At 37.8% G+C, this 283,989-nt stretch overlaps 3 protein-coding genes across 6 annotated transcripts; all 3 read left to right on the forward strand.

Annotated features, from left to right (window-relative positions):
• Positions 1 to 18,990: 18,990 nt before the first annotated feature.
• Positions 18,991 to 155,045, forward strand: PRTG (protogenin). Of its 2 annotated transcripts, XR_013827126.1 has the most exons (21): positions 18,991 to 19,129; positions 21,355 to 21,657; positions 75,312 to 75,456; positions 77,136 to 77,269; positions 78,792 to 78,929; positions 79,193 to 79,351; positions 79,960 to 80,119; positions 80,926 to 81,173; positions 83,238 to 83,402; positions 86,649 to 86,954; positions 87,684 to 87,872; positions 127,477 to 127,572; positions 128,613 to 128,799; positions 129,487 to 129,614; positions 132,731 to 132,901; positions 140,939 to 141,121; positions 142,533 to 142,653; positions 143,937 to 144,102; positions 145,937 to 146,041; positions 146,526 to 153,202; positions 153,688 to 155,045. XR_013827126.1 is itself a non-coding variant. In XM_079913275.1 (20 exons), exons 1-20 carry the CDS (start codon positions 19,036 to 19,038, stop codon positions 146,928 to 146,930), a joined length of 3,603 nt encoding a protein of 1,200 aa, XP_079769401.1. In that variant the 5' UTR covers positions 18,991 to 19,035; the 3' UTR covers positions 146,931 to 155,045. The 2 variants fall into 2 exon arrangements, 1 of the variants encoding a protein (XP_079769401.1); XM_079913275.1 differs by having other exon boundaries at positions 146,526 to 155,045.
• Positions 155,046 to 169,581: 14,536 nt separating this feature from the next.
• Positions 169,582 to 194,622, forward strand: PYGO1 (pygopus family PHD finger 1). The gene is made up of 3 exons (XM_079912293.1): positions 169,582 to 170,254; positions 186,513 to 186,598; positions 187,648 to 194,622. The coding sequence occupies exons 1-3, from the start codon at positions 170,206 to 170,208 to the stop codon at positions 188,770 to 188,772; spliced, it is 1,260 nt and encodes a 419-aa protein (XP_079768419.1). The 5' UTR covers positions 169,582 to 170,205; the 3' UTR covers positions 188,773 to 194,622.
• Positions 194,623 to 204,393: 9,771 nt separating this feature from the next.
• Positions 204,394 to 283,075, forward strand: DNAAF4 (dynein axonemal assembly factor 4). Of its 3 annotated transcripts, XM_079912120.1 has the most exons (10): positions 204,394 to 204,658; positions 205,052 to 205,199; positions 212,515 to 212,648; positions 243,179 to 243,410; positions 261,297 to 261,442; positions 262,740 to 262,849; positions 274,923 to 275,076; positions 276,499 to 276,604; positions 278,169 to 278,298; positions 283,048 to 283,075. In XM_079912120.1, exons 1-9 carry the CDS (start codon positions 204,536 to 204,538, stop codon positions 278,276 to 278,278), a joined length of 1,263 nt encoding a protein of 420 aa, XP_079768246.1. In that variant the 5' UTR covers positions 204,394 to 204,535; the 3' UTR covers positions 278,279 to 278,298; positions 283,048 to 283,075. The 3 variants fall into 3 exon arrangements, with proteins under 3 accessions (XP_079768246.1, XP_079768245.1, XP_079768247.1); XM_079912119.1 differs by lacking the exon at positions 283,048 to 283,075 and having other exon boundaries at positions 278,169 to 278,616; XM_079912121.1 differs by lacking the exons at positions 276,499 to 276,604; positions 283,048 to 283,075 and having other exon boundaries at positions 204,415 to 204,658; positions 278,169 to 278,616.
• Positions 283,076 to 283,989: the final 914 nt, after the last annotated feature.

Below are 283,989 nucleotides of genomic sequence, written 5' to 3' on the forward strand. Positions count from 1 at the left end.
TCACCATTTGCTTCCTCCTCTAGGATTTCATTCAAGCTGTTTTCTCTTTCCTCCCCTGGAATATCCACCCTGACCTTGGTCACCCTAGCCACACCTGTGCATTAAATCATACCCATTCTTCAAGACCAGGCTAACACGCTGCCTCCTACATGAAGCCTTCAGGAAGTCTTCCCATCAGAATAACTCCCTTTCTCTTTGCTATCCCCGTGAGCATCGCTTCTGTGTCTTTATGTGGTTGTATTTAAGTTCTACATGCGCATATTTTTCTTCCTCTTTCACTAGATTGTGGGCCCATGTCTTATATTACGTGTGTGTCCTCTGCATCCCCGTTGTTCACATTACAGATTTTTAGTCATATAAATAAATATTTTTTTGAATTGAATCAGAGAGAAACAAACCCAAGTTTCTCCATCAGGTGTTCCAGGCCTTCCCTTCCCGTATTCTGTTCCTCCAGCGTATACACTAGATTTTTGTGAGGCCATGATCATTAACGCAATCATTTCCTCTTCCCCTGGTCATTTTCTCCAAAAACGGAGGCGGAAGGAACTAGATGAACATCTGGCAGCCAGAACTGCCCTAGTCCTGCTCCGAGTCCTCAACAGGCAAACACCAGGGGGTGTGCGTGTGGGGTGAGGGGGAGGCTCTGGACTTCTAACCTTTGGAACCGCCTTCTCTGGGGGGACCCTGATGCTGGGGGCAACTGTGGTTTCAGGGAGCTGAGATCACTGCAACTGGAAGCCTGGAAAATACCCAAAAGTCGGACCTAAATTCCAGAAGATTTTTGAAAGAAAGGAAAAGAAGTGCAGAGGTAGAGAGGACTCATGGTGAGGTCTTGCCGATTTCCTTTTGAAATTGATGGAGAGAGGTTAATGAGCAGGAAACGTCCCTGTGTCAGTTAAGTTATAGTGAGCAAGTCCATGAATTTCTCTTTGAAAGATGTCTGTCCAAATGTGCTTTAAAGTGTTCACCAGGGGAAAAGACAAAGTTCTTTTAGTAAGAAATCGTTGTCCAAAGTACAACATAAGCAATGGACGAGTTAGATGCCAGAGAAACCAAATACAACCATATGCTGAGCGTATCTTGTGTGCAAAGTCTTAGGAGCTTATATTAAAGTCCTTAAGTAGTTTGGGGCTGAAGGCAAAAGGTTAGCACTTGGGAAAGGTGCTCAAAATGTCTTACTCCACCTTCTAGAATACAAACAATTATACATAAAGAATAGTTTGCAAGAACAAGAGTAATCCAATGTCTTCATTCCTAGAGAGAGATTATGGAAAACAGAATGTGGCCTGTCTTTAATTCTTTATTTATCAGGAACAAAAAAAGCATAGGCATTTTAACTATCCAGACTAACAAAATAAAAGCAAGAATAACAAACAAAAAGCAAGAATATATCATGCAGGGACTTCCTTGGTGGTCCAGTGATTAAGAATTCATCTTGCAATGCAGGGAACGATCCCTTGTCGAGGAATTAAGATCCCACACACCACAACTACTGAGCCCATGAGCCTCAACTAGAGAGCCTGCATGCTGCCAACTACAGAGCCCACGCTGTCTGGAGACCACGTGCCACAACTAGAGAGCATGGGTACCACAACTAATGAGCCTGCACGCTCTAGAGAGGAGCCCGCGCACTGCAACGAAGAGCCCACGCGCTGCAATGAAAGATCCCACGTGCCTCAACTAAGACCCGAAGCAGCCAAAAAATAAATATTAAAAAAAAATAGAATATATCTTACAGTCCAGCCTTCTCATATTGTTGACGAGAAAAAAATGAGTCCCCAAATGATTGAATGACTTGCTCAAGACCATCAAAGACAGATTTAAACTCATCAACTCAGAGAAGCCAAAGGGAAATAATGCCAAGATATAAAATGATTTTTATATCAATAGCATGAGGGATGGGAGATCACCCCTGTCCAGTCTCCATGGCTTTGGCTACCCTGCTAAACGGGAAGAGATTTGAATGCCAGCATCTGGTTGTCCATGTGCCCCTAGGCTGGGGAGGTCAGCCAGTGAGTCAGTTTCCAAATCATGCTGGTTTTTAGAAAATGGCCAAGCAGGGAGAGACTAGAAAGAACGGAGGGAGGGACAGAAAGTTGAAGCCTTTTAAAAGCTCTCCACAAAAGGCAAAGAGTTCTCCTTGACCAATTCTGACCCCAACTGACCTCGTGACCTTGTTACCCAAGGTCAGCTTAACACTTTAGAAATGGTCCTGGCTGGCTCTGTAACCTCTGTCACTCACAACTAACAAATATGTCTTTACAGGGGTCACCTCTTGGCCAGAAACTGGCAGATTCTTTCCTTTCAATTCACATATTACCCCCAAAGTCTCTTTGGTTTCTATCAGGAAATTCAGGCTGTCTAATTTGAAACCTTTTTCGCTAACACAGGATGCTGCAGTAATTGTCACTAACACAGAATTCTCTAGAGAGTCTACATTAATACACAGTTTGGAAAGTTGAGTACATTTCATAGCGATACTCAGAGAACAAACATAGTGTATGTCCCTATGTATGTTCATGCTGCTACTCAAGATGGAGAGAGCACTGAAAACTTAAATTTTAGGGGTCCAAATAAATCTTGTCTTTGGAGGAATTGTCAACAGTCTCTCTGATGCATAGAGATGCTTAGAGAAAAAGAATGGGGGCCTAAGTAAACAATCATCAGTTATTCTCATCACATTATCACATGTTGAAAGATCAAGGACAACTTGTTTAGAGTGAGGGGTCTCCATGTGCAATTAGACAGTTTAAAAGACTGCAGGTACTGTATGCAACACGGTTTCAGTTTTACTCAAGTTTCAATTTTATTCAAGGCAGGAGAGCAATCAAAAGTTATAACTAGTCCCCAGCCTTCAAGTTCCCTATAGTTACTGTAAAGATATCTTATTACTCAAGGGATTTACCATCGCAAGATTCTCTCTGGCTTGTCTTCCAATTCATGTAAGGTGCCTTTCAAATTCAGAAAGGGGCATGAGAACAGGAACATGGCCATCTCTAGAAGCTGGAAAGTGCAAGAAACAAGATTCTTGCTAGAGCCTCCAGAAAGGAAGGCAACCCAGCTGACACCCTGATGTTAGCCCAGGGAGACCTGTGTCACACTTCTGACCCACAGAGCTGTAAGATAATAAATCTGTTGTTTTAAGCCACTGTGTTTGTGGGAATTTGCTACAACAGCCATCCAAAAATAATACATTGACAAAAATCTAAGGATAAAAAACGTTTACTGTTATTTTCAGACACTAAATTGGGGGGGCGGGTAATTTGTTACGCACCAATAGATAACCAGTACAGATGTTGATGCCTCAAAGTGGGCTGCTGACAAAATAAAAAACTTAAAATGTGAGAGAAATTTGGAGCCAGACAATGGGAAGAACCTTTAAGGACTTTAAGGAGAGCATTAGTAAAAGACTAAAGGGCTCTGAAGAGACTGTCTGTTGAAGCCTGGTGGCCTTTGAGAAAGCTGACACTGAGGTCTTACAGGCAAGTTGGGAAATTGTTATTAGAAACTGGAGGAAAGGTGATCCTTGTTATGCAGCGGCAGAAATTTTAGCAATGCTGTTGCCTGCGGTAACAGGAAAGTAATAAATGTATCTAAGGAACTAGGTGCTCTAGCTAAAGAGGTTTCCAGACTAAGGGTTGCAGGTGCCTCTGGTTTCCCTTTGCTACTTCAGGTAAAATGTGAGAGAAGAGAGAAGGCAAAGAAAGGACTGTTCAACAGAAAGATCCCAGGAACTATTGGGTTTGAAAATGCGCAGCCTTTCCAGATGATGGCACATGATACTAAAATTAAGAAAACGAGTTTCCAGAGGAAAATAAAATCCAAGGCATTTGCGGGAACACATGGTATATACAAAGATGAAGTTCGCTGTAGAATCCTTTGTTAAGACCTCATAAAAATTCAGGATGGTGCCTCAGAGAACCTTTCAGTTTAAAAAAAATGGGCTCCTAAGAAACTTAAGGGTGCTGCCCTTTACCAATGGGATGAGACTCTGGGGGGCCTTAGATGGTGGTGAACATATTTTGTATGTGAGAGAGAAAGGAAACCCTGGAGGCCAGGAAGTCAGGCCATGGATAGCCACCTTGCAAGATGAACTCCCAATTAGTCTTGTTTCTGTGTGTTCAAGTCTTTGTGTAGTACCATCTTACAGTATGTCAGGGTTAGTTGACATGCCAAATACAATATGGCAGAAGTAATGGTGTGTGACTTCTTTAGCTGGGTCATTAAAGACGTGGTCACTTTTGCCTTGTTCTCTTGGATCATTCTGTTGTTAAATCAAAAAGTAAATACGGAGCCTGTGCTCCGCAACGGGAGAGACCACAGCAGTGAGAGGCCCGCGTACCGCAAAAAAAAAAAAAAAGTAAATAAAACTAATAGACATGAGGCAATTGTTATTTGATCAGCAGAAGGGAAAGAGATTGGATGGCACTAGGTACTGGCTGCAAAAGGAGCAAAGGAAAGAAAACAAAAATACATTTTAACTATGTAGCAATTTTTTTCCTGGTACTTAAAAATGTCCTAATAGTAGTAGTAATGATAGCTAACATTTTTATAATAATGATAGCTAATATTTGTTGAGTGTTTATTATGTTCCAGGAATTGTACATACATTCTCTTACTAATCCTTGCAACCCTAAAAGATAAATACTACTACTATCCCTATTTTACTGACCAAGACAGCTCAGGTTCAGAAAGGTTAAGGAACATAACCATGTCACCCGGCAGGTAAGCATACTGCCCTGATAACCATTTTTCCTGTTTGCAGATACCAAAACTTTTTCTCTGACCAGACCATGATGTCTTGTTGACTTCTTACTCTCTGATAGCTTCCCAGGGTATTTGTTGGCTTTCTTTCTGAACTGGGCTATGGCAGAGACTATATGTTCATTAAAACCCACTTCATTTACTACTGGGAAACCATCTACACTACATCTTCCCACCCACCCCCAGTTAGAAAGATTTGGTCATGGCGTTGAGTTCTGGCCAATGGAAAAATGGGCTGCAATGATGTACCATACTTCCAAAACTGGCCCATAAATACCTCTGCACAGTCCTCTACTCTCTCTCCTTCTCAGTCTGCTGTCCAGATGTAGAATCCTCAGCAGAGGATTGTGAAGCCCTATCTGATGGTGGGTCCACAGGATGAAAGGATCCTGGGTCCCTGAATGACCACGTGGATCTTCATCCACTAACCAGGAATATTTACACTGGACATAGCTTAGCGTGAAATAAACTTTTATTGTGTTAAACTGTGGAGTTTTACAGCAGCTATTGTTCTTTATTATACATAAAACATGGGCCTACCAAAAAGGCATGCAGAAACAAAACTTGATCAATTCATATCATAAATTGCTCAGCACCTTCCTTATATGAAGCACCTTCCTGTCTGGTAACAGTTGCTACAAATATCTAACAAATTATTTTAGAGTCAAATTCTTATAACCTAAGGTGACTGTTTTATGCAACATCAATATCTAGAAGAGATGCATATAAGTATACCCTACAAATCAGTGAGTAACCCTATTTGTTAGGCCAGGTGGATTTGAAGCTTCCTGGTCATTATAGACATGGAATTGTCTGTGCATTGATTCCTGTGCATTGATTCCAATAGTTCACAGGGAGGAAAGCTTGCATCAGATATTTTTCTGACTCTTTATAAGACAAGACTCCTCATTATATTCATTGAGAACAAAATCTGAGCTCTTTTGGAGTATTAAATGCTTGACTGAACGTGGAGCTCAGTTGCACATTATGTATGCAAATATAATATGGTTAACATTTATTGAGCATTTATTTGCTGTGTGCCAGGCACTCTGCCAAGCTGTTTATATGTATTATCTCATTGAGTCTTTGTAACAACTCTGTGATATAGGTACTAATTATTATCTACCTATCACAAGCAGGGAAACTGTAGTTCAGGGGATTAAACAACTTGCTCAATATCTGAAGGAAAAAAATTTGAAATCAAGTGGTCAGATTCAAGATTAGAGAATTCACTCTTGATAACTACAATGACTATAAAAATGAAAATTTGGAAAGAACTTCACGTATATAGTTAATTTCATTTCAAATCAGGTGAAGTTTAGTAGTTAACATGAACATTTTTTTTTTTTGGCCAGTGTAGTCTAAGACTTGGATTTCTGTTGAACTAAAATGAACAAACACACACAAAAACAACCATTAGGCAAAAACAATTTAGTGAAAGAGACATAAGTCTAATAAAAGTTTGAATTTTTGTTTTGCTCTTATGAGTGTTCACATAATAACTTAGAAAACCATGGATGGTAGTCTTAAACCTAAGAGTGAGGCAAGAAATATATTTCTATTCTCAGAGCGGTTGGGAGACAAAAAGGTATTTATTTGGTGGTGAAATCAGAGACTGGCATCAAAAGTGGAGAATTCGTTGCTTAATCCTCTCTCAGCAAGTTGGGACCTTACAAACCCATGAAGTTAGACCTGTTTATCACCTTAGAACATAAAGTATAACATTTTGTTTTAATTTCTATGTCTTCTAAAACGTTATCCTGTTTCCTCTCAAAGATTACTCATTCTTTGTCTTTTTTCTCTCTTTGGATTTTCCATTTCCACATCTAATTTATTTATCTCACTTTTTACATTCTTCAACAGACAGACATTTTTCATTAACCTGTTCTTTTAATTTATCTAGAGCAAAGAAAATGCTAAACTGATCCCTGATCGAAGAAAATCAGACTTCTACCCATCATTTCTTTAAGAAATAGGAAAAAGAAAATGTCCAATAAGTTTTTATTCACTGTTTTGTGATGAAAATTTTAAAAAGTACTACAGAATAGCTGGTAAATATTGTATGAGATCAAGTTTGTGAAAACATTTGGTAAACTATAGAAATTATATAAATGGAAGGCATTATTATATGGTATTTGTTTTACTTTTTAGAAAAAAACACTCTTGAAATTTCTTTCATATTACAAAAATTTTAAGTTGAGATAAGTTAGTCAAAACTGAAAATAACTGTTCAAAACACAGTTTTCTCTCTAATTTTTTTAGTCACAATCAGAGAATCTTACAAGCTGATAAAAGTTAGTAAAATTGTTTTTTTCTCTTGAGAAATTTGCAACGCAGAAAGACCCCACTAGTTTTTGGAACGACAGATGAAAAATAACACACACCAAATGTAAACTGGTATAGCCACTATGGAAAACAGTATGGAGTTTCCTTAAAAAACTAAAAATAGAGTTATCATATGACCTAGAAATTCTACTCCTGAGTATATATTTGGAAAAGACAAAAACTCTAATTCAAAAAGATACATGCACCCCACTGTTCATAGCTGCACTATTTACAATAGCCAAGACATGGAAGTAACCTAAATGTCCATTGATAGGTGAATGGATAAAGAAGATGTGGTATATATAAACAATGGAATATTACTCAGCCATAAAAAAGAATGAACTATTGCCATTTGCAGCAACATGATGGACCTAGAGATTATCATACTAAATGAAATAAACCAGTGAGAGAAAGACAAATATTATATGACATCACTTATTTGTGGAATCTGAAAAAATAATACAAATGAACTTATTTATAAAACAGAAGCAGACTCACAGACATAGAAAACAAACTTACAGTTACCAAAGGGGAAGGGGGGATAAATTAGGAGTATGGGATTAACAGATACACACTACTACATTTAAAATAAACAACAAGGATTTACTGTATAGCACCAGGAACTAATTATATTCAATATCTTATAATAACCTATAATGGAAGAGAATCTGAAAAAGAATATATATGTATATATATGTAACTGAATCACTTTGCTGTACACCTGAAACTAATACAATATTGTAAATCAACTATACTTCAATTAAAAAAAAATCCACCCCAAGTCCCATGATGAAATTTCAGAGCATCTTGGATAAAGAGATAATCCTAAAAACATCCAGAGGGAAAAATCAAGCCATATTCAAAGAATTAGGAATCACAATAATTTAAAGGACTCTTCGACACAAAATAATGCCAGAAGACAGTGACTGTCTTTAAAATTTTGAAGAATGATGATTTTCAGTGGAGAATTCTGTGTCTTGCCACACTGTCAATCAAGCATGAGAGTGAAACAAAAGCATTTTCAGGTATTCAAGGACTCAAATAATACCTCCCAAGCACCCTTTTGTGGAGATCTACTACAGGATATACTTTAGCAAAATAAAGGAATAAGCAAGAAAGAAGACATGGGATCCAGGAAACACAACTCCAACTCTGGAGAATTAGAGAGGAAAGTCCCAGGACAAGAGCTATACAGCAGCTGATAGAGTCATCAGCCCAGACTGGAGGAGGGAGTGGAGGCTCTGATTGGGGGATGGGGAGGGGTACACAGAGCTGCTTGTTCTCATCATGAATCTTTATGTTCATGTGTTACTTTGATAACTTTTAACTTATATCCTGTCTTGGATTATCCTCTCTGCCACTTAAGCACATTCCTCCCCAGCCCAGTCCCCGCAGCACTGTTACAGCACATATCACAGAGCCTTATCAGCATTTGTTTATACGTCTGTCTCCACAGTTATGATGTGAGTTCAATGAGGGTTGGGGCTGTGTCATTTCATCTTGATTTTCTCAGCCTCCAACAGAGTGCCTGAGTATGTGTTTGCCCAATTAAACCAAATACTGATTAAGATAGTTGCCTGTAAGAAATTCCTCAAAAAGGGCATTTTATACTGACATGATAGGATTTCAAATCAGAGAAAAAAGTCTATTTCAAACAATTAACATTCTCCTGACATTAATATTAAACTCTCAACAGATGAAATGATTATGTCTACAAAATGCACTAATTCATTCATCGAATAGATATTGTGTCCACTTTATGCCAGAAAATCTTCAGCTTGCTGTAAGCGAGATAAAGTCCTCTAGTGGGAGAGAGAGGAAATAAATACAGCACAAGTAAATATATGCAATAATGCTGTGCTAGGAACAGAGAATGACAGTGGGGGAGAATGGGGTTTTCCCTTAGATGGGGTAGCCAGGGAAGTCCTCCTTTTTCCCCTGTTCTTCCTTCCTCTGCTTCCCTCCACCCTATTAGAAAATGGGGCAGCCTTAGAAAACACACAGTGAGATTTTAATCTGGACTCCCCTGAGCTGAGTCAGATTCTTCAAGTAGAGATGGACAAAAAGAGGGCAGCTCCTCTCTCCTTCCCTCCATTTAAGGTGATAAAACAAAACAACCTTTATGGGACTCAGAAAAGGATTTCTTGCACCCTCAAAGGCTGTGAAGAGGCCACTGCGAAATCTTTTAAAAATTTAACACTCCACTAGTACAAAAGCTTTGAACTGAAAGCAGGTAGCCAGGGTACCACTCCACATTAGCTGCTGCCATTCAGTGATAAATGGGATTTGACTGGTATAAATGGGAATATGATTGCTTAGCGGACATCAAGCCTAAGTGAAACTTTAGGAGTCAAGCTTTAAAATTAAAATCTCTTCTAATTCCTGAAACATTCATAATTAAGGGGGATCAATTTTTGTCAGTGCTTGTAGTAAGTCATACCTACCACTCCCAAAATATATAATCATACATATTCATTTTGGAAAATGAAAACATATCAGACTTTTCAGTCTTCGTTCACAGTATGTTATCACTAAAAATGCTACAAGAGGGCTTCCCTGGTGGCGCAGCGGTTGGGAGTCTGCCTGCCGATGCAGGGGACATGGGTTCGTGCCCCGGTCTGGGAAGATCCCACATACCGCGGAGCGGCTGGGCCCGTGAGCCATGGCCACTGAGCCTGCGTGTCCGGAGCCTGTGCTCTGCAATGGGAGAGGCCCCAACAGTGAGAGGCTCGCGTACCGCAAAAAAAAAAAAAAAAAAAAAAAATGCTACAAGAGAAAGTTGCTCTACATGACTAAGTTAATCTTTATTGGTAGACTATTTTAAAAATAATAAATATAAGGCAACTGCTAACCTGTTAAGTCATCAGTCATAGTTATTTTAATGAGAAGTTTGAACTTGCAGAATATAAATTTTCTGAAAAATGCTAGCCAAAGCAAACAAATTATAATCTTTTTGTATGGTTATATATGTTCCTGCATTTATCTACCTTTTCTTCTCTAACTCTTATAGACAAGAGGTCTAGAAAACACCTTGCAGGGATTCAAAAATGTTTAAAAATCTTATACTAACTTTAAAGATTCTACGTCTACAATTACAATTATGAAAACTATTCTCCCCAGTCACCTTCACATAGCACCTATCCCTTGCCAATGATAGCCATACAATCTGCAAACTAGAGAAATATATCTGCACCTTTGTTAGCTGAAAGAATGTGTGCTTAGTGTCAAGGGTCTACAGGTTTATGAGCTCCCAGATAGAGCTGGTGAACGATTTAGATACAACCACACAGCAGACAGTAAACAGAAATTACTAAATACCACTAGTACTATTATTTATGGTAGATAGGAGAAGGAGTAACAGCAAACCAATATAGAGTGATGGGCTTGAAATTTCCCATTGATACAAAATGCGTTTTCAATGTGACATTAAATACTTACCAATTGATAGAGGTCTTTGAGGGGGTGCTCAAGAAAATTTTGGGTTCATAAAGTGTAACTCATTAAATGATGGGCTAGAAGTTGCCACTAGATCTCTCTCTTTATGTGGGTCATCAACATTTCCCCTGGCAGGGAGTAGACAGAGCTGGGTGTTTCTCGAAGCTTGAGGCTTGAAACACTGGCCAGGTGAGGTGGGGTGGGGTGGACACGATTCAGAAGCTTTTCATTGTGAACTCCATTCCTTTCCCTACTTCCACATCAGCCCCACCACGAACATACCAGCCGCTGACTAGAGACTATCAGCACCATTCCACTTATCAGGAGACAAAGTGAAAAGCAGTTTATTCCTCCCTTGGAAAATTTGGGGACCCCCTGGTCCACTGTGTGCAAAGCACTTTGCTAGGTGCTATGTAAAGGTGTTGAGGCATGGTGCACTATTTGAGGACAGTCATAAAAGATTTATGAATGTACTAAATAAAAGCTTAGCATGGGTGTGTCTAGAAATGGAGTGCTGAAGTCCCTTTAGACCCCTGGCGTGCCTCTAATGAAGCATGAAGGTGTTGGGGCCAATATCTTAGTACACAGTGTTCCTTCCCACCAGCACCACTTTTCTCGTTTTCTCATCCACCAAACAGAGCATGAGTAAGAACACGCACCTCTTTAGTGGTTTAGGAGACCTGCAGCAGGCCTGGCTGGAAGATGTGGAATTTCTAAATCCCACAATTATGCTGTGAATTTATTCCCCAACTTTTACTTCTTTGGTCTAAACCTTTTTTTCACCTCTTCCTTTACAGATCTCACTTCACAGATCTTCACTACACTTCCCTTCAGCATCCTCAAACTTTTCATTTTCTGATTGTTTTTCTTTCTTCCCCTGAAGTTGTATCAGGCAGAGCTGGACATAGAACTCTTACATGAAGATAAGCTCCTTGCTGAAGAGGAGGGAATGATTAACTTTCAGGTGCCAGAAGTTATACTAGGCATCCCACTGCCATGTGTTCATGCACGTGCGTACTTTGCTTGTTATTTCTTAGACGCGTTGCAGTAAAACCCCTGAAATAAAAGTTCAGTTGACATTAAATCTTGTCTACTATAGATTTTTGAATATGATCAAAGACAAATATGAATCCAATGATAAAGCCACTCTTGGTATGGCTAAGGAAACAGACACACACAAAGCAATAAAGCATGGATGAGACAAGCCCATCTTTGAATTTTGCATTGTCACTGACTTGTTGTGAGACCCTGAGTAAGTTTTTTAATCTCTCCAAGCCAAGTTTTTTAACCTCTGTAGAACCGATTAGCTATTGCTATGGCTGATATTACTTTGGCCTCCAAACATTTACCCTCTTGGTTATTCACTGCCTGCCTTCTAGGTCTTGACTCTTAACATGTGGAATTCAAAGATGATTATAATATGCTAGACCTAGTAGGACCAAAGTGACATATAATGAGACTAAACCTTCCTTGTCCTGGACAGTATGCATCTACGAACACAACACAGGTTTGCATTAGCACGACTGCAAACACACACATCGTCGTCTCAGTTGTGATCAATATCTGCAGGTCATTTTCTCACAAACTGCACATAAGTCAGTTTTCCCATGAGCAGCCCTGACTCCTGTCCATCAGGTGCAATTAAATTAACCAAAAAGTACGAGTTTATGTTTATCTCAGTTAAATTCCATGCTATTTGATAAACAAGGGAGATGTTTCTCGCCTATTACACAGTCCGGCTGTACCAGTTGTCTAAGGTTTACTGGTCCAAGTAAAGCAGAAAAAAAAAGGTGGTCTCAGGTAGACTGCGATAGGTGAAGGGAGTGCGCCAGCAAGAACCAGTGAGTTGTGTTATTTCAGAGCTTAAGAAATATGGACAGAAATCTTGGCTAGTAAAAAGGACCTTGTTAGATCTGTGTGTAGTTCTAACCATCAACCTCCAGCTATTACTCCTCTCTCCCTTCTACTTTTCACAGGACACTCAGAGCTCTAAGAACAAGGACTCTGAGTCAAGTAGACTTGGAGGAGAATCATGCTTTTGTCATGTATCTGCTGTGTGAAGCCCACTAAGCTACTTAGCCTCTCTGAGCCTCTGCTCATCTGTAAAATGAGGACAGTAATATTATACCTAGCCTATCTGGTTGTGAGGATTGAGTGAGATAAAATTGCTACAGCGCCTGGCACAGGGCACACAGAAGACAGTGCACCACAGGCCACTTGTCCAAAGGGCAGCTTTTTGGGAAATTATGGCCCCCTGGACAAAGTTCAAGCTCCTTAGCATGGCATGAGGCCTCTTTTGACGTGGTCCTGCCTCTTTTCCCTCCACTCTCCAATGTGGCCTGTACTCCAGCTGTACTGACCTAGAGCTACAAGTCAGTATCCTGAATATACCTTGATCTTTTGTACTTCAGTGCCATATTCATACCGTTCTATCTGGAAGGCTCGCCCCAACCCAGTCCAACTAGAAAACTTCCACTCACCCTCAAGATTCACTGCAGATATCAGCTCCACAGTCAAGCATGTATTAGGAGACAGTTCTTCATGGTTCTCTTGCATTTCTGCACATCTTGAAAGAGAGACACAAGCTACACTTTGTGCTGGACTATCTCTTCAAGGATGTTTGTATAGCAAATAGCCATGGAAGACAGAGATAGTGTCTCCCTCTGGAGCAAAGGACAGGCATGCCTACTACCCATTATAAAAGGTTTGGGTTCCTAAAGCTTAGGGCTCCTCTCCTGTAATACAACCCACTGGGCAGGTGACATCTGGTCCTCTTTGTGCTGCTCTGTGGAATTTGAGGCTTAGGGAACTGATGCAAAATTGCTGGTATTCTGGCTACTGTTATTGCTATGTGTAATGTACTGCTCTTCATCTCTGACACAGGAGTTTTGTGTCTTCCACCAGCATCCACGAAATGGTGGCAGGATAATTTGTTAGCTTGCAAGCAGGGTAAGACCTGAGACCCTTCATACTTCTTGGTAGCATGCTCCCTCCCTTCCCATTTCATTCCTCTGTAGGAGTGTAAATTGCTCCTTAAATTCCATTCTCAAATTATCATGAACATTGCAGACTTATCACAAAATTCAGTATCTGCGTCATTTTCTGATAACTGTATCTGCAATATCTATCACTGTCTATAACACACTGGATGCTCAGTACTTTGCTGAGTGAATGAATGTGGCTAGCTCTCAGCAGTTCCTCAGGACTCTTCCCATTGTTGGTGTGTATCCAAGGGGTTGCCCAGTGCTCGTGGCCTCAGTTCTAAATGTCCTGTGTTCGCTTCTGCTACAAACACTTGATCCCCTCCTTCTTCCTGCCCTGGAATGGCCCATTCAGTTCTGGTGGCTGATGAGTTACTTCTGGCTCCCCTTTCCCGACTCTCTTCAGTTTCCTTGTAAATTGTGTACGAGTAACAAATCCTCACTTGAAGAGTCCCCCAGGACCTCTCTTCTGAATTTCCACCTTCCAGAACAACTACCAGGACTGGAAAAAAATTCTATCATGCAACATATTAGTTATGCATCGTGTTACATGCAAATTAAGATAAATGTGTCCACTGCATTTTTTAACCAAGCCAATAGTAATAAATGTAGAATATATATGATCTATATACTCTTAGCAAACATGGGCTTCTGCTTTGTTGTTATCATCACTGCCTTTACTATACATTTACAACCTGCTTTTTAAAAACTGTGGTTAAAAAAAAGAGAACACACAATGTGAATTTACTCGACAGTTTTAAGTGTGCAATACAGTATTAACTATATGCACATTATTGTACAACAGATTTCTAGAACTTTTTCACATTGTGTAACAAACTCCATAATCATGGAACCTCAACTCCCCATTTTCTCCTCCCTCCAGCCCCTGGCAACCACCATTCTATTTTCTGTTTCTATGAATTTGATTACCTTAGATACCTCATATTAGTGGAATCATGCATTATTTATCTTTTAGCAATTGACTTAACTTCACTTAGCATAACTCCCTCCAGGTTTATCCATGTTCTGGAATATGACAGGACTTCATTCTTTTTTTAGGGCTGAATAATATTTCATCATACGTGTTGTGATATATATATATTATTTTCCTTTATCCATTCATCCATTGATGAACATTTAGATTGCTTCCACATCTTGGCTATATGAATAATGTTGCAATGAACATGGGTGTGCAAATATCTCTTCAAGATCCTATTTTCAATTATTTTAGATGTATACCCAGAGTGGGATTGCTGGATCGTATTGTAGTTCTGTTTTAATTTTTTGAGGAACCGCCACACTGTTTTCCATAGCAGCCACACCATTTTTCAGTCCCATGAAGAGTTACCACCACTTTTAAAATAATCCATTTCAGAATGTTTCTGATGGCAAATATTAAGCTCATCAGTGAGTGATTTCTTTTCTTGTTTTAATTAATTAACTATTTTATTTATTTTTGGCTGCATCAGGTCTTTGTTGCTGCGTGCAGGCTTTCTCTAGTTGCGGTGAGCAGGGGCTACTCTTTGTTGCGGTGTGCGGGCTTCTCATTGCGGTGGTTTCTCTTGTTGCGGAGCACAGGCTCTAGGTGCGTGGACTTCAGTAGTTGTGGCACACGGGCCTAGCTGCTCCACAGCATGTGGGATCTTCCTGGACCAGGGCTCAAACCCATGTCCCCTACATTGGCAGGTGGATTCTTAACCACTGAGCCCACCACCAGGGAAGTCCCTAGTGAGTGATTTCTTAGATCACATGAAGATCATAGCATGTGATCCTCATCCAGGGCCTGGCCACCTAACCAACATAGTAGGAGCTCAACTCCAGAAAAATAAAATTGAACAACTCAGACTTTTGCTGCGTTTTCTCATTCTCTATGCTTCATAAGCATATACAAATGGTCCTATGATTCCATAGAACCAGATAATGTTTAGAGGCCAGAGGGCTGTAAGATCATTTTGTACAGCTCCATAATTTGGTGGGAGAAGTTATGTCATTTTTCCCTCCGAACGCTAGGAGTCTTGAATTTATTTAGAGAAAACTGATTCCTTTTTTTTTTCTTTTTTTAACCTACCATCATCAGATTTCAGTTCTCTTTTAACTATATAGGCTCTACCCTTTTTGGCTTGAACATAATTGTCCTTGTTTTAGAATATAGAATAGCCCTAAGCAAAATAGGGCTTAGGTAGTTATATCAATGAGATTTTTTTCCTTCAAGGGGGTAACTTTGGGAGGTTAAACACCTAGGCTTTTCTTACCTCTTTCAGGACCAGCTTAGGAACTATTCCAGTAAGTCATTATTGTCACCATCAGTGTAATCACCAAACAAATTAATCAGATTTGACTCTTAAAAACCTGAGTATTGCAAAATTAAACCCACTCTAAAAGGACACAGATTTGGCACTAGTGGGAATATTTACTCACAAAATAATAATAGCAATTATTTATAGAGCTATGCACCAGGTACTTTCCATGCATTCTATCACAGTGCCCCATTGGTATTATACCTATTCCCATTAAACAGATGAGGTTTGAGAGCATAACTAACTTGTCTACATAAGACTGAAAGTAGAACTCTAGTCTGTCAGACACTCAAAACTATGCTCTTGGGCTTCCCTGGTGGCGCAGTGGTTGAGAATCGGCCTGCCAATGCAGGGGACACGGGTTCGAGCCCTGGTCCGGGAAGATCCCTCGTGCCGCGGAGCAACTAGGCCTGTGAGCCACAACTACTGAGCCTGCGCGTCTGGAGCTTGTGCTCTGCAACAAGAGAGGCCGCGACACTGAGAGGCCTGCGTACCGCGATGAAGAGTGGCCCCCGCTTGCCGCAACTAGAGAAAGCCCTCACACAGAAACAAAGACCCAACACAGCAAAAATAAATAAATAAAAGAGACTTAAAAGATACAAGTTTAAAAAAAAACAAAAACAAAAACAACTATGCTCTTAGCCATTGCAGTGTTACTTACTATACGCAAGGCACTGCAGTGGAATCTGTGGGGCATTGGAGAACTAGGTAACAAGTCCTTAGGTAGCTTATGCAGCCTACTACATGACATAAGACAAGTATTATACATGAAAGAAAGTGTAACTGTCCAAGAAGACATGTACTGTGTTATTTAAAGAAGTATGCTATAAATTCTGAAGCCGACAGGAATAGGAGGAAGGGAGGGAGGGATGGAGGGGGAGAGGAAGAGAGGAAGGATGGAAAGAAGGAAGGAAGGAGAAAGAAGGAAAAAAGGAAAGAAAAAAGTTTAAATTTAAAGACATAAAGGATTATACAGTAGAAAGGGCAACAAATCAGAAGCCATGGATTCTGGTTTCTAGTTACTACTTACTAATAAGTGACCTAGGGTATACTGTAAATTTTATATAATATGGTATAACTACATCATCAGGGGAAATTTATTGCTGCCCAACATGGGACAGTAAATATATCAGAAAAGTTTAATCTCATCACACTATATATATGTATCATATATATCATATATATTATTTTCACATTAGATGCAATGCTATGTTCTTCCCCAATACAAGTCAAGGTCCAAAGCCATCTTAAAAGAATCAAAGGCTCCTATGATTAATTGAAATGTTAAAGGCAAAGTGGCAGTTTAAAAGAAGTTCTTCCCTTGCTTTTTAGCTTATCTCTCCCCTCCCCCAGCCTTTATTCTTCTGATTTACTCAAAAAGGAGAGCATAAAAGCATCTTATTAGCAATTCTTATCCAGGAAATATAAGCACTTAGGATCAATTGAAAGGGAACTGGGAGAAGGGGGAGTTAAGAGGGAGAAGACTGTCATACAATAAAAAAAATCTAGTTTAGTAGGCACACAGTTAAGAATATCACTTTGTGTATATCTGATTTATCAGATGTTTAAAACATCCCTGCAAATGTTTTATTACCTCTAAACATTTCCCCTTTCCATGAACCTTTACTCTGCTGCTTAGAAATACTTGAAATTCATCTTAATTATAAGTCAGCTTTTGGAAGCAATAGAGCCCAGGGTATTACATGCAGTTAAGTTGAAATTGTTAAGTAGACTGATCTCTATTATAGTAAGCTTCCGGGGGAAGGTTACTCCCAGCAGATGTACTAAAACTGTTGATTCCTCCTCCTTTTTTTTTTTTTTTTTCCTCATAAGGAGGATTTTTGGAACATGCTAAAGGCAGCGAGTGTGTTGATGTCCTAGTGACAAAAGCTAGATTTCTGTCAGCTGCTTTCATTAAGGTTAGCTTTTAGCCTGTGCCCTCATCATGGCCGTAGATTTAGTTTTGGGTTAGGAAACGCTAATCCACATGTAAATGCTCTCCATGATCCACACATGTTTAGCAGTCTGATTACATTTTTAATGTACCTTTTAACTCCTCTTGTTATCCTTAATTAATTTTAAGAGATGTGAACAAATTCACATTTGTGTCTTTCCTAGTCAGTTTAACTTCTAACCAGGTAGCATCAACGCCTAGTCCCCTGGACCCAGCTCGGAGAATCTAGAAATCTCATCTGGCCTCAACTCTCAGCACAGGGCCTTTTATGTGCACAGCTCTCACGAATTAAAGAACTTTAGGTTGAGAAAGAGATAACAAAACGTCTCCCCAAACGGTAATTGTTCATTTCAGGGCACTCTTCAGAGATGTTTTTATTTAAGCCAGGGCTGCATCTCACGGGGGCAGGGAGGACAGAAACCGTCTCCAAATGTCGGGGCTTATCTCCCGGAGATGCCTCCAGTGTAGCTGACAAATCTCCGAAGTGGGAAATAGTTTTCCCTCCACAGGGCCTCGGCGTGTGAGCGAAGGAGGGGGATGGGCAGGGGCCATCAGGGGAGAAGTCTCCGGCCTTTTCACGTCTCTCAACACCATCCCTCCCTCACCCCGCCTCCTCCTTCCCCGAATCCTAAACAAGCCCGGGGGTGGAGGGGAGTGGTCTGGGGCGGGTGGGGGGGGGGGGGAAGAGGGGCCCGGGGGCAGGCCAGGCCGGGCCAGGAGGCTCGGCCTTTGTGGCTCTGTCCTCGACGGCGGGGGGGGGGGGGGGGGGGGGCGGGGCGGGGAGCCAGAGCGGGTGGGGAAGCGGGCCGGAGACCCTCAGCCGGGGCTTGACCCCCAGGTGCATTGTCCGGCGGGCCCGCCCCCTCCCCCCGGGGCCGCGACCCGGCCGCCACTGGGCCCCCTCCCAGCGTCTCCCTCCGCGGCCGCGCCGACCTCGCGGTCCCCAGACCAGAGGCCAGATGTAGAAAGTAGTCCCGAGGCCGGCAGCGGCGGCGCTGTCCACTCCACCGCCCCCGCCCTCTCCAGCCGCCGCCTCACTCCGCCCCCGGGCCGGACGCTCGCGCCCCCCGCCTCCTGCGAGCGGGTGTCCGTGCGCCGGCCTTGCCGCGCCCGAAGAGACCAGCCGCCGGCCGCGCCGTGCCACGCCACGCCGGTGCCCGAGCGGGAAGCCCAGGCTGCGCGCGTCCAGCCGCTGCGCGGAGAGCGCCCGGAGGAGGGAGTCGGCAGGCGGACAGCGGCTGCGGGGCGGCCGGGGAGCATGCCCACCCAACCCTGCTGAATGGCGCCTTCCCTGCGACCCCTCGCCCGGCCGCGGCCGCCAGGGATGCTGCTCGGCGCGCTCCTGCTCCTGCCGGTCCTCGGCCCCGTTCCAGGTGGGCGCGCTTTCTTCTGTGCCGGTGGGGCGTGAGAGAGCGCGCGTGGGCAGGGGAAGGAGGCAACCGGGTGTGTGTGTGTGTTGGGGGGGGCGGCGGGTCCTTCGCGGGGGCGCTGACCCCCAGTCTCTGCCCCCTCCCAGCAGCTAGTCGGGAGCTGCCGCTGGAGCGCGAGGTACTGGCGGGCTCTGCGGGGGCGCGGGTGGCGGTGGGCGCCTCTCGCAGCGCCCGCCCCTCCCCGCTGCGTTCCCCCGGCCGCGCGCTGCGGGCCGGCGCCCGCCGTCCACTCTCGCCCCTTTCTCCTCGCGCCATTGTCCGCGCTCCGGCCGCGTACTCGCCTTCGGGGCCAGCCTGGGCTCCGCGCAGCCCGCCCTCCAGCCGGGGCCGCCGCGGCCGCACGTGGCTTTATTTATATTGTTTCCTTAGTGGCAGCCTCGCGGCGCAGGGGGCGCCGCGTTTCCGCGCGGCTTCCCCTGTTTGCAGTGGGGGCTTCCCCACGTTTTAGGGCGGGGGAGAGAATAGGTGAACTCAGCGCCCAGGTCAGACCCCTAAGTGCCCCCACTTTCCCGGATCCGGATCGAACGAGGAGGAGACGGGAGGGGTGGAATTGGAAAGAGAAGAGGAGTGGAAGTTTTGTGGCCCATTTGTGCCCCGGAGGGGAGGGAGAAGAGTCCCGAAGCTGAGAAGGAAGGTATCTAAGTAGGGTTTATTTCTAACAGCTAGGGATTTGGGGGCAGGGCCTGAGATATGTGCAAATCTGAAGATCCCTCCAAACTCCAGGCTAGCCTTGAGCAAACTTGGATGAACTAATTTTTCTCTTTTTGACGTGTTGCTTTATTCTTAAAGAGTTAAAAATTGTAAAGTGGATGCGGGGTGCGGGGTGCGCGGGGAGAAGAGGTGTTAAGAATTGGTTGTTTTATTTGTTTACAAGTTACAAATCCCAGACTTTCGTGGGTTTTTTGTTTTGTTTGTTTGTTTCCTGGAGGAGTTAGTTTTCTATTAGCAAGAGAAAAGGATCAAAGTCAGATGTGACTCGGAAACACAATGGGCGCCTTCCGGAGTGGTCCTCGCTGCGCGGGGCTATTAGGGTCGCTCGTGTCGCCCTGGGCATCCATTAGGAGAAGTCGGCAGCCAGGGCGTGGGAGCGTGACTAGTGTGTGAGGTTTGGAGGACCTGCCTTGATGAGAAACAGAGATCAGTCCCGGGGATCGGTACTCATGAATTCAAGACAATCAGAAGGAAGATGAAATGCGCTCCGCCCCTAAACCCCTCATACTCTACTGGGCCCCAATCAATATGCAAGACTTAAGCTAACCTTTGCGCTAAATGCAGGAGGTGACAGGGTATTAGTTGGTCATCGGATGCTTTTTCCTGACGGGAACCCGGGACGATGTGTATGCCTAGCATAAAGCCTTTACTCTGCTCTGATAAAAGTGTGTATTGGTTGATTAAGCAATCTCCCATCCCTGTTAGACAGTAAGGACCAATTAGTCACACATTTTTTTCCAACAGTTGGTAGTTCTAAAAAAAATGAAATAGAAGTTTCCTAATCCGATCACCCACTGAGTACAAGCAGCAAGAGTTAGCAACTTTTCAAAGTCAAATGTTTGTCTTTTAAATACCTACCATACTCTGCAGAAATTAAGTAAATGGGTCTCTTTCAAGGAGCAGAGACGAGAGTCCTTGCTATAAAAGGGCAGATATAAAAGTGCAAACTTGTCATCTGTCACAAAAGATAAACGCACTTCCCAAAGGAGTAGGTACCAGGGGTTTCAAAAACTCTTCAAGGGACAAGGAAATAAACTTGCTTGTTCACAGAGTCTGAATTTTGCTAATGATTTCTTGTAAAATTAGACTTTTACGACTTACTCTGTTCAAGATCTTTTTGACAAGCTTGTAAAAGTAAGCAAACAGCTTGTGCTCAAGAGTTTTCCTGATGATTTTGAAACTCTAGCAAGGTACTTGAGGACAGAATTCTTAAAAGGGGTAAAAGTTATTGAAATCTTCCCTATGCTTTTTAGTATAAGATGTTGTAAAAAGATTTCTCTGATTTGTTGAGAAGGTTAGCTGAAACTTAGATTGGTTTATTAAGGTGTTTGTACGTTAATTTATGGTTTGTTAAACTTTGTCTCATTACACTCTGAATATGTGTTTTACAATTGTGTGTTAAGAAATGATTTTACACTTATAATTCTGGGTATGCCTTTCCCCCCTTTTCCTTGTAGGAGTATGGTGCTTTAGCGAACTGTTTTTTATCAAAGAGCCACAGGATATAACTGTCACAAGAAAGGACCCAGTCGTTTTAGATTGCCAGGCTCATGGAGAAGTTCCTATTAAGGTCACTTGGTTGAAAAATGGAGCAAAAGTGTCTGAAAATAAGCGGATCCAGGTTCTGTCCAATGGCTCTTTATACATCAGTGAGGTGGAAGGCAAGCGAGGAGAGCAGTCTGATGAAGGATTTTATCAGTGCTTGGCCATGAACAAACATGGAGCCATTCTTAGTCAAAAAGCTCATCTGACCTTATCAAGTAAGTGTTTAAGTTCTTGGTTGTTTGACGTTTTTCACTGCTACATTTTGATTACTTCTCAATTCATTAGCATGCTAACCTGAAAAATCACACAAACATTAAGAATTTTCCTGGAGACAGTAGTTGATGCTAACTAAGGCATGCAGAAAACTCTGAGGAAAAAAATATCTAAATTCGAATGAGTGATTTAGAACAGAAGTCCCATTAGGTTTAGAACACCAAAACCTGTAGAGGTGGCTTTGTATAAATTTGTTTCAAACTGTGAAAAAAGTTGGATGAAAAGTTTGACCAACACAACAAAAGTTGTTCTAAAATCTCATTTTTGTAAATTAATAATTAAATTTTGAAAATCACAAGCAACTTTTTCTGCTTTGTAGATGGCCCTTAAGTGCTAAATCTTTCGTATAGCCCAAGCTTCCATTTCTCTGACTGCTTTAAGATCACCCATGTTGCTTTTTAATTGAAAGAGAGGGCATTGGTCAGTAACTCTCAAGCCTTTGAAGTATTCCTAGGCTTTTCCTGCTGGGAGAGAAAGAGATTAAGGCCATTTCCATATTATGCCTAATGGACTTAAACCAGATCTGCCCACTTTTTTCCAGTTGTCATAAAGTTTGCTGTCTAATGATTTCCTTTGTATTAACAACCCAGTCAGACCAACCATTTGTCCAAGTGACCCACTGCTTGGTGGTTGCCCTGGTAACTGTTGAGTGTAAACACGGGCCTAGGATAGTTAGAGAACTCCTTGTTTTCACTGAGGCTTTCCACCTCTTCAGGTGATCAAATACCCCACACTCAAGATTACAAAAGACAATGTAAATCTTAAGACAAAACAAAACACAGCACAACTGTATTTTAAAAATAGTTTTACAGGCATCCTAGCTACAAGCTTTTGTTAATCCACAAAAGATAGATTTTGCACTATACCTACAAATTGATCATTTACGAGATGAACAATAGGAGGAGGGAGCTCTTGAGATAAAGTCATAATCTTTAAGAAATAGTTTCTTCAGGGTCTCCACAGTTGAAATTCAGCTATTGGTGGGGGTTTCCTAGGTGACTTTATTGTAACAGTCCATGGCCATATTCATGCCATCCTCATTTCAGTAATATATTTTATTTGTACAATAATAATTAATAGTGGAAAATAAATTGCAAGCAAATATATTTTTGCATTGAAAAATGTCAGAAAAGTAGAGGTTTCCAATTCTAGTCCCCCTCTCCCAGAATAGTATAAACCTGAGAGAGTGTCTGATAAACTACTTTTTTTTTGCTGTGATCATTGACCAATAATCATCTTTTTGTGTTGTTGTTGAGTAGTGGTTTTTCAGTACAGTATTGTTTTCAGGATAGTGTGCTTTTTATGCTTATGTCCTGTTCATTTAATTTTTGTCTAATGTAAAATTGTTCTATAGAGTTGTAATTTTTCTACCTTTTTGGGTTTGTGGAATATTGTGTTTTCATATCCAGGAACTGTAACTTGTATTACCTTGCCAGAGAGGAGAGCGGCAGGATGGAAAGGTGGAGGGGGGCAGATGGGCTTTGAAAGATGAAGCATTTGTCATGACCACACGGTATTTCCAGGACCTCCTTAGAAGCCTGACAATTCTAAGGCACTCAGAAATACTTTGAAAATACACAGAGCTTTCAGTTTTCATAAATAAAGTCTGAACAGTATTAACATAGTAATAGTGAAACAATGTTAATACTGGCTTTTTGAGTAGCGTTAGATTTTGTATCTTTATAAAAATTATTAATGACAAATATTTTATTAGATGTGAATCATTTTGAAGGCTTTTGTGGTGAAGTATTCATATTTTAAGTATCAAAAACTTTCCAGTTAAACTATGTAGAACATTGCTTTGCTGTTAAATATCAACTGTAGTATGTTAGTTATAGGAACCACACTTTTCATATGCACACATTTTATTTAACTTGGAGGAGGTGCTTTGCTAGGAAATTGCATTCAGTATTGTAGATTTAAAATAAGAAATGCATAGTGGGTTTAGATTTTTCTTTAGAAATGAAATTTCTTAGAGATTTGAAATTCACCAAGTTAGTTCTGATATCTGAGAAGCAATGTCCAATGACATTGTCGTCTCAGATGACTTTATTCTGTGTTCAGGGTAAGATGTTATACGTATTAAACAGGAAGAGAATAGGCATTAAGTGGACATTCTGTTTTTGTGGGGTTTTTTTAAAAGGTTAGTTCTCTCCTAGTTAGTGAAAGCAGCAGGGTGCAGGTATGTTCTTTTTATTTTCTGGTCAAGGATTTTGTCAGCAAACATATCTTTTAGTTCTGAAGTGTAATAAGTAGATCTGCACCTGGAAATCTAAAACTTTAATCTGTGCAAGTTTTAGATTTTTAACACAGGCAATCAAGTCTTGGTTTCTAAACTTAGGAACTAGAAGCTGAAAGTTGCACTCTAGGCAAGAATTCCATTATTCATGTGTAAATTAGGAATTCACAGGGTTAAAAGGTTAGAAACTGGCCAGGATGAGGTTTACCCTTGTGATAAAGAGCAGATGACCCTCATTCATTGGCCGAAGCTTTCATGTAGCTCTTCTGCAAAGTTAGTTATTGCCATGAATTGTTCTTGAGGAATGCAGAAATTCAAATGTGAACAGGCCTTTCCTTAAGTGTCACTATGGAGCCTTATCTCCCAGGCACATCAGAGCTGGCTGTGGGGACAAGGTTCCTCCCCAAAGGCCTGGAGGCTTTGCTTTCCTGTTGTTCATCCAAACACAAAAGGATTTGTCTAACTTAGTTTTTCTAAGGCATCCCATTTTTAAAGGAAAGTATAGGGTTAAAGTAATATTTAGTTTTTTTAAAAAGTTAATCCTTTTTATTGATAGCCATTTTACATTTTCATGTAATGGAATAGAAAGGGGAGTAATGTGGGAGGCTCTTTTTCTAGTTGTATACAATAGTAAGAACAGAATATTAAACCATTTCCCATAAATTTCAGTATTTTTAACTGAGAATCAAATTTTCACTTTCATAGGTGCTAAGTCTTCACTACATAAATAATCTAATTTAAATATTTTAGGAGTGAGAAGTAATCTATGACATCTTGACATTTCTTGCAATCTAATTGTTGAAGTAAGATAAATTTCATAGGAAAGCATTAGTGTGGTAAAACGGTCTCATATTTCAGCAAGTTTAAATTAAGATGAGACATTTGAGAGAAGTAAAGGAGGAGGCAGGTTGTGTTGTGTGATGTGTAGAAGACTGGCCAGTAAGCTAGTGATTGAACAGGAAGCTGGTTGTTTATTTCCTTTCCATAAAAGGTGGAAATTGAAGTCTTAGGATAGAGGGAAAGGGAACATAAAGCTGGCTTATATTTGTTGGGTTTTTCAGGACTGTTTGCTTGGGTGCAAAATAATTTTTTAAATGAGCATTTGTAGCTGGAAGACCATAGGAATTATTATAACTTTATGATGGATTTTTTTCTCCGAAATTTTGAGATTAGTTTTAGCATCCATAAAATTGTTTTTTGGGGGGCTGTCTATTTCTGTAATTTTATGTAGCAGTAGTTGTTTCCTGTAAAAGGATGTAGGTTGTTTTCCATGAATAAAATGTTTATTACTTCAGTTTAAGTTGAGATGAAACTTGAGGTTTTTTGATGAGATTAATGAAAAACTGTTCTGTGAGTGTGGTTCCTCGCTTAAAGAGTAGTACATAAATTATAGCTCAAAGCTCATCTTGAAATGTGAAGTTAAAATATATTGAAAACATTTAGAGTCATGTTCGAAAGAAAAGAGGGTGGGTGGTATATTGAAAAGAGAAAGGTAAGAGCTATGAGACTATTAGCCTAGATTTTGAATTTTATTAATGATCCTGGACCCAAGATGGGCAAGAGTTTGCTTCATTGTCACTTTTTATTGAGATTTGTAGATGCTGTAAAGGACATTGTCTCTTACCTGTGTGCATGTTTACTTCAAATCAAGCTGTTAACAGTTACTTGCCCTAACGTAAGAGTGCTAACACAAAAGTAAAAGTTGTTTGATTTGGGAAAAATAAGACAGACTGAGATATTTACAGAGACCAATCTGCCAACATTGTAGATAAGATTCAGATGGTGCTTTCTGGGTCTAAGAAAAATCATCTTTAAAGAGAAGGGGGTATGGTTCAAAAGTACATATTTAAATTAAAAATTTACTAGCTTAAAATTGCATAAGTTAAATCAGGGAAGTAAAAGCACATGTAGTTCTACAGGCTTATTTACGATGATACTTGGTTCTTAAAGTCTATCTACCTAAAAGGTTTATCAGGTACCTGGTGATCTCTGGGTAATGAAACCAGTTTTTCCCACTTTGCACTTGATTAGTGAGGATCATTTCTCATCTGCAGAAACCTGTAACGCTATCTCACTGTTTTTCAAAGTTGTTGGATTTTTTATTTTTCAATGAAGCAGGGTCCACTGAGGGGTAGAATTATAATTTGCTTTAAGATGTATAAATGTGTTTATTTTATTTTTGTCCAGCTTCTTAATGGAATTTTGAAAGGGCATTTGGTATGGCCCTCTTGTGTCAACTAGCTCTGATTATTCTAAAGAAAGGCCCTAACTCTCAGCACTTGTTTGCCCAGGCATTTGTTGTCATTGCTCCTGAATTTAACAGCTGGGCCTATTGATGAAGTCCAGAGCAGTTTAAAAGAATAGCAGAAAACAAATCTCTTAAGCAGGGTGTTAGGTTGAAGGAGTATTTCAATTCATAAGTACATGCATCTGAGGTTACTTTTTTGAAAACCCTAATATTCTTGACTACAATTTTGAGAGATGATTTTTATTTCTCCTAGGCAGAGGTGCTCAGTTAGGGTTGATTACTTTCAGCTTTTAAACTGGCAATTACTATTTTTTTAATGGGGATTTTATTTTTCTTTAATTTTTAATTTATTTTTGGCTGTGTTGGGTCTTTGTTGCTGCATGCGGGCTTTCTCTAGTTGCCGCGAGCAGGGGCTACTCTTCGTTGAGGTGCACGGGCTTCTCATTGCGGTGGCTTCTCTTGTTGTGGAGCACGGGCTCTAGGAGTGCCGGCTTCAGTAGCTGTGGCTCACAGGCTCTAGAGCACAGGCTCAGTAGTTGTGGCACACGGGCTTAGTTGCTCCGTGGCACATGGGATCTTCCCGGACCAGGGCTTGAACCCGTGTCCCCTGCATTGGCAGGCGGATTCTTATCCACTGTGCCACCAGGGAAGCCCGGCAATTACTATTAATATGAAAATAATAATGTTAAGTCAGGCATTTTGCTGAGGATTATAGTTGAATTTTAAAAACAGCACTGATTATTGATATGTTTTAAGAGAAATTCTAAAAGTTGTACCCCAAATAAAGTTTTTGTTGTCAGGGCTATTTTATTTTTTAATTTATTTTAAAAATATATTAATTTATTTCTTTGGTTGTGCCAGGTCTTAGTTGCAGCACGTGGGATCTCTTAGTCACGGCATGTGGGAACTTAGTTCCCTGACCAGGGATTGAACCTTGGCTCCCTGCATTGGGAGCACAGAGTCTTAATCACCGGACCACCAGGGAAGTCCCAGTCAGGGCTGGTTTAGTACTTCTGAGAGTTTATAGTGTTCAGACTCTTTATTAAAACATTTTTAAAATTCTCATTTGGTAAAAAATCTTGGTAAATGAGAGGAAGAAGAAGATATGGTTGTAATCATTGAAGCAGTATTGGAAGTTGTCCTAACATGGTAATCTGCACAGAGCAAGTTCACAGTCAACAGTTGACAATGATGTACAAAAAAGGTAAAAATGTTCCAAATTACCTTCAGCAGCTATAATTCTGAAGCCAAGTGAACTGCTTTAGGGATATGTATTGCAGAGGATAAAGGTGTCATCCTCACAAAGGTCTCTGACACTAATCTGACAAATACTTTCCTGACTTTTACATTCCTTGGGTTTTTTCTTTTTTTAACCTCTGGTTCTCAGAAACTGCTTTTGATGAGCTTTAAAAGCCAAATTCTTATAGACTGAGCAGAAGGCATGAATTTAAAAGGTTTGGGAATTTTATTTTTAAGTTTCTGGAGGGTTTGCCTTTTTCTTGTGTTCATATATGTATATTTTACAGCTTTAGCGTTTGTAGTGGCTAGATTAATCAAGTAACTATTGGAGAATGCAATCATTGTTCAGGGTCCTGGTTTCAAACTTGTATCCTCATTGGATTTGTTGTTAGGACTGATGGAAAGAAAATTTTCTTTAAAATTTTTGCTTTATGAAACTATAGTAAATCCCTGTTTAGAACAGTGTGACAGTTTTTTTTGAATGATATTGCTTTATATAGACTACTTTCTCTAAATAAATCATATTCCTTTGGAATAATCCTCCAAAATGACCTTTTTATTGTTTTGTAGTCTTTTTAGTACTACTCAGAATGGATCTTCCACTCCACCAACATTTACCAAATAAGTAAATAAAAAAATAAATTTCTTTTTTTTTTTTCGGCTGTGGATTACATTTCTTAGGGTTTCTCAGCCTTGGGGCAATTGACATTTTGGACTAGGTAATTGTTCATTGCAGAGGCTGACTTTTGCAATGTAGCATGTGTAGCAGCATCTCTGGCCTCTATACACCAGATGCCAATAGCACCCCTTCCTAGTTGTGGTGACCAAAGAACGTGTTTTGGGAGGCAAAATCACCCCTGGTTGAGAACCACTGATGTTTCTGAGAGTAGTGCAAAACTTCTTTCCAAGTGTCACTAGGCTATTAGTATTTTAACTGTTTCTGCGTTAACTTGATATTCAACTTTTTTTGGTTTTAGCGGTGTTAAATTTATTGATTGGAGACGACTTACTATTTTTAGGTACTGTCAAGGAAGCTAGATAAAGAAATGTATTTGGATTGTTGTTTGTCTAATTTGGAGTGATGCCTTTCCATCCCTTTTCACACATAGTACATTGAAAACGGCTACTAAGAGTTTACCCTTCTGTAGGTTCATTCATTTTGATTTCAATATTTCAGATCTTTTGGGGGGGATATCTAGTCTAAGAGTAAATGCAAATTTCATTTAACTGTGTTTATGTAGCACCTTTTTTTTCTTGATGTGATGGACACCATAGTTGAAGAGATATGAGAAATCTCCATGTGTGGTTAGTGTTAGAGAACATCTTTTGTGATGCTCTGCATGGTGAGAAGTAAAACTGTATGAGATTAACAGCCCAGAGAATAACATTTGCTGTGTGGTACGTTTTTCGTTGGGTGAATGGTTAACCGAAATATTTTCAGCTAATTCAGTGGTACCATAGACTTATTTTGGGCAGAAGCAATTTCACTTCTGCAGATAATTATGTAAAGATGGTAGCATCTTGTGAGGGCATCAAGGGGTGACAGAAAGGAAAAGAATTAGACACTAAAGTATATTAACTAGTACATAGAAAGTCACAGGCAAATTGAGTGGTTATTATTGAAATATTTGTTTTAGATTACTTAGTAGTAGTGGGCAGGGACTTCATAGTTTTTATCTTTCCCAGGATATCACTCTATGTGTGTGCTTCCATTTTGATTAAGCTGTTTATGCTAGTAAAAGTTATGATTGTTGCTACATGCAGTTAGTCACCCATAGAGGCCAGTAGCCACTGGTGGCTCAAGTGGGCAAGTTGAGATAGATGAAGGAGGAAGCAGAATATTTTAATGAGTGATTCTAGTGCTGAGCAAGTCTGGCTAAATGTTTTTGGCACCATGTGTTCTATGCCAAAAACGTTACTTGGAGTAGAACAAATCATCAGTTAGTTCAAAATAGAAGAGAAGAATGCGCATTTTCATTATATTTGAGGAAAATAGTGTTTGAGTCAAAACAGAATTTTAACATTCTTGAGTGCTTATTTTCCTGTCCTTGTAGTCATTTCATAAAGAAATTATGAAGTTGACAATTTCCAACAGCTGGTAAATACTCTTCATGCTGCTAAATTTTTACTGAGTTGATGGGAGGGGTGAGGTCGGAAAGCAGAAAGAATGACTAAAAGGCAGAAGAGCCAAGCATTAGTGCCTTCTCCATTGTTGGTGACTTATACGACTTTAGACAAATCACTTAATCATTCTCATCCTTGTCAGATCCTTGTCTTATCTGTAAAAATAGGTACCTGGGGGGAAAAAAGGGAGGGATGGATATTGAGCAACACAGTGCCCTTAGTTTTTTAATTCTGTTATTGTAATTCTAAGTAAATGGCCAATAAATTATATTTTTTGTAAGGGTGAGCCCAATCACATTGCAAGAGAACCATTTAAGTCATTGAGAAAAAATTTTTAAAAGCTAGTCAGTTATTTAACTTGGTACTTTTAAGGATTCATACTCTTGCAGTGGACCTTAGGAAGATCTGCTTTTGGAGATGGGGAGGCCTTAAACCAATACTGATAATTTGAACTAGTACTATTTTTAAGAGTCTAGAAAAATAAATTACTTTGTCTGGGATTGGACAATTCAGAATAGTTGTGCTGCTTTGAAGGTTGATGTAGTGTAGGAGAGGTATAACTTTACGAATATGTATCTGGTTCTGCTAATAATTAATAGTGTATTCTAATGTTTATTGACTCGGTGTTTAAAAAAATAGTGCTGGTTTCATCTTAAGAGAGTTTTGCTAATGTTATTAGTGTTTTAATAGAAATAGATTATATTGGCTTCCCCACTACGACCGCCAATTCCTGTTAAGAATGATAAGGTTTAATTTTTCCTCCAGCTTTCAAACTGAATTAGCTTGAGTCCCTCTGATTGGATTTAAAGTAATTTCAATTAAAGTACTGACCTCAAACTGGACACATAACAAGAAAAAAATGCTTTGATGTTGGTATTGCATTTTGGTATTTTTTTAAAAGGGAGTTCACAAATTTTCTTAAATAATTTTATCAGCTAAATGTGTTCACTGTTTTCTTAATAAAAAGAATTCACTTTTTGTATATTTAAGAAAGCCATATTTTCATGCCCTGACTTAGTAATACTTTTAACATAATTTTAACTGAGGGACCAACTTCAGTAAAGCAATAAGGTTACCAAAAGTTTCACCAAAAGCATTATGAATGTTATCCCAGTGATGGAATATGATTTCTTCAAAGCCTATAAGTATCTTTACCTGGATGATTTACTGCATTTTTAGAAATCTGTGATAATTAATACTTGAAAGAAAGTACACAGACAGAAGAAACTTTGTGAAATTTAAGTTTAATTTTCAGTCTACCAGTTGTCAACTTGGAAGCTCTGATATGTAAGGAAAAAATTTTACTGCTTAGCACATGGTACAATGAGAAATTATAAGTGGATCCACAGTTGGTCAGTAGAAAGGTGATAATTTTCTTACCATACTAGAATCGACTCCACCATTCTTTTTATTTTTTTAATTGAGATATAGTTAATGTACAATATTATGTAACTTACAGGTGAACAACATAGTGATTCACAAATTTTAAAAGTTATACTCCATTTATAGTTATTATAAAATATTGCCTATATTCCCTGTGTTTACAATATATCCTTGTAGCTTATTTATTTTATACTTAGTAGTTTGTACCTCTTAATCCCTTACCCCTATTTTACCACTCCCTGCTTCCCTCTCCCCACTGGTAACCACTAGTTCTCTATATCTGTAACACTGTTTCTTTTTGTTATATTCACTAGTTTGTTGTAGTTTTTAGATTCCACAAATAAATGATGTCGTATAGTATTTATCTTTCTCTGACTTATTTCACTTAGCATAATCCATCCAAGTCCATCCATGTTGTTGCAAATGGCAAAATTTCATTCTTTTTTATGGATGAGTAGAATTGTACGTATATGTATACCACATATTCTTTATCCATTCATCTGTTGACAGACACTTAGGTTGCCTCCATATCTTGGCTATTGTAAATAATGCTGCTATGAATGTTAGGGTACATCATGTATCTTTTTGAATTAGTGTTTTGGTTTTTTTTTGGGGGGGGATATATATACCCAGGAGTAGAATTGCTGGGTCATATGGTTTTTAGTTTTTTGAGAAACCTCCATACTGTTTTCCGTAGTGGCTGCACCAATTTACATTCCCACCAGTAGTGTACAACAGTGCCCTTTTCTCCACATCATCACCAACATTGTTCTTTTTGTTCTTTTTGATGATAGCCATTCTGACAGGTGTGTGGTGATAGCTCATTGTGGTTTTAATTTGCATTTCTCTGATGATTAACAATATTGAGCATCTTTTCATGTGCCTGTTAGCCATCTGTATGTCTTCTTTGGAATAATGTCTATTCAGGTCTTTTGCCAATTTTTTAATCAGGTTGGTTTTTTTGATATTAAGTTGTATGAGCTGTTTATATATTTTGGATATTAACCCCTTATCAGTCATATCATTTGTAAATATTTTCTCCCATTCAGTAGGTTACCTTTTCATTCTGTTGATGGTTTCCTTTGCTGCTCAAAAGCTTTTAAGTTTAATTAGATCCCATTTGTTTATTTTTGCTTTTATTTCCTTTGCTTTAGGAGACAGATCCAAAAAACCACTGCTACAGTTTATGTCAGAGTGTTCTGCCTATGTTCTCCTCTAGGAGTTTTATGGTTTCCACTCTACCATTCTTTATCAGAACAGAAGGAAAGTGATTAATCAAAGTTTTTTCCTATTAGACAGCTTTCCAAAGGGGATGACATTTTTAGAAAATAAAAGACAAAGAAAATACATTATTATTTTCCACTGATCTCCAAACTTTTAAAGACTTGTTTAGAAACTGGCTATGAACATTTTGAAGAGAGAACCTTAAGATCTGTAAAACTTATCCTATAGTCAGTAGAGAGTCCTTGCTTCCTAATTTGACTTGCAGTATCATTCTGCCTTTCTCTAATATGAGTAAAGAGCACAATTTGTAGTCTTAGAAATTTCTATTTTGCAAATAATAAAGATGAAGCTGGAAGGAGTTAACTGCCTTATCCAAGGGCACAGCTGCTAGATCTGAGACCAGAGCTCAGGTTTGCTAATTCTTGTCATGAATTTGAAATGCTTAAATGAAGATTTTGTCCTGTTATTGTGTGGAAGTGTATCTTATTATATTCAAATATCTCTTCACACCCAGAATATAGAAAAGTGAATGGTAATGGGATTGACCCTGAGGTTAAAGATACTTCTTACATTTCTTTTCTTTTTTTTTTTTTTTTTTTTTTTTGCGGTACGCGAGCCTCTCACTGTTGTGGCCTCTCCTGTTGCGGAGCACAGGCTCCGGACGCACAGGCTCAGTGGCCATGGCTCACGGGCCCAGCCGCTCCGCGGCATGTGGGATCTTCCCGGACCAGGGCACGAACCCGTGTCCCCTGCATCAGCAGGCGGGCTCTCAACCACTGTGCCACCAGGGAAGCCCTACATTTCTTAATATTTATGTTAAAAATATTTTATCATTGTGCAACTTACCCTTTACTGTACTTATATAAGGTTTTGATGTTGTTTTTGTTGATGTAATGAAAATCACTAATGTGTTTATATTTTTACTGGTCCTGTAACACTTCATGGAACTTCTTTTCTTGTGGATAACTTCAATGTGGGGAGATTGAGCTCTTTTCCCTTTAGAGGCTCAGTGTTTGTTGATACATCTGTCCAAATGGAAGTTTCATCTAAAGCAGTGATTTTCAGTGTGTCTTTGAAGAACCTCCGATGGAGTGAGACTCTTTTGTAATTAAAAGGTTGTTTTTTTTGTTTTTTTTCTTTTAATGAAAACTACTATTTATTTATTTATTTGCTTGCTTGCTTGCCATGCCGCACAGCTTGCGGGATCTTAGTTCCCTGACCAGGGATCCAACTCAGGCCCTCAGCACTGAAAGGGCAGAGTTGTAACCACTGGGCCACCGGGAATTACCCAAAAGGTTGAGTTTTAAATAAATGGTTGAGCATGTGTCATTATTATCTTATGGGAAGAGGGGCATAGTGACAGCCTATATCTAGCTTGGAAATGGTTTTTATAATGACAGTTTTATTGAGATAGAATTCACATACCACAAAGTTCACCCTCTCAAAGTGTACAAGTCAGTAGGTTTTGTGCATCTGTCACCACTGTCTAATTCTAGATTATATCCATCACCCCAGAAAGAAACCCCACACCTCCCAACTCTCCCCTCCCCTATTCCCTGGAACCACTAATCCAGTTTTTGTCTCTGTAGATTTGCCTTTTCTGGATATATTATAAAAATGGAATCATACAGTATGTGGACTTTTGTGTCTGGCTTCTTTCACTTAGCATAATATTTTCAAGGTTCCTCCATGTTTTAGCATGTGTCAGTACTTCATTCCTTTTTTGGGGCTGAATAAGGATCTGTTGTGTGATATACCATCTAGTCATCTGTTGATGGACACTTAACTTGGATTGTTTCCATCTTTAGGCTATTCTGAATAATTCTGCAATGAACATTGGCACATAAGTATTTGTTTGAGTCCCTCTTTTCAGTTCTTTTGGGCATATACCTAGTAGTGGAATTGCTAGGTCATCTGATAATTCTACATTTAACCTTTTGAGGAGACACCAAACATCTTTTCATGTGCATATTGGCCATTTGTATATTTTCTTTGGAGAAATATCTATTCAAGTTTTTGGCCCATTTTAAAAAATTCGTTTGTTGAGTTGTAGGAGTTCTTTATGTATTCCGGACAGTAAACCCTTATAAATTATATGATTTACAAATATTTTCTCCAATTCTGTATTTTTTTCATTTCACTTTCTTGATAATATTCTTTGATGCACAAAAGTTTTTAATTTCGATGAGGTCCAGTTGATTTTTTCTATTGTTGCTTGTGCTTTTGGTGCTATATCTAAGAATCCATTACCACATCCAGCGGTAGGAGTCCAAACTCACACTTTTGCATATGGAAATCCAGTTGTCCTACCACCACTTGTTGAAGAGAATATTGATTCCCCACTGAATAAACTTGACATCCTTGTTGAAATCAATTTGCCATAGGTACATAGGGTGTGTTTCTAAACTCTAAATTCTGTTCCATTGGCCTATATGCCTGTCTTTATGCCAGTACCATGCTATTTTGATTATTGTAGCTTTGTAGTAAGTTTTTAAATCAGGAAATGTAAGTCATCCAATCTTGTTCATCTTTCCTAAGACTGTTTTGGCTATTCATGGCTCTTTGCAATTCCATATGAATTTTAGGATTGGCTTTTCCATTTCTGTTGGGTTGGCCAAAAAGTTCCTTCTGTTTTTAAATAAAAATAAAAGACACATTTTTCATTTTCACCAAGAACTTTATTGAACAAAATATTCACTGTTTTGTTCCACTACCTTCTACCATTTTTCAGGCAACTTCATAATTCCGTCTTCCCAAAACTTTTAATCTTTTTTGAGCAAAGAACTGTTCCAGGTGCCTTTTACAGGGAATTGAAATTTTTTCCATTAACAGAATTTTGTAAAGACGAAAATAAATGGAAATCTGAAGGTGCAATGTCTGGTGAGTATGACAGATGAATCAGAACTTCCCAGCCAAGATGTAACAATTTTTGCCTGGTCATCAAAGAAACATGCAGTCTTGCATTATCCTGATGGAAAATTATACATTTTCTGTTGACTAACTCTGGATACTTTTTGTCGAATGCTGCTTTCAGTTGGTCTAATTGGAAGCAGTACTTGTTGGAATTAATCATTTGGTTTTCTGGAAGGAGCTCATCATAGAGGACTCCCTTCCAATCCCACCATATACACAACATCACCTTCTTTGGATGAAGACCGGCCTTTGTTGTAGTTGGTGGTGGTTCATTTCACTTGCCCCACGATTTCTTCCATTCCACATTATTGTACAGTATCCACTTTTCATTGCCTGTCACAATTTGTTTTAAAAACAATGTTTTCATTACGTTTAAGTAGAGAATCGCATATGGAAATACAGTCAAGAAGGTTTTTTTGCTTCACTTATGTGGAACCCAAACAGTAAAGCAATTCACATAACCAAGCTGGTGCAGATGATTTTCAGCGCTTGATTTGGATATTTGAGTGTGTTGGCTATATTTTGCCTGGTATAATGTTGATTGTTCTCAATTAATGTCTCGATTTGATCTCTATCAACTTCAGCTGGTCCACCCGACCAAAGAGCATTGTCCAGCGAGAAATCTCCAGCATGAAACTTCGCAAACCACTTTTGACATGTTCAGTCACAGCACCTTCTCCATACACTGCACAAATCTTTTTTTGCGTTTCAGTTGCATTTTTACCTTTCTTGAAATAATAAAGCATAATAGGCTGAAAATATTGGTTTTCTCTTCCATCTTCAATATTAAAATGGCTACACAAAAATTCACCAGTTTGGTAAGTCTTTTTTTTTTTTTTTTTTTTTTGTGGTACACGGGCCTCTCACTGTTGTGGCCTCTTCTGTTGCGGAGCACAGGCTCCAGACGTGCAGGCTCAGCGGCCATGGCTCATGGGCCCAGCCGCTCCGCGGCATGTGGGATCTTCCCGGACCAGGGCACGAACCCGTGTCCCCTGCATCGGCAGGCGGACTCTCAACCACTGTGCCACCAGGGAAGCCCTGGTAAGTCTTTTTTTAAATGCAAGCTGATATGACAGCTGTCACATACAACCTAACAAAATTGTTTCAAATGAAGTTAAAGACAACTAAGTGCTACTAGAGCCATCTTTCGGAAAACAACCGAACAAACCTTTTGGCCATCCCAATACATAAATGAATGTGGCGTGTTGATATGGATTGCATTAAATATGTAGATTGCTTTGGGTAGTATTGATATATTAACAATATGAAGTCTTCCAGTTCACGAACAGCATATCTTTCTGTTTATTTAGGTCTTTATTTTCTTTCAGCAATATTTCACAGTTCTCATTGTACAGATATTTCATCTTTTTGGTGAAATTTATTTGTCACTATTTTATTCTTTCAGATGCTTTTGTAAATAGAATAGTTTATTATGGGTGTATATACACACAATGGCTTTATGTGTATCATAAAGCCATTGTGTCAATCTTGTATCCTGAAATTCTTCTGAATTGATTTATTAGCTTTAGTAGCTTTCTTACAGATTCTTTGGAGTCATATATATATACATGTATATATAAAATCATGTCATCTGTGAATGATATAGTTTTACTTATTTTTCTCCATTGGATGTCTTTTATATCTTTTTATTATTTAATTGCCCTGGCTAGAACTTCTATGTTGAATAACCTCTGTTTCCAGTTCTCAGAGCAGAAATATGGCTATTATTACTGCAAGGACTGCAGCATATGATGGGAAAATACTTATGTGTTGTACCTACAGGGTACCAACAAGGTTTACTTCAAGGAGTTTTGCAGAACTTGCAGAAGTCTTATAACCCTTACCAAGTGAAGAATATCACCTATCAAGTAAATCAGATGTTTGCATTTTGTGTCTGAATTCGGTGGCGGTAGAGAGTTTTAGTGTGTTTTCTTGAGTGTATTTTCTAAAAGAGGCTAGGTTCCCAATGACCTTAGGTTTTGATTGCTTTTTAGTAGGAGTTGTAGAAATAATACTCAACTAGGAAATGGGGCTTCAGTGAATGTTTCCTTCTGCCCTTGCAAATCTTGGTCTTATTAACCTCTTTTGAAACTTACCTCACGTGCATTATGAAAGAATATTTGCTTTACCTGCTATTCAGAGTCTACTGTAAATAAAAGAAGCAAACTGAAAAATAGACTACTTTTCTACCAAAAATGTGTGTGTGTGTGTATGTGTGTGTGTGTGTATGTGTATGAGAAGCTTTCTGTCTTTCACCATTGAGTGTGATGTTAGCTGTGGGGTTTTCATAAATGCCCTTTATCATGTTGAGAAAGTTCCCTTCTACTCCTAGGTTTCTGAATGTTTATTCAAGAAAAGATGTTGGATTTTTTCACATGCCTTTTCTGTATCAGTTGAGATCATATAGGTTTTTTTCCTATGTTCTGTTAACGTTATATATTACATTGATTAATTTTCTTCTATTGAACCACTTTTGTGTTAAGATAAATCCTACTTGGTCAGTATAGTCCTTTTAATATGATGTTGAATTCAGTTTGCTAGTAGTTTGTTGAGATTCTGCATCTATATACATAAGGGTATTGGTCTGTAATTTTCTTTTCTTGTGATGTCTGCCTGGCTTTGGTATTAGAGTTGGCCTCATAGAATGAGTTATGAAGTATTCCTTTCTCTTCTGTTTTTTGGAAGAATTTGGGAAGGATTGGTGTTCATTTTAATTTAAATGTTTGGTAGAATTCACCAATGAAGCCATCTCGTCCTGGACTTTTATTTGTTGAGAGGTTTTTATTACTGATTCAGTCTCTTTGCTTAGTATAAGTCTGTTGTGATTTTCGATTTCTGAGTCATTTAGGTAATTTGTATGTTTTTGGAATTTATCCATTTCATCTAAGTTATCTAATTTGTTGGTGTACAGTTATTTATAGTATTCTCTTATAATCTTTTTAAAAAAAATTTTTGTAAGGTCGATAATAATGCTCCTACTTTCATTTCTTATTTTAGTTATTTATGTCTTCTCTCCTTTTCTTTTCCTTTGTTCGTCTAACTAAATATTTGTCAATTCTGTTCATCTTTTCAAAGAACCAATTTTTGGCTTTGTTGATATTATATGTGTGTGTGTGTGTGTGTGTGTGTATATATATATGTTTTGCTATCCTGTGTTTCATTGATCTCTACTTCAATCTTTATTATTTTCCTCTTTATACTAGCTAGATTTAGTGTTTACTTTTTTTTCTATTTCCTCAAGGTATAGTTTAGGTTATTATTTTGAAAGCTTTCTTCTTTTTTAATGTACACATTTATAGGTGCATATCTCCCTCTGAGCACTGTCATAAATTTTGGTATGTTTTATTTTCATTTGTCTCAACATACTTTCTAACTTTTATTTTGGTAATTTCTTCCTTGACCCATTGGTTAAGAATGTGTTGTTTAATTTCCACATATGTGTGTTTTCCAGTTTTCCTTCTGTGCTTTTACTTCTAGCTTCATTCCACTGTGATTGGAGAAAATATTTTGTATCAACTTAATACTTAAAAATGTATTGAGGGCTTCCCTGGTGGCGCAGTGGTTGAGAGTCCGCCTGCCGATGCAGGGGACACGGGTTCGTAACCCAGTCCGGGAAGATCCCACATGCCGCAGAGCAGCTGGGCCTGTGAGCCATGGCCGCTGAGTCTGCGTGTCTGGAGCCTGTGCTCCGCAACGGGAGAGGCCACAACAGTGAGAGGCCTGCGTACCACAAAAAAAAAAAAAGAGACTTGTTTTGTGGCCCAACATACAGCCTATCTTGGAGAATGTCCCATGTGTACTTGAGGAAAATGTATCTTCTACTCTTGTTGGCTAGAGTGTCTTTATATGTCTTATTAGGTCTAGTTGGTTTATAGTGTTCTTTAAATCCTCTATTTCCCTACAGATCTTCTGTCTGGATGTTCTGTCCATTATCGAATGTCTTGTATTGAAGCCTCTAAATGTTATTGTAGAACTCTGTATTTCTCCCTTCAATTCTGTCAGTGTTTGCCTCATATATTTTGGGATTTTGTTGTTCGGTGCACATATATTTATAATTGTTATTTTTCTTGATAAATTGACCTGTTTAGCTGCATATAATGTCCTCCCTTGTCTCTTGTAACAGTTTTTGACTTAAAGTCTATTTTGTCTGATACTAGCATAACCTCTCAGCTCTCTTTTAGTTACCATTTGCATGGAATACCTTTGACCATTTTTTCACTTTCAACCTGTTTGTTTCTTTGGTTGTAAAGTGATTCTCTTGAAGACAGCATATAGTTAATAAATCATTTTTTAATCCATTGCACCAACCTCTGCCTTTTGATGGAGAGTTTAATCCACTTATATTTAATGTAATTACTGATAAAGAAGGATTTCTGCCATTTGATTTTTTTTGTATGTCTTGCATGTTTTTTTGTCCCTCATTTTCTCCACTACTGTATTCTTTTGTGTTTAGTTGATTTTTTCATGGTGAACCATTTTGACTCCCTTCTCATTTCCCTTTGTGTATATTTTTTAGATAGTTCTTTGTGGTTACCATAGGGATTATATTTAACATTCTAAATTTATAACAATCTAGTTTGAATTGATACCATCCTAACTTTAGTAGCATGCAAAACTCTGCTTCTATGCAGCTCAGTCTCCTCTTTTATGTTATTGTGATACGTTACATCTTTCTATCGTATGTGCCCAGTAATATAGATTTATAATTATTCTTATGCTTTAGTCTTTTAAATTATGTAGGAAATAAAAAGTGGAGGTGCAAACCAAAAATATGTTAGTTCTGACTTTAATATTTTCCTATTTAGTTACATTTACTGGAGATCTTTATTTCTTCATATGCCTTTGAGTTACTGTCTAGTATCCTTTCTTTTCAACATGAAGGATTTCCTTTAGCATTTCTTGTAGGGCCAGTCTAGTAATGAGCTTCCTTAGTTTTCGTTTATCTAGAAATGTGTTAATTTCTGCCTCATTTCTGAAGGACAGTTTTATTGGATATACAATTCTTGGTTTATAGTTTTTTCTGTCACTTCATGTCATTCCACTGTCTTCTGGCCTCCATGGTGTCTGAGGAGAAACCAACTGTTAATTTTATTGAGGAATGATAAGTACACGACAAGTCTCTTCTCTCTTGCTGTTTTCAAGATTTTCTATTTGCCTTTGTCTTACAACAGTTTGGTTATAAGTATATTTATGTGCATATCTCTCTTAATTCATCCTCTTGGAGTTCATAGAACTTGGGTTTTCATCAAACTTGGAAAGTTTTCAGCCATTATTTCCTCAAATATTCTTTGTACCCCATTCTCTCTTTCTTCTTCTTCTGGAACTCCCACAGTGCATATGATGATCTGTTCAGTGGTGTCCCTTAGGTTCTTTCACCCATCTTTGTTTTTGCAGATCATTATGTTCTTCCCTTATGGCTTTATTTTTGTCTTTTCTTTCATGTTTTTAAACATTCTAAATAGTTATCTTGCAGTTTTCTTCAACTTTACTGTTATCTCAAGTTCTCGAGGTGCCAACCTCCTTGTTTTCTATGTCTGGTGATTTTCCTTAGGGCAGATGGTTTCCTTATGTGACTTGTAATCTTTTATTATGAGCTCATCTTCACTAAGGCTTAATATATCCTATATCATGCAAGTGTTTTTTTCTGTTTGGTGCCCCACAGTTTCACTGGTCATGGACCAATTTGGGAACTAATTCTTGGCTGCTTTACATTATTTATATAACTTTATAATCTACACCAGTGTGTAGTAAAGGCCAGGGGTTTATGTTTGTCACGGGAAACATTTCTTCTCATCTAGAATAAACCCTCCTTGTTGCTAATCTTACTGGTGGGTGAGTTTTTCTACTGACTCTTTCTTCAGGTGCTTCTGGGATTTCAGCTTCAGGTCTCAGTTATTTATGTTGTGATGGAACAAAACCACTTTCTCTTCCTAGAAGCCTCCAGTGCCTGTAGCCACCTCTGGACCATCATGGCACCAGGCCAAAGTTTACTATTCTGTCCTTGCCCTTAAATTTTTGTTAGTGCTGGTGATGTTGTTTTGAATATGTTCTGTATAGCATTTCTACGTGGTTTTAGTGGGAGAGGGCATCTGTATTTACTCAGCCTACTGTTTTGTAGGAAATGAAAAGGATGGCATCTTGAAGAATCTCTTCCTCCCTCAGAAACTACACGCCTGATCTTTGAGGACTTAGTTCCTAACTTCTTAACTTCACATCTCTGCATAATCCTAACTCTCTTCGTTTTATTTCTCATCATCCCTCCCAGCTACATTTCTGTCTTTCCTTCCTTGTTGTTTCAGCCCAGTCCTAGTTAGTGGGATTTTTCAGTGACCTTGACTTACATTCCCTTCCACTGGCAGAGCACCCAGGAAAATGCTTCGCACATTGTAGACATTAAAGCACTTACTGGTTTGTTGAGAATTGTGTGTTTAGGCTTATTTCTGACTTGGCACTGTCATTCGTTGCTTCAACAAATAGTGATTGAAAGCCTACTCTGCTAGGTCCTGAGAATACCACAATTAATTAAAAAAAACAGTCCTTGACCTCAGTGATAGGTGAGTGGGAGCAAGGAATTCATAAATAAATAATATTTACAACAGTATTGTTGTGCAGTAGTAGAGTGTATTTTTGGTAGAGCTGCATATGTAATATTATTTTTTCCAACTTTATGTTGAAAAATTTTAAATCTATAGAAAAGTGGCAGGATAGTATAATGAACACCTGAATACGTTTCACTTAGATTCTTAGCTGTTCATTAAAATGTTGCCACATTTACTTCATCCTTCTCACTCTCTCTAAAAATGTAAGTTGCAGACATCATAACATTTCACCTCTAAATACTTCCCTGTGCATCTCCAAGTCTGGGGTGGGAGGTGGGAGGTACTTAGGGAGAGATACTTGTGGTAGTGATGCCTAAGCTAAATTTTAAAGGAAAACTAGATTTTTGTTAGATGAGGGAGGTGATTAGTCCAGTAAGGTACAATAGTAAGAAACAACATGCTATGTGTGGAATAATAAGCTTTTTGGTGTTGCTAGAGAATATATTTCAGGGAAGTGAGACCCAGAAATGGAGTTGGAGATGTGGGCAGGATCCACTCAAAGAAAGACTCATTATATACCAATGCCCTTTTAAGGAACCTGGAATTTAACCAGGTTCCTTAAAAGGAACCAGGTGAATGATGAAGAGCTGCAGGGGACTGGACTGGTCAGTTTGTGTTTTAGATTGATCACACTGGAGTCTTGAGGACAGAACTCAGGTGCACAGGGATGGAGGCTGTGACAGTAGCATGGTGAGAGCTCCTAAGGGCCTGGACTGGAGCACCAGTAAGGGGGTGAAGGGAAGACAGATTTAGGTTATAATTAGGATTAAAAATTGGCAGTACTCGTTAGATGTGGGGAATAAGGGAAAGGGAGAAGTTCAGGATAATGTTGATATTTCTAGTTTGGGTGACTTGGTGAATGGTGGTGTCACCAACTGAAATGGAACACAGGTGGAGGAGCTAATACAGGGAACAAGATGATGAGTTTTGCTTGGAATGTGTTCATTTTAGGAATCTGTGAGATACCTGTGTGGAGCTGTCTAGCAAGTGGTCCAACAGAGCAGTTGTGAGTCAAGAGAGGCCTGGCCTAAAGATAGTGAGTTGAGCATCACCAGGACTTAGGTGGAGTTTAAGTGATAGGTAATTTTGAGCAGGATGGGTGTGCAGTGCAAGGAGCATGGGCAACCAGCAGAGACAAAAACAGTCCTCAGGAAGGTAGGTGGAAAACCAGGAGAATACAGAATCACAGAAGCCAAGGGAGAAGTTTCAAAGAGTTTATGAAGCAACATCAGATGCAACAAAGAGTTTCAATAAGACAAGACTTGAAAAGTACCCTTTGTTCCAGGCTATTAATAGGTCATTAAAGTCTTAGAGCAGTTTTGGAACAGTGAAAACAAGCACAGTTTTTTGGGGACACAGAATTTTTCCTAAACCTTATCAGTGGGATAATTTCTCATTGTTTTAATATTGTCCAACATTATTTTCAAATTATAAATAATACTTTTATGCTATGATTTAGCAAAATAGTACCATTTTATACTTTCCTGAAACTTTTATCAATGTCATGGTTATTATCAGAAAATTAAGTTATTTAACTAGTATAAATGGTTAGATTGCTATTGTATTTTATCTGAAATAACTATTACACATATACAGTTCTGCCTTGGGGGACATGCTCTTTAAAAATAATGATCAGTGAGTGTATGAAACCGTTAATAGCAGTTCATCATTTGTTAAAGTTCTCTGTGACATCCATTAAGTTGATGTTTGCTCAAAATATACACTTCTAAAATTTTAGCATACCAAGTCTTTAACTTGAGAAGGAAAGCTTGATTTTTAAACAAACTTCCCTGTTCTATATCTTCTAATATCAACTTTGCAGATAATGTTCATGTGGTATAACAAATGTAGCCATTTCTCAGTAACCTGTAAATATTTGAAATATTTTAGAAAGCCAACCGAGACAAGGAAAGCAATCAATCCCACAATCCCTGTACTATTATGTACCCTGTACTATGGCTTTTCTAAACAATTCAGTTATTCATTTTTAATAAGCAGCCCAACTAAGATACTGGTTTGAAAGTGTGTATATTTATAAAACCAGATACATATGTATAATATGTGTTTGAGAAACTATTAATGAAAAGTAATTTGAGGGCTTCCCTGGTGGCGCAGTGGTTGAGAGTCCGCCTGCCGATGCAGGGGACATGGGTTCGTGCCCCGGTCCGGGAAGATCCCACATGCCGCGGAGCGGCTGGGCCCGTGAGCCATGGCCGCTGAGCCTGTGCGTCCGGAGCCTGTGCTCCGCAATGGGAGAGGCCACAACAGTGAGAGGCCCGCGTACCGAAAAAAAAAAAAAAAGTAATTTGAGTCTTAAAAGGCCTATCATTATAAACATGGTATATCCGTAATATTTGAGAAGGCCAAATGAAAATGTTACATTAAAACTTGAAGAAATTTTTACAAGGAGTTTTTCTTTTAAGAAAAGGATTTCATGTTAACTTTAAAATGCTGGACACTTTACATATATGATAGTGAAAATTACAGTGATTTTTAAAAATACAAAACAGGGAAACAAAACTTTCATCTTAACGAAACAGCAGCATAGGTGTTAATAAGAGAAGGTCATTAGGCTCTTCAAACATATTGTGTCCCACTACATAATAGTTCACTAGATTAAATGAAATTATTGATTTCTGCCTCATTACTGACATATATATATGAGCAGTTTCTTTGGCACCATAGCACAATGTCAAAGGTCTTTGGTCTTTTCTTTCTTTGGAAGAATAAAAGCTTTCAGATGGCAAATCCCAGAAACCTTCACTTTGTGGCCTCTCGCATAGAATTACTAGAGAGGCATGCTTGAAAGAAACGTGTCATAAATCAGCAGGAAAGAGCCTTTACCCTGTAAGTCTTCTTAAAATCATCGACTACTAGTAGAATTCCACTAGAGGATAATATTCTGCTTTACCCAAATTTTGATAGTTTTCAGTAGGAAACAGTTTGTTGTAACATGCCTCTTTGTGTCCTCTATTTTATGGGAAATATCATTTACATTTTTAGTTAAAGCATTCAGTTTGAAATGTTAGAATATTTCACCTGTGTTAAATATATACATTTTCTACTTTCCTGTAAAAACCAGGTCTCCATGACATCAGGATGGACCGGTAAAGAGTTAGGGATTTGGGAATTCCCTGGCGGTCCAGTGGTTAGGACTCAGTGCTTTCACTGCAGGGGGCCCAGGTTCAATCCCTGGTCGACGAACTAAGATCCCACAAGCTGCGAGGCAGAGCCAAAAAAAAAAAGTTAGGGATTTGGATGTTTCCATCACTTAATTGGGTCATGTAACTAAAGCCCTTGCATCAGTGACTGGATTTTCCACCTTTCATCAAGATGTTTTGGTATCATGTAGCTAAAACCACAATTTTTACTGTAGCTGGCACACCACTGTGCGCATGAGGATGTTACGAGACATGAATTCTATTGGAGAATAAAAAACCCTTTCAGTTTCATAATGGCAGCTTGAGTTTTAGGGATTAGCAAGTTTTATAAATATACACAGGCATACCTTGACGATATTGCAGCCTCATTTCCAGACCACTGCAACGAAGTGAATATCGCAATAAAGTGAATCACATTAATTTTTTGGTTTCCCAGTGCAAAGTTCTTCTTACACTGTACTGCAGTCTGTTAAGTGTGCAGTAACATTGTGTCAAAAAAAGTGTATATCATAATTAAATACCTTGCTGCTAAGGTATTGTTGGCTAAGAGTTCTTCATATCTTTGTATGTTTTGTCTAAATAGATACAAAAAAAAAGAGAGAGAGAGAAAGGCGAAAGAAATGATTTTTTTCCTCCTAGTGGTATGGTCATTTAGGAAAAAAAAAAAACTAGATGATACTCTTTTCTTCAAAAGTAGATCCTCTCAGTTCTTGACTTTAAGATGATTTCCATATTATGAAGATTTTGCAACACCCTATTGAAATGCTCTTGAAATTTCAAAACTTCTCCAGTGAATCCTTGCCTCCCATGCAACTAAGGGTTAAATACTAGTTTAGTCACATGGATTAAGGAGGTAGGAAAAGCTTATGTATTTGGCAAAGGAACTGTCATTCTTCAGCCCATGGGTTGTTTATTCTCAATAAAAGCTTGGTTTTGGCTAAGAACAAATAGGGCTATTACGATTGATATAAAATTTTATTTGGAGAATCAGCTAATTGTCAGTCCAAATTCATTTACACATTGGTGGCAAATAATTTTTATTTTCAAGCAGAGTGCTATATTCTAATATGATAGCTTTTGGGTATATCTGAAAAAGCAAGATAGTGTGAACAAGTGTTGAGCATTTTAATAGCCATGCACTTGCTGAATAATTTACCTATGCCTTCTTCTTCAACTTGTGCCAGTTGAGATAGAAATAAATTGCTCATCTAAATGTTTTACCACAAAGTTTCCCTCTTAGTTTTTCTCTCACTTGGAGTTAGTGTTAATTGATATACCAAGCCAACAGCAGTTAAATTGCTTTTTGAGTTTCTTTCACTGCCTTTTTGGTTTAAAGATGAGCACTTTTTGACCTTAAAAACGTTATTTTTCCAGTTTGAATCCCCAATACTCAAGAGTTTTTTGGATAATTCCAGAGGACCCTGATGTTGGAATCCCAAATCAAAGACATTTATCCCCCTTTCTAAAGAAAAAGGGATTAGGAACTTCCTGTGGCTTTTGTAAACACTAAAAGCATCCTTCAGGGCTAGGAGTTGCCCTAAGGTCACTTTTACAAATGCTTCAAATACTCGCAAGGCCCCAGGTCAGCTCTCAACTTCATGCTCTTGCTTTCAGGGATAAGGGATAAAATTCCTAATAGTCTAATAGATTTGTGTATAGAATCAATGAATCAATCAGATTAAAAACATAGTTGGGATTATCTAAAGAGAGTGTTCTTATCCCTGAAGGCCAGTGGAAAATAGACTGAAAATTCAGGTTTATTTTCCTATGATTTTGCCACAGATGTGGTGGAAACTAATTCATTAGACAGGAAACAAATGTGAAAACATTGGCACTGAGATCTTAGGATGAAAATATTTTGTTTTAACGCATAGCCTGTCATTGTAGCCTCAATTAAACAATAGATACATTACTTAAAAGTTCATTTTTACATAAATATATAAAGACAGCTGATATGTAATTAAATGTTTTTGGTGTTAGATAATATGAAAAATATTCTACTATTTGAATAAATAAAAAATAAATTATTAGATTAAAAATTACAATTGTATTCAGTGTTATCATTATAGTGTCTTGTCTGTGTATTATAAAGCTCTGCTCAGAAGAAGTTAAGGAACTCTCTAAATGGATTTTCCTCAGTAGTCTCCATTGTGGGGTTGTCATTTGAATTCATTAAACAGAGATTTTTTTTTCCTTGGCTGCATCGCGTGTCGCTTGCAGGATCTTAGTTCCCCCACCAGTGATTGAACCCTGGCCACAGCAATGAAAGCCCCGAGTCCTAACCACTGGACTGCCAGGAAACTCCCTAAGCACAGAGATTTTTAAAGATTGTTTCCAGGTTTAAACTTTAGCAACATCAAAAGATGTTTATATATTTCTTTAAGGGGCTGCTGCTCAATTTTGATGCATAAAAACATGTTTTAGATAGGAAAGAAAAAAATGTATATCATTTCTTAAAGCTATTTTGTGTAGCTTTATTTTTTAAGTGTAAGTGGTTAAGAGATTTGAATAGTTGCAGTCTGAACTAGATCATGACACCTGAAACAACTTAATATTTCAAAGCTTATGATGCATAAGCAGGGGAAATAGTCTTTATTTAGAAACTTTAAGCTTTTTTCTCTACATAAAAAAAAAAAGAAGAGGAGTAACTTTTTGTCATCATGGGGCAGTGAGCTCATGCTTTGGCATATTCTCTCTGCTCCATATACATAGCAATGATAGGTTAAATATAAGAATAGAAAATTGAAAGACATATCCTGGCTCAAAAACAAGAGAAACATCTACAGAGACCAAAACAGAAGAGAAGTGTAGAGGGTTATGTGGCCTGAAGTTTTAGGCTTGGCCTTAGTTCTGGATACAGAACGATTTAAAAATAATTTGCAAAAAACCTAAACTATGAAGAAAAAATTAATAAATTTTATTAAATTTTTAAAAATTTAAAACTTCTGAATTTTGAAAAGACAGTATAAACCAGGAGTAAAATGAGAAACCACAACCAAGATATGTGCAGTGAATCTAAATGACAAAGGATTTGTAACCAAAATACATGAATAACTCATATAAATCAATAAAAAAAGAGACAAACATCATAGTGGAAAAAATATGAACAGGAGGCAGTTCACAGATCGCTGATAAACATGAAACTATGCTTAGCTCACTTGAAATTGGGGAAATGAAAATAAGTTTTTAAACTATAATGTTTTATATCTAGATTAACAAAAATCAAAACACATGGTATTTCCAAATGATAGCAAAGTAAGCTGATGGTAATCTAAATTGGTAGAACTATTTTAGAGAACAATTTGGCAATATCTGGAAAATTTGAATATGTTATATGCCCTTTGAATCACCAATTTCATTTCCAGGTAAATATCATAGGAAAACTCTCACCCGTGTAGGTTAGAAGACTTACATAAGAGTGCTCCTTGAAGCATCCTTTGTAATAATAAAAAGTTGGAAATAACTTACATGTCCATCAATAAGAAAATGGTTAATAAATCGTGGCATACTATATACAGTGAAATAAATCTGTTAAAATGATTAATTATATATACATCTCAATATGGATAAATGGCAAAAAAAGTTGAGCATAGAAATGAATTACAGAATAGCGTATGATGCCTTTGTATACAGATTGAAAATATGCAGAACAGTACAAACTTTGTTTATGAATACACAGATATTTAGTGATAGTGTAAAATATCCGTGGACTAATAAACACTAAATTCATGTTAGTGGTTACTTCTGGGGAGGGAAGGAAGAAGATCAGAGAAAGGTATACAAGGGGCTTCAACCAAATCTGTAATGTTTTATATTCTTTAAGAAAATTCTGGAACAAATAAAGTTAATATTTGATAAAGCTTGGTGGAATGTATATCAGTGCTTGTTGTTTTATAAGCACTTATATTACTCATTTTTTTTTTTTTTTTTGGCGGTACGCGAGCCTCTCACTGTTGTGGCCTCTCCCGTTGCGGGGCACAGGCTCCGGACACACAGGCTCAGCGGCCATGGCTCACGGGCCCAGCCGCTCCGCGGCATGTGGGATCTTCCCGGACCGGGGCACGAACCCGTGTCCCCTGCATCGGCAGGCGGACTCTCAACCACTGTGCCACCAGGGAAGCCCACATTACTCTTTTATAATGTATGAAATATTTTGAATAAACAATCTTTAGATGAGTGGTTTTAAATACATTTCCTTGTTTTGTCAGAGATAAAGTGTCCTATTAGTGGCCATCTGAAATTAGATTATCTTTTTTTTTTTTGAAGGATCAGTCTTTTTCTTTTTAATGTATTTATTTATTTGGCTGCACTGGGTCTTCGTTGCTGCATGCAGGCTTTTTCTAGTTGTGGCAAGCGGGGGCTAATCTTCATTGCGGTGCATAGGCCTCTCATTGCGGTAGCTTCTCGCTGCATAGCACTGGATGTAGGTGCTCGGGCTTCAGTAGTTGTGGCACACAGGCTCAGTAGTTGTGGCTCGCAGGCTCTAGAGCACAGGCTCAGTAGTTGTGGCACATGGGCTTAGTTGCTCCGCAGTATGTGGGATCTTCCCGGACCAGGGCTCGAACCCATGTCCCCTGCATTGGCAGGCAGATTCTTAACCACTGCGACACCAGGGAAGTCCTAGATTATCTTATATTGCTGTAAATATTTTGTTTGCTTAAGTTATTTGACAGCTTATCTTAAAATTTTATCTTTACTGTCTTTTTTACTATCTTCTAAGTCTTGAAAGTACCTTGAATTTGCTTTAAAATGTATGATATAAAAGGATACTAATGGGCTTCCCTGGTGGCGCAGTGGTTGAGAGTCCGCCTGCCGATGCAGGGGACACAGGTTCGTGCCCCGGTCTGGGAAGATCCCACATGCCGCGGAGCGGCTGGGCCCGTGAGCCATGGCTGCTGAGCCTGCGCGTCCGGAGCCTGTGCCCCGCAATGGGAGAGGCCACAACAGTGAGAGGCCCGCGTACCGCAAAAAAAAAAAAAAAAAAAAGGATACTAATAATCTGAAATAACATCTACTCTGATATATGTTGAAAAATTAAAGCCGTAACTGTGCTTGGCACCAAATTGTCTTAAGTTGATTCAGCATGGCCTTTGAGTTATCAATCAGGTTGCCACACGTTTAATTCATTTTGGGAGGTAGTGCAAGTATAATAACCAGACCATGAACTATTATTTTGGTTGCCTTAATGATCAAATTGGATCAACAATTAGGGGTTGAATCAGCTACCTTTAAGTTGGCTATTATAATATCCAAAGAAAGCAAATCCACCTGAGGTTTGTGTATTCGGTTGAAATGTATAGCAAAGCTACATTCTGGAAAATCTTTGCTGGTACAGAAAACAGCCGCCTATCTCTGAAGACTAAAGCTATTATTTGAGACAGGGGTCTTTGTCTGTCTTTGACCAATGGTCAGTGAACTCTAACCAAGCATTTCATTTCACCATCTTGACCATAGTGTGGGTTGCCAGTGATTGATTCATTAACTCTCTAGCGTTCACATTCTTATGTCAAAGACTTATCAGTATAGGGAAAAAAGGTTCGATGTGAGGTTATTCCTTTGATTTAAATGCCTAGGATGAGTTGTGTGATTAGAGGTTACTCTGAGGCCTGAGAATGCCTTCATTGCTCCATTTTAGTTTGACCCAATTCAAGTCTTATATCCAGAATTATCTACCTTTTTCTTAACAGTTTTATCTCCCTGTGATTTCTCCCTTCTCTGAACCTCTGTCTGTGTAACATTCATCTGAGAGCTGTCATCTACTTTTTACGTATCACTTATATCTGCATTCATTAAGCGGATGTTTTTTGTGTATATACACATAGATACATACATAAACATGTAGATATACACACAATTACTAAAATTATTCTTATAATATATATACACATGTATGTATATGAATGATTATAGGGTGAAAAATGAAACAAGGAAACCAATTATGGCAGGTTTCCAGTAGCCAGCTCAGAGATGGATGCATGAGTAACCATGAGAGCAAAAAAGAAAGTTTATCAGTTCGATTCACTACATAACAAACTATTCCTAACATGGTGGCTTAAAACTGTAAATGTCTGTTATTACCTACAAGTCTACCCATCAGGTGGATGGCTCTGCTGGCATGAGCCATCATTGGCAGATCTCAGCTGGGCTCACTCATGTGTTTACAATCAGCTGGCTGCTGGGAGGAGTGGTGCTGGTTTGTTCAGGATGATCTCAGCCTGTGTGGTTGCCTATTGGTTGGAATGATGGGAGAGATAGGACCACATGTTTTTCATCACCCACCAAACTATCCTGAGTTTGTTCACATGTCTGGGCAAGTTCCAAGAGAGTGGGGGGAATCACAGAAAGCTTCTCAAGGCTCTGGCATGGAATTAGCATGCTGTTAACTTCTATTCCATTCTGCTGGCCAAAGCAGGTCTCAGGGGCAGCCCAGATTCTAGAGGCGGGAAAGGAGCTCTTTCTTTACGATGGAAAGAGCATGGATTTGGAGAAGTGAAGAATTTCAGGTACTTTCACAATCAGTATACTATAGATGGAAGGGATATAAGAGAAAGTGTGTGGGAAGGAAGATTTGTTGATCTCTACCCTTGAAGATGAAGATTTAGGGCTTTGTTTTTAGATGGTGACATCATTAAATCGGATTGGAAAGAAAGATGGGATTGGTAGGCAGAAAGAAAGTGTTAGGGGGTGGGGAGAGGTAGAAAATGGAAAGAATAGGAAAGAATATGAATGAGTGAGAAAGAGAATGAATTTAGTCCTGTCATTCCAAGCTTTAGGTGTCTTTGGGACATCTCGATGGAGGCATTTAGCCATATTGTTGGTAGAAGTGAAGATTTTCTAAGAGAAAAGTTGAAGTCCAGAAATACATAGGTTTAGCAGTCATTAACACATTAGGTGCCAGAGGTTGATGGGGTTGCTAAGGAAAAGAGTAGTGTACAAAGATAAAGATAAGAGAGCTGAAGACACAGCCTTATGTTTAAGGAGTGGGTGAAAGAAGAAGAGTCATCAACGTGTGTAAGGAAGTAGGAAAGAAAATAGTGATGTGGGTCTCAGAAAAGGAGGGAGTCTGAAGGTGAGGGAATTCCACTGTTGTAGATGGTGTGGAGTCCAAATCAGCTGAGGATTGAGGAGAAGCCATTTGGTTCATCACTGATGGTCATGGTGGGGTTGAGCATTGAGTAGGAGATGTAGTGGTAGAGGAGTGAAGTGAGAAAAAGGCAAAGGGCTTGAGATGGAAGCAAGCCCAAGAGACCATCCATATGGGATAGGAAAGACATGAGTATATTTGTAAGCTGATGGTGCCTAGGGATGAGGAAGAGCTGGAAGACAGAAGTTGTAAACAAATCAGTATTATGGAGGAATGGGAAGGGATGGACAGACTGAAATCCTTTATGTAGAATATTTCATTGAATCCTCACCATGACTCTATGAAATAAATTTCTCACCCTTTGATTAAGAAGCTAAGACATAAAGCCATTAAGTAATTTACAGAGTCACAGCTGTTAATCAGTAGATTTAAATTCAGTTTCTTTCTGAGCTTCTGCTCTTTTTGTTTTTGTTTTGTTTTTGGTGTATTTATGCATGTTTAAAAAAGCATATCTACTATATACCCTTTTAGAGGGGAAGAGGCAAGTCTACTGAGGGCAGGTATAAGGTTTCACTTTTTCTTCTCTCTCCCACTGTGTCATAGATAAAATTTGAGGGTTTACTATATTTTTGATTGACAATTTTGATTAGATTAGATAATCCGTATGTTTAAATTGATCAGGAATTGAGTGAATGCATTGAAAGAGGTGTAACGTTTTAGCTTATAGGTCTTTAGAGAAGACCTTTACATCTGTTAAAAATAGAATGATTTAAGGACAAATTAAAAGTATTTAAACATCCTGTGGTAAATATCCTAGATCAAGAAAACATTAAATTCTAGATACTGTAATCACAACCTAAATTTTCAGAAAGAGAGGCCTTTAAAGTCAGAGCTCTAGATCCACATCCTCCAGAAAAAGACACAAACTGAATGAGTAATTTTAGTGGTTTGGAGTTAGCAAACATTGTTCCATGGGGGAAAATGTCCTACGAATAACAGTTTGCAAGTAGACCTGTTTAATTCATGTAGTAGCTAATAAATTATACACGTATGATGAAAAATATAGAATAACATTGCTATGGTAAGTGTAATTAAGTAGATTATTAACATTAAAACTAATAAGAGGGCTTCCCTGGTGGCGCAGTGGTTGGGAGTCCGCCTGCCGATGCAGGGGACGTGGGTTCATGCCCTGGTCCGGGAAGATTCCACAATGCTGCGGAGCGGCTGGGCCCGTGAGCCATGGCCGCTGAGCCTGCGCATCCGGAGCCTGTGCTCCACAACGGGAGAGGCCACAACAGTGAGAGGCCCGTGTACCGCAAAAAAAAAAAAAAAAAAACTAATAAGAAATAGTGTTTGACCATTGAGAATGAAGAAACTGGTGGAAATGTTTATGATTTTGAATAGGGCTTTCTGGAACTTTAAAAGGCTTTTGAGTATGCGGACTGATTTCTGTTTTTATTTTTGACATTACAGAAATAATACATGCTTACCATAAATATTGAAATAATAGAGAAAATTTAAGTTCTTAGTTCCTCCAGAGGTAGTCATTGTTAATGGTTATGTAGATTCTTCTCTAAGATCCCATAAGCTGCGTGGTATGGCAAAAAAAAAAAAAATTTAGGACTTTTTTCTATGTATTTACAAACATGTATGTATGTCCACACATGCAGGGGTTTTTTTTCCTTCAGTTTTTAAAAATTTTATTGAAATATGATTAATACAAAATAAGCTGTACATATTTAAAGTACACAATTTAGTGAATTTGACATCTCTGTGTACTGATGACAGCATCACCACAGTGAAGATAATGAATGTACTCGTCACTCCCAAAAGTTGCTTTGAACTTTTGTCATTCATGCCTCCCCCCATCTGCAGGCAACCACTGATCTGCTTTCTGTTACTATTCATTAGTTTGCCTCTTCTAGAATGTTACGTAAATAGAATCATGTAATATGTATCCTTCTGTTTGTCTGGATTCTGTCATTCAACATAAATATTTTGAGATTCATCCATGTTATGTGTATATCAGTAGTTCATTTTTGTTGAGTAGTATTCCATTGTATAATATACCACTGTTTCTTTATCCATTCACTTGTTAACGGACGTTTGGGCTGTTTTCCAACAGTTTGGGACTGTTGTACATAAAGCTGCTATGAACATTCATGTACAAATCTTTTTGTGGACGAGTTCATTTCTCCTGGTTAGATACCTAGGAGTGAAATGGCTGGGCTGTGTTTTAGGTATATGTTTAACTTTTTAAGAAACTGCCAATGGTTGTAATCCCATTAAATGCGCATGAATTGTTCCTTTAACTTTTTTTCCCACATGATACACAAACACTTTATTTTGGTTATTGGCCTCCTTGATACTGTTGAATCATTACCGTGTCCTTACATCCATAATTACAGCCATAAAGAAATTTGATTAAACTATCTTTAAGGTCTCTTAGAGCTTAAAAAATTTCTGTAATTCTGTTAACTACTCATTTTCCCAGATAACCAAGAATTTAAAAAAAAACTTATTTCATAGCCCCAGCAGTGATCACTTTGAAGTAATCCTGGCTAGGCATATTTACTAGTATAGTCAGCTCCAGTACTTTGTCACCAAATAAAAATGTACTAGAAGCTATTGTCATAATTGTTTAGCAGTGATTGGCAGAGCCATGATTTATCCCTTTGTTTTTAAATTTTGTTTCCCTTTATTTGCACCATTCATTCCTGATCTGTTCCTTCTCGTTGTCTTTTTACTTGTCTTATCGCTTGTCATGGAATATTTTCCCCTGTATTTTTTCCATTTTGTTCTTTCTCTTTCCCCTCTTTCTCACTAATTCTTTTGCCTCCGTTTTCTTTGCCGTCTTACTCCACCTTTCCATAGATATACACACAGACTCCTATCGGCAAGTTCATATTTGTGGGAAAGGAAACTTCTAAAGGGCCTCCTGGGCAGGAATAAAGACGCAGACGTAGAGAACGGACTTGACACAGTGGGGAGGGGAAGCTGGGACGAAGTGAGAGAGTGGCATAGACAAATATACATGTATACACTACCAAATGTAACATAGATAGCTAGTGGGAAGCTGCTGCATAGCACAGGGAGATCAGCTCGGTGCTTTGTGACCACCTAGAGGGGTGGGAAAGGGAGGGTGGGAGGGAGGCTCAAGAAGGAGGGGATATGGGGATATATGTATACATATAGCTGATTCACTTTGTTGTATAGCAGAAACTAACACAACATTATAAAGCAATTATACTCCAATGAAGACAAAAAAATAAAATTAAAAATAAAATTAAAAAAAATAAAGGGCTGCCTATCATGAAATAGAAGGGGTTGAAAAACACTGTCTTAGTGACCTCTGAGCACTGGTATATGTCCAAAAATCATTCAAATTACCTGATGCCACTGATGGTCATTTCTTTAAAAGAAACTCAGTGTTTCTATTAAGCCACGTGGAAAATTTGCGTTAGGCTATGAATAGCACTCCACACCAAGTTGGGGGATCCAGCTTTACAATTGGCTCTGAATGTGGTTGTATTTATATCAGGGTCACGGTCCTATTGGGATATCAGTCTTGGACCAGAGGGCTGTGAGGACTGAATGTGGGTAGCAGTATCATAATTTTTCTGTCTCTATAAAAGATGCATTGCATAGTCAGACACATATAACTACATTTTTCCTGTCATTAAGAAAATCAGTTTTATTGTCTTTTTCAGCAGGGTCATGTTTAAGTACAAAATCTTCTCTGTGACATTCACTGTAAGCCATCAAAGAAGAAATCGGGCTCTCTGGCTCTCTCCACTGTCAATAACAGGCATTTAAAAGCAGATTTTTATCAGTTAACTTTGCTGGAATGAATGTGACACTTGAAAACAGATGAGATATGAGCTGCAAGTTTCTTTGACCCCATTTCTATAAACTATGCATTGTTTTGAGTTGGCTTATTGAACATATTATAGGGGATTTCTATATGATTGTGGCCCAGAATTCTGTGCTTTTATTCTTCTTAGCTTAAGGTTGCATATAATTAACAAAAAAATATTCTGAAAGAATGTATGCTTTCTTCATTTAAAAAATGGTTTGTGAACAGCAAATACAGACTGTATCTCCCCTACCCAAATAATTCAAAGGCTGTTAACAGGCCAGATAAGAGTTTGGGTTAAAGAAACTGTTTAGGGAGCATGGTTGCATAAACTTGATTTAAATCACTAGTTGGATATGGTTAGACATGGATATGGTGCTTTTGTCCTAAAGAAGGTGCATTCTTGGTGTTTGAGATAACGTTAAATGTTCCTTCTATCATTGGGAGCCTCTGTATAGGTAAGGAAGCACTTCTTTAAAAATTTCAGCTTTATTGAGGTATAATTGACATATAAATTGTAAGATATCTAAAGTGTGTGTCATGGTGATTTGATGTACATTATGAAAGAACTTCCTTCATCTAGTTAATTAACACCTCTATCACCTCACATATTTATCTTTTGTGTGTGTGTGTGAGAACATTAAGTTCTCCCCCCTTAGCAAATTTCAGTTATACAATTTAGTGTTACTAACTAGAGCCACCGTGTTCTAAATTAGATCTTCAGACCTTATTAATTGTATAGCTGAAAGTTTGTGTTCTTTCACCAGCCTCTCCCTTATCTCCCTCACTCCCCAGCTCTTGGCAAACATAGAAGAAGAGAGTAGAAAAGTGGGAAGCATGTTTATGAAACAATCATTCTCAAACATCAGAATCCAATAGGAAGTACACCATAAAAAGACCACATTGCATTTTTGGCTACTCATAGTTAATTTCCCATATTGCTTTCAAATCCAATCGTGTATATCTTTTGCTTAGAATAATTCAGTGGCTTCTAATTGCCTTCAAAATGCAACCCAAATGCTTAGAGCCGTGCTTCTCAAATTTTAAAGTGCATGTAAGTCACCTGAGCATCTTTAAAAAATGCTGATTGGCATTTGGTAGGTCTGAACTGGGGCTTCATATTCTGTATTTCAAACAAATTCTAAGGCTTTTCCAAGGACCACACTTTGAGTAGCAAAGCATTAGAGCATAAATTGGCAAGGTTCTTCATTATCTGGTCCCCCCCTGCTTGGCATCTACATCCTTTACTACTCTGTCGCTCCATATCTCCACCCTACCTCACCCTCTGACTCTTCTTCACGCCTTAAGTTCCTATCGCATGGAATTTCTGTTCTCTGAGTGTGTTATGCTCTCTTGTTGCTCTGTGCCTTTGCCTACTCTCTACCCTACGCTGGGACTACTCTTGATAATCCGTTGCTGCTTACTAGATCTTCAACCCTCAACCACACGTCACCTCCTCTTCAAAGCCTTCCCTGATTCTCAATCTTGATTTGATGGCTGGGGGATGTTAGAGCATCCTGTGGGTTGTACTTTTTTTTTTTTTTTTTGCGGTACGCGGGCCTCTCACTGTTGTGGCCTCTCCCGTTGTGGAGCACAGGCTCTGGACGTGCAGGCTCGACGGCCATGGCTCACGGGCCCAGCCGCTCCGCAGCATGTGGGATCTTCCCGGACCGGGGCACGAACCCGCGTCCCCTGCATCGGCAGGCGGACTCGCAACCACTGCGCCACCAGGGAAGCCCAGGGTTGTACTTTTATGGAGGGCTTTAACAGTGTAATGTTCTTAGATTCTGAGTGTTCTTTAAAGAATGGCAAGTGGATTTACTTGGAATAGAAAGATAAGTCTGTATTGGAGAATAATGTGGAAAGTAGGATAAATAATTGTACAATTAAATTGATGTTGCTGAAAAGTAAGTAGAGGGAGAAAGAATTGCTGACAGAAGATCCTAAAAGTCCTCACTGATGATTCTGAGAGTGATGTAATAGCCAATCAACTGAAAGGTTGGGGAAATATGTTTTTGCTGTTATTTCTTAGAAGTTTTAAAGGAGAACAAATTGGAGGAAGGGAAGCTGCTTGTCTTCTGTGCATCAATGTCTGTTTCCTACTGGGGAATAGACTCACAAGGCCAGATTTGTGTTACTTCTCTGAAGTGCTATGGTGGACTCCTTGTGTGGACTCCTTATGTCTCTCGGGCTGCAGGCTGGGTGTAATTCAAAAAAACAAAAAAAACACCATTTTGACTCATGTCTCCACTATTTACTAATTCTGTGACCCTGAGCAAGTGGATTAACCTCTCAGAAGATATTTCTCTACTTGTATGTAGAAGTAATATTACTTATCTGTTAAGGTTTTCCTGAATATTGAGTTGATGTATATAAAATGTATAGTAGATTAATTCTCTCTTCTCTCCCTTTTAGTACTGTGTGGTCAAGCCTAATAAAAAAGTGAGCTACTGTGTCATTAAAAGACTCCATTGTGGGGACTTCTCTGGTGGTCCAGTGGGTAAAGACTCCATGCTCCCAATGCAGGGGACTGGGGTTCGATCCCTAGTCAGAGAACTAGGTCCCACATGCATGCTGCAACTAAGACCTGGCTCAACCAAAATAAAAAAAAATAATAAAAAGAAAGACTCCATTTTGTTATACACAGGTAGCTTAGAACTCAAGGTCCATTTTATGAATTCACTTTAACAAGATCATCTCGTGTGTGTATACATTTTTTTCTGTTATCAGCTAAATAGACTTCGTCTTTAACAGCTCTTAGAAAATGAAAGAGATACCCAGACATTTCATAGTGATTGATTCCCGGTTTATGAATTGAGTTTCATATGTAGACCATTTAATTAATCTAATAAATTATGATTATGTAAACTTTAATGAATTGTATTGTTAAACAGGCATTTACTAAATATCCACTGAGTGCCAGTTTATTATGTGACAAATAATTTAACACACTGCAGTTCTTGAATTGTTGTAAATGTCCTTTAGATAATCACTTGGAAAAGCAAAACTAGCCCTAGTAGGAATATTTTTCCTTTAATTTTGGTGGATTTTGTGATTTTTTTTCCCCCTTATAAATTTGTAAACAGATGAAGTTGCTAAGTGACATGAATTTTGTTACAAAACCTCACTCTTCTTAATGCTTTTTTGATCCTTCTGTTTCTCTGACTGATGCAAAGTGTAAAATTGCATGGAATGTTCTTCCTGCACAGTTGAGCTATTAAGCAGAACTAATTCTTTATGGAATGACAACAAGGCATAAGAAAGGCATTTCTTGGATTAGGCAATATAAGGCAATCACTTGGCAAACGCTGAAGGGGAAGTGGTATCGGAGAAGACAAAGCAACAGCACTTTTTCTCTTCCCCTTGAATTCATACGAGCCACACAAGTTGAACGGCTTTGAAGCTGGTTAATGTGGCTTACTATGCATGTTTTTTCTGTACCATTTCCTGCTTGTTTTTGCCAGCAGAGGGGCCAAGAATAATCACTTGATAAATGCATTAGCATGTCTCATACACTTCTGTGACCACACACTGTTGCTGGGAAGACAGATAATTTGAGAAGAGGAAAATCCCAGTTGGGGATGTCTTTCAAAGTGAGATCAGACTTTACTCCCAAACTAACAGGATTCTGTCTAGATTATGAGAGTACCATATGGAGACTGATAATTTAAAAAAAAACTTTTTTTAACTCAAGATTAAGTAACAGTTGGGAAATGTGAAAGGCAAAGTGAATAGTGGTTTATTTTCATTTTATCAGTTCTAGAATGGAAGACAAGGAGTGTTGGTAGTAATTTTATGATGGTTAAACAATTATAGAAAACTGATTTTATTTCCTTGGATTTTTCCTGTCGACAGCATGCTCCTATTTATTTGCTTAGATGTGTGATTTTTCCTTCTTCCTAATCTCTTCGTTAAATTCCTACCAAGACAAACACTTTCTCTTATAGCATCACATTTCCACATCTGCTTATGGTGTTCTTTATGATTTGGTCCTGAGAAGCCACCCTAATGGCCTGTTATTCTCTACTTACTGCTGATCTCTTTAGGGGGAAACACCATCAATTCAGCAGAACATAAGTCCAGGTGCAGCTAAAGAGAACTGTATATTAGCTGTAGGTGAAGATGCCGGAAGTGGTTGTGACTTCAACATTGAAAATCTTCATTCAAATAACTCTTTTCACGTTTGCTTTAGGAGAGTGGAAGTGCAAATGTGGCACAGATGCGTGTGCAGAACAACACACCTTTATTTTAGCGTGCAGTGGGACAGTTTAATACTGAAGGAGGTCTCAGATGCTCAGCTGTCTTGGTCAAACAAGAATTCCAAAACCCTGTAGCTAATCTAGAAAATCTGTTTCTCATGTGAGATACCTTGGATCAAACCAGTTGGTTCCAGGACCAAATTCTAAACAATTTCAAGCCTGGCCTGATGGCATCTGTGTCAGGTTGAATACTATGAGATTCTGCAAGATGGGCTGAGAATGCCAGGGGGCCTAGAGCTGACAGGTGTCTGCAGGATATGCTGGGTCATCAGCCTGTGAAAAAGGTCTGTGCAGGAATTGCAGTCCTGCAGTGTGCTGCTGACATCAAGAGGCAGGGAGCTGGGCTGGGATACTCGGAAAAGGCTGGTTGTTCAGGTGTATGCCTGTGTGTGTGTGTGTGTGTGTGTGTGTGTGTGTGTGTGTGTGTGTGTGTGTGTGTGTGTGTGTGTTGCCTTACTGACTCCCCACTCTTCTGGCCTCTCAGCAGAGGTGTGACTGCTCTCCTACCACTTCAGTAGGTGAAGGGATAGGAGGACTGTAGGTTCCTTATTCGTCCTGTTCCTCAGGAACATAGATTCATTTCTAGTTATTAGGATACATATTTTTCTATATACTTTTCGTGTATAGTATTCTAAAGATAATGTAAACTTAGGTTCACCATGTTAGTCCTTCAGATTATTATTGTGTGCACATTATACTGAATGCACTCCAGATGAAGGGGGTGATGACCGAACTGAATGTATATGTACCCTAGGACATATTTCATTTGTGTGTTTCCTAGGGCCTTTTGTATCTATGGTGTCATGCCAGGAATATGAAGATGAAAAGACAGATTCTGCCTCGTGGTGGAAGCAGAAAGTAGAGCTTATAAAACAGTGAGACAAACAGGATACTCCAGGCTCCTGGGAGTGTGTAAGAGTTCTGTAGTTTTATTTGGGAAAATCAGGTGCGTCCTCACAGAAGAAGTGAAGATGGTCTGCAGGACTTGGCATTTAAAATTGATGTGTACTGTCAACTTGCTTAATTTATAATTCTTTATTAAGAGTGATGAGAAAATTAAAAGTCTCTGTTTTATAAGGAACATAGCCTTTTTGAAATTTATTTTTTAATTTACCTACAGTGAAAATTATTTGGGTCCACAGTTCTATGAGTTTTAGCATATGCACAGTTGTGTAACCTTCACCAAGCTCAGGATACGGAATGGTTTCATTGCCCCAAACCTTCTCTCATGTTGCCCATGTCGTCATACCCTTCCCTCCTCCTGACTCCTAGAAGCCACTGTATTTTGCATTTTCCACTATGTCATATAAATGAGATTATACATTATGTTACCTTTCGGGTCTTGCTTCTTCCACTTAGCACAGTGCCTTGAGATTTAACTATTGAATATGTTGTTGAGTGTTTCAGTAGTTCTTTCCTTTTTATTGCTGAGTAGGGTTCCATAGTATAGATTTACTGCAGTTTATCCATTCACCAGTTGAAGTTGAAGGACATTTCGGTTATTTATGTTTGGGGCAATTATGTGAATGCACCTTTGATCAATTTTCTCGTACAGGTTTTTGCATGAACATAAATTTTCATTTCTATTGAGTAAATATTTAAGGTAAGAATGCAGTAAGTGTGTATATAATTTTATAAGAAATTGCCAAGTTATTTGCCAAAGTGACTGTACCAATTTGCATTCCCATCGGCAGTGTTTGAGAGTTCCAGGTACCCCACATCCTCATCAGTTTATGGCTTGTCTTTTCATTCTCTTAGCAGTTTTTCTTTTCAAGAGCAGAAGTTTTTTTGTTTTGATGGAAGCCAATTTACAATTTTTTTCCTTGACAGATTGTGTTTTTTATGTCCTATCTAAGAACTCTTTGCCTAACCCAGGTCACAAAGATTTTTCTATATTTTCTTCTAAAGGTTTTATAGTTTTGTGTTTCACATTTAGTTCTGTGACCCATTTTGAGTTAATTTTTACATAAGGTATTAGGTGTAGGTCAAGGTGCTTTTAATGTTACAGGCACTGTCCTAAGTGCTTTACACTCAATACCTGATGAATTCATAAAAACTCTTTTAAGAATCCTATTTGACATAACAGAATGTGTTTATGAAGAATAAGTAGGGAATTCCCTGGCAGTCCAGTGGTTAGGACTTAGCGCTTTCACTGACGTGGGCCCAGGTTCAATCCATGCTCGGGGAACAGGCTGCACGTGCAAGCTGCCTGGTGAGGCCAAAAAAAAAAAAAGTAACTTGCTCTGGGTTATACAGTAAGGAGTGATACAGCCAAAATTACGTTAATCTTCTCAAGGAGATAAGAGGCAGAGTTTTTTTGATGTAATTAAGGGGTAGGTGGTGATGTGGTTCACTGAGTTTACTTAGAAAAGCTTTATCAAGTGCCTGTTGTATACAGGCCACTGTTCTAGCAATATACAGACGAGTAAGACATGTCTCTAAACTCAGGTAATTTACAGTTTAGGTTAAAAGTGACTGGGCACTTGAATAAATTGGAAGGGTAGAGCATTTCTGAAACCAATTCTTTTTTTTTTTTTTTTTGGCGGTACAAGGGCCTTTCACTGTTGTGGCCTCTCCCATTGCGGAGCACAGGCTCCAGACGTGCAGGCTCAGCGGCCATGGCTTACGGGCCCAGCCGCCTTGCGGCATGTGGGCTCTTCCTGGACCAGGGCATGAACCCGTGTCCCCTGCATCGGCAGGCGGACTCTCAACCACTGCGCCACCAGGGAAGCCCCTGAAACCAATTCTTAATATGAGTTAAGAGAATTGTTGAACAGTACTGAATGGCCCAGATGACAGTGGGGACTTGATGAGCTTTGTGTCATTCTTTCCAGACAAAGAAATTGAGTTTGGGGAGTGCCAAGTCTGGCATTTGCCAGGATAGGCTTGATAAAATATCAAAGAAGCAAAGAATTCTCAGATGTTATTAAAGGTATCTTTCAATATGAATACAGTAGGAATAGACAGAAAAATAATCTAGTCTGTGGGAAGTTTGCATATAGCAGCTATTTCTGAAAGTCCCTGTTCCCAACTTTGTTACAGAGTTTCCAGCCTTCATTTTGTTTATATTTATTTGGAAACATTTTGATTTAAACATTTCCTTTGAAAAGCAAATGTATACCTCTTAGCACCTGGTTGTCAGAATTGCCATAGATTCAAGCAGGATACTAAATTCACCAGAAGTCAGATAATAAACCACTTATACAATAGCTGTTGCATACTCAGTATGGATTTTAAAAAACAGGTCGATATGCAAGATGTAATGATCGCATTACATTATTTTTATTAAACAGATGAATTGTTTTCTGTAAAATAACTTTTAAAAAGTTCAGATAGCTTCTTGCCTAATCTTAAGGCTATAATAAGTTTTCAACTTCTGTTTGAAACTTGTACCTTGGTTGATTTTTATCTCAGTAAGTAAAGCATCAGTTACCCTGGTTTGATTAAATGCTGGATCAGGTCTCTTGTTTACTTCCTGTTAGTTGCAGGTCAGTCTTCAAGTTTGAAGACTCAAAGTGAATTGAACCTGATGAGATAACAAGTTATAACTATGTTTTGATTAGTAAATCCTGGAGTAGACAAATGCATGATTTGAAAGACCAGTTTCATAGAAATAAACTTTAAGCTAATATACATAAAACTCCATAACTAACTCTGAAATTGTGGACATTTGAGTGTTTGAGATAGAAATCTCGTTTCCTTGATGAGCTATTTGTAGATTTCTCCAGAGCTACTGATTGGTGACTTAGAGCCATGGAAACAGCACAGAAGTATTGGAACATGACTACTGGCTACTTAGGACTCCCCCAGGAGGGGTGGGGTGGTAGCAACTGGTATAGTCCTTGACCAGCTGAGGACTCCAGATCCCCTGGCTGATGTGCAGCGTTAAGACCACCAGTGTAAACCCTGCGTTCAGGTTCTCACCAACTGAAGTTTTTTCTGTTTAGTGAAAGAATATTTTAAATGTAATTTATAAAAGAGAATTATGTTTTCTTACATTAGGGAATAGTTTGTGAACTTATTTTAAATTACTGGAAGCCTTGTCATTTCAGATTGTGTATTCATAATTTTTAGTTGGTTTTAACATCAACATGTATCAAGTATTTTATTCATTGCAACTTGTAAGAAGCATGAATGGTGCATTAGTTTAATATTACAGTCATACATTTCCAAGGTGGAAACATTAATATGTTGGTTTCTGATCAAATAAAAGTTGGGAGAACATTTTCTTCTTAGCATTTTTGTCCTCTTAGCGTTTTGATCCTTTTTTTTTTCTGACTGTAAATCATAGAAGCAAATGATTAAGTAGACAGGTGAAGAGGTGGAAGTCACAAATAAAATAGGCACTTACGTTTATTGTGTTTGCAAGGTTGTTTCTGAGGACGGGTGCATGTTTCTTGAGATCTTGTTTCTCGCCTATTTTATAGAGCTCTGGCCTCTTAACAGCACTGCTTTAATGACTTCTTGTGGGGCTCTTGGTTTATGTTAGCACTGACTGGGGAGGGAAGAAAGAGGTCAGGTTTCACGAGAAGGCTGTAGACTTGTAAAATCATACCTAACTGGCAGAAATGAAGTCGACATCAAGGAGAAATCAAGATTTGCATAAGAATACAAGATGTTTTTCCTTGTAAATAAGTATGGAATGTTTTGATAATGCTGAAAATAGTTTGTCTGAAGTTTTAGGGGGGACTTAAGACTCATTGTAAAGGATGTATTCATTTACTCAGTTTAACACCACACTTAAAAAAATTAAAATAGAAAAACAAATACTTGCCGAGAAACAAAGTTTAAGACTGTCATGATATATCATATTTGTGCATGCTTTTCTGAAGTTTCTAAGTTTTGATGCAAATTTTTAAGTAATTAATTTTTTTATTGAAAAGTGGGTTTTATTCAGATTTTTTTTCTCATCATTTTTCACATTGAAGGCACTGACTGGGGAGGGAATCAAGCATCCATAGATCATGGGTGATAGCTACCCAAAGAATGATAAGCTCAAAGTACTAAAAAGGTAGATAAAAATTAACGATGAAGGATTTTTTTTTTTTGGCCTCGTGGCGCAGCATGTGGGATCTTAGTTCCCTGACCAGAAATCAAGCCTATGCCCCCTGCAATGGAAGCATGGAGTCTTTACCACTGGACTGCCGGGGAAGTCCCAGGATGAGGGGTTTTATCAGGTAGTGGAGCAATGGTAGAAAATTTATGCAGACTCTTCCTTCAGTCTATGCCCCATAAGGCATATAAAATTTATTTTTAAATGTCATTAATTTTTCTTAATTATGTTGTTTTGTAGGAAAAAATATAAGTACAAAATACATAATTCCACAGCTAGAGATCCTCTTGTAATCTAGCCCCTTATTATTTCATCATTGAAGTAGGGGATTTTATCCTCTTCATATAATTTATCTATTCACGTTAAAAATGGGAAAATTATTTCTGTTTCTTTACATTTAAAAAAATTGTATTTATTTATTTAGGCTGCATTGGGTCTTAGTTGCGGCATGCAGGATCTCCGTTGCGTCTTGTGGGACCTTTCATCGCGGCGCTTGGGCTTCTCTCTCGTTGTGGCACACGGGCTCCAGAGTACATGGGTTTTATAGCTGCGGTATGCAGGCTCTCTAGTTGCAGCGCACGGGGTTAGTTGCCCCGACCATGCATTGAACTGCGTCCCCTGCATTGGAAGGCAGATTGTTAACCAGTGGACCACCAGGAAAGTCCCTGTTTCTCTACACTTTATGTACCTTTATGTAAAAGCTACATAGTCTGGCTTAGTAGAAAAAAAAGAAACTTTAAAATCTTAGAGTACCTCTACCTTTGTTAGGGCTTTAAAATTTATTTTTATTGTATAGTGGTCACTAACATCCTTTGTTTGACTTTCTTTAAGTTATCGTTCTGAAAGCAAAACCAGTGTATTCATAGCAAGATATCCTATAACTATTAACTACTTCTGGTACCACTGCTAGGAGTTTACTAGGTGCCAAGCAGTGCCTTAGTACCTGCTTATATTATTGTGTGTGTGTGTGTGTGTGTGTGTGTGTGTGTACACACATATTTATGTATATATAATTTAATGTTATTCTTAAAATATTCTTATAAAGTATTATTATTATCCCCATTTTACTGGGGAATACTGAGGCATGGAGTTGGGTAACTTCTCAGGGGCACACAGCTCATGCATGCAAAGCTGTGATTCTAACCCAGATCTTTAGATTTTAATACCTGCACTCTTTAACCTCAAGGCTATGCTGCTGCCCCACCTCCATAAATTATGCCCTGTATTGTACTGGACTTTTTCCTGATTTTCTTTAAACCAGCTAAGATTAAATTTTACCATAGTTTTAATATCATTTACCTCAGTTTTCTAATGCCTTAATTTCTGTCATCAAGAAATGAAAATAAGTTAAGATTGGAAAAACAGTAAACACTTTCTCCTAATCTCATTGCAACAGAGCCTCAGAAGTAGGAAATCCTTTTCTCCACTAATTTTACATGTTATACATTGTTATTTTTATAGGCCACTATTATAAAAACTCATGCATATCTTTCTTTAAATCTTAACCACAGCCTAACATGTGAACCATTAGTTTAAAAATCAGGATGGGGGGCTTCCCTGGTGGTGCAGTGGTTGAGAGTCCGCCTGCCGATGCAGGGGACACGGGTTCGTGGCCCGGCCCGGGAAGATCCCACATGCCACGGAGCGGCTGGGCCCGTGAGCCATGGCCGCTGAGCCTGCGCGTCCGGAGCCTGTGCTCCACAATGGGAGAGGCCACAACAGTGAGAGGCCCGCGTACCACAAAAAAAAAAAAAAAAAAAAAATCAGGATGGGAACTTTCCTGGTAGTCCAGTGGTAAGGAATCCACCTTCCAATGCAGGGGATGCGGGTTCAATCCCTGGTCAGGGAACTAAGATCACACATGCTGTGGGGCAACTAAGCCCACACGCCACAACTAAGCTCGTGCACCACAATTACTGAGCTCGTACGCCTCAACGAGAGAGCCCACACGCCACAAACTACAGAGCACACGTGCCCTGAAGCCCTCACGCCACAACTGGAGAGAGAAAACCTGCACGCCACAACTAGAGATAAGCCCGAGAGCTGCAACGAAGAGACCGTGTGCCACAACGAAAGGTCCCACATGCCTCAACAAAAGATCCTGTGTGCTGCAATTAAGACCCGATGCAGCCCAAAAAAATAATAAATATTTTTAAAAATTAAAAAAAAATAAAAATCAGGATGAATAGATATTTGAAACTGTTGACATTATTAATCTCTGGCCTCATTTTATAGTTTCCCAGTCTTCCTTAGCATGGCCAGTTTCTTTTCGTTCTCATCAAATGAGGATCTGTGATGCAGATGCATCAGTCCATCCGATCTCTCTTCCTACATTCTCTGTTCAGGCACCATAGTATCCCCCAACCTTCCAGGTGTGTAGGCCGGAAACCTCAGAACCACTCGGGTCTTTCCTCCTGTTTCCCTTGAACACCTTGTGGCCACATCGTGTTGTTCAATGCACAGCATCTTTTGTATGTGCCCTGCCTTCCAGTCATCTCTGCCATCATTGAAACCCACAGCTGGTCTCTCCTCCTCTTTCTAATGGCCTTTTAACAGGTCTCCCTGCCTCTAAGCAGTATCTCTGTATAGGTATTTGACTGTTTGATGATCAAATGTACATGGGCTTAGAACTAGGAGAATAATAATAAAGGAATAGCTAATATTCCCATGAGGTAAACTAGTTTTTTTAAAATAGATTTAAAAGAAATGCTTGATTCCTCCACGGGTTCGATCCCTGGTCAGGGAAGATCCCACATGCTGCGGAGCAACTAAGCTCATGTGCCACAGTTACTGAGCCTGCGCTTGAGAGCCCACGAGCCACAACTACTGAGCCCGCCTGCCACAACTACTGAAGCCCATGCACCTAGAGCCCGTGCTCTGCAACAAGAGAAGCCACCGCAATGAGAAGCCCGTGCACCACAATGAAGAGAAGCCCCTGCTCGCCACAACTAGAGAAAGTCTGTGCACAGCAATGAAGACCCAACGTTGTCAAAAATAAATAATAAATAAATAAAAGATCTAAAATACTTAAAAAGAAATACTTGATTCCTAAATAAATTTTAGACTGATTCAATTTACATGCATATATCTATATTTCCTATCTTTAACAGATTCCTAGAAATGGAAATAATACTACTTGAGATGAGACCCATAGTTTCAAAATCCTAGTACACCAGAGTTCAAAGGTGTTATTTGTTTTGGAAATTTGGGAATTTAACACATATTCTTACCTAGCTAGAAAGCCAGTGCATATGAACCTCTATTTGAGCAGCAGAATTGCTTGGATGTAGAACCAGTAAGTTTTGCCTTCCACAGAAAGTTTGAGAATCTCAAGCTTTTACTGAGAGAATTCACATGGGATCTTTGGAGATTACCTGGATTCAGATCACACCCTCACCTCACTGGCTGCAGAACCTTAAGGAGGTTGCTAATCTCCTTGTGTCTCAGTTTCCTGAACTGACAACTAGGGTAATAATAGTTGTGAGGACTAAATAAACTAGAATATGTAATGTACTTAACTTGCTGCCTTGCAATAAAGTATATGTTAACCTATAGTTATTTCTGTCATCATTATAACCTCTGTTCTGTGCTTTCATAATATTCCATAATTTTCCTTCATAGCATTTATCACAGTTTGAAATTACTATATACTTGCATAGTCATTTAGTTAAATGCCTTTCTCCATTGCTAGACAAAGATCCCTGAGGGTAGAGCCTCTGTTAGTTTTGTTCATCATTGGATCCTTGACATCTTGAACATACTAGGCACTGAATAAACAATTGTTGCATGAATGAATTTAGAAGAGATTACTGTAGTCGAGAATTGTTCTAAAATAAGTGTGATTAAAATCCTTTTCTAGAATAGGGAGACAGTTAATCTGGCCCATTATTTTATGAATAATTGCTTGATTCAAAGCCTGTCAGCAAGGGTTAACTACACATTAAATGAATGGTTTGATTTTAAAATAGTGAGATTGATATTAATATATGACTCATGGAGATTAACTTCTTTGTGTCAAAGTTACAATGTATACCTTTAATAGCATAAATACTCACTTTTTTATATAACTATTTTACACTGACTATTTAAATACTGTTGCATGCTCACCATATAAATAGTTTGGGAGTAATTGATGCCAGACTACTTCTTTCTTTGGTGAGGTGGGGTTGTTAAAAGCCTGCTGACAAATCTCATGTATTGAGAATGTACCCAGTGAAAAAGAGTTAAAAATACATCGTTAGTAGAAAGAAAGATATCAGTTCCTTTCCATGTAACAAAGATATATACGTACATTCAGTTTTGCTAGTAATTAGGCTAAGCAGTTTAAAGATTTAGAAGGAGGATGACTAAGACAATGCTTTTGGACAGCATTTAAAATTGAATCACATTCTTTGTGAGATTGTGTTGTTCATGGTGGTTTTAGCAGTAATGGTTTGACTTACAAGAGCATTTGAATTGATAGATGGAGGCCACTTACGAGTCAAATGCAGCCCATATCAAACACTGTTGTATGTCTGGAGGATGTTTGTGAAAGGGGAAGAGGGAAAATGAGAGCAGGGAGACCAGACAAGAGACTGTTATAGTGATTCCATTGAGATATGTTGGGACAGGGATACAGGAATGGGTTTAATATATGTTTAGGAGTTAAAATCAGTGGAAAGTGGTGATTGATGGAAGAGAGTGCAGGGTGAGTCGCTGCACAGTGGTGTGACCGACTGAGGTAGAGATACAAGCTGGGAGGAAAGAAGACGATTTCATTTGGGACACGATGAGTTTGAAGTACGTTTTATAACTTCCAGGTGAAGAAGTCCAGTAGACAGTAGGAGCCATGGGTATGAATCTCTGAGCGTGGTGATCTAAGCTGGAGATGTATTCTGGGGACTCCGAAGCAACAGGCGGATGTAGTTGAAAACTGAAAGTGGATGAGATCACCCAAGGAGAATATGGAGAGAGAAAAGAACAGAGAACTCTAGAAGGGAGGGCAGGAGGAGGAAGGAGAGCCTCAGAGGGAGTGAGAGAAATAGGAGTGCACAGTGTCATAGACACTGTTTCAATAAAATAATAGGGGAAGAAGGCAGATTAGATGTTTGAGGCATCGCATCAGAGAGAAAGAAGGGGAGACAGCTAGAATTGACTGTTCTTTAGGGAAGTTTTGATGCCGTGGGGAAGAGAGAGAGTGGGTAGCTGCTCGAGGGGTTTGTGTTGTAAAGAGAGGCCTGGAGTTTTGTTCTCTTTGTGTTTTGAGTTTGGGAGAGAATCACTTTTTTAAAAAATATTCATTCATTCATTCATTCTGTTCTGGGTCTTAATTGCGGCACGCGAGATCTTCCCTGTGGCATGTGGGCTCTTAGTTGCGACACGCATGCGGGATCTAGTTCCCCACCAGGGATGGAACCTGGGACCCCTCTGCATTGGGAGCGCAGAGTCTTACCCACTGGACCACCAGGGAAGTCCTTAATCACTTTTATAAGCTGAAGGAAGGAATCAGGAGAAGAAGATTTTAAATATGCAGGAAAGAGAAATAAAAAACACAGATATATCAGGTTCCCAGAGGCGAGGGCAGAGGAAGCGGGTGGCACCCAGATGGAAGAGTTACAAAAGGAAAAAAGGAACTTATTTTTAAGGTTGAGACATGTTTGCCTCTTTCTCTTCAGTCTCAGAGGTACTGATGAAAATCCCAAGGAATATCTGGCTTGGTCTTCTCTGGGCAAAATCATTTTGCCAGCAGGTTGGTTCAGAAGAGACCAAGAAGTTAGACATGTTAAGTATAAAGGTGTTTTTGAGGATTAAAAAAAAATCTTTATACAGTACTTGCTTCATAACTTGCTGAAAACCAGAGTGGGATCAAGAAATAGTCTTACTTGATGGATGTATTAACCTTATTGTGGTCGTCATTTCCCAATATATACATGTATCAGACCTCAGACTTACACAGTGTTGTACACCTTAAACTTACACAATGCTATTTATCAATTATATCTCAATAAAGCTGGAAGGAGGGGGAAAGAAACTAGGTTAAAGATTGCCTAGGGCTGGGGTGGGGAGGGGGTGGGAAGATTAGGGAGTGATAACTGAAGAATATGGGATTTCTTTCTGAAGTGATGAAAATATTCTAGAATTGATTATGGGGATGGTCACAAGCTCTGTGAATATACCAAAATTCATCGAATTGTATACTTTCAGTGGTGAATTATGGAATGTAAATCACATGCAATGTGAATTATATCTCAGTAAAGTTGTTTCATACACACACACACACACACACACACACACACACACACACACACCACCAAAAGTAAATAAATATCCTTGCTGTATTATAGGATACATCCATTTATGTTTTAGTTCTCAGACTTTTGTGACTCCAAAGTTCTAGCCCATTTGACCTAAAGTGCAAAATTAGTTTAGTTTTTGTAGTAAAAAATGCTTATGGGTTTCATGGACTTATTTGTCTGGGAAAGAGAGGGAATTGCTCAAAGGTAGTGGTTCAGAGACATCATATTGTTTGGTTGATTAGATGAGATTCAGAGTGAAAACAACTCTCAAGTGCCTAAGTGGTTGGAGGGAAATTACTCAAGGTAACAGAGTGATTATATTGTTCTCAGTAATCACAGCATTGATAAAAAGTTGTATAATATATAAAAAGCCCTCACTATGTTGGTTTATTTAATCTTCATAAAAATCCTTTAAGAGAGGAGGGACAGATATTTGTCTCTACAAATAATACACTGAAGTATGGGGGGCTCTTTAGAGTTATAGCAAACAAAATAATAAAAAGCATTATTTTCTTCTCATCCCAAACCTTGGTATTTATACCTGGGAAACTCCCTACATTTCTGGTTACTTTGTTTAAAGACCTAATAGAATTGGAAAACAGTTTTTAAATTTCAGTTTAATTCAACAAGTATTGTTTTAGTGCCGAGTCTGTGCCATTCATTGACTTAAGGGATCCTGCAAAGAATATGGCCCACTACTCAGCCTCATTGAGCTCGGAGTGTAGAATGGGAGAAAGACTTGTGAATAAGTGACTATAATACTGTGGGATAAAAGTAGCAATAAAGATCTTCATTTTACAGAAGTAGAGAAGAGGGTCAGGAACAGCTTCCCAAAGGTTCAGACAAGAGAACTAGGCTTTAAATGATGATAGGATTTCACCAGCTGGACAAAGAGACCTAGGATATTTGAAAGAGAAGGAATGCTCATATAAATGCTCAGAAGTGTGTGTGAAATATGGTATATTCAGAGAATTAGAAATAGTTGTGTCTGTGGAACATAATTTCAAGTGGTTGAATACAAAGTGACAGAGTTTTGCAGGGACTAAATAATTCATCAGTAACACAAATCAAATTTGTATTTTATGACCATCACTCTGGAAGGTAACTCTGTTGTCAGGACAGATGTCACCTAAGACACTCCAGCAAGACTTCCAGGCAGTAGGTGATAAGGACCTGAATAAAAAAAGAGTACTATTAGGGACGGAGAGAAGTCAGATATGAGATGTATATTGATAGATAGAGATATGTCTCATATGTATGTGTATCAGATAAAACATACTGAATTAGGTGCTTGATTCATTGTAATGGGATAAAGGAAGAAGAAATTGTTCAAATAGATGGGGTTGGAGGAACTACTGCTTTATGAAGAAAAGTTAAACTATATTAGATATTTCAGTCTGGGGAGGTAAATGCTGGGAAAGAGTAAGATAAAAATTCCCACTTTGAAGTCTGTAAATTGAATATAGATGGGATTATCAATGACAACTAAAGCTAAAGGTCACGTCCTCACACATGGAAAAAATAAATATGGAATCAAGAGCAATTAATAATTCATAAAGCAGGCATTAAACTTTGCAAAACTTAGGTCTTAGTTCCCCCGAAATATGAATATATTCGACAAAAGTTTAGTTAATTAAATGAAAGATAAGCTTACATTGTTATTTGTAAATAGATTAATATCCTAGAAAGTGATTACAGAAGCAATTAAAAAGAAAAACTGTATTGGTTTTGAGAGTTTGGTGTTCTTGAATAGTGATTCTTAAACATTTTAGTCTCAGTCTTTTTTTTTTTTGAGGTACGCGGGCCTCTCACTGTTGTGGCCTATCCCGTTGCGGAGCACAGGCTCCGGATGCGCAGCCCCAACGGCCATGGCTCACGGGCCCAGCAGCTCTGCGGCATGTGGGATCTTCCCGGACCGGGGCATGAACCCGTGTCCCCTGCATCGGCAGGCGGACTCTCAACCACTGAGCCACCAGGGAAGCCCAGTCTCACTCTTTATATGCTTAAAACTTCTTGAGGACCTCAAAGAGCTTTTATTTATATGGGTTATATCTGTTGATACTTTATTATTAGAAATCGAAACATAGAAATTTAAAAAATATTCATTAATTAATTTTGAAATTAAAACATTGATCAATTATATATTAACATACACATTTAATGAAAAATAACTATTTTCCAAAACATTTTAGTGAGAGGAGTGACATTGTTTTACATTTGCCCAAATCTCTTTAATTAGCTTAATAGAAGACAGCTGGATTCTCACACTGCATTAAGTCTGTTGCTTTGTCATCCATCATGTAGCTTCTGGAAACACTATATACTCGACAGAAATGAAAGTGAAAAAGGCAAAGGATGATTATCATAAAAATGCTTTTGACCTTGTGGGTCCACTGACAGCAGCAGTTTGAAAACCAGTGTTCTTAAAGAAGTAGGAATTTTCTGTTACCTACATAAATAAAGTATTAATTTACCCCCACTCCACCCTTCTTGGAAGTTGATACTCCTAAGAATATTTTCACTTTTATTCACTGACTTTGTTCCATACCTCTAAAGGCCCATGATTCATTTACAGATTAATGAAGTCAAGTCCAAGGCAGAGTTTGTTAGTCTTCTGTGACCTTTTACCCTTCCCAGTCTAATGAAGCATAAGGCATCTAGCCCTTATTCCTTCTATTTTTCTTCAGAATTTCTCATTTTATTGGTAAATTGTAAAGGCATATATATTTTTTGAACTGGAGTTTGAGGATGGGGAGTAAGACTATCATTGGGGCCCTTTCTTTATATCCTGGAAGACTTAGTAGAGGAAAGGCAAGCTACACTATTACCTGGAGTCTGGACTCCATCAAAATGTGAAACCATCAACATGATGACCAGTTCCTAGAGGCTTGTCTAGAATACTAAAGAAGAATTATCTAGAAAATATCAACACTTAAGACTTATTTAAGTCTAAAGATAGTCTCTCGAGTCTGTGTACCTTTTTATTCATCAGACACATCATTTGTCTTCACTCTTTCCTCTCTCATTCTGCTCCAACAATACCAACCTCATTTGATTCCAGACATAGAGTGACATGTCTGTCTAATAAGAACCAAGTCTCAGTTTTCATTATACCTGTAGAATCTCTCCATTCTCACTGCCACCACCCAGTTCTTTCATTTTGATTTAAAGAGCCTGTTGGTCTTTTGATTTAAGGCTCTTTTTCTTCAATCCATCCTATCTAACAATACCTGATTAATTTTTCCCAGACACTACTGTTTTCATGACACTCCTTTGCTCAAAACTTTTCAGTGAGGCCTTAATTTGTACCATGATACAAATCTGTTTTATCTCTACTCTCCTTCCACTTTTCCATGAACCCTTTATCTGATTTATTATACAATAGTTAGTCCTGGCTGTTACCGTAGAATCTTGTGAACGCAGGCTGCACATTTCTTACTTCTGTGCTTGCCGTCATGTTGCTCCTTTAACCTGGAATGTCCTTTTTTTCTCCTTCCATCTAAACCCAAAGCGTTCTTCAAACCTCAATTCACAACCAATCCCTGTAAAAGATTTTTACCTGACTAATCTGTCTTTATTGATCTCCCTCTCCTCTGAAATACAATAGTGTTTGAGATTTGTACTACACAGCTTAGTATATCATTACATACCATTGGTAATTGCTTATTTTTGTTTCAGTTATATTAATTTTTTTCTGAAATAGATCTGAGTTTGTTGAGAATTTCATTTTGGGAAAGACCAAACTCCTTTAGCTGGACAACTGCCCAGTGGTATTTCTAAAATTATTCCTTAATTTCTCTTTGTGCTTGTTAAGTTGAGTTGGCCTTATGTCTGGGCAGGAGTTCAAGTTTGATAAATAATATCTAGCATAATGTTATTTCCAAGTATAGTATGGTAGCGCAGGTACTTATTCTGAATTTGACGAACTTTATCTTATAGCTATTTCTGCATTTGAAGTTCAGCCAATTTCTACTGAGGTCCAAGAAGGTGGAGTTGCTAGATTTGCATGCAAGATTTCATCAAACCCTCCTGCAGTCATAACGTGGGAATTAAATCGGACAACTCTACCTGTAACTATGGACAGGTAAATACAGCTTTTGTCTTTGAATATGATACAGGAATGACAAGGACTTCATCATAAAACTGTATATGGGGAAAGACCACTGTGGAGCTTATTTTCGTTTATGGTAACAATAACCAATTTCTTAAAGACATTTCAAACTTAGGCAAGGAATTAGATCATCAGTCTCTGGTACATGGGGCATAGTTCCTGTTTTTTTTGGTTCAGATCAGAATTCAGATACTCTACCTTAGTGCTTTGTTCCTTTCCTCAATCATCTTTTCCAATCATGGGACCACCTGAGTACCTGGATGGCAGCCCAAGGATTTAGGAAGCTGAATTACACTTTTAGTGCTGGGGATAATAGTGCTGGTATAAGGGTCTCCCATATACGCAGTGGTGGTTGCCCACTTCCATCTCTGCCTTCTGCTTACCAACCCCCTCTGCACTACATACACACACACATACACACACACGTGCACACACTCGCGCGCATACACACACCTAGTTTGATTCCAATCCTGATGAGTAGTAATATTCCTTAGGAGGCAAAAATCCCTTGCTGAAATGGTAGAGAGAACTAAGATGGACAAAGTAATTCAAGGAAGAGCTTTAAAAAAAAAACTTACATTCAGATATATCTTGGAGAGTACATAGATATTAAAATGCAAAAAATCAGGTATTTGAAAAATATCATACTAAACTCTAGACCACCAGTTAGCTATATGTAAGCTATAATGTCAAGTGAGATTCTGTGTAAAATTACACTGATAGATTTCACAAATCACATACAGCGGGGGTCCCCAACCCCTGGGCCATGGACCGTTACCTGCCCGTGGCCTGTTAGGAACCAGGCTGCACAGCAGGAGGTGAGCGGCGGGTGAGCAGCAAAGCTTCATCTGTATTTACAGCCGCTCCCCATCGCTCACATTACCGCCTGAGCTCCGTCTCCTGAGCAGCATTAACTTCCCGTAGGAGCGCAAACCCTACTGTGAACTGCACATGCAAGGGATATAGGTTGGACGTTCCTTATGAGAATCTACTGCCTGATGATATGAGGTGGAGCCGAGGTGGTGATGCTGGCACTGGGGAGCGGCTGCAAATACAGATTATCATTAGCAGAGAGGTTTGGCTCCACAGAGACCATAATAAATCAGTTGCCTGCAGACTCATATCAGAACCCTATCAGTGGTAAGTGACAATTAAGTTGCATCTTACAGAGTAGACAGGACATAAGCAACACACTTCAGGTGTCACTGTCTCCCACCATCCCCAGATGGGTCCATCTAGTTGCAGGAAAACAAGCTCAGGGCTCCCACTGATTTTGCATTATGGTGTGTTGTATAATTATTTAATTATATATTACAATGTAATAATAATAGAAATAAAGCACACAATAAATGTAACGTGCTCGAATCATCCCTGGGGGGACCGGGGAAAAAATTGTCTTCCACAAAACCCATCCTTGGTGCCAAAAAGGTTGAGGACTGCTGAGGTACAGCATAATTACTTATGTTTTAGAGAGTTGTAGTAACCCAAATGAAAACAATTGAATCCAGCTAATATTTTTTAAAGTCTTTAAAGTATTATTGCATCTGGCATTTTTAAAAGGTTGAGTATATGAATTCTTATCATAGAATATATGTTAAGATAAAATATAAAATTTACTACAGAGAGTTTAATCATCTTTCCTCTCATGACAGGGTAACTGCATTACCAACAGGAGTATTGCAGATCTATGATGTTGATCAAAAGGATGCTGGAAATTACCGTTGTGTTGCTGCTACTGTAGCCCACAGACGTAAAAGTATGGAGGCCTTGCTCACGGTGATTCCAGGTACCACACATAAGTTGATTTTTCAGTTTTTAATGGGACCAGCTATTAATTTGCCTTCTCTGGCTATAATAGTATACCGTAAAGTAGTACTTCAATTACATTTAAATTTTATTGTAATCTATTTGGAAAATGATCATTTTTATCTATTTAAGCAACCTTCTTCTCAAACTAACTTGTTTTATATGTCAATGTCAACATCTTTAAGAAAGATTGAATTTTTGTTTTGTAAATACTTCATTTTTGTTTTTAAAATATAAAATACAGAAAATCTCAAAAAAGAATAATAATCATCTATTTCCACTAAAATTGTCCATTGTCAATAAAAATACATTTGTTTCCAGTTTGGGTTTTTCTGTTTGTTGTTTTAAGAAAAATTATAATTTGCATTTGTAGAAATGATGCATGTTTTATTTTAAAGAGTAATGTCTGTAAAAGTAAAATAACTTTTTTTACATTAAACAGTGTAAAAAGTACAAAGATATATTTTAAAAATGTCCCTAGTTCCATATCCAGAGATTATCACTGTTAACATTAAGTGAACATAATTTCATATATTTTACTGTTCATAAATATAGTTAGAAGGGAAACTGGCTTGAGAGATGATATGAAGAAAGAAATATTTATTTTATTAAAATGGAATTATACATAGATGCTAGTTTTTTATTTTTAAATAATTAAATTTACTTGAATGTAGTGGAAGAAAACCAGACCTAAAGACATTGTTGAACTTCACGTGAGTGTTTACTCTTCACAAGAGATATTACTTCCTAAAGATCCTTTAAGACTAAAAATTTTTTCACAGAAACATTGAGACTTAAATTAAATTTTTAATGCCATGTTTTAATTTTAGGTGGTATCTATTAGCTTCTTGGTATGAAGCATAAAGACAAAAGCACTCTCACACTTCTTTGTTCTCCCCACTGTCACATAAATTCCTAACAAGATTAGTGAAAGCATTAAGTCAGTGTTTGAACCTCAATTAAAAGTGGATGATATGGAAACAACCTAAGTGTCCATCAACCAGTGAATGGATAAATAAAATGTGTCTTATCCATTTAATTAAGTATTAATCTATTATTATTATTCAATAAAAGAAATGAAGTACTGGTACATGCTACAGCTTAGATCAACCTTGAACATTATGTTAAGTGAAAAGCCAGTCCCAAAAGACCACATAATGTATGGTTCCTTTTTTCTGAAATGTCTGGATTAGGCAAATCCAGAGACACAAAGTAGTTGTCAGGCTATGGGGAGAGGAGATTGGGGAGTGATTGCTGATGGGATGGAGTTTCTTTTTGGGGTGATGAAAATGTTTTAAAATTGATTATGGTAATAGTTGTATAACTCTGAAAGTACTAAAAACCATTGAATTATATACTTCAAATGGGTGAGCTATATCTCAATAAAATTGTTTTTCAAAAAAGAAAAAAGTGAAAAACTTCAGAATAGATATTTTAACTCATTTCATTCATTATATCTTATTTATAATTTTTTCTTATATCCTGCCTTTTCCATCTCAAAGATAAGGAGTCTAAATCCTTCCACACACCAACCATTATAGCAGGTCCACAGAACATAACAACATCTCTTCATCAGACTGTTGTTTTAGAATGTGCGGCCACAGGAAATCCCAAACCAATCATTTCTTGGAGCCGTCTTGGTAAGTCTTAGGAAAAAAAAAAAAGTCTTTTCCTTCAACTTTGTTCATACGGGTGAAACTGATAACATGTTTATTTTATATACAGCACACATGTTTGGCAATTATGTGGCTTTTAACTTTCTGGTATTTCAGTGTGTAGAGGAAAAGTTTTAGCATAGAAAATTTTAGACTTTTTATAATAGTGATTGTTTGAATAGTGATCTTTTGACAAATTTTAGATCACATGTTACATTGTTTTAACTGAACTGTTCTCTTTGAAATAGATCACAAGTCCATTGATGTCTTCAATACTCGGGTACTTGGAAATGGTAATCTCATGATATCTGACATCAGGCTGCAACACGCTGGAGTATATGTTTGTCGGGCCACTACCCCGGGCACACGCAACTTTACGGTTGCCATGGCAACTTTAACTGTATTAGGTATGTTTTCTTTCCTTCTGCAATCAGGAGAATCTTACATCTTAACATTTGCTGTTTTATCTCGTAGCTTACTTCCACTTTTCTTGAATTTTGTAGTGTTGATATAAAATTGTAAACCAGTGATGAATTTTAGGAGGAAATTAAAGCCCTACGTTAAAATATAACTAGAATCACTCTGAAGTTGCCATCCTGTTTGCTTTTATAGCATTATGGTCCTTCTTAGTTAATTTAAGCTTCCTTTTTAATTTCCTTCTCACCCACCTACAAATTCATATACCCATTGACCAGTCTAAGATTTTAATCTATTGTCTCCATGCATTCACAAGTGGCTGTATATTGGGCTTGGTTAAGTTAGGATTATGGCACACATATTTTTAGTGTGTTTGTATAGATGGTGTCAATGGGGAAAGCCTGGGGAAAGTGGACATTAACTGAGCAATGCAGAGAAAAGACATCTGGAGAGATAGATAAATGTAGAGTGTAGACAGGAAGCTCAGAATGTCAAATATTTTCAGGGGTGGGACTTGCGTCACTTGCTGTACTCTTCCTTGACTCTATATCATTCCTGTTTGGACCACAAAAATATTTTCTTTTTTCTTTAAAAATAGCTCCTCCTTCATTTGTCGAATGGCCAGAAAGTTTAACGAGGCCTCGAGCTGGTACTGCTCGATTTGTATGTCAGGCAGAAGGAATCCCCTCACCCAAAATGTCATGGTTGAAAAACGGAAGGAAGATACATTCAAATGGTAGAATTAAAATGTACAACAGGTGGGCTAAGTCACTTTGCTACTATTTTAGATAAGATATAATGGCTTTAGTAATTCTTATGTGAAACGGTTATAGTTATAATATCAAATACCTAAATTATCCTGGTATTTTAAACTGAAGTAAAATCAATAAGAAATAAACTTAAGATTGTAATATCAGCATGTCAAAAATCCTTTTGTATTTTATACATGGATCGCGGAAGTGGTAGATTATAATGAAATGAATGTTGAAACAGTTCCCCAGACCTGGGTTCTGGTCCTGGTAAGCCACCAGCTAAGTTATTAGCAAGCATGTTAACCCTTTGGAGTCTCAGTTCCTTGTTCCATAAAGTGAGGAATTTAGAAGGAAATAATTAAGTCTCTAAGAGTTCCTCCACAGTTCAAACTTAATGATTTTAAGAACTCATTTTTATTAGTATAAATATGAATCTTCTTGTATCACTCTTGTATGTTGAACAAAACTTTTGAACATTTTTGTTGACCTGAATTTTATGTAGCATTGCAATGTTACAGAAATTTAGATGCTACTACAGATTAATATACTTTCTTAATAAAAGCCAAATTTTAAAAAAGAGATTAAGCTGTCACCTAAAGCAAACAGGATTTGGATATCACAAGTACTTATTTATATAGACTCAGAAAATAAGAGTAATCTTAAGCAATTCATATAGATTTTTTTCATAGGGCTGGTCACACAGTTTTTTGTTCTTAATAACTTGTTTTTTAAAATTAAGAGTGCACTTAGTAATAGCTTAACTTTATGTCATCCTTAGAATTTTCATTGAAATAATTTTTTTCTTTCCTCAGTAAATTGGTAATTAACCAGATTATTCCTGAAGATGATGCTATTTATCAGTGCATGGCTGAGAACAGCCAAGGATCTATTTTATCTAGAGCCAGACTGACTGTAGTAATGTCAGAAGACAGACCCAGTGCTCCCTATAACGTGCATGCTGAAACCATGTCAAGTTCAGCCATCCTTTTAGCTTGGGAGAGGCCGCTTTATAATTCAGACAAAGTCATCGCTTATTCTGTGCACTACATGAAAGCAGAAGGTAAGCAATTTGAGTACTGTTTATTTTTATGTGCTATTTACTGTCAGGGATTTGTTTTCAATATAAATGATGTCTCACATAATCCACAAAATACTTTTGAAGTTCTATGGCATTTACCTCTTTTAATAAAGTAATTACTATATCACCTGTGTATAAATTTTTTTGTTAAATTTTGTATTGTTGTGTACTTTATGTATATAAGTATAGTTTAAGATTTTCTGTTTAGAAATAAGTACCAACTCTGCATGCTAAAAGTTACAGAGTGGTGTACTTAGGAATTTCGTTTCAGCCGAGATGTAAATTCCTTCCCTAAGACTTAAATATATCAATTTAAGTATGCAGTTACATAGGAACAATGGTGTAACTGCTTAATAAAATAATAAGGTGAACTGTAGTCACTGTAGCATGTTATTTTTAAAGGGGAAAGTAAACATTTTCAGATTCCCCGTAATATGATTTTATCTATTTTGATTATTTTTCTGAAATCTCATAGAACTCTCTAAAAACTGAGCAGGATACTCTTTATTGATATCTCATTTATTATGTAAAAGTAGATATCAAATTTTTCTTAAAATTTTTATTCAGTTCCATTTCTGGAATCTTTTTTATCCTAACATTTTCTTTTGGCAAAAATTTAGAGGAAAAACTAGTTATAAATCCTAGAGATTTCACTATTGATTTCTCATGGAAACAATGGCAGAGGTTTACAGATTTTGGTTATATACAAAACAGCCTACTTTTTATGTGATAGACATTCCAAACAAATTCAGATACCCAGAGAATGGTGATATAATAAAATTGTCTGTACAAACAGGTGGTTTGTTGTTGTTTGTTTTTTGTACTTTGAAGTAGTATTTTGAAAAGGAGTATTTTGAATTTAAATCAGGGGTCATGGTAGCAAGAAGAATGAAAGTCTGTTAACTGAGCATGTTGGAGTATGTTAATTCCCTTTTTAATGATTTAAGAAGGTAAAAGGAATGCTGGTTTTGGTGGAGACCACTCTTGTTCGCTATTATGGTTGTTTCATTAGAGCCCTCCACATGCGGCTCAGTGGTCTATTCAAAGGCAGAACAAGGCTTTTTAATTCGAACTCAAGGACCTTGTTTGGTAGGTCAGAAATCGTACTATGCAGTTCCTAATTAACGAACCATTAGCTAGTCTGTTGTGAAATGCCTGTAATCTTGTCTAATTAAAATGCTATCAAGTTAATTCAGAAATGTGGGAAAACTTAATAGTGGAATTTGCCTTCTGTTTTGTTTATAAATCCAGTGTGGAGAGAAGGGGCTCCATCCTTAGAGAGTTTTGATTAAGTTGACGTGCATTTACTGTGAATTGTTCGCAAAGCACAGTAGCTGCCAGTGCTCTTGTTCCACTTTACAAGTTTACTCTGTAGGAATTAAATCCCACAAAGACAAATCCTCTTCTATACCTTGCTATGCATATTTTATTAAGAATTGCTGAGAATTTTTTTCCTCTCTAGGGGGGGAAAAAAACCCCTCATTGTGGAACAAAACATTTTGAAGCACATTCTGTGCCTCCCAGTTCTTTTGCTTTCAATATAAGTAAAAAGAACAACTTGTGTCAGTCAAATTTAATAGAATCTCTAGGGGCAAAATGAGATCTTTTGCAGGACAACTTTTGGTTTGGTTTGTTTTTATAAAGAGTAGAGCCATTACATTCCCTACTGTCTCTCCATTTATGTTTAAAAGAAAAAGGAAACCATGAGTTTAAGCAAGTAAAATTTACACTGTTAATGAGCTACAGTGTTCTGTAGCGTTAAACTCTGTTGTGTTACTGCTGTACATTGTCTCTACTCTGGGTTTTGACTAGATGTTAAATGATGTTTAGAGAAGATTAATTGTTTTCAGTTTGATTTATTCAGGAAAAATTCAAACTAGTAATTTGTAACAAGACATGGTTACTTTTAGAAAATAAAAACCTTCCTATTCACATGTTTTAAAGGGTATCCAAGGACCAGTGTTTCATAGTGGAAGAAAATGGTAATGGTTTTGTTAATTTTATTTTGAATATTCATAATTTTTAGACACTGATTCCTTAACCTAGGTTTAAACAATGAAGAGTATCAAGTAGTCATCGGAAATGACACAACTCATTATCTTATTGATGACTTGGAACCTGCCAGCAATTATACTTTCTACATTGTGGCTTATATGCCAATGGGAGCCAGCCAGATGTCCGACCACGTGACACAGAACACTTTAGAGGATGGTAAGAAAACGTGACTCTAGGTCATCTCAGCATGAACAGTAATATGCTTTATCATTTTCAATGAATATGTGTTCTAACTCAGAGAAAATATCCTGGTTTTGGTTTAAAAACAAAAACAGAAACAAATGTGATAACCAGCAGGCTAATTTACCATTTCAAATCTTACTCTCAGTTTTTGACAGTAACATGATGAAGAGCACTTTCATTTATAATTCGTAATACAAATTTTAATAACAAAATTGTCCTTCTGTTTCTATAAGTTCCTGGTTTAAATTGTAAGTGTGTTGCAGGGTTTTTGGTTTGTTTTCTTTTCTTTACTGAGGAGAACAAAATGTGAGATTCTCTAGGCGGGAAAAAATATAATGACAGTTACATATTGAGTGTATGTAATGACTGGAGGTCAGAGGCATTGGACTTCTGAAACTGGGAGTTTAAGAAGTTTAGTACTTGTCAGTTAAAAAAATTCTTATAAAATCAGATAGCAGTTAGTTTATTTTTAGATACATTGTGCTTATTCTGCATAAGCAGGAAAGTATTGCCTGTTCAGTTTGTTACCTGGGGTTGGAAATTGAGTTGCTGTCCTTTTGAGGGCAGGCCTCCATATACTCTTATAACGGTGGGAAATTCTATCCATTAAAATGGTCCTGGAGAACTGTTTCTCCTCCTCTGACTCTTCATCTCTCTCTTCAGGGCCTCTCCATGGCCCATTTTTGTACTCTGCAGTGTGAAAGGGGGATTGTTTAACATATACTTAATTATACTATTCTTCCTTTACACATGTTTTCGCATCCTCAGGAAATGGTCCACCTTTAGTTTTCAAAACATTTTTATATAAATGATTCTCACATCTTTTTCTTTGTCCATTTGGTCCCAGAGCTATTATATCTCTATACTACTACTTGTGTAAATGTTTATAAATTCAGACTTTTACTAAATGAAAAAATTGTCATTGATCTGGATGATGAATTCCACATTTCAGTTTTCGTTTAAGAGTCTGTTCCATTTTAGAGTGAACCATGACCTCTCTGGTTACCTAATTACATTTAACAACTTCTGACATGCATATCTAAGGTGAAACACAGGCTGGTGTTTGTTGTAGTTGTTTTGGGTTTGTTTGGTATATGAGGTGTATTCCCCCATACCCTTCAAGAAAATGTGTCTTAGCATAGCAAGCTACTGGTTAAAGCTTGCCAATTCCAATTAAGCTGTGATCTCAAAGTTTTTCTCCTTTTAAACCTTTCCTTAATTCTGCAACTTTTTTGTTTAATTTTCATTTTGTTTTCTGGATAACATACGGACTTCTGACACTGCTTTTCAATTTTCTGCATCAGTATTCCCCCATTTCCTCAGCCTGTACTTCTCAGACTGAGATGTGTGGGTCTCCTAGTGTGCCCGTCAGATACAACTAACACTTTTGGAGTGTCTAACACTGCGTGTTCTAAAAACGTTCCCTCCATTTATATCCTTTAATCCCCACATAACCCTATGATAGAAGAACCATTGTTATATAAGAGATAGTAGGGTGTTGGGGATAAGAATATAGGCTCTAGATCTACTTCTTCACTTACAAGCTGTGTGACCTTGGGTAAGTGATTTGACTTCTTTGTACCTCAGTGTCCTCAGCTATAAAGTAGAAATGATAATGGCACTTTCTTCATTGGGTCTTTGTGAGAATTCATGAGTTCATACACATAAAGGACTCAGAAATGCTTGATTGGTTTTCCCTTTCCTACCTATTATTTCATTCATTCAACAAATATTTATTGAGTACGTGCTGTGTGTTATTCAGTATTTAGTAGTGAATGAAAGAGACAAAAAATTGTCCCATACCTTGTGGAGCTTACTCTCTGTTGTGGGAGAAGGGACAGAGGAACAATAAATAAGATAAACAATCAATGATAGGCTCTGTTAGATAGTAATAAGTGTTGAGGAGAAGGGGAAAAAAGCAGAGAAAGGGGTAAGGCTTTAGACAGAGATACCTCATGTAATAGGTGACATTTGAAGACCTGAAGGAAATGAAAATGAGGGAGCTGGCTAGGCAAATGACTGGGGGACGTGAATTCTAGGAAAGGACATGGAAATTGCTAAGGGCCTGAAGCACAAGCACGGCTGGACTGGAGGGAACAAGCAGAAAGCAGTAGGAGATGAGGCACAGAATGAATGAGGAACCAGCCATATAAGTAGGTAGGGCTGTGTATGAATCCATAATGAGGACTCTGGCTTTTACTGTGAGTGAAATGGGAGCTATTTTGAGCAGAAGAGAGACAAGATCTGACTTGCAATTTAACAGCAAATGTATTGGAGACTAGGTGGTGAAGAAGAGGGCAGAGGCAGGGAAATCTGTCAGGGGGCTGTTGCAACAAAACAGGCCAAGGGTGATGGTGCAGGGACCAAGGGGGTGGCCGTGTGAGTAGTAGAGTCATAGGATTGAACGTGGAGAGTGTATGGAGGAGTCAAGGGTGACACCAAGGTTTTTGTCTTGAGCAGTTGGACAAATAATTGCCATTACTTGAGGTAGGAAAGCCTGTAGAAGAAGCTATTCTTTTCATCCCCATTTTGTATATGAAGAAACCTAGACACAGAGAAATTAATTTGGCCAAGATCACACACAGACAGTAGTAATTGATATAACAGGGATTCAGTTACACAGAGACTAACTCCAGAACCCATCTTAGCTCTTAATATTAGACTGCCTCCCAGTTTACCTGGCTCATTTTCCTGGACTGCCTGTCGTATTCGAATTATTTACAGGGAAAAAACATTGTTTTCATATTAAGCGCCATATATTATAATTAGGAATACAAAATTCACACTAATTTTTAAGATACAACTCTTACTAAACACTTAAAATTATTTGTCAGGTTATAACCCTGGTGTCCTAAGCTTCTCCATTCTTCTGTAATTCTCTCTTCCTTGTTTTAAGACATTTTGGTTAGGGTTACTGAGAAGTATTCTCATATTAAGTAAGCTCCTATTAATCCCAAAGAACATCAGAACAGTCACAACAACAGCAGTGAAAGCCTTGCTTTCTTTGGTTCTCTATATCGGATCCTCCCTCATTATTTTTTCCTTCCTCTTTCTGGTTTGTACTCTGCTTGACTGGAAACCTCAGCTAGGGCTGAAAGTATCTCTCTCTCCTTTATTATGTGATGTGTTGCTGTTAAGATACTTCAGTAAATACTGGTGTGCTAGTTGACAATTTTGATGCTAAATATTTATAAGCAACCTGTTTTCTTGTATGACTAGTTCCCCTGAGACCTCCTGAAATTAGTTTGACAAGTCGAAGTCCCACCGATATTCTCGTCTCATGGCTGCCAATCCCAGCCAAGTATCGGCGGGGCCAGGTGGTCCTCTACCGCCTGTCCTTCCGCCTGAGTACTGACAACTCCATCCAAGTTCTGGAGCTCCCAGGGACCACTCATGAGCACCTATTAGAGGGCCTGAAACCTGATAGTGTCTACCTGGTGAGGATTACTGCTGCCACCAGAGTAGGGCTGGGAGAGTCTTCAGTATGGACCTCACACAGGACACCCAAAGCTACAAGCGTGAAAGGTAAATGTTGACTACTGAGGAAGAATAACACAGTATTTTTCTTTTTTTTCTTATCTAACTTATGTTTACATTTTAAAATTTTGTCTTATGAATTGAAGTATTCCATCGATCATGGGCTTAATTGAAAAAAATTTTAAAGTTTCTATTGAGTAGTTTTTTGCATGGAGCTCATTAGTGTGTAAAACTTTTGGTTACTCTATGTTTACTTAGCAGATCCTTCAAAGACAGATGGGTCCAAATCAAATTGAATTACCAGAAGTTATATATTAATAGAGACCTAATTAATATCATTGCCATATATATTTTTTTAAATTATCATTTTAATAGAAAAACCGTAATACTAGGAAGTTCCAGACCCGCCTCCTCTTTTACTAATGTGGAATGTAACATGACTGGGCTTTTTCTTGTTAATTGATTAATAATAATGCCTGTTCTATCACAGGGGAATATTGGATGGTCAAAATTAGGAAACACATACTGCTTCTTTGAAAAAACTTAAAATACACATGTAATTTTGTTCTTATTTATATACCTTAGTTTTTTAGGTAGTATTTTATATTTTTAATTCTGTCTCAAAATTTAGTATCATTGTGGAATTTTTAATATTAAAGTATAATTGTTGGAATTGAATTTTTATGCAACTGTTGGTTTAAAACAGAGAGAGCTATATACTATTCTGTGTTTTCATGTGCATTACGAGTTTCTTATTCATCTGGTGAATTTTTCTAGCCCCTAAGTCTCCAGAGTTACATTTGGAGCCTCTGAATTGTACCACCATTTCTGTAAAGTGGCAACAAGATGCTGAGAACACAGCAACCATTCAGGGCTACAAGCTGTACTACAAAGAAGAAGGGCAGCAGGAGAATGGACCCATTTTCTTAGCTACCAATGACCTTCTCTATACTCTCAGTGGTTTAGGTGAGTGAACCTGTACTGTTTTTCCTTTTTTCCTTCCTCCCTGACCAATTGGGAAAAAAGTTATAGGATATAAGGCAGAAGTAATGACTTAATGGTAAAAAGAAAAGAATTGACCCTGCTACATCATTGTGCATATTCTACTGCTTAAGTCAGTGAATGGTCCTTGACTCACCACTGTGAGTGAATCGGTACAATGTCAGATAACCAGGTTATCTTTCTATCTTCTCCCCACCTTTGGGCATCGATTTTCTTTCTAAAGTTTACTTCTGGTGGCGTGAGATCCTGATCAATTCTTGTGACTGTGTGGTGGATGTAGAATAGAAATGTAAAATTAGGAATATCACCAAATGATCAGATAATGCACAATAATTTAAGTTTAACTTAGAAATTGCCTGAGAGTGCCAGGTAGGTGTATTATTTTGCATGTGTGAAAGATATGTAAATTATGTACAAAATAATGCTCTTACATATGACCCATGTAACTGTAAATATTTACTTTATGTAGTTCTAACCCAGGAACACTAAAGAAAAAGCACTTAATTTTGTGTTTGGAGTCACCAGAGTTCTGAAAGACACTTTTATTCCCTATTCATCCTCTCTTTGCACAGTGAGAGGATTTCATGATGAAAACATGTTTAGTAGAAAGTAAAGACACTTATAACTACAGTAAATGTGTGAGTATAAACGTACTCAAGGTGTAGAATGCACACTTAGCTGTTTGTTGCTTGTGAGTAGATTTTTACCCGTAAGCACAAAGCAGCATCAACTAAATTCCTGCTGGACTGTTATCACACCTTCTGCACATAATGGAAATTTACAAGCACTCTGGCTTTCCCTGTAACAGACTGCCCTTTGGAGTGCAGGAAGGGAAGAGGCACAGGGGTCCCACAGGGGACTGCTTCATTATTTTCCCCTGGCCTCACAGCACAAGCTGTGAGAACAGCATTAGACCCAAATCCCTGTGCAGTAAGAAGCAGTGGTGGGAATCTGTTTTCAGATCCAGGGACGCAGAACCCCATCTTCCAGTTCTTTGCCGTAATTTTTCAGGTGCCGTTTTGCTCGTAATCTTGTGTTGGATTTTAATTGAATCTGCATTAGGTTAAATAAGTTTCACAGTTGATCCCTGTCACACAGCTTTATAAAGGACGAGGAGAAGTTACATATGTTCCAGGGTGACCTTCCTTAAGCCATTGATACTCAGATGACGTTAGCCCAACCTACTGTCAGCCATTCAGCAGCATTTATTTCTAGCCATGCCTTCTCAGGGTGCCCTCCCTTTCCACATGCATGTCATTTAGTCAAGAAAATTTTAGTCAGTATCAAGTTAAGAAACAGGATTTGAGACAATTTTTAATGAAAAATCAAACTTAGTACCTCCAATTTCTTCACTGATAAGGAAGTGTACGTACATTGAAGATAAAACAGTAGATTGTTAGACAAGTCTTATTGAACATATAGGTAGCTTATTCTAAACAGATGAATAATTTATTAGAAAAAAACAAAAGACTGCTGTGCTTGTGAAAAGTTTAGAGAAACATTTTATTAAAACTTAGCCAATTAAAAACAATTCTTTAAAATTTTTCTACAGATGGCATATATATGAAGACGATCCATTGATTTTTGTTGAAATTTTTTGTAATCTCTGAATAATGGCTTTCCATCCTATATACCTTTATTTCTTCCTATGTTTTGAAAATAAATATTTACTGCCTGTGTTTTTATGTCATAAAATCCTTTGCATGTGCCATTTGCAAAGGATTTAAAATCATTTTATAGTGCATAAAAGTAGGAAATGATTTTGTTATACTCAATATACCCCATCTATTAAAATAGCCGCGTGTCTCCTGACTGGAGTCAGACTGGGTGGCTGGAGTAATTGCAGTGCAGGGTTGCAGAGTACTCTCTCATAGCTGTAGGGCTTTCTTGTTAGATGGCCCGTTCCATACCCCTGGAGTTGCTGTGTCCAGGGTTGGATCGGCTGACTGGCAGGGATGCAGTTGTGTGGATTCAAGCACTGTGCAGCTGTTGACTAGATCACCTTTAAGATGCCTTCTAATCTTGAGAGCCCTAAGGTCTCATCTTCCTTTTCTACAAAGTCACTCTTGGGGCCTAGCCAAGCTTACAGCAAGCTAATGGGTTTAACCCACTAAGCAGGCAAGTGTTAACAGCTCTCACTCCTTTCCGTCTTACTTTTGGCTGTTGGGAGAGCAGTATGTTCTATTAACTGGACAACTGACCATCTGTGACCATTTTTAGCGAGAGCATCTGGCGGTAGCTGCCTGTTTAACAGAGTGTGATATGTCTAGAGGGCAGTAGGTTAAGGGAACCCTATCTGTGTCTTACATGGTGAATACTTGCTTTTACTGAGCTTTTGCACATTAAAGATACTCTAACCAGAACTAGATTTACTAAGTAGTCTTGGAAATGAAATTTAAATGCTTTTGTTTGCTGATTCAGTGTCAATTTGAGTAGGAAACTGATGTCTCAAAATTTCATTTTCATGCTAATCCCCTTTCTGATTGCCCTTTTTGTTTCCACTTCAGGTAATGAAGTTTTCAATAAAAAAGTATGTTTTGGGGACACATTCTCCTTAGTAATACATACAGTTCTTTGTTTCTGAAAGAAAGAAATAGGTGAATGAGTTCATATATTTCAATTCATTTAACAAGCATTTTAAATTCTTTTTAAAGTAAGGCATTATAGCACTGGATTAAAAAAATGTAACAGATGTGACCACTGCTAAAAACATTAAACCAAAGATTAAACCAAAAGATTAAGTTGAATCACTTGTCCAACTTTCTCCCAAATTTCTGATTAACTAAATTTAATTGTACTTAGTAATGAAAGTTATTTTAGAACATTTTACTGTAAACGCTCAAAGCTCAATTCCTTGAGATGTAGAATGTTTTGTTTTTTAAAGTGGCTAAAAAAGGCTCTTGTGTCTTTATTAGTATAATATAAATATTGGCAGAGCAGTGGAAGTCTTTTTGACGTTGTTAGTTTGTTTTACTTTAATGATTTTAATATATACAGTTTGATTTTATTGGAAGTGGTTTACTTTGGGGGAGTTGGATAAAAAGCACTAGGCTTGTGATTTAATGTTTATTTGATTTGTTCTAAATTGTGGTTTGTGGTTTTCTTCAAGATTTTGCATCTTCGTAGTAATTATTTTCACTTAGTTTTTTTTCCTTGGCACTTTCAGTGTTTAGTTCAGTTTTAAATAGAATTTTTAAATGTTTCATTCATCACATAATAAACAGAAGCAAAATTAATAGCACACTTGTGTTCCCTGATAATAGACTGATTGAAATAATTTGTTCCTCCTTTTTTGGTCTGTTTATTTCAGAAATTGGCTTCAAATTCTGAAGTTAGAGTTTCTGATTGCAAGAGGACTGTTTTCATAAGCTGATTGTCAGAAACTGTTCTTAATTGTTTTGTCTGTGTAGAATAGAGTGAAAAGGGGGGGATTATTTAGATAGTGCTGTCGTTTAGCATTTAGGACACTGATGTTAGATAATCTTTAGCTTCTTTTTTGTCAAAGAATTTGTGCTATTAAATTTCACAGCGAACATGATTAATGAGCATTTTATTTAGCACCAATTGTAAAGATCCAAAATATTTAAAATCACACCTTCAAAACTCAGATTGGTTTTTGAGAAATCTAAAGTTGTAACTCCCAGTTTCTGCTGGGAGTAGGAGTCTGAGGAAACAGTCCCTAGTTAATGATGTAATTTTAGAGTCCCTTAGCCAGTTTGTATAGAAGCATGGTAAAATCAAGTCAGATTTCTGGGTGTTATCTTTCACTATAGTAGAATAGGATTTGGTTGTGTGGCTACATATCTCAAGAAAGAAAACAACTAGCACTGGTGAGCCAAGTTGATATAGCTGGAGAAAGTTGTAAGCTTTCCTTTAGTCGAGGCAGAACAAGATTTTGTGGCATAAAGGAGACCACTTTGAGACCACTTCGAGCAGAGAGGGGTCATTGTGAACCTTACTATAATAGCGATTTTGTTTCGAAGAGAATTAGAATCACTCAGTTTACGAAATATGGAAGTCACGTTTTAAAGCAAGCCAAAGTCTTTTCAGAGACTGTCTTCCCTCACCCCTCTCACACAAGGAAGCCTTAGATAACACTCAGAAAGTCTTTGGAAACATGCTACAGGTGAAAATCCTTACAATGTGGTTGGTCTGTAAATTTCACATAAGACGGAGTAAAAAATACACTATATTTTATAACAAAATCTTCCTAATTGTGAATAATTTCAAGTGTATAGTTCCATACTGACTTAGCCTATAAATTCATTTCAGATAATCTGGTGCTTTGATATTGACTACCAGTTTAAATGTCATTATAGATGCCAGGAGTCTTCCATGCTGAAGTAATGTATAGTCGACAACATAAATATCATTAAGCATTCTGTCCAGATGAGCTTTGACTTCATAAAGCAGCATTGGTTTCTCTGAGATCACTTTGCATTTATTTGTTAACAGACCATTTTTAGGCTTGGTGTAAAAATTCCATTAACATTATTGCTGTCGTTTACCACAGGAAAGATCTTTGGGGACATAACCTCACATTTTTTGCCTCTCTTCAGTTCTTCCTGTGCTTTACCACAGTTAATTTTCACTTTTAGTAGAAATAGTTGCTCTGAACAGTATCTGATTGTGTTCTTTCTGTCTTTTCAAATAATTACAAAATAAGTTCATTTAACTGAAGTCAGTAGACTTCTTAAAGAAATGATTTTGGAAACCATCTACTATGTAGGCCATAAAATTGACTGTGAGTACAAATTATAACATAACAAAGGGAACATTTAAAAAGTACTGTATTTCACTTCCTTCACTGTTAAATATCTTTTAAGTTATTATGTTGTGTTTAATCTTTTATCAAGACAAAACATGCTGAAACTTAAACACAGACTTTAGGGAACACTGAACTATTTATTCCTAATTTATCAAGAGAGTAAAAATTTTTGAAAATTCCCTTCTCTGCAATATCCAACAATGCCAAATATGATTGATATTCAAATCACATTTTAGAACCGTAATACTTAAAATTTTTTAAAAAATACTTAAAAAACCAATACCTCAAAAAATGGAGCATCCACTTCTAAAAATCCCATTACTAAAAACGTACTGCTATATAAAGACAATAAAAAGATTTTCATTTGCCAATTTGCAACTACCTCTAGTTAAAAACAGAATGTTTGCAGGTTGATGAAACTGTAAGAACTATACAAAATTTACAGTTAATCATCTGTTTATCTTTCCTTAAATTCTTCTTCTAGGATGAAAGGTAATCTTCCATTTTAAAATATTTTTAATGCTCTCTGGACAAAATTGGAGACCTATCTCTTCTCTCTGGAAAAAATCTTGCTCAACTTTTAAGTCTTAACTCTTCTGGGAATCCTCTTGTGACCCCAAATGGTGTCAGTCATTCCCGTGGTGCGTCATCTACAGTGCTTTGTTATGGGAGGCACGTGGCACTGATAGTTAAAAGAAAAACATCAGTTGACTAAGCTTCATGTCTGCTGCCTAGGTTTAACTTACAAGCTCCACAGCTTATTAACAAATTAAATCCTCGTTTTTTGCCTAATCTTTTAAATAGGGATAATAATAATAATAGTTATTTAGAATGTTAGGAAGATTTAATGACATAATACACATAAGGGTTAACATTGCATTGTAAATTGCATTGTAAGTCCTCAACAAATGTTAGCTGTTGTAGTTGTTTTTACAATAACATAGTTCTCTTCCCAGGGTAGAGTCTGAAAATCTGTATTTAAAAAAATTTTTTTCCCATATAACTTACCATGATCATTAGATATGGAAACCGCTACTTCTTGAGCTTTAATATGTATATGAATTTACCCAGGGACCTTGTTAAAATTTAGTAGGTCTGGGTGAAGCCTGAAATTTTTGCATTTCTGCTCACTTTGAGAAACAAGGGTCTAGACCAGGGCCAGGCAAATTTTTTCTGTAATGAGTCAGATAGTAAATATTTTAGGCTTTGTGGGCTTTATGAACTGAATGTTTATGTTCCCACCAAATTCGTATGGTGAAGCCCTAACCCCTAATGTGACTGTATTTGAAGATAGAGCCTTTGAGAGAGTGACAAATGTTAAATGAGGTCATAAGGGTGGGACCCTAATCCAATAGGGCTGGTGCCCTTAGAAGAAGAGGAAGAAATAACAGAGCTCTCTCCACCATATGAGGCAATGAGAAGGTGACTGTCTACAAGCCAGGAAGAGAGCTCTTACCAGAAACGGACTGCTACCAGACCTTGATCTTGGACTTCCCAGTCTCCAGAACTATGAGAAGTTAATTTCTGTTGTTTAAGCCATCCAGTCTATGGTGTTTTGTCATGGTAGCCTAAGCAGACTAATACAGTGGGCTATATGGTCTCTTCCACTGCCACTGTAGCACAGAGCAGCATAGAAAATTCATTAATGCATGGGTGTTGGTTATGTTCCAGTAAAAAGCCTTACTGTATTTATGGAGACTAAAATTTGAGTTTCATATAATTTGGACGTGTCACAAAATATTGCTTAAAATTTTTTCTGACCACTCAAAAATATAAAACCATTTTTAGTTGGCAGGTAACCCAAAGACAGTAGACCATATTACTATGGTTTGCCAATTCCAGTTGTAGACTTTATAGTCCTTACTCTTTAAAGTGTGGTCCCAGGATCAGCAGCATAATCTGGAATTTTATTTAAATGCTGAATTTCAGGCTCGCCCTGTCCCTTCCCCAGACCCACTGAATCAGAGTCTCCATTTTAATATAATTACTAGGTGGCTAGTATGCACATAAAAGTGGAAACACTGGTCTAGATGACCTAGTAATATATTTCCTAAATAGCCAGTGTTAATTCTTTATAACTTAATAACTCTTAGCTCTAGTTTGTTATTCTTGTTGGAAACCTTTCAGAAATTTGTTATTGTGCCTTCTAGGTTCCTGTATTTCTGACTCTCTTAATTGTCAAGCCAATTATAGTTTTTAATTATTGTTCCTACTAAACCTTTCTTTAGTCCATGTTTACTGTACTTCTTACTGCTTATCTTGCTTCTAGTCACACTTCCCCATACTTCTCAGCTTACACATGGAGAAAAACATGGCCTTTCATGAGTATCATCATTCAGTCAGTACATTTCTTCCCAAACATCCAAGGAGTGGATGAATCACAGGCTTTCAGGTATAATCTTCTCATTTGGGCCCTTCGTTTCTATATTTTGTTTGCCACTGATACTCATTCACAGATTCATTCTCAGGTATTTACCACACTCACTATGTGGTAGTCCCTACATTAGAACACAGCCATATTTAATGTAGGCATAATCGTAGCATTTGGGGAACTTAGGAGGAAGAATGATAATTAAATAAGCAATTAAAATAGGGTGTGATGAACTCCTTGCTAGTAGATGTCAGATTGCTGTTACGGCACTTGGCAGGGGCCTCTGACCTATTTTAGGGCTAAAATGGGGATAGCTTTCAAGAAGAAATAACATTTATGTTGAGATCTAAAGGAAGATTAGTATTAGGCAGGCAAAGGGGCAGGGGTTATGTGGAGCCTGATAAAATAATATATAATAAAATAAAGTAAAATAATATAAAAATACACTGTAGTACAGTGTCTTTAATAGACCCCATGCAGGTCAGGGGCTCTGAAAGTTAAGCTTCATAGCTTCAGGGGTAAATCTGCCTTTACAAAGAGGGAATGGCAGAACCCAGGAAATACTCAGGGAATGCTGAAATTTATGTGGGATGGCCAGGAGGTGAGGGAGACCATGTTCTGGAGGAACTAAGTGTTTCTGTGACCAGAGTGAAATTGGAGAGGCCTGCAAGAGGCCAACACCTGGTAAGGCACGTGAGGGAATTTGGGCTTTGTCCTAAGGGCAGTGTGAAGCCATTAAATGATTTTAAGCAAGTCAGTGGCCTGATTAGATTTATGTTTAGAAATATCTTTCTGTTGCAGTGTGTAGAATATAATATAGAGAAATGAGACATAAAAGCAGCTCAGAACTGCTTCTTCCCTGAAAGAGGAGGTTTTGTGAACTTTCTTTTTACTTTCTGGTTCACACATGTTATAAAAGTCTGTACTCTAAGTTTGCTGTAGTCCCTACTGTACATGGCAGTTTCCATGTACACAAATGGTAAATTAAAATTCCTTTAGAAAACAGCTTATTCTGTTGTTTTAAATCGCTTTATACTCAACTTTTGGGGATTAAAATCATCGTATAATATAATATCCACCAGATCAGCAAATTTGGAAATTTCACTGTGCAGACCCTCTTCAAAAATCATTTACAAAGTGTTAGGTAATATTGATCCCATATCTGGAAAAAAAAAAACAACTACCATTTTAACATATAAGGAAAAGGTATTTGGACCTTTGGCTTATGCCTCCCTTTAAGCCAGTTCTGTAACTGTATTAGTTAAAGTGTTTTAATTTATGTTTCATTTGGGTTGAGTAAACTCTCAGGAGGCATCCAGTCATATATCTAATAACATATTCTATCCCCTGAGAAAACCTAATTACTCTTAATTTGGTCATCTCATTTTAGGTAACTGTGATAGTGCCAAGTTAATTAAATATTATGTTTTTAAATGACCAAAGAAATAAACATAGCCATGGATTCCATAAACCCATAACACAAACTGTTCTTTGAATCGACAGCATGAAGCCAGGAGCGTTTAACAGTCACTCGAAAGGAGAATATTTTTCAACCCACTCAGCTGCTATCATTGAGCTTTACAGTGGGCTCTAAGAGCTACAGTACTGTTTGTAAAGCCCTCATTAGCACTGTGTGAGTACAGTGTTTTATGGAACTCAATAGGTCTCAGATAAAGAGACTCCTATGCTTTCCTGGGGCTGGTCTCTTGGGCCCTACTAGAAGGCTTATAACACAGAAGCTCTTTGGCCTTGCAAATCAGTTGAACTCCATTTAGAAATGACTGATAATGGGCTGCAGTTACCGTTTAATTAGTGTAAATTAATTACCAGCAAATTAATTGCAAAGTCGAAACCATCCCCACAACATGCAGTTTTGACTTCTGTGATTTCTTCTCCTAACTCCTCATGAAGACATTGCCTAGAAGATAGTGCCAATTAGAAATGCAAAATTTCTAATTTTAGGGTTCATACAATACACATTTTTCTCAGAAGTTTCTGTGTATGTGTTCCCCATTATTTTTAAAATTTAGAAATTAACGTATATTGATTGAATGCACATACTCACCAGGCCCTGGATTGGGCACAAGGAACCTGAATGTAAAATGGCATGCTTGCCTCCGAAGTGTTTAAGTTCAGCCTGGAGGACCTATCAGCGTTCATAGGAAAATGTGCTAATAGACAAAATTGAGGTATAGTCAGACTACTCTGAAAGCACAGAGGATAAATGACTAATTTTACTGTATGCTAAAAAATTGCCCAGTAGAGAAATGGAGGAGAATCATTCCAATCATAGGAGCTTAAAATGTACACAAACAAAAAGATTAAAAGAGGTAGCCTCATTGGTTTGCTATGGCTGAAACATGGGTTGCATGGGTAGGAGTTACGGAAGCTAAAACCATAGAGTTAACTAGGTCCCATGTTTTAAGGACCCTGTGTACCTTGATAAATTAGTTAGTCTTTGTCTTATCTTGTTAGTAGTGCAGAGCCAGCAAGTTTTTAAATGAGAAAATGACATGGCTTGTTTAGACAGATAACTGGTAATCGTATTGTAGAGGATAGGTTTAGAGAATGCAGTGAGCATGAGCCAGGGAGAGAGGGGGCTGCTGAAGACAGGAAATCAATAAAATGGTTGTTGAAATAATCTAAAATAATAAGTATAAGCTAAGACAGTAGTTCATTGAAGAGAAGGCAGGTATGAAGTTTTTCACACTTAGAACTTGACTGATTACATGTGGGCCTAATAGGAGACCTTCATATATAGGGATTATGCCTAAGGGGTCTATGAAAAGATGCTCAACATCATTAGCCATTACCAAAATGCAAATTAAAAAATTTTAACTACAATAAGATGCCACTACATATCTATTGGAATGACTAAAATTTTTTTAAATGTCAAAACTGCCAATAACAAGTGCTGACATGGGTACAGAACACCTGGAACTCTCATGCATTATTGTAGGAATGCAAAATGGTACAGCCACTCTAGAAGACGGTTCAGTGCTGTCTTATGTCTTAAGCATGCCTGTGCCGTGTGACCCAGCAATCTCATCCTATGTGTTTACTGTAGAAAAATGAAAACTGATGTTCACACAAAAACCTATACATAAAATGTATAGCTCCATTCACAGTCCCCCGCAGGCTGGAAACAACAGTTGTCCTTCAGTGGGTGAGTGGATAAACAAACTGTGATGTACCCATACCATTGAATTACTCCTCAGCAATAAAAAGCAATGAACTATATGGCTACTTGCGATAGTTTGTTGATGAATATTGGCATTATGCTGAGTGAAAGAGGCTGGTCTCAAAACGTTACATTCTGTATGACTCCATTTATGTGACATTCCTTTTTTTAAAAACAAAATATTTATTTATTTGGCTGTGTCAGGTCTTAGTTACTGCATGTGAGATCTTCGATCTTCGTGGTGGTATGTGGGATCTTTAGTTGCGGCGTGTGGGATTTTTTTTTTTAGTTGCGGCCTGTGGGATCTTTTAGTTGTGGCATTTGAACTCTTAGTTGAGGCATGTGGGATCTAGTTCCCTGACCAGGGATCAAACCCTGGTCCCCTGCATTGGGAGCGTGGAGTCTTACCCACTGGACCACCAGGGAAGTCCCCATTTATGTGACATTCTTGAGAAGTCAAAAGTATAGGGATAGAGAACAGATGAATGATTGCCATAGATTGGGGTGTGAGTAGGATTTAACTACAAAGGGGCAGCACCAGCAGTTTCTTTATATGATGGAATTGTTCTGTTTCCTGATTGTGGTGGTGGTTACACAAATCTGTGCACGTGTTAAATAGAACCATACATCCCCAAAATGTCAGTTTTAAAATTTAAAATAGAAGACTGAGGGTTTTGAGATAAGATGGCCAGGCTTTGAATTCTAGCTCTCCACACACTTGATCTTGGTCAAGTTACTGCACCTCCACGAACCTCAATTTGCACAATGTCCAGGATGTTGAGAATTAAGTGTGCTAGTACATGCGGAACCCTCAACAAGGTGCACTGGTACATAGTAAGTGCTCAGTAACTGTTAGCTGTTTGTAAATATGATTAGGTAAGGAAGAAGTTGGACCAGTTCTCAAGAGCTCTGGGTGGACGATACTTTAATTGGAGTAGAGCTTTAGGAGTTAAGACCAGGTTTGGAAAAGTGGGAGATATTAAGTTCAGTTTTGATCATGTTGAGTTGGAAAGGTTGGTGTTCTGGTGGAGATGTCTCTAGCAGCTTAATATATGGGTTCGATTTCAGAAGATCTGAGATGGTGAATCATTGGTGTGCAGTTTGGAGTTAAGCCTACACACTGATGCTGTCCTGCTGCAAGGGACCCAGCATCTTTCTGTCTTAGCTGCAAAGATTTGAGCAGAAGAAACCATTGTCAGCATAATTGTAAAATGAAAGACATTAGGTCATTTTCAGGAAAGTGGGGCACATCCAACAAATCTCATTGAAATTTCTCTTACTATGTGAAATTTTGAACATTCTCATTTTCTGAGTTGTCACTTTCAGTGCTATCTTATTTTTTTTTAATCATCTTCATAGACCTTAGGAAACTGAAATTCTTTTCCATATTCTTTCCATATAGATGAGGTCATATTTATATTCTTAATTTGGTGCAATTCTAAACATTTATCAGTTTCTTTTACTTGCCGCAAAAGATAGAGGAATTTTGAGTAAGAAAGAAGCAAAAGGGATTAGACAAACCATTGCTGATATATTATGGGAGAAATATAGTTGGCAAATTCCAGATTGTATCTTGCAGCAGATCACAGAAGATATTTTGCCCTCTTCAGTATATGAAAGCCTTTTTGTAGCTTTTTTTTGTAACTCAGTTGAATGTAATAGCAGTACTGTTAAAATTGCATTTCTGCCACTTAAATTCAGAGGATTGCAAAGAGCATTAAAATGACAGTGTCTCCTGAAAGAATAAATGCCTTTTACTCTGTGCTGTATATTGTACTGTATCAGAATTGTATCAGTGGCACGCTAGGGGATGTTACACTCAACAGTTTTACTTCCTACTTTAAAAAGATTGTTTTTTTTTTTTAAAAAATTGTTTTGGTGAGAGAAGAAAGGCAACAATAAATGCCTATGTTTTCTTAAATATGTTTATCCATCTTTAAAAAGATATTAAGGTTCAACTTTCCATATCAAAGCCACAAAAATAATTGGGAAAAGAATTTCGATAGTTTTTCCTGGACTTTTATATTCTTAGTCTTGAACAGTCATTACCTTTCAAAATGCTCTAAACATGAAAAGCTCTGAAAAACATTTGTCTTGTTAGTAAATGAGGTATAATTTGTGAACAAAAAAGCCTACTCTTTTTTTTTTAAAGGATAAAGCAAAGTTGTTTTTTTTTTCAAGAATGAAATTGATGCATTTGCCTAAATGGTCATCACTTTTGTAGGTTTGAAGTTATATTACTGCTTTAGCAGCTGTGTGGCAAGTTTTCTAGCAGACAGTGGTGGTGGGGAGGGAAACTCGGTTGCATCTAGTTTCCCTTTGTAAAATGCCTGAAAAGTTGATATTTAGTAGCTTTCTTGAGAAAGCAGTTCATCTATAGAAGAGGAATTCTTTTAGTACCTAAATTAGCTTGCTGTGTTTCATATGCATATGTTTTGTTTTCTTAAAAAAAAAAAAAGGAGAAAGAAAGAAAAGAATAAAGAAAATCATCTACTCTAAAACTACATAGCACAGATAACCCTTTGACCTTTGTTGCTGGGGTAAAGATTTACAGTACTTGTGGAGCCTCGCTTCTCATGCCTGACTGAAAAGAACTCTAAATAAAGTAAGGCCCCTGTGGAGAAGGGGAAAATAAGCAGGATAAGGAAGTTCCATTATTTCAAGTGGCAGTGTTTTTTTTACCAGTCTATAAAGTGAAATACCAATTGTGATGTATTTCCACTTTTGAGTCTGAGGTCACTTAAGTTTGGGGTCTGATGTTAGAGTAGTTAAGAGTTGGGGATGCCGGAGGCAAAGTGTCCTTCACTGCTTCCTTCACTCTCATCAAATATCCCTTCCTGCTGTCTCCCTCAAAGCAAATTTCCACTTGAAATATCTTTTCTTTAGGGAAAGCAAAACAACAGAAAACTTACCAAAAAAACCCAGAAACAGGCGCTATTGAAATATGAGTGAGAATGGGAATTGCCAATTGTTTCTCTCTTTGTGTGTTAAGTAGTCAAATTTTTCTTCAGATAGCAAATATAAAAAGTATATGAGAACAAAATTAGTCTTGCTGTTTGTCTCCAGGAAAAGTATTTTTTAAAATTTATTTCATTCAAGTATAGTTGATATACAATGTTGTGTTAATTTCTGCTGTACAGCAAAGTGATTCAGTTATACATATGTGTACATTCTTTTTCATATTCTTTTCCATTATGATTTATCATAGGATATTGAATATAGTTCCCTGTGCTATAGAGTAGGACCTTGTTGTTTATCCATCCTGTATATAATAGTTTGCATCTGCTAATCCCAAACTCCCAATCCATCCCTACCCCACAGAAGAATTTTTAACTTCATTCCAAATGACACCAAATTAAGATCTTTGAAGAAACTTTAATAATTTACTGTCTAATGATGTTCATATCTATTTAATAATTATTTAACTAATACTTTAATACTGAATCTTTAACCTTATGTATCTAGCTCCTAAAATATCCCAGTAGTCTCTAGAGCACTTTGTATTTACATTTTGAAGTTTATTTATTAAATTTATCTTCTGTTATATTTTCTGCTTCCTTTCTACATGTGCAAATAAAACCTCATTAAAATGGTACAAATAAAAGCCATGTTTCTTTGGTATTAGGAAGATGCTTGTTTGGTATTAGGAAGATGCTTATTGATCAGCTCTTGATTGTTTTATAGGCCAGAACTTTTCCAGTGGTAATTTTATAAATGAAGGAAAAATTTCGATAAGCTTTGCCTTCTTATTTAAAAATAAGAATCTGTAAGCATGGTAAAATGCTTGACATGAATTGCGAACAACAGTTTTCCTTACAGAAGGGAAAACTCTTGTTTTAGGAAATTAAATCAGTACTATCCATTAATCATACTGCATGTCAACCCTCAGACCACTCTGGAAGTTTCTGGTGAATGTAAAGAATCTTTAGATGTGTGGGGTCTTTAAAGATCTAAGTTAAAGGAGTGGAGGTTTTTTAAATACCACATTAGCACATGAAAGAAACTTCAGGGTGGATAGAAAAAAAACATTTGCTGCATAGCAGTAATTATACTTGGGGGTTTTGTTTTGTTTCTGTTTTAACCTTGTTCTTAAAAAAAACTTAGTTAATGCAAATGAAATGTTAAGCTTTGTACAAATTATACACACCATGAGGTGGAGGGGAGCAAGCTACAAGACAGGCATTACTGGAGGAAAGTATTTTTTATCTTAGCCTTTAAAAATATTTTTGTATGTTTATTTCACAATGTACATAATAGGACAGTCACACGTGTATATATGTTATGAGTGTGCTTGCTAGAAAAAAAGTTACTAATGGAGGGTAAAATGAAAAAAATTTAGAGACCACTATTCTAAAATAGATGATTGGTTATTTCTAACTAACTACCACAGTTATGAAACGTTACCATCTAGAGGATGAAACAGACATTAATCAAATCACCATATAAATTGTAATTGACAACTTTTGTAAGTGCTGCGATGGAAAAGCATAGGAAGTGATAAGTTATAGAGGACACCATATAGTTTGCGAGTGGGCATTGGGTTAGTGAATTGAGATCTAATACTGATACTGATGGTGAATTGAGACCTAAAAGATAATAGAAGTTAACTAGGTGAAGGACCTTAATGGAATAATGAAAGACTTAAAGGAGGCATGATGTAAACATAGTCATAGACTAATCATCAAAACAGGCTAAATACTGGTATATTTTCCTATCTAAACAACTTGATTTATCAGTTCATTTGGATAAGCTGCTGTGATAACATAATCCTGACAGAGTTTATTGAAATTGTACATTTCTCTTCCATTTTGAGATGTTTGAACTCTTCAAAGACTTTGCATAACATCCCAGAACGTAGGCTGTCCTATGTAAGTGGAGGCTTCTTGAATTGGCCAAGATAGGTGACTCCATTGACACTTACTTTATCATAGAAACTAGAGCAGTTGCTTCAGCTGAAGGTAAAAATGGCATCTTAGCTTTCTCAGCATGCCAGGATGTTAACAATAACTTAGGAAACCTGTGCAGACGGTAGGCACCACATTGTGCCTGATTATCACAGTTTATACATCTTCCCTGGTAGATTTTGTAAATATATCTATAGCTAGTCATTATTTCAAATTTATATACCTCCTGCTTCCTTCTAAGAAAGATTTGGAGTAACTCAATACAGAAACACAAAATTCAACAAAATAAAGAAATAGGTGATATAAGGCCCAGTGTTAGTAAGTGTTTGGGATTAAAGAACACTCATATTAATAGTGGGAGTGTAAATTGATACACAGCTTTTCTAGGGATAATTAGGCAACACCAACAGGGGGTGGAATAATATACACTCTTTTACCCAGCAACTCTATTAATAGAACCTGCCATAAGAAAGTATTATGAACACGCACAAACACTTAACCACAAGGATGCTCACTGTAGTGTATGGGGTCATTTATAATTGTGAAAAGCTGAGAAAACCTAAATATTCAGCTACAGAGGTTTAATAAAGTAAACTTGGTACATCCATACAATTTGAATAAATGTAGACATTAGAAGGAATGTTTTAGAATAGTTAATGATAGGAATAGTTGTCCATAGGATATTAACTGAAAAACAACAGTTATGAAATATAAAATATACTGAGTATGGGTGCATATGGATAGGAAAGGGAATGAAAAAACATACAAACTAATGTTCACAGTGCTTATCTCTGGGTGCCAGTCTTAAGGATATTTTATTTTTATTTCTTTTGGCCTTAGTTACATAAATTTTCTGTAACAAACATGTATTTGATCATAATGAGAGAAAACAGTAAAGTATATTTTAATTGACTATACTTAGATGAAAAAATTGGAGCAAAGACAAATCAAGATTGAAAGAGTCAGAGAAACCAGGATAACGACTTCTTTGTTGCATGCTGTAAGATCCTGTACAGTTGCTAGAAATGCCTATGAATTTAGCTATGAGCTTCCTTGCAGCCAAAGCAAACCACAAACACTGGTAGCTGGGGGGAACAGGATATTTTAATTATTAGAAGATTTTAATATACTAACTAAATTCCCAAAATACAGTACCTCCGAAAAAACCATATGCTCACGTTGTTGGAGAGTCTCTGTGAATCTGTATTGAAAACTATATTATGCTTGACAATGACTTAAGCTAATAAGGGAAGAAGATTCCTGTAGTTTCTAGGATCATTTAACAAGTTACAGTGTTTTGGATGACCTAGAGATACTAACGGAGGAAACAATTAAAATAAATATTTTGAACTTTCACATTTCTCCATCTGAATGACCAAGTATGATGATTTTTAGTATGGTTTCCCTTTCTTGAATACACTCCCACTCTTTTCATAAAATGGCCTTTTGTCTCAGAAGAAAAATCAGGGCAGGTGGGCCTTAATTCTGACCCTACAAAACTATAGAAACTATATTTGAAACACTCTTTTTAAAAGGCCCTTTTTTCTATGCGTATATCCACTCAGAAATTACAGTGATTGTTTTAATCATATCAATTCTTTGTCCCATGTTAACTGAATTGCACACTTTATGGCCCTGATTTCTTGGTTTACTCTATTCCTAGGCTGTGTATATTACAAATTGGCATTCCAGTGTGAGTCATTGAGAATTAAGGAAACAAATATGCATTTGCATTATTTACGTACAGAGTCCCAGATATTTCTAGAAATCTTATAAGAACCCTAAAAACAAGTTGGTACTTTTCATTGTCTTGTCAGGCAAGAGTTTAATACATTCATATGGATAAATATAGATAAATACAGAGATAAAATTGGCCACTAAGAAAACACTATTCTGGAGTTAGGAAAGCTTTTGAAACTATGATAGTTGCTCTTCAACAAGAAATATAACAAATTTGCAGTTACAAAAAATGTGTATTTTAAGTTATATTTCCCTTAATAAAAAAACTCTATATTAAAGTCATAATCTAACCTGTGTAATATTCTTGCCAAAAACATTTAGTCTGGATCTGACAATGAGGAAACAATTAGATAAATCCAGATGTGAGATAGTCTATAAAACATCTGGACTGGATTCTTTAAAGATGTCATTGTCATTGTCACAAAAGATAGGAAAAGGACAGGGAACAATTCTAGATGAAGAAGCAGTGTGTGACCCTCAGTTGGATTCAGGAATTTGGGCGGGGGTGGGGAATATAAAGGACATTATCGGTGGGAAATTTAAAAATAGACTATGTATCAGATAAAATTGTGTCATTGTTAAGTTTATTGGGTGTAATAATGGTATTGTGGTTATATATGTTTCACCTTGTTCTCAGGGGAAACATGTCCACGTATTTAGGTGTGAAGTGTATGATAATTCAACAAAAGAAAAAGTGGTGTGTATATGTACACTTGAGCACATGCACATACAGATAAGAGAATAAGAAATAAGGAAAATATATCAAAATGTTTAAAAAATAAAAGGTTAAAAATGCTCTGTGCTGTGTGTTTGATTAGTTTCTCCAAGTTAGGAATGGTTTTACAATGATTATGCACGTGGTTAAAACGACAGCACTTCTGAAATAACAATTGATTATATAAAACAATTTTCTAGAGATGTGTGGGATATTTAAGTTATATCAATTGGCATACATTGTAATATAATTTTACCTACTGAGAAAAAAAATACAGAAAATCAGTTTCTTATTCATACTATCCAGTAACCCTTCCAATTAAAGGTCACTTGAGGAACTAAAAACAAATTATTTCCTTAAACAACTGAATATTTCTTCTGTCCTTGGAATGTTTATAAACTGGTGTTTATAAAAATATATTTCTTTCTTTTGGCTGCACCGCATGGCTTGCAGGATCTTAGTTCCCCAACCAGGGATTGAACCCGGGCCACGGCAGTGAAAGTGCCGAGTCCTAACCCCTGGACCACCAGGGAATTCCCTTATAATAATATATTTCAGATTGAATATAAGAAAACTTAGGTCTTCTGTTGAATACTTTATTTCTCAGGAAATGTTTTTAGTTTAACTTCATATGCTCAAATTGCTTCAGATTCTCTATCATATGTGTTGAAAACTATTTAAAGATATACTGAATAACTTCCAAGCACCCCCAAACATCTTCAGTGTCTTTCAGTACCTGAAAGATTTAAGGTTTATAGAGAATTTGAGTGGACTGTTTATAGCCAATTAACATGGTAATGACCTGCACCTGCTTGTATCAAACTCCCAGAAGTCTCTTATCTGCTAACATTAAAATCAATTTTGAAGTGGTACCTTCAGCAAAGTTTAAGTAAATTGCTGTAATATAGTGCTTCTTGTGAGTTCTAAAGGAGGCATAAATAAGTAACGCAATCATGTTTTATCACTATGATTGATGAAGCTGGTATTTTACCAGCTTACATTTCCTACTTGAGAAGAAATTTAAGACTGGCTTCAAGCTGTCTACCTGCTTCTCTCCCATCTTGTAAGCATGCTTTTAACTGCCGAGGGCTGAGATTTGGAGGAATGGTTATCAGACCACAGATGTTTTTGCCATGAAATGGTGCACCTCCAGCCAAGTCACTGTGGTTCAGGAGATGATAGATGGTATTTTCATGTTGCCTCACAGAAAGGTCAAAATGGCATGGCGAGCCCATGACAGTGAAAGGGAGAAATGTTAGTCCTGGAAGGAAATTTATTTCATGGCTTCAGGGGAAGTTTGGTTGCCATGAATAGGCTCTCTCTGTCAGTCTACAAAAATATTGTTTGTAAGGCAATGATGTATGTCAAACAGACAGTGTCTGTGTGTTGGCAGACAGAGCAGCTAGTTAAACAAATGCTAAGCCAAGTATAGTAGCGCAAGTCAAGTACTTTGGATGCTTTTAGGGTAAGAATTGCTCTTGATAGAAATATCAACATAATCAAAGGAACTTATTTCACTTTCTTACGTAACGACTTTAAGTAAACTTCCTTTGTAAATTTTACAGCCTTTTAAAATGCACCCCCCATTCTAACACTTTTTCTGCGTTAAAAATTCTTATAATCAGCAATCGCTCTATTTTATTCACTTTTAAATTATTTAGGAACATATATGTGGACCAGCCTTATTAGTACGCTTCACATAAAGCTGTTATCAATTTTGAGACAGTTAAGCCCCTGCTTTTTTGGAGTCTTCGTTCTTTTTCTCTTCCCCAACCCACAGGAACTATCAACTATGGGCATAATTCCATTGATGGTGTGGTAGGAGAGACTCAGTAGCATTGTTCACTCATCTTACAAAATTAGACCATGGAAGTGCCTTTCTTCCATGGGGATTCCCAAAGGGAAAGGAATGCCATAAGAAAAGAGCATAAAAGATCAAAAACTGTGTTTCTTGGAGCCTCCATTATCACTTTCAGATTTGTTTTTCAGTGTTTGGATGAAAATCAGATTCATTCATGGCAACGTTCAAGTAGAAATCTTCAACTCCAAATATTTCTTATCCAGACAACCCAAAGTGTAATACATTTGTCAAAAATAAAAAATAGATTTTTTAAAAAGTCTTGAAAGCCTAATAGATGTAGAAAATGAAATCACATGATCAAAAAAGAAATAACGTGATCACAGTATTTGTGAACACAATATAATTGGGAAAGCCTTATGCTTCTGGATTTTACAAAACAATCCCAGTCTTTTGGGGAAGGTTTTTAAATTAGAGATAACCAATAGGATGTACTTATTTTGGTAGGAAAGTAATCTCAAATGTCACATACAAAGAACTTTCTTCCAAATTATCCTAAACTCAGTAGGAGAGGGGATGTTTTTACTGGGAGTGAGAGGTGTTATTTGTCTTAGGGCCCTTCAGGGGTGCAGGACAAAAGGGACTGAGTCTTTTCAGGTTTAGACAAATACTCTACCATCAGCTTCCATAGAGAGCTGTTCTACAGAACAGAGAGGGAAAGCTGGGAGAGTGGGGGATTGCCCATTCCATCTGCCATTCTGTCTGTTTTACACTCAGATAAATATTCTGGATTACCACAGAATACATTTATAACATTTTGGCATGGTGATCATTAAAAAAAAACTTTCTTTAAATTTTTAATGCAAAGTGAATTATGTTTATGATTAACAATCCCTTGCAGAAGTTCAGTTCATGAACAAAAGGAGAATGAATTTTTAATCTGGACTTAAAGTAAAATTTACACTCTTTTAGCTAAAAAACCTCTTTGTAAATCAGCATACTAGCGCATTTATGTAAGGCATTATTTCAACCATCATGAACTTTTTCCATTCTAACATAAGTCTGATAATACAAGACAAAGAAATCCCTCTTAGAAGAGACTTGGTCTCCTAATGGCATCATGGTTTAGAGAGAAGAGAAACACTAGTCTTACAGCATTTCAATAACTTGAAGCCAAATCACATCATTCAAATGTGATTTGTGTTTTTGTTACTGTGCTTACACATAGCATTTTAAAGTAGAGCATTTCACTCAGCTTTCCTTTCCCACGCATCCCCCTTAGCATTTTTCCTGCTCCTCTGCTGCTGGACCAGACTTGGTCTGGCCCCAGATTCTATGTCAGAGGCCATGACCCAGGTGTCATAGTGGTCCATACTGCTGGCCTCTTCTCTGAATAATTATATGGGGTATTGTATTGGAAGGACAGGCTTGGGGGCAGTGCAGTCACCCTGGCTAGCCAGACCAAGGAGCTCTCCCGTCAAACTGCAGGGAAACAATGGGCTGAAAAGGCTCACACAAAACCTTGTAGCACAAAAGATTAAATTAAAAATGGACATTTAGGGCTTCCCTGGTGACGCAGTGGTTGAGAATCTGCCTGCCAATGCAGGGGACACGGGTTTGAGCCCTGGCCCGGGAAGATCCCACATGCCACGGAGCAAATGGGACCGTGAGCCACAACTACTGAGCCTGCGCGTCTGGAGCCTGTGCTCCACAACAAGAGAGGCCACGATAGTGAGAGGCCCGCGCACCGCAATGAGGAGTGGCCCCCGCTTGCCACAAGTAGAGAAAGCCCTTGCACAGAAACGAAGACCCAACACAGCCATAAATAAATATACATTAAAAAAAAATGGACATTTGGCCAGACACTAGATTTCATCCCACAGAATGTCACCTTTCTCACTTTTTCTGAGCATTTCCTTCTTTAACAATGTTCAGACTTCATATGTTGACCTTATAGCAGCAGATTTTCAGATTGCTGCTTTTAGATTACCTTTGCATATATATTCTAATTTACTTGATTATTTTTAATGCTTTGAGGCTGTCTTAATTGTGACACTTTGTTGCTAATATAAGCAAAGCTCTTCTTTAGCAGTGGTTTAAGTAAGTAATTTAAAGTAGTACGTAGTGGGTTTTTTGTTTGGCAGTGGCGCAGCATGTGGAATCTTAGTTCCCCTACCAGGGATCGAACCCGTGCCCCCTGCAGTGCAAGCGTGGAGCCCTAACCACTGGGCCACAAGAGAATTCCCACCTAGTGATTTTTAAAGTAATGCTTTTTGTTCTCTTAAGATGTTTTATTAAGCTACTCTAGCATGTTTCACGTCTGTAAATTGAGCAAGTGGCAGGGGACTGTCCCAAAGTAGATGTGATTATTTTACCTTCTTTTGGTCCTAGGAGGATTATTTTTCCCATCACCTGAGAAGTTTCCATAACAAGATGGGGAATAAAACTCATTAAGTCTTTATGAGATTTGAATGTTAGAAATTATGTCAGAGGTGGACTCACTGCTGTGAGGTAAAAGTTTTTTCATGGTCCTGATCTCAGGTTTTCTCTTACTTTTATCTACCCCTGATCTGTCCACTTTGGCCTGGCTCTTTTCAAGCCTTCTGGAGCCTCACCAACAAGCAGCAGCCAAAAGAAACAAAGGCTTGGTTTTCATGACCCCAGTGTTATTGGTCCACAGCTAAACACTTTGTAAATAAATAATAATTTTCTATTGTGCATTCTTCAGGAAGCCAAGCTTGTAGAAATGTCAGTAGTATAGCAAAGAATCCATAAAGTTTGAATTGACGTCCATCTGTTTTACCATCTGAGTTCATCTCCAATCAGAAAACACTTGGTCTTTATAGTGTTTGGGTGAAGGTATGGTGTGGGAACTTCCTACGAAGTGAGCCTTTTAGTTTTTACCTTTTGTATCTTAAATAAAGATGTGTAAGGATGGAACAATGATCAAAATCCAAAAGGATTGGAACTCTTAAATGTTTTCTCCTTGAAGTAAATTTTATTCCTTAATGGTTAAATCTCTGAGTATTCTGCTTTTGTTCTACTGTGTAACTGATTACTTTGAATGTACATTAGTATCACCCACTTATTCAGGGCCTACTTCAGAGATAACCTAAATCCGGAAACAGGCCAAAAAACAGGGTTTAAGTCATAAAGCCATACAGTAAGAGAGGATGACATTCTTTAGAATGTGTTCTCTTAATTTTACACATGTTCTCACATGTTTTGCTCTCTGACCTCTAAAACATCAGTGATTATAGGGTCCCTGGCTTTATCACATAGGCCCAGAAGCACAGAATTGAAGCTGAAGGACAACAAAAACAAGTTTTCAAAAACCTAGCTACCCTATGTTGTAGAAGATATAATAAGTGAACTTACAGCCCAACTTATTTCTAGCATACTAAAGAATCAAAGAGATTTGAAATAGATTTTTGGGTATTTTATATAGAAAAATGGTTAATTTTTAAAGGAAAGCTAGTTTACTTATATAGAAGTATCTTTATAAAATTAAAATAATACTTATTTTATAGAGTTGTAAGGATTATTTAAGATAATGCATATAAGTACATATTAGTTTGTTGGCATATAAAAGATAATACATTTTCCCAACAATTCTTTACCATTTTATTATTACTGCAGCTGCACAACCAAAAGCAAGTCTCCACGCTTTTCTGTGCCTCAATTTCCCCATTTATAAGATGTGGAAAAATAATACCTAATCTTCCTTCCTTCCCTAAGAACTAAAGATGCTAATTTGAGATAAGATGTGCCTTCTATTTCCAGTTAAAGTTTCCTAATGTGCTTCATTTTGACCCTGCTAAATATAGCTGAAGAGGAGAAGAAATCTTTATTAAAAATCTAAGTAGGGCTTCCCTGGTGGCACAGTGGTTGAGAGTCCGCCTGCCAATGCGGGGGACGCGGGTTCGTGCCCCGGTCCGGGAGGATCCCACATGCCGCGGAGCGGCTGGGCCCGTGAGCCATGGCCGCTGAGCCTGCACGTCCGGAGCCTGTGCTCCGCAACGGGAGAGGCCACAACAGTGAGAGGCCCGCGTACAGCAAAAAAAAAAAAAAAATCTAAGTAATCGGGGCTTCCCTAGTGGCACAGTGGTTGGGAGTCCGCCTGCCAATGCAGGGGACACGGGTTCGAGCCCTGGTCTGGGAAGATCCCACATGCTGCGGGGCAACTGGGCCTGTGAGCCACAACTACTGTGCCTGCGCGTCTGGAGCCTGTGCTCCGCAACAGGAGAGGCCGTGACATCACGTGAGAGCCCTGCGCACCACGATGAAGAGTGGCCCCCGCTTGCCGCAACTAGAGAAAGCCCTTGCACAGAAACGAAGACCCAACACAGCCCAAAATAAATAAGTAAAAGTAAATTAAAAAAAAAATTATCTCCATAGAAAAATCTAAGTAATCAAGGTGCTTCCCAGGTAGTCCAGTGTTTAAGACCCACGCTCCCAATGCAGGGGGGCCGGGTTCAATTCCTGGTCGGGGAACTAAGATCCCACATACCACAACTAAGCACGGGTGCTGCAACTAGAGAAGCCTGCGTGCCATGACGAAGACCCTGCACAGCCGAAATAAGGAAATTAATCAATTAATTTTAAAAAAAGATAATACGTTTTCCCAACAATTCTTTACCATTTTATTATTACCACAGCAATTCATATTTATTGTAGAACAGGTAGAAATATAGGAACCAAAGTAGCTAAAAATTTGACCGTATAGAGCTAGATATCACTGTTAACATTTTGGTACATAAGGTGATGCATTTTCATTCCCCTTTATAGCTCTTCCTCCGATGTCCCACCACTTCCTTGCTCCTTAACTCCATGTTTTCTGCTACCCCTAACCTCACCCCTTCCTGATGAATTTATTCTGTTAAAGGACCTAGATAACCAGATGTTATTCTTACCCTTGGTGACTTCTCTGCAGCTTTGTATATTGTCAGCCGACCTTCTCTTGGTTTCCATGGTATTTCACCTTCCCTGTTCTCCTCATGACTCTTTAAGACCACTTCTCTTCTTGCCCCCAGGTTTCTAGTCCTTGCTGTCTTTCCTCTCCCGTGGCACCCCATCCTCCATTTAAACGACTGTTGAATGTAGTTCTCCATCCTAACTGCTGGCTCCAGCTGACACTTTTAGTCACCCGCTGGTCAGCTCCACTTGAATGCTCCTCTGGCATCTCTGATTTGGCATGTCAATGCCTCCACCAAGCATATCCTCTTCCATTTCTGTCGGTCAAGCCAGGCTGGAACTTGGGAGCTTTCTTACTCTTTCTTCTCGTTAATCCCTTGCTTATACTCTTCCCATGACCTCAATCTCCTCTTCCCCACGCTTACTAGGCCAGATTCTGTTCAGATGCGCTTCTTCCATGAAGTCCTCCCCACCACCCAGACTACTAGTAACCATTCCCTCTTTTGAATTCCCTTAGAGTTTCAACAGATCTCTTTGTAGCAGTCACTCCTGTGTTGCATGGTGCTTTTTTGTACCTTTGTCTTAGCTCCCCTAGTACACTATTACATAAACAAATTTGAGAGCAACTGATATATTTCAATTTCCTAATTTTAAAGATGAGGAAACTGAATTCCAGGAGACCACCTTTGCAGCCACACAGCTATGAAATCCAAGATTAAAATCCAAATCCCCCGATTTTCAAACCAGCCCCCTCCTCTACACTTATTTATTCAGCACTAAAAAGCACCTACTCGGGACTTCCCTGGCAGTCCAGCAATTAAGACTCCACGCTTCCAATACAGGGGACATGGGTTTGATCCCTGGACAGGGAACTAAGATTGTACATGCTGTGCAGTGCGGCCAAAAAGCAAAACAAAACAAAAAAGCAATAAAAAATAAAAAGCACCTACTCAGTGCCATTCTTCTAAGCATTATATGTATATAAACTAATTTAATCCCCATTTTATAGAAGAGGAAACTCAATGCAAACCCAAGTAGTCTGGTGCCAGGGTCTATCCTTTCACCATTGTACCATCCTGCCCTTCTTCATGAGAGGGAGGAGGGATTAGGAGTTAGGGGATGTTTCTAATAATTATATTATTACTACTGATATTTCTATCTCTACATTATTTTTATTGGTAGGTTATTATTGATGTTATTATACACTGGCACTACTTTAAGCACTTTATGGGAATCAGTTTATATCATCCTCCCATCACCTCAAGAGATAGATGCTTTATCATCATCATACCCATCTTACAGGTGATTTTAGCCAAGGTAAAGAAGAGAAAATAACTTCCCAAGTTAACACAGTATTGACAAAGCTAGAATTGGAATCCAAGGAGTCTGGGTCTGACATCTCAGCCCTTAACCCTCATGCTAAACCGTCTCTTAGGTTCTTAGTAGTGCTGAGTCATTGGGAAAGTTATCTTCTGTTTGTTTCAGCATCCTCCTCTGTTATGGGACAGGTGACAAAAACAGTACCTTACTCACAGGGTTTTTAAAGTTCATGTGAAATATTTCTATGTATGACAAATGCTGATCCAAGGCAGCCCCTTCTCCCTTTTATAGCTTTGCATCTCATGAAATCTTTAATTGGTGAAACTAAAGCAGTCACCCTAGTTCATGCATACCTGTTTTGAATTGCTCATTCATCAGTTTCAGCTGATATCTGAATAAGCTCTCACCTTAGTAGCTAGATGAGTCATCACTCTCCTTACAGGCTCACAGGTGCCATCTAGTGATAGAGAAGAGAAATGCAAGTTAGTCAGGTAAAACCCTGGAAGAAGGCATGGGTTTTTTTCTTGTTTTGTGGTGTTTGGAAACACGTTGCAGTGAAAAATCGGTATATTGTACCAAAAACTTCAGTAGGTTACTTAAGATTTTGCATAAAGATACAGTTAATTCACTGTTGTTAAATCCTGTGCTTTTAGAATGGAATTAAGACAGGTTCTTGGTCAGTTTTAACCTGTGTGCATCTTTAAAAGACCTTGGCATTACAGGGAGTCTCATTTCATTGATCTTTGTTCTTCTTGTTCTGAGTTGTTGTCACTGAAGGTAATAAACACCTAATTGTTAAAAATGGATATAATTAACAAATTAATTTGTTGTGTCCATCTGCTTGCTGTATCTAATGCTAGTCCTCAAACTTTTCCATATTTTGTTTTTGTGAAACCATCTACTGTTCTTCCATTAGGAAAGAAATCTGCTAAGTTGCTTTCCAAAGCATTTATCGTCATCAGGTTGTTTCTTTGTTAGCAGATGGTAGCTTTTTCGATTAATATGGAAGACATGGGTGAAGGTGGACTTGACACTGAGAGGATTATACTCCATGTGACATGGTTGCCAAAACAGCAAGTATTCTTCAGGGCATAAACACAAAACACAGCTCCTTCAATCATGTATACAACTCAGACACACACTTGAGAGCTTTTGCCACATTCCCTATGAACCAGAGAATGTTAATGAGGATAGAGAGTAGTTAGAGCTCAGCTTCAGTGTATGCTAATTGCAACTTTGCTGATATTCTGGATTCTAGACCTTGCTTGTATGAGCGAACAGCCTTCATACTCATTTGCCTTCACAAAGACGATTCCCAGACTTAAGTGCAGCGTAGTTTTGGCAGTGCCTTTTCTGTTCTCCCAGGCAACTTTACTCACATAACAAAAACAACAGTAACGTTGTGTTTACTAATTATAGGAGCTACCGTACAAAGTCCGTAATAGGCATGATTTCATTTAATACTGTTTAAATCCCTATAAGGCTCCATGTGTTTGTATTTTTCACAGATCTTTTCCTGTAATTGATATCTAGTCTTATAGCATTGTGGTCGGAAAAGATACTTGATACAATTTTAATTTTCTTAAATTTACCAAGGCTTGATTTGTGACCCAGGATATGATCTATCCTGGAGAATGTTCCATGAGCACTTGAGAAAAATGTGTATTCTGTTGTTTTTGGATGGAATGTCCTATAAATATCAATTAAGTGCATCTTTTTTTTTACATCTTTATTGGAGTATAATTGCTTTACAATGCTGTGTTAGTTTCTGCTTTATAACAAAGTGAATCAGTTATGCATATACATATGTTCCCATATCTCCTCCCTCTTGTGTCTCCCTCACTCCCACCCTCCCTATCCCACCCCTCTAGGTGGTCACAAAGCACCGAGCTGATCTCCCTGTACTATGCGGCTGCTTCTCACTAGCTGTCTGTTTTACGTGTGGTAGTGTATATATGTCCATGCCACTCTTTCACTTTGTCACAGCTTATGCTTCCCCCTCCCCATATCCTCAAGTCCATTCTCTAGTAGGTCTGTGTCTGTATTCCTGTCTTACCCCTAGGTTCTTCATGACATTTTCTTTTTCTTAAATTCCATATAGATGTGTTAGCATATGGTATTTGTCTTTCTTTTTCTGACTTACTTCACTCTGTATGACAGACTCTAGGTCCATCCACCTCATTACAAATAGCTCAATTTCGTTTCTTTTTATGGCTGAGTAATATTCCATTATATATATATGCCACATCTTCTTTATCCATTCATCTGATGATGGACACTTAGGTTGTTTCCATCTCCTGGCTATTGTAAATAGAGCTGCAATGAACATTTTGGTACATGACTCTTTTTGAATTATGGTTTTCTCAGGGTATATGCCCAATAGTGGGATTGCTGGGTCATATGGTAGTTCTATTTGTAGTTTTTTAAGGAACCTCCATACTGTTCTCCATAGTGGCTGTACCAATTCACATTCCCACCAGCAGTGCAAGAGTGTTCCCTTTTCTCCACACCCTCTCCAGCATTTATTGTTTCTAGATTTTTTGATGATGGCCATTCTGACCAGTGTGAGGGGCTACCTCATTGTAGTTTTGATTTGCATTTCTCTAATGATTAATGATGTTGAGCATTCTTTCATGTGTTTATTGGCAATCTGTATATCTTCTTTGGAGAAATGTCTATTTAGGTCTTCTGCCCATTTTTTGGATTAGGTTGTTTGTTTTTTTGTTATTGAGCTGCAAGAACTGCTTGCAAATTTTGGAGATTAATCCTTTGTCAGTTGCTTCATTTGCAAATATTTTCTCCCATTCTGAGGGTTGTCTTTTGGTCTTGTTTATGGTTTCCTTTGCTGTGCAAAAGCTTTTAAGTTTCATTAGGTCCCATTTGTTTATTTTTGTTTTTATTTCCATTTCTCTAGGAGGTGGGTCAAAAAGGATCTTGCTGTGATTTATGTCATAGAGTGTTCTGCCTATGTTTTCCTCTAAGTTTGATAGTTTCAGGCCTTACATTTAGGTCTTTAATCCATTTTGAGCTTATTTTTTGTGTATGGTGTTAGGGAGTGATCTAATCTCATGCTTTTACATGTACCTATCCAGTTTTCCCAGCACCACTTATTGAAGAGGCTGTCCTTTCTCCACTGTACATTCCTGCCTCTTTTATCAAAGATAAGGTGACTATATGTGCGTGGGTTTATCTCTGGGCTTTCTATCCTGTTCCATTGATCTGTCTTTCTGTTTTTGTGCCACTACCATACTGTCTTGATTACTGTAGCTTTGTAGTATAGTCTGAAGTCAGGGAGCCTTATTCCTCCAGCTCTGTTTTTAGTTCTCAAGATTGCATTGGCTAATCGGCGTATTTTGTGTTTCCATACAAATTGTGAAATTTTTTGTTCTAGTTCTGTGAAAAATGCCAGTAGTAGTTTGATAGGGATTGCATTGAATGTGTAGATTGCTTTGGGTAGTAGAGTCATTTTCACATGTTGATTCTTCCAATCCAAGAACATGGTATATCTCTCCATCTATTTGTATCATCTTTAATTTCTTTCATCAGTGTCTTATAATTTTCTGCATGCAGGTCTTTTGTCTCCTTAGGTAGGTTTATTCCTATGTATTTTATTCTTTTTGTTGCAGTGGTAAATGGGAGTGTTTTCTTGATTTCACTTTCAGATTTTTCATCATTAGTGTATAGGAATGCCAGAGATTTCTGTGCATTAATTTTGTATCCTGCTACTTTACCAAATTCATTGATTAGCTCTAGTAGTTTTCTGGTAGCATCTTTAGGATTCTCTATGTATAATATCATGTCATCTGCAAACAGTGACAGCTTTACTTCTTCTTTTTCGATTTGGATTCCTTTTATTTCCTTTTCTTCTCTGATTGCTGTGGCTAAAACTTCCAAAACTAGGTTGAATGAGAGTGGTGAGAGTGGGCAACCTTGTCTTGTTCCTGATCTTAGTGGAAATGCTTTCAGTTTTTCACCATTGAGGACGATGTTGGTTGTGGGCTTGTCATATATGGCCTTTATTATGTTGAGGAAAGTTCCCTCTATGCCTACTTTCTGCAGGGTTTTTATCATAAATGGGTGTTGAATTTTGTTTAAAGCTTTCTCTACATCTATTGAGATGATCATATGGTTTTTCTCCTTCAGTTTGTTAATATGGTGTTTCACGTTGATTGATTTACGTATATTGAAGAATCCTTGCATTCCTGGAATAAACCCCACTTGATCATGATGTATGATCCTTTTAATGTGCTGTTGGATTCTGTTTGCTAGTATGTTGTTGAGGATTTTTGCATCTATGTTCATCAGTGATATTGGCCTGTAGTTTTCTTTCTTTGTGACATCCTTGTCTGGTTTTGGTATCAGGGTGATAGTGGCCTTGTAGAATGAGTTTGGGAGTGTTCCTCCCTCTGCTATATTTTGGAAGAGTTTGAGAAGGATAGATGTTAGCTCTTCTCTAAATGTTTGATAGAATTTGCCTGTGGAGCCATCTGGTCCTGGACTTTTGTTTGTTGGAAGATTTTTAATTACAGTTTCAATTTCAGTGCTTGTGATTGCTCTGTTCATATTTTCTATTTCTACCTGATTCAGTCTTGGCAGGTTGTGCATTTCTAAGAATTTGTCCATTTCTTCCAGGTTGTCCATTTTATTGGCATATAGTTGCTTGTAGTAACGTTTCATGATCTTTTTATTTCTGCAGTGTAGGTTGTTACTACTCCTTTTTCATTTCTAATTCTATTGATTTGAGTCTTCTCCCTTTTTTTCTTGATGAGTCTGGCTAATGGTTTATCAATTTTGTTTATCTTCTCAAAGAACCAGCTTTTAGTTTTATTGATCTTTGCTATCGTTTCCTTCATTTCTTTTTCATTTATTTCTGATCTGATCTTTATGATTTCTTTCCTTCTGCTAACTTTGGGGTATTTTGGTTCTTCTTTGTCTAATTGCTTTAGGTGTAAGTTTAGGTTGTTTATTTGAGATTTTTCTTGTTTCTTGAGGTTGTATTGTATTGCTATAATCTTCCCTCTTAGAACTGCCTTTGCTGCACCCCATAGGTTTTGGGTTGTTGTGTTTTCACTGTCATTTCTTTCTAGGTATTTTTTGATTTCCTCTTTGATTTCTTTAGTGATCACTTCGTTATTAAGTAGTGTATTGTTTAGCCTCCAATGTGTTTGTATTTTTTACAGATCTTTTCCTGTAATTGATATCTAGTCTCATAGTGCTGTGGTCAGAAAAGATACTTGATACAATTTCAATTTTCTTAACTTTACCAAGGCTTGATTTGTGAACCAGGATATGATCTATCCTGGAGAATGTTCCATGAGCACTTGAGAACAATTTGTATTCTGTTATTTTTGGATGGAATATCCTATAAATAGCAATTAAGTCCATCTTGTTTAATGTATCATTTAAAGCTTGTGTTTCCTTATTTATTTTCATTTTGGATGATCTGTCCATTGGTGAAAGTGGGGTGTTAAAGTCCCCTACTCTGATTGTGTTACTGTGATTTCCCCTCTTATAGCTGTAGGCATTTGCCTTATGTATTGAGGTGCTCGTATGTTGGGTGCATAAATGTTTACAATTGTTATATCTTCTTCTTGGATCGATCCCTTGATCATTATGTAGTGTCATTCTTTGTCTCTTCTAATAGTCTTTATTTTAAAGTCATTTTGTCTGATATGAGAATTGCTACTCCAGCTTTCTTTTGGTTTCCATTTGCATGGAATATCTTTTTCCATCCCCTTACTTTCAGTCTGTATGTGTCTGTAGGTCTGAAGTGGGTCTCTTGTAGACAGCATATATATGGGTCATGTTTTTGTATCCATTCAGCCAATCTGTGTCTTTTGGTGGGAGCATTTAATCCATTTACATTTAAGGTAATTATCGATATGTATGTTCCTATTCCCATTTTCTTAATTGTTTTGGGTTTGTTATTGTAGGTCTTTTCCTTCTCTTGTGTTTCTTGCCTAGAGAAGTTCCTTTAGCATTTGTTGTAAAGCAGGTTTGGTGGTGCTGAATTGTCTCAGCTTTTTTTTTTTTTTGCAGTACGTGGGCCACTCACTGCCATGGCCTCTCCCGCTGCGGAGCACAGGCTCCGGACACGCAGGCCCAGCGGCCGTGGCCCACGGGCCCAGCCGCTCCACGGCGTGTGGGATCTCCCCAGACCAGGGCACGAACCCCCGTCCCCTGCATTGGCAGGCAGACTCCCAACCACTGCACCACCAGGGAAGCCCCTGTCTCAGCTTTTGCTTGTCTGTAAAGGTTTTAATTTCTCCGTCAAATCTGAATGAGATCCTTGCTGGGTATAGTAATCTTGGTTGTAGGTTTTTCTCCTTCATCACTTTGAATATGTCCTGCCTCTCCCTTCTGGCTTGCAGAGTTTCTGCTGAAAGATCAGCTGTTAACCTTATGGGGATTCCCTTGTGTGTTCTTTGTTGTTTTTCCCTTGCTGCTTTTAATATGTTTTCTTTGTATTTAATTTTTGACAGTTTGATTAATATGTGTCTTGGCATGTTTCTACTTGGATTTATCATGTTTGGGACTTGCTGTGCTTCCTGGACTTGATTAACTATTTTCTTTCCCATATTAGGGAAGTTTTCAACTATAGTCTCTTCAAATATTTTCTCAGTCCCTTTCTTTTTCTCTTCTTCTTTGGGACCCCTATAATTCAAATGTTTGTGCATTGAATGTTGTCCCAGAGGTCTCTGAGACTGTCATCAGTTCTTTTCATTCTTTTTTCTTTATTCTGCTCTGTAGTAGTTATTTCCACTATTTTATCTTCCAGGTCACTTATCTGTTCTTCTGCCTCAGTTATTCTGCTATTGATCCTTTGTAGAGAACTTTTAATTTCATTTATTGTGTTGTTCATCGTTGCTTGTTTCCTCTTTAGTTCTTCTAGGTCCTTGTTAAATGTTTCTTGCATTTTCTCTATTCTATTTCCAAGATTTTGGATCATCTTTACTTTCATTATTCTGAATTCTTTCTCAGGTAGACTGGCTATTTCCTCTTCATTTGTTAGGTCTGGTGGGTTTTTACCTTGCTCCTTCATCTGCTGTGTATTTTTCTGTCTTCTCATTTTGCTTATCTTACTGTGTTTGGGGTCTCCTTTTCACAGGCTGCAGGTTCGTAGTTCCCGTTGTTTTTAGCGTCTGTTCCTAGTGGCTAAGGTTGGTTCAGTGGGTTGTGTAGGCTTCCTGGTGGAGGGGACTAGTGCCTGTGTTCTGGTGGATGAGGCTGGATCTTGTCTTTCTGCTGGGATTACATCTGTATTTTCCTAATGAAAATAAATGACGCTTAGAAAACTAAGAACGTTACCCAAGGCTACACAGTTGGTAAACAATGTATACAAAGTATTCATTTCCCAGTCTGTCCCCTTTGTTAGATTGAAATTAAAAGCAAGAGTTATAGCTTTCTAATGCTTGAGTCTTCCATACAGTGCCTGACTTTTAGTAGGTACTTGATAAATGTGTATTTGATACCTGTGAAGTCTTTCTTGGCCAGCCAGACTTCTGGTTCTGATTCCTTCTTATGTGAAACAAACTCAAGTAGAAGAACTGTAGTGAGAATGAAACAGAAGGGGAAGAAGGTGAGGCAGGTCCTAGAGGCAGTGGAGAAAGGTAAAGGGTATAGCCATAGTAGTGTTTCAGGAGGGAGAGCTTCATTTTCGGCCACAGGTTGACTCCCTAATAAAGAAAGATAGGTTAATTTGGCTGAGACCTCGATCACATTAACTTAAACTGACACTCCAGAGTTAAGTATCAAAAGATTTAGTCAGATACGTGTTAAATTGATTTGGGCTTTCTTTCCTGCCCCTTCATCTTTATATATTGCTAAATCTTTAAGCAAGTTTAACCATAAACCAAATGCTACCTATCACCCTCGAGACCATTAAGAAATTAGCCCTCACAGCAATCAGAAAAGAAAAAGAAATAAAAAGAATCCAAATTGGAAAAGAAGTAAAACTGTCACTGTTTGCAGATGACATGATACTATACATAGAGAATCCTAAAGATGCTACCAGAAAACTACTAGAGCTAATCAATGAATTTGGTAAAGTAGCAGGATACAAAATTAATGCACAGAAATCTCTGGCATTCCTATACACTAATGATGAAAACTCTGAAAGAGAAGTTAAGGAAACACTCCAATTTACCATTGCAACAAAAAGAAAAAAATATCTAGGAATAAATCTACCTAAGGAGACAAAAGACCTGTATGCAGAAAACTATAGGACACTGATGAAAGAAATTAAAGATGATACAAATAGATGGAGAGATATACCATGTTCTTGGATTGGAAGAATCAACATTGTGAAAATGACTCTACTACCCAAAGCAATCTACACATTCAATGCAATCCCTATCAAACTACTACTGGCATTTTTCACAGAACTAGAACCAAAAACTGCATGATCTGTATGGAAACACAAAAGACGCCGAATAGCCAAAGCAATCTTGAGAACTAAAAACGGAGCTGGAGGAATCAGGCTCCCTGACTTCAGACTATACTACAAAGCTACAGTAATCAAGACAGTATGGTATTGGCACAAAAACAGAAATATAGATCAATGGAACAGGATAGAAAGCCCAGAGATAAACCCACTCACATGTGGTCACCTTATCTTTGATAAAGGAGGCAAGAATGTACAATGGAGAAAGGACAGCCTCTTCAGTAAATGGTGCTGGGAAAACTGTATAGCTACATTTAAAAGAATGAAATTACAACACTCCCTAACACCATACACAAAAATAAGCTCAAAATGGATTAAAGATCTAAATGTAAGGCCCGAAACTATCAAACTCTTAGAGGAAAACATAGGCAGAACACTCTATGACATAAATCACAGCAAGATCCTTTTTGACCCACCTCCTAGAGAAATGGAAATAAAAACAAAAATAAACAAATGGGACCTAATGAAACTTCAAAGCTTTTGTACAGCAAAGGAAACCATAAGCAAGACGAAAAGACAGCCCTCAGAATGGGAGAAAATGTTTGCAAATGAAGCAACTGACAAAGGATTAATCTCCAAAATATACAAGCAGCTCATGCAGCTCAATATCAAAAAAAGAAACAACCCAGTCCAAAAATGGGCAGAACACCTAAATAGACGTTTCTACAAAGAAGATATACAGATTGCCAACAAACACAAGAAAGGATGCTCAACATCACTAATCATTAGAGAAATGCAAATCAAAACTACAATGAGGTAGCCCCTCACACTGGTCAGAATGGCCATCATCAAAAAATCTACAAACAATAAATGCTGGAGAGGGTTGTAGTGAAAAGGGAACCCTTGTGCACTGTTGGTGGGAATGTAAATTGATACAGCCACTATGGAGAACAGTATGGAAGTTCCTTAAAAAAACTAAAAATGGGGCTTCCCTGGTGGCATAGTGGTTGAGAGTCCGCCTGCGGATGCAGGAGACGCGGGTTCATGCCCCGGTCCGGGAAGATCCCACATGCCGCGGAGCAGCTGGGCCCGTGAGCCATGGCCGCTGAGCCTGCGCATCCGGAGCCTGTGCTCCACAACAGGAGAGGCCACAACAGTGAGAGGCCCATGTACCGCAAAAAATAATAATAATAATAAAAATTAAAAATAAAATTTGGCCCTGTTGAGGAGTGGTTTTTATGCTCCTTGTCTTGAGTTTTGAAGGAACTGGGAGCAGCTCTTTCCCCTCTCTCTCATTGTCCTTCCCTCACTGGGTTTTGAGGAGGCTTGCACTGTCCTTTGTGGCTGCTCTTCCTGACTCTGCTGGTTTCCCCCTAAACCACATAGACTAAGTCTGCTGAGTCTTGTGTAACCAAGCAGCACATACGTGGCAGTGCTTGACTCAAGAAAGGCTGTAACAGGCCCTGGGAACTGGCTCCCTGTGGCATTTCACAGCGTTGATCCTGAGTGTCTGCTTTGTCCCTTATGCATCAGAGGGTCTTTGCAGAACTATAGAGTTTGAAGACTTGTGCTACTTTGCTGTGGTACATTATTTGTGCATTTAACTGTACTTAACATATTGGTCCTAAACTTTATTTTTTTACTCTGTATCCTTAATTTTGTTAATTGTGCAGCTGTTCTCTGTTTTCTTTTTTAGTTGCTAACTTTTATTGTCTGGTAATGCTCATCTTAACATTATGTGAAGGCTCTGGTCCTTGGGTCCCCTCTTAAATTTACAAAAGTAGATGAAATTGAATTTCTAGCAAATTGATGAACAATAATGAGCCAGGTTTTTCTGGGGTCTCTGGATTCGCAAACCAAAATAATACAGTGACTAGAATTTGAAGTTGGACTCATTTTTAAAGCCTAAGAGAGAGGAGTACATGGCAAACGCAGGTGACCCACAGCTCAGCTTGGCCCCCAACCTGGCACTTTTTTTTTTTTAAGCGTGACAAAATGTTTATTATAAGTTCAAGCATGAATTGACACCAGAGAGTCCATATGAAAGGGAATCAATGTAACATGTAGGACAGAGGACTTGTTCAGACTTCACAACTCACTAGACGTAAGAATATATACATCTTTGATGAAGCCACAAGAATGTAATGTGTGTATAAAGGCTTTGATCCGTAGTGGCACTTCTTATTGTTTTAAATAGATTCTTTATAGAGCATGAAGAGTAGATCACATGTGAACAAAGGTGAATGGATTTTTCCCTTTCCTTTACATTATTTTTCCTACCAGTATGTCCTATAATTTTATTTTTTTTCTACTGAAATAACTTCCAGTTATCCTGGTTCATGTTTTACTTTTTTTGTGTGGATAGAAAGGAATCTCGTGTACCCAGTGTACTCTATTTGCCTGCCTGATGGTTTGCCTCTTCCTGACCTCACATAAACTAGCAGGGGGAAGGAACCCAGCATTGGAGACTGTTGCTCTGGCTACGTGGATGATTTCCAGGTGGGCGTCAGAAGAGCTGCCTCTTCTTGTGTTGGGCTTGCTGGCGTCTGTGCTGAGTGGGTGATAGCCAGGTGCTGGCCATGTTGAGGAACCAACTCTGTTCTCTCATCTTCTTAGGACATGCAAGCTGCTTCTGACTGATCAACAACAACAACAAAAAGGTTAATTCTGGATTTAAAATTTAGTGTAAGCAGCTCATTTTTTTAAAGAGGAAGAAGGGAAAAACGAATGAATTTTAGGGCTAAAAATAACCATTCCAGAGAAGTATTTATGAAGTATTGATTGATTGATTGCACAGTGGAGAAAAGATTAATCTCTCCACCTCTAATGATAACCCTCATCAAAATCAGCTTTCTACGAGAGTTTGCTGTATCTGTGTCTGGTTCTCTGAGAATGTGAGTTACTTTGGGCAAATTCTGTTTCATTCTTCCTTTTCTGTGTCTCCTAATTCCTGATGTAACACCTCATCACACTCAGGAGGCTTTCCTAAAAGTACTCTTCTAATTGAATAGAGACAGAATAAAGAAATATGTCTGAAGAACTTCTGCAGAGATCCAGTTGAATTTCATTTATACCCGTTCAGAAGGAGTATTTGAAATACGGAACTCAGGATTCAGTTGACTAATGAGTTCAGCAATAAGAGGAAAGAAAGAAGAAAACAGATTCAAATGAAGTAGCCATTGATCTGAACAGAAACCTTTTGAATCTTAGAATTGCAGTGCTGAATGTTAGAAATCATTTCAGTGATGAAATTCAAATGTGGTTATGTGTTCCTGATAATTACTTTATAAATTGAAAATATTTCTATGTTAAAATTCATTATAAGGAGACATACTTGCTATGACAAACGCACATGTATTTGTGTAAATTTAAAGGCCCTGTACTTTGTCAGAGAAATAGCCACAAGTTCCCGGTTCAGCTTTGTGTGCCATTGGACATGCTACTAACACCTTTTTACCACAGTTTATCAAATGGGAATAACATATATCTTACAGGGTTTTGTGATACTCAAATAAGATAATGTATCTAAAACACATTTTCTATAGGATGGTCAGATGTTGTTAGTCTTCCCATCTTTCCATCTAGAAAATACAGAAATGTTCTAAGTTGTATAAATTTTTCTTCTTGTGTAATTTTGTCAAAACAGATAGAAATTAAAATTTTATATTTTAGGACATCCTTTTAATGCATTTTAATATTAAAATACATCAGTTTCAAAAATATTTATACAAATTCTTAAATTACATTAGAGAATTTAATAAACTTTACATCTTGTTTTTGGATATTAAATGTTTGAATTCAATCTAGAATTATTATATTGTTGTAAGGGTTTTTCTTCACATTTGATATATCTATTAAGGATGATTGCTTTCCCTTGTGAAATTCCCTTGGATTTATTTATGTGTTTGTTTTTTTATTATTTAGAGAAGTATAATATAGAAACGCATTAAAATTAGAAATAGACTTAGCGTATGATCCAGCAATCCCACTTCTGAGTATATCTCAAAAGGAAATGAGATCAGTACATCAGAGAGCTATCTGCACCTCCATAGTCATTGCATTATTCACAGTAGACAAGGTGTGAAAACAACCTAAATGCCTGTTAACAGGTGAATGGATAAAGAAAATGGGGCATATATATAATGGAATGTTATTCAACTTTTAAAAAGAGGGAAATCCTGCCGTTTGCACAACATAAATGAACCTAGAGGACATTATGCCAAGTGAGATAAGCCAGAAAGACAAATACTACATGATCTCATTTATATATGGAATCTAAAATAGTTAAACTCATAGAAGCAGAAAGTAGAATGGTGGTTGCCAGGAGTGGGGGAAATGGGGAGATGGGTACAAAGTTTCAGTTATGCAAGGTGAGTAAGTTCTGGAGATCTGATGTACAGCATGACTATAGTTATCAAAGCTGTACTGTATACTTGAAATTTACTAAGTGTGTAGATCTTAAATGTTTTCACCACACATATACACACACACAAATGGTAACTAGTGAAGTGATGGGTCTTCTGATTCACTTGATTGTAGTGATCATTTCACAGTGTATGCCTATACCAAACATCAAGTTATATACCTTAAATATATACAAGCTTTATTTGTCAACCATACCTTAATGAAGCTGTGGGGAGAAAAAAGGAATACATTGTTTCTGAATAGTTTTATTTTTGCCCTAAGCAAGTATTACTTTATAGTTAAATGTTATCATAAACACTTACATTTAAATGTATTTATATCATTAAACTTCTTGAATATCTTCTAAAGTATATTATTTAAAATTGTAACCACTTAATTCCTCAAAAACCTGAAAAAAATTTTTGTTTTAATATGTATGGGACGGACTTTAGTTTCTGTATTGTGTTAGTTAATGAACACCAGTAGAGGGAGCTCCACCTCATCGTTCTTGATAAATTTAGCTCTCAACTGAAAATGTATGTTTGTGGAAAAGGGCACGCGGTGAAATAAGCTTAAATAATACGTGGTTATAAACATTTTCAAAGGTACTAAAGAATGACAACTGTAATTCTTCTTACCTTTTAGGGGGAAAACAATCTCAGTTTGATTTCCATGCTTTTAAGTTAACTACCCTCAAATAACTAAACAGAAAACTTCTATGTAGCATAACCACTTGTAAGGAATCCATCAGGCAGCCCAAGCCTTTTAAAATCAAGAATCTATGTCTGGTCAGTTGAGGAAGAGGAGGAAGAACAGTGGTGGTAATGTTATTGTTTGAAATAAGGTTAAATAAAATAAAATTTTATCAATTGGTAGATAGTCACAATAGCAATGTCATAATAAGGCGAACTGCTGAGTCACTGTGTAGAACAAGGAGAGAGAAAATTTTCATTTTACTTAGAGCTCTTATGCATTCAGAAGGTTTTTAAACCAAAATCTAGAAAGGCTGTAGAACCTTTGTTCCTATCTAGAGGGCTGGGCCTAATTATTACCTGTTGGTTTCTTTATAGACCCGAGAAGAAAATATCATGTGAGATTGCTGGCTTACAACAACATAGAAGATGGCTACCAGGCAGATCAAACAGTCAGTACTCCAGGATGCGTGTGTAAGTAAGAGTTACAGTAGCTTGTTTCACAGTGTTCGACTCATACTCTTTTTTCCTCTACTTCCTTCTTTAAATTTAAGTCTCATCACTACTTGGATACCTTGGTGGTTTTATTACTTTCATATCCTCCAGGATACCTAACGTAGTATCTTGAACAAGTACGTACTCAGTAAATATTTAAGTGAGATGTATTTAATTATAAGAACCTATTTTAGTTTTGCAAGGAAGAGACCATTAGAAATTTAACTGTGGGGACTCCCCTGGTGGTGCAGTGGTTAAGAATCTGCCTGCCAATGCAGGGGACAGAGGTTTGAGCCCTGGTATGGGAAGATCCCACGTGCCATGGAGCATCCAAGCCCATGCACCACAACTACTGAGCCTGTGCTCTAGAGCTCACGAGCCACAGCTACTCAGCCTGCGTGCCACAACTACTGAAGCCCACGCACCTAGAGCCCATGCTCTGCAACAAGAAAAGCCACCACAATGAGAAGCCCGTGCACCGCAACAAAGAGTAGCCCCCGCTTGCCGCAACTAGAGAAAGCCCACATGCAGCAGTGAAGACCCAACGCAGCAAAAATAAATTAATTAATTGAATAAAATTTTTTTAAAAAAGAAATTTAACTGGGAAAATAACCCTGAATACCTACAGATACTAAGTTTTCTTTTATCTCCTTTAACCTTGAGGCTAATAATTTCATTCCAGTTGCTATTCAGTTTTATTGCTGCTGAGAGCTGTTTGGTTTTATTGCTACTAAAGAGGATGTCGTCTAGTTTTAAGTCTACTGCTGGCTTTCTGAATGTCTTCGGCTGGTAGCTTGACTTCTCTGTGCTTCTGTCTTACATTCTAAGTATTGATAATATTTGATTCCTTATCTAACTTACGGAAGAGTCACTCAGGTTTGAATGATACATCTCTAGACCACTATGAACCTCTGGTGGAAGAAAGACCTAAAGGGTGGGGTGTTATGATTTTACCGTTTTACCACTTTCTACATTAAATGTTACGCCATGTGGTAAATTAACATTGTCTTTTTCAATAGCTGTTCGTGATCGCATGGTTCCTCCTCCACCACCACCCCACCATCTCTATGCGAAGGCTAACACCTCATCTTCCATCTTCCTGCACTGGAGGAGGCCTGCGTTCACCACTGCACAAATAATTAACTACACCATCCGCTGTAACCCTGTTGGCCTGCAGAATGCTTCTTTGGTTTTATACCTTCAAACGTATGTAGCTTCTATTAATGGTTGTTTTCTTTGCTCTCCTCCCCACTCACACTTCCTTCTTTACTATCTTGGGCCAACTTGGGCTTCAGCTGTAAGCATTTGTCTCAGAACTTATCTTACTTATGTCAGGGCAGGGGATTTTGCATCTTTACCATAATCAGTTCTGAAAACCGCATTTATTTTGAAATTTAATTTTCATAAATGATTTTTTTGTTGTTGTTTCCCCAGCCTCGTGCAACAAGATTAGACAAGAAACTATCAATATGATGACTTTCAAGTAGCTAAACTTAGCATATTTAAAGAAGGAAACAAGTCAATTTTCATGCTGGCATCAAAAAATAAAGCTAGTTATTCTGTTTGCTAGGTTATAGTTAGAAAGATGCCCATCATTATACTTTAAAAGAGTGATTTGACTTAACAGTATTTCAGAAGAAATCCCTTTGATTTGGGACATTTCTATACTGTTAATTTCCTAGTTTCCTCTCAGAGAGGCAGTTTTTAGGCTTATTTCTATAATATCCAATGTAGCATTTTAATAATCAAATTAGATTGCTTTTTAATCTAAAAAATTTTTTTAAAGGAAATGAGGGAGGTAATAAATAACAGTAACCTGTATTGATTGGAAATACTGGCAATCTTTTAGAAACAATGTGCTACCAGCATTAACTACTTTATTACTCATTATAGATCAGAAACTCACATGTTGGTTCAAGGTCTAGAACCAAACACCAAATATGAATTTGCTGTTCGACTGCATGTGGATCAACTTTCCAGTCCCTGGAGCCCCGTTGTCTACCACTCTACACTTCCAGAAGGTAAAGAAAGCAGCTCCCCTGTGGGTTTTATCTGGGTTTTATCTATGTATTATACACACACACACACACACACACACACACACACACACACACACACACACACACATCACTTTGAAGAAGATACTACCCTGATTGCCACCTACCAGTCTACATGTATGTATTTATTTTGTTTCTTAACTTTTGAAGTTTCTTTTCCTTTATTACAGTAAAAATATTTTTCCTCTCAATGTATTGCATAAGCAAGTGGGCTTAAATTTAGGGTCTCTTTAGGGGGTGCTACATTTTCTAAGAACAGGTGTGCTGTGCAAGGCTGCACCCAAGTAATTTAAAATGGAAGAAAGTGGGTAACATATTTAATGACGTTAGGAGCCCACATTAGAATCTAACGTGAGCAGTAGCTTGATTCTGTGCATAGTGCAGTATAGATGATACCGGATTGAGCACCAATTCTGTAGCTTACCAATGGCAGTTGCTAAAATATTACATGTCTCTGAACCTGCATTTCCTTTCTTTAAAAACTAATTTTTATTGGAGTGTAGTTGCTTTACAGTGTTGTTAGTTTCTGCTGTACAGCAAAGTGAATCAGCTGTATGTATACGTATATCCCCTCTTTCTTGGATTTCCTTCCCATTTAGGTCACCACAGAGCATTGAGTAGAGTTCCCTGTGCTATACAGTAGGTTCTCATTAGTTATCTACTCTATACACAGTATCAATAGTGTATGTATGTTGGTCCCCATCTCCTAATTCATCCAACTCCCCCCCACTCCTGGTATCCATACATTTGTTCTCTACATCTGTGTCTCTATTTCTGCTTTGCAAGTAAGTTCATCTGTATCATTTTTTTAGATTCAATATATAAGCGATATTTGTTTTTCTCTTTCTGACTTACTTCACTCTGTATGACAGTCTCTAGGTCCATCCACATCTTTGCAAATGGCACAATTTCATTCCTTTAAATAGCTGAGTAATATTCCATTGTGTATATATACCACATCTTCTTTATCCATTCCTCTGTTGATGGACATTTAGGTTGCTTCCATGTCCTGGCTATTGTAAACAATGCTGCAGTGAACATTGTGGTGCATGTATCTGTTTGAGTTATGGTTTTCTCCAGGTATATGCCCAGGAGTGGGATTGCTGGGTCATATGGTAGTTCTATTTTTAGTTTTTTAAGGAACCTCCATACTGTTCTCCATAGTGGCTATGTCAATTTACATTCCCACCAACAGTGTAAGAGGGTTCCCTTTTCTCCACACCCTCTCCAGCATTTATTGTTTGTAGATTTTTTGAATATGGCCATTCTGACCAGTTTGAGGTGATAACCTCATTGTAGTTTTGATTTGCACTTCTCTAATAATTAGCAATGTTGAGCATTTTTTCATGTGCCTCTTGGCCATCCATATGTCTTCTTTGGAGGAATGTGTATTTAGTTCTTCTGCCCATTTTTTGATTGGGTTGTGTTTTTTTTTGTTTTTGTTTTTTTGATATTGAGCTGCATGAGCTGTTTGTATACTTTGGATATTAATCCCTTGTCAGTTACCTTGTTTGCAAATATCTTCTCCCATTCTGAGGGTTGTCTTTTCGTCTTGTTTATGGTTTCCTGTGCTGTGCAAAAGCTTTTAAGTTTAATTAGGTCCCATTTGTTTATTTTTGCTTTCATTTTCATTACTCTAGGAGATGGGTCAAAAAAGATCTTGCTGCAATTTATGTCAAAGAGTGTTCTGCCTATGTTATCCTCTAAGAGTTTGATAGTGTATGGCCTTACATTTAGGTCTTTAATCCATTTTGAGTTTATTTTTGTGTTTAGGTGTTAGGGAGTGTTCTAATTTCATTCTTTTATATGTAGCTGTCCAGTTTTCCCAGCTCCACTTCTTAAAGAGACTGTTCTCCATTGTATATTCTTGCCTCCTTTGTCATAAATTAGGTGAACATAGGTGTGTGGGTTTATCTCTGGGCTTTCTATCTTGTTCCATTGATTTATATTTCCATTTTTATGCCAGTACCATGCTGTCTTAATTACTGTAGCTTTGTAGTATAGTCTGAAGTCAGGGAACCTGATTCCTCCAGCTCCATTTTTCTTTCTCAAGATCAGTTTGGCTATTTGGGGTCTTTTGTGTTTCCATACAAATTGTAAAATTTTTTGTTGTAATTCTGTGAAATATGCCATTGGTAATTTGATAGGGATTGCATTGAATCTGTGGATTGCTTTGGGTAGTATAGTCATTTTCACAGTATTAATTCTTCCAATCCAAGAACACGGTATATCTCTCCATGCATTTCCTTCTCTCTAGAATGATGGTGAAGGTGTAGATTGCAGCTCTATTTTAATGATGCTGAGAGAAAACAAAGGATACTTATTTAAGTGAGCATTGGGCTGTTTTGCTATGGTTTTGGCAATATTCCATATGTGAGGTAGTGCCCAAAACCAGCTCTTCACACCTTTAGCTCATATTGAACATGGGCTCCACTAAAATCCCAGGACTTCACTACCTTTCGTAAATATAAGGTATTAGTCTAAGGTAGATATAAGGTAAAGGTAGATAAGATATAAGGTAAAGGTAGATAAGATATAAGGTAAGGTAGGTATAAGGTAAAGTCTGTTCTATAAACTCACTGATTCACAACGGTTTGGTGAGTAACTGAATGTTTCAGTCTCAGGAGTATTTTTTGAGTGGCTTCCTAGATCAGATTAAATATACATTCTATGCATTTTAGTAAGAAATGTAGTTTAGCTTCAGTACCTAATAGAGTGAGTAATGCACAGGTGCCCTGGTGGAACTGTAAACCTTTCTAGTTGTCCATGTGGCAAAACAATGTAAAGAGCCCTAAAAATGCTGACAACCTTTGACTTAGTAGTTCCTCATCTAGGAATCTACCACCTCCTTTATATATTTTAAATGTTTTAAACATTATAAAAATGAAATGAGTTTTCAGATAAAGAAGAGAAAAATCGTATTTTGATATTGTCACTAATGAGCTGTAAAAGCTGTGATTTTGAGATGTTTTTATAGTAGTTTCTAGTTTTTTAAACTCTTATCTGTGCCTGTCCAGGTATTTGAGTACTTAATGACCATTTTCTCCTAATAATACAATATTTTCTACATGTATGCACAGCACCAGCAGGGCCACCAGTTGGAGTGAAAGTGACATTGATAGAGGATGACACTGCCCTGGTTTCTTGGAAACCTCCTGATGGCCCAGAGACGGTTGTGACGCGCTACACTATCTTGTATGCATCCAGGAAGGCCTGGATTGCAGGAGAGTGGCAGGTCCTACACCGAGAAGGTATATATGATCATAATTTACCGAAGGGCATGAAAAGTAAGGTTATTAATGATAAGGAAACAAAGGGAAAGAGGGATCTAGAGTTTGTTTTGAATTTATGTTTATGAAGTAACAAATGATTAAGAATTTTAGTTTTGTTCAAAGGACATTGGGAAGCCATCAACATACTTTAAGCATGAGCCTGATTTCACACTTCAGAAAAATCACTCTGAGTATTGTGAATAGAAGAGGTTTGGTAGAGGAGGAGTAGGGGTAAGAATAATGCAAGGAGACTAGGAAGTAATTGTTGCAGTCCAGGAAAGAGAATGATAAGCCCGGGTTAGGGTGGCAAGGGGTGAGATGTAAAGAAGAGGGTGGTTGAAAGACAGTAAGGAGGTAAAATTAACAGAACTTGGTCACTAAGGGAGGGAGAGAGAAGGTAAGGAAGTGAGAATTGTTATAGATAATTACTAGATTTCCAGCGGTTGTGTATCTTGCACTGGAGTAGCAAACACTGGAGAAAGACCTGGTTTAATGGAGAAGACCTTTGTACAGCTACTAAAACGGCCCACATTCAAATAAATTGACCCATATGAATACTAGGGTCCACTTAAGTACAGGGAAAAGCTGCTTAGGGCTTAGGAACACTGAATTTAAATTGTTTAATACCAATTTTATTTTGGCTGAGAAAAACTGTATTCTAGAATTTAACATTCTTACTTCATGCTGTTATAATATGCCCTTTTTAAATTTTGGAATCTTTCATTTGGACAGGTCTCATATGCCAGTGTTTGGATGGACCATCACATAAACAGTATAATTTCATGATTTTGATACTTCTTTTAACTTCTTATTGAATTATAGTTGATTTTGATACTTTTTAAATTCAGACATACATGCTAAGAACTGTTTTCCAGGCAATTAAAAGCTTAAGAAGGATTTTGAGAAGGAAATTTGTTTTCCAGCTACATATTCTAAACACTTTACAGTGCCAGGCACTTCCACATACATTTTACCTTTTAAGGGGAATATTCACCCAATTAAGAGAATACACTTTAAGGTCACTTATGTGGATGTAATCAATATAACACTTTTGTAGTTGTAAAATAAACAAATGGTAACAGAAGCTGGAGTTTTGATAGTTGCATATTCATATTTTTCATTAAGCGGGTGCCCCACTAAGTAATGATTTCCTAGTCGCTGAACAGCCTGGAAAGTAATAATAAGTACCTCCCAGCAATACAATTTTGTGTTTTATCCATTATCTACTGCTCCCTAACAAACCACTCTAAAACTCAGCCATTTTATTTTCTCACACTCTCTGAGTCAGCAGTTTGGAGTGGGATCAGCTGGGCAGTTCTTCTTTTGGTGTCTCCTGAGGTCACTCATGAGGCTCTGATCATCTCAGGGTTTCAACAGGGTGTGGGTGGCATAAAAACAGTGGGAGAACTCCAAAATCCGGGAGAGAGGAAAGAAGCCCCACATACAAAGCTTTACAGACCTCTGCCTGATTCACATTTGCTAACATCCCACTGGCAAAACGAATCATGTAGGCAAGCCCAGACTTAGTGTGGGAAGAGACTGCCCACAGGTATGGAGAGATGGAAGCGTAATTTATGCAGGGCTATTCATCTTACAGTCTGCCACAATATTCTTAAAATATATAATTCAGTTTTCATTAATTAATTCCAAAATGATTCATTGACACAACATTTGACCAAGTGACTAACCTGATTTAATGAGTGTTATATAAGTACTTATAAAAGAATTTTGATCTCATGAGCACATACTTCCTTTGGCTCTTCATTTGTACCTGCCTAAAAAGAAACAGTATTTAGTTTTGGTTCTTTTTAATGCATTCATTTGTCAGTTTCAGACAAGGCCCAGAAAACAACATTTTTGCCTCATTGATGGCCCAATAGCAAAATGAATTGTAATTAGTTTTTACTTCTGTATAAGCCTTCCTAACTATATAATAAAGCATAGGGGGAAAATTCTATTTTTGCCATTATGCTGCTTGTGTAAATTTAAGAAACATTATCAGTGAAAAGCTTTTGTCTCTTGTTAAATGTAGGGAACCTTTTTCATAGCTAATGCTAGTAATTCATAGAGAACAAAATAAACAATATAAGTAAAAAGCAATTGAGTTTACTTTTTTCAGAGAGAAAAATGTAAAGAGTTTGAGGGGGCTTCCCTGGTGGTGCAGTGGTTAGGAGTCCCCCTGCCAATGCAGGGGACGTGGGTTCAAGCCCTGGTCCGGGAGGATCCCACATGCCACAGAGCATCTAAGCCCGTGCGCCACAACTACTGAGCCTGAGCTCTAGAGCCCACGAGCCACATCTACTGAGCCCCTGTGCTGCAACTACTGAAGCCCACATGCCTAGAGCCCATGCTCTGCAACAAGAGAAACCACCGCAGTGAGAAGCCCGTACACCACAATTAAGAGTAGCCCCCGCTCACTGCAACTAGAGAAAGCCCACACGCAGCAAAGAAGACCCAACACAGCCAAAAAAATAAATAAATAAAATAAATAAATTTAAAAAAAAATAGGGGAAAGAATAAAGTGATGGAGGTAGCGGGGTAAGTTCTTTTGAAAGAAATGACATCTGAGCAGAGACATATGGATATCTGGGGGAAGTGCAAAGGCCCTGAGACAGAAGTGCGCTTGGCATTTTAGAGGAACAACAAGATGGCCAGGGTGGCTAGACAGAGTGAGGGGAAATGGGAAATGAGGTGGGGAGGTTGCCAAGGGAAGATCTGGTAGGCCAGACTTCCTGGACCACGGATTTTTTTCTAAGAGGGATGGAAGACATTGATCTGATTTACATTTTGAAAGGATTACTTTGGCAACCCCCTAACAGCCTACCTGAAAAATTGACTATAAGGAAGTAAGAGCAGAAATTGGGAAACCACTTAACTTTTTTAGTTCTTCTTTTTCTTAAAGTATATTTTATTTTATTATTTATTTTTGGCCACGCCATGGGGCATGTGGGATCTTAGTTCCCCGACCAAGGATCGAACCCATGCCCCTCACATTGAGAGCATGGAGTCTTAACCACTGGACCTCCAGGGAAGTCCCTGGGAAACCATTTAATTCGCAGGTGTCTGTGTGAGAGCTAATGGCAGTTTGGACAGGGATAATAACAAGGAAGGTAATAAGAAGCTATGAGAACATAATTTGAAGGAATAGTCTACTCGATTTGCCACAGATTGATGTGGGGTATAAGAAAAAAAAGAAACAAAATTGGTGGGGGAAATCAAAAGTTTGATTTTGAACATGTTACATTTGAGATGCCTCTTGGATGTCCAAGTAGAGAGGTTGAATAAGCGGTGGGAGGGTTAAGTTCATGGGAGAGGTATGGACTAGTGGTATAACTTAGAAGTCATCAGTATATAGATGAAGTTAAGACTGGAATTGAAAAAACAAAATCACTTAGTATGGACAGAAGAGAGAAAGGTATGAGACTGCATACTGGGACTTTTCTCCAACCGTAAAATCTTATGCTTTGCTTTTTTAAAAATAAATTTATTTATTTAATTTTTGCCTGCGTTGGGTCTTCGTTGCTGCACGTGGGCTTTCTCTAGTTGTGATGAGCGGGGGCTACTCTTAATTGTGGTGTACGGGCTTCTCACTGCGGTGCTTTCTCTTGTTGCAGACAGTGGGCTCTAGGCATGCAGGCTTCAGTAGTTGTGGCACATGGGCTCAGTAGTTGTGGCCCACGGGCTCTAGAGCTCAGGCTTAGTAGTTGTGGCTCACTGGCTTAGTTGCTCCACAGCATGTGGCATCTTCCCAGACCAGGGCTTGAACCCGTGTCCCCTGCATTGATGGGCGGATTCTTAACCACTGCGCCACCAGGGAAGCCCCCAGAGTCTAATATATTCTGAGAGGTTTTTTGTTTGTTTTTCTTTTTAGCATGAAACAGTGTTTTATTTTATAAGTTAAAAGCATTTGTGGGCTTCCCTGGTGGCGCAGTGGTTGGGAGTCTGCCTGCCAATGCAGGGGACGCGGGTTCGTGCCCCGGTCTGGGAGGATCCCGCATGCTGTGGAGCGGCTGGGCCCGTGAGCCATGGCCGCTGGGCCTGCGCGTCCGGAGCCTGTGCTCCGCAACGGGAGAGGCCACAGCAGTGAGAAGCCCGCGAACCGGAAAAAAAAAAAAAAGCATTTGTAAGATTTGATAAATCTTTACTGAGTAGTTTATAAGTCAAGGTGCTCCAGAGAAAGAGAACCAGTAGTATTTGCATGTGTGTGTGTGTATGTATGTACAGATAGGTAGGTAGGTAGATAGAGTGGGAGAGAGAGAGATTGAGATTGAAGGAACTGGGGCTGCTAAATCTGAAATTTGCAGAGCTGGTCAGCAGGCTAGAAATTCTGACAGGAGTTGATGTTGAAGTCTTGAGTCTGGAGGCAGAATTCTTTCCTTTTCGGGGGTACTCAGTGTTTTTTCTTAAGGCTTTAAACTGATTCGATGAGGCCCACCTGTATTATGGAGGGTAATTTGCTTTACTCAGTCTACTGGTTTAAACATTAATTTCATCTTAAAAAAGAAAACTTCACAGCCATATCTAGACTGGTGTTTGAGCTAGCAACTGGACACTATAGCCTGGCCACGTTGATATCTAAAACTGACCAGCATAAGTACCCATTAGGCACTAAGCATTGCTCTGGACACTGGGGACACAGCAGTGAACTAAAGAGAGGAGGTCCCTGAGCCCCATGAAGCTTGTGTTCTTGTAGAAGTCTGAATGTCATTTCCAGGGTGAGTTGGGGGTGGGAGGGGCAGGCAGAGGAGGAGCTGGGGAGGTTGGGGTCTGGGAAGCCAGAGAAGAGACACGTGATAGCATGAAGGTATGAGGTGATGATGTTAAGACTGGAGTGACAGCAGTGTGCCTGCAGTGGAAGGCGCTAATTGGAGGCGGAATGAATAGTAATTAGTATTTGGGGATGGACATCAGCTCTTCATTTTGCAGAGAAGAAAACTCAGGTCTGGAGAGGTGATATGACAAGTTAAAGATCTTGTGACATATGGTGACATTCTTTTCTTTTTCTATAAATGTGTTTATTTATTTATGGCTGCGTTGGGTCTTCGCTGCAGTGCGTGGGCTTCTCATTGCGGTGGCTTCTCTTGATGTGAAGCACGGGCTCTAGGCACGTGGGCTTTGGTAGTTGTGGCACGCAGGCTCAGTAGTTGTGGCTCGCGGGCTCTAGAGCACAGGCTTAGTAGTTGTGGCACACGGGCTTAGTTGCTCCGTGCATGTGGGATCTTCCCGGACCAGGGCTCGAACCTGTGTCCCCTGCATTGGCAGGTGGATTGTTAACCACTGTGCCACCAGAGAAGCCCTGCTTTTATATTTTAAATGAACATTCCTTTGGTAACAAATGGCTCATATTTTAGTATTAGTTCAGTTGGTATTTACTGAGAATTATCTTGTGCAAAGCATTATGCTAGCCACCTTCAGCTGTTCACATGTGAAAAAAAATTTCTGTCCTCCAGAAAGGGAAGAGAGGAGAGCAGAGGTGAGGAGGAAGACTTACTTTCATTGAGTATATACACTTGTGTCAGACACTTGTCCATGGTAGTTCATTTAATCCATATAATAATTATATGAGGTGGGAATTATTGCCCCCACGAGGAAAGTAAAGTTCAGTGACATGCCCCAAGTTGCAAATTACTTAATTGGTAACATGCCAGGACTTGATCAACATTGATCCAACGCTGAGCCTGTTAACACTGTCCGGTTTGTGAAACTCCTAGTCTAGCTAAAAGTTCAGACGTGTGTAAAAGGCTGTAGACTGAAACAATCACACCAACTGGAATTTAGACCATTTGCTGAGAGAATATAGGGACAGTCAAATCACTTTAATATTTGGGAACTGGTTTAACTGCTCGTATGGGAACCTGAATGTTATAGTTTCCTTTTTTTGTCTGAAGGAAGACTTCCTGTGGGAGAAAGGGGAGTGTGCATACACACATATACACACACAGCTCATCCATTTGTAATGTTTAAATTAAGCGAAAGAATTTTAATTTCACTAGTGATTGACTTTGCCAAACACTTTCTAAAATTAAATGTAAAGTATTCTATGATAAAATGGAGACTCCATTTATTTATATGTTGGTAAACAAATTGAAATGTTCTTCCATCTAGCTAATGGTAACATGTCACAATATGTTGTTGCTTTTTAACTCACCTGCCTAAGAGCAAGTGGCAGTGGAAAGACACTCTTCCTGGTTCTAAATAGGGGTCAGTGTGTTTATTCAACAGTTGTGTATTCAAGTAGCTCACACTCTTTCTAGGCCAGGTTGAAACCGGAGCACATGAAAGCAAACTGTGTTCAGCTCCTCGCGCTGCCACTGGGTCCAGCTCCCTCCCACCATGTGACCTGCAGAGGTAGCCTCTGAGTCATGGCCTCAGCTCTAAGATCACCCTGCATTTCGCTTGCATAATGAAATATATTGTAGCAAGTGCACTAGTGTAGCCAGCTCTGAGCTGGCGGTGACAGCTACCAGCTGTTGTAAGCTCTCTAAAACTATTTATTGTAAGGGTGCCCTGCATCAGGAAAAAATGAGAAGAAATTACCCCAGGGAAGCTAGGTTTCCCTGTGAATATCCACCCATAAATGCAGTGCAAGAACAACTTCCTAGCTGAATTTCTTTTATACCTGGTTTCTTAACATTAAGACTAATTCCTAGGGTGGGATTCCCTTTGTAAGAAAAATACTTCAGTGCCGTGGCAGGACAAGAGCAGAAAGACACCTCAAGAAATAGCAGTGCCCAAATAGGAATCCTTCTTGGCAGTCATGCCATCAGAGAAGATACCTTTCAATACCAAATATATATAAATTCAAATGATGATTCATTTTGGAGAGAAGTAGATGCTAGCCAGGTTGCTGGTGATAATTTTGATAGTTAATCTGAGGTCTTAGCCTTCAACACCGTGAGGTTCCTACATAACTTTGGCATCTTCTTGCCTGTTTATATTCAGGAAATCTTAGATAATGATTAGGAGGGTGAAAAATATATTCATACTTTCAAAAATAATTGTTTCTAATTTAAGAAATAAGAACAAAATCATTTATCACAATTACTGTAAGTGGTTTAAACATTTCTAAAAGAAAAAAAAAAAGATACTCATTGGAGTTCCCTGGCAGTCCAGTGGTTAGGACTCAGCGCTTTCACTGCAGTGGTCATGGGTTCAGTCCCTGGTCAGGGAAGTAAGATCCCGCAAGCGGTGAGGCATGGCCAAAAAAAAAAGAGTCTCACGTTGGATTTTTTTTTATTTATTTTTTTTTTTGTGGTACGCGGGCTTCTCACTGTTGTGGCCTCTCCCGTTGCGGAGCACAGGCTCCAGACACACAGGCTCAGCGGCCATGGCTCACGGGCCCAGCTGCTCCGCGGCATGTGGGATCTTCGCAGACCCGGGCACGAACCCGTGTCCCCTGCATCGGCAGGCGGACTCTCAACCACTGCACCACCAGGGAAGCCCTCATATTGGATTTTTTAAATCTACTTGTAATTGTTGAATCTGAGTTCATTGTGTTATTTTGTCTTTACCTATGTTTGAAATATTCCATAATAAAATGTTTTTAATGCTATTTGTATCCATACCTATGTAAAGAGTAAAAAATTACATATATGTTTATATATATATATTTTTGGTTAAAAAAAAGTGTGTATTTATATATATATATGTATATACATATATGTATCCAAACAAAAATACATGTTGATTTTACGAGCTACTCTTAAAACAAAATTACAGAGAAGGATTATATAGGGGCAGTGTGCATGGCACAATGTTAAATGAAAACTCTAGGATATAAAAATGCACGTAGTAAATATGTACTCACACATGTACAGTACACACACGTACACAGACACAAATACACAAAAATGTTAACAATGGGAGATTGTCATTTTATTTATTTTACAGATGTTTTCTAATAAATGTGTTATTTTTATAATCAGAAAAATATTTTAAAAATAAAGGACCATGTTTGTGTGATTAAAAGAATAAATAAAAGACAGTTTACTTAATTTGTAATTGATATATTTATAGGGGCAATAACCATGGCTTTGCTAGAAAACCTTGTGGCAGGAAATATATACATTGTCAAGATATCTGCATCCAATGAGGTAGGAGAAGGACCCTTTTCAAATTCTGTGGAGCTGGCCGTACTTCCAAAGGAAACTCCTGAATCAAATCAGAGGCCCAAGCGTTTAGATTCTGCTGATGTCAAAGGTTTGTATACTGCCATAATCATTGATTTTCCTTAAGAAACGAAAACACACATTGTTTTCCAGCTCCCCTCTGCTTTATTTCTGCTCCTCCCGTGACCATATCCCTAAACCCATACTCGGCTCCTTGAATTCTTGCTGGCAAGGTTCTGATGTTGTGGAGCTGCATGGCTCTCCCTGCACTCCTAGAAGGAGAAAACACTTCCCTCAGAACTAACTGTGGTTTTCAGACCACTGTGTCCCAGTTACTTCTCCTCCCAGCTGTGCATCCACCAAGACAGATGAGCCACACCACCCCTGAGCTGATGGGAGCAGGCGTCTGGGGGTTTGTGGAAATAAATGGCAGTGATGGTTGTGGTGTTCAAGCTAAGAAGAGCATGGTTTTCATTAAGAGTTTTCCCCACCAAAACAACAAACAAAAACAAAAACCCCATCCTCTCCAGAGTGAAAGTTATTTCTCTCCAGAAAGCAATTGGAAAAAATACCTTTAAAGAGCCATTCTCACTCCACTCAGGGTATCGTCCTATTGTTCTGAAGGACGCCAGGGCCCCCTGTGACCCAGGACTAGACACGTCCTTTTTCCCCTCTCTGGGGGAGGGGGCCTGGGTGGCGATGCAGGGTGTGGCAGGAACAGCTTCAGATTGAGGAGGTGCCAGCTGAATTCAGGGCGGGATTTAAAGGCTCTTAGTTCCTCAGAGGATAGTCATTCAGTATTGTGGGATGGACACTTTGGGAAGGAGAGAGAGAAACAAAGAGAAGGGCAGGGCAGTCAGATTTAAGCACAGGAAGGAGGTAGCCACAGTAGCTGCCGTATCATCAGGGGAAGCGGAGAGCAAGGCTCGTATTCGCTTCCCAGATACCTTGCTAGTCAAAGTGCCTAGAGACCAGCTGCACAAATGGCACCTGGGAGCTTGTCAGACATGCAGAATTGTGCGTGGGCTCTACCCCAGACCTCGTGAATCAGCATCTGTCTGCATTTTAACATATCCCCTAGTAACTCTTATGCACATTAAAGTTTGAGAAGCACTGCTGTGTAAATGAAAATGCATAAATGGAAAACTAGTCTTCAGTATACAGATCTGCTTTTAAGGTAATATGACATGAAAGCTACCCTTTGGCCTGTCAGTGAACATCTATGCCTTGTGCCTTTTAGCGTTATAAATTATGAACTGATGTTCATGTTTGATATAATAATACCTAGAACTCATATTTAGAATCTTCAATATGAGAAGATAAGCCAATTTTAAGGTCACTGATAAAAGAGTAATACGTCTTCTTTGCTTAGACACAGATACTGTCAAAAGTTTTCCTATGAGAGGAAGACACATTGTTGAAAAGCTAATATCTGAGAATTATGATAAATGGAATCATTTACTTTTCTGATTGACTCTGAGTACATGTGTTTCCCCTTCCAGTTTATTCAGGCTATTACCATCTGGACCAAAAATCAATGACCGGCATTGCTGTAGGTGTTGGCATAGCCTTGACCTGCATCCTCATCTGTGTTCTCATCTTGATATACCGAAGTAAAGCCAGGTGTGTTTCCATTGCTAGAGATGTTGATGTGGTTAAAAAACATTTAAATTACAGTAACCACAGAAACAAATTGAAATCAAGTGCCTTTTAGAGTAACTTGGATTTTCCACTTTAAAATGAATGTATTATTACTTGGGTTCTTACAGCTATAGAGATGTGCTCACTTTGGCAAATTATTCTCTCACCATTTGAAAAAAATTACTGTACCAACAAAATACTCTTCAATGAGGACCTAGTTTTCTCATTTCCTTGGTATTTTGAGAAACACAAAGTATATCCTTTGGATTTTTAAAGAAAATAACCCACTTAATATGATGTATCTGCTGATTGAGGGATTCCTTACTTCCTGGAATATTTTCATATTTAAGTAGCCTGAAATGTCTGAGTCACTTGAGAGCTCTACCCTCACCACCATAGGTCATATGTTTGGGATTCTCCAGACATGGATTAAAACAAATGTAATAACTAGGGATTAGTTCTCTATAAACTCTTGTCAGGCAATTTTATCAGTGCTTTTGACTTCAGCTAAATTCTCAGCATTCAGTGAACCTCTCTGTTTCTAACCTTTTATATTTTGGCTTTTGCTTTCATTTATTAAGGTTCTTTATTTAAAAAAATCAAAGTCAAATACACATCATTTTTAGGTAATCTCCATCACTAGACTCTCTGCATTATCATAGGTTTTTCAGAGTTTATTCTATATGTTTTTGGTACTTGTGCATAGAAACACACTCAGAAAACATGTTAATGAAAGAATTTTAAAGTTTTTTGTATATGGAACTGGCTTAATTTTACTGTCCAAGTTTCTCACTTCAAGAATTTTTTAATGAAATCTTTATGTACATTGTTTTAGTGATGCCTAAATCTTGCATAAGTGCTACTGTAAATTTGTCATCATTAATTGTTACGTTAGAGTGACAATCTGCAGACCTGAAGGAGAGCATGTAAATTTTTTAAACTACAGTTTCTCCATATATTATAAATAAGCGACAATAATAAATAATAGTACTTTATAAATATTAAGGTTTTTACTAAGTGTAAAGAGTAATTTTATATAAACAGACATTGGGACAAAAAAAACAAGCCTTCTCACATCATAAAAGTTTGCAGCAGTGAGTTGGAGTTATAATCTAATAGTTTCTAAAGATATTTAAGAAAGAAACAAGCATTAAGGAACTCCATTGTTTGCAAAGTTGTGAACTTCCCAGATTTCACCAAATTTGGTACATTTACTTCTCTCTTCTTGTGGACTTAGAAAATTTCCTTTTCTTGCAATATTTCAGGAAATCAACTGCCTCCAAGACAGCACAGAATGGGACTCAACAATTATCTCATACCAGTGCCTCCCTAGCCAATGGAAATGAAGTAGGAAAGAACCTGGAAGGAGCTCTAGAAAATGAAGAGTCCTTAATGCCAATGATCATGCCGAACAGCTTCATCGATGCCAAGGTACTCTGAGCTGAGCGACTGTTGTGCTACATAGTCCTTCCTACCATTCATCTTATCTTTATGCGTAAAATCTTTTTACCAAAAAATTGTATGTTGAGTGTATTGTGTCCATACTTCACATAATGAAATGTGAAACCGTTTCACCCAGATCCTTCCTTGCATACAATATTTGGGGAGAAGATAGGGATAGATAAAAGAATAAAAGATGAAGATAAAGAAAATATGAGAAAGTAGCATAAATTCAATTAGTTCGGATTATGTGGAGCTGAGATGTCTTAAATAAGGACATCAAGGTCATCAGTCCATATTTACTACAATTTGGATTGTTGTGTGTATACTGGATGGACGATTTTTTATTAATCCATTCTCAACTTAGTTTATTTGATTTTAGAACTAAATGGAGCATCAGCACATTCCAGGTGTGAATGAAAATTTTTTAAATATAGAGTATATAAATAGATGTCTCAAAATCCTACCCTGTACGGCCTTAGGAAGTTGGATATAGTAAAGAGATGTCATTGGAGGATAATACTTCATGTCCTTTCCACTATGTGTAATAATAGTACAGCGATAAGCATTATGAACACCAACTGAAAATTATTTTTAGTCACTTGCAGCATTAGATATCGTGCATTATTATAATAGCCCTCATAACGAATGTGCTGTAAATTAAGTATCTGCAAACTATAGCCCAGCCCAGGCCAGCCTGCAGTCTGTTTTTGTATGGTCATCTCTGAGCTAAGTATGTTTTTCACATTTTCAAAGGGTAGTTTGGGGGGAACAAAAAAGGAGGAAGAGGAGAAAATGCAACAGAGGGCATGTGTGGTCTGCAAAGCCTAAGACATTTACTATCTGCCCCTTTACAGGAAAAGTTTGCCAAATCCTGCTATAAATTCTTCTTCCCCAACCTTTCCCTAAAATTTAGAATACCAAAAATATTAAAAAATTTCAGGCAATTTTGATGTTAAATTTTATATAATTATATTTAGCAGATGCAATTTACGTGTATCTAGCACAGTGCTATATACTATATATATTATGGGTAAATAATAGTACATTGATTTTTGCTACTCCTGTTGTCTTTTTGTTTGCAACTTAATTTAGCTTTTATTTTCTGATACAAATGTAAGCCATTTAATTTATTTCAAATTAATCTAGAACATTAGAACCTAAAACTTTTAAATAAGCACAGAAAGTACCAAAATACACTGTCATTCTGTTATTACTAACTTGGAACTAGACATGAGAAAGGATTGAAGAGAAGTGAAGTGGGGAGGAAGACATGGGAAGAGAGAGGGAGAATCTAAAATGAAAGGACACAGAGCAGAGTGGGGGCCTGAATTGAAGCAGAGAAGCCAGTTTGGAGGCCAGGTCTCTGAATTCCCTTGGGTTAGCCTAAGAGCTGATCCCCCGTCTATTGCCATTTTGTTGAGCATATGTGGGCCCATTTTTCTCTTCCTAAATCCTTTTTAAATTTTTCAACCATGTGAAAAGGTTGAAAAAATTTAATAAATGCACAAATAATTGTCAGTATCTTTTCATACTTTTGTATCTCTCTATATATATTTTTGTTTCCTCTGTCATTTGAAAATATGTTTTGGAATCCTTACACTTCACCCCAAATACTTCAGCATATATATCTGTCTTAGGAATAAACCTATTATATCTTTTTGATCACGAACAAGTACCTTGTATTTGTTGTGTGCTGCTGGTGTAAAAGAAGAAATAATAATGTCTGTGATCATTTTTTTCTTTTAACATTTAAAAATTTTGTGTACTACTTGTAATAAACTGAAATCTATAATATGTGCATTTTCCCCTTTTATATCTCCAGGGAGGAACTGACCTGATAATTAATAGCTATGGTCCTATAATTAAAAACAACACTAAGAAAAAATGGCTTTTTTTCCAAGATTCTAAGAAGATAAAAGCTGAGCAGGTAACTCACCCATTAAATGGAAAAAATCTTTTGCTGCCCCTGGTATATGAGATGGTAATTTTAAAAAGAGGAAAATGTAAGTGAGTTTTTTTTTAACTTCTTTGTTCTTTCTAGCCGTGATTTTATTAATTAGGGGCATGACTCTATGGAAAGCCATGGGGATTGATGACCGAAGTGACAATTGGAATAGTAATCAGAGCTGTGGTTTTCAGTGGGAGTTGAGGGGCAATGGAGAAAGGGATGGGTCAGGAGCCTTCATCAAAATCACTGAAGAAGCCTTTCGACATTTCACTTGCCCCAGTAATTCTGATGTGTTCCCACTCCTCGGAGAACCACTGACCTAGACAGTTCCTTCATGATGGTCTTTTACCCATGTACTCGATCAGTTTGCTAGCTCAGCACACACACAGTGTGCAAAACCAGATTTGTTATTTTTTAAGAGCACTCTGTTATCACTGATGGTGTTTTATGTATTTTTACCCAGCCTCAAAGAAGATTTACTCAAGCGGTCTGCTTTTACCAGCCAGGCACTACCGTATTAATCAGTGACGAGGACTCCCCCAGCTCCGCAGGTCATACAGCCAGCTTCCCAAGACCCTTTGGTGTTGCAACTGATACTGAGCATTCAGCGAATAGTGAAGGCAGCCACGAAACTGGGGATTCTGGAAGGTTCTCCCATGAGTCCAATGATGAAATACACCTGTCCTCAGTTATAAGTACCACACCCCTGACCCCCAGTTCCTTCACTGGCACTGATTCGAGTGGAGATCCCTCGATGAGAAAGTGTGAAGAACATGCAGTGCCATCAGATGCTGAGCAGATTTCCTCTTCAGTTCCTCAGCCACCATCTGCCATGCTCCGCTTTGATAAAAAGGATTTTCCAATCTAGATAGCCACGTCCAGGTATTCTCACCTTTAAGTCTTTTCGAAGGACAGTGAACAGGGAGCCAAAGCCTTTTGTGAAAATCATGATATCTTATTGGGTATTTCACCTTTTTTGAATGTGTTTTTTTTTTTTTTTTTATCTTTAAGCTCACGTATTTTGAATGTTTCAGTGTCAGCAATGTGAAAAGACAGTCAAGATATTTGACTGGATTATGAAATATATCACTGGAGCAAAGGGAAGACTTTTGAAAGCCCCTTTGCTGACTATCTACCTCAGTTTGCCACATGGCAAACTCAGAAGACAACTTTGTTACCTCATTTGTTGTGATAGTTTCTCAGCTACATAACCGATGATACTTCCTAGTAGCGTTTTGTTTTCATTGCTGTATGTGTAATGTGTGTGATCAAAGGAGTCATATAGGTAGATGAGTAAGAATGTTTATCTGAAGCTCTGATTTAAGAAACAACAGCAACAAACTATGACCTCTGTATGGTTTGGATAATTTAACACCTCCAACTGTGAGGACTGAAACCGCAGAGAAGAGAAAAGTGGGACTGTTGACTTTACTGAATGACCAAAACAAAAAAGCATATCTCTTTTGAGAATAGAACTGTTCAGTAGCATACAGGGACTCCTATTGCTTCTAGAGCCTTTATGTTGTGGGCATTAGAGTCTTGAGTGCTTTATCTGCTGTATCCCAAGTCTCAGCCTGCCTAGAAGCCGTGCCTTTTCTACCTGCTCCTTTGCCTGACAGTTGGCCAAAGGCTGCACTGTCTAGTTTGCAAAGCATCCTCAACCTTTCCAGAATTAGTTGCAAAACTCCTTGCAGGAAATAGACTTCCAAAGAGAACAGGTTAGGGTTGGTGTTTTGTGTTGTTTTTTTTTTATCCCAGCTTGGCTTAAAGGGGTAAAGAAGTTTCATTAAATGTTAATAATGAAGATAAATGCAGCAGTAGACAGTAAAATGAACTTGAGGTTATCACGGTAACAGTGCCTTCCATTATATATTATGAAGTTCTTTGCCTTATACCTTTTTAATATTCATGAAGTTGTTCAGGATAAGAGTACAGAAAGTTGCCTTAAGAGTTTCTTGGATTTTATCAGTAACTCTTTTGATGTACAGTATTTTATCAAAGCATTTTGGTTTGTTTTTATGCAGGTTTTGTTTAGGGATAAGTATTCAGATCTCTACCAACTTGGTTGTATTTTCTTGAATTCTTAAGAGAATTTGGTACTCTGTTTAATCTTCCTTCAGTGTCAATGCTGTGAATGAGGAATGCTAACTCCAGGAGTGAGTTAATCCTCTTGCTGGTTTGAAATCAGTAAACTGTTTACTTAGCCACATAGAATAGGCCTTCTTTCAGTAATGAGACAGTTACCTGTTAGGTGCCCAGCAGTGAGAGACAATAAAGAATTAAATACATGGTGTAGAGAAGGGACCCCCTTTTCCTTTTAAAAGTATTTCTTCAAATTATCTGGAAATGACTTTTGAGCCGCTTTTTAAAAGGAATCTTAATGGGTATCCCCCTTGAAACCTTTTATTTGTGGAAGTGGGGGGTCATGTTAAATGGTGTTCTAAAGTCAAAAAAATGTTACTGGATGACAGTCCCACCTCTATCATCTTCTACCCCAGTGTCTGATGACACAACCTTTTTTGGTTGTTTTTTAATCTGTAGTTTTGTGCCAAATTGGATGTGTTCAGAAGTAGACCAACATTAATTGCTAGCATGCACTTCTGAACCAAATTCACAGTCCCCCATTTAGTTATCTAAGTATGGGCTTGATGGCAAAACAAAAAAGCAGAGCTTTAGGTGAACAATCTGAGGCCAGGAAAAATGCTGCTCCTGCCTTTATAGCTCCTGTTTATACTACCTCCTTTTAAACTTATTCTAGTGTTATTTTTTTTTTCCTGTACTCAGGGAACGTTTTGTTACTTTTGAGCTGCCTCATGGAAGCATGGGCAAATTGACAGGGTATGGCGTTTTGGGGTTCATAAGTAGAATTATGTGAGGCCAACTTTTATCAATATCTAAAACTAAGGACTACAGTGAGTTCATTTTATGTTTTTAAACTTTCGTTACAAGGCAAACAGAATCTAAAGTTGAAACGTCATCCATCATGTCTAGGACTCTATTAATTTGAATCATTTTAAAAGCCTAAAATGATGATCTGAAGTCCTTAAGGAAAGTATTTTGTTTGTTTTGTTTTTGATGAATAGGCCCATAGTTATTGTAGATCTTTAGGCTATAACTGTTTGCTAATTATTTACCAGTACATTTTTCACTCTTTCACCTTTTCATTTTGTTCTTATATAAGATTTTTTTCATAATAATCCTATTACCAAAGAATTTTCAGTAGGAAGTGAAAATTTGACTATGATTTCCCCCAAAATTTAATTAACTAGAAACATCTATAGGTATGACGCTTATACAAGTAGTTACTAACCCAGAATAATAGGGTTTATCTTGATTGTTGTAGTTAATTAGACTAGTAATTTTAACTACCTTATTGTTACCAGAGCATTTAAAATAATTTCTTTACCAGCAGATAGTTCCAAAGAATTTCAAGTGTAATTTTTTTTTCTTCAGCAAGTAAATCTTCAGCTCTACAGTATTAAAGTATTTTGAAATTGTTGAAACTACTTGTTGTAGAGAAAAAAAAGTCTTTTCACCAAAGAGAAATATTTTGGTCTCATTGAATAAGGTATTTAGTGAACACCAAAGACTTCTTTTTACTTGGCCAAAGCTAGCTTCTTTGAAGTCTTAAGTATGAAATTGTAACTAAAATGTGAAGGTTCTCTTTCATCTCTCATAGTGGTGTTACTTCATGGTATTTTCACTCTGAAGGGGCAAATATGCAAATAGTAACTATTTTCTTTTCCAAAGACTTATTTGCTGTAAGTACTAATACATGCATGTCATTTTTATGCCAAATATTACAAGATACTGCTCATCAGTATTTTCATACCAAAGATCATGCAAATATATAGATTAGCCTGTAAGTAAGTAAAGATGAGCAGATTTGAAATAAATTTATTTAGAGGCTGATAGGGAATCTAGCTTTAGTAGCGAAAGATATCAAAGGGCTAAGTTTACATAATTAAAAGCAATACAATTATATTGGTATTTATCAGTGTTTTAATTCACGTACTTTTTATCAACAAATTTTTAGAAAACCAAAGATATTTAAGGTTATGTCCACATATAGGCAGATTTAGTTGTACATTAAACCATTGTTTCTTGTTTTTATGTCAACCAAACTTGTCTCTCCAGAACCCTGTCTGTATACAAATAGCATACATAGGGACTTCCCATTAAATCTGCTGATTCAGCCACAGGATGTTTTTGCCAAATGATGTGATACTTTCCTAAGCACCTTGAGTGTGAGATGTCAACAGAAATATCAGCAGGCTTTTCCACTGCAGAGCATTCTGGCAACCCCTGAATCAGTCTGTGCTGTCTTCCTTCTGCCTAAAGTATTATGTGGTTAACTCTGAAGGCTTGAGGCAGTCCCTTAATAATAGGGATGTTCTCATCTCTGGGGAGCAATGGGATATAACAGGGAAAAGAATCATATCACTGTTTTAAGTGGCTGTTCTTTGCTCTTTAAAGTTGTCCATAAATTGAAATATTTTAATTGCATCAAGGGAACAAAAATCTTTTTCATGAAATCTGGAGTTTTATATTTTGATTAGCCTAAAAGTAAGGACACAGCTTTATCCACTAAGTGGCTTTAAAAAATCAGTCTTGGCACCCCAGGGAAATTAGATCCTCAGTGAAATGCTTTTCATTTGCTTTTGTTTCAACCAAGCGCAGTGCCAACGCTGGGAACAATGACAGTGATTTGCATTGGTGTGTCTTGGCTTCATTAAGGACATATGCCAGAAACTTGCTCATGTTGACAACTCAGGGTCATTGTTCAAGTCGATGAAGACACCTTTGGAAACAATTGAGTGTCACAAAAAAAGATGATTTGAAAGGTTTTTTTTTTAAACGCTAGAATATCCAGATGTGGTTCCATCTCAGCAGTGGCTGTAGTGATTCACACATACTCTTCTGTTTCATTGAATATAAATGTTTAATACTGAATGTAAAAAAAGAAAAAAAGTGCCAGTACATCGAAAGAGGCATGATTTAAGACTAAACATGTATTTTGTAGACTTTGTTCCTGACAATTTGGCACATGGGTCTCTGGTAAAATTGCTTTGGTTTAATAGTCATAATTTCTGTGGGCTGTGAGCACAGAGCACAGGGTTCTGGAGATCACCATACACAACCAGTTGTCTAATTGTAAATTTTATTGATGTTTAGAAGAACACATACCTAGAATTCTGTGTGAAGTTGATTTATGCTCAGGACATAAGATCACAGGCTAATGCAATGTGTATGTTTGCAGGCTTTAATCCCCTCAGGCGGTTTCCCTTGGTAAGCCTTTGAAGGTGTTTAAGATTAACATGACAGCCTTGCATTTTTACCAGGCAGATACTGTATTATTTTCTTATTGCTGCTGAAATGAGTTACCACGAAGTTGGCCTTGAAGCAACACAAATTTATTATCTTACAGTTCTGTAGGTCAGAAGTCTGACACAGTCTCAATGGGATAAAATCAAGGTTTGTTTCCTTATCTTTTCTGGATTTTAGAAACTGTAGACCCCACCCCCTATTCTCTCTGACCCCACTTGCATTATCATATCTCTTTTTCTGACCCCAACGGGGAAACATTCTCCAGTGTTAAGGACTCATGTGATTAGTTGGGGCCCATCTGGATGATCCAGGGTACTCTCCCCATCTGAAAATTCTTAACTGAATCACCTCTGCAAAGTCCCTTTTGCCCTGTATGGTAACATATTCAGAGTCCAGGGATTTGGGCGTGGACTTCCGTAGATGGCCGTTCTCTTACGTACAACAGATATATTATGTCTGTAGAATTCTGATCTCCATAAAATGTCTATAGCATTACAGAGATTGGAAGTGTGAAGCCATGTGCCCTTTAGTGATCTTCAAAATGTCAAAGTATGAAAACCTTGGCTTATCGCCTATTGAATGTTTACATTAAACTTTCTCTCTAAATCACTTGCAAAAACAGTTCGGCTTTAAACTTTTTGAATATGTGCTTTGTAAGTTAACATCTCAGCTCTATGTGTTTAACAGAAAGTTTCCTAATATTTGACTCTAACTTTGTGGAATTTCATCAGATATTTTTGAAAACTGTTCATATTATAGTTGAGCTTTCTCCTTTTCTCTTAAGCGATTACGTCGGTGGGGTAGGGTTGGGGGAAAGACCTCAAACGTAGGAACTCAGATTAGATGAGCAGGACCATGCTCAAGTTCATTCTTCATTTTCTTTTAAAAGCATTTTGCAACATTCACCCTTTCTGACTTTTAAATTGGGTTTATTTCTTCAGCTTCACCAGCCACTGTTTGGTTTTCAGTTTGATAGCCTCTTGATTTTCCATCAGCCTTAGCAAGAACCTCCACTTATACTTAGCAGCATGTACAACTCCTAGGAAATTTTGTCTTTGTTTTCTTTGATTTCAATTGTCCCTTTTCCTAGAAAGCTTTAGATCCCACAGCTCTAGTTTGTTCTGATTCCTGGATCATGTCAAGTCAAGCCTTCTTTCAGATTTGAAGGATAATTTATAATTATACCCTAAGTTTCAGCATTTCTTCAATGAACGAAACAAAGCTATCTCCATCATGGGGTGGAGACCGTGATGATATTCTGAGTAAGGTTAAGAGTGCTGGTCATTTTTCATCCACTTCTGACTCTACTCCTTAGGAAGGAATAAGGCCATTTACTGAGCGTATGCGATGTGCCAAGCACATCTTCATCCCTGCACACTGCTACATTCTGCAAGGCAAGTATTACTGCCATTTCAGAGATCAGGAAACAGGTTTAAAATGTCTAACTTGCCAAAGATCACAGCTAGTAAGTGGCTTAGCCAAGATACAAACCCAAGTTGGTCCAACTTCAGGGTTTATAGGATTTCTACTATGATAACATCATCTCAGCTAAGACATGATATTTAATTACCTAGGCTCATAGTGCCTTCCACTGTGTCAACACAACCTGTCCACAGAGTCATAGCCAATCAACAGAGAGAAGTCTGTCTTAGTTACGTTCATTTATTCAAGGAGGAATTTAGGAGGCTGGGCTATAACTCACTCTTTGTCATCTCGTAAACTCCCTTTTTTCCTCGTTTAAAACCTTCTATTTCTCTTAGCCGAAACTGTGTCTGAAAGCTGATGCTTGTGCCTAGAGTTGCAGTAAACAAGGTAGGCATGGTTTCTGTAGTCCTTATCTGTTCAAGCATTTCCTTATTAGACTAGGTGTTCAGAATTTAATTTTATCTTTCGTAATTTTTCTGTAGTCCCCATATCTAAATAGAAATTTATTAACTAGAAAAAGCCAGGTGTGTAAGCAGTCATCCTTTCTTGCTAGATCTGAAGAGCATATTTGTTATTTGAATTCAACCTAATTAATTTAGGAGAGAGCAAAGTTGAGGAGAATCATATAGTAGGACAAGTATAAGGTTAGTCTTTGGCACATCTAAATTCTAGTTTTTGACCATTTTGCGAATTGTTTGGTAGGAAAGTTCTTAACCTATTTTTGTTCCTTTTCTTAACATGAAGTAAGGATACTTTGTTGTGCAGAATGAAGCAGTAGTACTTTGAAAACTTAAAAGTGTAGATAATTATTATCCAAAAGTCATTTCTATAAGGCTGTGAAACATATCTTAACAGATTTTTTTGTTTTACAGGGCAGCCTTTCCAATTACAATTTTGCCTGTGCTAAAATGAAAAATGTTTGCTTTCCTGTATACGCACCAAAAAAACAGAAGAAAGTGATGGATAAAAGATGTAGACTGGGATTTAAACACTCATCTTTAATGTAGGTAAATCTGTAAGATGAATAGGGGAATTTACAGTGCTTTTGAGAGTACTAAACATGAAATCATCTTACCCTAATTTAAATCTTTCATTTTTTGATATCTTGGCTTTTAAAGATCTCTCTCTTAAGGAGAGAGATCTTTATCCCCAGAGGGGTAGATGGGTAAGACAGAAGTGCATTTTTAGGATTCTTCTCTAACAGATCTACTTTTTCAAGATTATGGAGCATTTCTAAATTTATTTAAACTATTCGGAATAAATTTTAGGGTAACACCTACTGGCACCTAATTCTAGTTTACTCAAGTCAACCTTTAAGGCTATTGACAAGAAATATACGATTATCATCTTTTTTTAGAGAAAGGAAATACTTTACCTAACTTTTTCTTGAACCAGCCAATATCACTCTTAGTATAATCCATGAGATTCTGAACACCTTTCTTGATTTACTCAGGTTTATATCTTGTAAGTAGTTCATGGTATGTAGACACAGTCCTAACTTACAAACTTTATCTTTAAAAACGTATGTTACAGAAGTTTCTTTTTCTACAGAACTGTCTTTTAAAATAACAAAAATACTTAAAATGTTTACCTAAAACATTTTTCTCCCTATTACCACATTCTTCATTCTGTTTGCAAATGAAAATGATTACCGATGATTAGCAACATGAGCCTGTTACAGAAATTTGCAAAGCCTGAATACACACACATTGCCTTAGCCTATCAGTAGACTGGAGGACATATATTAAGTAAGTTTGTCTGTCTGTTGCTGTTGTTGGACAAAATTTTATGTCTGTGTATGTGCGATTTTTTTTTCTATTTTCTTTGAAGATGTGAATTAAATGAAAGTGTGGGAGCCAGTTACATTGTTTCATATTATGGGTGTTCTGGATCCTTTCACTCTGTATACAATTTTCTTGTAAGGGCAGCATTTGCAGACTAGCTAATGGACTCTAGAGCTGAGCTATTTTAATTTTATACTTGACTCAGGGGATCAGCTCTGTGAACTCCATTGCATGAAGAAAGCAAATGTTTACCTTGATTTTGAATGTACCTTTTTAATGTCTTCTTAAAACATATTTTGCTTAATAATGTGGGTTTGTTTTCCTTTTCTAGCATCATAGTAAGCATTGCCTAGTACTTTCCCCCTCCCCAGGATAGTTTATATACTATCCTACAGGTCATGCCAAAAATGAATAAAAGTTTAAATGCCAAAATGTTTATAAAACTGCTGTCTAAATACTGATTGATTGCACAGTTTAAATAAAAGTTTTCCTTAGTTAAAAAAAGAAATAAAAATGTTTTCTTTTACTCTTCACTTTTGGGTGATAGAAAATGAAAACTTTGAGTTTATAGAATGATGGCTTTCATATCCTGGGATGGGATGATCATAGAGTCTACTCCAAGCAGTAGGAATAGAGCCTATTTAACGCATCTAAGAATTGTTTTCATCTGGCATTTACTGAATAGCAACAAGGAAATAACAATTTTCCCATTCCAGTAGATGATTGCTCACCTCAGGAACTAAATAGCCTAAAAGCTATGGGTCATCCAGATAGACACATTTCTAATTCAGGTTAAATTTTTGGTTTTTTAATATTATAAAAAATGGTTAAGAAATATTGAAAACACTTCCACTTAAAAAATCTAGAACTAACAGGTAAAATATGACCCAAACAAGCTTTGTAAGATAGCTGAATTCTTATTTTTTAAAAACTCCCAATTTGGGAGGGGAACTGAAAAACAGAACAGGAACTTCTTGAAAGGATATTGTGCTGACTGTGGAGGACATGAAAGAAAGAATTGAAACATTAGAGAACAATAAACTATATATTTAAAAAAAAGAACAAGTACATTAAAAAAAAGAAATAAATGGAATTCCCAGAAATTAAAAAAAAATGTCACTGAATTTTTGAAAATCTGTTAAATAGCGTATCAAATACACTGAAAGAATATTCTAAAACTGGAAGATAGATGTGAGGAAATTATCCAGGATGCAGCACAATAGATAAACAGAAAATATAAAAGAGATAAACAGAAGATTCAACATACATCTGACAGTCATTCTAAAATGAAGGGGAATGAAGGCTAAACAATTTTCAAAAATAATATGACTAATTTATGAAATCCTCAGATTCAGGAAGTATAAACCTCAGTCTAAAAATATAAAAATAAATCCAGGGCTTCCCTGGTGGCGCAGAGGTTGAGAGTCCGCCTGCCGATGCAGCAGACGCGGGTTCATGCCCCGGTCTGGGACGATCCCACATGCCGCGGAGCGGCTGAGCCCGTGAGCCATGGCCGCTGAGCCTGTGCGTCGGAAGCCTGTGCTCCGCAACGGGAGAGGCCACAACAGTGAGAGGACCGCGTACCGCAAAAAAAAAAAAAAAAAAAAAAGAAATCCAAACCAAGATGTCTTAGTGAACTTCAGAACATCAAGGCCAAAGATAAGAACTTAAAGGCAGTTATAGGGGAAAAAATGATAAATAGATTGCACTAAGAAGATTTCTCAATAAAAGAAGCAAGAAGATGGTGGGATAATATCTTCAAAACATCACAAAGAAAAATAACTGCGGTGTGGAGTTCTGTAACCAGATAAATTATAATTTAAATGTTAAGGTTAAGTAAACATAATTCTAGATACAGATATGAGTGAATTTACCACACACACACTCTTGCTAAATAAACAATAAAGGATATACTTTAGGAAGAAGGAAATATAATACACAAGGAAGATATGAGAAGAAGCAACAATGAGCGGGAAATACAAATCAAAAAGACAGTGAGATACCACTCCATAGCCACTAGGATGACTATAATCAAAAAGACAGATCATAAGTGTTGACAAGAATGTGGAGAAATTAGAACCCTCATAGATTGCTGGTGGGAATGTAAAATGCTGTAGCCACTGTGGAAAATAGTTTAGCAGTTCCTCAAAAAGTAACATAGTGTTACCATTTGACCCAGCAATCTCATTCCTTAGATATATACCCAAGAGAAATAAAACATGTTCATATAAAAACTTGTACAGGCATATTTATAGCAGCATTATTTATAATAGCCCCGAAGTGGAAACAACCCAAATATCCACCAACTGATGATTGGATAAATGGAATGTGGTATATTAACTTAATGGAATGTTATTCAGCAATATAAAGGAATTAAGTACTGATATATGCTACAACAAGGGTGAATTTTTTTTTAATGCTAAGTGAATATAAGCAGTCAAAAACCCCAACATATTGTATAATTCTATTTGTATGAAATGTTCAGAACAGGCAAATCTATAGAGACAAAAAGTAGATCAGTGGTTGTATAGGACTGGAAGGTTGTAGTGAATGGGAAATGACCACTGGTGGATATGAGATTTCGTTTGGAGAGATGAAAATGTTCTGAAATTGATTGTGATAATGGTTGGACAATTCTGTGGATATACTAAAAAAAAAAAGAGCCTGTGCTCTGCAACGGGAGAGGCCACAACAGTGAGAAGCCCGCGTACCGCAAAAAAAAAAAAAAAAAAAAAAAAAATCCATGATGAGCAAAGAGAGAAGTGTGGGTAAATCAACACTGACTATATAAAACAAAAATACTACTAACTAGTTTTATATTAAAACAAGGTAAAACTAAAATACTAGACAAAAATGAGCCATAAAACTAGAAGAAAAATGAACAGAGCCAAAGTATTCTACCATTCATTTTAAAAATAACTATGTTAAAATTTAAGATTAAGTGCTAAAATAATAGAAATAGAATGTATCATTTCTAAGTCTGCTAATTTAGGTGGAAAAGGAAATGAAGAATACATGATCAATTTAAGAGAAGGCAGTGAAGCAGATGGGAAAAAAGCAAACGATAATACTGAGAAAAAGAACAGAGTAATATGGTAGGAAAAATACAATTATACCTGTAGTTACAAAAATAAAAAGTAAACTACTCCTACTTTAAAAATTGGATAAAAAAAAATCTTCCTATATGTTGTTGCCACTTAAAACTTAATGACCCCAGTCTCCCAAGGCAATAGAAATAAAAGCAAAAATAAACAAATGGAACCTAATTAAACTTAAAAGCTTTTGCACAACAAAGAAGACCATAAACAAAACGAAAAGACAACCTATGGACTGGGAGAAAATATTTGCAAATGATAACAACCTGTTAAGGCTTAATTTCCAAAATATACAAACAGCTCAGCATTACTCGAAAGACGTATACAAATGGCTAACAAGCACATGAAAAGATGCTCAACATCCTTAGTCATTGGAGAAATGCAAATCAAACCACCATGAAATACCACTTCACATCTACTAGGATGGCTATAATAAAAACAACAAAATTGTAAAGGAAAATAAATATTGGCAAGGATGTGGAGAAACTGGAGCCTCACACATTGCTAGTCGGAATACAAAATGGTGCAGCCATTGTGGAAAACAGTTTGGATTCCTCAAAAAGCTAAATGTAGAATTACCATATGGGCCAACATTCCACTTCTAGGTACATAGCCAAAAACATGAAAACAAAGACTGAAACAGATACTTGTACACCAGTGTTATTTGCAGCTTTATTCACAATAACCTAAAGTTAGAAACAACCCATGTGTCCATCAGCAGATGAATGGGTAAACAAAATGTAGTGTGTCCATAAAATGGAATACTATTCAGCCATAAAAAAGAAATGAAGTTCTGATACATATTACAACATTGATGAACCTTGAAAGCATTACTGCTCCCCCATGAGCTAGTTTAGTAGGTAGAACTGCAAAAGAAGAAACAAAACATGCATATGGTGTGATTGTCTGCATAGGAAATCCAAGAAAAATCTATAGACAAACTATTGGTCCAAACAGAAGATTTAAGCAAGCTTGTTGGGTATAGGATCAAAATACAAAGTACAATAGAGTTCCTATTTATTGGTAACAAACACCTACAATGTGTAATTTTCAAGAAAGGTATAATTTACCAAATCAACAATAACTAACGATTAAACATATATCATACCAAACGTGTAAGACTTTTACAGAGAAAATTATAAAGCTCTATTGAAGGACATATTTGAAGAACTATTTAAAGAAGGAGAGAGCCCATGTTTATGGATAGGAACATTCACTATCTTGAAAATGTCAAAACCCCCAAATCTATATATTTAAGGCAATTCAAATGAAAATCCTAATAGGATTTCTCACAGAAATTTCCATATGAAAAAGATAATTTTGGATGCCTACCTAATCTAAATGAACAAAACGCAAATAAATGAACAAAACATTAAAGACCTGATTGCAAAAAGCCCAGTAGAATTCTATATAGCACTTACTACTATTCTAAGCACTTTATGTACATTAACTCATTTAATCTTCACAACAACCCCATGAAGTAGATGCTATTATTGTACCTATTTTGCAGATGAGGGCACTGAGGCACAGACAGGTCAAGGAACTTTCCCAAGATTATACAACTAATAAATGTAGAAGCAGGATTTGAAGTCAGGCAGCCTGGATCCAGGTGTCTGAGTACTTAACCAGTATACGTACTGATTCTCTTTTACATGTATTTACACATATATTCAGATCAATATAAACTAAAGAAAATTGATAATTAGGAAAATAGCCTTTTGTTCTATTAGATCCTCCCTGACTTCCTCCAATCCTCACCGTTCTCTTTCTCACCCTTCTTCACTTCCAGTTCCCTCCAGCTCAGCCTTATAAGAGCTATCTACTAATCTCTGTGTAAGGTATAAACCAATTGTAAAGCCTTTAGAGCTAGGTAATATACATTTTAATAGATAACTCTTTAAAACCAGAGCAATTTTACAATCCAAAAGCATGGTGAAGAGACATCAAAATAATAGTGGAGCAACAAGTGGTGGTGAGGTTGACATTTGAGGGAAAGAGAGCCTGACTAAAATTCATTCAAATGAATGACCGTGTACTCTCAAATTGTGCATGTATACATGAGTGCACATGCTAATAATGTGTATGCATTGTTAATATAATTTTGAATTTAGAAATGAAAGCTGTGCTTCCACATTTTGCTTATTTTGTAACAAAAGCTATAATAAAAATGGGAACTCTGGGAACCAGGGTTCTCATTTTAGGAAAAGAAGGATACAAGAAGGGAAACAGTAAAGGCAAAGAAGAACCATGTGAAATTGGTTTGGAATTATAGGTATTCATATGTATTGATATGAATTCATGGTTTAATATATTTAGATGCACCATATGAAACTGCATTTTTCCCCAAAAAAGAGTCTAGAAGCAGTGACAGTTTAGTGGCAAAGAGCACACCAAGCACTCAGAGTTTGTTTTCTAAATACCATTTCCCACTAGAAGGAATGAGGGCTCCTTGTGGGAAATTGTGTATCCTAGGGCTGGAGCAGAGACGGTATTCGATCCTGGAACACCTTGTTGCATCAGAAAGTAAGTAATAGCTCAAGAAATTATGGGATATGTTCAAAAGATTACAGGGGTCACCCAAAGGGGCTCCTACTAGCCAAATCTGGAAATTTGAGTATTGAGTATTAAGTATTAAGATGAATAATGAATTACTATTATAACCCTTTGAATAAATGTATTCTGATAGGAAAGAAGAAAGAAAGGAGGTGAGGGAAGGAGGGAAAAAAGGAGAAAGGCAAGCTCTTTCTTACACTAGAGTGCCAAGTAAGAAATGTAGCGGAATGGCAGAGTTAGAAATGACCATTTTGCAGCTATGATAGTAATAACTGATTCAGATAGGAATCACTAACTAATGCAAAAACTAGCAGATGAAAGTTTAATGAGGAAAGGGATATTTATATAGTCTCAAATTATTTTCCCAGAGAGTACTCACTAACTTTACAGTGATGATATCTTTATAGTGTAGAATTCTATTGGACACCATTTTAACCAAGTGATCAAAGTTAACATCACCAATAATAAAACAAATTGATATCATGTGCCTCCTGGTGTGATACACTGAGTAGGACACAGACTCATTTATCCATTATTCCTGCCAGGAATGCAACAATCAGTCTAATCCTGAAAAAAAAAATCAGACAAGTCCAAACTGAGCATCATTACACGAAAACAACTGTCCTGTACTCTAAAAACATCAACATCATGAAAGACAAGGGAAGACTGAGGAACTATTCCACACTGAGGAAGACCAGAAGGACATGATAGTTATATGCAATCTGGATCTTTGATCAGAGGGAAAAAACTGATATAAAGGATATTATTGGGAATATTGGTGAAATTTAAATATGGACAGTAGGACTTCCCTAGTGGTGCAGGGTTAAGAAATTGCCTGCCAATGCCAGGGACACTGGTTCAAGCCCTGGTCTGGGAAGATTCCACATGCCGTGGAGCAACTAAGCCCGTGCACCACAACTACTGACCCTGCGCTCTAGAGCCCGCGCGCCACAACTACTGAAGCCCGTACTTAGAGCCCGTGCTCCGCAGGAAGAGAAGCCACCGCAGTGAGAAGCCCACGCACTGCAACATAGAAGCCCACACGCAGCAACAAAGATCTAATGCAGCCAAAAACAATAAATGAATAAAGTTAAATAAATATGGATGGTATGTTAGATAATAGTATTTTATCAGTGATAAATTTCCTTAATTTGATCATAATTTTCTGATTATGTAAGAGACTACCTCATTATTAGGGAATATATTCTGCAGTATGGGGTAGAGGGGTATGATGGTTCAGAAGATGATTCAGAAAGTAATAATAGCAACAATAATAATGTGTGAAGGTAGAGATAGAAAAAAGAAAGCAAATAAGCAAGTGAGGCAAAATGTTACTTTGTTTGGGTAAAGGATATATATGAGAGTTCTTTTTATTATTCTTGTACCTCTTCTGTAATTTTGAAAATAATTTAAAATTTAAAGATTTCAGAAGTGAATGTTCTGATATATTCATGCAATGGAATATTATTCAGCTATAAAAAGAATTGAAACACTGATACATATACAGGATGATGGACCTTGAAAACATTATGGAAAGTGAAAGAAGCCAGTCACAAAAGGCCATATATTGTATGATTACATTTACATGAAATGTCCAGAGTACGTAAATTCATAGAGACAGAGAGTAGATTAGGGGACTTCCCTGATGGTCCAGTGGTTAAGAATCTGCCTTCCAGGGCTTCCCTGGTGGTGCAGTGGTTAAGAATCCGCCTGCCAATGCAAGGGACATGGGTTCGAGCCCTGGTCTGGGAAGATCCCACATGCCGTAGAGCAATTAAGCCCGTGCGCCACAACTACTGAGCCTGCGCTCCTAGAGCCCGTGAGCCACAACTACTGAAGCCCACGGGCCTAGAACCCATGCTCACAACAAGAGAAGCCACCGCAATGAGAAGCCCGCACACCACAAGGAAGACCCAACGCAGCCAAAAATAAATAAATAAATTTATAAGAAAAGAAAGAATCTGCCTTCCAATGCAGGGGACGCGGGTTCGATCCCTGGTTGGGGAACTAAGATCCCACGTGCCGCGGGGCAACTAAGCCTGTGTGCCACAACTACAGAGCCAGAGTGCTCTGGAGCCCACACACCACAACTAGAGAGAAGCCTGTGCACCGCAACCAAGAGTCAAAGCACCGCCACGAAAGATCCTGCATGCCTCAACTAAGACCTGATGCAGCCAAAAATAAATAAATATTAAAAAAAAAATTACTAGTGGCCAGGGGCTAAGAGGGGTCAGGTGGGTGGAGGGGTGCAATAGGGACCAGCACAAGGTTTCTTTTTGGGGTGATGAAAATGGTCAGATTTAGATAGTGGTGATGGCTGCACAACTCTGTGAATACGCTAATACACACTACAAAGTGAATATACGATACACCGAATTGCACGTATTTAAGTGGTGAGTTTTATATATAAATTATATCTTCATTAAAAATTCTGGATACAAAAAAATGGGGGGACTCAAAGAAATGTTACTGTGCAAAGTTGTCATTATCTTGCCTCCCCTTTTCCAATCTTTCCCTCCCAACACACATACAAACTAAAAAGGCTTAAAATTGGCACATTTTCTGTCGTTTAAAAGATTTCATAAAATTGTTTTATATTTACAGTTTGTTGTTTTAACACCCAGATTTGTCATGTTTCTTAGGTAGTCCTGCCTTGCTGTGTTTCATTCAGAAATAAGCACATATCTTGCTCATTCCCACATGCTCTTAAAAAATTTCTCAAGCACCCACAGTGTTGCAGTCTGCCTATATTGGCAGTATTTATATCCTGAAAAAAAAAATCTGCCTCTTTTCCCATTGCTGTAAGAAACAGAGCAAAACAAGGCAAAACTCCCACATTACTTTGCCATATTGGTTTATCAGCTGTCACATAAGAAGTATGTGACTCACTATGTCTTTAGAGTCGAAGATCAAACACAGGTGCCCCACTGGAGGCACCTCACTTAACCATGTTTTAACCACGCTGCCCCGGGAAAGATTGAGGACCTTCCTTGATGATTATGTTAAACTCAAGTCTTGTGCTTATTTGCAAAGGGTATGTCAAGTTCATATGACAAACAATAATCATGATGAAGAGCTACATAGACACTTGTCCCCTTTCTTGTCTGGCAAGCCTCCTTAGTATTTTATAAGAATAACAAATCCTCTATCAATCATTTCCTTTGTTATTTTTCAATAACAATTATCAAGTAGGAATACTTTGAAATATGTCTTAGTCTGAAATAATATACTTCAGAATGTATTAGTCTAAACTTTGTATGACTGAAATTTTTTTCGGCTGTAAGAATCTATTACTTAGTTGACCACCTTGAACATGAGTAGTTAATATATCTTTTTTCCCCCCAGCTTTAGAGTAGTTACTATATCTTAAATAATCGATAGACAAAATTATAGAATGTTAAGACTTTGACACTGAATTCCTAGCAAGTATATAATTCACTCATTCATTCCAAAAAATGTTTATCGAGCACCTAATATGTGCCAGCAAAAATCAACACAACGCTTGTTCTCATGAATTTTAAAGTCTGGAGGTAAAGACAAAATGTAATCAGATAGTCACAGAAATTAATATGTAGTTTCAAACTGAGAGAAGTGATGAAGCAAACAACATGAAAAAAGAGAATCTGACGTAGACTAGAGAGAGCCTTCCCTGATGAGAGAAATACTTGAGTTGAGAATGAAAGATTAGAGTTTGAGTTAATTAGAGTAAGAGTAGGGAAAAGAGCATTCCTGCAAGAGGAAACAGCATTTGCAAAGCCCTTGTGGCAGGCGAATGTTGGAGGAAACATTTTTTCCCATTTATTAAAGTCTTTATTGCATTTGTTACAATATTGCTTCTGTTTTATGTTTTGGTTTTTTGGCCACGAGGAATGTGGGATCTTAGCTCCGACCAGGGATCAAACCCACACCCCTTCCATTGGAAGGCGAAGTCTTAACCACTGGACCGCCAGGGAAGTCCCTGGAGGAAACTTTTAAAAGGCCCGTGAGCATAAAGAGCAAGGGCAGTGGCACAGGATGAGGTTGGAGAAATCAGTGGAAATCATTGTATAAGCCTTATAGTCTGTGTTTAGGAAAAAAAAAATTTAGCCTTAATTATAATAGCAGTGGGAAGCCATTGAGGAGTTTTATGTAAAGTGATGACAGGATGAGATTTGTGTTTTAAAAAGAGCACTCTACATTCTGGAAAATAGTTTGGCATTTCCTTCAAACTAAAAATGGACTTACCATATAACCCAGCAATTGCATTCTTGGGCATTTTTCCCAGAAAAAAATGAAGAGTTATTTTCACACAGCAACTTGTACATGAATGTTCATAATGGCTTTATTCATAATAGCCAAAAAGTAGAAACTACCCATGTAGTACTTCAGCGGGTGAATGGTTTAACAAACTGTGGTACATCCATACCATGGAACACTACTAAGTAGTTAAAAAGGAGCAAAATATTGACACACACCATAACTTGGATGAAATTCAAGGAAATTATATTACATGAAAAAAATCTCAAAGGGATATATACTGCGTGATTTCATTTGTGTAACCTTCATGAAATAACATAATTATAAAAATGCATAATAGATTAGTGGCAGCCACTGATAGGTTAGGGATAGGGGATGGGTGGATGTAAAGAGATGACACCAGGGAGTCTTGTTATCAGGGAGTCTTGTGCTGATAGTAAAGTATCTTGATTGTGGTGGTGGTTATACAAGGCTCTACCTGTGATAAAATTGCATAGCCTTACACACACACACACATATACACAAACCCATGCATGTATAACTGGTAAAATCTGAATAAGTTCTATGGATTGTACCAATGTCAATTTCTTTAAAATTTAAATTTTTGCTTTTTAATATTGTACTACAGTTGTATATGATGTTAACATTGCCGGAGGATGAGGGAAGAATGCACAGGACTCCCTGTTAAACTATATCTCAAAATAAAAATTAAAAAACAAAGAGCACTCTAGCTACAGAGCAGGAAATGGATTGAATAGAAGTTAAGGCTGATATGGAGGAAACTACTGAGTGATTATTATATTAGTCTAGGAAAAAGACAAATGATCATGGCTAGACTTGGGTGGTGGCAGTAGAGAGAGAGAGAGAAGAATGGACACATCTGAGAAATATTTAGGAGGTAAAAATTATGGAATCTGGTGATGGATGGGATATAAGAGGCTAGAGAGAATGAGCTCAAGGGTATTTTGAAGTGTAACTTTGCCCCATATTTCATAGCCTAGACAATAAATATACATTTAGGGCAAGACAGCAAAAAATTGGAAGGCATCATCTCACGACAGAGCATATTCCACAACCAAAGGTGCTGTTGCCATGAGGTCACTTGGGGAGTTTTGCTAGCCTAAAGTACACAGTATTATTGTGTCAAAACTCAATTTATTGTCTCTCAACCCCAATTTACCCTTCATTGCCTGTTCTCCATAAATGAAGCTGAACACTTTAACTATTTTTCCTTTGCCAACTAGCATGATGTTACACTTTCTCAGCAGAGGGTGCTGGAGAGAGATTACAGGAGGAAGGGGCTTTTCTTCCTGTCTCAGTTGCTCCTCTTTGTAGGCTCCTTTCAGCATGCATGCCTCCTCCAGCGTCTGGCTGCTGCAGCACTGGCAACTGATCCAGTGCCAGGATCCCGCAATACAGGCAGCACCCAGGAACCAGCAGCTTCCACGGGGACTCCCCTCAGTGCACGGCTGCACTGTCTCCAATAAGTTCAGGATCTTAGCCTGGAGAGGGAGGGGCCTCTTCTCTGGGGGCTCTATCGCAGTTTTAAGGGTAGTAGCTCCTCCTTATATCTGCTTTTCTCATTCTCTTTACTCCTTACTATCCAATCCCTCCCTACTTCAACCTCCTGCTGTACTTAAGAATTCTTTGATTAAACTTACCCTGTTCAAATTACTGTATGACTTTTGTGTTTTGATTGAATGCTGACTCAAACAATCCCCCAAAGAGTGCTGTTTTGATTCCCTCAACATTGAGCTTTTAATAGCCCATCTATATTTGTCAACGAAGGGCTCCTGGTTGTGGCTGACCAATGTATAGAGGTTGCTAAACTGACCATGGTTTCAATTATATCATGAAAGCATTCAAACCGATGTTGCAAATTTTCCAAATATCTAGAATTGGGTTTTACTTTTATTCAACTTGAAACAAATCTATGATTTTAAGTTTGAAAATGGAGTTTATAGCAATATTTTTTTTTCTGAAAAAACGTTTGCATGTTAATCTAAACCAACTTATATTCGCATCTTTATGTTTAAAAGCTCCACTATGCTACCTTGCACAATATAAACAGGTAAAATTTGAGATGTAAAATATTAAAAGCAAAGACTATAAAATACTTCAAAATATAAGCAAACAAGGTTGAGTAGACTCCAGGCCAAGGATGGTGATGATAGAAATGAGTATTTCTTTCTGTAGCATGTGAAAATGTTGATCTTTTCTCCCTTTTCTTGATTGCCCTAACACTCCTGGGTTTTGTTTTTGTTTTGTTTTGTTTTTTTTCATTCCTTCTCATTTTCCTTTACAAGCTCCTCTATTTCAGTCCACCCTTTAAAATGTCAGTGTTTCCCTGGATTCTGTTCTTGGCTCTTATTTCTCATTGGTGTTGGGTGAGTTTATCCAGACTTAGGTAATGTCTCCTTTATTTGTATCTGCAGCCTAGGCCTGCCTCCTGAGCTCCAAAGTCCTTTACATGATCCAGTTTCTAGTCTGGGGTCAGCAGATGACAGCCTATGGGTCAAATTCAACACAGTTTTTGTAAATGAAGTCTCGTTGTAACGCAGCCACACCCACTTGTTCACATACGGTTCTTTCCTACTATAATGGCAGAGTTAAGTAGTTGTGACAAAGAATGCATGGCCTACCAAATCCATGTTTATTATCTAGCCCTCCACAGAAAAAGTTTACTGACCCCTGCTCTAGACTAAGCTGTGCATTCTACTGTGGTTTAGGCATGACTGAGCATGTACTTCTTTTATCTTTTTTTTTTGGCTGTGTTGGGTCTTTGTTGCTGTGCGCGGGCTTTCTCTAGTTGCGGCGAGCGAGGACTACTCTTTGTTGTGGTGTGTGGGCTTCTCGTTGCGGTGGCTTCTCTTGTTGCAGAGCATGGGCTCTAGGTGCACAGGCTTCAGTAGTTGTGTCAGGCAGGCTCGGTAGTTGTGGCACACGGGCTTATTGCTCTGCAGCATGTGGGATCTTCCCCGACCAGGGATCGAACCCGTGTCCCCTGCATTGGCAGGTGGATTCTTAACCACTGCACCACCAGGGAAGTCCGAGCATGTACTTTTAAGTAGAGGGGTAGGCCCTTTACTTGCATCTCTCCGTATGAGAGAACCATACTCATAACTGGAACTCATATCCAAGACCCACGGATAAAGAGTGCAACAGCAAAGTGAAGGGATATTTTTGTTAGGAATTGTCATACTGGGAACATAAGGAGGATAACGCACGATGCTCTTTGCTGTAGAATCACCTAGAGAGCATTTAAAGACAGATTGCTAGACCTCATTCCCAGAGATTCTGATTCAGTACAACCGGGGAGGGCCTTGGGAATCTGAAATTTTAGAATGCTTTCCAGGTAATGCTGATATGTAGCAAATAGTCAGGATTTGGAAGTCCAAATGATCTAAAAATCCATGGCCAAGTAAGATGGTCTTTTTATTCTTGATGAATCATTAAAAAGAGGCCAATTCGTTTCTCTTCAATTTATATATTATTTATGAGTCTCTAGCTTTAGGGAATACAATAAAGAATTCAAAATCTCTTAGCAATGATTTTTCTCAACGACTTTTCTTGCACTAAGGATCATGTAATAAAACTCTACGCTTCCATACTGCCTGATATTTTCAAAGTGGTTTCACATCTTCTCTCAGTGACCCTGTGAGGTAAAGTGAGGATCCAATACTTAGCATTCGCTTGAGTTTATCACACTTACCAAAACCCTGTCACACTTACCAAAACCCAGGAAGTTGACCAAGGGCCACTTCCAGTTCTGTTATTCATGCATTCATTCAACAAAAAAAATTTTTTTGAACACTTGCCAGTCATTGTTAGGTACAAAGAATTGTGGACTGGATAAAATTCCTGCCCACATGGAGCTTACATTCTAGTTGTGGGACGGGGAGGGGGGAGAGGGGGAGCTCTCCTTATACGTGCCTTCTGTAAAAATTTCCCTAACCTGTCCTAGTCTGAATCTTCAAATTAGGAATTTCCCCCCAAACTTATTAAATGAGAAAGGATAACACTTGTCCCATGGTCACACCATATCTTGTCATTTAAAGCTGATTCCTCTGCTGTGGTGCTTGTCTGTCACGTAGCCCTTAAGGCTGTAACACTGGTTTCATGTTTACATCTGTTCTGACATTATATGTGCAAGTGAATGAGTTCTATGGGTCTTGTCTCTGAAAGGAAGAGACTCCTATTTGTAGTTAGTTCTAAGCCCTCATATGATTAATGAGTGCTTCTCAGTGATTCTGGATCAAAATAATCAGTCTCACCTGATTGAAGATTAGAGTCTGCACCTACAGATTCTCTTTAGTAGGATAACTGGAAACCTAACAAACAGGGAGAACAGTTTCGTGAAAGTAAGCCAAAGAATGTCAGAGATAGAAGAGACCTCAGGGATGTAGCCCCACTGCCTTTTCAAGATCTGAAATCTGAGACTCAGAGAGGTTACCTAAGTTGCCTCAGGTCACACAGCCTAAACGATGGATGTGGAATCAGTAACCAAATACAATCTACAATCACATGGGGGCGAGGAGATCCTTCTCCTAAAATTTAACGTCTACATCAGGTCCCGGCGCCTCACCGCTTCCACCCATCCCCCTTTCTTGTATTAATTACGCATCGCTCTTTTTTGAAGAATCGGGTCGTTAAAACTTGCAGTTGGGGCATTCCACAAACAGGTGTCCAGATCACTGACACATAGTCGGGGAATCTGGGTCTCCACCTGCCCGCCTGCCCGCCGAGAACTCTCCAGCTCCCGCGTACAAAGTTTGCTCGGCTCATACACTCCTCTTTCAGATCCCTGGCCGCGAGGCCAAGATGCCTGCTGCGGCCTCCGAAGAAGTTCGGAGATGCAGTTTCCTCGCAGAAGCCGGGCCGGGGTGCGTCGGCCGCCGAGCTGAGCGTCCTCTGGCTCGGTGGCGGCGGGGGAGCGCCGGGCGCCTGTAGGCGCGGGGCTGGGCGGGGCGGCCCCTCGGCGCGCGCTGCCCGCCCCGGCTCCCAGGGCCGCGGGCCCGCTAGCCCCGCGTGGAGCGAGAGGCGCGCGCGGGCCGTGGGGGCTGGGCCGAGGCGGAGCGCGAGGCGGCGGCGGCTGCAGGAGGCGCCGCGGGACGAGGCAGCGGCCCCCGCCCCCCAAAGTCCGTCCCCGCGCGGGGCTGGGGAGCTCGGGGCGGGGAAGCCGCGGGGCCGCGCCACGTCCCTCGCCCGCCCCAGAGCGGGTTTTGCAGGCGGCTCTAAGCTGGGGGCTTTTGTGTCTGCGACTCGGGAGCGGCGAGAGCGCAGACCTCATCCTCAGAGGGCGCTGTGAGTGCGCCGCCAGGGCCGGGCCGCCCGCCTCCCGCCTCCCCTGTCAGCGGCTCCTGAGGCGGCGGTGGCGGCGGCGGCGGCGAAGAAGAAGGAGTGGGAGGAGGCGGCGGCGGCGGCGGCGCACTCGTCCTCCGCACACGCCGGCCCCGGGCGGGGGGCCGCCCCCAGGCCGCTCTCCCGCCGCCGCCGCTGAGCCCGGGTGGCCCCAGCACGCTGCCCGGCCGCCCCGAGGCCTCGTCCTCCTCCCAAACTTTGCAAAGTCGGCCCGCGTCCCCACCGCCCTCGGCCGCGCCTCACCTCGGAGGCTCGCCTCGCAGCCGCAGCGGCCCCGCGAGGAGGAGGAGGAGCCGCCGCCGCAGCATCAAAGAGACCGAATTCCCGCGGCCTGGGGGGGAGTCATGCTTTGCGGTCTGTAATGTCAGCAGAACAGGAGAAGGATCCCATTTCGCTGAAGAGAGTTCGAGGTAACCGAGAAGGGCGCCGGGTTGAGGGGAGCGGGGGGAGCGGGGCGCGCGGGGGCCGTGTGCCCGCCGGCCGGGAGGCAACGGGGCTCTGTCCGGGCCTAACTCCGTGCAGCCCGCGTCCCGCCTGCGCCCCGGGGCCAGGGCTGCGGTCGGAGGCGCGCGGCCGCCGCGTCCCCTGTGCCGAGCCCTGGCCGCCCCGACTTTGTGTTAGGAGGCAGTTGAAGCCGCACTCAGCATCCCTTCATACCCCGCTCCTCGCCCACCTTACCTCGTTGGCCAGACACAGCACAATAGGCAGCTCAGAGGGTGAGAAAGAAACACCCCCTGGCAGAGACCACGAACGATGCCCTCCACCCCCCCCCCCCAAAAAGTAAGTTGGACCGCACTGGAGTTGACGCTCTTGCAGAAGGTGTGCCGGGCCTCCGTGTCTCTCCCAGCCCCCCCTTCCCATTCTCCAAAAGACAACAAACATACAGCTTTATTTTCCTTAGGCTTAAGAGGAGAACCTATATTCATTCAAAAGGCTTTTCTCTATTGGCTTATGGATAAGAATCAAATCGCCCCAAATCAGTTTTATACACGGCTGGCTTGCTTCTTCCTTGCACACTAGTTAGGAATTTTCCTGCTGCCTTACTATCTAAGAAGTATCAGAGGGAACGATGTGCCAGACAAAAGATAACGCATGTAAGTTCACAGACACCCAAGTGCCGTCTGGAAATTTGGGGAGTATCCTCCAGCTCTTATTTCCAGCTTTCAATAGGGTTCAGGCCGAAAGTCCCAAAGTTGAAGTAATACTATTTGTTCAGTAAGCAAATATTTATTGAACATCTACTGTGTGCCCGGCACTGTTTTTGGCACTGGGATACCGCGGTGAACAAAGCAAAAAGACCATCTGCACCCAGGAGGAATGCACACTCTTGTAGGGTAAACAAATGATGAACAAATAAAAGGTATAGGATGCCAAATGGTAAGTGGTATGGAGAAAATCAAAGCAGGGAGAGTGGTTAGAAAATATGTATGGGGGTGGAGAGGTAGCAATTATGTATAAGAGGGCTCAGCTGGAAGATGATGTTTGAGCAAAGACCCAAAGGAAGTGACAGAGCAGAGCCATATGGATATGTGTGGGAATAGCAGTGTTGGCAAAAGGAACAGCAAGTGCAAAGGCCCTGGGTCTGGAATTTGCCTAGTGTGTTCAAGCAACTGCAAAGAAGCTATTGTGAGTGAGCAAAGGGAGAGTAGTGTGAGCTGAGCTGAAGTATGGGGTGAATGTGTATTGGCCTTGTGAGCCATTTAAAAGATTTGGGCTTGTACTCTGAGATAGCGCCTGGATGATTTTGTGTAGAAGAGTGAGTGATCTGCCTTATGTTTTTTTGTTTTTTTTTGCGGTGCGCTGGCCTCTCACTGTTGTGGCCTCTCCCGTTGCGGAGCACAGGCTCCGGACGCGCAGGCTCAGCGGCCATGGCTCACAGGCCCAGCCGCTCCGTGGCATGTGGGATCTTCCCGGACCGGGGCACGAACCCGTGTCCCCTGCATCGGCAGGCGGACTCTCAACCACTGCGCCACTGGGGAAGCTCTGCCTTATGTTTTTAACTGGCTGCTCTGCGGAGAATAGACTGTAGAGAACAAGGGCTAAAGCAGGGAGGCTAGTTAGGAAGTTATTGAAATAATCCTTTCATCCAAACAGGATAAAGTGCTTTATAAATCAGTAAGTAGTAAGGTAAATTTCCAATTGACTTAAGTGATGTAGAGATCAAGGACCACAGCCATTCATCTATGTTTTTGTTCCTTGTGACTAGAGATTAAACCTATAGAACTGGCTTGTGACACGGTGACAATGTGATATCCAAATAACATCACTTGAGTATTTAGTTAGAGATTGATTTTCTTAGCCATTTAAGCAAAAACATAATTTAGAGCAGGATATTGTTTTTACAGGCTTAATAGCACAATCTTTCATTTGGTGAAGGTTTTCTATTTCAACTTTCTTTTCTCTTTGTTGTTATGAATTGCCAAAGCCTTTAAGGAATAGACCTTTGTGAGATAGTTATTTCTTTGATATGTTTGCCATGTTATTTTGCCTACTATTAAAAATTACTTTGGGGTTGAAGGAAAAGAAAGCTTTATCAAGTTTATACCTTTGAACTCAATTATCAGTCTTAATCAAATGTAATTTTAAATAAAATTGATGGGTATTTTATTGTGCATCAAGACTACAGATCTGTCTTTGTTTTATTACAACTGCTGGTTTTAAGTTTGATGCCCTAGTTGTTGGAAGTTGACTTAGGTGTCAGCTCAAGAATATTCTGAGAGTCAAGTACCAAAATAAAAGACAAAGCACTTTTTAAAATAAAAAGCCAATATGAAGAGGGGTTTTTATTATGTCATTTTGTACTAATTAGAACATTAATTTTTAAAACATTTTAAAATTATTTTATAATCCATAAAAGGTACCAGATTATCTACATGAGCTCTTCCGAAGCACAATTCTGCTGAACTTCACTGCCCTGGAGCTTCTAGTTATAATTTATATCATCAGACTGCACGTAGAATGTGGTGTTTGCAGAGCATAATCTCTTGAACAGTGCTTCTCAAACTGTTTCTTATCCAATGATATATATATAATCAGACTTTTTAATGGTTATTTCATGGGTATTATCAAAAATATAAGCTATCAAACCTTTTGCTTAGGATAAGACTAAGATGTAGATAAATAGACATATCTTTCTCTATATATAGAGAAAGACCTATATATTTTTTTAAATTTAAAGGAATTACTAGAAAATAATATTATAGACATAACTCAGATATGGCAAAATTATGACAATGTGAATGACTAAGGACTTCGTAGACCAAAAGCATCGTAATCCCCTAGGATGCTTATTCAAAATGTAGCTTCCTGGACACACAGAATCAGAATTTCTGAGAGATTTCTCTGCATCTTTAACAAGCTCCCCCAGTGTTCCTTATGTACACTAAAGTTTGAGAACTGCTGCTGGTAGACCTAGATTGTGAAGGTAAGTGGACTAGAGGAAGCTGATCGGTGGTTTTCCAAACTTGTCCTGATAGTTTATTTATTAATTTTAATTTTTAAAATATTTATTTATTTGGTTGCGCTGGGTCTTAGTTGCGGCACGCAGGCTCCTAAGTTGTGGCTCACCAGCTCCTCAGCTGTGGTATGCGAACTCTTAGTTGCGGCATGCATGTGGGATCTAGTTCCCTGACCAGGGATCGAACCCGAGCCCCCTGCATTGGGAGCCTGGAGTCTTACCACTGCACCACCAGGGAAGTCCCTGTCCTGATATTTTAATATTAGATTCACAATTGCTATTTAATGGCAAAGTATCTTACTCCTGTTTCCTACCAGTTCTTACCACTCCCCAAACCCTCAGCCCTGGGTTGTAAGACAGATCCATGAGGATAGGTGCAATATCTTGATTATCCTTCTGTTTCTTTCCTAATTGCCTTGCTCACAGTAAATACCAAATGAACGAATGAGTGAATACATGAAGGAACTGATTCGTATCATTATGCTGCTTTCGGATTGTCTGTAGCCCCTCCCACCACTTTTACTTGCCCTTTTTCTTTATTCTAACCAACACTCCCATTATCCAGTATTTTTAGAACTCTTAGGTGTTGATCTGATGACGCTATTCATTCGTTTATTCAACAAATATTTGTTGGGCAGTTATAGTGCCAGACAGTGAGAATACATTGATTAAGAAGACATAATACCTGTCTTCAAGAACTTTTAGTGTAGTCTGGGATACTGACAAATAAGTAATCAATTACAAACAGCATGATAAATGCTGTGATAATCTACAGGAAATAAAGGAACGTATATAACCTATCTTTAAGGGAGTCAAGGAAGGCCTCCTGGAGGAGAGTTCTACGAAGTGGTGGGTGTTCCTTTGTTTTAAATGATGTAGAAAGAGCAGCAAGGAGGATGAGGGATGAGAAAAAGGTCTAGGAAGTTAGTGGTGATTTTGAGAAGGCATTTTTGGGAGAAAACTACATTTCAAAGTAGTGAATATTAAGTGGTGACGATATAATTTAAAAGAAGCTTGGTGATAGAAGGAGAGACATAGCCAATAACTTGGAAAGAGAGTCAAGAGGAAGTTTGTATGGGTTCTCTTTATTTTTTCTCCCTTGAAAAATGACAGACATATTAGTAGACAAACAAAAGAACCTGATTTAGAAGGAGAGGGGAGAAACTGAAAAAGCAACAGAAAGAGAGGATAATTCATTAATAAAGCATTCAGTACGTGTTTTTTAATATCTGCCATGTGCTAGGTATTCGCTGTTGTGGAAGCTGGGCATTAGACAGACAAGACTCCTCATAAATCAGGTTTCTGCATATGAGAGAAGGAATAGCAACAAGGATGCAAATGAAGAGTTAGTCTTGGGGAAAAAAAGAGAAAATGAAGGAAGAAAAACAAATTTAGAGATGAATAAGGAAGTTGAAGCATTCATTTCAGATGAAATGCTTTTTTTTTTTAAACATACATGCCACATTTATTGTTTCAAATACAGTTATGTCTGATTTATTACTGATTTTGCCTGAAGAAGTTAAGACAGCAGACTTAATGACTCATATCAGAACTATGGTGAACACTATACAGTATCAAGATAACTCCATCTAGACTATGAACAAATGATAGTTCTTTAGTAAAAGTAGAAATTTCTCTAGTCATGAGGCAAAAGTGATTAAGTAGCTATCTGCTTTTAAAAGACTGTGCACCCTCAGATGAAACACTTTTAACCAGAGTTAGAAATGACATTGGAGAGGTAAGCATGTATTTTAGAATGGCATAGTAACACAAAAATGTCACAGAAGTGCTAAAAGTAGACTGTACTAAAAAATATAGACCATCTTGATCAGAGAAGTGTATGGAAGATTTGGATTAAGATTGAAGAGGAAGCATAATTTACAGTCACAGAATTGAGGGAAAGAACTGATGAGAGAAAGTCTGCAGGAAAGGATTGGGGGTTTTTGTTGTTTTGTTTTTTAATTGGCATATGTAAGGGCTAGGCAGAGTGTCAGGGAAACGAGTTTGGTTTTCAACACATTGAATGAATATCCCCCTGGGATGTTGCAGTGTGTGCAACAGATACACGTGGTTTGGACTGAGGCGGGTGGTCTGAGCCAGAAATAGAGATCTGGAAGTTATCAGTAAACATGTGAATACTAATTGATGCCTTGGGAGTAGATGAGCTCACCCAAGAGAGTGAAGAGTGAGAAGAGAAAAGCATTGAGAAACGCAACTTTAGGAACACTAACATTTAGGAGATAAAAGGGGAAAGAGGACCCTGAAAAACAGAATGCGAAGGAGTAGCCAGAGAGGTAGAGGAGAAAACTGTAAGAGAATGGTGTCAGATATATAACAGGAAGAATAAATTTATGAGGGGGAGATAAATGGATTTTGTTGTTAACAAGTAGAATGAAAGGTGTCTATCTGTGAGAACTCCAGCCTGTTCTTTCTCCCATATTCCCTAACCTGATGAAGATCATTTATCTAGTGATCCAAACCCATGCCCCACTGCAACTCAGCACTGTCCCAGATTATCTGTCTCCTTAGTATGTTTTGAACCCATCATCTCCTCAGTCTTTCCACAACCACTTCTTTAGTTCAGGTTTTGATTATCTCTTTGCTTATTATAATAACCCTATCACTGGTTTCAGTGGCCTCCCGTTTTGTCTTTCTTAACCCATTTTGCACATTGTTACTTACTGCTGGTGGTAAGTAACTACCATCTATTGAGTACTTACCAAGCAGTTTGCTAAGTAATTTAAATGGATCATCTTGCTTAATCCTCTCAATAACCCTATAAGCTGGCTGATATCATCATTCTAGGTTTGTAATTGAGGAATTGATATTCAGAGAGGTTAAGTAATATGTGGTTAAGTAACATATTCAAGTTTACCCAGCTAGTAAGTGGCAAAGCTAGAACTTAAATTCTAGGGCCCCAAATCTTAGCCGGTATGTTCCATTGCTATAATTCTTCCCAAACACAGTTTAGTCATGTTACTCTTTTTTGTAAAATTCTTCATTGGTTCCCCATTGCATTTAGGATAAAAATCCCACCTTCTTATATTAGCCCAATCCAACCTTCTTATATTTTTATTTGGCCCAGGCCTACCACTTAGTCCTCCATCCTTCCTATTCCATGAAATGCTTACCCTTGTCTCCCATGCTCCAGTTCTGAAATAGTCACATTTCCTCTCTAGATGTTGTCATGATCTCTCATGTCTTTAAATTTTTCTTTGCACATTCTGTTCCTTCTGCTAGGCATGCCCTCTTTTTTCCCGACTTTGGTAAGATACTCATCCTCAAAGCTTCAGCTCCACCAATACTGCCCATTATTCGAGGTATTGACATTATTGTGTAGAGTCAGCTTCACACTTGGATGCCATCCACCCACCCTTCTAAGCTTTACCTTTGTGAGCAGCCTTAAACCTCATGTACCTCAGGAATGCAAAGATCATTAGTTTGGGGTGAACAGCTGGCACAAGAACCACAAATATATGAAACTTTAAATCACTGATGTTGAGGGCTTTCTGAATTTAGTATTTATTACATACCCAGATTGATCTAGGTTTGGGGCATCACATAGCAGACACTTTCTGCCTTGCATTCTAAAAGGAAATAATGTCTTTTTCACTTCAATCATATAAGACCATTTTGCCAAATGCTTAATGGAATTCATACAATACTATATTCACATTTTTTTTTTATTTTTTAATTTTTTTTTGCGGTACGTGGGCCTCTCACTGCTATGGCCTCTCCCGCCGCGGAGCACAGGCTCCGGACGCGCAGGCCCAGCGGCCATGGCTCACGGGCCCAGCCGCTCTGCGGTATGTGGGATCTTCCTGGACCGGGGCACGAACCCGCGTCCCCTTCGTCGGCAGGTGGACTCTCAACCACTGCGCCACCAGGGAAGCCCTATGTTCACATATTAATTCACAATATTTCCATTCCATGGTAGAGACCAGTATTACAGAAGTATGTGTTTCAGGTGAAGATAAAGCTGTTAGCTAAGATGTTCACATCCATAGTAAATGGTAGAGTAAACTGACATTATATCCCAGACTTCTCTGCTGTTGTGAAAAACCGATACTTGAGTGTCCAATGATTGTGCTGACACTGCTGGCTATTAGATATTTTGAGAGGATGATAAATACTATAGAAGCCGAAATGAAGTGCACTAGTGGTATAGTTTAGTCTAAAGGAAAGCAAAATGCAAACTAATAATTGAGTACCCATTGTGTGCCAGGCAATGTGTTAGGCACTGTCTTAGTCCGTTTGAGCTGCTGTAACAATACCATAGACTGGGTGGCTTGTAAACAACAAACATTTTATTTCTTACAATTCTGGAGGCTAGAAAGTCCAAGATCAAGGTGCCAGCAGATTTGGTGTCTGATGAAGACCCACTTCGTGGTTCATAGACAACAATCCTTCTCACTCTGTCCTAACGTGCGGAAGGGGCTAGGGAACTCTCCCAGGTCTGTTATATAAGGGCACTAACTCTCCCAGATCTGTTTTATAAGGGCAGAGCCCGCATGACCTAATCTCCTATCAAAGGCCCCATCTCCTAATACCATCATAATGAGGATTAGGATTTCAACATACGAATTTTGGGGGAAAACAAACCTGGGTTGAGTCATTTAATGAGCCTAGAATACATCCTTATACCACATACACATATTAAAATAAACACTTATTTGGAATAATGATGAAGCAAGTCTCTTTAAAGGGAAATGTTGATTATAAAATATTTTAAAATAATGTAGTCACATTACTTATGAGGACAGTCACTGTCACAAACCAAACCATTATTGTGAATAAAGTGAGTTTAACAAAGGAAAAATTTAAATATATTAAAGGCACACTGCTATCTAGTGTACAGAATAATGCCTTCACTCCCTTTTAAGGACATGGGGCCAGAATAGATTGAGTCTTTAATAGGAAGAATAAAGAAGTTGTAACTAGACCTAAAAAAAAAAAAAAAATGCATAAAAGGCCTAAAGTAAATAATCTGCTCTTTACAAAATAAAAAGTACTTACAAATAAAAGAATGATTTTATACTTACAAACAGATTTCATATGAAAAGATCATTGATTTGTAGCGTCTTTAGATGGGGAAGAAATTGTATCATTTAGTAGGTTGGACTCTCCTCTAAGACTACAAGTAGAGAAACAACTTAAGCTTCCAGCTCTAAATAAAGGTTAAAGGGTGAAAGGAGAGGTAAAACTATTTTTGTGCTTAATTGAGATTGATTGGCATAATGAAAAGTGATAATATATAGATAAAATTCCTTAACTTAAGATGAGAGAGGTTTCTTTTTCTATTGTTGGTATCACCCTTTCCCACTTCTCTTCCGCCTTGTGCATTCGGAGGGCTCTGGGAAGGTAGGAGTGAAGAGATGAGTTGAAGAAATTCAATTATTAACAGAAGGATCAGAGTAGCCACTGTTACAACAAGATTTGGAAGTTCCCGTTTTCTTGGTTCTGTGCTTCACAACTCTCACCTTCTGGCTGAATGTTCATGGTTTACCTTGCAGAGTCAGCTGCAGCAGATATGTAGAGCAGATAGAGAGACGCTTTGGTACCAAAAGTTATTAAGGTAACCTAAATAACTAGCTTTATGACCACTACTTTCCCCTCCCCTTGCACTTCGTTTTTAAAGAGTAATAATTACAGAAATTCTTGGTAGCTTATACTCTGATTAGCCCCAATGACCATGAATCTGATCTAACAGTACTTACTAACATCATGGAGATGACAGAACCACCAGTGTTACATATAGCAGTGGGAGGGACCTAGGTAAGGCCAAGAGTCAGAGCCATTGGAAATGTTACATAGTTAACTTTTCAGATGAACAATAAGTGAGGCAACTGAGACCAGTGGGAACTTGAAGATTGTTTTATGGAGGGAAATATTAGACTCTTAAATAAAAAACTAATACTATAAAACTCAATTTTCAAAAAAGAATTTTAGGTGGTTTTGCTTACAGATTACTTGAAAATAATGAATTTATTTAACTGATTCCAAATGTCAGAGTTTTGCCTTACAGTAAATACAGGAATTATCATTAAAGTTTTAGAAAATGAACAGAGATGGTAGATACTAACCATTAAGAGTACGTTTTGTCCATCTTTAACTTACAGCATTTTAATAGTAAAATTATAATTATTCAGTAGTCTTAATAATGCTGTGAATGGTAATTTATATATTCTAGATTAGAGACTAATTTGTTAATAACTTTTTATTTTTTAAGAATTACCTTTTTCTGTTGATACTTTTGTTATAATGAAATACCCATAAAAAATGTTAGGAAGGACAGGACTTTGATGTTTGGACCTTTTGTTTATTTATATAGCCACTTTATTATTTGACCTCAAGTCCATTACTAATTCTTTTCCACAGAATTTCTAGGTATTCAGATTCAAGAACAACACATTTCTCTGTTCAGTATGTTAGTATATACTGTTAAGGAAAACTGCATACAAATTGTTAATATGAACTCATTAGTTCAGTGTATATAGGCTACTGAAAGTTATACATTGGTTAAGTAGTTTAGCCATTCCTGAACCATATGATTTTGAATGAATGACCTTGAGGAGTGCACTGGATCTCTCTCTTAGTTCTTTACTTACCATCTATTCAAATGGGATTACCATGTCAAATTAAAATTAAAAGATAGGAGTCCCTTTATCATTTTTTTATTAAAGATTTTTTTAATGGTCACAACTATAATTTAATGAATGTTTATATTTTTCCCTGTTCATAGTTTTTTAAAAAATTAAAGTTTAGTTTATTTACAATATTATATTAGTTTCAGGTGTACAACATAGTGATTCAGTGTTTTTTATTGATTATATTAAGATAGGAGTTCCTTTAGTTTGAACCAGAAGTTTCCATTTTTGCCTTTTGTGGGCCACTGAGGAAGACAGTATATGTATAAGATCTTAGGGAGGCAAACTACTATATTAGAAGCAGATAAACCTAGTTTTATCCAAGCAACAAAACAAAAATAAATAATTCGAACTTCATCAAAATTAAAAACTTATGTGTTTTACATCTGATGATTCTAGTATCCTTAATATATACATAAAGAATTCTTAAAACTTAAAAGACAAACACTCTAACTAAAAAATAGGCAGAGAACTTGAATAGGCATTTCTTCAAAGAAGATAAAGAAATGGTCAATAAATACATGTAAAGATGCTCAACATCATTAGTAATTTTGGAAATGCAAATTAAAAGCACAAGGAGATACCACTTCATACTCACTAGAGTCACTATATTAAAAAAAAAAAACCTATAAATCTTAGGGAGAATGTGAAGAAATTAGAACTGTCAGACTTTAGAGGTGGGAACATAAAATGGTACAGCCACTGTGGAAAACGGTTGGGCAGTTCCTCAAAATGTTAATCATAGGGATACTATGTGACCCAGCAATTCCACTCCTAGGTGTATACCCAAGAGAATTGAAAACATACATTCATTTAAAAACATATGCGTAAATGCATTATTCATAGTCCCTCCAAAATAGAAACAACCCAAATGTTCACCAGCTGATGACTGGATAAACATAATGTGGAATATTGTTCAGCCATAAAAAAGAATGAAATACTAATATATAAAATTACATGGTTGAACGTCAGAAATGTTATGCTAGGTGAAAGAAGCCAAACTCAAAGCCACACATTAGGTGCTTCCCTGGTGGCACAGTGGTTGAGAGTCCGCCTGCCGATTCAGGGGACACGGGTTCGTGCCCTGGTCTGGGAAGATCCCACATGTCCGGGAAGATCCCACATGCTGCGGAGCGGCTGGGCCCGTGAGCCACGGCCACTGAGCCTGCGGGTCCGGAGCCTGTGCTCCTTAACGGGAGAGACCACAACAGTGAGAGGCCCGCGTACCGCAAAAAAAAAAAAAAAAAAAAAAAAGCCACACATTATATGGCTAACAGGTATGGGGTTTCTTTTTGGGGTGCTGATAATGTTCTGGAATTAAATAGTGGTGATGGTTACACAGCCTGGTGAATATGCCCAAAACCCACTGAATTGTACACCTAAAAGCAAAAGAAAAACAAATACTAGTTTTAGATTTCAGAGCTGCTTTTTTACCAGGGGTATGATCCGTACCTTTACAATTCCATTTCTTTTTCTTTCTTTTTTTAAAATGGGGATGATTTTCCTCATAGGTTTGTTATGAAGATTAAGTGAAAGAACATAGATACAGATATAAACTTCTAAGATGGTAGAACAAAGCTACCGTACAGATTCTCTTCTAAATTTCAAGTGAAATGAACCAAAACAGTTTTAAAAAACAGCAAAAATGTCAGCGATAGCAGCAAACAAGGGAAGTGGCATTGCCCGGTAACATAAATCTGGAACAGGGTGAAATCTGGATCACTGTTTTAGGCTTCTAAAACAATCCCTGCCCCTTGGAAGCTGCTGGTGATTTACAAAATTTTGAGAATTACTAATAACCTCAAGTCTGGAGAAAAGCAAATTAAATGAGTAGTCTTGTCTTCTCACTCCTTTGAGTAAGAAAAAAATGAGTGAAACGGGAAGTTTTTGTTGTTGTTTTTAAAGGACTCTCTGACAGAAAAGAAGCCTTCAGGGATACAAATTGAATCAGAGGACTCAACGGAATCCTCCCATGTGAATGGGTTACTGCACCCCCCTACTAGGTAGATGTGCATTTAACAAAATCTTAGAATTAAGAGCCTGGATGTTTCAAGGAAGCACAACAGGTTAATCTTACTAACATAGGCAAGCATTATAAAGAGAATATTAGCATATCCAGTCACATAAATATAACATTCATATAAAAATTAGTAAGTTGGGTTTACTAACATAGGAATGTCAGGCTGGGTTCAACATTAAAATAAGGTAAAGGGGACTTCCCTGGTGGCACAGTCGTTAGGAATCCACCTGCCAATGCAAGGGATATGGGTTCGAGCCCTAGTCCAGGAAGATCCCACATGCCGCGGAGCAACTAGGACTGAGTGCCACAATTACTGAAGCCTGCATGCCCTAGGGCCCACGAGCTACAACTACTGAGTCCACGTGCCACAACTACTGAAGCCCGTGCGCCTAGAGCTGGTGCTCCACGAGAGAAGCCACTGCAATGAGAAGCCCACGCACCACAACAGAGTAGCCCCCACTCGCCACAACTAGAGAAGACCCAACACAGCCAAAAATAAATAAATAAATAAATTTATAAATAAATTTATAAAAATAAATAATGTAAAGGAAAAACATCATATGATTATCTCAATAGATGCAAGCCATCTAAGCCAGGCAAACAATCTTAGATAAGAATAAAAGGGAGTCAAAGTTATGCACATTAAATCAGAGCTTAAAAGGTCTGGGCAAAGTTACAAGATAAAAATAAAAGCATGATAATTATGTAAACATACTGTAGCAAACTAGTGAACTGACACAAAGAATAAGAAGAGAAAGAGCATGCAGAAGATGAAGAACCCATAACCTACAGGACAGAAGGAAATAACTCACATGTACTTCAAGTTGTAGAACTTAAATAAAATAAGAGCTCAAAGACAAGATAATATTAAAACACAGAAGAAGGGTAAATTGCAGACCTAAGGAAATAAATTGACTAAAACAACATATATAGAGAACAAATTAGAAACAGAATAAAGATAGTTAACAATTAAGTTACATAATAGAAAAACTTCAGATAATCAGATTAAGTGCAGATGAAAAAGACTAGTCAGATGAGCTAATAGGTATGGAGCTAAAATATCTCCCCAGCATAATGATAATTAGTACCCCTGAAATAGAGCACTGAACAAATAGAGTGGAAAAAAAGTATTCAAAGATATGAGAAAAGAAAATTTACCTGAAATGAAGAATCTAGAGATAGAAAATACCCTGCTAAATTTAGGGAGGGAAAAAGAAGAATAAGATGTGATACTATACTATCCTCAACTTTCAAAGCAGGAAGTCACTTGACACCATCTAAAGATTGAAAAAAGAAAAACCATAATTTCTCCAACTTAATGTTTTTCTTGTTGTCTTTTCTTAGCCTTAGAGAATTATTTTCAAAAATTTCTCTTTTGGTGAAGAAACATTTAGCGTATTCTTCAGTTTAATTTATTTCTTTTTCCTTTATTAAATTCTAATAAAGTTAAAATTTAATGCTTTTATTTAAAAAATAATAGCCCATTTTTGTAAAGGTATTACTATCACAAATTTATACACAGGAGGAAAAGTAGGTAGGTAGATAGTAAGCTAAATCTCTGGAATGATGTTAACGTAGGAGTAATACTATTTTCAGCCTGGGAGGTGTTAGAAATATGTATCGGTCAGAGTCCAGCCAGGAGACAGAAACCAGACTAGCTATTTTTAAATTTATTTATTTATTTGTCCTTGGCTGTGTTGGGTCCTCGTTGCGGTGCACGGGCCTCTCACTGCGGTGGCCTCTCCCGTTGTGGAGCACGGGCTCCAGGCGGGTGCGCTTCAGTAGTTGCGGCAGGCAGGCTCAGCGTTTGTGGCTCATGGGCTCTAGAGCGCAGGCTCAGTAGTTGTGGTGCACGGGCTCAGCTGCTCCGCAGCATGCGGGATCCTCCCGGACCAGGGCTTGAACCTGTGTCCCCCGTGCCGGCAGGCGGACTCCCAACCACCGCACCACCAGGGAAGCCCCAGACTAGTTATTTTTAATGGAAAGAATTTGATATAAAGTATTGTTAACAGATATTAAACTGGCAAAATAGGATACTAAAGTTTTTACAGAGGTAACAACTGTGGGAAGCAGCTACCATTCTTAAGGCTGAAGGACATAGGAAAGAGGTTGGAATTATTAAAATATATAAACTCACAAGAGGGTCCCTGTGGAGTTTAAACTCAGGTCTCTGAGAAGGGGGTGCTGCTTAGGCTGGTACGAATGCCTGTGGGGTTAGAGGATGGGCCCTATGGGCCTGGGACTCAGACACCAGGTGCTGATGTCTCTGAGGAGGGCACAACCAGGCTATCTGGGATAATATGTGAGCTAAATAAAAACAGTGTTATTTTGTTCTAGATGGCTAGCCAGAACAGGGAGTACCTTTCCACTTATTAGAAGTCTTCCTGTTTGTCCCTCAATAGGGCTTTTAAAAAGTTTTTGTTCATACTGATCTTGTGCACTTCTTAAATTTATTGCTAGCTATTTTAGTTTAGTTTTGTTCCTGTTAATGAAAGCTTATCTTCTACTTTATCTTTTAACTGGTTATAGTTTATAATATGAAAGCTTTTGATGTTTAGATATTAATTTAACATCCAGAATCCTTACTAAAATTTTGTTATTGTTGTCATAGTTTTTTACCTCCACAATATTTAAACCTCTTCTAAATAGCTCTTACAGAAATCTGCTTTGCATTTTTATGTGTGGAACTATCGCCAGCATGCTGATTTCTCTTTATTGCCAAGTACCATTACTTTTCCTGAACTACTATTGTAAAGATATCATTACTGGTCTCCCTGCTTCTACCCCATTCCCATCACCAATTTATTCTCAGCACAATTGCTAATGTAATCTTTTAAAAACATAAATCGTGTTACTTTCCTGCCCAAAATCCTTAAATGATCATCCACTGTTCTTAACATAAAATCCAAATTCCTTACCATAAACTATAAGGCTCTATGTCTCAGTTGGCTCGCGCTGCCGTAACAAAATGCCATAGACTGGGTGGCTTAAACAACAGAAATTTATTTTCTCTCAGTCTGGCGCTAGGAAGTCCAAGATCAAGGTGCCAGCTAGTTTGTCAGCTCCTGGTGAGGGCTGTCTTCCTGGCTTGTAGATAGACGCCCATCTTCTTACTTTGTCCTCATATGGCCTTTCCCACTGTTTGCATGTGGGAGGAAGGAGGGTGGAAGGGAGGAAGGGGGTGTGGAGAGAGAGAGTTCACTTTCTCTTCTTAGAAGGCCACTAATCCCATTACCCTCATGACCTAATGTAACCCTAATTACCTCCAACAGCCCCCACCTCCAAATACTATCACATTAGGGGGCAGAGTTTCAACATATGAATTGTGCGGGGACACGAGCATTTAGTTCATGACACTCTAAAATGATCTGGTCCCTGCCTGTCTCTTCAGCCTCTTCTAAAGGTGCTCTCCAGAGTTCCGTAACACACTGGCCTCTTTTAAATGTCTCAGACAGGATGACACATTCAAGCTCCTTTCTATTTATTCTCTCTGCCTAGAGGCTTTTCGTTCTGCTCTTCATATGAGAGATTTCTTATCATCTTTTAGGACTCAGTTTAAATATCTCTTTCTCGGAATCCACATGTATGAGCAAGTCTCCTATAATTCTCTGTCAACTCATTGGATTTATTTATTTATTAATCTATTACAAATATGTATTATAGTTTACTACAAATGTGTATCTACATATATGTGCACATAATTTTATTCTGTCTGCTTTTGTATATGTTCAGAATTCTCTGTAATAAAAAGTGTGTTTTTTTAATGGAAGAAAGTCCCATGTTTTTTTGAACTTCTTAGATTCACAGTCAAGCTTTTGCTTTTGCTTGATCATATTGAGAAAATCATACTCACATACATTGTTGTATTTTGACAATACCTTTCAGAATTAAGAGACACATACCTCTGATGCCATAATTCCAGTCCTAGGAATCACTTTTACATGAGTGTAAAGACATTGATACGTGGATTTTCATTGCAGAACAGCAAAGGTTTGAAAACAATCAAAATATCCATCAATAGGGAGGGGACTAGTTTAATGAATTATGGTATAATCATACTGTGAACTACTCAGTTATTAGAGAATGGAGCAGTTCTATATGTAATGACATGGAATGATTTCCAAGTAAGAAAGCAAGGTACAGACCATTGTTCCATACTAAGCATGCCATTGTTTGTGTACTCCCCAGAGATATACTGGAATTTATCTAGATTATCTTTGGAAAGATAGATCAGAAACTAGCAACAGTGTTTGCTTCAGGGATAGGAAACCAGATGACTGAAGATTTGAGGGTGGGATGGAGAATTACTTTTTCACTGAAAGAATAATAAAAAATGCTATGGGGTAGAGGTGAATGACTGATTCTGGCTGAGATTATGGGGAAGACTTTTTGGAGAACAAAGATAATAAGAGCTTAGTATTGTTTTATCTAATAAAAATAGAAAACATATTAACAGGTAGCTATAATACATATTGCTATGAGAGATATAAATTTCACTTATAAGTAGAAATACTATCTGGATTTATTTATTTATTTATTTTTAGGTGGTGATAGTGGACTGGATGGGTTAGGAGGACCAGGTGTACAACTAGGAAGCCCAGATAAGAAAAAGCGCAAGACAAATACCCAGGTAAATTGGCATTTTCTTTAATAACAGTTTTTCTTCACTGATATGATCAGGCTATGAGGTAAATTTAACTTTCGTCGTGGGTTTTGTTTCCTATCCTAATTCAGAACCTAGTAGTGACTTCTGCAGTGATTTGTTTTTTGGGTTTTTTTTTGCTTTGCAGCTAGCGGCTATTATTGGACTGTAAGCCTAGAGTGAATATTGCAGGAAGGAAGTGTAGGCAGATAAATTAAAATGCTTACTCTTAAAGCTAATTTAAAAGGAATAGATGCCTGTACTTTTATGAAAAGATTTAAAAATATATGGACACAAGTTTAACTTGGAGTAATGTTCAACTATTATAATAAATCAGTAGTATGTACATATCATGAAGCAATCATGATGGAAGCATCTTTTGTCTGAAACCTTTGGTTGTAATAAACAGTTATAAATACAGACTTTCTTGGTTTTATCCTTTGTAAATTTGAAGCACTGTTTTTATTATAAAGACTGCAAGTAACTATGAAATGTGTACAGATTACCTGTTTCCATTTTGGCCACACTGTTAAGCTTGCAGTTGTGACTAAAACTGGCAGTTTATTTTTCCAGTCTGAGGCCTAGGCCTTAGTGCTTTGGGAATACTTTAATAGCTAACTCTCTGAAGTTAAGCTAGGGAAAGAAATTTAGATCCTGTTTACTGTTATTTCATTTTATAGCTGTTTGGAGGTATAAAGGTATTTTCAGTTAAAATTTTAAGTGAAAGATTCTAGAGTTACAGGCAAGCATATTCAATGAAAATTACGGTAATGAAGCTTCTTTTGAAGGCTGAGTACTTCTAGAGTTTGTAACAATTGATTTGAGCTCAAAAAAGTACACCTTATTTCCTTTCCTAAATGAAAGAAACCTACACAGTTTTATCATTAAATATAAATAGAAACATTATTTGGAATTGAAAGGTCAGGTGAAGAATTAAATTTTTGTAACACTTGAAAAGAAATTTAAAACTAAGTTCATAAATGTTAACATTTATGACTTCTTTGATCCAAAACATGTATTTTACATTCTCATTTCAGGGGCCTTCTTTTCCTCCATTGTCTGAGTATGCTCCACCACCAAATCCAAACTCTGACCATCTAGTGGCTGCTAATCCATTTGATGACAACTACAATACTATTTCCTATAAACCACTACCTTCGTCAAATCCATATCTTGGCCCTGGCTATCCTGGCTTTGGAGGCTACAGCACATTCAGAATGCCACCTCACGTTCCTCCAAGAATGTCTTCCCCATACTGTGGTCCTTACTCACTCAGGAATCAGCCACACCCATTTCCTCAGAATCCTTTGGGCATGGGTTTTAATCGACCTCATGCTTTTAATTTTGGGCCACATGATAATTCGAGTTTTGGAAACCCATCTTATAATAATGCACTAAGTCAGAATGTTAACATGCCTAATCAACATTTTAGACAAAATCCTGCTGAAAACTTCAATCAGATTCCTCCACAGAATGCTAGCCAAATATCTAACCCTGACTTGGCATCTAACTTTGTCCCTGGAAATAATTCAAATTTTAGTTCTCCATTAGAATCTAATCATTCTTTTATTCCTCCCCCAAACACTTTTGGTCAAGCAAAAGCACCACCCCCAAAACAAGACTTTAGTCAAGGAGCAACCAAAAACACTAATCAAAATTCCTCTGCTCATCCACCTCACTTAAATATGGATGACACAGTGAATCAGAGTAATATTGAATTAAAAAATGTTAATCGAAACAATGTCGTAAATCAAGAGAATAGCCGTTCGAGTAGCACTGAAGCTACAAACAACAGCCATGCCAACGGGACACAGAATAATCCACGACAACCTAGAGGTGCCACAGATACATGCACCACTGAGAAAAGCAATAAATCCTCTCTCCACCCAAGCCGTCATGGGCATTCTTCTTCTGACCCAGTGTATCCTTGTGGAATTTGTACAAATGAAGTGAATGATGATCAGGATGCCATCTTATGTGAAGCCTCTTGTCAGAAATGGTTTCATCGGATCTGCACTGGAATGACTGAAACAGCTTATGGCCTCCTAACAGCAGAAGCATCAGCAGTATGGGGCTGTGATACCTGTATGGCTGACAAAGATGTCCAGTTAATGCGCACTAGAGAAACTTTTGGTCCCCCTGCAGTGGGCAGTGATGCTTAATCACAGGCATTAACTACAGTGGTTTTTTTCTCCTGTGTATTACAGAGGTTCAGTGACACAGGATTTTAATGTTTTACATTATTTTTTTAAATGCACACACAGAAAAGTTATTTACCTTTTAGTTTTTATTAATAACCACTTCATTGCTAGTGCAAACTTTGTATTGTTTTTGTTTGCTATCTTAAATAAGAATAATGTATATGGGGTGCATTAGAAAGTAATATACAAGTAAATTTTAGTTTGTAATCATGAACATAAAAGCCTCTTGAAGCTTCAAGATAATATATAGCAAATGTAGGCAAGTTTTGACTTTTAAAAGTTAGAATCATTGAAAAATGTATCAGTTGACCCTTGAACAACAGAGGTTTGAACTGCCTGGGCCCACTGATTTTCAATAAACACATACTATAGTACTACATGATCCACGGTTGATTAAGTTCCAGGATGCGGAACCACAGTTTTGGGGGGCTGACTATAAAGTTGTATTCAGATTTTTGACTGTTAGGGGGTCGGCACCCCTAGCCCCCGCGTTGTTCAAGGGTCAAGTGTATTCCAGTGCTGAACTTTGGCAATATCAAATTAAATATTTAGTTCAAAAAAATATTTGAGGATCCATTTAACATGTTTTCAGAAAGAATATATGTAGCTAAAACATGGAAGAAAGCATACATTTCAATGAGTGTTTTAAAAAATAATAGAGTATGACACCAGATTCGTCCCATATTAGGGTCCTTGAAATTAGTGACCTTCATATTATCAACTCAGTCTTTCCAGGATGTCTGTTTGTACAGATATGAGACAGATGTTAGCATATAGTAGATGTTCAATAAGTATTTGTTGATTAACTTGTGGATTGTACCACATGAAATTGCTAACATTAGATCAGTTGAAAATTGACCACAATTAGTAGAGTTGTCATAAAGGATTTTTTAGTTGTGCTATTTAGAAATATAACAGTACTATGCTCTTCACTCTTCAATTTGATTATTGAGTTGTTTTGTTATTGTTTTCCAGAGAAATAAATAATACAGTATCCTCAGAAGAATTGTGAATACTTTTCTTAATATCATTTCAAACCAGGGACATATTGCAAATGAGATAGGTAGAAACATCAATTTGGCCTTAGAGGGCTCTACTGGCCAAAGAGTGGTGGGTTGAAAAATCTTGTTCTGGGGATCTGAAAATTAAAAATGAGCCTCAGAAGAGTTCAAAATCCATTTTAAGCAAAGATCAATTAAGAGCCAAGATGAGAGCTTACTCACAGTTCGAGGCCCTGCAGCAGACAGGAGTTTCCGCTGTGACTGGGGAAAGAGTAAAAATGGACCTGAGAGTATTCTCTTGAGAGATGATTAAGAATGGAGACAGTTGGAGGTGCACTAATTAAGATTTGAAACAACAGAAGCCTGTTTTTGGAGCGGATCATAACCTGTGACCCAAAAAAAGGATTCTATATGACAATTGATAATAATTTATACAATGGTTGGATGTTGGTAAATCTCCCAAACTTGAACCATCGTTGTGACCAAAAAAGTTCTGAAGACTACGTGGTGACCTGCAAAAGGGATACTTTAAACCTTGGTGAAATGACAGCAGCAGCAATATTGCCAAGAAATTTAAATTATGCATGAAAATTTTGATTATAGTCCTTCGGTTAATAAACATGAACCCACACTTTTACATGACAGCACTGGTGTCACATGTCACAAGCCACTAAAGCAAAGTTAATTGAATTATTCAATTCTGTTGTTTACAGTGTAGTCACCAGAACTTTATCCAGTGAACTGGTATAGTTTTCATCATTTGGAGATTTTTCTAAGAAACTTCATATTCTCCAATTGAAAAACAGTAATTGGAGGGTTTGAACAGTTTATACAGCCTAGCAAATGATGAATTTTATAAAAATGAAATATTTAATGTCCTATTAGAAGAAAACTGTTAATGCTTGTGATGTGTATTTTGTTTGAATAAAACTTATTTTTTTAAGTAGTGTTTTAATTTTGACCTACAGAAACAGCAATTTCATATGGTACAAGGCAATATAAGGTTTTCTCCATTTACCTGTGACTAGTTAGAGATGAGTACAAGATATTTTAAATATAGTTGTAATATAAATGTCTTTATAGTTTTAGGAAATGAAATGATATAAACTCTAATACTAGGTACTCCTTTGTGTGAAAACTTTACCAGTTGAAGCAGGTAAAAATGCAGTAGTTTGGGCTGACTCTTGACATTTGGTACGTTCAGTAGCATACTCGAAGATCACATTTTGCTTACATTGTAGTTTTTGTTAAAGATACATAATTTTCTAAATGTTTAAGGACTTAATTATGTTGTTTTTGAAATCCTAGTGACTGCAGATTTTTAAGATATGATGCACTGTATGTTATATGCCTAGTTCTAGCATCAGATCATGGTGGTTTTTTTTTAATGACTGAATACAGTTAGGTAGATGCTGAGTAGAACCTTCCAACGTCTTCAGGAGTTAACACTTTACACAGTAGTACTCAAGTTGTGCTCATTGCTAAAACTGATTATGCAGTTTCTAAAGCCCTCTATTGCTTACACTTTTATTAGTAGTTTTGTGAAAATGAAATAACCTCTCCCAAGTTAGTCTAAAAATACTTGATTTATAATGTGATTCTTTTATTTTCCATTTCCAACTAGTTGTTTTTAAAAACTTACAAACAAGTGAATTTTTATTCTTGTATTTAGGTCTTAAGAGCACCTTACTTAAATACGAATCTGTTAAATTTACAGAAGAAAAACCCGTGGTTGATTTTAACAGTGAATCATAGGCAAACTACACTCATAGCTGTTGAATGTTTTCATGTATTTGAATTAATTTTCTTACTAGTTCCACATTTGTCTCTACATAACACTGTCAGAAGTTATCTAGAGGCTTTTTGGTAGGGAAAGTGATGAACTATAAGAATGGCCAGATATTAATTTGCCTAATGTGACTCAAAGAAGGCTATGATACAAATCAATATGGCTTTCTTAAGACAAGTGATGAGCTGTCCTAAACATTTAAAAAATACTCAGTGAGGGAAATAACTGCACACAGGTGGCATAATCTTCCAGTAGCATCGCACCTTTTTTGGTGTAATCCTTTTCCATCACTGAAAGGCCTCATCTCACATGCACACATACACGCAAAGACACACGTACATGCAATTGAGCAGGAAATCTTGGGGTTTCTCCTACATTCTCAAGTTTTGCCAGAGTTCAACCTGGCTATCAGCAGCTAGGCTCTCTCACCAAGGCTAGGTTACTAGAAAGTTTTAAAGTGTCAGTTCCTTTCTCAGAACTTGCTTTGTTCATTTCACTAGAGAATTCCTGATCCACTTGCTTCTAGATGCTACTGGACTCCCTAATGCAGGACAGCTTAGCTTACTATAGAAAAATAAATTATTTTTCAGATAGAGTGCTTGGAATTAGATTTGTGATCCATGTTTTCCTTTTGTGTGAAATACTTTAGCATACTGCTATTATGATTCTTGTTATCCAGACTAGAAGATTATGTACATAAAACTGAAGATTTTCTTGTACTAGTGCTTATTCTTCATAGATGAACACAATATAAAGAAATCCAATTTGTGTGTGTGTGTGTGTGTGTGTGTGTATGTGTGTGTGTGTGTGTTTAGACTCCCAACTCTGCCTAGTGGTAGGAAAAAAACTTCAATAATAGGTTACCCTGAAATCTGCTGACTTTAATCATCCAGATAAAATATCAGGAGTTTTCTTCTAATATTCTTTTACATTTGTTTGTCTTGAACAAACTGAGTGCTAGTACTTATTGTCCAACATACTATGGTAATTGTTTGTAATAGTAAAATATATATGTAAGCAATGATTTTTAAAGGGAGCTCGAGAGTTTTTGGATTTCTTTTTTGCAGTGTATAAAGGTTTCATATGCATGAACATTTGTGCTATTTAAGATTTTTTTAATTAAAAAAAAGTTTAAAAGCATCCAGATTCCCAAAGTTCATTTGTAAATAGTGGTTTAGAACTCTGTATAAGATGATTAGATTCTTAGGGAAGCTCATAAAGGCTTATTTACACCATCATGTAGTTAACAATGTTGTATCATACTGAGTGCTCAGTCCTCTTTAGGGAATCAGTCAATGTAGGAAGGAGAAAGAAGCAGAGGTCGTTCCTTTTTTCTGATTCGGTTCAGGAAGGTTGAGTTGTTTGGTGTGTTTCCCAGTTGCCCTCTTCCCATCCTAAACTCTCAAGTGGAATGCTATATAAACCAACTTGCCTTGTGCCTTCCTGGATGCTCTGTACTTCAAAATTTCATATCTTTCCTCTAATCAGAATTCTCATTTCTTTGTTGGCTGTGGTTGGCTAGATTTTAAGGGGACAGTCTGTTGCAGCAAGATTTGAACAAAGATAATGAAGTGGGATTAAATTTCTCTTTTTTTAAAGACTTTATTCAGAATGAATCTTTAATATCTTTGATTTCATACAATATGACCACATTTAGGCACCATGGAAAGCAGTATTTTTATCAAATTGATACGTTCTTGAGAGTACTTCCCAATCTCCTTTAGGTTGTGGAGACTTTTCACAATTTCTTTTCCTCTACTTCTGAACTCAGAGATTTTCTTCTCATTTCCAAATTTTATCAACTTCCCCCTTTTCTCTATTCCATTTATCTGATAAAGCAGTATAGAAGTTATATCTGTAATTTTCCAACTCTTGGTACAGTGATGGGCTTAGAGGCATCCCTGGAGTAAAGGGACTAGGGATGGGATTAGTATCTCCCAAGACAAGGGGTCTAGGGCAAATAAAGGGAAGAAAGTTTTCACTGAAGACTTTTAATGAAACCCAATGGATAAGCTTCGTCTTTGTCATATTTTGTCGAAACACATTACTTGTAATTATATTAAAACTTATTCTAAATACCTGTACTTCTCTTGTTCTGTAGGTGATGTAGATGATGTTGCTTGTTAGTTAAAATATCTTTTATAAAAGAAAGTCCTGCTTCTTATCATGATGTATGTGACTTAAATGACTGTTTCATATTAAAACTATTTCTTCCTTATGTACTGCTTACATATACCTCTTTTTGGGATATTAGTTCAGTACTTTTATACAAATCTGAGTGTGTTCCACATTGGTGACATGTATTTTTGCAGTAAATTTTTGTTTTGTTCTTAGAGCATGTTTAAAGTAATACATGCGCTAGTGCTGTGATCTGTGGCAAAATTACTGTAATTCAAATTGGAAAATAAAATGTTTCCAGACTTTGTCCAACATTTATTCCTATGACAAAGGAAATTACTATGTAATACTAATTATTTCATATGCTGGTATGTTTAAGCTACTCTATGAAGTATGTGAGACATCAATATTTATGGGTTAGTAGATGGCCTGATGTCTTTGAAATGGGAGAGAGGGGTAAAATTTGGTGTTGGCAATTCATAGCACTCATAATACAATAAATACTTCTTAAAAATTTGATCTTCCTCTTACAGTTATAATTTACTAAGGAATTATCTTAATTTGACAGTGCATATTCAATTTTTTTAGCCCATACCATTAAAATTATATATTAGACTTTGAACTTATTCTGATATCTTCCAACCAAAAAAGATATCATTCACTCCACCGTAACCAAAATAAGTAGTAATATTAATCTTCATTTATTAATAAACTATTAAAATACCATAAAACTCCTCTAATTTACTTACAATTTATAACCATTGATACAAGACTTGAATGTTTACTTTCTACTATCTGATGAAAAGATTTGTTAATAAAAGTCATAATCAAGATTTTAAAGAAAAATGTTTAATCTTGGGAAAATTTTAAGCTTCTTAGAGACACTTATTTCAGAATACTAGTTTAAAAGCATTCTTTTGTCATTAAACCTTAAGTACCCAAAAGAATCGTAATAGATAATACTTGGAAATTTGTATATTTGAAATTACGTGCTTAACAGAAAAAAAAAGAATGCTTGTGAGTGCTTAAACTGCATATCTTTTAAAATATTCAAATTTTTAGACTTTTATCAATTTAACCTGAATTAACAAGGTTTTACTATATCAGTGATGTATATTACAAGGTTAATGTCTACCAATGTTATTCTAATGATCTCTCTATACAGCATCATTTTTGGCATGGTTGTTGTGGTATATTTTGTACATTTGATTGTTAGCTGTTGATAGAATTGACATAGCAATAAATCTGATTCAGTTCTTAAATTTTAAAAAATGCCAGATACAATACTGTGTCATAATCCCATTATACTTTATTTGAATACCCAATATTTTCATGAGTTTCTTTTTTTGTATTAAAAATTTAGTTTTACATGTTAGGGATTTTTTTTTCTGGTATTTTCATATACAATCTTTTAGAACTGTGTCTGTTTCTATTTGAATCATAGAAGTTGAAAGAAGTATTCGTATTAAATGATTCATGAATTGCTTTGTGGAAAAATCTGAATAAAGTATGGAATGACTAGGTTACCCCCAAATTGTTTATGTTCTTTATGTGGTTAATGTACAGGTTACAGTTTTCAGGGAAATAAAATTGGCTTGGTAACTGATTGGATATAGTAGATAATGGATAGTTTAACTGTCTAAGGGCTTCCAAATATTAAACCAAATAATTCTCAATTCTGAATACTTTTTAATAATTACTATAAATAATGGTAAGCCAATTCTCATTTTTCTTTTTAAGATATTTAACTCTTATAATTTCTTCCTCCTTATCCTTTTTCTTTCTTCCTTAAACACCGTGCTAGAATTTAAAATTGGATGAGTTTAACTTATCTCCACATTTTAGTTTTTTATTCTGTAGGTAAATAGTAAGACGGGTAGAGGTTCTATCAAACAGTCCATGTTATTGTTGGCCATTCTTTTCAGGGATCATGCTAAATGTCATTTGTGCATTGTATAAAGAATGTTATCAGTATGTAGACCTACTATTAGTAGAAATTATGTATGGCAGGCTTTCTTGAATAATATGTATTGTAAGTTTGTTTCCTATTAGTGTTATGCTTCAGATTCTTTTAAATAAAGCTAGTTTTTAAAGAGAAAAATAACTGTTTTTTAAATGCTTGACTTTTATCAAGACAAGTAGGCGTTGAACAGTCTTGGCTTTGGGTAGGAGATGTCCTAGGAAACATTAAGCAGGGCAGTAGCGTACAATTTACCAGGAATTTACTTTTGTTGTTGTTGTTTATTTATTTATTTATTTATTTTTGGCTGTGTTGGGTCTTCATTTCTGTGCGAGGGCTTTCTCTAGTTGTGGCAAGCGGGGGCCACTCTTCATCGCGGTGCGCGGGCCTCTCACTGTCCCGGCCTCTCTTGCTGCGGAGCACAGGCTCCAGACGCGCAGGCTCAGTAGTTGTGGCTCACGGGCCCAGCCGCTCTGCGGCATGTGGGATCTTCCCAGACCAGGGCTCGAACCCGTGTCCCCTGCATCGGCAGGCGGACTCTCAACCACTGCGCCACCAGGGAAGCCCAAACCAATATTTTTGGACAGGCTTTGCTATATACAACTTGTTTTTCCTGTGAAGTTTATACATAACACTGAGTCCTGAGTTTCCTTAAGAAAATGTGAACATATCTCTATTTTGATTTTTACAAATTAGGACTCCAGTTTTGTTAATAGAAAATTAATTGGAGAGGAGTGCTACAATCTCAGCAGCTTAGTGATCCCTGAAGTAGAGACACCGCTGTAGCAATATTAAGAACAAACTTGCCTGAATGATAAAATTAGTTTTACAAAAGACATCCAAAGTTTGCTTGAAGCAACCATCAGGTGCCTTGAGTAAAAAGAGAATGCATAAAATGTGAATGTATCAGTTGATGCAACTTGGTATTAGAGGTAATAAAAGTGACAAAAATACAAGATAAAATTTGAATGCACAAAAGATTTATTTACATGTGTGGAAGGGAAAAAAAACAGGAAAAGTGTATCTTACCTGTTGTAGGAAAGAGAAAAGATGTACAGAGACTTCTGATCAAATAACATGAATTGATGCTCTAAGGTATCCCTTTGTTTCAAACATATAGCAATAATAAATATAAAAAGATACAATTGGGTTCAAAACCAACATAAATACATCCCAGGACAAGAAATAAAGAAAAAAGCATAAATGATGCTGAAGCAGCATCCTGCCTGACTCTGAGTCCAAAGCAGAAATTTGCAGGCAAAAATTCTAACCTGGCAGGGTAATGAGGTCTAAAGTGCTACTACATTTCAAAACTTAAGAGATGCAATAACACAATACTTAATGGGAAATGCATAGCTTTAGATAATTTTTAAGCCCAAAATATAATGCTAAGTGTTGATCTCAAGAGGATAAGAGAAGAATAAAAAATCCTAAGGAAAGTAGAAGGAAGGAAACAATAAAGAAAATAATAGGAAATAAAATAGAAAACAAACATTAGAGAGGAATAATAGGGCCACAAATAGGCGATTTTTATCTTTAAAAGATAAAAGATTTTATTTTATTGGGTTGGCCAAAAAGTTCGTTCAGGTTTTACCATAAGATGTTATGGAAAAACCCAAATGAACTTTTTAGCCAACCCATATTTTAAAAGATTAATAATATTGATGAGCCTCTGGTGAAACTGATTTAAAAAGAAATGGCCGACAGAAATAACAAGAATGTAAAAAGGGCAAAAAACATAGCACTGCTTTAAGCCTGGAGGGAGCTGGGATTCCTCTGCACTGCTGCCCCACATGTGAAAAAGGTTAAAAAGCAAACCTAGCTCCAACCGATACCTGGGACTCCAGCTTATAGGCCTAACTTGGCAGAAGTGCACAGTTTTGTAATTTGCTCAGTTGATAACTGGTGTACAGTATCACCAAATAATTCGAAACTAAATTAGCATATAACACTTGGCTGAATTGGAGTCCCTAGGACACAAGTTAGAGGCAACTTAAAACTGCTAGAAAGGAAAGGATGAACCTAGAGGAAAGAAACAAAAATTTAAAAAAACCCACTCTAAATCAAAATTTCAAAACATATGAAAAAAACTAATGATAAAAACAGCCAACCAACATCTTTTAAAATTTTGATCCACTCAAGATGAAAATGACAGCATAGCCTGAAAAAGGCTTTAAAGAGAAGTACCATTCAGGATCCTGAAAGGTAAACTAAAGAATTAAAATTACAAAACCCAGTATGTAGATATTCATTCATTCAACATTTACTGAGTGTTATTTATATGTCAGGCACTGTTGTAAATGCTAAGAATATAGTGGTAAATCACACAGACAAAAATCACTACACTCATGAAGTTTTTATTCTGTAGAGACAGAAAATAAGTAAACTAAAAGTGTATTAGAGAATAAGTGCTAAGAAGAATAAAAAAGGGAATGGGATAGGAAATGCTGAGCCTGGTAGGGTGAGAGGTGCTAGATCAAATAGTAAGAGTATGTTTCATTTTGTAAGAAACTGCCAAACTGTCCTTCAAGTGGCCGTACCATTTTGCATTCCCACCAGCAATGAATGAGTTCCTCCACATCCTCACCAGCATTTGGCGTTGTCACTGTTCTGGATTTTGGCCATTCTAATATGTGTGTAGTAGTGGCATCTCATTGTTTTAGTTTGTATTTCCCTGATGACATATGATGTGGAGCATCTTATCGTATGCTTATTTATATCAACTGTGTATCTTCTTTGGTGAGCTGTCTGTCAAGGTTTGGCTCATTTTTTAATCAGGTTGTTTGTTTTCTAATTGTTTCCATTTTAAGAGTTTATGTATTTTGGATAACAGTCCTTTATCATATGTATCTTTTGCAAATATTTTCTCCCATTCTGTGTCTTGTCTTTTCATTCTCTTGATAGTGTCACCCACAGAGCAGAAAAATTTTATTTTAATCAAGTCCAGCTTATCAATTATTTCTTTCATGAACCATGCCTTTGGTGTTGTACCTAAAAATTTATCACCAAATTCAAGGTCATCTAGATTTTCTCCCATGTTATCTTCTAGGAGTTTTATAATTTTGCATTTTACATTTAGGTCTGTGATCCATTTTGAAATCACTTTGTGAAGGTTATAACCGCTATGCCTAGATTCACTTTTTTGTATGCGGATGTCCAGTTGTTCCATTTGTTGAAAAGACTGTCCTTTCTCCATCACACTGCTTTTGCTTCTTTGTCAAAGATCAGTTGACTGTATTCCTGTGGGTATATTTCTGGGTTTTCCATTCTGTTCCACTGATGTATTTGTCTATCCTTTCACCAATACCACACTGCCTTGATTATTGTTCTTCAAACTTGATCTATAAATTTAATGCAATCGCAATCAAAATCCTAGGAAGTTATTTTGTGGATATTGACAAATTGATTTTACAGTTTATATGGAGAGGCAAAATACCCAGAATAGTCAACACATTACTGAAGGAGAACAAAGTTAAAGGACTGACACTACCCAACCTCAAGACTTGGCACAAGGTTGGCTAAGTCTTCTTGGAGATTTCTAGGGTGGTAGTATGTCTGGATTTATAGAAGTTAGGAGTTAGGAAATATAGTCTCTGCCTCTATCTTCTGAAAGAACTGTAGAGAATTGGTATAATTTCTTCCTTAATGTTTGGTAGAATTCACTAGTGACCCCATCTGGGCCTGGAGCGATCTGTTCTGGAAAGTTATGGATTATTGACTCAATTTCTTTAATAGATATAGGCCTATTCAGATTGTCTATTTCTTCTTGTGTGAGTTTTGGCAGATCATGTCCTTCAGGGAATTGGCCCATTTCTTGTAGATCATCAAATTTTGTAGGCATAGAGTTGTTCATAGTATTCCTTTATTATCCTTTCTATATCCATGTTGTCTGCAGTGATATCCCCTCTTTCATTTCTCATATTAGTTATCTGTGTCCTCTCCCTTTTCTTCCTTAGGTAACCTGGCTAAGGGCTTGTTGATTTTATTTTCAAAGATTTTATTTTCAAAGGTTTGTTTTATTGATTTTTTTAGAATTTCATTGATTTATGCTCTAATTTTTAATTATTTAATTTTTTAATGCTACTTTGGATTTAATTTGCTTTTCTTTTTCTAGCTGCCTAAGGTAGAAGCTTAGTTGATTGATTTTTAAATCTTTCTCTAATATATGCATTTAATGCTGTAAATTTCTCTCTAGTCAGTTAAACTCTGATAAAACCCTAGCAGGTTAGTCTCTGGTTAAATAGTTTCTCCCGAGGTCAGATCTTGCTGAGAACAAATGCTCTGGCATATTTCAAAATGGTTCCTTTTCCCTTCCCCCTGCTGGGAGCATGAGAATATTTTTGTGCAGTATTCACTGTGAGAACCTGGTAGAACTTCAGGAAGTAAAACTCACAAAAGGGTTGGGGGCTCCCTGATGACTGGGGTCCCTCTGGAGTTTTTCTCTCTCAGACTTGCCCACAGTGGGCCTCCAGCGATTTGTCAACTACATTCAGGTTTTCCTACCTCGGCACTAGTTCCCACGGAGGTTTCTGCTCTGATTGGTTGTGATTCTCTATAGATACAATCTTTCCCATCAGGGGCGCAGGGGTTTGCCCTGTGACCTCACTTTTCTTGTGGAGCTAAGAAGATTGTTGATTTTTCATTTTGTTCAGCTTTTTACTTGTTGGGATGGAGTAGTGACTTCCAAGCTCTGTACATGCCAGATCAGAAACTAGAAGCACTTAAAAATTTTTTAAAAAACTGATACGCTAAAACAAGTCTAATAGGAAAAATCATTGAGATCTATACTTTGTAAATGTCAATCTAAGATATTTGGGCCAAAATAAAAGGAAAAGTATAAATGGATAGTTCACACTGTCCACATGAGCTCTACCTATATATTCTTGTCTAGCCGTAAATCACATTGTGTTTTTCTAAAGCGCAAATTTAAAATAGTAAAATAGCGAATGCATTTAAAACCTAGTACCTAGATTTTGCTCTTGAAAGCTATCCCCCGTTAAAAAGAACTAATGGTTCTTGGAGAACGACTGATTCCGTTTCCCAGAGGAGAAAAAAAAAAGGAAAAGAATTCAAACTGGGTCTAAATCATTTTTGTTCCAAGAATAAAGGATTTTGAAAAGGCTTAAAAAAGTTCTGGGGTGGTGTTAAAAAAGTCATAAATCAGCCTTTCCCAATGGCCAAATTTGACAGTTTGACCATCAAAAAATAAACAAATTTTAGTTAATTCATTTTAGGTGAAGAATAATAAATCAGATTTAATTTTTGCTTCATTATGTACATTTTCACTCCCTAAGAGCCTCACAATACATAAGGAGAAAATAAGGACCCTTCTCTATTATAGAGCTTGTTTTTAAAAATTTTACTTTAATTTTGTAATATTTGTTACATAAAAAATGATACAGATATTTGTACATTATGAATCAAAAGATGAATAAGGCAAATCCATCACCAAAATTAGAGAGAGAAAAAAAAGGCAATTTCTTTGATGGTCTCTGATGGCATGCTTTGTTGTAATGAACAAAATCAAACAAAAAATAATTTGGGGTGTTCTCTCGATTTTCCTAGGGAACCAGCCAATAGGACCTGGACCTCCTGTCTTCCAGTGGGAGGGGCTGCATCTGACGCAGCTTGCCAGGGTACTAGTAATTTTTTTCTTCCAACTAAATCTTTGCATGTGAATCAAGGTCTCCAGATACTGGGTAGCTGGCTTTCACAGATAAGTCTTATAGTTTGCACCTAAACCAAGATTGCCTGGGTCCCAATAACTTCCCTCCCGAAAAGGTTCCTTTCATGTTTGCCCTATAAGAAGGGAGAACAGCAAGGGGATGGAATTCCTCTCCTGTAATGCAGAGCTACACTGCAGATGGAGCATAGTGCTTTGGCCCCAGTGTGTTTCTCCTTGGGATGATGGAAGAATGGGGAAACCTGTGGTTTTTCTTGGCTTTGTTTCTCCTTTCCTCCATTAAAACCTATCTCTTAACCTAGTGGGTCACAGACTTTGGTATGTATCAGCATTACCTGGTGGGCTTGTTAAAACACAGATTGCTGGGCCACAGTTCCAGATTATCTGGTCCAGCAGGTCTGGAGTGGGGTCTGGGAATTTGCATTTCTAGCAAGTCCCCAGATGATGCTGATATTGTTGTCAGGGGACCACACTTTGAGAAACTTTGTCTTAATTCATGCAGTATGTCTATGTAGAAATCAGCTTTTCTGGCTACCACAAAGGGTGTCATTTGCAAGACTTTCACCTAGGAGTTAACCATTATCCTTTCTTACACCTTAACTTTCCTTTATAGTTGTACCACATATGTATAGATAGGAATCCTTAACCAACAGATTTGGTTTTCATTATTTTCAAGTTTTATACAAATGGCATTGTTCCTTAAGGGTCTTATAAGACTTGCTTTTTTCCACTCATCCATCCAGTGTAAAGTAAAATTAATTCATTTTTACTGTTGTATGATATTCTTTTGTATGAATATACCTATTGATAGATATTTGGCTTGTTTTTAGGTTTTTGCTAGAAGCTGCTATGAACAGTTACTTCTTTACCCAATCATAGAGTTACGCTCTCTTTAAGAAAGGACCCAATCTAGAGGAAACCCTCCCTCCCTTAGATCTTCCCTCCAGTTCTGACACCCCCTTACTGAGAATCAATGTGATGTGCACTCAATGACTAAATAAACTCAACTTGTTCAACTACAGGTGCCCCTGTGGTCTTTGACTGAAGGGCATTGAAAAAATATATATCTTGCCATTCTTTATTGTGCCTTTTGGTGAGCACCAGTTCTTAATTTTAGTTTGTTTTCAATCTTTTTCCTTTAAGGTAAGTGCTTTTGATGTCATACTTAAGAAATGCTTTCTTACTCCAAGATCATACAAACACACACACGTATTTGTGTATGTGTATATATAAAATACATATATGTTTTAAGCTTGTATGTCTTTAGTTCATCTGAAATTCATTTTTGTGTGTGACACCATATGCATGTAGAGAGCCAATCCCATTTTTTCCCATATGGTGACCATTTCTCCTAGCACCCAATGTATTCAATAGTCATTCCTTTCTTTGCTTTTCCCCACTTATGTGCACAGTCACTTTTGCCATATATCAAATTTCCATCTACACTCCAGTTAGATTAAGATTTTTTGTTTTTTAAATCTAATAGGAAACACAGATTAAGACTTTTAAGACTGAATTAGTTTCAAGGCTTGTTAAACACTTTTTAGATAAGTACCTGTCTTGAAACAATGTATAAAGATTAATGGTGTTTTAAATTGGTATCAGCTGATGTAATGATTCAGCAATAAAACTGATCAAGTTTTTTTTTAAAAAAGACATAACTCACTCAGAGTGTAAAAAGTTTCATAAGACTGGTAGTCAGGGGAACAATTTCACTACAGAGGTTTGTATGTGCTTAACAAAGTGATTGCTAACGAATTTTCCTGAAACTCCCAAACAGAACAAAGTATCCTTTTTATTTTCTATACATATATCACTTGTGTTTTTATATAGTGGCAGAATCTACACTTTAACATTTTATATAATAGGAATGCATAAACTCTGTCTTTTGAAGACACAGGAGAGTTTGAAACAAAATGGTAAAAGTAGGAATTGAACACAAGGGGGAGAAATGCCCAAAGCAACATAAAAAAGAATCTATAGGATTGTTAGTTTTCTCCGATTAGGAGGACAAGGGAAAAGAAGTCTAACATGGCCCCAGTATTCAAAGTTACCGATCCTTGAGATGATGAACAGCTGACAAAATTAGGTAAGATAGTGAGGGGTGCTCTGTTTGGGGGGTAAAAGATGATTTTTTTTCCTCCCAAGTCTGCTGCTCCTTAGCTTTCCTCAAGGACTTTTTCAGGAGCTTTTAAATTTGTATTAATGACTTCCAAAAGTAAAATGTTAAAAATCCCCATTCCTAAGTGGCAAATAGTTTGTAGATGCTTAATTTTCATGTCCTTTTTTTTTTTTTAAACATCAAATTCCAGTAATTTATAAACTGTGTCTCCAGAAAGCATCCCAAGGAAAGAACATTGGAATGGGAGTTAGGGGGTCAGGATCTTAATCACAGTTCAGCCGCTAATCCATGTGGCAATGGGGTTGGGTATATGGATCTCAGATTCCTTAAATACTGCATGTGGGAATACTACATGATCTTTAAGTTTCCTCTCAGCGCTAAAGTTACAAATCTCCTTAAACAACGGTAAAACATATCCGTGTCAATTCAACTTATCCTACAGTTGAGTTGCAGCCAAGCATTCGCCAGGTGAGTCATACGGTCGTTTCTCCCCAGTTCTCAAACCAAGGAAAGAACCCTACCTACATGCTTGTGACGGGCTTACGGTTGATAGGATTTTAAGGACAACAGTACAGGCAAGCTCCTAGGCCAGAAGGTCAGTATGAACTGGAACTTTCCAAAACAGGAACACCAAATGGTGCTAATTTCTACAGCCCCCGTCAGAACAAACAAAAGGCAAGGGCTGCAATGGCGCGTGAACGTCGCACCTGCTTCTCGCGGGTTACGCTTTCCCACATCCTTTTATGCATTTTCAAGCGTGAAGCTCTTTTCTTGCTTAAGCGGAAGTGGGTCTGCTACTTCGCAGATTCGCTTGGACTGCGGGTGAGAGACAAGACCTCAGGTAACGGTAACGCTCCCGCTAGGGGCGCCCAGGCAGTGGTGACGGGAGTCCGCAGGTCGACCGCAGTGGCGCGCCCGGGGCACGCTGGGAACGGGGGAGGGTGGTGCCGCGGCCCGGCCTGACCCGGAAGGGCTGGCCTGTGGTAACCCCGGCTTCCCTAGCAACCGAGCGGGCGCGCGTCCTCCCCAGCCTCTCCGGACGCCTCCCGGGATGCCCCTGCAGGTTAGCGACTACAGCTGGGAGCAGACGAGGACTGCGGTCTTCATCTCTGTGCCCCTCAGAGGCGTCAGCGTCAGGGACGCGGACGTGTTCTGCACGGAAAACTATCTGAAGGTAGGAAAGCGAGTCGTGCCTGCCGGCAGGGTGAGGGAGCCGGGGGTGTGGTCCGAAGCGGCTGCAGGGGCGCGGCTGTGGACCTGCAACAGGCGCGTCCTTGCAGATAAGCATCCTAAAATTTTAGTCCTATTAAAAATAAAACAAAGCAAAACAAACAAAACAAAATACGAATCCCATACAGGTGACACCTCGTCTGTAGACAGATGTCACCAGGTCAGAGATTATTTTATCCAGGATTTCCTCATATGCCGTGCTTTTATCGTGACCTGGAATATATTTATAGAAGGAATTTAAGAAAATGATTTAGACTTCTTTCTTATCACATTTCTTAACGGGTGTGTCTTTCATTTGTGTAACTAAATGGACTTCCGTTTTCCCCCTTTTGAATAGGTGAACTGTCCTCCATTTTTATTTGAGGTGTTTCTCTATGCTCCCATAGACGATGAGAGCAGCAAAGCCAAGATTGGAAATGACACTATTGTTTTCACTTTACACAAAAAAGAAGCGGCCATGTGGGAGACCCTTTCTCTGTCAAGTGGTAAGTTCTTTACTAAAAGACGTTCAGCTGGTTGTGCTTTTTATACTTTATACCATTTAAAATTTTCTCTTTTGAAATTTATGTTGCTATTCTAGGAAAACGAAATAGACACATAGCATGATTTAAAAGAGTTAGTGCTTCAGCTGCCTCTTAAAATAAATCACCTAATTCCTGAGTAATCGAATTACTCAAAAATTAGAGTCCGTTAATACTACCTTTTAAGGGATGTGGGCTCCTATCTTCAGGGGATAAGGCCTCCCAATATGGCCTTTATTTAGCACTCATTTTGTATTAGGCATTAGTTCATCTGTTAATCCTCACAACAATCTATCACTTAGGTACCCCCCCTCTTTTTTTAAGGTGAGGCTACTGAGACACAGAAGGGTTGAGTAATTGCCAAAGGTCACACAACTAGTAAGTGACAGACAAGAAGTGGAGTCTTAGGGCTTCTCTGGTGGCGCAGTGGTTGAGAGTCCGCCTGCTGATGCAGGGGACACGGGTTTGTGCCCTGGTCCGGGAAGATCCCACATGCTGCGGAGTGGCTAGGCCCGTGAGCCATGGCCGCTGAGCCTGCGCGTCCAGAGCCTGTGCTCCGCAACAGGAGAGGCCACAACAGTGAGAGGCCAGCATACCACACACACACAAAAAAAGTGGAGTCTTAGCAGTTTGACTCTAGAGCAGTGTTTCAGCTACGGAACTTTTACAGAATACAGATGTCTGAATCTCACCCTAGAGCAATCAAATCAGTTTCTGGGAGTGAGACTTAGACCTAGGTACTGGTAGTTTTTAAAACGCTTTTTGGGAATTATAATGTACAGTCCAAGTTGAGATCCCCCATTCTCTGTACTCTTAATCAGTATTCTTCTGCCAAGATCAGCTTTGTGGGTCAGTAATTGCCCTATACTGCTTTAGCTCTGTTATCTTCCTCCCTGATCTAGTTGTCATGTTTTCTTGTGTTTTCTATCTACTGCCTGAAATTTCTCTTAGGTCTTTGGCGTTAAGTCTTGAGTTAGGACTATTGAGAAATGGGGAAATGGCAGCCATTCTTTATGTTAATGTTTTCTTGGTATCTTGCTGTGGAATTTAATTTTTTAATCCCTAGGACCAGGTGGAATTTTTCTCTAAAATGTGGTATTCAGCTCAGAAAATACTGGTTAAGGTAGGTTACCATAGCCAGCTTACTTTAGTTCTTTATTGAGCCCCAGAATAACTGAGGAGTTTTTAAAAACCAGATACCTGCTCTCCTACCCCTGCCTTCCTTTTTGATTCAAGTCTGAGATAGGGCCTGGGAATATGTCGTGAAACACACCCAGGGTGTTCTGACTTCGTACCTAAGATTAAATGTAAATACTTTGATTTATTTCAGCTGTTGTTGATAATCTTAATTTTGAAGTTAGATGGGACCAGAACCATCTAATGGCTTCTTTTAAAATAAACAGATTGGGGGTTGAGAACTCCCCAGGTGATTATGATGCCTGGCCAGGTTTGTGAACCACTGACTTAAGTGTGTGTGTGTGTGTGTGTGTGTGTGTGTGTGTGTGTGTGTGTGTGTCTTGATTTCCCCAGGTAACATTTTGTCCACCAACTTTTTAGGCTATAAAGAAAAGTCATATCCATAAACCTGTTACTTTCCCCTGTTTCTGACATGAAACACTTTCTTCTATGTCAAATTCCCTTCTTAAACTTGTTGGCCACTTTATTCAGGAGTGGGAAGGGAATTTTTTAATCATAACCTTCCTCTCTAATTTAGATATCTGCTTTCATTGCACAGGTGCTTGAGTCTTCTCTTTCATGGTTATATGGTCAGCTATTCCAAATTTTGACCATTTAAACTAGGGTTGGCAAACTTTTTCTGTAAAGGACCAGATAATATTTTGGATTTTGTGGCCTATGTAGTCTGTGTCACAATTACTCAGCTCTGTTATTGCAGAACAAAAGCAGCCATAGACAATATGTATTTATTGATGCTGAAATTTCAATTTATTCTAATTTGTATATGTCATAAAGTATTACTATTCTTTTGATTTTTTTCAACTATTTAAAACTGTAAAAATTATTCTTAGCTTATGTGCTGAAAGAAATCAGGAAGCAGGTTGGGTTTGACCGTAATTTGCCAGTTAGACTAATCAAAACAGTCTTAAAACTGACTTATATAACAAGTAATGAGCATCGATTTTACTGCAGAAACCAGGTTTGAGATTCTTTTAGAAGTCAAACTCAGTTTCAGATGCAATTCAGTGAAATTGTTTAACAATCTGTTTTTCACATGCAGTATTGTGGAGCTCCAGTCTATACTCCAAGTCTGCCTCCCTGATTATTCAAAACATACTTGCTCCATTTTTTTCTGAAGTTCCTTCTTGATCCATTTTTCGTTTCTTTTAGATAGGGAGCATTTCACTTGGAAACTTGATTTTCTTTTAATTACTTCTGCCCCTGAAACTGGTCCAACTGTCTGCCACTCTGTTACTAAACAGGTGGTTTGGGGAGAGACTTCTGAAGTAATTTCAGTCCTAATTCCCAGCCAAGATCTTGGATGGGTAAAAATTCCATACTCTTTACTTATTTTTAACTGAAATTAATATTCCCTTCAACTATGAATGTAGATGACAAACAACAGTAGTGTCAATAAAAATCACAAATATGTTCATATCACAGGTACCTCTATCTTTTATATACACTACTTTGAAATTATAGTATTTATTAGACATTTTGCTATGTATTATTTAATGCATTAATAAAGAAGCACATACTTGTATATCACAAATTTATTTTTTAATATTTTGTGTTTTAATATAACTAGTTTTCTTTGTGTATTTTTTCATATATTTTAAAACACTATGAAGGTATGTATAAAACTTTACTAGTCATCCCTCCACTTCTGCCATTCTTTTTTTTTTTAATCAGAAACAGTGAATATATATATATATTTTTTAACATCTTTATTGGAGTATAATTGCTTTACAATGGTGTGTTAGTTTTTGCTGTATAACAAAGTGAATCAGTTATACACATACATATGTTCCCATATCTCTTCCCTCTTGCGTCTCCCTCCCTCCCACCCTCTCTATCCCACCCCTCTAGGTGGTAACAAAGCACCGAGCTGATCTCCCCGTGCTATACGGCTGCTTCCCACTAGCTATCTATTTTACGTGTGGTAGCGTATATATGTCCATGCCACTATCTCACTTTGTCACAACTTACCCTTCCCCCTCCCCATATCCTCAGGTCCATTCTCTAGTAGGTCTGTGTCTTTATTCCCATCTTGCCCCTAGGTTCTTCATGACCTTTTTTTTTTCTTAGATTCCATATATATGTGTTAGCATACGGTATTTGTTTTTCTCTTTCTGACTTGCTTCACTCTGTATGACAGAGTCTGGGTCCATCCACCTCACTACAAATAACTCAATTTCATTTCTTTTTATGGCTGAGTAATATTCCATTGTATATATGTGCCACATCTTCTTTATCCATCCATCTGTTGATGAACACTTAGGTTGCTTCCATGTCCTGGCTACTGTAAATAGAGCTGCAGTGAACATTTTGCTATATGTCTCTTTTTTTTTTAACATCTTTATTGGGGTATAATTGCTTTACAATGGTGTGTTAGTTTCTGCTTTATAACAAAGTGAATCAGTTATACATATGTTTCCATATCTCTTCCCTCTTGCATCTCCCTCCCTCCCACCCTCCCTATCCCACCCCTCCAGGTGGTCACAAAGCACCGAGCTGATATCCCTGTGCTATGAGGCTGCTTCCCACTAGCTATCTACCTTACGTTTGTTAGTGTATATATGTCCATACCTCTCTCTCGCTTTGTCACAGCTCACCCTTCCCCCTCCCCATATCCTCAAGTCCGTTCTCCAGTAGGTCTGTGTCTTTATTCCTGTCTTACCCCTAGGTTCTTCATGACATTTTTTTTCTTAAATTCCATATATATGTGTTAGCATACAGTATTTATCTTTCTCTTTCTGACTTACTTCATTCTGTATGACAGACTCTAGGTCTATCCACCTCATAACAAATTGGTACATGTCTCTTTTTGAATTAAGGTTTTCTCAGGGTATATGCCCAGTAGTGGGATTGCTGGGTCATATGGTAGTTCTATTTGTAGTTTTTGAAGGAACCTCCATACTGTTCTCCATAGTGGCTGTATCAATTTGCATTCCCACCAACAGTGCAAGAGTGTTCCCTTTTCTCCACACCCTCTCCAGCATTTATTGTTTATAGAGTTTTTGATGATGGCCATTCTGACCAGTGTGAGGGGCTACCTCATTGTAGTTTTGATTTGCATTTCTCTAATGATTAATGATGTTGAGCATTCTTTCATGTGTTCGTTGGCAATCTGTATGTCTTCTTTGGAGAAATGTCTATTTACGTCTTCTGCACATTTTTGGATTGGGTTATTTATTTTTTTGATATTGAGCTGCATGACCTGCTTGTAAATTTTGGAGATTAATCCTTTGTCAGTTGCTTCATTTGCAAATATTTTCTCCCATTCTGAGGGTTGTCTTTTGGTCTTGTTTATGGTTTCCTTTGCTGTGCAAAAGCTTTTAAGTTTCTTTAGGTCCCATTTGTTTATTTTTGTTTTTATTTCCGTTTCTCTAGGAGGTGGGTCAAAAAGGATCTTGCTGTGATTTATGTCATAGAGTGTTCTGCCTATGTTTTCCTCTAAGAGTTTGATAGTGTCTGGCCTTATATTTAGGTCTTTAATCCGTTTTGAGTTTATTTTTGTGTATGGTGTTAGGGAGTGTTCTAATTTCATACTTTTACATGTACCTGTCCAGTTTTCTCAGCACCACTTATTGAAGAGGCTGCCTTTTCTCCACTGTATATTCTTGCCTCCTTTATCAAAGATAAGGTGACCATATGTGCGTGGGTTTATCTCTGGGCTTTCTATCCTGTTCCACTGATCTATATTTCTGTTTTTTTTGCCAGTACCATACTGTCTTGATTACTGTAGCTTTGTAGTATAGTCTGAAGTCAGGGAACCTGATTCCTCCAGCTCCATTTTTCGTTCTCAAGATTGCTTTCGCTATTAGGCATCTTTTGTGTTTCCATACAAATCGTGAAATTTTTGGTTCTAGTTCTGTGAAAATGCCAGTGATAGTTTGATAGGGTTTTCATTGAATGTGTAGATTGCTTTGGGTAGTAGAGTCATTTTCCCAATGTTGATTCTTCCAATCCAAGAACATGGTATATCTCTCCATCTATTTGTATCATCTTTAATTTCTTTCATCAGTGTCTTATAATTTTCTGCATGCAGGTCTTTTGTCTCCTTAGGTAGGTTTATTCCTAGATATTTTATTCTTTTTGTTGCAATGGTAAATGGGAGTGTTTTCTTGATTTCACTTTCAGATTTTTCATCATTAGTGTATAGGAATGCCATAGATTTCTGTGCATTTATTTTGTATCCTGCTACTTTACCAAATTCATTGATTAGCTCTAGTAGTTTTCTGGTAGCATCTTTAGGATTCTCTATTTATAGTATCATGTCATCTGCAAACAGTGACAGTGCTACTTCTTCTTTTCCAGTTTGGATTCCTTTTATTTCTTTTTCTTCTCTGATTGCTGTGGCTAAAACTTCCAAAACTATGTTGAATAAGAGTGGTGAGAGTGGGCAACCTTGTCTTGTTCCTTATCTTAGTGGAAATACTTTCAGTTTTTCACCATTGAGGATGATGTTGGCTGTGGGTTTGTCATATATGGCCTTTATTATGTTGAGGAAAGTTCCCTGTATGCCTACTTTCTGGAGGGTTTTTATCATAAATGGGTGTTGAATTTTGTCGAAAGCTTTCTCTGCATCAATTGAGATGATCATATGGTTTTTCTCCTTCAGTTTGTTAATATGGTGTATCACATTGATTGATTTGTGTATTTTGAAGAATCCTTGCATTCTTGGAATAAACCCCACTTGATCATGGTGTATGATCCTTTTAATGTGCTGTTGGATTCTCTTTGCTAGTATTTTGTTGAGGATTTTTACATCTATGTTCATCAGTGATATTGGCCTGTAGTTTTCTTTTTTTGTGACATCTTTGTCTGGTTTTGGTATCACACTCCTGCCCTTCTTATCACTCCCCTACTTCACACTCTCCTACCAAGTTTCCTCTCCCCTCCTGTTTTTTTCTTCTTCAAAGTCTAGATCCCTTCCTTATCCTTCTTCCCCTAAGATAATTTACCCCCTAATGGATCACAGCCTGCAGTTTCTAAAATACTGAGTGACTGAATAAAAAATAATTGTGAATGGTAAAGTCTGTATGTAACATGTCATGTTACTTTGTAATTTTTACTAAGGCTGGCTCTGTACTCTTCATATGTATCACTATAAATCACCATTTGTATTTTTGAAGGTGATTGATTATATCAGATGGTCTCAACCCAACTTCTCTTCTAGGAGACCCCCCAGAGATGATTTATTGTGATCAGGTTTATGAGCAAATAGCTCTAGTTTCTCAACAGAGAGAGAGGAGAATAAATGTGTTCTCTTTCCTCCCATCTTATCCCCTCCGGCTCCCTTTCCCTCTCCCCCTCACTCCACAGTCCTCTCTCTCCCTCTTGTGACCCTCTCCTCCTCTCCCTCCCCTCTCTCCATCCTCATTCCCTCTGTTATTTCCCCTCTCCATTGTTCCTCTTCTCTCTTATTCATATCCTCCCTCTCTGTGTCTCTTTCTCTCTCTCTCTCTCTCTCTCTCTCTCTCTCTCTCACTCTGTTTGTCTATCTCTCTCAGTGCACAAAGGCATGCATTCTTTTTCTAAATTTTATTTGTGTATTTATTTTTGGCTGCATTGGATCTTCGTCACTGTCCGTGGGCTTTCTCTAGTTGTGGGGAGCGGGGGCTGCTCTTTGTTGTTGTGCACAGGCTTCTCATTGCGGTGGCTTCTCTTGTTGCTCTTGGAGCACGGGCTCTAGGTGCGGGCTTCAGTAGTTGTGGCACATGGGCTCAGTAGTTCTGGCTCTTAGGCTCTAGAGCACAGGCTCAGTAGTTGTGGTGCACGGGCTTAGTTGCTCCCCGGCATGTGGGATCTTCCCAGACCAGGGCTCACACACATGTCCCCTGCATTGGCAGGCGGATTAACCACTGCGCCACCAGGGAAGTCCCAAGGCATGCATTCTTTACTAATTCATTACTATTACAGTTACTTGCTTACCTTTTAGTATTAGCTTCTTGACCAGTTTAATATTGGGATATGTTTTCACTTCTCCATGTGAGGTTGGGTCCAAAAACATCTTATCCCAGATCAGTATGTAAGCAGTTTCTCCTGAGTAAAACAAATTCATCATGATCCTAATTTATTGATATTCCTTATGTTTTAGTTGACAAAGAGATGATGCAAAGAATAAGGGAGAAATCTATCCTACAAGCACAAGAAAGCGCAAAAGAAGCTATGGAAGCAAAAGCTTCGGCAAGGCGGGAAGATCAAAAATATACACTAAATGTCATGATGAAGGTAAGTTGAAGATTCATAGGAAAGTTCTTTAATTAAAGATGTAGTAATTGCAATGATAATTTGTTGCAACCACTGTATTTCCTCACCATTTTGTTCATACTTTGGTTACAGGCCTTGCTGTGTTATGTAGGCTATCTACTATTGATGTGTATTTCTGAAAATCTGTATGAAAGTTGAGAGTATAAGGTTGAACAATAGGTTTACTTGTTTGAGGGAAAATGCTCTATTTCCAAGGGAATAAAACAGTTACAAGGTTTTATGCTGTAAATGTTTTACTTCTTTTTTAATCTTGGAATTATTGGACATGATTATTTAAAACAAGAAAAGCATAGATTTAACACTAAATATTGACCAATTAATATCTTTTAACTGTTGAGCCTTTCAAGTTAAATCTTTAATCAGCAATATATTTTTTGAGATATAATTCACATACCATACAGTTCACCCATTACAGGCTTACAATTCAGTCGTTTTTAGTATATTTAGAGTTGTAAAACCATCACCACAATCAATTTTAGAACATTTTCATCACCCCAAAAAGAAACCCTGCACCCATTAGCAGTCACTCCCCATTCCTCTGAACCCCTAGCCCTAGACAACCGACAATCTACTTTCTATCTCTATAGGTTTACCTATTCTGACTAATTTTTACAAATAATTTCCCATCTCAAATTCTCATTTTTGACATTTTGAAATGATTAAGGAATCTATAATAAGCATTATGTCATCAAGAGTCCTATGGACTCATGACTGTTCTTTTGCATTTGGATCACTAGTATTGTTTTTATAATCAACAGTTCATAATTCCAAAGATTTCTCTGCTTCTTTTATCATTTTTACTTGACTTTTAAATGTCACCAATGGTTAATATACTTTTTTTTTTACTTAATAATCGAACACGTGGTCATCCGTCCAAAGATTCCTGCTTTCTGTATACTTGATGAGTTACACCTTTTCTTGATCATGTTATCAATACTATCAAACTTTAAGCAAAATACTATAAAATTTGTGGCAACAAATAAGTATTTACTGAACTAATAAAATAGTTAAACAATGGCACACACACTGCTGCATTGGTAAACATAACAAAGCTGAACAATTGATTGGCAGGCAGTACCACAATGCTATACCTTGAAGTTATTTGTCTACTGACATATGAAAGCCTGACTTTGGTAGTATTGGAAAGGTGCTTTAGGGGCATTAGTGTATAAAGAATGAAGCTATAGATCACATTGAAGTGATAGAACCTATGAAAGTCTATACCCTATACTACCAACTATTCATTTTGTCTGTCTCTTTCCCTGAGCAGTGTTGAGAGTTGAGACTACATTTTCTTTCATCCTTATCATAGCAGTTGCCAAGTAAATAGTAGGTGCTCAAACAGTTGAATGAATTAATGTGAATATATTGTTCGAGTACCCTGTAACCATAGTATAGTTCTATTCTGGTAGATAGATGTAGCTATTTTTACTCTGTCCAATATTAGACACCATTCAGAAAAGAGCAAAAAAGAACTTTGATGTTCCATTAAGAGCAAATGAAGAGATATGATGACAAAAGGCAACTCCTTATTAGCTTAAACCATAAATTAGCTTAAAACTTGAATTACATATACCACAAAATAATGGGGTTTTTTAAGTAGTAACTTTTTCTTTTAAAAATTAATTAATTAATTTATTTTTGGCTGTGTTGGGTCTTCGTTGCTGTGCGTGGGCTTCTCCCTAGTTGCAGCGAGTGGGGGCTACCCTTTGTTGCAGTGTGCGGGCTTCTCACTGTGGTGGCTTCTCTTGTTGCGGAGCACAGGTTCCAGGTGCATGGGCTCAGTAGTTGTGGCTCATGGGCTCTAGAGCACAGGCTCAATAGTTGTGGCTCATGGGCTTAGTTGCTCTGCGGCATGTGGGATCTTTCTGGACCAGGGCTCGAACCTGTGTCCCCTACATTGGCGGGTGGATTCTTAACCACTGCACCACCAGGGAAGCCCTAATAGTAACCTTTTAAAAATAATTAGCAGGGCTAGTGCTAAGACTCACTGTGTCAGTTTGCTATGCTGTATAGTATAAGTCTGCTTGGGCTACCGTAACAAAATACCAAAGAGTGGATGACTTGAACAACACACATTTATTTTCTCACAGGTCTAGAGCCTAGAAGTCTCAGATCAAGGTCCATTGGGGTTGGTTTCTGGCTTGCAGATAGCTGAGAGAGAGAAAAAAATCTCTGGTGTCTCTTCTTATTAAGAAACTAATCCTATTGTATCAGGGCCCCACGCTTATGACCTCATTTAACCTTAATTACTCCTCAGCAGCCCATTTCCAAATGGGAGTTAAAGCTTCAGCATATCTGGGGGAACACAAACATCTAGTCAATAACACTGTATAAAAACTATCCAGAATTTAGTAGCTTAAAACATTTATTTTCTCACGATTCTATATGTTGGTCAGGCTGTTCCTGTGGTCTGAGGTTGGCTTGATTGTGGCTGGAAGTTCTAGGATGGCCTCACTCACATGTTTAGAGCCTTGCCAGGGAAAGCTGAGCCCCTCTCCATGTGGTATGTCATTCTCCAAGAGGCTAGCACAGGCTTCTTTACTTCATAGTTAGTGTTCCTGGTGGCAAGAACGGGAAAGCCCTAATGCAGAAGTGCTTTTAAAACCTCTGAAGTGGGAAAGCCCTAATGCACAAGCCCTTTTAAAGGCTCTGCTGTGTCACATTTGCCAATGTCCCATTAGCCAAATGTCCCATATATCCAAGCCCAGATTAAGGGTTAGAGAAATAGACTGCACCTTTTCTAGGAAAGAAAGATTAAGTCACATCGCAAAGGGGCATGCATATAGTTATGGGAGGAACTTGTGGTCATTTTACAACTTAGTTGGAATTGAAAATGTTAGGATTTAAACAATAAAGATAATTTGATTGATCCAGCAGGAAAAGTTCCGCGATAGAGCAGTAAATCCAAGCTCTGACTCCATCTCTCTGCAGCATCCTTAGCACTGCTTTTTCTTTGTGTCTGCTTCATCCTTAGGCTGACAGGGAGATGATCCACATCTTCACATAAGCAGGGGCCAGCAGGAGACAGGCTGTCTATTCTGTTGGCTCCCTTTCAAGCCCCATAAAACAATTGCTTTAGGTATTGTAGAATGATATTTCAAATGGTAATCACTTTTACACATGTTCAAATAAATCTTTACTTCAAGTCTGTTGCTTCAAACTTGGTTTGCTGCATCCACTTCTCATTATCTTTGCTGCTGATCTATCATTCATTTAGCAGACATTTATTGAATACTGTGAAAGGTACTGAGACAGAGTTGAACAAATCAGTCTTCACTTTCTGTTTACTCATAGTATAGAGAGGGTGACAGACAAGAACAAACAAAGATTACACCATAGTATGCATAAGAAGTCATGGGCAGATAAAGAGAAAACACTGGCAAAAGGTTGGTGTTTCAGTCTGAGAGGCTGGTCAGGAAATACGAAGCAATGTTGTTTGTGCTGAATACTGGAGAATAAGCCACAGTTACCTGGGGATAAATGGGAAAATGACGTTAGAGTTAGTTTGGATAAGTGCCTGACAGAGTTTGGCACAACAAGGAACATTTGTTGATCAGAAGTAAAATCTTGATATTTAGAAAAATCTCCTGAAGGGAACTCTTTAGGAATTTTCAGCAAGAAACCCAAAATAATCGGGTTTGTGTTTTGGAAAGCTCATTCTGGGGAGTGAGTTTGAGAGGTTGCAGGGTGGAGGCAGAGCTTTTGTATTCTTAAGACGGAAGGATTTTGAACATATTTATACGTTGAAGAAAGAAGCCAGTAAAGAGTGAGAGATTGATAATACAACTAAGAGAGAGGATTGATGATGAAGCAGTTTTTTTTTTGTGGTGGGATGAAGGTTGGAACAGGTGAAAAAATTAAATCTTAGGTAATAGGGGATATTTTATCTTTTGACCCTAAAGGGCAGGAGTAAAGAATAACTAAGCATTTGGAAAATTCTTAGAGACACAGATAGTTAAAGTAACCCTTTTTTTCCTTGGTGAAGGTAGCAAGGTCATCTACCCAGACTGTGAAGAATTGAGGTGGGGTAGGAGTGATTAATGAAAGGTTGGAATATTCATGGCAGACCAATCTGAAACATGCTTTTTTCCCCCTCTTTATTTTGGACTGCTATTGCCTACTTTTCCTGTTTTCTTCACTCTTTTGTTTTATAGGTTGCCTTCTTCTATTTTGAATTTTTTGGTTTTATTTTGTTTTATTTTCTACTTTAGGGGACCCCATTTCCCACTAATTTTTAAACTAAACAGGTCAGATTTGAAGTGCTTTCTTCTGATATTGTTTTCTTAAAGTTGAAACTCGGAAACTTTAACTGTAAAACAACTTTGCCTGATCATGCAGATGAGGTATGAGTTGCTTTCTAGAGTTGTCTAGATTATACTATAGGGCCTTTAAAAAGCCCTTATCAGTGAAACCACATGCCCTGTTTATTAGAAGCATGTATAACTAAGGGATAGAAAGGCCACAAGTAACTACTTGCTCATTTTTTATTCTATGCAATTGTAAATGTGATTGTTTCGTTTATTTATTTATTTATTTGGCCACATGGCTTATGGGATCTTAGCTCCCTGGCCAGGGATTGACCAGGGTCACAGGAGTGAAAGTCCGGAATCCTAACCACTAGGCCCCCAGGGAACTCCTGTAAATGTGATTGTTTTTTAAATTTCTCTTTCTGATAGTTCATTGTTAATGTGTACAAATGCAACAGATTTCTGTATGTTAAATTTATATTATCAAACTTTACTGAATTCATGTATTCTAATAGTTTTTTGCCGGCATCTTTAGGATCTTCAATAGATAGTATCATGCCATCTGCAAACACTAACGATTTTACTTCTTCCTTTCCAGTGTGGCTTCATTTTATTTCTTTTTCTTGTCTGGTTGCTATGGCTAGGAATTTCCATACTATGCTGTATAAAAGTGGCAAGAGTGGGCATCCTTGTCTTGTCCTGATCTTAGAGGAAATGGTTTCAGCTTTTTACCATTGAGAATGATGTTGTCTCTAGGTTTGTCATATATGGCCTTTATTATGTTAAGGTATGTTTGCTCCATACCCACTTTGTGGACAGTTTTTTATTTTTTTACATCTTTATTGGAGTATAATTGCTTTACAATGTTGTGTAGTTTCTGCTGTATAACAAAGTGAATCAGCTATACATATACATATAGCCCCATATCCCCTCCCTCTTGCGTCTCCCTCCCACCCTCCCATAAAGCACTGAGCTGATCTCCCTGTGCTATGAGGCTGCTTCCCACTAGCTATCTGTTTTACATTTGTTAGTGTATATGTGTAAATGCCACTCTCTCACTTCATCCTAGCTTACCCTTCCCCCTCCCGTGTCCTCAAGTCCATTCTCTACGTCTGCATCTTTATTCCTGCCTGCCCCTAGGTTCTTCAGAACCTTCTATTTTTTTTTTTTTAGATTCCATATATATGTGTTAGCATATGGTATTTGTTTTTCTCTTTCTGACTTACTTCACTCTATAGAACAGACTCTAGGTCCATCCATCTCATTACACATAACTAAATTTCATTTCTTTTTGGGGCTGAATAATATTCCATTGCGTATATGTGCCACATCTTCTTTATCCATTCATCTGTTGACGGACACTTAGGCTGCCTCCATGTCCTGGCTATTGTAAATAGTGCTGCAATGAACATTGTGGTACGTGACTCTCTTTTTTTTTTTTTATTGCGGTACGTGAGCCTCTCACTGAAGTGGGTCAAAAAAGATCTTGCTGTGATTTATGTCTTAGAGTGTTCTTCCTGTGTTTTACTGTAAGAGTTTTATAGTGTCTGGCCTTACATTTAGGTCTTTAATCCATTTTGAGTTTACTTTTGTGTATGGTATTAGGGAGTGTTCTAATTTCACTCTTTTACATGTAGCTGTCCAGTTTTCTCACCACCACTTATTTAAGAGGCTGTCTTTTCTGCACTGTATATTCTTACCTCTTTATCAAAGATAGGGTGACCATATGTTCGTGGGTTTATCTCTGGGTTTTCTATCCTCTTCCATTGATCTATATATCTGTTTTTGTGCCAGTACCATACTGTCTTGATTACTGTAGCTTTGTAGTATAGTCTGAAGTCAGGGAGCCTGATTCCTCCAGCTCCGTTTTTCTTTCTCAAGATTGCTTTGGCTATTCGGAGTCTTTTGTGTTTCCAAACAACTTGTGAAATTTTTTGTTCTACTTCTGTGAAAAATGCCATTGCTACTTTGATCGGGATTGTATTGAATATGTAGATTGCTTTGGGTAGTAGAGTCATTTTCCCAACGTTGATTCTTCCAATCCAAGGACATGGTATATCTCTCCATCTATTTGTATCATCTTTAATTTATTTCATTAGTGTCTTATAATATTCTGCATACAGGTCTTCTGTCTCCTTAGGTAGGTTTATTCCTAGGTATTTTATCCTTTTTGTTGCAGTGGTAAATGGGAGTGTTTCCTTAATTTCTCTTTCAGATTTTTCATCATTAGTGTATAGGAATACAAGAGATTTCTGTGCGTTAATTTTGTATCCTGCTACTTTACCAAATTCATTGATGAGCTCTAGTAGTTTTCTGGTAACATCTTTAGGATTCTTTATATATAGTATCATGTCATCTGCAAACAGTGACAGTTTTACTTCTTCTTTTCCGATTTGTATTTCTTTTCCTTCTCTGATTGCTGTGGCTAAAACATCCAAAACTGTGTTGAATAATAGTGGTGAGAATGGGCAACCTTGTCTTGTTCCTGATCTTAGAGGAAATGGTTTCAGTTTTTCACCATTGAGAATGATGTTGGCTCTGGGTTTGTCATACATGACCTTTATTATGTTGAGGTAAGTTCCCTCTATGCCTACTTTCTGGAGGGTTTTTATCATAACTGGGTGTTGAATTTTGTTGAAAGCTTTTTCTGCATCTATTGAGGTGATCATATGGTTTTTATCCAATTTGTTAATATGGTGTATCACATTGATTGATTTTCGGAAATTGAAGAATCCTTGCATTCCTGGGATAAACACCACTTGATCATGGTTTATGATCCTTTTCATGTGCTGTTGGATTCTGTCTGCTAGTATTTTGTTGAGGATTTTTGCATCTATGCTCATCAGTGATGTTGGCCTGTAGTTTTTGTTTTTTGTGACATCTTTGGTTTTGGTATCAGGGTAATGGTGGCATTGTAGAATGAGCTTGGGAGTGTTCCTCCCTCTGCTATATTTTGGAAGAGTTTGAGGATAGGTGTTAGCTCTTCTCTAAATGTTTGATAGAATTCACCTGTGAAGCCATCTGGTCCTGGCCTTTTGTTTGTTGGAAGAGTTTTAATCACAGTTTCAATTTCAGTGCTTGTGATTGGTCTGTTTTTATTTTCTATTTCTTCCTGGTTCAGTCTCAGAAGGTTGTGCTTTTCTAAGAATTTGTCCATTTCTTCCAGGTTGTCCATTTTATTGGCATATAGTTGCTTGTAGTAATCTTTTATGATCCTTTGTCTTTCTGGAGTGTCAGTTGTTAATTCTCCTTTTTCATTTCTAATTCTATTGATTTGAGTCTTCTCCCTTTTTTTCTTGATGAGTCTGGCTAATGGTTTATCAGTTTTGTTTATCTTCTCAAAGAACCAGCTTTTAGTTTTATTGATCTTTACTGTTGTTTGCTTCATTTCTTTTTCATTTATTTCTGATCTGATCTTTATGATTTCTTAACTTCTGCTAACTTTCGTTTTGTTTTTTGTTCTTCTTTCTCTAATTGCTTTAGGTGTAAGGTTAGCTTGTTTATGTGAGATTTTTCTTGTTTCTTGACGTAGGATTGTACTGGTATAAACTTTCCTCTTAGAACTAACTACTTTTGCTGCATCCCATAGGTTTTGGGTCATTGTGTTTTCACTGTCATTTGTTTCTAGGTATTTTTTGATTTCCTCTGCGATTTCTTCAGTGATCTCATGGTTATTTAGTAGTGTATTTTTAGCCTCCATGTGTTTGTAATTTTTACAGTTTTTTTTTACTGTAATTGGTATCTAGTATCATAGCGTTGTGGTCAGAAAAGATACTTCATACGATTTCAGTTTTCTTAAATTCACCAAGGCTTGATTTGTGACCCAAGATATGTTCTATCCTGGAGAATGTTCCATAAGCACTTGAGAAGAAAGTGTATTCTGTTGTTTTTGGATGGAATGTCTTATACCTATCAGTTAAGTCCATCTTGTTTAATGTGTTATTTTAAGCTTGTGTTTCCTTATTTATTTTCATTTTGGATCATCTGTCCATTGCTGAAAGTGGGGTTTTAAAGTCCCCTACTACGATTGTGTTACTATCGATTTCCCCTTTTATGGCTGTTATCATTTGCCTTACGTTTTGAGGTGCTCCTATGTTGGATGCATAAATATTTCCAATTGTTATATCTTCTTCTTGGATTGATCCCTTGATCGTTATGTAGTGTCCTTCTTTGTCTCTTGTAATAGGTTTTATTTTAAAGTCTCTTTTGTCTGATATGAGAATTGCGACTCCAGCTTTCTTTTGATTTCCATTTGCATGGAATATCTTTTTCCATTCCCTCACTTTCAGTCTGTATGTGTCCCTAGGTCTGAAGTGGGTCTCTTGTAGATAGCATATGTACGGGTCTTGTTTTTGTATCCATTCAGCCAGTCTGTGTCTTTTGGTTGGAGCATTTAATCCATTTACATTTAAGGTAATTATCGATATATATGTTCCTGTTACCAGTTTCTTAATTGTTTTGGGTTTGTTATTGTAGGTATTTTCCTTCTCTTGTGTTTCTTGCCTAGAGGAGTTCCTTTAGCATTTTTTTTTTTTTTTTTTTTTTTTTTGTGGTACGCAGGCCTCTCACTGCTGTGGCTTCTCCCGCTGCGGAGCACAGGCTTCAGACGCGCAGGCTCAGTGGCCATGGCTCACGGGCCCAGCCGCTCCATGGCATATGGGATCTTCCCGGACCGGGGCACGAACCCGTGTCCCCTGCATTGGCAGGTGGACTCTCAACCACTGCGCCACCAGGGAAGCCCTAGCATTTTTTTTTTTTTTTAATTTTATTTATTTATTTATTTATGGCTGTGTTGGGTCTTCGTTTCTGTGCGAGGGCTTTCTCTAGTTGTGGCAAGTGGGGGCCACTCTTCATCGCGGTGCATGGGCCTCTCACTATCGCGGTCTCTCTTGTTGCGGAGCACAGGCTCCAGACACGCAGACTCAGTAATTGTGGCTCACGGGCCCAGCCGCTCCGTGGCATGTGGGATCTTCCCGGACCGGGGCACGAACCCGTGTCCCCTGCATTGGCAGGTGGACTCTCAACCACTGCGCCACCAGGGAAGCCCTAGCATTTTTTTTTTTTTTAAAACTGGTTTGGTGGTGCTGAATTCTCTTAGCTTTTGCTTGTCAGTAAAAGTTTTAATTTTTCCGTTGATTCTGAATGAGATCCTTGCTGGGTAGAGTAATCTTGGTTACAGGTTTTTCCCTTTCATCACTTTAAATATGTTCTGTCACTCCCTTCCGGCTTGCAGAGTTTCTGCTGAAAGATCAGCCGTTAACCTTATGGGGATTCCCTTGTATGTTACTTGTTGCTTTTCCCTTGCTGCTTTTAGTATTTTTTCTTTGTATTTAATTTTTGATAGTTTGATTAATATGTCTTGGTTTGTTTCTCTTTGGATTTATCCTGTAGTGGACTCTCCGTGCTTCCCGGACTTGATTATTTCCTTTCCCATATTAGGGAAGTTTTCCACTATAATCTCTTCAGATATTTTCTCAGAGTCTTTCTTTCTCTCTTCTTCTTCTGGGACCTGTATAATTCGAATATTGGTGTGTTTAATATTGTCCCAGAGGTCTCTGAGAACGTCCTCAATTCTTTTCATTCTTTTTTCTTTATTCTGCTCTGCAGCAGTTATTTCCACTATTTTATCTTCCACGTCACTTATTCGTTCTTCTGCCTCTGTTATTCTGCTATTGATCCCTTCTAGAGAATTTTTAATTTCATTTATTTTGTTGTTCATCTTTGTTTGTTTGCTGTTTAGTTCTTCTGGGTCCTTGTTAAACGTTTCTTGTATTTTCTCCATTCTATTTCCAAGATTTTGGATCATCTTTACTTTCATTACTCTGAATTCTTTTTCAGGTAGACTGCCTGTTTCCTCTTCATTTGTTTGGTCTGGTGGGTTTTTGTTTTGCTCCTTCATCTGCTGTATATTTCTCTGTCTTCTCATTTTGTTTAATGTACTGTGTTTGGGGTCTCCTTTTCGCAGGCTGCATGTTCGTAGTTCCTGTTGTTTTTGATGTCTGCCGCCAGTGGATAAGGTTGGTTCAGTGGGTTGTGTAGGCTTCCTGGTGGAGGGGACTGTTGCCTGTGTTCTGGTGGATGTAGCTGGATCGTGTCTTTCTGGTGGGCAGGACCGTGTCTGGTGGGCAGGACCGCGTCTGGTGGTGTTTTGGGGTGTCTGTAAACTTACTATGATCTTAGGCAGCCTCTCTGCTAATGGGTGGGGTTGTGTTCCTGTCTTGCTAGTTGTTTGGCATGGGATGTCCAGCACTGGAGCTTGCTTGCTTGGCGTTGAGAAGGAGATCTTTGAGAGAGCTCTCGCCGATTGATATTACCTGGGGCCAGGAGGTCTCTGGTGGTCCAGTGTCCTGAACGCGGCTCTCCCACCTCAGAGACTCAGGCCTGACACCTGGCTGGAGCACCAAGTCCCTGTCAGCCACAGAGCTGAGAAGAAAAGGGAGAAAATAAAAGAAAGAAACAAAAAATAAAGTTATTAAAATAAAAAATTAAAAAATTATTAAAATACAAAAATTTAAAAAGTAATAAAAAAAGTGAGCAACCAAACCAGTAAACAAATCCAGCAATGATAACAAGCCCTAAAAAACTATACTAAGATAAACATAACAGTCAGAAACTAGTCAGTTGCATACAGCAAACCCCAAGTCTACAGTTGCTCCCAAAGTCCACAGCCTCAATTTTGGAATAATTTGTTGTCTATCCATGTATTCCACAGATGCAGGGTACATCAAGTTGATTGTGGAGATTTAATCCGCTGCTCCTGAGGCTGCTGGGAGAGATTTCCCTTTCTCTTCTTTGTTCGCACAGCTCCCAGGGTTCAGCTTTGGATTTGGACCCGCCTCTGCATGTAGGTCACCCTCTGGCATCTGTTCTTTGCCTAGACAGGAGGGGGTTCAAAGGAGCACCTGATTAGGGGGCTCTGGCTCACTCAGGCCAGGGGGAGGGAGGGGTATGGAATGCGGGGCGAGCCTGCAGTGGCAGAGGCCGGCGTGACGTTGCAGCAGCCTGAGGCGCGCCGTGTGTTCTCCCGGGGAAGTTGTCCCTGGATCACGGGACCCTGACAGTGGTGGGCTGCACAGCCTCCTGGGAGCGGAAGTGTGGATAGTGACCTGTGCTTGCACACAGGCTTCTTGGTGGCTGCAGCAGCAGCAGCCTTAGTGTTTCATGCCCATCTCTGGGGTCCATGCTGATAGCTGCAGCTTGCGCCCATCTCTGAAGCTCATTTAGGCGGTATTCTGAATCTCCTCTCCTCATGCACCCCGAAATAACGGTCTCTTGACTCTTAGGCAGTTCCAGACTTTTTCCCAGACTCCCTCCCGGCTAGCTGTGGCGCACTAGCCCTCTTCAGGCTGTTTTCACTCAGCCAACCCCAGTCGTCTCCCTGGGGTCTGACCTCTGAAGCCCAAGCCTCAGCTCCCACCCCCCACCCCCACCCTGACGGGTGAGCAGACAACGTTCTCAGGCTGGTGAGTGCTGTTTGGCCTGATCCTCTGTGCGGGAATCTCTCCGCTTTGCCCTGCGCACCCCGTTGCTGTGCTCTCCTCTGTGGCTCTGAAGGTTCCCCCCTCTGCCACTCACAGTCTCTGCCCGTGAAGGGGCTTCTAGTGTGTGGGAACCTTTCCTTCTTCACAGCTCCCTCCCACTGGTGCAGGTCCCATCCCTATTCTTTAGTCTCTGTTTATTCTTTTTTCTTTTGCCCTACCCAGGCACGTGGGGAGTTTCTTGCGTTTGGGGAAGTCTGAGGTCGTTTGCCAGCGTTCAGTAAGTGTTCTGTAGGAGTTGTTCCACATGTAGATGTATTTTTGGGGAAGAAGGTGATCTCCATGTCTTATTCCTCTGCCATCTTGAAGGTCCTCCCCTGTGGACAGATTTTATCATAAACGGATGTTGAATTTTGTTGAAAGCTGTCTGTGCATCTGTTGAGATGATCTTATAATTTTTATTATTCAGTTTGTTAATATGGTGTGTCACATTGATTGATTTGTGGATATCCTGGCATCCCTGTGATGAATCCCACTTGATCATGGTGTTTGATCCCTTTAATGTATTGTTGGATTCAGCTAGCTAATATTTTGTTGAGGATTTTTCCATTTGTGTTCATCAGTGATACTGCCCTATAATTTTCTTTTTTTGTGGTGTCTTTGTCTGGTTTTGGTATCAGGGTGATGCTGGCCTCATATAATGACTTCAGATGCATTCCTCCCTCTTCAGTTTTTTGGATTAGTTTGAGAAGGGTAGATGTTAACTTTTCTTTAAATGTTTGGTAAAATTCACCTGTGATACTGTCTGGTCCTGTACTTTTGTTTATTGGGAGTTTTTAAAATTAATAATCAATTTCAATATGAACCGAATTGGTCTGTTCATATTTGTATTCCTTCTTGATTCAGTCTTGGGAGATTTTACGTTTCTAAGAATTTATCCATTTCCTTTAGGTTGCCCATTTTATTGACGCATAACTGTAGTAGTCTCTTATGATGCTTTGTATTTCTGTGGTGTCAGTTTTAACTTATCTGTTTTCATTTGTGAGTTTATTTATTTGGACCCTCTCTTTTCTTGATCTGTCTGGCTAAATGTTTATCAATTTTATCTTTTGAAAGATTCAGCTCTTAGTGTCATGGATCTTTTCTGTTGTTGTCTGTCTCTTTCATTTATTTCTGCTCTGATCTTTATTATTTCTTTCTTTCTACTTTGGATTTTATTTGTTCTTCTTTTTCTAGTTCTTCAGTTGTAAGATTAGGTTGTTTACTTCAGATTTTTCTTGTTTTGTGACGTAGGCTTGTATCACTGTAAACTTCCCTGTTTGAACTGCTTTTGCTGCATGCTGTAGATTTCGGATCATTGTGTTTCTGTTTTCATTTGTCTCCAGGTATTTTTTGATTTCCGCTTTGATTTCTTCAGTGACCCATTGTTTGTTCAGTAGCATATTGTTAGCCTCCATATGTTTGTGTTTCTTGCAGTTTATTTTTTATAGTTGACTGCTAGCTTCATAGTGTTGTGGTCAGAAAACATGATTGATATGATTTCAGTCTTCTTAAATTTATTCAGACCTGTTTTGTAGTCTAGCATATGATGTTTCCTGGAAAATGTTCCATGTGTACTTGAAATGTTTATTCTGCTGTTTTTAGATGAAATGTTCTATGTATAAATATATATCTATTAAGTTCATCTGATCTAATGTGTTATTTAAGGCCAGTGTTTCCTTATTGATTTTTTTTTGTCTGAATGATCTATTGATTTAAGTGGGGTGTTGAAATATGCTACTTTTACTGTGTTAATGTCAGTTTTTCCCTTTATGTTTGTTCATATTTGCTTTATGTATTTAGGTGCTCCTATGTTGAGTGAACATATATTTACAATGGTTATATCTTCTTGTTGGATTGATTCCTTTATCATTATGTAAAGTTCTTCTTCATCTCTTGTTACAGTCTTTGTTTTAAAGTCTATTTTGTCTAAGTATTGGTACCCCAGCTTTCTTTCCATTTCTCTTTGCATGAAATACCCTTTTCCATTCCCTCACTTTCAGTCTGTTTTTAGATATGAAGTGAATCTCTTGTTGGCACCATATAGATGGGTCTTGTTTTTGTACATATTCAGCCACTCTGTGTCCTTTGATTGGTGCATTTAGTTCATATACATCTAAAGTTATTATTGATAGGTATGTACTTATTGCCATTTTGTTAATAATTTTGGGGCTGTTTTTGTAGTTCTTTTTTAAAATTTATTTATTTTTGGCTGCGTTAGGTGTTCATTGCTGTGTGGACTTTCTCTAGTTTCAGCGAGTGGGGACTACTCTTCATTGCGGTGCACGGACTTCTCATTGTGGTGGCTTCTCTTGTTGTGGAGCATGGGCTCTAGGCGCACAGGCTTCAGTAGTTGTGGCAGGCGGGCTCAGTAATTGTGGCTCGCGGGCTCTAGAGCGCAGGCTCAGTAGTTGTGGCACACGGGCTTAATTACTCTGCAGCATGTGGGATCTTCCCAGACCAGGAGTCAAACACGTCCCCTGCATTGGCAGGCGGATTCTTAACCACTGTGCCTCCAGGGAAGTCCCTGTAGTTATTTTTTGTTCCTTTCTTATTCATTTGCTCTCTTCCCTTGTGATTTGATGTCTTTCTTTAGTGTTATGTTTGGATTCCTTTCCCTTTTCTGTGTTTCTATTATAGATTTTTGGTTTGTGGTTATGATGAGATTATATATAGTAACCTGTATATGTATGTGATTGTTTTTAGCTCTCCCTCCCCCCACGTTTAATGCTTTTGACATTATCTTTTACATCTTTTTGTTCTGTGTATCCTGTAACTGTCTATTGTGGATATAGGTGATTTTACTACTTTTGTCTTTTAACCTTCCTACCGGCTTTATAAGTGGTTGATCTACTACCTTTACTGTATATTTGCCTTTACCAGGGAGGTTTTTTTTCTTTCATAAATTTCATATTTCTAGTTCTGGTCTTTTCTTTTTTGCTTAGAGAAGTCCCTTTAACATTTCTTGTAAAGCCAGATTAGTGGTGCTGAACTCTTTGCTTTTGCTTGTGTGTAGAACTCTGTATCTCTGTTTCAAATCTGAATGATAGCCTTACCATGTATTCTTGGTTGAAGGTTTTTCCCTTTCATCACTTTAAATATATCGTGCCACTCCCTTCTGGCCTGCAAAGTTTCTGCTGAAAAGTCATCTAACAGTCTTATGGGAGCTCCCTTGTATGTAGCTAGTTGCTTTTCCCTTGATGCTTTTAAGATTCTCTCTTTATCTTTATTTTTTGCCATTTAATTACAGTGTGGCTTGGCGTGGACCTCGTCAGATTGATGTTATTTAGGACTCTGTGCTCCATAGACCTGGATGTCTGTTTCCTTTCCCAGGATAGGGAAATTTTCAACTCTTATCACTTCAGATAAGTACTCTGCCCCCTTCTCTCTCTCTTCTCCATCTGGGACCTCTATAAGGCGATTGTTTGTATGCTTGTTGTTCTAGAGGTGTTTAAGACTGTCCTCATTTTATTTTTAATTCTTTTTTCTGTTCAGCTTCAGTGATTTCTACTACTTTGTCTTCCAGTTCGGTGATCCATTTCTCTGTATCATATAATCTACTGTTGATTCCTTCTAGTGTATTTTTTATTTCAGTTATTGTACGCATCAGCTCTGTTTGGTTCTTCTTTATATTTTCTAGCTCTTTGCTAAACTTCTCACTATGGTCATTCATTCTTCTCCTAAGTTCATTAAGCATCTTTATGATCATTACCTTAAATCCTTTATTGGGTAGATTGTTTGTCTTCACTTTGTATAGTTCTACTTCTGGAGTTTTATCTTGTTCCTTTGTTTGGAACATGTCCTTTGTTGCCGCATTTTGCCTAATTCTTTGTGTTTACAGTAGGTTCCCTACACACAAACAAGTTCCATTCCAAGAGTGTGTTCATAAGTCCAATTTTTTCGCAAGACCAACAAAGTTAGCCTAGGTACCCAACTAACATAATCAGCTATATAGTACTGTAATGTAATAGGTTTATAATACTTTTCACACACATAATACATAAAAAACAAAAAAGAAAAATAAAGAAAACATTTTTAATCTCACAATACAGTACCTTGAAAAGTACAGTAGTACAGTACAACAGCTGGCATACAGGGGCTGGCATCAAGTGAACAGGCAAGAGTTACTGACTGGAGGAGGGAGAGGAGGTGGGAGATGATGGAGCTAAAGGATCGTCAGCAATAGGAGACAGAGGGCAAGCTGCAATTTCACTCATGCCTGACATTGATGGCACAGGTTCTGGTTCTTTGCTGGATTCAGTTCTATCTACCCTCTTGAAAAAACGATCCAGTGATGTCTGGGTAGTAGCTCTTTTTTTTCTCGTCATAGATGACATGGTGGCACTGGATTGCATTCTGAATGACTGCTGCAACCTTTGTGTACTGTTCTACATTTGGGTCCTGTGCCTCAAAAACTAACAGTGCCTCCTCAAATAAAGAAAATCCCCTTGCCATTTCTTGCATCGTGAATCTCTTCAGTTCTTCAGTTACTTCTTCTTCCTCTTGTCTCTCTTTGTACTTTCTCTGGGCCACTGCTTTCTTGTCATCACCGCTGCTTTTACGCTTGCTTTTGGACATCCTGGGCTTGAAATAAAGATACTGTACAGTAAAGTACACAAAAACACAACCACTGTAGCGGATGCATGTGCGTGGCAACGTACGCCCGGCATGTGAACTAACTCACGTGATTGTATGTGCGAATGCACATTCACATCTTTTTTTTGTTTTGTTTTGTTTTTTTGTTTTCACATCTTTGAAAGTTCTCAACTTGAAGGTTCGTATGTAGGGGACTTATTAAGTAGGTCATTTATATTTCCCAATCATGAAGAAGTTGGCTTGTGTAAAAGATGTCCTGGGACTTCCCTGGTGGTCCAGTGGTTAAGACTCTGTGTTCCCAATGCACAGGGCCTGGGTTTGATCCCTGGTCAGGTAACTAAATCCCACATGCTGCAAGTAAAGATCCTGCACGCTGCAACAAATATCCAACACACGGCAATGAAGATTCCCACCTGTCACAACTAAGACCTGATGCAGCCAAATTAATTAATTAATATTAAAGATAAAATAAAAGACATCCTATGGGGCTCAGCAACATACTCCCCTTGTGTCACCGTAGCTATATGATCTAGGGGTGCCCCCTATGTGCCTTCTGTTGTGGCAGGGCCAATTACTGTGGGCATGCTGGTAGAGAGCGCTGGCCCCTGTGCCTGTTGGCTGCTAGGCCCTTCCTCAAGAGGCGGCAATCAGCTGATTATGGGCAGAGCTGGGTCTTGGCATGGTTGGATGCATGGCTTGGGCTGTCCCGGGATTTGTGCCAACCTGAGTGGGGCCAGGTCCCAGCAAGGCTGTCTGTGGGCAGGGCGTCCTGGAGCAGCTGGCTGCAGAGCCTGGGTGTCTCAGGATTGGTGCTGCCTGCTGGAAGGTGGGGGTGAATCCTGGGGGATCCTGGGTCTTGTGTCAGCCCACTGGTGGGTGGGGCCAGATCCTAAGGTGGCTGGCTGGGAGGCTATGGAGCCAAGGCTGGTGCCCGCCCACTAGTGGGGAAAGCTAGGTCTCCTCTGCAGTTGGCTGCTTGACCTTAGGTGTCCTGGTACTGGTACTGATAGACTGGTGGACAGGTAAGCCTCCTGCAATAATAAACTAGAGGGAGGACTCCAAAATGTTACCAGCACCAGTGTTCTCATGGTAGAACAAGCTCCCCAGAGTGGCTGCTGCCCATGTCTTTATCTCCAGGAGGAGTCCAAGTTGCTTCCTGGCTCTCCGGAAGGCTTTCCAATATCAGCAAGTGGGTCTGACCTAAGCTCTTTTCACATTATTGCCTCTGCTAGGTCTTGGAGTGTGTGAAATTTTGCATACTCCCTTTAAGAGTAGAGTCTGTTTCCTACAGCTCTCCAGCTCTCCTGCACAAAATCCTCACTGGCCTTCAAAGCATCATGTTCTGGGGGCTTATCTTTGTGGTACAGGACCTTTGGGCTAGGGAACCCGATGTGAATTCGGACCCTTCTCTCTTTGGGAAGAACATTTGCAACTGTGTTTATCCTCGTGTTTGTGGGTTGCCTGCTGGAAGTGTGGATCTTGACCATAGGTCTCTACCCCTTCTACCTGTCTCATGGTTCCTTCTATATATTTTTAGTTGTAGAAAATCTTTTCTGTTAGTCTTTAGGTCCTTTCTCATCAATTGCTCTGTAAATAGTTGTAATTTTGGTATGTTTATTGAAGGAGGTGAACTCAGGGTCTTCTTCAAACTGCTGCCATGGTAACTTTTTATTTTTAAGCTATTTTTTCCAGTTTTTGAGGTATAATTGACAAATAAAATTGTAGTATATTTAAAGTGTACAATGTGAAGATTTCATACACGTTTATATAGTGGAAGGAATCCCATAGTCAAGTTCATTAACACATCTGTCACGTAACATAGCTACCCTTTTTTAATCTTTTTTTTTAATGTGAATCTTTAAGATCTACCCTCTTAGCAACTTTCAATTATGTAGTACAGTTTATCAACTATAGTTACCATGCTATACATTAGATCCTCAGCACTTGTTCATCTTATAGCTGAAAGTTTGTACCCTTTTACCAATATGTTCCCATTTCCCCCACTCCCCCAGCGCCTGGTACCACCATTCAACTTTCTGTGATTCTGACTTTTTCTTTTAAGATTCCACATATGTATGATTCAGCATTTCCTTCTTTTTTAAGGCTGAATAATATTCCATTGTGTGTGTTTGTGTACATATATATACACATACACATAAAAAAAAAGTGTACAATTCTTTGGCTTTTAGTTTATTCACAGGTTATACAACCATCATGACTATCTAATTCTGGAATATTTTCATCACCTCCAAAAGGTACCCCATACCTATTTGCAGTCACTCCCCACTCTTCGCTCCCCTTAGTCCCTTAAAATTCGTAATCTACTTTCTGTCTCTATGAATTTGCCTATTCTGGACATTTCACATACAATATACGGCCTTTGGTGTCTGCTGTCTTTCACTTAGTATAATGTTTGTAGGATTTATCCATGTTGTAACATATCTGAGACCTTCATTCGTTTTTATGGCCGAACAATATTCTATTGCATGCGTATACCACAATTTGTTTATCCATTCATCATTTGGTGGCGATTTAGGTTCTTTTCATCTTTTGGCTATTGTGAATAGTGCTACTGTTAACATTCACTTGCAAGTATTTGTTTGAGTACCTGTTTTCAATTCTTTTGTGAATAAACCTAGGAATAGAATTGCTGGGTCATTTGTAATTGTATGTTTAATTTTTGGAGGAACCACCAAATAATTTTTCATAATGGGTGCACCTTTTACATTCCTTCCAGCAATATATGATGATTCCAATTTCTTAAACCCTTGTCAACACTTGTTATTTTCCATTTTGTTGATTATAGTCATCCTATTGGGTGTGAATTGGTATCTCAATGTGGTTTTGATTTGCATTTCCCTGACACTAGTGATGTTGAGCATCTTTTCATGTGTGTCTTGGCCATTTGTTTATCTTATTTGGAGAAATGTCTATTCAAGTCCTTTGCCCATTTTTAAATTGGGATATTTGTCTTTTTGTTGTTGAGTTGTAAGAGTTCTTTATATATTCCAGATACTAGACCCTTATTAGGTAAATGACTTTCAAATATTTTCTCCTACTTTGTAGATTATATGTTCACTTTGATAGTGTCCATTGGTACACAAAAGTTTTAAATTTGCACAGAGTCCAATTTGTTTATTTTTTTCTTTTGTTGCTGGTGCTTTTGGTGTCAGTCATATCTAAAAATCTGTTGACAAATCCAAGGTCATGAAGATTTACCCTATGTGTTCTTCTAAGAGTTTTATGGTTTTACTTATATTTAGGTTGTTGATCCATTTTTAGCTAACTTTTGTATATGATGTGCAGTATGGGTCCTGCCTCATTCTTTGGCATGTGGATATTCATTTGTTCCAGCACCATTTATTAAAAAGCCTTATCAAAAATCAGTCAGCTTGGGCTTCCCTGGTGGCACAGTGGTTGAGAGTCCGCCTGCCGATGCAGGGGACGCGGGTTCGTGCCCCAGTCCGGGAGGATCCCACGTGCCGCGGAGCAGCTGGGCCCGTGAGCCATGGCCGCTGAGCCTGCGTGTCTGGAGCCTGTGCTCCGCAATGGGAGAGGCCGCAACAGTGAGAGGCCTGCGTGCCACCAAAAAAAAAAAAAAACATCAGTCAGCTCATAGATGTATGAGTTTATTTCTGGACTGTCAATTTTATTGCATTGGTCTATATGTCTGTCCTTATGTCAGTACCACACTTTCTTGATTACTGTAGCTTTGTAATGTTTTTTTTTTTTTCCGTACCTGGGCCTCTCACTGTTGTGGCCTCTCCTGTTGCGGAGCACGGGCTCCGGACGCACAGGCTCAGTGGCCATGGCTCACGGGCCCAGCCACTCTGCGGCACGTGGGATCTTCCCAGACTGGGGCACGAACCCGTGTCCCCTGCATCGGCAGGTGGACTCTCAACCACTGCGCCACCAGGGAAGCCCCTGTAATGTATTTTGAAATTAGGAAGTATGATCCTTCCAACTTTGTTTTTTTCAAGATTATTTTGGTTATTCTGGGTCCCTTGTAGTTACATTTGAATTTAAAGATTGGCTTTTCCATTTCAGTTAATATGGTAGTATATCCATGTGTTTTCTGGTGATTTGAAAAAGGTCATTACATAAAATCTATTTTTATAATTAAAAAAGTATAGAAAATGAATGGGGGTTAAGATCACTAGTATTTTTTTCTTTTGGTTTTTTTTTAAATTTTTTATGTTTTCCCAACAATAAACATGTTTTCCTCAATAACAAAACATTTATTTTTGTAAAAGGAACAGTGCTTATCTTCCTATGATTATTTTTTAGACTTTTAATTTCTTTTTGTTCTAACAGGAATTACTAAAATCCTATGTACATCTACCAAATTTCCAAACATATGAGAAATTAACTTTAGCCATTAGCATGGTATCATGAGAAAAGGCAGTATCTTTGACACTTTCTTATATTTACACTTTGTCAAGTCTACTGACCTACTTACGTTTTGTGTAAATATAACCCAAATTCACAGCATCTGTGCAGAAATAAACTTTCAACAATCATATATATCCACTTTTTTGTTGACTATAAGCTCTTTCATCTTTTCCAGAGGTGTGGTTAAAATCTTTTTTTTATTTCCTATGTCCCTGGCCTCACAGAGCTCAGAGAAAGTCTATGGGCAGTTTCTCAGAGCTCTTACAACTTGAGTGCAAGACAGTCAGTCTTCTTCCACTACTTTCCCTAGGTCCCTGAATCTAGACCCTAATCAGCTTCTTGGGAAGTCACTGAAGGTTTATAAGTAGATAATTTTAGGGCAATATATATATTTTTAATTCTCTCTATATGGAAGTAAGTGGCCCACACTTCATGGAGTTAAGCTTGAGTACCAGTTGAGTTGTTCAAGTGGCTAGTATATGTATTATGGAAATAGTGTTATGGAAAAGAGATGGATAGTATAGGGTCACACATTTATAATACTGATTAGGTTTTTGTTAGCCTTGGAAAGAACAGAGTGTGGGAGAAGAAATACTTTTTTTTCAGAGAGAAGTTGAGAGATTTAAGTTGTTGATGGTTCCTTGTCATCTCAACAGCAAGGTCTTTTGAGATGGAAGTAGCTGAGTTCAGTTGGACACCTCCAAAAAGGAAATTGTTTGCAAAAGTCTGTTATCAGAGGTGAATAAGATTACTATTGAACAACAAGGATAAGGTGAAGAGTAGGGTACAAGAGTATGATATTAATTCATTTCCATTAGTCAAAATCTGGTTTAAAAAACTAACAGTTTTTCTTCTGTTCCTCAGTTCTGTCAGATTTGTTCCTTGAATTTGAAGACTAGTTTAATAGAAGCATTTTAACATATATGACATTAAATATGTCAGTACTATGTCTCTGTGTAGTAAACCCAGGTACTGACTTAAGAAAGATTTCTTCATCAATAAGCCAAAGCTGAATCTTTGAAAGATACCAACAAATCATGACAGGATTGTGAAATCATATAGTGTAAGACCAAAGGATTTTCTATCAAGTAATAACTTTTGTTCAAGGACAGGTAGAGCTAACTACTATAGTAAGAGTTTGCTCTTATCCTTGTCTACACCTGGAGTTTCCAAGACACTTACAAATTCTTATGCTTTATATGAAAGTCCAGATTTCAATTTAGTTAGGTTATTCTGCCTTTCAGTTTACTTATGTCCAAATTTGCTGGAGAGTTTAACAAGTTCCTCTCAGTTATTCATAAGTTTGATTTTTTACTTTGTGAATTAATTAGCCACTGGCTCTCCTTATAACTTTCAACGATATCTTTGGGCCACCTTTCACCTATTTGAAAATCTGCCAAAGGGAAAAGAAAATCTCCTAGTCTGCTTGGGCTGACATAACAAACAAGCAAAAAACACGGTCTGTGTGGCTTAAGTAACAGAAATTTATTTTCTCACAGTTCTGGAAGCTGGGAAGTCCAGTATCTAGGTTCAGGCCAATTCATTTTCTGGTGAGGCCTCTCTTTCTGGCTTGCAGCTGGCTGCGTCCTTGCTGTGTCTTCACATGGTGGACAGAGAGAGAAAGAAAGCACTCTGGTGTCACTTCTTATAAGGACAATAATCCTATTGTATCAGGGCCCCACCCTTATGACCTCATTTGACATTAATTACCTCCATGTAAGCCTTATCTCCAATATTGTCACATTGAGTGTTAGGGCTTCAACATTACAAATTTTGGGGGACATGATTCAGTTCGTAGGGAGAAGAGAAGGGAACTGAAATGAAAATCAATTTTGTTACATTTTAGCTTTGAACACATACCTATATTATTTTAACTGGATTATCATTTCCACAGAATATAAACAAACAACTAAATAATTAAATTTCAGAAGTTAACAGCTTTCCAAGAGAAATTTTAACACTGTATTTATTAAACTTCAGACTGAATTAATACTTGAATTTTCTTAGCTTGAGGGAGCTCTTTGTTAGAATGATATATAGCTCCATGTGGAAGATGTTGACTGAAAAGATAAAACATAACTCTCAATTTTTAGGCTGTGTGTTATTAAGGGACCTCACTGAGGACTGTAGCCCTGGAAACAGCCTCTCAGATAGCTCTGAGGTACTGTCCCAGAGAGGTAAAGAAAGAGCCAGGATATATAGGGGTTTTTGCTGAAAAAAAGAACAAACAAAAAAAATGTAGTTGAACATCAAAAGATTTCTGCTAGGCACAAGAAACAGACATCTCAAGTTAATGGTTTTAGTGCTTTTCTATGTATGGGAAGATGTTAGAGTCTGGGCTCATTGAAATTATTCCTTTGAAATTCTTCTTAACTGTCTAGGCCCAGTATCCTGTTTTTCTCCGTCCTAATTTCCCCTCAGGGTGCACCATTGGGGCATCTAAGTGGCTGATGGCTTGATGGTGGACAACATTGTTTACCAGAATGACAGGCAACGTTCTTTGTTTACAGAAATAAAACTTTTTTGCACCCCACCCCACCCCCCCACCCCCGCTCTGCACAGCATGTGGGATCCTAGTTCCCCACCCAGGGATTGAACCTGCACCCCCTGCATTAGAAGCCTGGAGTCTTAAACACTGGACTGCCAAGGAAGTCCCCACAGAGATAAAACTTTAAGATATTCTTAGGGGGCATTTTGCACAGTGTCTTCTTTTCCCATTAGAGCCCTTCACATATTAAACAGTTATTTAAAATTCCATGCCTAATAATTCTTACATCTGTGTTGTGTCTGAGTCTGGTTCTGATGATTGCTTTGTCTCTTTACAATGTGTTTTATCTTGCCTTTGGCATGCCTTGCAATTTTTTGTTGAACACTAGGCATATTGTATCAGGTAATAGAAACTAGGGTTAATATGCTTTTAGTGAGTAGATTTATTTACTCTGACTGGGTTTTGGGTTGTGTTTAATGTTAGCAATGTTAGCTGTACATAACAGGTACCAGAGGCTTCAGATTCCTCTAGTGTTTTTTTGGTTTTTTGGGGGGTTTTTTTTCCCCTTCTCTTTTGAAGTTGGAATTTTTGGCTTCTCTGTCTACTCATCCTCAGAGAGAGCCTTTGTCATAAGCTCTTTCTTCTGTAATCCACTGTCATTATCCTGGAACCCTGTTGGTGTGGTAATAAATTGTAAGGGAGTAGAAACAATCTACAATCTTGCCATTAAGTCTCAGTCTTTCCATGGGCCTGTGTTTTGGGCCTGTGATCTTCACAAGTGTTCCTCCAGTGATACAGCTTTTCTCCCTTGGCTCTTATTCCCTTCTCCAGCTGCAGTGTTCCCCGTGTATTTTCCTGAAACCCTGACAGTTCCCCGGCGGGAAGGGAATTCCTTTAGCTCTGACAAGATCCTTTCTCCTGGAGAGTAGATCTTTGTTATGGAGAATACTCTGAGTATTTCTGTATTTCATAATGATTATTTTTCCCCCCTTCCTGCCAGAGTTCTTATTCATGGTGACCTAGTGGGGTTTCTGATGGTAAAGCTCACAAAAATACGGGTTCACCCTCCAAGATTGTGGCTCCCGAGAGTTTCTCACTGTCATGCTGGGCCCCACTCAGACTCCAACATTTTGTCAAAATTACCGTTTAAGTGTTCCTACCAGTTTGCAGCTCTAGTTGCTTCTGCAATAGGCAAGCAGATCTTTTTGTCTTTCTGGATACACTTATCTCTGTGTTTCAGGGTAGCAGTTTGCCCTGTGACTCACTTCTCTGATGGGTCCAAGAAAATTTGGTTTTCAGTGTGTCTACCTTTTTTTTTTATAAGGATAGGAATGACAACTTCTTAACATGTCAGAGCTGAAACTGGAGCTCCCTTGTTGACCTTTTAGCTACTTACATGTGTATGTGTGTGTGTATATATATAATCTAATATAAATAAAAGTAATTTTTATAATATGTATATTTTTTTAGGTTGTGAAAGTTTTTAATTGTTGCCACATGCACCTTTAACTTATCACAGTCTATAATCTACTTTAGGTTTACACTGACTCAATTCCAGTAAAATATAGCAACTTTGCTTTTTACAATTCCATTTTTCTCTCCTTATTTTTGGGCTATTGCCATTCATGAATAGGTATATGTACATGGATATTATAAACTAAACAATATGTGTTGGGACTTCCCTGGTAGTGCAGTGGTTAAGAATCGCCTACCAATGCAGGGGACACGGGTTTGATCCCTAGTCCAGCAAGATCCCACATGCCACGGAGTAACTAAGCTCGTGCACCACAACTACTGAGCCTGCGTGCTGCAACTACCAAAGCCCATGTGCCTAGAGCCCATGCTCCACAACAAGAGAAGCCACCACAATGAAAAGCCCGCGCACTGCCCCCGCTTGCTGCAACTAGAGAAAGCCCGTGTGCAGCAACGAAGACCCAACACGGCTAAAAAATAAATAAATAAATTTATTAAAAAAAAAAAAGTATTGCTTTTTTCAAAACCCCAAGTTTTTAAATAAAGAGAAGAAAAGCAATAAAATATTTATTGTCTTTTTAAATTTATTTTTAATTGGATAAAACATAACATAAAATTTACCATTTTAACCATTTAGAAGTGTATAGTTCAGTGGTATTAAGTACATTCACATTACTGTGCAACCATCATCACCATCCATTTCCAGAACTTTTTCATCTTCTCAGACTGAAACTCTGTATCCGTTAAATAATAACGTCCCATTCCACATTTCTCTAAGCCCCTAGCAACCAGCATTTTACTGTTTCTATGAATTTGACTCCTCTAGGTATCTCATATAAGTGGAATCATACCATATTTGTCCATTTGTGCCTGGCTTATTTCACTTAGCATAATGTCTTCAAGGTTCATCCACTTTTTAGTATGTGTCAGAATTTTCTTCCTTTTTAAGGCTGAATAATGTTCTATTATTATGTATATACCACATTTTGTTTATCCATTTGTACTGTCTTTTTTTTTTAAGATTTTTTGATATGGACCATTTTTTTTAAGTCTTTATTGAATTTGTTACAATATTGCTTCTGTTTTATGTTTTGGTTTTTTGACTCCAAGGCATGTGAGATCTTAGCTCTCCGACCAGGGATCGAACCCACACGCCCTGCATTGGAAGGCGAAGTCTTAACCACTGGACCCCCAGGGAAGTCCCTGTGTTGTCTTTTATACTTACCTATATATTTACCATTTCCCATATTCTTCATTCCCACTTACAGATCAGAGTTAGTGTTTAGTGCCATTTCCTTTCTGCCTGAAGATTTTCTTTGGTATATCTTGTTGGACAGGTCTGTGGGCAATAGTTTGTCTCAGTTTTCATTTATCTTGGAATGTGCTTATTTCATCTTCATTTATGAAGAATGTTTTTGCTGGATCTAGAACTGGTAGTTTTAGTTTCTTTCTGTCAGTGCTTTGAACGTGTCATTTCACTGCCTTCTGTCCTGTGTTGTTTCTAATGATGAATCAGCCTTTAATTATATTATTGTTCCCCTGTCCATGATGAGTCCCTTTTTTCTTGCTGCTTTCAAGATTTCCCTGTTTTTGTTTGGCTTTTGTATTTACTTAGCAGTTTGACTAAGTTGTATCTAGGTGTATCTCTTTGTATTTATTTTACTTTGGTTTGAAATTCTCTGAGGTATGTAATGTTTTCATCAAATTTGAGAAGTCTTTAGTAATTATTTCTTGATATATTTTTGGTTGAAAACTAGACATTTTAGTTAGTAGATTATAGTAATTCTGAGTTCTGTTTTAATTAATTGTTTATTTTTTAGTAACTTGCCTGGACTTTAACTGTGGGATCAGTGTAGACTCCCTTGTGGTATACAACTGCTGATGTCTCTGCTGAGTTTTTTAATTCTTGTTTTTTGGACTGGCTTCCTTAAGGGTCTTCCCTGTGTCTGCGTAACTCACTTGTTAGCTAATGATTTGGGCAGAGGTAGTAAATACCTTTAGCCTGAAAGGCTTCCACCCCGTTGCTGATTGGTCTGTGTGTGGGTTTGGAAGTACATTCACAGTTAGAGCAAGTTCTCAAGTATCCCTTGGCTTTGTTTTATGCCAGGCTTCCTTAGGTCTCCCTCAGAAATGCATAGCTTGCTGTTTAACCAGGGGTGTATGGTGAGCTTATTACAGACCTTCTATGGCTCTCTAATTTACGTGATCTTTCTCTTAATTTTCTGACTACTCAGGCACTTACCCTGACTAGGACCTCAACCTCAGACCTCAACTGTAAATTTTCCCTCTTCATTCCCACCAACTTTACCACTTTTCTCCACCAAAGCCACAGATTTTCACTGCCCCACCCTGAAATGAGTCCACCGTTTTTGCTAACAAAGCTGCTGGGTTCTTTTTCCTAGTTCCATGTTGGTAAAAATGTCAGTCTTGTCATCCTGGCTGGAGGTGGGTGGTTGGGAGTAACCTTAAGCAGGTCAGAGCCTCCCACTGTTCTTACCTATAACTTTAGCAGTTCTTCTAGAATAAACACTTATCAATTTGCAGGCTGCCTTTGGTTAATTCCCACTGCCCTGAATTGGTTGTTTTTGATAAATTTGTCTAGATTTATACTTGATCTTTATGGATGAGAATTGCCAACCTCTTCACAGCTCCATAAAACCTGCACATTTTCTTCTGTGGATGAATTTCACAGTTACTTACCAAGCTCCCTAAGAGTTCTTCTGGTATTTTGATTAGATTTACAGTGACTTATAAACTAATTTGCAGAATATCAGAATATTGAGATTTTCTTCCAGGAATGTGGCATTTATCTCCATTTATTCAGACTTACATTTTATATCCCTCAGCAAAATTATTTAGCTTACATATAGGGCTGGCTCATATTTTATGAAGCTTACTTGTAGCATTTTAAAAGCTTTTCTGGCAGTTACTAATGAAATGACTTTTTCCATTGTATTTTCTAATTGTTTATTGCCAGATGGTAGGAAAGTTAGTTTTAAGAGTTTGTATAAGTTGACCTTGTATGTGATTGCCTCGCTGAACTCTCCTTTTCATTCTAATAGTTTGTCAGTTTATATATTTGTGTTCTTTTAGGTAGTCTACCATATTATTTGCAAATAATGATGGTTCTATCTTTGCATAATCTATATTTGTATTTCTTAAAGTTTTTTCATTTAAAAAAATTATTTATTTAAAAAATTCTGTTGTGTAGGTTATGCCCGCTAGGAAAATAGTAAAGCAGTAGGCATATTGGCCTTAGGGACTTTACTAGAAATATTTTTAATGCTTCACCATGAAGCATAATATTGTGTAGGTCCTTTTATTGATCTAAAAATTTTTTTCTTAGTATCAAGGGTATTTTGACATGTAGTGAGATCATATTATTTTTCTCTTTTGATTTCCTAATATCACAGATAAGAAATACATCATTGATCAAGATGTATTATAATTTTAATATTTTCCTTGATTGAGTTTTCTAGTATTTTATTTATTATTTTTACATGTAATAAATGAGATTGGCTTAAAAAGAACAATGCCTGATAAACCAGAGATTCATTCCAAATTAAAATAATTATAGATTTCCCTTTCTTCAGGAATTTCGTTTAGGAGCTGCTCATTACTCTCCCATTACTTATATTTGCTGTCTGTATTAAGCTAATATCCCATACTATATGGCGTCCTTTTTTGAGCAGTACAAAGCAGTTAAAATCCAATTCCTTCAGTGCGGTGATTGTTTTTCTAGCTTTCTGAGTTACTACACATTCCTCCTTTGAGTGGTATATTCCCCTTATTATGTTTTTTAAAAAATAAGACCTTCAAGGATTGTTTAACATTTGTCTGTCTCTGTTTCTCTTTGCTGTATGTAGTCTGCCTTTATCATAATCATAAGGTATTACCTTCTTCATGTTTTTCTGTTCATTCTAGTTCCTTCTGTCACCTGCTCTTTGAAGCCTTTTTAAATCCTTCTTCTTCCTCATTAATCCCTGAGGACTATTTTTGTGTTTCTAATATAGCCTATTATAAATTGCATATACATATATCTTTATATGCACACATGCGTGCGTGCGTGCACACACATGTATTTCCCTTAACTACATCTTGGCATAATAGAAGAACTTTCTTGTTACTTTTGGTTATAAGAACAGTCTTGTTTTTGGTAAGTAAGACTCAGTCTTATGCATTTTTAAAAACTTTTCAAAATTCATTCTGCATAACAGGGATCATGAGGGGTGAAGGTGTTCTGACTCTTCACATACTTTTCCTCCTTCCGTGTGTTGGGGAACAGAGGAAGGAGGGAAAAAAGGCAAACATATTACTAAACTGGGGGAAGTTGTCATCTTCTTCTTTTAGGTTGTGGCTGCCTCTAGCTAACACTGACTGTTCATCATGGCCTATTATCAGGCATTTAAATGCTGGTTCATTGCCGCGTACAGATTCTTTCTGGCCCAACCTGTTGGCAGCTCAATGCGGCTCTCTGAATTTAGGACATATAGTAATTAGCATCTTTTGTGCTTAGTTTAGGCCTTAGGTGCAATTCTGGGATTATAAGAAACTCCTGTTAGTAATCTGTGAAATTTATTTTAAAATAAATGTTTCATGGTATAATAGGAAAAGAAACAGTCTCCAGAAGAGGGTATTAACTCATGCAGGTATTACAGAGTACCTCTTCAGTGCACGGTTTTCATACCTATAATGTTAATTCTATATCCTAAAATAATTCAGCCTCTAGGAAACTTTTTCCCAGCATGTCATTCTAGAGCTGTGTCAGATGTCCTATTTAAAAATAAATTAATTTAAATTTACATTAATGAAACGTAAATAAAATTACCAATTCAGTTCCTCAGTCACACTAGCCCCATTTTAAGTGCTTCATTAGCCATATGTGACTAGTGGCTAATGTATTGGATAGTACAGAACATTACTACCATTCAAAAAAGTTCTGTTAGACACTGCTTCTCTAGAGGATAGAGGTGAGAAATTTTTGTTACCATAGGAAGGTTGGGTACATGGAGTCGACCATATATACTAACCAGTTACTCTGTTTCACAGGGACTTTTTTTTCTTGCCCATGTGAGGGAAGTTTGTGAAAGGGAGAAAAATTGGTGCACGACTGAGCAATGTATTGCTTTCAGATTCATCTGATATTTAGCTTTTCGTGTGGAAATGTCAAATAACTGCTATTGCAAACATAGTTGACAGCAGGATTCAAAGTTCAAACATTTCCACCCACCAGAGACGAACTCCCTAGTTCCTCCTTCCTATTCCCTTCTTATTATTCCCTCATTCCTCAGGTGAAGGTCGGCACAACTTCAGTCCTAAGACAAGGTAAGACTGGCATTGGTAGAAAGGCGAATGTTTGCATATGTGTATTTGTGTGTGTGTAAAGATTTGGGGACAAGTGACTTAACTTTCAGAGTAATAAATTCTTCCTTTTTTTTTTTATTAACCAAGCCCTTAGATATCATCTAATTGAATGCCTGTCCACATTTTACATGCAAGTAAACTGAGGCTCGAGAAAGTGACTGCCCAAGAACATATCAATAGTTAATGGTAAATCTGGAACTAAGACCTTTGTTCATTGACACCATATCATTGAGCATTCTGCTAAATCATTTACCGTTCCCATTTTAATTCTTTATTCACTGCTAACTATTGCTGCAGATTTAATGACAAGTGTTTAAAGGTAAAAATAACTAGTTATTATAATGCATTTCTTATTTTTAAAATATTGCTTTTTGTATGTTTTAAAGGATTTGGTAATTTTAATTTTTTCAGATTGAAGAAGAAGAGAGGAAAAGAATAGAAGATATGAAAGAAAATGAACGGATAAAAGCAACTAAAGAATTGGAAACCTGGAAAGAACATCAAAGAAAAGCTGAAGAACATAAAATAATTCAGAGAGAAGAAAAATTATATCAACAAGAAAAGCAAATTGAAGAAGAGAGAAAAAAATTAAAACATAAAGGTCTTACTAGGAATTCAATATCTAGAAATCTTGCCACAAAAGGTACAATGATTACTTAATATTTTCTGGGAAAGTAAGTCCTGTTAGTGAAGTATATATGTCAGAGTGTGTGTGTGTGTGTGTGTGTGTGTGTGTGTGTGTGTGTGTGTGTGTGTGTGTGTATGTGAATGAATCTATCCACAGTATTAGGTCATTATTTTGGTATATGAATTACTGCAATACAAAGACTAAGGTGAAAGACTTATTCCTTCTTCTAGGAAGTAGTGAAGTTTTCATAATAAAATGAGCAAAGATTCAATATTGCTTTTACTCATGTGCTTCCTTTAGAAATTTATGCAGGTGTTGTTAAATATGTGTTTAACTCAGGTGCAGGAAGACTTGGAGTGAATTAGCAGTACCAGGAGCATTCATTTATTTCTTTAGAGATAAGAAAATAGGAATTTCATTAAAAAACCTTTTCGTCACATAACTCAGGAAAATAAATACTGTTAAGCAAACTTCACTGTAAGCAGACAAGAACTCTTCTGGCCTTTGATTCTAGTGTATTCAAAAATAGGTGAGAGGGCAATTTTCTTTATTGAAAGCTAAGAGTTTGTTTTTATCTGATTTTAGAATATTAAACTTCGTTTTGGGTTTATTTATGTTTAGTAAATGGAACGTTTTGTAGTTAAATCACTTACATAATAGTGACAATTAACATTTCTTGGGTGATTACTATATTCCAGGTAATTTTATTTATTGTATCACTCAATCCTCACAACAGCACTTTGGGGTAAGTGCTGTTATTCTTATTTTAAAGGAAATAGGTGTTTTGAAAGGATAAACAACTACCCAGTAAGCAAACCTATAGGATTTGAACCCGGATCTGATTCTGAAACCTATGTTCTTTTCAAAGGCTACATGTCTTTACTACTTTAACAGTGAGGTTTAGCATGTTAAGTCATTTAGAGTAAATATTAAGCAGTAGCTTTATTAAATTTATATATTTTGTGGTTTAATATTGACATGCAAGTTAACTACTACACTATCTCCTTCTTTAATGCCATTTCAACAAAATATTGATACAACTGGAGTATTTGAAAGCATTTCCTTCCTAATTTCAATTACTTCTAAACAAATAGGATGTTTTAAAACACTGGTGGAACCCAAACAAACTTTTGTATATAAGAGATATCCTGAAGATGTTTTAAAAAAATTCATCCAAGGATACAAGGGAAATTAAACATGGTGGAGGAAAAAAAATGTATAAATCAGCTTTTTTTGGATTTTTTACTCTAGAAGTCCTTTTTTTCCTTATTTCAGTAGTATCATTATGGATGACTGGTAGCATTCTTTAGTAGGCTTTGGTTACTTTCTTCCATCTCGTCCATGCATTTAACAAATATTCATTTACTCAGTGTCTCCTCTGTACTAGGAGTTATAGAATATACAAATATGACTTAACGTGTGGCCAGTGCCTAAGGAACATAAAATGTTGTAGATACAAATAACTTCAGTTAGCTGGGATTTGTGAGTAACGGCTTAAAATATTGACAAATGTCTCATTGGCCAGTAAAGTTAGACCTCTTAAGGAGGAAAACTTGGCTGCTCCTAAAAAGTCTAATGCTACTGTTTTAATGCCACCTTTAACTAAAAATGCTCATTTGATAACATTTTTAACTATAGAAAGAATATTGTATTATTTGCCCCAGAAACGTTCTTGAGACAAGCTACTTTTATAGTATACTGAATACAAATGGTGTGGCGGGTGCTGTAGATTGCCTACTCAATATATGCTCTCTTTTTCCTTTTTTACCAATAGAATCATGATTTGGGGGTGGGGGACAGAAGAAATGTGTCCAGCTTAAAAACTTACCTCTTGGAAGTTTGAGTATTGATTGGATATTTGAAGAAATTAAGGAATAATTACATTTTTTTTCTTTAGATGTGATAATGGTATTTTCTTTAGATGTGATAATTTATAAAGTCCTCATCTTGTAGAGATGCCTACTGAAATATTTATAGGTAAATATAATGTCTGAGATTTGCTTCAAAATAATATGGTATGTGAAAGTGGATAGAGGTAAAGATGAAATGGTGTTGGCCATGAGTTGATAATTGAAGTCACGTCATGAATGCATGATTATGATTATTCTATCCTGTCTACTTTTGTACATATTTGAAATTTTTTATTATAAAATGAAAAAATAAGGAACAAAGCACAGTGATTCATTTTTACAAACAAAGTAATTTTAAATTAGTTTTAAAAAAAAGGGAAAACAAAATTTACTTCCTCAGACTCTCTTGTAACTGTATGTAGCCAAGTGGCACAGTTCTGGCTCTTGAAATGCAAGAAGAAATCTACTAAGGATTTATAGAAAAGTATTACTTTTCTGAGATAAGTGTCCCCAGTTCCTTTCTGCTTGCTCCCCCTTTCCTTTTTCTACCTAAGATGAAGATCTTTGCCAAGAAGTGCATTAACACTTCTTGAGATCATGAAGAGGCATGCCATACATTAAGAATGATAGAACAGGGAAGAAGAAAGAGCCTGGGACATTAATGACATTGGAAAGCTGATAAATCGTGCTGAACTATCTTTCTTCAAGCTTGTTAAGTGAGAAAAATAAACCCATGTTTGGTTAAACCACTGTAGTCATGTTTTTTTTTCACACAGCCTAGAGAATTTTTGACTTCTGGAAATGGGTAATGGAAGGGAAGGTTGATTTAGCATTTGAAAATCATTCAGTATAATTATACTAACAGAACAAAGGACAAATGTGATTATTTCAATATTGCAAAGAGGCATTTGACAAAATCCAACACCCATTTATAATAAAAAATTGGACTAGAAAGAAACTTTCTCAACCTGATAAGAGCCTTCTACACAAAAATCTATAGCAAACATCATATTTACTGATGAATTAATGTGTACTTTGTCCCTTAGGTTGAAGAGCAAGGCAAGCATGTCTGTTTTCACTACCTCATTCAACATTATACTAGAGGTCCTAACTGCTGCATTAAGACAAGAAGAAGAAATAAAAGCCATGAAGATTAGACAGGAAGAAGTAAAACTGTCTATTTGTAGATGACATGATTGTCTATGTAGAAATCCCTAAGGAATCTACAGATAACTGCTAGACCTAATAAGTGAATTTAGCAATGTCTCAAGATATAAGATAGCAAAAATCACTTATGATTTTATTTATCAACAGCAAATAATTGGAAAATTAAACTTTAAACAATGTATAATAACACTAAGACACAAAATGTTTAGGAATAAATTTAATAAAAGAAGTGTAAGATCTCATCACTGAAAACTATAAAAAATTACTGAGAGATATTTTTAAAGGCCTAAACAAATGGAGAGATATAGGATGTTCATGAATAGGAAAACTCAATATTGTTAAGATGTCACTTCTCCTTAAATTGATGTATAGATTTAATGCAATTCCAACAGAAATACCAGTAAGCTTTTTATAGAAATCGACAAGCTGATTCTAAAATTTATATTAGAATGCAAATGACCTAGACTAGCTAAAGAAATTTTTAAAAATAAGAACAAAGATGTTGGACTTATACTACCTTTATACTACCTGATTTGAGGACTTAACATCAAGCTACAGTAATCAAGATAGTGTGGAACTGGTGAAAGGATGAACAGAAAGGTCAAAAGAATGGAGTACAGTGAGTAGAAATAGATCCTTACCTGTATGGTCTGATGCTTTTCATCAAAAGCAGAACAGTTCAATGGGGAAAGGAAAGTCTGGAACAATTGGGTATCTATGGAAACAAATGAACATTGATTCTTGCCTCACCGTGTACATAATATATACACAGAAGACAAACTACCCAATAAACAATTAGACAAAAAATTTGAATGAACTTTTCACCAAAGAAGACATATGAATGGTCAATATGCACATGAAATGATGTTCAACATCATTAGTAAGGAAATGCAAATTAAACCACAGTGAAATATAGTACATATCCACTAAGATAGCTAATATTAAATATTAGAGAGTCCATCAGTACAAAGTGTTATTGAGGATGTGCTACAATTGGACCTTGTACAATGATGGTCAAAATATAAAATGATACAACCACTTTGGAAGAGTGTCAACTGTCATATAACCTGTCATATAACTCAACCATTTTAGCCCTAGGTATTTACACAAGAGAAATGTGTCTACCTAAAAACTTGTATTCAAATGTTTACAGCAGCTTTATTTACAATAGTGAACAACTGGAAACAATGTCCATCAACAGGTGAATGGATAAACAAATTATGAAATACATTCATAAAATGGAATATTACTCTTCAATAAAAAGGAGATAACTGGGACTTCCCTGGTGGCCCAGTGGTTAAGAATCTGCCTGCCAGTGCAGGGGACACGGGTTCGATCCCTGGCCCGGGAAGATCCCACATGCTGCAGAGCAACTCAGCCTGTGCACCACAACTACTGAGCCTGCGCACGTAGAGCCTGTGCTCTGCAACAAAAGCCACTGCAATGAGAAGCCCACGCACCACAATGAAGAGTAACCCCTGCTCGCCACAACTAGAGAAAGCCCATGCACAGCAATGAAGACCTAATGCAGTCAAAAATAAACAAATTTATTTTTTAAAAAAGAGACAACTACTGATACACATGACATGAATGAATCACAAAATTATTCTGAAAAAAGCAAGACACTAGTCCATAGTGTGTGAAATTCTAGAAAATACTAATTTATAATGACTGAGAGCACATCAGTGGTTGCCTGGGGCCAGGAGTGAAGGGAAAGGATGAACTTCACAGGGTTATAGGGGACTCTTAGAGGTGATAGAAATTTTCTGTGTTGATTGTGATTTCAGGAGCATGTACATCTGTCAGAACTCATTTAATATACTTTAAAATGAGTATAGTTATTGTACGTGAATTATTTCTCAATAAAATTGAAAAAATAATGTTTATTGATTTTAGGCAGGAAAGCATCAAAGTGTGCACGATTTCCTCAAGTTCTTACTATTCCACAGAGTTATGCTTAGGGCCAGGCATAGTGAGGCCATTCCCCCAAAAGGCTCCAATTGAGGGTCCCTGCTCTTGTACTGTTGTCTATATTTATAAGGTACGAGGAAAGGGGAATCAATGGCCATTAATTAGTTACATGACTATGGGGGCTTTCTTGTCTTGTTAGAAACAGCTTTGTTCAAAAGGGGAAGCCGGAACTTCCCTGGCGGTCCAGTGGTTAAGACTTTGCCTTCCAATGCAGGGCATGCAGGTTCGATCCTTGGTCGGGGAGCTAAGATCCCACATGCCTCGAGGCCAAAAAATCAAAACATAAAACAGAAGCAATGTTGTAACAAACTCAATAAAGACTTTAAAAATGTTCCACATAAAAATAAAAAAAATCCAAAAGGGGAAGCCTCTTGAGGTCAGTTACTGGTATCTGTTGAACTAGTTTTGATTTGCTGAGCTATCTATTTGCTAAGCTACTAAAAGCATTGTAGTGGGAGAGATGAGGCTTCAGGGCAGGTGGATTTGTCCCTTTTCAACTTGGTAGAACTAGGTACGTCTAAAGGTAGGGGCAAATGTAGGTCTGGAAAAAAATAGGATTGGTTGAAAGTGCATAGGACTTTGATTACCAGCTCTCCTCCCGTACTACAGCAGATAACTGGAGGTTTACTTTCTGCACAATTGAGGACTGAGTGAGATTCTGCTCTGAAAATACAGAGATTGAGTGAAAGTCTGCATTGTAAAAATCTAAATACTGATTCAAGAGATCCCCTCCAGCTCTATTCTCTTCCCCATATGCATGCAGGAGCCCAGTGCACCTGTTATGTAGACTGGAGAATTCCTCTACAGGGAAGCTAACTAGTATAGGATGAAAAAACCCTGGCATTTATAATGGCCCCACTAGTTCACCATGCTGAAGCTCACTAGTCAACAATCTTTAGATTCATGTACACAAAACTTCCAGTCAGAATATTTGTACTTCATCTTTAATATGAACAGACAGCCAAGAACCAAACAGAAAAATGCAAATTGGAACAACCAAGTAATGCAGGGAATAGAAGAAAACTTAAAAAGAAGTATAATTAGGTGGGGCTAATGGCAGGTTCTGGGAGGGCTCCCGCTGAGTACTTACCAGAAATTCTGCCAGTGTCCTTGTCCCCACGGTGAGCCACAGCCACCCCCCGCCTCTGCAGAAGACCCTCCAACACTAGCAGGATGGACACCAACCTCCAAACTTCATTCATATGTTGAACCTGAAGACAGTTGACACACCAAGAGAATCTGACAGAACGTCCTCACATGAGGGACTCCTGGTGAAATCAGTTTGTGGAAACAGTCACAGTGCATCAAGAAACCTTTAGTATTCACAGAAAGATACACGAGATGAAAAGGCAGAGGGATATGTACCAGATGAAGGAACAAGATAAAACTCCAGAAAAACAACTAAATGAAGTGGAGACAGGCAACCTTCCAGAAAAAGAATTCAGAATAATGATAGTGAAGATGATCCAGGACCTCGGAAAAAGAATGGAGGCAAAGATCGAGAAAATGCAAGAAATGTTTAACAAAGACCTAGAAGAACTAAAGAACAAACAAACAGAGATGAACAATACAATAACTGAAATGAAAAATACACTAGAAGGAATCAATAGCAGAATAACTGAGGCAGAAGAATGGATAAGTGACCTGGAAGACAGAATGGTGGAATTCAGTGCTGCAGAGCAGAATAAAGAAAAAAGAATGAAAAGAAATGAAGACAGCCTAAGAGACCTCTGGGAAAACATTAAACGCAAAAACATTCGCATTATAGGGGTCCCAGAAGGAGAAGATAGAGAGAAAGGACCCGAGAAAATATTTGAAGAGATTATAGTCGAAAACTTCCCTAACATGGGAAAGGAAATAGCCACCCAAGTCCAGGAAGCACAGCGAGTCCCATACAGGATAAACCCAAGGAGAAACACGCTGAGACACATAATAATCAAATTGGCAAAAATTAAAGACAAAGAAAAATTATTGAAATCAGCAAGGGAAAAACGACAAATAACATACAAGGGAACTCCCATAAGGTTAACAGCTGATTTCTCAGCAGAAACTCTACAAGCCAGAAGGGAGTGGCATGATATACTTAAAGTGATGAAAGGGAAGAACCTACAACCAAGATTACTCTACCTGGCAAGGTTCTCATTCAGATTCAATGGAGAAATCAAAAGCTTAACAGACAAGCAAAAGCTAAGAGAATTCACCACAAAACCAGCTCTACAACAAATGCTAAAGGAACTTCTCTCTAACTGGGAAGCACAAGAGAAGAAAAGAACCTACAGAAACAAACCCAAAACAATTAAGAAAATGGTCATAAGAACATACATATCGATAATTACCTTAAACCTGAATGGAATAAATGCTCCAACCAATAGAACACAGGCTTGCTGAATGGATACAAAAACAAGACCTATATATATGCTGGCCACAAGAGACCCACTTCAGACCTTGAGACACATACAGACTGAAAGTGAAGGAATGGAAAAAGATATTCCATGCAAATGGAAATCAAAAGAAAGCTAGAGTAGCAATACCCATATCTGATAAAGTAGACTTTAAACTAAAGACTGTTACAGGAGACAAGGAAGGACACTACATAATGATCAACAGATCAATCCAAGAAGAAGATACAACAATTATAAATATATATGCACCCAACATAGGAGCACCTCAATACATAAGGCAACTGCTAACAGCTGTAAAAGAAGAAATTGACAGTAACACAATAATAGTGGGGGACTTTAACACCTCACTTACACCAATGGACAGATCATCCAAAATGAAAATAAATAAGGAAACAGAAGCTTTAAATGACACAATAGACCAGATAGATTTAATTGGTATTTATAGGACATTCCATCCAAAAACAGCAGATTACACTTTCTTCTCAAGTGCTCATGGAACATTCTCCAGGATAGATCACATCTTGGGTCACAAATCAAGCCTCAGTAAATTTAAGAAAATTGAAATCATATCAAACATCTTTTCTGACCACAATGCTATGAGATTAGAATTGAATTACAGGGGAGAAATGTAAAACACACAAACACATGAGGGCTAAACACTATGTTACTAAATAACCAAGAGATCACTGAAGAAATCAAAGAGGAAATCAAAAAATACCTAGAGACAAATGACAATGAAAACACGACGATCCAAAACCTATGGGATGCAGCAAAAGCAGTTCTAAGAGGGAAGTTTATAGCTATACAAGCCTACCTCAAGAAACAAGAAAAATCTCAAATAAAGCGTCTAACTTTACACCTAAAGGAACTAGAGAAAGAAGAACAAACAAACCCCAAAGTTGGCAGAAGGAAAGAAATCATAAAGATCAGAGCAGAAATAAATGAAATAGAAACAAAGAAAACAATAGCAAAGATCAATAAAACTAAAAGCTGGTTCTTTGAGAAGATAAACAAAATTGATAAACCATTAGCTAGACTCATCAAGAAAAAGAGGGAGAGAACTCAAATCAATAAAATTAGAAATGAAAAAGAAGTTACAACAGACACTGCATGCAGAAATACAAAACATACTAAGAGACTACAACAAGCAACTCTATGCCAATAAAATGGACAACCTGGAAGAAATGGACAAATTCTTAGAAAGGTATAACCTTCCAAGACTGAACCAGGAAGAAACAGAAAATATGAACAGACCAATCACAAGTAATGAAATTGAAAATGTGATGAAAAATCTTCCAACAAACAAAAGTCCAGAACCAGATGGTTTCACAGGTGAATTCTATCAAACATTTAGAGACGAGCTGACACCCATCCTTCTCAAACTCTTCCAAAAAATTGCAGAGGAAGGAACACTCCCAAACTCATTCTATGAGGCCACCATCACCCTGATACCAAAACCAGACAAAGATACTACAGAAAAAGAAAATTACAGGCCAATATCACTGATGAATATAGATGCAAAGATCCTCAACAAAATACTAGCAAACAGAATCCAAAAACACATTAAAACGATCATATACCATGATCAAGTGGGATTTATCCCAGGGATGCAAGGATTCTTCAATATACATAAATCAATCAGTGTGATAAACCATATTGACAAATTGAAGAATAAAAACCATATGATCATCTCAATAGACGCAGAAAAAGCTTTTGACAAAATTCAACACCCATTTATGATAAAAACTCCCCAGAAAGTGGGCATAGAGGGAACCTACCTCAATATAGTAAAGGCCATATATGAGAAACCCACAGCAAACGTCATTCTCAATGGTGAAAAACTGAAAGCATTTCCTCTAAGTTCAGGAACAAGAAAAGGATGTCCACTCCCACCACTGTTATTCAACACAGTTTTGGAAGTCCTAGCCACGGCAATCAGAGAAGAAAAAGACATAAAAGGAATACAAATTGGAAAAGAAAAAGTAAAACTGTCACTGTTTGCAGATGACATGATACTATAAATAGAGAATCCTAAAGATGCTACCAGAAAACTACTAGCGCTAATCAATGAATTTGGTAAAGTTGCAGGATACAAAATTAATGCACAGAAATCTCTTGCATTCCTATACACTAATGATGAAAGATCTGAAAGGGAAACTAAGGAAACACTCCCATTTACCACTGCTACAAGAAGAATAAAATACCTAGGAATAAACCTACCTAGGGAGACAAAAGACCTGTATGCAGAAAACTATAAGACACAGATGAAAGAAATTAAAGATGATACCAACAGATGGAGAGATATACCATGTTCTTGGATTGGAAGAATCAATATTGTGAAAATGACTCTACTACCCAAAGCAATCTACAGATTCAATGCAATCCCTGTCAAATTACCAATAGCATTTTTTACAGAACTAGAACAAAGTAATCTTTAAATTTGTATGGAGCCATAAAAGACCCCGAATAGCCAAAGCAGTCTTGAGGGAAAAAAATGGAGCTGGAGGAATCAGACTCCTTGACTTAAGGCTATACTACAAAGCTACAGTAATCAAGACAATATGATACTGGCACAAAAACAGAAACATAGATCAGTGTAACAATATAGAAAGTCCAGAGATAAACCCATGCATCTGTAGTCAACTAATGTATGACAAAGGAGGCAAGGATATACAATGGAGAAAAGACAGTCTCTTCAATAAGTGGTGCTGGGAAAACTGAACAGCTACATGTAAAAGAATGAAATTAGAACACTCCCTAACACCATAATGAAAAATAAACTCAAAATGGGTTTGAGACCTAAATGTAAGACCGGACACTATAAAACTCTTAGAGGAAAACATAAGAAGAACACTCTTAGACATAAATCACAGCAAGATCTTTTTTGATCCATCTCCTAGAGTAATGGAAATAAAAACAAAAATAAACAAATAGGACCTAATGAAACTTAAAAGCTTTTGCACAACAAAGGAACCCATAAACAAGACCAAAAGACAACCTGCAGAATGGGAGAAAATATTTGCAAACGAATCAACGGACAAAGGATTAATCTCCAAAATATATAAACAGCTCATGCAGCTCAATATTAAAGAAACAAACAACCCAATCCAAAAATGGGCAGAAGACCTAAATAGACATTTCTCCAAAGAAGACATATTGATGTACAAGAAGCACATGAAAAGCTGCTGAACATAACTAATTATTAGAGAAATGCAAATCAAAACTACAATGTGGTATCATCTCACACCAGTTAGAATGGGCATCATCAGAAAATCTACAAACAACAAATGCTGGAAAGGGTGTGGAGAAAAGGGAACCCTCTTGCACTGTTGGTGGGAATGTAAATTGATACAGCCACTAGGGAGAACAGTATGGAGGTTCCTTAAAAAACTAAAAATAGAATTACCATATGATCCAGCAATCCCACTACTGGGCATATACCCAGAGAAATCCATAATTCAAAAAGACACATGCACCCCCATGTTCATTGCAGCACTGTTTACAATAGCCAGGTCATGGAAGCAACCTAAATGCCCATCGACAGATGAATGGATAAAGAAGTTGTGGTCCATATATACAATATATTACTCAGCCATAAAAAGGAATGAAATTGGGTCATTTGTTGAGGCATGGATGGATCTAGAGACTGTCATACAGAGTGAAGTAAGTCAGAAAGAGAAAAATATTGTATATTAATGCATGTATGTTGAACCTAGAAAAATGGTTCAGATGAACCAGTTTGCAGGGCAGAAGTTGAGACACAGATGTAGAGACCAAGCTTATGGACACCAAGGGGGGAAAGCTATGGGGGCATGGCGATGGTGGTGTGATGAATTGGGCGATTAGAATTGACATGTATACACTGATGTGTATAAAATTGATGACTAATATGAACCTGCTGTATAAAAAAATAAAATTCAAAAATTAAAAGAAAATAAAGAACTATAATTAATGTCCTCAGAGAGATGAGAACATATTTTAATCCTTGAACAACAACAAGTGGCTGTAATAAAGAATTTTTCCTAACAACAGTTTGGAAATTGAAATGTAATTTAAAAAGTTAAAAATTAAATCAAATAGTTGTAATATTGTTAATTTTTTTCCAGAAAATAGAATAAGATGACAAAGAGATTTTATTATTTTATTTTATTTTATTTATTTTTGGCTGTGTTGGGTCTTTGTTGCTGCCCGCCAGCTTTCTCTAGTTGCGGCAAGCAGGGGCTACTCTTCCTTGCGGTGCACAGGCTTCTCATTGCGGTGGCTTTTCTTGTTGCGGAGCATGGGCTCTAGGCACATGGGCTTCACTAGTTGCAGCACGTGGTCTCAGTAGTTGTGGCTCACAGGCTCTAGAGCACAGGCTCAGTAGTTGTGGTGCACGGGCTTAGTTGCTTCGTGGCATGTGGGATCTTCCTGGACCAGGGATCGAACCCGTGTGCCTTGCATTGGCAGGCGGATTCTTAACCACTGCGCCACCAGAGAAGCCCCAACAAAGAGATTTTAAAATAGAAAAGATAAAACAACTAGAGTATCCATTCAGGTTGTACAACATTCCCATAATAGGAGTATTAGGAAGAGGGAAGGGAGAAACAGAGGAAAAGTAATAATTTATTAAAAATTCTTTTTTTATTGAGATTTAATTGACATTATGTTTCATGTGTACAATATAATGATTTGATATGTGTGTATATTATGAAGTGATCATCACAGTAAATCTAGCAAATATGTCCAGCACCATACATAGTTACAATTTTTTTTCTTAAGATGAGAACTTTTAACATTTACTCTCTTAACAACTTTCAAATACACTATACAGCATTATTAGCGATAGTCACCAGGCTGTACATTTCATTCACAGGGCTTATGTATTGTATGAGTAGAAGTCCATACCTTTTGACCATCATCACCCACGTCCCACCCCCCACCTCTGACAACCACCAATCTGTTCTCTGTATCTATGAGTCTGTTTTTTTGTTTTAGGTTCCACATGTAAGAAATAATTTTTAAAAACATTTTTTTTTAGTGAGGGGTGGTGGGAGAGATAAATCAGGAGTTTGGGATTAACATATACACACTACTGTATGTAAAATAGATAAACAAGGACCTGCTGTATAGCACAGGGAACTATATTCAATGTCTTGTAGTAATCTATAATGGAAAAGAATCTGAGAAAGAAATGTATATATATATATATATTTGTTGTTGTTGTTCCTAATACTATTTTATTTTTCCTTGATCAACTATTGCAGCATTTTGCAAATTTTGTTTGTCTATTCAGAAAAGCAATTTTTGGTTTTGTTGATCTTTTATTGTTTCTTTGTTTTCTATTCCATTAATTCCTGTGTTTATTTTTATTTGGCTTCTTTTAGTTTCTTTGGGTTTTCTCTGTTCTTTATACAATTTGTCTGCATTAATTTTTGAATCTTTTAACACATGCATATGAAGTTATAATTTTTTCTCTTAAATGCTGCATTAATACATTCACCAAGTCTTGAAATCTTGTGTTTTCATTGCCATTTAGTTGCAAATATTTTGCAACCCATCATGATTTTTTTTATCCTTGAATTATTAAGGAGATTTTAAAAAAAATTTCCAAATGTATAAAAGAGGAATGACAGTTGTTCTCATATTTTATATTATGTGGGTCATTGTGTTATATACAAATGTGTTTATAAATCATTTGTAGTTTGCTAGTGTGTATTTTTGTTTATTGTGAGTCCTTCTTTTCATATGGGCTACTTAGGTTTATTATTATAAATAAAATATATCCTGGGACCTTCCTGGTGGCACAGTGGTTAAGAATCCACCTGCCAATTCAGGGAACCCAGGTTTGAGTCCTGGTCTGGGAAGAAGCCACATGCCGTGGAGCTACTAAGCTCACGCACCACAACTACTGAGCCTGCGTGCCACAATTACTGAAGCCCATGCACCTAGAGCCCATGCTCCTCAACAAGAGAAGCCACTGCAGTGAGAAGCCTGTGCACTGCAATGAAGAGCAGCCCCCGCTTTCCGCAACTAGAGAAAGCCTGCACACAGCAATGAAGACCCAATGCAGCCAAAAATAAATAAATTAACTAATTAAAAAATAAAATAAAATATATCCAAACATCTTAGAATTTCCTTTTGCCCTCTTACTTTGTTTTATATTTACCAGACTTCCTTTTTTGTTCTTTTTTCTATTTTTCTGCCTTGGATTAAATAATTTTTCTTAATTACGTCCTTTCCTTTGTACTAATTTGAAAGGTATACATTCTATTTTTGTTCTCTGAATGATCAATATTAAATTTTTTATAACTGTTTTGATACATAGATATAATTACAATTCTATTTTTAATGTGCATACTAAACAAAATTTAATCTCTACCATTACTTGTAAATATTAGAAGGAAATTTAATACATGAACTTCAGTCGTACCCATCCTCTATGTTACTGTCTAAAGATTTCATTCCACTTTTTTGGCGGGAGGGACTCAACTGATCTCACCTTATTTTTAAACCTCTATATTTAGTCGTTAGTGTGGCTTTACCACATATACTCATTACTATTTCTGTTGACCCGTATTTACTGCTTTTTAATTATCTTTGCTTCTTGCATCTAAGTTCTTTCTGGATCCAATTACCTTTCCTTTAAGTAAATCCTTTAGTAGTTTTTAAATTTTTTTTAACATCTTTACTGGCGTATAATTGCTTTACAGTGGTGTGTTAGTTTCTGCTTTATAACAAAGTGAATCAGTTATACATATACATATATCCCCATATCTCCTCCCTCTTGCATCTCCCTCCCACCCTCCCTATCCCACCCCTCTAGGTGGTCACTGAGCTGAGCTGATCTCCCTGTGCTATGCGGCTGCTTCCCACTAGCTGTCTATTTTACATTTGGTAGTATAAGTCCATGCCACTCTCTCACTTCGTCCCAGCTTACCCGTCCCCCTCTCCGTGTCCTCAAGTCCATTCTCTACGTCTGTGTCTTTATACCTGTCTAGTAGTTCTTTAATAAAGATCTGAACGTTAAGTTCAGTTATTTTTATTTTGTTATTGTTATTCAGTGATGTTTTAGATGGTTGTAGAATTCAAGATTGACAGTTATTTTCCATCAGTAACTTGAAGATATGTCTATTGTCTTCTGACTTTTAATATTGCTGCTGGGAAGTCTGCTCTTGATTTAATATTGATCCTTTATAAGGTAAATCCATCCTTTGTCTCTGGTTGCTTTAAAATTCTTCACTTTGGTATATGTTGATTTTATTACTCTAAGTGCAGTTTTATATTTATTCATCTCATAATATCAGAAGTTGGAGTATAATTTCACTCAAAGAACGTATGTCTTACCTCAGTTCTGGGAAGTTATAAGCTATTGTTTTCAAATAGCAAATTGTTTTCAAATTGCCTTTATCTTCCTTGGCTGCGTTCTGTATAATATCCTCAGATCTGTCTTCTAGTTTGCAAATTTTCTTCAAATATGCCTAATGTGCTGTTAAACTTGTCCTAGAAGTTTTCAATTTCAGGGATAATAGTTTTCATTTTGCAAGTTCTGTTTGCTTCTTTCATACCTGTTTGTTCTTTTTTCATTACCTTAGTTTTTCATTATGTATTTTAGCCTATCTTAGCTCTTTAAGTAAGCATGTTTTAAATTATTATAGTCTCTTTCAGATTGTTCTGGTATTTCAGATTCTTAATAGGCCAGTCCTCCTGTTTGTTGTGTCTGCTGACTGTTCTCCGTACTCTAAGGAAGAAACATACATTGTATCCACATGTGATTTGTAGTTTTTGTTTGTGTGCTCATCTTCAGCATGGATTATTTTTATGTGTGCATATGAGGAAATTTCATGTGTACTGGTTTGCAGAAGTAGAATTACTCGGAAGGGATACCTGAAGTTTAGGTTTCTCACGAGAGACGTTTTTTCGTCTCTTATCCAGAGCCCCAGGAGGAGACATGCTTCACTTTCTTGGAGTTGTGGACAGAGATTTTATGTGTCCATTTCACTGAGAGTGTAGCCCTTCTCAGGCTGTAATTGCATTTTCAGCTTTCACCTCTGTACCTATATGAGCATTAAATTTCCAGTCTTTATCCTTTATATATAGTCTCTAATATATATATGTATAATATATAATATATTCATATATATAAAATTTCAGATACAGATATGGATAGCTAGATAGATATATAGATATATACCTTCATAGGTATACCTATATAGATATCTATATCTATATCTGAAATCTTTCCAAATAGCTTTTTGTCAGCTTTTGAGATTACCCTGGCTATAAATTGCTGATAAGGCTTTTCTTTTGCATAGGTTTTGAACTGAACTATGTACTTGAAACTTTTGTTTATTTGTTATATTTTTATCAAGCATTTTATGTGTTCATAGCATTTTGTCTGCTTGTAAAATTGCTTGTTAAAGTTTGTAAAAACTTTAACCTATGCTGCTGAAAACAGAAAGCTAATTTCTTTTTATGTTTTTCTGTTTGTCTTATTTTACTGTAGGAGTTTGAAAGCTAGATATCCTATTTTTAATGTAACTCATGGTCACCATAATGATTTCCATAAGCATTTTCAAATGTTTATTTTTTGTAAAATAAACAAAAAACAAATGTTTTTTGTAAAAACATTTTTCAAATGTTTACTTTTGTTTAACAAAATTAATAGCAAAGTAATTTTTAAATTTCTCATTATGGAAGAATAGTGCTTATTCCCTCCCTGTTGTGTATCCTAGTAATCATTAGTATAAAATGCGAACTTATATACTTCATTTTTACTTTTTATTCTGTTTTCCTTCTGTTGTAGTAACATTAAAAAATCTTACAACATTTTTTCGTGTGTTTTAGAAAACCCATCCTTTTTCATTTTTACCCTCAGGTTTCCCACTCCTGAGTTCTTAATTTTATTTGTCCATGTTCTGGAACATTTCTTTGAGTAATTCAGAAAACATGACTAGATGGTATATTTACTTAGTTCTTACATATCTAGGAATGTCTCTTGGCTTCACAAGTGAACAACAGTTTACCAGGCTATAAAATTCTTAGGACATTGTGTTAGGTAGGTTCAAGCCAACTGCTGAAATAAAGAGGTCCAAAGTTACAGATCAAATAAGATAGAAATTGAATTCTCTGTAATCTAAGACTTATTATGTAACAGCAATCAATCTAGGCCTGATAGATGGCTTTGTTCCACGGGGCCATCTAAGCTGGTGGGGCCACATATATCATCACATCATTTGGCTTCCATTTCTGTGTCCAAGGTGGATGCTGCAGTTGGCATTGTTTTTTAGCCAGTGGAAGGGGAAAGAGGACGTCCATTGCAAGTAGATTTACATGTAAGATAATGATCCATAAGTTTTATACAGCACTTATATTCATATTCTGTTGTCTCAGGTTTGGCACATAACTACACCACTCTTAAGGGAGGCTGAACTTTGTTGAAGTTACTTTCTTTGTTTGAGTCCTTATTCTTTCTTTCTTGCTCCCCTCCTCCCTCCCTTTGAAATGTTAATTCATGCCATTTTCAATTTTTCTTTAAAATGGAAGTTTTATTTTTTTTAATTTTCTTTTTTTCAGACATTTAAAAAAATATATAAATTTATTTATTTTTGACTGAGTTGGGTCTTTGTTGCTGTGTGCAGGCTTTCTCTAGTTGCGGCGAGTGGGGCTTACTCTTCGTTGTGGCTCACAGGCTCTAGGTGCATGGGCTTCAGTAGTTGTGGCACACGGGCTTAGTTGCTCTGCAGCATGTGGGATCTTCCCAGACCAGGGCTTGAACTCGTGTCTCCTGCATTGGCAGGCAGATTCTTAACCACTGCATCACTTCCAGTTCCCTAAATTGGAAGTTTTATATCTTAATTTTATGTATTCATTTTATATCAAGGATATTAACTCTCTGTCATGTTTCTGGAAAATCTTTTTTTAAACAATTTTGATATTTGCCTTTTAAATCTGTATATCATGTTTTTAGTACTTTTCCTTTTTAGTACCTTTCCTTCCCTTTATTCATATAGTTTATATTCTAACATATAGATTAATTTCTTCTCTTATATTGACTTAATAATTATTACATCTAACTACCTTTATACAAATGTATGGCCTTTCATTACAACTCTTTGCCTGTTCCCATTAGCTGTCTTTAATAGCTGAAAAACTTTTATATCATCACCAGGGAGCTTATAGAAGATACTGATATCAGAGCTTAAGGAAAATGATGGCTTTGCCTAGGTGCCCTCCTCTAGAGTTGATGTAGTTTAAGTTGCCTAGAGTGGCTTCCTCTATAGTGAATGTAAGTTAGACACTGTGTGGTTTAACAAAGAGAACCCCAGAAAAGTAGCTGAGGTCATTGAAAGAACAGATAATTAGCTGCCATAATTTCAATGAGGGATTTTACATGCCTTATTGTAGAAAATATGTTTGGATTATTTGTATAGGATTTTAGAAGTAGCTTTAATGTGTAATTACCTTAAAAGTCAGTTTGTTAACTAGGAAATGAGAGATAAATAACTTAGTTGCTAATATTGTTTTTGAAGGGAGAAATTCAGAAATTATATTTTTTGAGAAGTTAAAGGAAGACAGTATTCCTGCTCCTCGCTCTGTCGGCAATATTAAAATCAACTTTACCCCTCGAGTATTCCCAACTGCTCTCCGGGAATCACAGGTAGCAGCAGAAGAGGAGGTTGGTATACTTGCTGTTAGTTACAGTGACCACAATGAAAATATTTTTTATTCCATATATTGAAACTGTTACTGGGTCTGAATTTTTAAAGTATTCATTAGGCTAAAGATATTACTTCATGAAAAAATTTAATATTTCCTTTTGAGAAAAATATATTTTGCAGGATTTTTATTTCTTTTTTGGCTCCAGAATGCTGATGAGAAAACACTGGTTTAATATCCAGTGTTGTTGCTTATCCCAGGAGATAAAATGTTGCATGTGCATTTATTTTATCAAATACATCATTTTCCATAATAGATTTGTAAACTTTGGGTCAGTGTATGTCGCGGTAAGAAAAGATTTGTAAATTTATTATTTTATTACAATTAATTATTAATATCAAGTATTTCTAATGTGACATTTGGCATTAATATCTTTCATTCATTTATAAATTCCTGAGCTCTGGGATTTTGAATATTGTATATTTAGTTGTGTAAGCAGTAAGAACTGTTTTTTTTTTTTTTTTTACTGTAAGGTGTGAACTGATACCTCAATTGAAAAGTTGTGGAAATAATTGAATCTCCTTGAGATATAATGACACTTAATAAATATTAATTTTTTTCTTATTATTAATAGCATATTTCTATATTTTATTATTTATAAAAGTATCTCTGTAACTATAAAATTATAATTTTAAAAATCATTTATATATTTTATAATGTAAAAAATATATATATATACATTATAAACAAGAAAAATAAAACAATATTCACATGAACTCCCAGAAATTTGGATGAAATTTGGACTAGAAATTTTTATACATTTGATCTTAATCAGCTAGTGAAGTTTAAAAAAAAGCTTAAAGATGTATAAAAACTAGAAGTTTAAAATCACCACCATCAATTATTTTATCAGTCTGCTCAGACTGCTGTAACAAAGTACATAGACTGGGTGGCTTAAAGAACAGGCAATTACTTCTCACAGTTCTGGAGGCTGGGAAGTCCAAGGTCAGGACGCTGGGGTGGGGTGGGGTGCCAGCATGCCTTCTGGTCTCTTCCTCTTCTTATAAGGACACTAATCTTACGATGGGAGTCTCATCCTCATAACCTCATCCAAGCTTAATTATCGCCCAAAGGCCCCATCTCCAAATACCATCACATTGGTGATTAGGGCTTCAACATATGAATTTTGGAGGACACAAACATTCAGTCCATAACAAATAGTATTTCCATCTTGTATAGGAAGATGGAAAATCTAAAAGTAACTTTTAATAAAACAAGACTTTTGTGTCCTTCATTAAACTTCATTCTCATTTCAGTGGCTACATAAACAAGCAGAGGCGCGAAGAGCAACGAATACTGACATTCCTGAACTTTGTGATTTAAAAGAAGAGGAAAAGAACCCAGAATGGTTGAAGGACAAAGGAAAGTAAGTTGTTTGAACTCTGCCCATGAGATTTATAATAAATTTATGTAGATATTAATACATATTTTCTAGTTATCTTGACATATGTGTGTGTGTGAGTTTGGGGGAGAAATAATGCAAATATGCCAATTCTGTAGGTAGTGCTTCCATATTTAAAAAGTCAGATCTTATAACAAATAAGGCTCTTTTTTTTTTTTTTTGCGGTATGCGGGCCTCTCACTGTTGTGGCCTCTCCCGCTGCGGAGCACACGCTCCGGACACGCAGGCTCAACGGCCATGGCTCACGGGCCCAGCTGCTCCGCGGCATGTGGGATCTTCCCAGACCAGGACACGAACCCGTGTCCCCTGCATTGGCAGGCGGACTCTCAACCACTGCGCCACCAGGGAAGCCCCAAGGCTCTTATTTTTATTGCTTTTGTATTTATATGTCATGGAAATGAAAAATATCACGTCTTTTGGATTGCTTATCAAAATCCCTTTTTAAATCACTTAATGTTTAACATAAGTCCTTCATACTACTTCCCTTAAAATCATGGTTCTTTGGGGACTTCCCTGATGGCACAGTGGTTGGGAGTCCGCCTGCCAGTGCGGGGGACATGGGTTCGAGCCCTGGTCCAGGGGGATCCCACATGCCGCGGAGCAACTAAGCTCGTGCGCCACGGCTGCTGAGCCTGTGCTCTAGAGCCCATGAGCCACGGCTGCTGAAGCCCGTGTGCCACAACTGCTGAGGCCCCAGTGCCTGGAGCCCGTGCTTCACAACAAGAGAAGCCACAGCAATGAGGGGTCTGCACAACGCAACGAAGAGTGGCCCCCACTCGCTGCAACTAGGGAGGGGCCTGTGTGCAGAAACAAAGACCCAACACAGCCAAAAATAAATAATAAATAAATTTATTAGAAAAAAAATCATGGTTCTTTAAAACTAGAGCTACTTTGGTTAGTCATATCCATCTTTAAAAGATTATCAAATTATCCTATAAATTTTCATTTTATATCCAGACAATCCTTTTATTTATTTGTATGTGACTCTATGTGTAAACTTTTAGACAGTTAACAACAATGAATTCTGCTATATTCTGTGGTAATTCGAGTTCATATTTTGAGGCAATTTTGTAGATATTATTTATCTCATTTTATACACTTTTGTATTATTTTCCTATTGCTGCCATAGCAAACTACCACAAACTTAGTGTCTTAAAACAATGCAAATTTATTATCTTATAGTTCTGGAGGTCAGAAGTCTAAAATGGGTTTTTCTGGGCTAAAATCAAGATATCAGTTGCAATCCTTCTGGAGGCTGTAAGGGAGAATCTATTTTCTTGGGTTTTCCAGCTTTGAGACTGCCCACATTCCTTGGCTTATGGCCCCCAACCAGCAGTTGCGTCACTCTGAACTTTGCTTCCATAGTCACCTCTCCTTGTCTGACTCTGGCTCTCCTGCCTCCCTCTTGCTTTTATAAGTGCCGTTGTAATTACATTAGTCCCACTTGTATAATCCAGGATAATCTCCTACTGCAAGATCCTTAACTTAATCACATCTGGAAGGTTCTTTCTAACTAACCATTTTAGTTAATATATTCACAGGTTTTGGGGATTAGGATGTGGACATCTTTGGTGGGGAGATTTATCTGTCTAACCACAAAATCTGTGTTTTTCTTTTCTCATCTTCTCTCTGTTCATCCTTGGTCTTTTCTCGTATCTGATAACAACACCAGAGATTGATTTGTGGAGTTGAGCTGGAGTTAACAATTTTTCTGAAGTTCAGAAGCCTGGGGCTGACAGGTTTGTTCCTCTTACTCCCAACAAAAATCCCCTCTGCTTCTTCTCCATCTATTAAACCATTAAATAAATATCTGTTGATTACTTGCGGTTTGTCAGACTGTAGGCTAGGCTCTGAGCTACAGAGATCAGTAGAGAAGAGGGACATATACAAGTACTTATAACACTGTGTGGGAAGTACAATACATAGAAAATACAAATACTTATAACACTGTGTGGGAAGTACAATACATAGAAAGAACAAGGTAAATGAGAGTACAGAAGAGGGGCACCTAACCTTAAAGGAAGAAAGGTAGTTTCAGGAAGAGCTTCCTGAAGAATATAGCACCTGAGCTCCTCTTAATGATAAGTAGGAGTTTCAGGAGGAAGGACAGAAAGGCAATAGCAGAAGAGACAGTATGAGCAAAAGCTCAGAGGCAAGAATACTGTGATATATAGGTCAGGAACTGGGTAGTTTATTGCTTGCTAAAACATAAATTTGGTGCTAGGAATAATGCCAAATGAACCTAGAAAAATAGGCAGTGGCCTTGTGTTATTCTTACATTTTATTCTGTAAGGTGGGGAAAAATGTGTTGCAGAAACTATGGCAGAGGTCTTGAACCATTATGACATTGTTATAGGGTGAAGAGGAGAGCAGTGTGAGAAATATTCAGGAGGTGAAATAGGGAGGACTTCTTGAGTGATTGTTGGGGAGTGAGAGAAGAGTAGTTGTGGGCGACTTTGGGTTTCTAGTTTCAATGATTGATTATATGATGCCACCAACTGAATTAGAGCACTCTAGAAGAGGGCCATTTAGGAGGGAATGTAGGTAAGTTCAGTTCTGAATATGTTGAGTTTGAGCTGCCTCTTGGTCAGTCTGGCTGACAGTGTCCAGCAAGTTTGAAACTCAGGGGAGAGGCCAACAGTGTATTATGGATTTGGAGGTTATCAGCATTTACCTAGCAGTTGATTTACAAGAGTAGGTGAGATATCTGAAAAGAGCACGTAGACCAGAGGAGTAGTGGCCTAAGGATAAAACCCTGTGACCTACCAACATTTGAAGACCTGGTAAAATAAAGGAATACACAAAAATACTCCCAGAAGCCAATGGAATAGAAACTTTCAGAGTTTTTGTTTTGTTTTGTTCTTCTTTAAGAATAGAAAAGGTTTGAATAGATGTGTAGATGAGACAGAAGAGGTGGCTGAACTGTCCTCGAGAAGAGTGGAGAAAATTGGGTCAAGGCCAAAGGTAGATGGTTTATCCCGATTTTGTTTTTGTTTCTCCTCTTGTTAAAAGTTGCATTCATTTTTACACTTTATGATAAAGATATATCTTTTGAAAAAAATTTACATCGCACATCAATTCAAAGTCCCCCTTGGTTTTTTTGTTTTTTGTTTTTTTTTAACATCTTTATTATAAGTGCTTTACGTGTGTTAGTGTCTGGTTTATAACAAAGTGAATCAGTTATACATATACATATGTTCCCATATCTCTTCCCTCTGTCATCCCCCTCCCTCCCACCCTCCTATCCCACCCCTCTAGGTGGTAACAAAGCACCGAGCTAACCTCCCCGTGCTATGCGGCTGCTTCCCACTAGGTATCTATTTTATGTTTGGAAGTGTATATATGTCCATGCCTCTCTCTCACTTTGTCACAGCTTACCCTTCCTCCTCCCCATATCCTCAAGTCCATTCTCTAGTAGGTCTGTGTCTTTATTCCTGTCTTGCTACTAGGTTCTTCGTGACCTTTTTTTTTTTTTTCTTAGATTCCATATATATGTGTTAGCATACGGTATTTGTCTTTCTTTTTCTGACTTACTTCACTCTGTATGACAGACTCTGGGTTTATCCACCTCACTACACATAACTCAATTTCGTTTCTTTTTATGGCTGAGTAATATTCCATTGTATATATGTGCCACATCTTCTTTATCCATTCATCTGTTGAATGGACACTTAGGTTGCTTCCATGTCCTGGCTATTGTAAATAGAGCTGCAATGAACATTTTGGTACTTGACTCTTTTTGAATTATGGTTTTCTCAGGGTATATGCCCAGTAGTGGGAGTGCTGGGTCATATGGTAGTTCTATTTGTAGTTTTTTAAGGAACCTCCATACTGTTCTCCATAGTGGCTGTATCAATTTACATTCCCACCAACAGTGCAAGAGGGTTCCCTTTTCTCCACACCCTCTCCAGCATTTATTGTTTCTAGATTTTTTGATGATGGCCATTCTGACTGGTGTGAGATGATATCTCATTGTAGTTTTTTTTTTTTTTTTTTGCGGTACGCGGGCCTCTCATTGCTGTGGCCTCTCCCGTTGCGGAGCACAGGCTCCAGACGTGCAGGCTCAGCGGCCATGGCTCACGGGCCCAGCCTCTCCACAGCATGTGGGATCTTCCTGGACCGGGGCACGAACCCCGGAAGGATTGGGGTGGGAGTTGGAGTCAGTTATGGCAGAACAGGAATAAGAAAGTGCAAAGGAATAGAGGGGGATGAGAGTAGGAAAGACCAGCAAATACGAACTTTCATGTGAGGACAAAGAAGAAGCATGCTTTTAGATCAGCCCAAAGATAGCAGGTTGATGGAGATGGTTAGAAAGTCCTTTGGCATAAGATGTTTTTGGTGCTGGGACTGGCTAAACATCTTAGTGTTTGGTCTGGTCTTATTTTTGATATACTAATGCTGTGATTTCGATTTAAGTGTGGAAAGAGCAGATAAGATCATTGAGCTGAGGTTGGCATTTGACAAGTACAGCAAAAGACGTGTGTGTGTGTGTGTGTGTGTGTGTGTGTGTGTGTGACTGCTGGCAAAAGCAATGAATTGCCAGCAACCTCGTGCAAAAGTGTACTTGGTTGCAGTCAGGTGTGACTGGTAGATTGTAATCACTTCAGTCTGTTGTTTTTTGTACCTTTTTGCCTCACTGCCTCCAATTAGGTAGAATAGGAAAGAGAAGCAAAATAGGAGAAGAAAAGAGTTAAAAATGAGGAGAGATGGAAGAAAACTTAGTAACTAGTGACACCCAGGGAAACAAAGTACAGTTAATCATAGTGCCAAGTACAAACAGATAAAAGGAAAGGTACTAATTATTAGAGAGAAATGTATCCTCTCTGGCAATGTAATGCAGTACAAAAGACAGAAACAGACATAATAGAACCCATTCAGAAGCAGTGTTGAATTTAAGCCAAAAGATAAAATACTTTCATCTCCAGAGGCTTTGTTTCATGCTAGCCTTCTATATTTACACAGGCAAAAACAATCCAACTGTCCTTTATTGTTTTTAAACCCGTGGGTAGAAGTGGACAAGACTTCCAAAAGAGCAGTAGTTTGAGAAAATTGTTTATGGGATTGTATCTACTCAAAAGAGACTCTTAGAAAAAGCCATAGAATGTTTTCATTTTTTTAACCTAGCATTCTATTGCCAAGTCTTAGTTTTAAATGCCAAATCTGCCTTTCAGGAAAATTTATAAGCTTAGGTAATTTTATTTGCTCATGAGAACATTTTACCGTTGGCAATTAATATTGTACCAGATAGCTTTTTACTGAGAACGTCTCACATAAAACAGAGTTTCTGTGCTCTAATTTATATATTCGCATGGTGTGTTGTTATTTAACAGCCTTACATGACTCAGAATCTGTAAATAATAGCTACCCTTCCAGTCACTTATAATCATATAAGGTTAGATGAATTGTTGTTCTGTCCCACTGATGTTACTTTGTGCTTGAGTTTTAGCATGCGTTTTTTTGGATACTCTCTTAACCCCAGTCTGAAAGTTCCTTCTTCCCCCACATTAGGACCACTTGAATGCCATCTGCATACCTCACTCTCTACAGCAAATTGTAATGTTAGATAGGAGGAAATTAAGGATATATAATTCTACAATCTAGCACCCAGCATCATATTACTGTTGTTACGTAAAATTACCTACATTAGTTCTAGTGTCTGAATTTTCTTTTTTTTTTTTCTTGGCCTAAGTGTCAGATTTTATAGCCTGCCCAATACTCCGTCCTTTTAAGACTGAGGCTCTGCTTTGCTTTTACTTATTCTCTTTCCACCCAAGTTAATTCTCTTCTGAACCCCAGCTTTGTGTGTGGAAGCCTGCTATTTGATGACCGACTAACCTCGTACCAACTTGTGCCAGTCTGAATTTCTGTTTGCTTGCTGTTTGTGAATTTTCTGTAGCTGGATTCTATCTGCCTGTCTGGATGTCCTTTTACTTCACGTTGGACTTTTTGTTACTGATTGTTAACCACCTGTTACCATCTTCTCCCAACACAGCATACAGTTCTACTTGCCAGATTGAATTTCTTTCTAGCACTTTGGTTTGGATCCATGCCCTGGCAAGGACTGTGAAGAGTTAGCCTACCACAGTTTCATAGGTGCTGACAGAAGTCAGGAGACTCATGAGTCAAAGAGAAAGGACTTTACTATTCAAGTCACATCAAACAGCATGACCTTCATGTTGGTTCCCTCTGCCCCTAAAGTCCCATGGGGCCAATGCAGAGGGGAACCCAGGTGGATGCTGTACACACAGTAGGTTTGGTACCATAGCTGAGAAGACCAAGCTTAAGGAACATGGTTTTTTATAGAGGATTATTAGCAAACCTGTCCAACTTTTACCTCACAAGGTGATGATATCTTTATTATACTGAGCAGTGAACAAATCTATTCTTTGCCCCAGAGAGAGACACTATCTCTATCTTCCAAGGCTGTGCACTATACAAACATCTTTGAAAAGATAGTCCCAAACAGAAGCTGTCAGTGCATCTGACATATGACACGCAGGGTAAAAGACCCATGGAGAATTGTCTCCCAGTATCCTCTTGTACTTGCCTACTTTCAGAACAGATCTGCCAAATCTGCCTTGCTCTGCTGCATTTTTAACAACTTTATTTGTTTATGGAGATAAGACAGTTTTCTTATGCTGCTACCTTTTGCCTGACTTAAAGAAGTTTAGAAGCCATATTCTAAGATGACTTCTTTGACATAATTATAATTTTGTTTGTTGATTGTATGTATTTTACAGCCCATAATATTCTGTTGCAGTATAGTCCCTATAATGGCCTAACTTGTCACTTTATTTTGTATGCAGTATCCTTTTCCTCCTTCCATCCTGAGTGCTAAATTGTACTGGTTGATGTTCCTTCACTAAGGTGCACTAATACTCAGTTTTAGAAGCTCTTGAGATACCAAGAATGTTTTCTACCCACATAAGATGCTGAAAGAAACCAGGACCTTAAAAGTCTTTTGAGGGGTAGGTGGCTGTTAGAGTCCTTATTACCCACAAAACAGAGCTGTTGTGTCTTGTATTGGAATATGTGTTACTCTCTGCCTCCATTGCTGTTTCTAAGCCCCACTGCTTTTTTTTTTTAAATAAGCAAACATTGTTATAGTTTAACTGGCAGATTTTTTCTTACTATATATAAAATGACGGTGTGACATATAATCTGTAACATCTCAGTATAAAAAGAACAGTACTACCAACGTACAAATTCTACATCTTGCTTCCTTTAGTCATTTTTTTTTTTAAATTAATTTTTATTGGAGTATAGTTGCTTTACAATGTTGTGTTAGTTTCTACTGTACAGCTAAGTGAATCAGCCATACATATACATATATCCCCTCTTTTTTGGATTTCCTTCCCATTTAGGTCACCACAGTGCATTAAGTAGAGTTCCCTGTGCTATACAGTATGTTCTCATTTGTTATCTATTTTATACCTAGTATCAATGTAAGCCCCACTGCTTTTGACTTCTCTTAACTCTTTTCTGCCCCTTTCTTTACTTCCCTCCACATTGCTTCTTTCTTATCACTCCTGCTTCTTGTAGCTTCTCCTGTGCTGAACTGTTGCTCAAAATGTTTGGCCCTTTTGGCCATTGCCAATCAGAATGTTTCCTTCTTTACAAAGTCAAACCAATCAATCGTCATAAAAATGACAGGAGTGTTTGCAATTCTCCACGTCTCTTTTGTTCTTTCTGTACAGTCAGTACCATAAGGACTCAATATGTTTTGAATGAGTACTTTTGCATAATTCTTTTCATTGGCATTGCTTTATTTGGAGCCATCAGGCGAGACTTACTGGTTATTAGCTTCTCTGTTTAAATTTGGTGTTCAAAGGCTACTGCCCTTAAGACAGGTTTAATTTTTTTTCCCTTTCCTTTTGAAATTCAGCTGTTTCTGAGTTCAGAACCATTCTGAAAGCCATAAAGCAAATTATGCTTTATTGGATGTTTGTACTGGTATTGAAGTTTAAAGAATATAATGTTCATTTGGATTTATATTTTAATATATATGTAAACATTAAAAATGTTTAATACTTCATATTTCTTGCTATTATGGCTCCTACAGTGGCTCTTATTTTTTTAAATTTTTATTGGCGTATAGTTGATTTATAATGTTGTGTTAGTTTCAGGTGTACAGCAAAGTGAATCTGTTATACATATATATATATATGCACTCTTTTTTAGATTCTTTTCCCATATAGATCATTACAGCGTGTTGAGTAGAGTTCCCTGTGTTATACAGTAGGACCTTATTAGTTATCTGTTTTATATATAGTAGTGTGTATATGTCAATCCCAATCTCCCAGTTTATCCCTCTCCCCACTTTTCCCTCCTACATGCTACACTGGTTTGTTTCCTACATGCTACACTGGTTCTTTTAATACTGCTCATTGTAAGCTGTTCTTCCCTTAGAATCTGGGAGAATTTTTCTGTTAAAACTGTTACATTATAAAACTGTAAACTTATATTAAAGATGAAAAATGGAGCTCCAAATAAATGTATTAATATAAGGTTTATATAGATATAGCCCAATGGAATACATAGCCCAGAAACAACCTTCACATATGAAAATCATATGGTCAAATGATTTTCAACAAGGGTGCTAAGAATATTTAATGGAGAAAGGTTGTTGTTTTTCAACAAATGGTGTTGGAAAAACTGGATATCCAGTTTTCATTTCATTTTCAGCCTTTATTCCAAAGAATGAATTTGAACCCTTACCTAACACCATATACAAAAATTAACTCAAAATGGATCAAACACCTAAACATAAGAGCTAAAACTATAAAACTCTTAGGGGAAAACATAGGATTCTTCATGACATTGGATTTGGCCATATTTCTTGGATGTAACATCAAAAGCACAGGCAACAAAAGAAAAAATGGTTATTTTGGAATGCGTCAAAATTAAAACCTTTTGTGCATCAAAGACACTGTCAACAGAGTGAAAAGACAACCCATGGAATAGAGAAAATATTTGCAAATCATATTTCTGAAAAGGGTTAATATCAGAGTACATATAAAGAACTTCTACAACTCAACAGCAAAAAATAAACAGCCTGATTAAAAAATGTGCAAAGGACTTAAATAGACCTTTCTTCAAAGATATGCACATGGCTAATAAGCATGTGGAAAGATGTCGAACATCACTAATCATTCAGAAAATGCAAATGAAAAGCACAATGAGATAATACTTCACACACAGAAGGATGGCTATTATTAAAAAACAACAACAAAAAAAACAGAAAATAACAAGTGTTGGTGAGGTTGTAGAAAAATTGGAACCCTTGAACACTGTTGGTGGGAATGTAAAATGGTGGTGCACAGTAGAGAAAACAGTATGGAGGCTCCTCAAAAAGTTAAAAATAGGCTTACCATATGAGGGAATTCCCTGGCAGTCCAGTGGTTAGGATTCCATGCTTCCATTGCAGGGGGCACGGGTTCGAACCCTGGTTAGGGAACTAAGATCCTGCATGCTGTGCAGCATGACCAAAATAAAAAGAATTCCCATATGATCCAGCAGTTCTGTCTAGATACACACACAAAAGTATTGAAAGCAGGGACACAAACAGATATTTGTATACCCATGTTTATAGCAGCATTATTCAGAATAGCCAAAAGGTGAAAGCAACCCAAGGGTCTATTGATGGATAAATGAATAAACAAATGTGATTTATCCATACAGGAGACTATTATTCAACCTTAGAAAGGAAGAAAATATTGTCACGTGCTACAACATGATGAACCTTGAAGACATTATGCTAAGTAAAATAAGCTAGGCACAAAAGGACAAATATTGTCCTTATATGACTCCACTTATATGAGGTACCTAGAGTAGTCAGACTCACAGCGACAGAAAAAGAATGGTGGTTGTCGAAGGTAGGAGGGAATGGGGAGTTATTGTTCAATAGGTGTAGAGTTTCATTTTGGGAAGATGAAAAAGTTCTAGATATGGATGGTGCTGATGGTTGTACAAAAGTGTGTAAAGTGTGTATGCATTTAATGCCACTAAGCTGTACACTTAAAAATGGTTAAAGTGGTAAATATTAAAATTAAATTAATTTAAAAAGAAGGTTTGTAGTAGACACAATAGGTTATCTAGCCAACATTTATCATCTCCTTTTATCCTTGTTGGCGGAGTCCCTATTTTGTTTAGGTGTGTAGACCTTGCCTATGTGACTTAGGGTGGGGACCCTGTCCCAAGTTCAGCTATAAATTCTGATTGACTGCAACAAATCAGGATTACTTTCATTACACTGCAGGTGTGTGTGTGTGTTTTATGTATATATGCAGTAATGTGTATTATAATATTGTTTATAAAAGCTAAGTATCGGGAAACAAAACACGTAAGTGTCTCTCAGTAGGAGGAGACTGGTTTTAGAAATCCTTGCACAAATGAGAGAGTGGTCTGTAAAAATCTCTGTAAAAAAAGTATATCTCTATATTTATTAACATGGACAGATGGTCATATTTTTGAATTTTTTTAAACATTCCCAAACAGCAGTATATAGCATTGAGGAGTGAAACTGGAGAGAGAGAGAGAGAGAGAGAATGGGTAGAAGGATTGAGAACAGGAGAAACTGGTTGGTTTTTTTAAGGCAAAATATTTTTTAAGGGTAGATATTTTTGGTCAGTGAGATGGGAAAGGAAGTGAACTGGGAGATTTCTGGGCAAGGTTTTCTTGCTCTCAAGGAGCATATACCAGAAAATACTGTCCCATTTTCTTCTAATGAATATTGTGCCTGAATGTGGCACCTTGAACTATGCATGAGGAAAACCAGCTCCAGGATGAAGTAGCTGCTGAGTCCAGTAGGGTGGAGAAATGGAAGGAAACTGAGGCCTTGATAAGATCCTTGTTCTGCTGATCATATTGGGCATGGAGCCTTTCCCTCTGAACTTGTTTAATGTGAGGCGATCTATTTCCTTCCTTGTTTAAACCAGTTTGAGTTGAGCTTCTGTTCCTTGCAGTCAGAAACATCCTAGCTGAAATGAGACATTTCAGAAAGGTAAACTGTTCCCACAGAATTAGCTTTTCTAGTTTGAGGAAGTTATTTTAAACTTGAGTCAGGCTCAGGTTAAATGTCACAGTGGTGTCATTTTACCTTTTATTCATGATTTGCTGTCTCCTTTTATGGGTCTACTTTTGAAGTCATCGTGTTTATTATTCTAGAATTGTAAAGTGTAGAGTACAATCGACTGGAAATGAATACAATGTACAAAGTGTTGTTTTTATGGCACTTTTATATTTGGCAAAGTATTTTCTATTTTCCTTGGTTTATGCATTTTTCGAAATACCAGGAACTGTACATGAAAAACAAACAAGACGCTTTATGTTTTAAATACATCCTTTAATTATGTACATCTCTTTATTTGAAGAGAATTTTGGAAGGTTTGAACTGAAAGAGTGTATTTATTAGGATGCTTTTGTTTTGCAAGTAACTGAGAAACCCAATTTAAACTGACTTAATGTTTAAAGGAATTTATTGGCTTATATAACTAAAAAGCTAAAGGTGTGTTACATTTCGGGTAAAGCTTGATCCAACAGCTTAACTGCCTTTTTATCCTTTTCATAATTCAATAGTATCAACTTTATTCTAGTGCTAGCTCCTCCCACAGTATGAAAGATGGTCAGCAACAATTTGGGCTTATATGCTTTCTTCATTTGTGTCCAGCAGGGGGAGTTTTCCCAATTTTTCGTTCTCCAACTTTGGTAATAAAATCACAGGCTTCATTCTCAATAGACCAGTTTAGGTCATAAATCCATCCCTTCGTCAATCATTGTAGCAGGGTGGATGGAAATATGCCTGTTGGCTTAAGCTGTTGATTGGCTACCCTTGGAGGTGGAGGTGAGGTCAGGCCCGTTCAGATTACATGCTGATGTATGGAGGATAGGTGGGCTTAGTGCCACCCGCAATGTCCATTTTACAAGGAATGGAAAGAAAGGAAGCCATCCATCCCCTGTGCCAAATATCATTAGATATTATTTCTGTGTTTCTCTTTTAGTGTTACATTGCTTTTCTTTTATGTTTTCGTCTCATTAGCAAATTGTTTGCAACAGAAAACTATTTGGCAGCTATTAATGCGTACAACTTAGCCATAAGACTAAATAATAAGATTCCACTACTGTATTTGAATCGGGCTGCTTGCCATCTAAAACTGAAAAACTTACACAAGGCCATAGAAGATTCTTCTAAGGTATGTGTATCTATTTATTTATATATGGTGCTTTAAAATTGTTATGCTCCTATTTATTGGTTTAAATGATGCCCTTATCTTTTGTCAGTTAAATTTGAATAAGTGAGTTGCAAGGATTTTAAGAATCTTGCTTTTTACATCTTTTTACTGAAAAAAAAATTCTTTTTTTTATTTTGTCCATGCCACGTGGCTTGCAGGATCTTAGTTCGCCAACTAGGGATCGAACCTGTGTCCCCTGCATTGGAAGCACAGAGTCCTAACCAATGGACCCCCAGGGAATTCCCCCCCCAAAAGAATTTTTTTTTTTTTTAATGGACAAGGAACTAGTGTTTCTTGAGACTTCAAATTAGATTAGAGATCCCCTATCAATTGCCCTGGTGTATCAGTTGAAGTTCAGAAGGAAATTAGTAAATGGTTGTCAGTTTGTGCTCACCTTTTTTCTTATTAAAGTTTTGCAGACTTGATGCGAGATAGAAGAACACTTGGTGTCACTACCGCTTGCACAGTAAAAGGATATCTCCATGATTATTTTTCCATTTTCAGAGTAACTTAGTAAATTCTAATTTCCATTATGAATATCATGTCATTATCTTAAACTTCTAGTTTTTTCTGTTCCCCCCCCCCCCCATATCAAAGTAACTTGTTTTAAGGGAAATCACATGCAAAATCTCTTATGTGTCTCCTTGAGATTGAGGATATGGAGGAAACAATCAAGTCCTCGTATTTTTTTTTTTTTTTTTGCGGTACGCAGCGGGCCTCTCACTGTTGTGGCCTCTCCTGCTGCAGAGCACAGGCTCTGGACGGGCAGGCCCAGCGGCCATGGCTCACAGGCCCAGCCGCTCCGCGGCATGTGGGATCTTCCCAGACCAGGACACGAACCCGTGTCACCTGCATCGGCAGGCGGACTCTCAACCACTGTGCCACCAGGGAAGCCCTAGTCCTCATATTTTGATCTCATTAAGCTATTGAAGATGTGACAATATTTTTGTGATCCAGTTTTCCTTTTAGTAGCATAATTTCAGGCACAAACAAATATTTATTGAATGAATGAATAAACGGAATCACCAAATTTAAATATAAAAGCATTATATATAGTATATATAATACTATAATTAATAGCATTAATTAAATTAATGCTATTTAATCATCCCTGCTAGTAAAGGTAAAGCTGTAGAGGTTTCAAATGATAAACTAAATCATAAGTTTGGGGGCAAGGGTATGAATCTCATATAGGAACAATTGAACAAGTCCTAAAATTGTTCAACATAAATGTATGTAGTTGATAAATTCCTGTCCTAGTTAAGCCAAAAATTTAGGTGGGTGAGGGCTTGAGGCTTGTTTTAAAGTTGAGTTTTATCATGTTTTTGCTCAAGTGTAAATTAGGAAATTATATTTTTCCCTATTTTTTTTTCTTTTTGTAAGGCACTAGAATTATTGACACCACCTGTTGCAGACAATGCTAATGCAAGAATGAAGGCACACGTACGACGTGGAACAGCATTCTGTCAACTAGAATTGTATGTAGAAGGTAAGAAATGACAGAAATGTTTTAAGTTCCAAGTTATACTCTAAAAAAAATGTCATTGCCATTATTCAAGATGACTCCATTATTTTATACGTTTAGCATTTAATTTATTCTTTGCAATTTCTGAGAAAACAAAAGATGATTTGAAATATTTTAAAAAATCATTGTTGTAGAAGGGAATTAACACAAGATATAAACATCTCCCTAGGTCTAGGGAGATGCTGTAGTATCAGACAAGTTTTTTTGTGGAAAGATGTGTGATAAATGAGTCACTTAAGATATAATGGAAATTTCAAAATGAGCTTCTTTGGTCAGACACACAGACACTACATACATACATACATACATACATACATACATACATTCATAAGCTCAGAAATAACTGATCTACCACAATGTATGATCAATTGCTTATTTTTGTGAGACCGTACTAAGGTTTGTAATTCAGTCTCATGTGTATGGAAGCCATATTTATTTAATTTTTATTGTTTTAATTTTTATTGTTTTTCATTTTTAATGTAATTAAGGACTATTTGCAGTTACTCATATTGCCCCCGAGTTTTATCTTCAGTGCTCTTCTTCCCATACTTCCCTACCCAGATTCCCGTTCAGTTTCCCTTTATTCAAGGCCTAAAGGCCTATTCCTGATGATGTCTTGCCAGGGAATTGGCTTTAACTTATAAAGTTTTATTATTTCTGACTTGTTTGTAAGCTTGTTTCTGCCATTTTTAGGTTTTTCCAACCAAAGCATCCAAATTAGGTTTATATGCCTATCCTTTTTTTTAAGAGTCTTATTCAGCTTCATGAGGATAAAAATGATCAAGACAGGAATGAAACACTGTAAGCATTCTTTAGGAATTGCAGCATCCTAGACTTTTTTGAGCTAAAAGGACCCTCCCTTCATTTTAAAGATGAGAAAATGGAGACTTAGAGACATTAAGTGATTTGCCTGAAGTGGCATGGCAAATCAATAGCACCTGGAAGTCAAGTTTCCTTAGAAATTCTTCTCACTGATATTTTTGTTAAAGATTTAGATCCAGTTATATATTTTTAACAACCAGTCCACAATGCTTTCCTTTTTAACCAATTTTCCTCAAAGAAATTTTGTAGATAGGATAATTAGAAAAAAAAAGAGAGCACAAACTATAGTCTATAAATTATATAAAGTATGGATTGAGTCTACCAAAATTATTTTTTAAAATCTAGAATTTTGAAAGAAGATGACATTTATTACTTTTTCATGGAGGTGATAAAAATGTCCTTTTGATATATGAGTTTTGAGTCTATTCATGCTTTAATGAATTTAAGCTGTTAGCTTATTTGTATTTCAGTTTAAAAAAACTGCTTCTTACTGAATCTTGAATGAAATCATAATTATTTCTGAAATTACTGAAAAATTTCTTCAGTCTCTTAGAGACCATGTATGTGAAAATGGGAATCTGACTAAAACCCGTTGCTTGTGCTGAACCATGGATTTAATGATTCTTTTTATTTTTTAAAAATATTGTTTAGATAACACAAGTATTTATAAAGTATTTTATTCATCATCATTGCTATATAAATATAGGCCTACAGGATTATGAAGCTGCCCTTAAGATTGATCCATCCAACAAAATTGTGCAAAATGATGCTGAGAAGATTCGGAATATAATTCAAGGAACAGAACTAAAATCTTAATGACTACTAGAAGCAACTAGGTATTGTACTAGGTATTGTTCTAAGTTTTACAAAAATAACTGGAGGCATTAGGAATCTGTGCATATTATGGCTGATTATACAGAATCACTTTCTCTTTAGTTCTGTACAGGGCAGAATATTATAAATCTGTAGAAAATGAAATGTTTGATTTCAGTGGTTTTTGAATAAGTAAGTCAAAGTAAGAATAATCTATTTTAATTATTTGTTTCATATTACAACATAATTGTATTTTTTTGTTACTGAATTCAGCTTGCCCTTATAACTAACAAAATATTTGTTGGTGTGATTACCAGGACGCTTACTGATTCATTTTTAACAAGGAGAAGTTTAAAATAAACGATTGTATTTATAAAGTATTTTTGTTTGTATTATATACTACTCTATTTAATTGTCTGAATGATTGGGCTTGGTATAATCAATACTGATGTTTTGACTTAGTCTCCAAATGCACAGGACCTTCTTTTAAAAAAATACTGCTCCGCTACCTGTTGTTTGAGGTTAGAACAGTTTACCCTAGTAAAACAACTGTTTGGGAAACCTTATCTTCAACTTTAGTTGTGGGAAGTGTTTGCCAAAGTGTCGATCATATTTCATAACACTATCTGGTGATGATAAATTTTCTAGTGAGATTTTTTCTAGTACCTTCAAGTACATCAGGAAAAAAACAAAAGAAGGCAGCAGGGACTTCCTTAGTGGCCCAATGGTTAAGAATCCGCCTGCCAATGCAGAGGACATGGGTTCGAGCCCTGGTCCGGGAAGATCCCACATGTCGCAGAGCACCTAAGCCCACGCACCACAACCACTGAGCTTGCACTCTAGAGCCCGAGAGCCACAACTACTGAGCCTGCGTGCCACACCTACTGAAGCCTGTGCGCCTAGAGTCTATGCTCCGCAACAAGAGAAGCCACCACAATGAGAAGCCCACACACCGCAACGAAGAGTAGCCCTTGCTCGCTGCAGCTAGAGAAAGCCCGTTCGCAGCAACAGAGTCCTAACACAGCCAAAAATAAATAAATAAATTTATTAAAAAAAAAAAAGGAAGCAAAGGTGAAAATGTTAACTTAGAGTGTTATGATACTGACACTGGATTGCACCACCACTTGTGTTGTATCTGTGATGATGCAAGCATTAAGCAAAACCAGTACAGCTTCCCTTTTGCATCCAATAGTTGTCACATTTCTCTGTGATTATATGTAGAGGATTTTTAGGAAAACAAAACAAAATTTTTCGGAGTAAGTTTTATAGTATTTGTTCATCAGGTGTCATTCAAGTAGATCATAAAACAGCCTCTTTCTTAAAGAAAAAATGCAGTACTTTTTTGAATATGTAAGAGTATCCTAGTTCAGCAACCTTGAAATTTTTTTTTTTTTTTTTTTTTTTTCTCGGTACGCGGGCCTCTCACTGTTGTGGCCTCTCCCGTTGCGGAGCACAGGCTCCGGACGCGCAGGCTCAGCGGCCATGTCTCACGGGCCCAGCCGCTCTGCGGCATGTGGGATCCTTCCAGACCGGGGCACGAACCCATGTCCCCTGCACGAGCAGGCGGACTCTCAACCACTGCGCCACCAGGGAAACCCCAACCTTGAAATTTTTACTTCTATAAAGCAACTCTTGATAAATTCTATAGCAGTTCTGCCCAGTTATCAGACCTTCTGGTGAGACAGGATTGCTTTTTTCTTATAATCAACCTTTGTTTGGTTTTTTGTTTTAATTAATTAATTTATTGGCTGTGTTGGGTCTTTGTTGCTGCAGTGAGCAGGGGCTACTCTTTGTTGTGGTGCATGGGCTTTTCATCGCGGTAGCCTCTCCTTTGCCAAGCACGGGCTCTAGGCACACGGGCTTCAGTAGTTGTGGCACTCGGGCTTAGTACTTGTGGCTCACAGGCTCTAGAACACAGGCTCAGTATTTGTGGTGCACGGGCTTAGTTGCTCCGCGGCATGTGGGATCTTCCCGGACCAGGGCTCAAACGTGTGTGCCCTGCGTTGGCAGGCGGACTCTCAACCACTGTGCCACCAGAGGAGTTCCCCTGGTTTGCTTTTATTTTTAAAAATAAATGTAACCAAAATAGAGGTGGTTCTTCTGTTTGACACATACCAGTTTGACATTCAAAATACTTTAACCAAACTAGTCTTTCCTCATGTTCTTCCTGTTGCAGGAAAAATGGGGCACGTGAGTATGGTCATGTCCCAGGTCTTGGGTGAGTCCCTGGGATAGGCCGCCAAGTGAGGGTCCTTGGCTTCGCGTAGGAAAGAATTCAAGAGTGAGCCATAGTAAAGCGAAAGCAGGTTTGTTTAGAGAGATACACATTCCATAGTCAGAATGTGGTCCGTCTCAAAAGGCAAGAGTGGTGCTGAGGTGTGGGGGGGGATCGTTTTTACGGCTGGGTAATTTCATAGGTTGGAGGATTATTCCTACTATCTTGGACAAGGGGCAGGGATTTCCACAGCCCACTTTTTGGCCTTTTGTGGTCAGCCTTGGAGCTGTCATGGTGCCTGTGGATGTATCATTTAGCTAATGTATTGATATTACAATGAGCGTGTACTGAGGCGCAAGGGCTACTGGAAGTTGAATCTTCTGCCATCTTGGACCTAGTTGGTTCTAACTAGTTTTTTTTCTGCATCCTCAATGGCTGTGTCATTCTTTTAAAGGTTGTGCCCTGCCCCCTTCCCTCCTGTCTCATTCCTATTACTATCTCAGTCAGAAAACAAAAACTGGCCCCAATAGCTACCATAAGAGCAAAAGAATCTATTTTTGGAGGAGGTAGAAGAAGGGAGTCTTAAGTAGTTATTTATTCTTTTTGACCCTATCCTCTAAGTCTTGGTTTAAAAGCAACAGACACTCATTTGTATTCACTTGACCTTTTTTATGAGCAATCTTCTATTAAGGGACTTCTGTCTTAGACTGAAGTAGTGATAGAGTTAAAATATAGATATAGACATTCCCATTTCATTTATGATAAAAACATGTTTCCCAAATAATAGTGTGATCATTAAAGCCTATGAATAAAATTATTAAAAGAAAAAATTGTCATGGTAGTCCTTTGACATGACCAAGCCAAAAAAGGAAGGATTTATTACTTGCAGCAAGTAAGGAGAACACTGGGGATCTTTCCTGAGGCAGTGTCTCCCAGAACAGCAAACTTGGGGAAGTTTTAAGCTAAGGGTCCATGCATATTCATGAAGGAGCTTGAGCAGAGAATTCTGCATGGAATTGGGCAAAGGTCAACAGAGTTCCAAGCTTTAGTTGATTGAAGTCATGAAGGTCAGAAAAGGTCAACATCATCATCCCTTAGCTTCCAGTAGATAATGGTGGTTGAGCCCTGGAAGGGGGTTAAATTCTTCAAAACAGCTCAAGAAAGTGCTTCAGGCTAATCTTTACCATTGAAACAGATCTGGGAAGTCTTTCTTATCTGATTTGTTGTCTTTGTTGTTGTTCCTTCTCTTGCCTGATAAGAGTACTTTGTTCTTTTGTTCCCTTAAGATTATTATTACTGAGGGCAAGCATTGTGGCCAGGCTTAGATCACAAAATGGCTTAGGCCTAAAATGGCTTCTCTTATGTCAGGAAAACCATGCCTGGATCTCTTTCTCTGAGGACCCCCTACCATAACTGCTTATTACATAAATACACAGTGTACACATTAATTAAAGAAAACTTTTCCGCTAAGTTGGTAATAAATATCAAAGCTATATCACAATTTTGCATGCAAAGGAAAAACTGCTAGTTAGTCCATTTTGCAATTGATCCTTTATAGAAATAGGAAATGTTAAAAAACAGAGTTCAAAGTCTGAAGACCTAATTGGCCTTATTCAGTGATTCATAATTTAAGCAGTATCATATCTAGGAACTAGAAGCGCCCTCTGAAGGGTTGTACAAAAGGGAAGGTTTTTATAGAAAGAAGGGTGGGGCACAAGGGAGCTATTGATGAAAAAAAATAATGGATTATTTTTAGGCTAAGACATCTTTTTGCTGGGAAAGGTTTTGTCAGGCAGATTGCTTCTTCTTCCTTTAGGGGGTTGGCGGGAGTTGGAGAGGGCCCAAGTGACAGATTACCTCTTGGTGCTGACCAGCAAATTCCAAACTGATTGATTAAGATTACATTTCTGGGAAAGGTCAAAACTGCAGTTAGGTTAGGTATTAAATCATGGGCTTTTAACACAAGTGCTGCCATTTTGGGCCTGTGATTTTTCTCTTTAACAGAAATAATAGGAAATAGGAATAGGAAATAATTAGATTATTGTTAGACTAGATTTTTATTTTAGTTATTATTTAAAATATTTATTTATTTATTTATGGCTGCATTGGGTCTTTGTTGCTGCGCGTGGGCTTTTCTCTAGTTGCGGTGAGCAGGGGCTACTCTTCGTTGCAGTGCGCAGTTTTCTCATTGCGGTGGCTTCTCTTGTTGTGGAGCATGAGCTCTAGGCGCACAGGCTTCAGTAGTTGTGGTGCGCAGGCTCAGTAGTTGTGGTGCTCAGGCTTAGTTGCTCCACAGCATGTGGAATCTTCCCAGACCAGGGCTCGAACCCACGTCCCCTGCATTGGCAGGCGGATTCTTAACCACTGCACCACCAGGGAAGTCCTAGACTAGATTTTTAAAAAGAGTATTTCCTTACATGCCACTTGCCTCTTGACTGACAATCGCGTGAGAGTCAGCTAGGGTGGGTAAGTAACTAGTTTCACAAAATGTGTCTCTATCTCATTAAACGTGCTTAAGCATTTTGTCAGGGATGCTCATTTCCTCCTTTCTTTCCAGAAAGAGAACTACATCAAGCAAAAAAAGGTTTGTCCCAGACCAGGTTTGGGATAACTTTTCTTTTACACATTTTAGCTTTTTACTGACAGAGGTAAAAGTATTACTCCTAATAGATAAATGCTGTCTAATAGTTAAATGGAAAGTAAACACATGTATTTAAGTAAACATATCCTGTTCCAGTTTCCTAGTATCACAAAATACTAGAGCTGGACAGTAGTTACAGCAGTAAAATCAAGTATTACAGGAACTATTACAATAGGAGAAAAGAGCACTCAGTATAGAACTGGGTTCAATTCCTACTACAGAATGGACAGGTGATGATTTATAGCCAAGGAGCAATAGTGGGGTCGGGGGGAAGTGGGGAAGGGGGTGGCTTGTCAGTGGATAGAAAATTACTGAGAGGAAACATCAGGGGTAGGGAGATTCTGGCTAAACTAACCTAACAGGATTCCTGCTGAAGGCAGGCCATTTTGATCAGATATCACCTGGGAGAAGGTGAGAGATGAGGAATTTGGTTAGATATTGAAGGTGATCAGATGTTGATGGTGGGATTGTGGTTAAACCGATTTAACAAGATTTTTTTTTTTTTTTACATCTTATTCTCTTCAACTAATCAACATGACCACCGGTGACACAACACTGTTATTGACACACGACACTCAAAAGTGGGGCCTCTTTTCACTCCAGGGGGACAAGTCAGGTGAGTGGGGCTTCCCTCATGGGGGCAAAGGAGTCGGGGCTGCTCACCTGAGGGGCGGGTGTCATGGAACCCACCTCTTGGTTGTGATGGTTTCGAGTTTCCCCACCATTCAGGATTCATGCCCATGCTCCCTTCTGACCTCCATATCCATAGCAGTTTCAAGTTTCAGCCTAAGCTCAGATCAGTTTCTACTCTCCCCTTTGCTTTCACCAGTGACCCTGTGACCCTGTGTTGAGCTCCTC

This window comes from Stenella coeruleoalba (genome assembly GCF_951394435.1).
Source record: "Stenella coeruleoalba genome assembly, chromosome: 2".
In the NCBI taxonomy this organism is placed as follows: Eukaryota; Metazoa; Chordata; class Mammalia; order Artiodactyla; family Delphinidae; genus Stenella; species Stenella coeruleoalba.

Excerpts from the sequence above, each read along its gene's own strand:
- PRTG (XM_079913275.1), top strand. The coding sequence starts at position 19,036 with ATGGCGCCTTCCCTGCGACCCCTCGCCCGGCCGCGGCCGCCAGGGATG. Across the intron at positions 87,873-127,476 it reads CTATACTCTCAGTGGTTTAG|ACCCGAGAAGAAAATATCAT; the intron begins GTGAGTGAACCT and ends GTTTCTTTATAG. Across the intron at positions 141,122-142,532 it reads AGATTCTGCTGATGTCAAAG|TTTATTCAGGCTATTACCAT; the intron begins GTTTGTATACTG and ends TTCCCCTTCCAG.
- PYGO1 (XM_079912293.1), top strand. The coding sequence starts at position 170,206 with ATGTCAGCAGAACAGGAGAAGGATCCCATTTCGCTGAAGAGAGTTCGA. Across the intron at positions 170,255-186,512 it reads TTCGCTGAAGAGAGTTCGAG|GTGGTGATAGTGGACTGGAT; the intron begins GTAACCGAGAAG and ends ATTTATTTTTAG. Across the intron at positions 186,599-187,647 it reads AGCGCAAGACAAATACCCAG|GGGCCTTCTTTTCCTCCATT; the intron begins GTAAATTGGCAT and ends TTCTCATTTCAG.
- DNAAF4 (XM_079912120.1), top strand. The coding sequence starts at position 204,536 with ATGCCCCTGCAGGTTAGCGACTACAGCTGGGAGCAGACGAGGACTGCG. Across the intron at positions 204,659-205,051 it reads GCACGGAAAACTATCTGAAG|GTGAACTGTCCTCCATTTTT; the intron begins GTAGGAAAGCGA and ends CCTTTTGAATAG. Across the intron at positions 275,077-276,498 it reads CCATAGAAGATTCTTCTAAG|GCACTAGAATTATTGACACC; the intron begins GTATGTGTATCT and ends TCTTTTTGTAAG.